This window comes from Sciurus carolinensis, chromosome 1 (genome assembly GCF_902686445.1).
Source record: "Sciurus carolinensis chromosome 1, mSciCar1.2, whole genome shotgun sequence".
Taxonomy (NCBI): Eukaryota; Metazoa; Chordata; class Mammalia; order Rodentia; family Sciuridae; genus Sciurus; species Sciurus carolinensis.
In genome coordinates, this window is record NC_062213.1 from 138,428,600 (window position 1) to 138,637,010 (window position 208,411).

The window sequence follows — 208,411 nt, forward strand, 5'->3', positions numbered from 1 at the left end:
TTCTATTTCTACTAATTTTAAAATAATGCTTTTTAGTTTTATTTTTTTAAGTGAGTCAAAGTATTTCTTAGACAAAATGATCATTAACACCCATTTTCTGCTGAATGAGAGTAGAATGAACAATGTATCAACCACAGTTAACACATATTCTTATATTTTATGTATCAAAAGATATACCTGTTTGCACTATTTGGTGATAAGGGTAGCAAAATTTTCATTATTATAAATTTAAATAAAATAACATCTCATTTTAATTGATAGGTACAGTTTTTTTATTTGCATGAAATGCAAACAACAATGGGATGTTGGGGTACAATTCTCCATGAGTCTTTCATGTTACTGCATATAAGCAAGGTACTGACTTCTTTTGTTGAGGACTATATTTTCAAGGATGTCTGCATAGTGAATAGCCTTGGAAGATATAGTGTTTACCAGCAGAGCAAAAGGCAGGTGTTTTATTTTGTTTTTGTTCCTAAAAAAATGCCTCTATCCCTTATAATAAAGATAGGGTCCAGCAGACTTACTGCCCAGTATATACTTCTTTTATTTTTTTCTATTACATGAAACATATTAAATGAAAGAAATAAAATTATGGAACTTCTCATCTGGGTTTATACTCTTTTTATTTTTTCTATTACATGAAACATATTAAATGAAAGAAATAAAATTATGAAATTTCTCATCTGGATTTGTAATTGGTAAGGTGCTTATATTGCCGATCAATATGCATTAAGGTAAAAACACTGGACTTTGTAAAAACGGGTTAAGAATAGCAACATCCATGAAAAGACTGTCTAACTGAAAATTAACCCTCATCCCAGAAGGCCTACAATAATGAAGTCAAATGCTAAATACATGAAGATTTATATGACATAGTAGCATATTATTACCACAAATTCTATTACTAAGTTAGCCATGGGAAATCAGCTCAGGGCCAGAAGGAAGTCAATCTGCAGACAAATTCAGCTTTTAGTTTGAAGCTCTTCCACCTGCCATAATGAAAGGAATCTTTCAGACTCTGAATGAGTCAGCTCTTACTGGACTTTAGGATTAGGACATTAGCAAATGTTGACTTAGCAAGACCTCCGTGGCAAACTTCTACTTGCATAACTTGTCTAAGATTTGTATAATGGTCTTTGTCATTCAAAGTTATTAACTTTTCCTGGTTGAAAAAAATCATTTATGTACTAAAATAGACCTTGTCTAAGAAGTTTTCAGAGAACAGAAATTCCATAAATATATTTCGGTGCACAATCTGGTGTTTAGTATCTTCCCCCTTTTCAGGGACACCTCTAGCCTGGAAGAGGAAATTCCCCACCCCAGGCATAGCAGAAATACTCAAGTCGGTGCTCTATCTTTCTGAGGTTCAAATGGAACCAACTATAGAAACTGCAGCAATCAAGCAATCACACTGACTCTACTTCTTCAAATTTGTCAGTTTGTTAGTTCCTCCAATTTTGGAATTCTATTCCAGCTAATGAATGTCTTCCTTCTTCCATATTTCCTGTTTTGCATCATATTCATTGATTTGAAATTTGTTTCTAATAGTAGTCTTGGTAACTGACCTCCCCTATTCAACCCAGGATCTCTCCAGTCAGTACCCCTGCTGCCTCAGTAAGGCCCATCCAGTGTTTCAGGGAGCCTTCAACCAGCTCCTGCATTTCTTGTTCTGATTTAAGGATTTCTGACTCTCCCGGTTACCTGCATCTCAGATGAGTGCACATGTGGTAAATATGGTTGTCCACATGACCACAAGTCCAGGTAAAAAACTCCTATGCAGAAAGGTGTTCTCTGCTCAAAAATATGATGAGGCCTCACCTGAGATGAGACCTATGTACCAAATGAATATGAGACACAGTGTAGTCTGGACAATCAATTTTCACCTGGCCAGTCTTCAGTCCTGTAAACTTTGGTGGGGAACTCATATTCCTAGAAATAATATCAGAATTGCCAACTTTCTTCATCTTTTTCCTCCCCTACTGCACTGGTTCTTTTAGTTTTCTTTGGATTCCACAGCTGTGGGTTTCTTGGGTGACATAGTAATCTACTGTTTGAATGGGGCTCTTTAAACCCCTGTGTTAGTCTCTTTTTGGTTACTATAACAAAGTGACTGAGGCTGAATACTGGATAAAAGAGAATTTTTCAGTTTGCAGTTTTGTAGACTCAAAGTCCAAGATCACATGGCCCCATTTCTTCAGCCCCTGGTGAGAACCTCTTGGTCGATGGCATCATAATGGTGAAAGTACATGCAAAAGAGATCACATGGTGAAACAAAGCCCGAAAAGCTTGGAGTGTGGGCTTACTCTTTTTATAACAATTGACTCTCACAGGAATTGAGTCCTATGATAACTACATTTACCCTTCCAAAGCCACACCCCAAATGACCTAACCACCTTTCACTAAACTCCACCTCTTAAAGGTTCACCACCTCCACGTGGCCATTCTGGGACTATGCTTCCAGTACATGAACCTTTGGGGGACACGCTCAAACAGTATCAACACTTTAGCAGCCCCTGTTCAGGTGCCTCATCTGTTGTCATGGACGTGCATTCTGATGGAATGCAAGCCCAGTATCACTCCGTAGTCCTATTTTTTTTCAAGGAAACATGAAAGTTTAATTATTTCTTATTGTGATAAAATATACATATTCTACTACATACTTCATTCCCTAGGATTTGAACTTGTCATTAGGTGATTGGTTTCTAAGACTGTAATTTAATATGTACTGGCCTCTTTTAAAGGGAGATTTAAAAACTTGGGCACAGTTTGCCTACCATACGTGGACTAAATTTTGGGGAAAAAACAGATTACAGAATAAGAATAATAATGTGAATAAAGATTGAGGACCATAAATAAGAATATCATGATTCCCTGATGTATTTCTACTTCCTGTTAAAATTGATTTCTGATGCTTGACTATTTGGCCAATAGTTTCTTAAAATCCCCAGTATAAAGACTTTTTTCCCCTTAAAAATATATATATAACAAAAAATTTACCATTTTAACTTTTTTTTTTTTGTACCTGGGATTGAACCTGGGGTACTTGACCACTTAGTCACATCTCCAACCCTATTTTGTATTTTATTTAGAGAAAGTGTCTCACTGAGTTGCTTAGCACCTTGCCAGTTGCTGAGGCTGGTTTGAACTTGAGATCCTCAGCCTCCTGAACTTCTGGGATTACAGACATGTGCCACCACGACTGGCTGCATTTTAACAATTTTAAGAGTATAATTGAGTGGCATTAAGGACATTGACACTGGCCTAAACACATCAATCAAAAGACATAAACTGCAGATTGGATTAAAAACAAAGACCCAACAATATGCTGCCTTCAAGAGACTCATCTCATAGAAAAAGATATACACAGACTAAAGGTGAAAGGATGGGAAAAAACATACCACGCACATGGACTCAGTAAAAAAGCGGGGGTTTCCATCCTCATATCAGATAAAGCGGACTTCAAGCCAAAGTTAGTTAGAAGGGATAAAGAAGAATATTTCATACTGCTTAAGGGAAGCATAAATCAGCAAGACATAACAATCATAAATATTTATGCTCTAAACAATGGCACATCCATGTACATCAAACTTATCTTTCTCCATTCCAGGAACCAAACAGACCACAACACAATAATACTAGGTGACTTTAACACACCTCTCTCACCATTGGACAGATCTTCCAAACAAAATTTGAACCAAAAAGCCATAGAACTCAATAATATAATCAATAATTTAGACTTAACGGACATATATAGAATATTCCATTCATCAAGGAGCGGATACACTTTCTTCTCAGCAGCACATGGATCCTTCTCTAAAATAGACAATAGGTTATGCCACAAAGCAGTCAATAGTAAATCCAAAAAAATAGAGATACTACCTTGTATTCTATCAGATCATAATGGATCAGTATAAAATTAAAAACAGAAACTACTCCAACACCTGGAGACTAAATAATACGCTATTGAATGATACATGGATAACACAAGACATCAGGGAGGAGATAAAAAGAACTTTTAGAGGTAAACCAGAACAATGATACAACATATCAAAATCTCTCCGATGTTAGGAAAGTAGTACTAAGAGGAAAATTCATTTCATGGAGCAGTTCAAAAAAAAGAGAAAAAGTCAACAAATAAATGACCTAACATTACACTTCAAAGCCCTAGAAAAAGAAGAACAGGTCAACACCAAAAGTAGCAGAAGACAGGAAATAATTAAAATCAGAACTGAAATCAATGAAATTGAAACGAAAGAAACAATTCAAAAAATTGATGAAACAAAAAGTCGGTTCCTTGAAAAAATAAACAAAATTGATAAACCCTAGCCACACTAATGAAGAGAAGGAGGGAGAAAACTCAAATTAGTAAAATTCGTTATGAAAAAGGAAATATCATGACAGACACTATTGAAATACAAAACATAATTAGAAGCTATTTTGAAAATCTATACTCCAACAAAATAGAAAATCTTGAAGACATAAACAGGTACCTCTAGAGAAATATGATCCACCCAAACTGAATCTGGAGGACATACACAATTTTAAACAGATCAGTTTCAAGCAATGAAATAGAAGACATCATCAAAAGCCTACCAACTAATAAACGTCTGGGACCAGATGGATTCTCAGGCAAGTTGTTCTTCAAAGAAGAACTCGTTCCAAGTATTCCATGAAATAGAAAAGGAGAGAACCCTCCCAAACTCATTCTATGAAGCTAGTATCACCCTGATACCAAAACCAGACAAAGACTCATCAAGGACAGAACCCTTCAGACCATATCTCTAATGAACATAGATGCAAAATTTTTTTAAATTTTAGCAAATTGCATACAAATCATATTAAAAAGATTCTAGTGCACCATGATCAAGTGGCTTTCATCCCAGAGATGCAAGGTTGGTTCAACATCTGGAAATCAATAAATGTAATTCACCACATTAACAGACTTAAAGTTAAGAATCACATGATTATTTCAATAGATGCAGAAAAAGCATTTGATAAAAAAAAAAAAAAGCACCCTTTCATGCTCTAAACACTAAAAAAACAATAGGGATAGTAGGAACATACCTCAACATTGTAAAGGCTATCTATGCTAAGCCCACAGCCAGCATCATTCTAAATGGAGAAAAACTGAAAGCATTCCCCCTAAAAACCGGAACAAGGCAGGGATGCCCTCTTTCACCACTTCTATTCAACATTGTCCTTGAAACTCTAGCCAGAGCAATTAGACAGACCAAAGAAATTAAAGGGATAATGCACAGGAAAAGAACTCTAACTATCATTATATACCAATGACATGATTCTATATTTAGAAGATCCAAAAAATTCCACCAGAAAACTTCTAGAACTCATAAATGAATTCAGCATAGTAGCAGGATATTAAATCAACACTCATAAATCTAATGCATTTTTATTCATAAGTGATGAATCCTCTGAAAGAAAAATTAGAAAAACTACCCCATTCACAATAGCCTCAAAAAAAAAAAAAAAAAAAAAAAAAAACTTGGGAATCAATCTAACAAAAGAGGTGAAAGACCTCTACAATGAAAACTACAGAACACTAAAGACAGAAATTAAAGAAAACCTTAGAAGATGGAAATATCTCCCATGTTTTTGGATAGGCAGAATTAATATTGTCAAAATGGCCATACTAACAAAAGCACTCTACAAATTCAATGCAATATCAGTTAAAAATCCCAATGATGTACCTCAAAGAAATAGAGAAAGCAACCATGAAATTCATTTGGAAAAATAAGAGACCCAGAATAGCCAAAGCAATCCTTAGTAAGAAGAGCGAAGCAGGTGGTATCACAATACCAGATCTTCAACTATACTACAGAGTCATAGTAACAAAAACCGCATGGTATCGGCACCAAAATAGACAGGTAGACCAATGGCACAGAATAGAGGACACAGAGACAAACCCACATAAATACATTTATCTCATAATAGACAAAGGTGCCAAAAACATACAATGGAGAAAAGATAGTCTCTTCAACAAATGGTGCTGGGAAAACTGGAAATCCAAATGCAGCAAAATGAAACAATTCCTATCTCTCACCCTGCAGAAAACTCAACTCAGAATGTATCAAAGACCTAAGAATTAGATCAGAGACCCTGCGCCTAAGAGAAGAAAGAGTAGGTCCAAATGTTCATCATGTCAGTTTAGGACCAGACTTCCTTAACATGACTCCCAAAGCATAAGAAATAAAAGCAAGAATCAAGAAATGGGATGGATTCAAACTAAAAAACCCTTTCTCAGCAAAGGAAACAATCAAAAATGTGAAGAGAGAGCCTACAGAGGGGAGAAAATCTTTGCCACACACACCTCTGATAGAGCACTAATTTCCAGAATTTATAAAGAACTCAAAAAACTTTACACCAAGATTACAAATAACCCAGTCAATAAATGGGCTAAGGAAATGAGTAGACACTTCACAGAAGAAGATCTGCAAGCAATCAATAGATATATGAAAAAATGTTCAACATCTCTAGTAAAAAGAAAAATGCAAATCAAAACTACCCTAAGATTTCATCTCATCCCAATTAGAATGTCTATTATCAAGAATACAAGCAACAATAGGTGTTGGCAAGGATGTAGAGAAAAAGGTACACTCATACATTGCTGGTGGGGTTGCAAATTTCTGCAGTCATTCTGAAAAGCAGCATGGTGATTCCTCAGAAAATTGGAATGGAACTACCATTTGACCTAGCTATCCCACTCCTTACTATATATCCAAAGGACTTAAAATCAGCATAGTACAGTGATGTGGCCACATCAATGTTTATAGTTACTCAATTCACAATAGCTGGATTGTGGAACCAACCTAGATGCCCTTCAATAGATGAATGGATAAAGAAACTGTGGTATATGTAGACAATGGAATATTACTCAGTCATAAAGAAGAATAAAATTATGACATTTGCAGGTAAATGGATGGAGTTGGAGAATATGCTAAGTGAAATAAGTCAATCCCCAAAAACCAAAGGCCCAATGATTTCTCTGATAAGTGGATGATGAGACATAATGGGGGGGATGCAAGAATGGAGGAAGGATGGATTTTATAGAGGAAAATGAGGGGTGGGGAGGGGGCAGGGGGGAAAGAAAGATAGAAGGAGACAAACATCATTACCCTCTATAGATATATGATTACACAAACGGTGCAACTCTGCTTTGTGTACAACCAGAGGAATGAAAGTTGTACCCCATTTGTGTACAATGAATCTAAATTAAAACAAAAACAACACAAAAAGTACATTGACACTGTGGTGCAACCATCACTAATATCCACCTCCAGAACTTTTTCATCTTTCCTAACTGATACTCTTTACACATTAAACAGTAACTTCTCATTCTTCCTCCTTGGGCCAATGGTAACCACCAATCTACTTTCTGTTTCCATGAATTTGCCTCTTCTAAGAACCTCACATAAATGAAATCATGGAATATCTATCTCTTAATGACTGGCTTTTTTCACTGAGCATGTGTTCAAGGATCACATTTCAGAATTTTCTTTTTTAAAGCTAAATAATATTCCATTTTATGCATATACCACATTTTGTTTATCTATTGATAGACATGAGTTGCTTACACCTTCTGGCATTTGTGTATAATGCTGCTGTGAACATGGGTGTACTCATATCTGAGTCCCTGCTCTCGATTCTTGTGTGTATATATTGAGAAGTGGAATTTCCAATAATTGCCCATTTCAATTTTTTTTTTTTTTTGGTACTGGGAATCGAACCCAGTGGTGCTTAATCACTGAACCATATCCCCAGCCCTTTTAATTTATTTATTTTTATTTTGAGATCAGGTCTCGCTAATTGCTTAGGGTCTTGCTAAATTTCTTAGGCTGACTTTGATAATTCTATTTTTAACTCCCAGTGACATTTTACATTCCCATCAATAATGCAGTATTCAAAGAGCTTCACATCTTTACAAATGTTGGTTATCTTTTATTTTTTGCTTTTGTTTTTATTTTGTTTTTTCCTCTAATGATTAGTAATGTTGAGCATTTTTTCATGTGCTTATTGGCGATTTATGTATCCATTTTGGATATGTCTCTATAAGTGCTCTGTTCATTTTTTTTTACATTTTAAATATTTTAATTTGTTCTTTTTAGATCATCTCTGCTCATTTTTAAATTGGGGTGTCTTTTGTTGTTGACTTGGTCCAGAAATCTGAATTTTGATAATGGTCTTTCCCAAATGTTAAATATTGGTTTACTAATTAAAAATTTTAAAAATACAGTGGTGGAGAAACACTGGGGAAGTCAAAGAAAGCACAACAGCTGGATTGCTCTGGCCTGAGTGCTGCCAGTTCACCCCGTCTTTCTTAGGTACTGACATGAGTTATCCAGAAAAGCAAGTGTGGTGGGACAGACCAATGATGGGTATTTGCACTGTGATCTTCCCTGTTTAACACCTGTGTCACTTTCTCATGTCCTATTTTCTTCCCCTTTAATATCAAACCCAAATCCAAATACCTAAGCTATGCTTTAGCAATGGAAGCAAATAACATATTTGGCTCTATTTAAGGGAGCGTGTCCCCTTGTAGCAGGGCTTCAGAGAAAACTTGAGAGATGTTGAGCCCTTTGCCCCCACTGTACAACTTTTCACCAAAGAGTATTCCTTTGCAAGACGTCCATCGATTCACTCTACTTACAGGAAGAGAAAATAGCACACTGATGTAGAAGTATATTAACTAGATAATTCAAGGAGACAGCAACTGACCTCCACGCTGATCCCTTCCTGCTCTGTTGGGAAATGGGCTTCGAGTGGACACAGTGGAAGCATCCTGATCGGAAGGGCCTAAGGTTGATTTCCTCCCCTGCTCCTATATTGCTGTGCAAAATTACTGCTCTGAGCTTTGTTTTATGCCCCATAAAATAGGTTTAATAATGCTTCCCTTGTGGGTGTTATGGCAGGAGTAAGATTTTCTTTTTCAATAGTGGAACGGGTTTTAAGTGCAATGTTCTCTGCAGCATTGGTCAGCCCTCATTTTCACAGGTCCCCCTAGTCCTGGGGCAAACATGGGAGGTGACATTTGTAATGGAATTTGGTCTGAGTGTGAGTGTCATACTGAAACTCTGAGCTCCTCTCCCTCTGCCCTGATCTTGCCCTCTGAAGGCTGATGAAGCTTTTTCCCCCCTGCTCTAACCATTGTCCTTGACATCCTTCGCTTGGCAGCTTGTGTACCTCCTCCTGGTGCCTCAACCCACCCCTGGCTTAGGTGCTCCTGTGGTTAGCCAGGGTGGCCCCTGTCCTTTGTGCTCCACACCACAGCAAGCCCAGTTCTTTCTCACAAAGTTCCTCTATGCACCTGTTCATGGTAAATGTGGTTATCTCCCCACACCTGAGTCCTGTTCTCCAGGTCAGAGGCCCAGAAACTCAAGTAGAGGCTCTTTAAAGGAGAACATTATCACAGACCTTAAGGATATGTTTGAGGGTTTTCAGGAATCTTTGCATGCTAGCTTAGGGAATGGTGTTCATTCTAGAGCACTCTTCTGGATGGTCAGTTCTTTGACAGCAAATAGATGGAGAAAAGTTCAAAGGGTAGGGTTATGAAGGCTTTCCCAGGTGCAAGCCAAAGCCTAAGGAGCATCCTGAACATTCATCCTCTCTGAGATGCTCGGGACCATTGAAAATCAGGCCATTTATTTTTCTGATTCTCATGAGCCTGAAGAACTAGCACGGAGGTGTGAGCACCATGTTTGCTACCACATGTGTGTGACTGCCTGAAAATAAAGCTAACAGGAAAGTGAGGCTGAAAGACAGAGGAGGAGAGAGGGAGAGAAAGCAGGGAAGGGAAGGGGTAGGTTCAGGGAGAGAGAGAGAGAATCCTGACAATATTTTGCTCAGTCTCTGGAGGCAGGCAAGCCTGGGTTTTTCAGTTACATTTTCTCTTGAGCTGGCTGGGTTTCTGTTATTTGCAAATAAGAGAACTGAAAACCCGCTGTCTTTTGGGCTGTCAGTGTCACTAGGTGAGGGCTGTACCTGTCTGTGCTTTGCATGGCTGGCACTTAGGACGATGCCTGCCACATCATAGATGCTTGATGAATATTTATTGGATAAACCCGCCCACCACTCATGTTGGTCCCATCTCTTCTCATCTCTTTGTTCCTATGTTTTAAGTCTCTCCCTTTCTCAGGTAACATAATTGCTCGAGTCCCTAAAAATAGAAACAAGTAAATGACAACAAAATGAAAATCTTCTGTCCTTATGGCCATTCTTTCCAGCACCCTGACCTACTTTCCCATACTGTCTGATTTTTCAAAAGCATATTCTTAACCCACTGCCACTGGCTTTTGTCCCAACTCTTCCAACATTGTCACAGTTGTTCCTGACATGACTGGCACGAAAGCACACAGCACCCTCTGACAGCCGCTGCTCTTACTATCTGTACTGCTAACCCTTTTTCTCACAGGAGGCAGGATGCCCTTCAGAATTTTCCAGACTCTTGTCTCCCACCACCATATGGGGAATTGAACCCAGGGGTGCTCTGCCACTGAGCTACCTTTCCTGTCCTTTTTGCGTGTCATAATGAAATGGGGTCTCTAAGCTTTTCAGGCTGATCCTCCTGCCTCAGCTTCCTTAGCAGCTGGAATTACAGGTGGGTACCATTGCACGAGCCCATAACTCTTCCTTTTATCTGAAAGTTTGGCTGAGAATTCTAGCCTTCCATTAACACAGGAATTCTTGGCTTGCATTGGGACTGCAGCAGCACAATACCCTCTCCTTGGCCTTGTAATTTGTTAAGTGGAAAAGTGTTATGATCTGGATGTGAGGTGTCTCCCAAAAGCTCACATGTGAGACAATGCAAGAAGGTTTGGAGGAGAAATGATTGGGTTATAACCTTAACCTAATCAGTGAATCACTCCCCTGATAGGAATTAACTGAGTGGTAACTGAAGTGGGATGGTGTGACTGGAGGAGGTGGGAATTGGGGTGTGGCTTTGGGTATATATTTGTAACTGGCCAAAGTTACAAAGAGAGACTTTGTAAGTCTCTCTCTGCTTCCTCATCATGATGTGAGCTGCGTCCCTCTGCCACACTTTTCCGCCATGATGTTCTGCTTCACCTTGAGCACAGAGGAAAGGAGCCAGCCTTCTATGGACTAAGACCTCAGAATCCGAGAGCCCTCAAAAAACTTTTCCTCCCCTAAAATTGTTCTAGTCAGATCTTTTAGTCACATCAGCAGAAAAGCTGACTAAAACAATCAGGCCTCCATCATCATCTATCATGTCTGTGGTCCTACAAATGTCAAGTTTTGCACATGCTAAGTTGAGGATGGCTGCTGTGGATCGGACTCCCCCAGACTTGTTCACTTAGCTCCTCAGGTATCAGAGAGCAGTCTCTGAGGTTAGCGCAGAACTGGAAAAATTCTTTGCAGCATTCAGGATTAGGAGAGGTGGATTTCATTTTATCTGGGCCAAAGGCAACTTCAGGAATGGAACTGCAAAAGGAGGTGTCTTGTCACACTGATCTAAGAACTGCTCTGGGGATTACTTCTGGCTGACTCTGTTAAGTTGACAAGCAGCAGAGGATTCTAGGCATCTAAGCAGAAATTTAGAACCCCACCCATATAACAAATTGATGTGAATAAGTAACCAGAATTATTTAATTTGCAGAGGCTTTAGAGAGAAATGATCTCTGCTCATTCTGCTAGCTTTGGAAAACAAGAGAGTCCTCAAGTAGCTTTATTAATTTTATTTATATATTCAGCAAATATTTAGCAAGCATCTACAACCTGCAGTTTTTTATCTACATAGGCACAAAAATCATGTAGATAAATAACTTTAATATAATGTGGTCATTAAATTCCAAATGGAATTTCTTCTGTTAAATAGCTGTATGGAGCCTTAAAAGTAAGAGTTAAGTCAACAAGCATGAAGTACACATTAACTAATAAGAAACCAGGTCATTTTTTTCACCCATGGCCAAACCTGGTACATAGCAGAATCTAGAGTAGTAGTTTGGGGCAAACCCTGGAAATTAGACTTTCTGACAGTGTTCTTGAGTGATTCTGACGAGACCCTAGGTTTGATCATTGATATAGCTCATCCTTTGACTTCTCAATGTACTCCACACCTCACCGATGGCAAATGATGACTTCTCCTCCTTAAAAATGGGTCACATCGTGATTCTTTAATGGCATTTCTCCTGGTTCTCTCCTCTCTCTGGTTTTTCTCAGTCTCTTCCCCTGGCTACTCCTTTTCTTCCAGTCAGGTATTATTTTTCTATGGGTGCTCCAACACCCACATCTATCTGAAGTGATACAAGCATATTATCTTATAATTTGTGGGTTGGAGGGTCTCATAGGATAAGGTCAAGGTGTTGTCAGGGTTGCATTCCTTCCTGAAGGCCTCTTTTCCAGCTTCTGGATGCTGCCCACTCTCTGGCTCATTCTCTGGCTCATCCTGTTCCATCCTCACAGACTATAATGGCCAGTTGAGTGTTTCTCACATGGCATGGCTCTGACCATCTTTCTCAGTCACATCTCTCTTTCCCCTTCTGCCTTCCTCCTCCATTTTGAACACTGTGCCATTCCTCTGTGTTAAAAGCCGGCAGCCCTGGGCCCATCCTCTTAGACTACACCATTCCCACCTCCCCAGTCTCCCCCATCTACTTTTATAGACTTTTGTGATAGTATGGGGTCCACCTGGGTAGCCTCCACTTTAAGGTCAGCTGAGGAGCAATCCCAATTCCATCTGCTACCTTCATTTCCGTTTACCATTTATCATCAGCTATTTGCAGGTTCCAGGGATTTGGATATCTTTGTGGGCTATTCTGTTATGGCAGGCCTCTTTATTGATGTTGCTTTCTAATCTTTGCAAATGCAGGCTGTCGGGGACCAAATAGTGTAAGACAGTGAAGCTGGACAGTAAGATGAAAGTCTTGAACTGGATGCTGCCTTTTAAAAGTGCAGTGACTGATCAGTCCTGACCAATTGTTGCTATGCAAAGATATGGGCCCAGCATTGACAGATCACCTGAATATTTTCAAAAAAGCCAGAACTTCAGATTTTCTTTGGAACATGCTCCAACTTTTAAATGTTGGCAATGAAATTGAATATTTCAAAGAATTATGCAAGTCAAACCAAACATCTGCTGCTATGTTTGACCTGGGCAGTTCATTTTTAACCTCTGCTCTGTATATTCCCCCTTGAAAATGACCTCATTATGTCTGAGGAGTCCACTATTACCTGTGCATGATGACTTGAGAATATATCTGTCCTCTTCTCTCATGAGCTGAGAACATCCTCCACTGCACCCTGGACAGCTACACCACCTCATAATCTCCTCACACATATCTGGTTCTCAGGCCTGAAAGCTTCACTTTCTAATCCAGTAGTCATTCAGCCCTGCAATCTGTCCTTTCATATACACTTAATTTCAAGCATTGATCACCTCTTTCCTCAATTAGTATAACACTCATAACTCATCCTGAGGATCCATTCTTCTACCCTATTTCAGCCTGTCTCAATCAATACAGGTGCTATCACAAGATACCTTACTAGGTGGCTTAAAAGTAATTAAAATTTATTTCTCATGGTTGTGGAAGCTGGAAGTCTGAGTGTCGGGGTCTTAAGCCCTCTTGCCCTTCTTGACCAGTGGCAAGGGAAGGGGACACTCCCCAACAAGGTCAGATCAGGATAGGTAAGGCCGACTAACCACCGGCTCCCAACCCTCCAGGCGGAGGACAATCAGACGCGTCAGGGAGACCCGGCACAGCAGGAACTCGTTTATTGAGGAAGTCGCACAGCTTTTATGTAGGGTGGGGGCTAGGCGGGAACCAATCAACTTAAAGGTCAGCAAGGCAGGGGGGTTCACGCAAGCGAGAGTCCCATTGGACTATATGGCAAGCATGAGCTGATTACGTTCGCAGAATTGTTGTTAACCAATCCCTGACTGTGGTCCGGTTTGTCCTCATGAACCTTTGAAACCGCCTTTGAGCCTTGATTTTCCTCACTCGCCAGTGAGTAAGGAGTCAGCCTGAGTTAGTTAACATGTCATTAGTCCCAACATCTGAGATCAGGGTACCTGCATGTTTGGGTTCTGGTAATGGCCCCCTTCCTGGTTGTGGACTTGCTGACATGTGGCAGAAGAGAGAGCCAGCAGGCTCTTAGGACATTTCTTATAAGGGAACTGCCTTTACAATCTACTCTCAAGGACCTGAATTCTAGATATCATCACATTGGAGTTTAAATTTGAACATACCAATTTTTGGGAAACACAAGCAATTCAGTCATAAAGAACCTAATCTCTAAAACGCAAAGTAGATCATTCCATGTCTCTCTTCTACACAACATACTTCAGTGTTTCCAACAAACTACAGGATGAAGTCCAAAGTCTTTAGTATAACATTCCATGACCCTCATGATAAGAATCTGATTGAATTAAGTTCCAACCTCATTTCTTACACTTTCTCACTGCTATCTAGTTTTCCAGTCTTAAGAACATTAATTGTAGTTCCCTATACACAATGGTGTTTAACAATTGTTCCCTCTGACCGGAATGCCCTTCCCCATTGGCATACATGGAAACCTACTGACCCTTAAACCAAAGTCCAGGCTTTACACTGCAAAATGTTCTACAACTCCTTCCCCCTTGCCCCTCACAACCCTCCCAGACATCACTGTGCTTCACTTACGCATTTTCTTTAATTGCAGCTACCTCAATGACTAATTTTGTTCACAAGCATGTCTCCTGTCTTTGTTTCATATCATATTTGTATCACAAGTACTTAGCACAGGGACCTTGCAAAATACACATGTAATGTTTCTGAATGAATAAATGAATGAATGAAGGAGTCAGGCTAGACAGATGGCATCTGTTCTATTTATGATTGAAATTACCCCAGGGAGGTGTAATTCTTTGATGAGTTTCTCGTTCCTCTCCTCAAATAAGTTGCTATCTTCCGCCAGCTGCAGAAGCTCTTTGAATGGTTTAAAATGCAGAATTCAAAACTGGCTGCCAAGAAATGCCACTTCATTTCCTTTCTAGAATAACGTGATTTTCCTCATGACCCAGATGAAACAATAACCCTTAGCTAAAGTTTCATAAAAGGGGCTTTTCTCAGGGGCATAGAAGAGTTAACAGGAATGGAGTTTAGTTTTGCTTATTCCCTGAGTGTTCCCTAGGTATTCCCCAGGTCCTCCTGAGCAGGTGTGACCACCCCTCTCCATAGTGCACAGGGGCAGGCCAGTCCAGGTTAGACTTTTAGTTTCATAGTGACACCACCTCAGGAAGAGCCAGCACCCTGTGAAACTCAACGGGCCTCTGCAATACAGTCCTAGATCTGGGTAGGGACCACAATTTACAAAGCATTGCTCTCTCCGATGGAAAGAAGATTAGTCATCTTTCTAAAAATGGGGTAACAGACACAAAGGGGCTCTTGTCTTCACAGGGAGCCAGGCTGGCAGAGCTTCTAGACCTACTGGAAGAGTTGGGCTGAAGATGGCCTCAAGAGCAATCCCACAGCCACTTACAGTCAGCCCAACTGTAGGGCAGACACCAGGTGCAAAAAGTAATAATTTCTGAACCCAGTTACCAAGCATCACTTTTGTGATGTGGGAGGTTTTCTCTTTGTGTCCCTAGGCACACTGTCTATTTATCTTCCTTGAGGGAAAGAGTGTAGGGGAAAGAATGAACATCCACTGCATATCTAGCTTGAGCGAGGACATGTGTTCCATGATTTAGATGCTTTTTCTTTTTAAACCTGCTCTAATTTTCTATGTATTTTTAAGCTCTATTTTACAAGTGAGAAGCCTGGGAGTCAGCAAGTCTAAGTCACTTGCTTAGTTCTATGCAACCAGTACATAATAGGACTGAAACATTACACTGAGTAGATGTTATTTTGAAATCCATGCTTATTTTATTTATGTTGCTTCTGATAGAGAAAAAAAAATGCTGTAAAATAATAATCTTTGTGTTAGTCCATCCATTTATGGCCAATAGGGCCAATGCATCCAGTGTGTTCTCAGCCCAGCATTTGGGCAATCAATCAATACACACTATGTGAAGGGACTGCCAGGTTGGTACAGAGAGGCTTAAGATCCTGCCCCTGCCTTCCCAGGACTACATTCTGTCTGGTGAGATGAAGCCAGTGAGGAATAATGCAGGAGCTATATAAAAATACCATAGCTGTCTTGAGTAAGCATATCAGCAAGTCTGCACATGTCTACCATGACTCATATGATGGTGATGATCTTGTATGTGACACAGTCCCCTGGGAATTGTGGGGACATAGCTGTCACTCTTTTGCCCTCCCACAAAAGTGTGTTAGAATACAAGTACTTGGGAATCTGTTATAAAAAGAACTCAGATCTGCTCTAATGTTAAAATTAATCAATAGGGAACTTTGATAGTTTAGTTTTTAGAGACTAAATACCAGCTGCTATCTTACAACAGATGATAGTTCATCCATGTGGTCAGAACGGTTGTGCCTGGGAATCACTGCATGGGGCAGCCAAATGTCTAGGGTGGACAAAAGCTGTTGCAATCTGAGAGGAGGTGGAACTTGAGGAGGCTGGAGTAGATGGGCATGTCTTATGGGAAGGAGTGATGGCTAAGACCGGTGCCTTGCAGGGCCTGACATGGGGAGGAGTTTAACAAAAGAACTGAATTGAAAAAAATGTAAGGCATACATGGGCTTCCTGCCAAAAAGCAGCAGATGCTGGTCACTCATACCCAGAGTCCAACACAAGGAAAGACGCTCTTTCCTCAATGTAATAAGCACCCCCTCCTTGCCCTACCTGTAGACATATTATCTCAGGTGGAGAGTCACATGAAAGGGGTACTCTCTGAAATGCTTACTATTATCTAAAGTAATTGCTTGACTTATCAGACTTGATTATGCTTGAAAATAGCATAAAAATAAATTATTTCCTCCCTTGACCAAATAGTCGAAGGTTTTCTGGGGGAGAAAACCAGATCAAAAACAGATAAAGGAGCATTGTTTTTTACTGTGAGTGAAATAAGAGATTATTATTTTTTTCAATAAATTTCACATTTATTGTGCTCTTTGCTGAATTTTAAACTTTAGGCATTGTTTTATAATCTCATCCCTTTCTTGTTCTTTATCTTAATTCATGATGGTTATTAATATTTTTGTTAGTTCTTCTGCTGATACCTCTGTGTTACTTTAAACTATATTTACATAAATGTCTCTTTCTTGTTCAATCTACCTTCAAGTCTCAACAATGTCTCTGAGCTCTCGCTTTGCAAGATAATGACACTCTTCCATCTGCTACTCCTTCCACAATAATGTTTATCTTCTGCTCTGTAATAATATTTAGTCTTATTTTACATTATATGTAGGTTGGTTCTAAAAAGTTGAGAGCCAAAAATAAATTTATGCTATTTAATAGTGTGGAAATATTTTTCATGGCAGAGCCACATGTCAGTAACCTGATTCCTGCTTCCCTTGGTTTACAGTTGCTGCTGTAACAAATCACTACAGACTTACTGCCCTCAAATTGCACAAATCTGCTTTAGTTCTGGGAGTCATTATTCTGCCATGGGGTTCATTGGGCTAAAATCAAAGTGTTAGGGTTTGGATATGAGGTGTCCCCCTAAATTTCACAGGTGAGACAATGCAAGAAGGTTCAGAGGAGAAATGATTGAGTTGTGACAGTCTTAACCCAATCAGTGAATTAATCCCTGACAGTGTGGTAACTGGAGGCAGGTCAGGTGTGGCTGGACGAAGTGGCTCACTGGGGGCGTGGCTATGCGGTATATTTCTTATCTGGAGAGTAGGGCCTTTCTCTCTGCTTCCTGGTCATCATGTGAGCTACTTCTTTCTGCCACACGCTCTGCCATGATGTTCAACCTCAACTTGAGCCCTGATGAATGGAGCCTGCTGTCCATGGACTGAGACCTCTGAAACAGTGAGCCCCCTGAACAAACATTTTTCTCCCTTAAGTTTGTTCTGGTCAGATCTTTTAGTCACAGTAGTGAAAAAGCTGACTAAAACACAAGGTGTTAGCAGATCTAATTCCTTCTGGTATCTCTAGGAGAGAATTTGTTTCCTTGCCTTTTTCAGCTACTAAAACTCACCTACATTTCTTTTCTCATGATCTCCTTATTCCATCTTCAAAATAATAAGCATTGCATCCCTCTGACTCTTCTCCCATCATATCTTTCTGTTGCCATAGACTGGAAAGATTCTGTTATTTAGGACTCATGTGATTCAATTGGGCTACCTGGAAAATCCAGGATAATGTCCATCTCAGATTTTATAACCTTAATCACATCTGCATATTCCCTTTTGTAGTGTAAGTTAATATATTCATTCTCAGGTTCAAGGATTAGGGCAAGGGCATCTTTGAGGAGTCATTATTCTGCCTCCCATAAACAATAAAATGTTCCTGGTACTGAGAAAGAAAAAAGGATTCTCCTTCTTATCAACTCAACTCAACTCAAAGAAGAGTTCACCAAGGAAAATTATAACCAAACTATCAAAAATCAAAGACAAATCCAAAAAAGGAAGGAGGAGGAGGAGGAGGAGGAGGAGGAGGAAAGCTAAAGCAAGCAACAAGAGAAAATTATATCACATACAGGAGAACTCTAATACAACTACCAACAGAATTCTTAGCAAAAACCTTGTAGGCCAGAAGAGAGTGGGATAATATAGTCAAAGTGCTAAAAGAAAAAATCTGTCACCCCAAAATACTTTACCTAGCAAAACTGTCCTCCAGAATAAGATTTTGCCAGACAAACAAAAGCTGAAGGATTTTATTACCATTCAACCTGCCTTAAACCATAAACTTAAAATTTATGAATCAAAACAATCCACCAATAAAAATTTAAGATGAATAAAGTTCTGGAAGAAAATATTATAATATGTATTATAATTAGCATAATAATTAGCATCACAATTAGTGTAATATATTATAATAAGTATGTAATTTTTGTATAAATTAATTTTCACTATACATAAAATAGCTCTAGCAAAAGACAACCTAAATACAAATTAGATAAAATAACTTCTACATTTGAAAGAAAAAATCTAAATGACAAATTTTTAAAAAAAGTTCAATTAGGAATCATACTCAAGGAAATGTATGTGAATACAAAAGGATGAAACACTATGAAGGTACTAATTTTTTGCTTAGTTGCTTTGGTGATTGGGGAAAAAAAAATGTTTGTGTGTGTGTGTACACAGTGAAGGAAAAAATGTTGGGAACAAATCCCAGGTGGAAACAGCAACAGCAGTATTGAAAGTATTTTATCCTATAAGTCTCAAGCTGTTTTCCACATTTTTCATTTCTCTTTGCTGTGTCTCAGGTTTTTCATTCAGTTCTCCTTTCCAATTTCCAGTTTCTTTTTGGCTATGTATAGGTTAATTTGCAATAGTCTTCTGTAACCTTCCAATAGTTACATGTTTTGTTTCTAAAATTTCCATTTTTTCCCCAATCTTCCTATCCTCTTAAAATTTATTTTTTTGAGGACATTTTACTCATTTGCTGTTTTGTTTGATTACCCAAATTCTAGAAGTGCTGATTTCCTGGTTTGTTTTATTTGCTAAAGCTCTCTCAGAGCACTTGATTTACTTATAATTATAACTACTTATTATAATTTACTTATAATTTTTTAACACCACATTTTTTAGATTTTTTTTCAGGGAAAAATACTGAGTTGTAGAAGTTTTGTCATCATATTGTTTTACAGTGACATCTAACATAGGAGTTTAGCCTCAGACAAGATTCTATGTCATTTTCTCTGTTTGAGGTCTCATGGAACACATTCAATCCTATGGTACATGTGAGTTCTAGGCTAGATGTGATTTCTCAAAATGTTTTTTGTTTTCCTGCAAAATGACAAAGTTTCTTTCCTCTCAACTGGCAAGGATGGTGGTTGGAGTTTACCTAGTATCTTTTTCATAGATGTTCAGTGTTCAAGCTCTAAGTTTAATGCAGAAGTACTTGTTACTCTCTGTGCATGTGCCTAAGGTCATATCTCCCGACTTTAGCAGGCAATATAGAAGTGAGAAGTTGTATCCCATTTGTGTATAATGAATCAAACTGCAGTCCATAAATATAAAATTTGTTTAAAAAAATTAAAAAACAAAACAACAACAACAAAGAACTCCAAGGGCCAGTCCTGAGTTCTTGTAAATAAGTCCACTATTCCCCCAGTCACACATCTGTTGATTCCAGCTTTCACCATGGCTTTGAATTCACTTTTCATTTACACTTGAAATCTTTTTATTTTGTCTTGAAATCTGAGCTTTTGAGCTGTTGTTCTACTTTGCTCAGCATTTCTATGTGTTTATTGAGGAGAGAGGCATTTCTACAATGGCTTAGTCCAGAAGTGTCATTGCATAATTTTAATATGTATACTTGGTTAAGATTTTCCCAGAATACTTAGCATAGTTTTTACTGTTTTCACTAATTATTATGGAATAGTTAAGACATAGAAAAATGTATAAAAATATAACGAACACTCATGAATGTGTCCTATGGATTAAGACAGAAAACCATTGATAATACAACAGAAGTTCCCTGAGTCCTTTTCCTGAGTTTCATCTCCATCCCTTTTCTTCTCCCCACCCCAGGGGTAACCATTATTTTGAATTTGCCATTTGTCATTTTCATGAACTTCTTTTAATTTTATTAATAATAATACTAGCCAAATGAGCCCTTACAATGTTTTAGGCACTTTTTTAAGGGCTTTAAAAGTTCTATATCTTTATAAAATCTTCCATGATATATTATTATCCTTATTTTGCTGATGAGGAAACTGAAGTGTAAAAAGGTTACCTGATTCTTCCACACACAAATGGTTGGTGTGTATTTGTGTAATTTGAATCCAGTTGGTCTGATTGCATAATATTTGCTAATAATCACTATGCAAACATATAAATATATACACATATATATTTAGATTTATATTTAGTAATAATAGTATTATTTTACGTAATATTTAACTTTGTGTAAGTTGTATCATATTTAAAATGTTCTAAAATTATCCTTTTTCTACTCAGCATTATACTTCTGGTACTCATCCAGGTTGATATTTGTTGCACTGATTCATTCATCCTCTCTCCTGCATAGGCTTTAATCACATGAATTTACCTCTATTTACTTATTCACTTTCATTTTGTTAGTATCTCAGTCTATTTTGTATTGCTACAACAAAATATTAGAAATTGAATACTTTATAAAGGGGTTTATTTGACTTGAAATTTAAGCTGCTAGAGTGTTCAGATAGCATGGTGCTGATATCCTGACGAGAACCCCTGGCTGCATCACAACATGGCAAAAAAGTGAAAAAGGAATTGGTTGTATGCACCAGGGCTAAGTATGTGGGATAGCCTTGCTTTATAATAACTCATTATCATGAGAATCACTTCTAAGAGATACCATCTAACCGTGAGAGCAGCATTAATCTGTTCATGAGTGTGAATACCCTAGGACCTAATTGCCTTTCACTAGGCCCCACCTATTCTTCCCATCAATTTTGCCATATAGGGAATAAAGTTTCCCATACACCATCCTTTGAAGATAAGCCACATCCAAACCAGAGCAGATGGATATTTAGATTGCTTCCAGATTTTTCTTATAACAAATACTTTTGCAACAATCATTATTTTTATGCAATGTCTCCCAACAAAAAAAAGAATATCTTTAGGGTATACTCCTCTGAGTGAAACGATGGTCACAGGACATATACATTGACAATATACTAGATTTTTCCAGATCTGTCTTTTAAAATGGTTGACCAATACACATGTCCATGGAATATTTTGCTGAGAATGTTCTGTAGTGCCAGCTTTCTTTTTGTAAATTCTTTTAGCTTTTGTTTCTCACGGAAGGATTTTATTTTGTTGTCAAATCTGAAGGTAAGTTTTGCCGGGTATAAGATTCTTGGTTGGCATCCGTTTTCTTTCAGAGCTTGAAAAATGTTGTTCCAGGCCCTTCTAACTTTTAGGGTCTAGGTTGAAAAATCTGCTGATATCCGTATTGGTTTCCCCCTGAATGTAATTTGATTTTTTTCTCTCGCAGCCTTTAAAATTCTGTCTTTATTTTGTATGTTAGGTATTTTCATTATAATGTGCCTTGGTGTGGGTCTGTTGTAATTTTGTATATTTGGAGTCCTCAACCATAAAGAATAATAAAATTATGGCATTTGCAGGCAAATGGATGAAATTGGAGAATATCATGTTAAGTGAGATAAGCCAATCTCAAAAAACCAAAGGACAAATGATCTCGCTGATAAGCAGATGGTGATACATAATGGGGGGTGGGAAGGAGGCAAGAATGGAGGAAGGAGGGACTGTATAGAGGGAAAAGAGGGGTGCAAGGGGTGGGGGGGATGGAAAAAAATAACAGAATGAATCAAACACCATTACCCAATGTAAGTGTATGATTACACAAATGGTACACCTCTACTTCATGTATAACCAGAGAAACAAGTTGTACCCCATTTGTTTACAATAAAAAAAAAGTATGGCTACCTTTGTCCAACCAATTTCACTTCTGGGACTTCATTGTAAGAAAGCAGAAAACTATGTAATAATGTATGTACCAGGATGCTTACCAAAATTCTATTGTAATAGAAAAATGGAAAAAAATAGGGATCGGTTAAATTAAAGTATACCAATACAAGTGGAAAAAAAAATACACATGCCCAATGAAAACTTCAACTGCTCCACATCTTTGCCATAATTAGATCATTAGGTTGTTCAGTTTTTCCTAGTTTATGTGTAGACAAAATAACCTTATTTTGATTTTACTCATTATATTCTTAACAGTTGGGCATTCTTGTTTCATTTGTCTAATGCTGCAGAAGAATTACCCCCAAATTTGTCCTGTTAAAACAATGAGTTTATTCTGAACTTTCATGGATCATGAATCCAAATAGGTAAGAGCAGAAATGTTTTATCTCTGCCCCTAGATGTCTGAGACCTCACCTAGAAACACTAAACATCTGTGAGTAAATGAAGGGAATGGATATCATCCAGGAGACTCTTTTCATATCTGGTGGATGACATTGGTGATTGGCTCAGACCACAGATGAGGATGCTAATGCACGTATCTACCTGCAGCATGGCACCGCAGGTAAGTTGAACTTCTATGGTGGCCCAGGCCTCTAAGTTAGAACATCTCAGTAAAACAAGTTGAATCTGTGTTGTTCTTTTGTGATCTAACGTTGGAGTTACACACTGACTTTTATACAGTACTCTGTCAGTTAGAAACAAATCACTATGGTAAGCACATGTTTAAGGAGAGGAGGAACATAGACCTCATTTCTCAATGGGAGGAATGTCAAAGAATTTGTAGACAGGTTTTGAACTACCATCATGTCCCACTGGCCTATTTGTTCTTTTTCCTTAATGTAGCATTCAGTTACTTTAGTGGTTTGTTTTGAACGATATCTTATATTAATTACATATTTTTGTTAAAGTTCACATTTTATATTTTAAAAAATGTCTCCAAGAAGTTGACTAAATGATAATTGTAGTGATGAAAATGACAAAGTAAATACTTTACCTCATAATTTTTAAATCCTAAATAATGAAGTGGATTCTATTGGGAATATTAATTATAAACTTATCTATTGGGAAAAATTAATATCTGAGTTTGATTATTTTCCTAGAGCAGAATAGTTACAGTGAGAGAGCCTTGCACAGTGGCACATACCCAGCGGCTTGGAGGCTGAGGCAGGAGGATCATGAGTTCAAAGTCAGCCTCGGCAACTTAGCAAAGCACTTAGCAACTCGGCGAGACCATGTCTCTAAATAAAATATAAAGGGCTGAGGGTGTGGCTCAGTGGTTAAGTACCCCTGAGTTCAATCCTCAGGATCAAAAAAAAAAAAAAAAAAAAAAAATGCGAGAGAGAGGGAAAACCTCAAATCTTCCAATAAAGGATTTTGGAAGATTGGTCAATCATTTGTCCTTCTTGCCCATGATGTTGTTTATTAGGCTAATTTCTTAATAAGCAGTGGAGTTTCAGTGAAGTTTTACATCCATCACACAAGTAAACCCATACATCTTTTCTGGAACAATAGAAAATAATTTTTTATTGTATTTTTCTACACAAACTTATAGGATTTTGTTTTTGACGACAGAGTAGAGATTTTTAGTGAACATTATCAGCTATCTTCCTGTCTGGCTGGCACATCTTTTTCTGGAGAATACTCCCCTCTCAACCCACACAGTTCTCTTTAGGACATCAAACATGTTTCCGTGATCAGGTATAGGAGTCCCGGACCCCGGCTGGGCAGACAGAGCTCCTTTTGGAGTGACAAAATGTAGACACCTCCTTCTCCTTTGTCTGGAGCCTCAACTCTTTTGAAAGTGTGGTCCTGGAGTGGCTGATGGCTTCATTTTCTGCCCAGGGAAAGTGTCCATTAAAGATGGCGTCAGTTGCACCTTCTTTCTTCTGCTCCTCTTTCTCCCCTCTCAAGTCAAGAAACTAGAACCCTGCTACCCCCCGAAACCAACCAAAAACCTAGAAATTATGAGCCCTCCTTTCTGTGTACAAGCTGGCCATAAAGAAATTCTCTGCCCTATCTTGTCTGATAGTAAGTCATAAGACCTCATTCCGGGGGCTTTCCTCTACGCCCAGGAGGAAGACATGCTGCAGAGTCCTAGAAGCTCTGAATAGATAGGCCTTTCTGTTTTCCCTTTTAGTCCTATAAAATCATACTCTTTTTGTCCAGTCACATTTTTTACACAGCTGTCCATTCTTTGCTGACTCTAAGCATAAAAGTGGCAGTGTTTCTTGGTCTTTGGGTCTTCACTTCTGAAAACTCCCTCTTGTGACATGTACAGTTTTGATTAAGTAAATATCACATTTTCTTCTGTTAAAAAAAAAAAAACAAAAAAACCAGAGTCAGTTGCAATGGAGTCCCCTGCCCGGAAGAGATAGAGAACTCCTGAAATAAGTTGATCTTTTACATCTTGTTTTTTTATAGAAGCCCTTCCTCAGACTTCCTGGTGATGTGAGTTGACTGCTTTCCTTTCCTTTTCTTGCTGAGGCCAGGTGTATGGTGGTCACTGGCTAGTGAGACTATCTTAACTTCCATCAATTCCGGGAAGTACAAAAGCCAGATTCCCTCTGTAGGGTGACAATTATAAAGAACACAAAGGATTCAGCAAAGTATGGAGGCGAAATAGCTTCAAATCCCATACCTTCAGTCACATTATTGCAATCTTCTCTGTGTACAGATAGAGGCAGGAGGGTAGGTACAGATATGTTTTAGCACGAAGTATTTAATTTAATTATACTATAAATTTCAATTACCCAGAAGAAACCAAAATGAAAATAAGTGTAATTGAATTTAACGCAAGAAAAAAAAGTTGAAGTGAAAATGAAAATTGCTGGTGAGGTTTCCTTCCCCACAGAAGATTTACAGAATCATAAAAAAAGAGGTTAGAGTCACTATCTTAACCACATGCACTAATTTTAGACTTTATTAGTTGACTTCCTGCCATAATGAGTAAGGAAATTAGAAGGCTTCTATCTTCTCTTACTTCCTTCTTTCCGTACCTTCTAATTTTGTTAGTTACATTATTCTTAGTTGCCAAGGTTTGAAACACTCACATTTGCTTCTATAATTGTAATTACCACAGTTGTTTATAATTAGTGCTTCATTTAGATAGACTCAGTGTTTACCATCGGCTTTATGTCACTATTTCTCCATTACTAAGTTCTTTATTTTGACTCAGGTCCAGCTGATGTGAAGAGCTATTAAATTTTCTATTCTGCTCTTTAGTTATTAAAAGAAATCTATCTGTCTTGTGCCTTTAAATTAAATGCAACTTATCTGGGTATTATACTTTTGGCCCACCCTTTCCTTTCCTTAGATCTTTCTATAGTCATTGTCTAATTATCTTCTGGCATTGAATATTGTTGCGAAGGGTCTCAACCTGATTTCCTCCTCTCTCCTCCTTACTTGGGGGAGGCTTGGCTTTTTGCATACAATTTTAGTTGTTGGGATTTCAAAACCTTTAGGATATAGCTTGGTGTTGAAAGTTCTATGTCAATTTCTCCTGAAAAACAGTGTTCTTTCAACATGTAAATTTAGTTCTTCCTTCAATTTAGGGAAAAGTTTCTGTATGACACATTTGAATACTTCTTCTATTTCATTCATTAGTTTCTTAATTCAGGAATGTCTACAGTAGATCATCCTTGTTCTCAATATCCATTAACATCTCTGAAATTTTATTTAACCTCCATATTTTTTCTTCTGTATTATAGTGTTCTCACTGCAAGAAAAATCTTCTCTGTATGTCAGTAAGTCTGGCTTCAGCCTTCATCTATCACTATGTATGTCTACTCTGTATCTGGTCTGGGGAGATGTTTATCTTGTTTTCAGTACAATGTATGTCCTTAAAGATATCTAAAAACACACGTCATCATTGCTATTGTTTAGGGAGAGAGAGTGGAAAAAGAGAAGGTGGGCTCGTGTGTCTTTGATGCATCAATCTCTTCTAACTTTTAAAAGTGCCTGGGAACTAGAGATCCTGCACTTGGCAATGGAACAATAGTTATCTAGGCAAATGATGCTAAATAAAAAACAAAAATGAAAACAAAACAAAAACAAAAACAAAACACAACATTCAGAACTTTGAATACATTAGTTTTTTTTTTTTTAGACTTCTAGTGTTTCCTGTAAATAAGAAATGATTCTTTTGAAGATAATGCTTCACCCTCCCCTAGAAGATAATTAGGACTTTGTTGCAGAAATTTTAAGAGGATACTTGTAGATGTGTTTATGTGAGAATGTATGTTTTTTTTAATCCTGCTTGGCAATTTATGGCAATTCTATGTAATTAGGAGACTTGAGTCTTTCTTCATCTCAGAGATACTCCCTCTGGAAATTCTGTACTTCCTTTTCATTTTCTCTAATTCCTCCTCTTAGAACTATTGGACTGTTATCTTGTCTCTCAAAGTAAAACTCCCATTTTTAAAATTTTTTCTCTCGTATTTTTCTACCTTTAAGATATTCATTCTGAGAGATTTTCTAGTCCATACCCTCTAGTTTACTAATCTTCTATTATAAATGTATCGAGTCTAAAATTTATTTCCTTTTCAAAATTGCTTCTTTTAATCATTCTTACTGAGGTATGGTATGACGTACTAATTTTAAGTGCACAATGAGTCCTGACAAATACATACAACTAAGCATGCTTTTCAGATTATTCATGTTGTCACTTGTTTCCAAGCTTTGTCCTTTTCTCTTGGTGAAAAGTATTCCATTATGCAGATATGCTACCATTTGTTGATCTGTTCACTGGTTGTTAGTCACTTGGATTGTTTTCAGAGTGGGGTTGTTTTAAAGCTCCTATGAACATTCATATGTTTGTATAGACATACTTTTTCATGACCTTGGGTAAATACCTAAAAGTAGAATGGTTGGACATATGGTAAGTGAATGTTTAACTTTAAGACAAACCACCAAACTATTCCAAAGTGGTTGTCCCACTTTACATTCCCTTTAGCAATGCATGGCATTCTAGTTGATCTATGTCCTCACCAACACATGGTATTGCAGTCTAGTTTTAGCCTTTTGATTGAGTTCACAGTGGCATTTAATTGTGGTGTTAATTTGCATTTTAGTGACTGTGGAGCGGGTTTGCTAATTACCAATCCCAAGGGAGGATTCCTGCTGCACTGAGGATCATCACTATGCTAGTCACCAGGAACTGGAGTCTAAACACTGCCCGCTGCATCTTGGACTGCAGTTTTACCAGTTGCCTGAACACAGCGAGTCTGTACATGCGCAAACACACAAGTTACATGAAGCGGGTTTTTTATCTACAAATAAGCAGTAAAGTGCAGAAGTCTTGGATCCATTGTAAGTCAGTTGCTCAAGACTAAAGAAAGCTGCTTGGGACAGATGAAGTCTCCACTGAGCATGCCACACTTGTGCTGCAGCTGAGAGATCATGGCAAGTAGCCCACACTGGGTTGTATTCCTTGGGGGGCAACATGACGCACTGGCAAAGCTTTGAAGGACATCCTGCTTCCAGGGTTGGAGGACCAAGGTCTGGACCTCCTGAACCTGAGATATTACATTTTCTAGAAGGAACAGGAGTAAGGTCTGGTTTGTTTCAGGTGGTTCAAATTTATATCAAGATTTTGCATTCTCAGAATATTCTCTATTTATTCCAAGATCTTTATGCAGGAAAGGGCCGTGGGGAATGGGTCAGTCCAAGGCCACCTGGAAACATTTCCTGCACTGATGAATAGTGATGTTTAGCATTTTTATGGTACCAGGAACTGACATTGTTACTTATTAAGTTTTATAACAATGTACTTGAATATTCACAGTATGCTAAGCATTATGCTTCAGAAAAATCTCAATTTAAGCCTTTTTTTCTCTTTGAATTGTGAAAGATTGTCTATATTTCCATCTTTCAAATAATTGCATTTCTATCTAAACTAACAATAGTAAGTGTGGTAGGCAGAATAATGCCTCCTTCCTTCCCCTAAGATGTCCATGTCCTAATCTAGAACCTGTGAATATGTTAGGTTATATTGCAAAGGAGAATTAAAGTAGCAGATGGAATTAAAATTGCTTATCAGCAGATTTTAAAATAGGGACATTTGCCTGGATTATTTAGGTGTACCTAATATAATCACAAGGGTCTTGAAAAGTGAGATAGAGAAACAGAAGAGGAGGTAAGATTGATGCAGCATGAGGACCTGGCCCAGCGTTGCTGGCTTTGAGGATGGAGCAGTGGTGTCTCGAGTCAAGGAAAGTAGACCCTGGAAGCTGGCAAAGGCAAGGAACCAGAATCTGCTGAGCTTCCAGAAAGGTATGCAGCCGTGACATCCCAATCTTAATCCAGTGAGATTTATTGTGGATGTTACACTTCCAGAACTGTAATAATAAATTTGTTGGCTTAAGACACTTGGTTTGTGGAGATTTGTTAGAGCAGCCACAGAAAAGGTAATCATTTACTGTGAGCATTACTAACCACCAAAAACTCAGGAGATGATGATCCAACTAGGGTTTCCTGGTCAACCTTTTATTCCCATTCCCACTTTCCTTTTGGTTATTTTGGTATCACCATTAATAGATAGTAGACTCCAAACTCAATGAACCTGGTGCTCAGTTTTATGTTGCATCACTACTTTGAGAGGACAACTTGGTGACAAGGGTCAGTCTGTCCAGGGGTTAGTTGCAGTTTGAGTTCCCCATGCTTTCTCCTATTCTCGGTATCTCAGTAGCGGCTATGTACTGCTTCCTGCTTGTATTCCAGGACAGAATAGAAACAAGATAGCAGGTGCATTTGTAACCACACTGACAACATTTTCTTTGTGTGTTTTTTTTTTCCTACTATAAATTAGTTCACTTTGGGGCAAGCATAAAGCACTTGAAGGAAGATTAATATAAGCTTCTCACCAGTTCTTTAAGACTCTCATAACAAAGCACGACAGACTGGGTGGCTTCAACAACTGAAATAAATTTTCTTGCAGTTCTGGAGGCTGGCAGTTAAGATGTGAGCAGAGTGGCCTGTGTCCTTGGCTTACAGAAGGCCATCTTCTCCCTAGTCATCATCTGGTCTTCCATTTGCCTGTGTACTCCTGTGTCCTAATCTCTTTTGTTTTTAAGGGCACTCATCATTTTAGATGAGGGTCCACCTGTATGACCTCATTTTACCTTAATTACCTCTTTGAAGGCCTTACCTCCAACTATAATCAGTTTGAGGCACTGGGAATTAGGACTTCAACATCTGAATTTTGTTCAAGACAAAAGTCACATTTCAGTCCCTAACAGTGGGCACAAAAGCTACTGAATAAATGTAAAGAAATTCTTCAGAAAAACTAACATGAAAATAATTAACTTCACATCCAATATTTGTGCATAAAGAGAAAACTAAATGGATTTTAAATGATGATAGTTCTGGAATAAAGACATCCTTAGAGTTTTATAATTAGCTTTATAAGGAAATGAGAAAACTGGAATTTATATTAAGTCCTGATGATGATAAAATGAAGCAAGTGCTAGTATAAAAGGAGTACCATATTATGAAATGCATCAATATTTATAAATGTTTGCAATAACAATCTAACAAAATAAGCCATTAAAATAATTATCTGAAAATAATTATTTCTTGAAGTAAAGGACAACTGGAGAAATGCATACTAATAAAATGGGAAGAGGTAGTGCGAAGCTCTAAAGCACTCCTAAAAAAATGTATAAGTTTTAGTTTGAATCCCTCCCATTTATTGATTCTTGATTTTACTTCTTGTGCTTTAGGACTCTTGTTAAGGAAGTTAGTCCTTAAGCCGACATGGTGAAGATTTGGGCCTACTTTTTATTTCTATTAGGTACAGGGGTCTCTGTTCTAGTGCCTAAGTCTTTGATCTACTTTGAGTTCCTTGCAGGGTGAGAGATAGGGGTTTAAATCATTTTGTTACATGTGGATTTCCAATTCTCCCAGCACCATTTATTAATTAGGCTATCTTTTCTCCAGTGAATATTTTCGGTGCCTTTGTCTAGTATGAGAAAACTGTATTTATGTGGGTTTGTCTCTTGTGTCTTCTATTTTGTACCATTGGTCTCCATGTCTGCTTTGGTGCCAGTACCATGCCACTTTTGTTATTATAGCTCTGCAGTATAGTTTAAAGTCTGGTATTGTGATGCCTCCTGCTTCACTCTTCTTGCTAAGGATTGCTTTAGCTATTCTGGGTTTTATATTTTTCCAAATGAATTTCATGATTGCTTTTTCTAGTTCTATGAAGAATGTTGCTGGAATTTTAAAGGGAAACAATCAATAAGGTGAATAGAGAGCCTACAGAATGGAAGAAAATCTTTACCTGCACCTCAGATACAGCATTAATCCCCAGGATTTATAGAGAACTGAAAAACTTTACACCAATAAATAAATAAAAAACCCAATCAATACATGGGCTAAGAAACTAAACAGACACTTCACAGAAGAAATACAATCAATCAACAAATATATGAAAAGATGTCCAACATCTTTAGCAATTAGAGAAATGCAAATCAAAACTAAGATTTTATCTCACCCCAGTCAGAATGGCAATTATCAAGAATACAAACAACAATAAATGTTGATGAGGATGTGGGGAAAAGGGTACACTCATACATTCCTGGTGGGAATGCAAATTGGTATAACCATCATGGAAAGTGGTATGGAGATTCCTCAGAAAACTTGGAGTGGAACCACCAGTTGACCCAGCTATCCCACTTCTTGGCTTACACTCAAAGGACTTAAAATCAGCATACTAGAGTGATGTGGCCACATCAATGTTTATAGAAGCCCAATTCACAATAGCCAAACTATGGAACCAACCTAGATGCCCTTCAATAGATGAATGGATATAAAAAGTTATATATATATGTATACAACATATATATATGATGGAATATTACTCAGTCTTGAAGAAGAATGAAACGATGGCATGTGCTGGTAAATGGATGGAGCTGGAGAATATCATGCTAAATGAAATAAGCCAATCCCGCTAAACCAACAGCCAAATATTTTCTCTGAAATGCAGATGCTAATTCACAATGGGGGTGGTGGCTAGGGAAGAACAGAGTCACTTTATATTAGGTAGAGGTGAGTGAAGGAAGGGAGGGGGCACGGAGATGGAAAGGACAGTAGAATGAAGCAGACATTATTATCCAATGTACACATATAACTATACGACTGGTGGGATTCTACATCATGTATAGCCAGAAAAAGAAGAAATTATACTCCATTATATATGATGTATCAAAGTGCATTCTACTGTCATGTATAACTAGTTGAAACAAGTAAAATATATAAAAAATAAACAAAAAAAGAACAAAACTGAAAAAAAAGTATACATTTATGGTTCATTGTTTCAATACAAGGATGAGAGCTCATACAGTAGCTTATAAATCTTATAAATATGAACATTTCCAACACTGTGTTAGGAGTAATTTGTATCAGTATGAGAATATGAGGAAGAAACAGAAACACTTTTTAGAAACTGTGGAATGAGTCTAGCAATTTCTTAGCAAAGATCTAGTTTGAACAGATTGGTGGATATTCCTCCTCCTATTGATCTGCTTCCACTACAAAAGTATCAACCCAAATATGAAATGATTTAGGAATCTTTAAGCATCTGTAATAGCAGCAGGACGTAAATCAGAAGATAAGGACATCAAAATAGAACACAAGACTCAACAGTTTTATCCTTTGAAGATACTTTAATTTTGCAGTTACTGATTAATTAAAAAACACGGTTTTCAGCATTTCCTAGCTATGGTAGTGATAGGAAATTCCATTCTAAACGAAGAAGTAATTAATGAAATAACAATACACCTTTACATTTTACATCGATAGCTTACAGTTTACAAGGTGCTTTCACATACATTATTTCATTTGATTCTTACAACAAGCAGGAAAAAACAGTTAGTGGGAAAGAAAAATGATTTTTTTTCTAGGCCTAAAATGAATATTTCCAGGCCAGTGAGCAGTCAGTACAAGAATATACCAAGAACAAGACAGCAATACCCATAAGCCACAGTATTTTTTTTTTGGTAGTTGACAGTTTGATAGCAACTGTGTATTTAGCATTGGTGAATGATTAAGGAGTCATAAGGACATACACAAGGTTCTCATGATATTCAAATAATTGTAAGAATACTGTCAAAGATAAGAAGAAAGATGCCCAAAAGTACATCACCTTACTGAGACTTACTTGAAAGCATAATATCCCTTCAAAATATCAGGGAGAGGGAGAGAGAGGGAATATATATATCTTGTCATAACATGGCAAAATTAGAAGGGACCTCAGAAAGCACCTAATCCAGTCCTCCTATTCTACAGGTAGGAGAACGGAGACCAGGGTCATTCTGATAATTTTCTGGCCTCAAATACAGATGTCTTGACTTTAAGTTTAGGGCTCCTTCCTTTACAACGTCATCTCAATTATTCACTGGGTAAAAACACAATTTTTTTCTGTTCCACATAATTTAATTTTAGGCTAATTACTGTTCTTTTGACACTTATTTTTTTTTATTCAAGTGTGTATCTTGTTCTTGGTTACATTGTGGCTGAAATTGAGAACTTCATATACTTTAAAAATATTTTAATTCAGTGTACTTGGTTGGTTAGAAATAGATTCCCATGACGTATTTGACAGCTTGCTCATATTTTTCAAATAGTAAAATGGAATGGCTGAATAGCCCTCAGAAACCAATGTATACCTAGGGGTCTCCTACTTGGGTAGATTCTATAGTTGGACACTAATAATTTCATAGAAAAAAATATTTTTAGAATTTATAGAAATCTTTTCAATTACTGAAAACTAAATTGTAATAATCAAAGCATCATCCCCATGATTTATTGAAATAATTTTACAATAATATACAACCAAGCTACCATAGAATTTGTAGCGTATATATAGAATGCAATGATCAGCATGTTCTTGGTTCTAAATGAAATACAAAAAAATTAAAATATTTTATACAAATGATGTTTTAAATCTATTAACATGATGACATATCTTTGTTACATAAAACTTGCTATGGCAAAGTGTTTCAAATTTCACTTGCACATTTAAATATAGGTAAACCAACTGAAATCAGTATCAGCCTTATGTGACACTACCATGCAGAAACACTTGACACTGAAAAGACATACAGATTGGCAGAAAGAACATCTCAGACAGGATTGTTCTCTGTCTTCAAAGGTTTTATGAGGGGCAGTGTAGAGGAGAAGCGATGTCAGTGACCTACCTGCACCAATAAGGAAGCAAACAGAACAGTGACATACGATAAGATCAGCTGCACTAAAACCAGTTCATCTTTGATGCACATAAATTGATCATTAAAAAATGAACACAGTTTATTTTAAACTATTTTGGTGTGTTGTTTTAAGATAGGTCACTGAGAAACAGATAAAACCAGATAGGGAAAATTAAAAGCAAAGGAGAAATACAGTTAAAAAAAAAAAAAAAATCAGTTAAGCCATGGATTCTCAACCAAAACTGAACTAAATGTGCAAAAGTGCTTGGAATTTCCATGACGGCAACATTGTTAAGTCGGTTGGCAAAAAAGTATAAAAATAACTAAACTCAAATACTTAAACTGTATCTGCATGATCATATAGTCTCTTTACCGGGAGGAAAGAGGTTAGAAATGATGACTTATCTAAAAATATCACACCCCCAAATTAAAATACAATGTGGCAATTTTATGAACTTTGTCCCCTTTCCTCATTTTTGAGGCACGGGATGAAAGCAGAAGTTGCAACAGTGCCCCTAGCTTAGGTTTAAAAGTACAGTACACCAGAACAATAGGCAAATAACAATTTCTTTTGTTCTTAACTAATATAAAGCAAGACAAAGAAAAACCTAATTTAAATAGGAGTGTATACTGTTTGCAAGAATTAAGTCATTTGTTTGATTTAGCAAAGTATTTATCCAAACCAATATTCTTTCAGTTTGCTTCCTTTCCTTTAAAAAGTTTACAGTGAGGACTGAGAAATTTACATTTGCCACCTGTAATAATCACATTCTCTTAGAATACTGGCTTTAACCCTCATGGAAGAGTTAAGGTCAAGAAACCTTAGAACTCTTCTCTAAAACCTACAGAAATGTTGGTACCAAGTGAGAAAGTCTGGGCCATGATTCATATCTGTATTTTTTTCTTGCGGAATGAGACTCATCTGTCAAGCTGTACAGACTGTCAAATTCAATTATTCAAGGGAAGGAAGTAGAAGGGGAAAAAGAACCTCGAATCTATAGGAAGTTCTATAGGAATTCAGGAATCCAAATTGCTGTGTCTAGCTACGTTAATTTCATTGCCAGAATAATGAATTCCAAGAATGTTTTTGTCTTAATTTGTGTAAATTTCCTTTGGTGATAAGGCATTCGATCTTCTGAAAAGTTAGGAGTTTTGGCAAAACTGAGTCTGAGCTACTAAAAATAAAAAAAAAATAATCATTAACAAGTTTGTCTTGAAGCCATTGGTCAACAAAATATTGGCAAAAACCACTAAAAGCAACGCTTATCCTTTCTTTCAAATATCACATGACCATAACACTGCCCATCTAAGATACCAACAAAATAAAATGGAGCACTGTTTAGAGAAAAATAAGGAAAAGGAAGAAATGGATGTAGGAGCGGGGAGAAATACAACCCCAAAAGTAGGGAAGTGGTCTCTACTGTGTCATGGCACAGACAATGCTTGCTTAGCGGTGCCTTGTTACAGACGTGGATGCAGAGAGCACACATGGGTGACGGCAATAAAGACCTCACTCAATTGCTGGAATGAAGGAATAGGTAACTGCTTCAATAAGGATGGTCTCGGCTCCACCTTATATCTCAACAGAGCACAAAGACTGAGTGTGAGCCCTGGCGGTTTCTTGTTCCTCTCTAAAATTCACAAAATTCCTTTGCACATTTTTCTGTTATAGAGACACGGATATCTTCTTCTTCATAGTCGTCAAAGTTGCTGGTATCTCCAGAGCCTCTAAACTTTGGTATGAATGGAGCTTCAACCTACAAATGAAGGAGGGAGAGAGAGAGAGAGAGAGAGAGGAGGAAAAACAAATTCCTGAGAAATTTCAAACACTAAAGAAAATAAATTCCCCTTATTACTACCCAGTGGCATCCTTAAATACCATCAAGTCCCTCAAATAAAATACCATTAGAAGAAAAAACCGAAAAGTAGGTGAGCCAATAATCTCAACATTTTCACTCGAGGAACAATGCAAGTCAACACAATACTTATGAAATTTCTAGGATAATTAGCTGCTGGCATTCATATGCTGGCTTATAAAATTAAAGGACTCTACTTTTTCTTTTATCAGTTTCTTATTTCCAAAGTCTTTATTTTTCCTATCCTCTCTTTCTAAAAATTTCTTCTCCTGAGGTTAAATAAATCTTGAACCTACTTTAAATCTCCTTCCCTTTTTAATTCCCAAATTTATTTTGTGTAAAATATCTAATTTCTGGGAAGTTGGAAAAAAACATATATATATATATTTTTTTTTAGAATTATAGAATTGTCTAATTTTTATACATTTTTTCCTCTTTGGCCCAATTTGAAATAGGATGTTTTGTGAAGATTACATAGGGTATTGAATATATGTGAGGAAAAGATCTTAAGAGCTGAAAAACTACTGCAATTCACATAGTACTTATAGAATTTACAATTACACACAATTGTTTCATTTTTTTCCCTCAACATAAAACGTGGACCAAATTCACATGACAATAAATGGCTAAAACAGGTCTCAAAGTCATGATTCTCCATTTCTTATCCAGAGTTCTTTCTATTATTACCAATGATCTCAAAAGCTTTGTAATTTATATACCTTTCAGTAAAATATTTTTAGTATACATCACAAGCATATGTATATTTATTTATAAATGATTTACAAGCATAACTATACTAATATAAGATATATACACAAATAAGACATTTAAAAAGAATGAGGTAAAAAATAACTTGGAATGGAAATTCTAATATTATCTTTTCACTTCCCACATAGTTGTCTTGCATGCCCTGCTTTGGGGACTGCTGTTACCCATTGTAGAGAAGAATGAGCTAAGCAGTCACCTCATTTTCAGCCAGACAGCAATTTAGAATCAAATCTACGGGGCTACCAACTCTACAGAATTAATGTACAGTTTGAGTTGTCCAGGTCACTTCCCTCTTCTTTTTTTCTTTCACACACACACACACACACACACACACACACACACACACATATTATATAATATAATTTATTTATATATGTACATATATATCTCAAGAAAGAATTAGACTTCTGATACATACCAGAAAAATTATATATATATAAAATCATTAAAAAATTCAGTACATGATATAAATAGACTTTTGTTTGCTGAATAATACCAGACGTTTTTACTTAATATAAATACAAAAATGATCAAAAATACATCACGAATCTTTAAAATACTAATAAAATGGACAAACATCAAACATTTAAAAATATACCTAATATAGCATTAATAATCAATTTAACAATAAAGATAACAAACAGTAAAAAGTGTAAATGAATATAGTTGATTTTAGAAGAAAATATAAATTTCTAAAACTGATGAAAGAAGACTCGATATGTTTTTTGTCAAAATTGCAAGGAAAAGATAATTCTGCGTTACTGAATTAAAAAACATGGAAAATTACCAAACTCATTTTATGACTCCTGCATAATCTCAACTTCATAAAAACAAAAAATACAGATCAATAACACCTACGACTATGGAAGTAAAAATTCTAAATCAAAATTTTACTAACTGGGGCTGGGGAGATAGCTCAGTCAGTAGAGTGCTTGCCTTGCAAGCACAAGGCCCTGAGTTCGATCCCCACCACCCAAAAAAAAAAAAAAAAAAAATTTTACTAACTGTTTTCAGACAAATATTAAAATAAAAATACCCCCTGACTAAAGGGTATTCAAGGATGGGAAGGTAGCATGATAATATAATGCATCACACTAACATGTCAAAGAAGATATTTGAGGAATCAAGGTTATCTCCTTAATCTGATATAGAATAGCAGTCTTAGCAAAATAGTCACTTTCATATTTGTTAGTGAAAGATGAAAGGCATTTCCATTCAAAGTAGGAATAACACAAGAAAACACGATAGTCTACTGCTTTAACATATCAGTCTAGATATTTTAGCATATTTAATAAAACAAAATGGAAATAAGAGATATAAATATTGACAAAGAAAAGGTAAAATGATACCCCTGCTCCTCGTGAATGTTAATAAAAATCCAAAGGAATTATGGAAAAACCTATGTGAATCCATAACAGATATAGTAAGGTGATTAATGATAATATAAACACAGAAATCATATGCCTCCCCCATAAGCTACTATAATGAGAAATGAAATATTCACAATACCAACAAAAATACGAATTTTGGGAATAATTTTAAGACATAAATAAATTTGAACTGTTTGGGGGAGGGGAATGACAGAAAAATAAGAATAAATGCAGAAGTACAGTATCTTCATTATGGTAAATTCTCAAGGTTCAGGTTTTTTCTTACTAATATGCAACTTTAATACTAATTAAAATCCCCAAGTAAAACATAAATCTTTAGAAAGACCAATAAAATAGACAATTCACTGGCAAATCTAATTTTTTTTTATAAAAAGGGAAATATATGAGTAGGTAAGATGATTTTCTAGAAAATATAATAGTATATTTCTTTATATTTATAAATATTTACTAATATTCACATTAAGAGAACAGAAAATTTGGGACGGGAATAGAAAAACTAGATACTAGATCCTTTAATATCAAAGCACATTATAAAGTGACATAAAATGGTATAGAAAACAAGAATCAACAGGGGACTCGAATATTCAGGGGACAGTGGATAATCATTACACAATAATAAAAAAGAAGTTAGATTTCAAAAAGTATTAGGAGAAAATACAGGTTAAATAGCACATTAAAGGTGGAGCAAACTATTTAAAAATGATTGTGTAATGTGGCAGCAAATCACTTGAATGGAACTGTGCAGTAAATAGTAGGTGTGATAGAAAGGACTCAAGTAGAGGAAAAAATTCAGGGTTGGAAGGAAAGCTCAGGGAGGAGGTAGATCTTAGGTGGTCACTGAAGTCATGGAATGAACTACTGTGATGGAGAACAGAAAAAAAGAGTGCAAAGACATATGTCAAATGCCAAGAGGTCCTATCTGGATGGTGGAATTTTGATGCTTTCAAATTCATTTACTTAACAAATTCCCTGATTACAACTATTCCCTATTGTAACTGAAGCGTATCTTAATCAGAAAGAAACATAGAGCCTGGACCAATCTACCTCATCTTTCTTTCTATGCTACTCTTCCTTTTGTATTCTCTCTCTTTTTTAAAAATTGTTTTAATTAATTATACGTGACAATAGAATGAATTTTGACATATACATAAATGGAGTATAACTTCTCATTCTGCTATTCTCTGCTTAATCCAAATTTTAAGGATGGTAAAAACTGTTGCTTTATAGAGGTTGAATAATTTGTTCAAAATCATACTAAAGTGGTTGGTTGATCTGGCAATCAGATGCCTATCTAACCCCAGAATTCAAGTCTTTCTTTGCTGCCTTTTGAGACAAAGTTTGCACAGAAGTTACACAGATGATATATAAAATCTGTGAAGATCTTATAAAACAATTCACTGTTCAATGCTTTGGGGCTTCACATTAATAATCATGCTAAAAGAACTTTAAAAGGAGTTAATGTTAACTTTAAAAGGATCCTGGAATTGAGAATCTGAAAAACCTGGAATCAAATAAAGGCATTATTTGGCAGCTGTAAGACTATGTTTAAGTTAGCCTGTCTGAGCTAATTTCCTTACCAGTAAAATGGGGAAATACCACTGCCTGTTTCATAGGATTATTTCAAAGACTAAAATAAGAAGTTACAGAGAGTTGCTTAAAAATATGAAATGCTTTTTTTGAGATCTAAAATGTTGTTAATCACTATAGAGTTTATGGTGATTAGTCACATAACACACCTATTTGAGATGATGATGCTAACAGCTCTGTTTCATGAACTAGATGGTTTTGGGACCTCTCTTGTGAGATATGGAGGCTGTGCTGCCCTCACACTATTTTTACTTTGCTATATTTCCTATTTGCTGCATTTATATTCTTTTGTTCCTTTGTTTTTACAATCTTTTAAAAATTTGTGAATTAGAAAAACTGTGCTTTTAATATGTAGTTAGAACATTAGGTATTTCCCCCCTAAGGAAACCCACTCCTGTGGTTGCACAGTACTATAAAACACGGCAAGTCTCTCAAACACTACATGTTTTGGTTTTATGAAAAATATGAAGGAAAAAAATCAGGTATGTTCAGGATGAAAATGCTTTATAAAAACTATTTTTAACTTGGCATTTAAGAAGCAAAGGGGGAGATAAGGTAATTCATCACTGCAAAATCTTAAATTTCTCAGTTTATTACAAAGATGAAGTGATAACTTACCACAGCTATTTCACCGGTAACCTGGGTTATAAAATCCTAGTTTCTTTTAAATATGCTACTTGTCAGCTAGGGGTTGTCTTCTGCTTTGTTGTGGTGCGATATTAATGCTAGAGATTTATTTGGTTTATATTTATATTCAAATCTTCAAGTTGCCTGAATTTCTAACACTTCAGAATCCCTTTAGCAAGCAAGAAGCAAAACAAACAAACAAAACCAAACAAAAAACCACCACCAACAACAAAAAACAAGCAAACCCCCAAACAAACAAACAAACAAAAGCCTTCAAAAATCTCGAGTACAAAGTTATTCTTTCTGCATTCCCTTTATTAATGTGACCATCTGATCAAACTCTCCATCCACTGAAACTATCAGCTTCAATGGGCAGGAATAAAGGTTGCTTTTGCTCATCATTGTATTCTCAGTAACTCACAGAATACCTAGCATAAACACAGGCATACAACAATTTGGAGAAACAGTATGTGAAAATGTCTGCTGAAAGACAAAATGTAATAGTTTCAGATCTGTTTTGACCTTTCGAAGAATACTCATTAAAACTCCTATTTCCATGATGCATGTTCAAATTGGTTTTCAAAATGATAAAGTTGTATCTTAAGAAAGACTGATGCTCAAAGAGTAATTCAGCAAATATTTAGTGAGCTCATACCAAGGGCTCTTGGCCAGATGACAGGAATATAAAAATGAGTGACATAAGGTTCCTGTTCTCAATGAAATATTTTAAAACAATAGTAACTACATAAAATACTAAGGAAGAATTTCCTACAAAGAAAATATCACATTAGAGATAACATTTTAGTTAACTCAAAGTATTAATAAAGTATGTCAAATACACAAATGGGAAAAAGCATTCAGAGTAAAGGGGAGAACTTTTACAAGGGCACGGTGTGTGAAATGCACGGTCTTTTTGGGAAACATTACATGAAGCATAGGGAACCCTGATAAACACCCACAGAGAAGTCAGAGTGAAGACTGAAGAATGTCTCCAGAAAATAAAACAATTAAATGTAATCTCAGCCTGCATGCCGATTCTGAATAGGAGACCTTATTTGTTTATGTTGTCTTTTCAATGGGGCTTCACATTAGTTTTGAAATACAAACCCTTAGGATATTGTTTAATATATAATTTCCACACTGTTGTGAAGAGTGTGGGACATGCGCAGGAAAAATTTAATGAAAACACTGTAGACTAATGGTCAAAACAGAATACAGTCTTTCTCTTTTATATAAGGGAACATTAATTTTTAAAGTTGTGAGCTGTAAGGTACTTCAGATCCTGTTTAGGATTGCTTTAAAAAGTAAGAACATTACAATCACATGTTAAGTTGAAAATATCTCTACTACATATAATTTAAACCCCAACTTTTAAAAAGCTTTTAAATTGAAAAAAAAAAAAAAAGGAGAACCTCACCTTCCTCTGGTAAATGGCAATCCAATCTGTTGTGGCAAACCACTTGTGAGTTTTTATATCACTCACACCGTTCTTTAAATTTCCGAATCGCTTTGTCAGATCCACCTGCAGCAGGTTCCTTAGAAGGTCCTTGAGATCGGAACTGAAGTGGGATGGGAATCGGACCTGTGCAAACACAGTGGGTGGGAAAATACACATTCCAAGACTCATGTTTTGATTTCATAAATGTTTTTTGTTAAGGTGACAGGTCATTATGTAAACAAAAATATTTAGTGATGCTGTTCAAAGACCTTTTAACTACACGCTACAGTCCCCAGAGCAGTCTTAAAGACTGAGAATGATTTAGGTGAACAAACTAAAACTGTTCTCTTTTGGACTTATTTTAGTTATGAACTCCTTTTAAGAATGTAGACCAGTCTCCAGAAACTAAATGTGCACATATACCAAACTTTTCCAACAATATTAGAAAGCTCACCCATCTTCAAGAGATTCTCTGGTATCTCACATTATAAACCTCTGTCTCAGAGATGTATAAATTAAACTTTCAATATAAACAGAACAAGCAGTATATGAAAAAAAATCAGTATGCACATTTTCAGAGATCTATCAAAATGTAAGTCTAAAAATGTCTGTAAAAACCCACGCTGCGTTTCCTGGCACAGGAAACGGCTTTTCATTTATTAGTAGCTGGCTTTTAAGCATAGTTCTGCTATTATTCAGCAGTATAAAAATGAGTAGAATAAACTTGGAGACAAAAATGATAAAAAATGCAGATTCCTGGGGTTGAGGTATGATTATTATGCCCACATTATAGTGTGAGTGAAGCTACTGAGAATTACAATGATTAAGTAATTTGCCCAAGATTATAGAGTTAGTAAGTGGTAGAGCCATAGTTCCAAGTATATGACTCCAGAGTATATACTTCTAATTATTCTGTACTGCTGCTTCCATGATTCAATAATCTGAAAATAGTCACTATCTGAAACCTTCTAAAAGACTGAATTTTTCATCTTCTTATACTTTTCTGCATTTCTCCTCATTTCTCCTCATTGGAGTAATAAGTGGGGAATAAGAGGGTTTTCTGTTTGTTTGCTTTTTGGGGAGTAATAGGGATTGTACTCAAGCACACTTGACCACTGAGCCACATCCCCAGCCCAATTTTGTATTTTATTTAAAGTCAGGGTCTCACTGACTTGCTTAGCACTTCATTTTTGCTGAGGCTGGCTTTGGACTGGCAATCCTCCTGCCTCAGTCTCCCAAGCCAGTGGGATTACAGGCGTGTGGATAGTCAAAAGGCACACTGTCTTCTGTAAAAATAACATATTTTTTTCAGTGGTTATATTAGTTCAGAGCTTTTCTTGTGGTACATCTAAACTTTGTTGTAATTCCAAAGAAATAACTTCTTTGAAGTAGATCTGTCTTAGCTTAGAAAAGAATTTGTGTGAGCTGTTCAATAGTAATGTGCTAGTTATCCCCTTCGTGATGTTCAGAATTGTAGACAGTAATCAACTATACATAAATTATGTTCTAAATTCAGGTCATGTGCAGTGCAATGTTTTAAGATATAAGCACCTAAATGAAGTTGTTCTTTATTTTGTAATACAGATAAAATCATGGTCTGGAATTTGTGTGCGTGCGTGCGTGCGTGCGTGCGTGCGTGCGTGTGTGTGCTTGCTTCATCTTTGGAAAAATGATTCTCAAATGGGGAGTGGGGCTGGCTTGTGCTGGCTGATATCAGCTTCACTTGGAAACCTTTTCCAATTATTTTCCTATTCTTCTTCCTGCCATATCATACTTCCTCCTCCTCTAGAGATTTTTGATAGGTAGGCCTCACTCTCCTAATAGTCCATGTTAGTGGTGGAAATTTCTCATATTTTAAAAATATATTGGGTGAGAAATAATGAAAGTCATTGTGAAAGTTTTTTCCTATGTTCCAAGATGTTATTGTAAATGTAATTTTTTGATCAAATTTTCTAACATGTTGAGTCACTGAACTGAAATTAGCAAAGTACAGAAAATAACCTAAACAAAACTGTGTTTAAGATCTTTATTTGCAGTACATTAACTTGGAGACACCACCAACTTCTGTGATAGAAAGAGTTTTTGATTTTTCCTTCAAAACTGTGTAAAGAAGGATATTATTTTTATTATTATCAATTATGACTAAGCAGTGAAATCAGAATCATAGAATATTGGAACTAGAGGGAGCTTAGTTTAATTTGGTCTACACTTTTACTTTAAAAATAAGGAACCTGAGCTCTAGCAGGCTACCAACTTCAGCAGTAGGAATTGTTGGGAAAATAACTTAGTTCTCCTGACTTTTGTATTTGTAAGCATTCTGTCTATGAAGAGTCAGATAGAGAAATAAGAAACACAGTCTAAGCCCATTAAACCATAATTTCCAAGAGATAAGGTTACTGGAAACTGGTATCATTTAACATGAAATGTGGAACTGGTCTGACATATTCTGTGAGTTTAGTGTATTTAATGAATGCATGAATTCAATAAACATTGATTCAACAAACCTGCTGTGTGTGGCACTGATGTGACTGGGATATACTTGTAAACAAAATAAGAAAAAGATTCTGGTCTTCATGAAGTTTCACTCTAGTGAGGATAATGAACAGTAACAGCAACCAGAGTAATCCTTTAAAAATATCATCCTTTCACTCATAAAATGTAACACTTTAAGATCTTTTCATTTTTACTCTGAAGAAAATGGGGAATCATTGCAAGTCTTCTTTGTTCTCCCCTGCACACACACACAATGCAAGGTTTTAAAAGGAGAAACAGGATGACCTAAAACTTTTAAAGAACTACTCTAGTGACTCAGATGACTGGTGGCAGTGGAAATGGGAAAAAGTGGAAAGGTTTCCCTGGGCATTAGACGTGGGATGAGGACTTCAGGGTGTTTCAGCCTCACCAACTGAAAGAACAGAGTTCCCATCAACTGAGACAGAAAACTCTGTGCAAGGTATAGATTTGCTAGAGGGAATAAGCTCCTGTCAGTTGCATTTAACTTATCTATTAGATATCCAAGTGGAGAGCCCATGTGGAGTAGGAAATTGGATGCAGGAGTCAAGTATAAATTGGAAAAATAAATTTGGAAATTGTCAGCTGGCATTTGAGGACATAAGGCTGGGTGAGAACACTAATAGAGAAAAAGAAGAGGACCGAGCCAATGAGATTGAGAAGGAAAGCTAATGAATGTAGAATAACACCAAGAATGTGAAGAGTCACTGAAGCCTAGTGAAGGAATAATGGATAAACCACTAAACGGGATTCTAATTTTTTGCTTTGCCATAAACAACTTTTTGTTTTTCGACAATTCTGAGGCTTGTTTTACCTATACATTTGATGAGGGAGTTAAACTAAATAAAATTGAGTATCTTCATAATGTAAAAAATTCTACCAAGTTCTTTCTTTTTTAGACTCCCTCCCCCACCCCCCGGGAGACAGAGTCTTACTTCATTGGCATCAGACTCTTGGGCCATTCTACCTCAGCTCTCTAGCAGCTGGGATTACAGATGTGCACCACTCCACTCGGCCAAGCTATATTTTTATTAGAAAGAACTCATGGGTGCCAATCTCAACTCTAGTTACATACATGCTTTGTGACTTAGGGCAGACCCTTTTACCTTTTGAGTTTAAATTTCCTTATCTATAAAATGATGAGATTATATTTTCATCTGGTTGGTATGAGAAGAAATTATGTAACATTATGAAACTGCTTTGCATTATCATCACTAATATAGGCAATAATTCAGTACATTTCTTAGGTTTTCAATCTTCCCATCAGAATACTGATTAAATGATCTGAAGTTGAATTTTTGAACATGGAAACAGCAAATCTAAACACAATGTTTATGTTTTCAGGCTACACAAGGACGGTTGTGTTAGGAAAGTCATCTGGAATCTGTTGGAAGTTTCTCCCGTCTTTCTGGCTCATCTTCCACCTGTTTATTTATTGAGTGAACACTTTCACCTTTTCTTAAAGTCTTAAATTTGATAGGGCAAGAGAAAAAAAGATGACCAAAATCTTGTTTTATAAGATTGTGAACACAGCTGATATCCTAAACTACTTTATCAAATGACATTATGCAATATGTTAAACTATGAAGCTCATTCTGAATTGAGCAAACTCAATATCTGTTCTGCTTTCAGCACCAATTATAAAGTCATGTACATTTCAGTTTTAGAAATGGCCATTATTTTCTACCAATATAAGAGGAAGTTACATCCAAAAAACAAATCAGTTCATGTTGTTATGATTTAAATTCACTAACTGGTTTTACTAACTTTTTTCCTTTAGAATAAGACCAAATCAAATCTGCTACATTTAATTACATAAATTATAAAATTGATCTTTGGTTGATAGAAGTGAAAGATCTTACTGCTATTCTACAATTATTGGCAGAGGAAAGAGTTTGCACACAGCCAACAAGCAATAATATATTAGCTTCTGTTCACAAGCATGTTGGAAATAAATTTTAAGAAATTATTTTCCTAAATTAGGTACAGTACATTCTAAGTCATTAGCAATCCCACTAAAGGATTTATCTAACAAACATGATCATATATATGAGCTAATTTTTCTAAGGGCATAACAGCTTTTTAAGGTTTTCTATAGACATGTTGCCAAGCTTTGCACTGCCTCATAGACTCCAGGGCAAATCTAATCAGCCTGGATTCTATAAATAAGAAGAGTCAATACACTGAAAATACTGAAAATATTTATAATATTTGTACCATGTCTGTGTGTTCTCTAATCTGCTCCCTTACCTATGTATGAACAGCAATAGATGTAAAAAATATAGAAGGCTGCAGAGAGCTACTACCCACCCCATCCGCATTCCCAGTGGGTCAGTGTTGCAATCATTTGCCCTTTGGACCCCTAGAATAAAGGGCTATGTCAAAGTGTTAAGGAGAATTTTTAATGACCACAGCAAAGTGTTCAAAAAAATAGTCTTTTATGCAAATTGTAGAACTGCTTTTGTATTTTATGAAGATGACTTCTGAGTACTTTTATGTCTCTAACTATAGTCATAGCCAAACAGAAAATGGCATCTAAATTTCCAAAAAAAAAGTATTAATGACAGCATCTTAGAAAAAGTGTAGTTGTATACGTGCATATGTGTATGCTATGTAGGAAACAGAATGTACACAGACAAGTTAATGCAGCAGGACTGATTTGCCATCCTTAGCAAGGATTGCTTGCAAGTTTGACAGTTGGCAGGTATTTGGGAACTTGAATGGTACTCGTTCCTTACACTGTATGAAAATCTCTCTTAATGACAAGAGTACCTAGTCTATTTGTATAAAGAATAAGGTCTATATTAAATATCTCTTTTCATTCTGGGAGTCTGAGAGTTTGGCATGTTAGGTAGAGAGTGCTATATAACCAGCTCCCAAAAAAGACATTAGGCACTGAGTCTTTCGTGAGCTTTGCTGATACCTAACATTTCATGTGTTTCACAATTTCTTATTGGAAGAATTAAGTGCATCCCTTGTGGCTCACTGGGGAAGGACTTTTGAAAGCTTGTGCCTACTTTCCTCTGGACTTTGGACTGTCTTTAAAATGCTTTGCTGGTTTTGCTTTGTATCCTCCCACTGTAATACATCTTAACTGTGACTACCAATATAGGCTGAGTACTGTGGATCTTCACAGTTAATCACCAAACCTAGACTTTGGGAACCATGACACAGAAGGGAATTACCATATGGCTACTAATCAATTACCTTTCACATGAATTTTTCCTTCAGGAAAAATTAACCAACTCTTTGACCATTTAGAATATGCTAATGTTCACATTTTGTGTAGTGTCTCCTTGTGCATTCATGGTGCTCATTACAAGGAACAATATTTACATTAATATTTACATAATATATAATGAAACCAAGAAATTTTTTAATTATATAAGTCACAGACTCTAAAATTATGGTTTCCACAACACTGTTACTTGATTACTTTATTTGCAAGTATCACTTTTGAACAAGATATTAACTTTTATATTTCCATGGGTAAGGCAGCCAGATAGAGTTGCTGTGAAAACCAAAACTTATTCTTGTCATAGGGTGTATGGCACTGAGGCATGAAATTTAAAGATTATACAGAAACTCAGCACATATCACTAGGACAAGGCATAGTTAGAGAAGGATTATAAATTTTCTATTAACTATGCATTTCTAAGCCTGAAACTTAATATTGCATGACTAATTTGACATTTAAATACCACCTCCTCTGTTTTTTTAAAACACAAAATATGTATAGGACAGACCCTAACAAGCTTATTGATCATCTTTCTGTGCATTTAAAAATACCAGTTTGAGTTAAAATATTGTAACAGAGTAAGAACTTAATAATCTAACATTCAAATATAAGTATTTTAGTGATTCAATTAATACATTTTATTTTACCTTTGATAAGTCATGTATACTTATAATTTTTATAGCATGGTTTCAGAGCAGAAAATACAATGAATAACATGTTGCACAAATTAATATTCTTTCAAAAATCAGAAAAAGCAGTTCTGAATGAAAAAACTTAATATTGCACATCATTAAAACCATTAAAAATTTAAATGATAAGAGAACTCCTGAGTTCAATCACAATAGAGAATACACAAATATGAGATAAAGATTGGATTTTTAAATATTTGAACAATTAGAAAATTTAAAAACTAGTTTCCCTTTGGCTTTTAGTTACTATACAGAGAGAACAATAGCTTTGCAAGGTAGGTACGGTTTAGTTTGGGTGTTAGAATGGTTTTATTGGCAAAAGATGAACATGGTCTGTATTTCACATAATACAGATATTAGAGATCACATAATGACACTATTTAATCTCCATGAATAAAGAGAGCAAGGGATGGAATCAAACAAATGCAATACAGGGAAAGGTAATCTGAAATTTTTAGTTAAAAATGAAAGTACACCAAACACCCTGTCATATTTCTAAATAAACGAAGGGGAAATTTTTGTATCATGATATGGTAAATTTTTATGCGGTTATTCTTCTAAAAGTCTAGAATTCAAACTGTTATTATTTATTTATTTAGTTAGTTTTAATTTTTATTTTTCTGTGGTCCTGGTGATTGAACTCAGGAGTTCTCTTATCACTGAATGACACTTTACATTTTATTTTAAGATAGGGTTTGGCTAAGTTGCTGAGGCTGACCTTGAATTTCCAATCCTTCTGACTCAGCCTTAGAAGTTGCCACTGCACCCACTTTATTAATATTTTAGACCATATGCAGAAGATTGGATACAAAATATTAAAGTTTGATATGAAATGAACACTTATTCATAAACAGCTGAAAAAGTTTTACGTCAAAGTAGAACAACTGTCTAAGGCCATTTCACATTTATAAAGATACATTTATTTTAATGAAAGCAATTTTTTAAAGTAAATGTCAATATAGTTAAAATAGCATCCTTTTTAAAGAATCTGATTTCTTTATTAAGTCAAAAAGGAATATAGTAGATTCATTTAAATGACTGATTCAATTATTTAAAAATATTAGTATAATTTCTAGATTCTTAGACTTTGTATTAATAAAATTGTCTTCTCTCATTTGTGATTTTAATATATTTTGGTTCTCTCATAATCCTTCATCTGACCTTTGGCCCTATTCTTCCTTGAAATTTAAAAATTCACTTCTCAAATTCTTAAATACATCACTGCCTTCCCTGTTACTTTTTCTCAGTGTTTTATTTTGTTCATATCAAAATTTCTTTTATTATGACTTATATCCTACAAGGGAAAAACAATTATACAAAGATAAGAGATCTGAAGCCTAGAAGTCTACAAATGTGACAAGGACAGCAGTGATAATTATTTAAAATAATTTCTGCATTCTGTCTTTCTGTACTGCCTTTATCATTGTAAATCTTTCAGTACCTAACTTAGTTTATTCATCTATAAGAGGCACTTACTTTTTGCACTTTATACACAGTATATGTATAAGTTCTTCAGTTAGTCCCCTTATTTGTGAATACTGACATAACATAAAACCTAGTAAAATACATCCCAATTTAGGATGAAAACATAATGTGGTTCTATTTTAAACCTAAAATATATATGTAGAAACAATGAATAAGAAATTAATAAAATGTTTTACTTACTTTTCCAGAAACAATCTTTTCATAAATCTGAATTGGTTGGTCTGCGAAGAACGGCGGGTAGCCAGCTGCCATTTCATAGATTAGCACTCCTAATGCCCACCAGTCCACTGCTTTATTGTAGCCCTGAATATAAACCAACACCAGTGTCAATGATCACTTAAGTTACTCAGAGGAAAATTGAAATCACAGGTAAATTCAAAATGTTCTGGAAGCATATGAAACATTTTTTAAGCAGTTGCTAAACAGCTATTCTGGATAGAATTTTTTAAAATAAACAAAATATATCAGGTCAAATTTAAATTAAACAAAGGGGAGAATTTCCAGATATTGGAATTAGATTTAGGAAGGATTATTAACTATTCTTATAATCATTAAGAATATTATTGACAATGAAATGTCCTGTTTCACTGGGATAATTTAGTTGCTCAATAGTAAAAAGGAATTTAGACCAAATTACCTCGAAAGTCCATTTTAGGTCCATAATCTTACAAATTGGGTTTTGACCTCAAAGGCCCAAATTTCTGAAACAAAATAGTAGTACTGGAATGGTAAATAGTGGAGTTGATTTAAAAATACTCTACATTCTTGGAGTTAGGAGGATTACTATTCTATGGACAATCATATCCATTTCATAGTATCTTGTGAAGGCTAATAAGTTTAATGTGGAATTCAATTAATACTAATATTTAAGTACTTTTGTTATCTGTTGTTTTGCTTCTCATCTCTAAAAGGTATAAAGTGAAGAAACTAAACTAGTTCACAAGATTTTGTGAGTAATATATCAAATGAAAGGAAATAATTTGTGTAAGAAGTGCTTTACAAACCAACTGCATGATTCAAAGACTGTTTAATTGGGTTTGGCTTTTTTATATTAAACTTACTAAAATTCAGATCTAGAAGTATTTATAAGAAAATAAATATTAATAACATGTTTATACTAACATGTTTATATCAAGTTTTTTTTTATAAACTTTGATCTGTGTCAACTGGCACAAGAGTATGAGAATAAAAAACCACCACCACTTGATCATGGACAGAAATAAGCTGAGTTCTTCTCAGACCTTTTATTCTGCCTTTAAATATACCCTCTAACTGCCATCATTACTCCCACATTCCACCCGTTTGTCAAAATATTAGCTTTATAAATGATTTTGTTTTCAAATTATTAGCTAAAATATAATGTCAATATAGAGATTTTTTTCTTTTTCCTGATTCTACATGTGTATTAAAAGGAGGGAGTGTTATAATATAAACAGCACTTGATTTTACTAATAGAAATGGGCATCAGCTTTGCTCAACTCTGATTTCTATGCTTTCATTCTATTCTGTTTACAAGTAAATAGGCCAGGTACAAAAATAGTCTCCACATAAAGAATTAAAACAAGTTGATAAAAGAACTACTAAACTGCAATAGATAATAGGCAAAGGACACGAATTAATAATTTATACACACACCCAAACAAATACCAAATGGTCATTAAGCATTTGAAAGAAATCTGACAACCAAAGATGAGAATTACAACAATGAGACATAAGTTATTGCCTATTAAATTAGTAAATTAAAAAAAAATGAGAATACCAGTGTTGGAAAGGGTGTGGTAGAGCAGGTACTCTCAAAAGACTACTGGTAGGATTATAAACTGGTACAACCTTTTGGGAAAGCAATTTGATAATATGTATCAAGAGCCTTAAAAATGTTCATACCCTTTGACCCAGTAATTCCACTTCTGGGAATCTATCCTAAGGAAATAATGTGAAATACAGAAAAAGCTTTATGCACAAAGATGTTTATCACAATTGTATATAATAGCAAAAACCAAACAACAAAAAACACAAATGAACAACAACAACAAAAACCCATGAAAATGACAACAACAACAACAAACAAACAAAAAACAAAACAAAAAAAAACCTTAGTATTCATTAATAGAAGAATGGCTAAATACTTTATGGTACATTTGCATACAAGCATTAACACCACAAAGACAAAAAAGAATGATGTCTGCATGCTTGTTAACATGCAAGTAAAAAAAGCCAGACACAAAACTACACATTCACTATGATCTCAACTAGGATATCATGCATATAAAAAGTCAAAAGGCTGCCTCTGAGTAGTGAGATTATAGGCTTTTGGATTTTTTTCTTTAAATTTTTCTGTATTTTCCAAATTTTGTGCAATGAGCATTCATTACTTTTATAACACATACACACTTGTACAGTTTTGGTGCTTATTTTGGGGTTACATTATTTGCTGAGTTCATTTTAAAATGTATTAACAGCATGATATTTAGACTATAAAAGACTAAAAAGTTACATGTGATTTAAATTACGAAAGACAATAGAAGGAAAGCTATAAGAAAAATTTTAATTTATTCTAACATTTCCACAGGTTAACCAAATTTCAGTTAGTCAGTTTGTGACTGAACAAGGCCTGTGTCTGATTTCTTTCCCTGTCCTTGCTCCTATTTGTGATCAGTTTTTGTTAATTTCTCTGTTCTAGCTTTCTCCATCAATAGTGAGGAAAGGAAAAGAGAAGTTAAACCATTCTTTTAAATGTATTTGCAGTTTCTCCTCCCACATTTCACTATTTGGAAAAGTAGAACTTCTTTCAATAGACAAACTATTCAATTGCTATAATATTACTATTAAACTAAAATTTAAAATAATTTTCATACATTCCTTTCATTCAATTGATAAATTTGAAACAAAGGAAGAATTGACAACTAGTATACATCACATCTAGATTTGCCTCTTGGAGAAGTCTGGAGCAAGGTTTCTTCCTTCTCCTGTTACTGGGAATAATAATGAAAAGACTGTATTTGGCTTCAAAACATGGATCTAGAGGTTAGATTTTTTTCACTCTTTTTCTCTAAAATTTAGAATTTAGGGGATTAGTGTTAACTCTAAATAGTTATTCTTCAGTAACCATGCACAAATAGATTTAAGTTCATAACTTAGATCAAATAAAAATGTAAAATTAGATCCATAATTGTTTACACAAAATTCCACAGTGATGCATGCCTCATATTGTTACTTCTTACAAACTGACATTATAAATATACCTTGCTGAGGATTATTTCTGGAGCCAAATACTCTGGAGTACCACATAATGTCCAAGTTCTGCCTTTAACTCTTTTGGCAAACCCAAAGTCTGTGACCTATAAGAGAGAGAGAAAAGAAAAAAAAAAAAAAAAACTTGTGAAAATTTATCACTTCATAATAAATGTAATTATTGTACCTAAATTGAAAGTTAAGAATTCAGGGTAAAATGTGGCAGTGCACCATGTAATCTCAGTGACTCAGGAGGCTGAGGAAGGAGGATCGAAAGTACAAGACCAGCCTTAGAAACTCAGGGAGATCCTATCTTAAATAAAATACGAAAGGGCTGGGTAGGTAGCTCAGTAACAGAGACCTTCTGGATTCAATCCCCAGTACTGGCGGCGGGGGTGGGAATCCAGGATTACAATGAAAATCGTGCAAAAAAAAAAAAGGGAAAAAATTAGGTCAATGTAACAGACTAATTCCTGAAGGCGATTATTTAGTGAATGAAGGTTAAAACGACTCAAATTGGAAACGCTTCTTCCTCTCAAAAAAAAAAAAAATATGAAAAACAACAATAAAATTCATGTATGTTTCATATGCACCTTATTGTCACAGCCTAAAGGTAACTAACGGTACACAATATTTCTAGTGTACCTAGAATTTGAGTATCTTTCACATGAAACAGGTGCAATTTCTACTTGTGACTTCATTTTGGTACTCAAAAAGTTTCAGATTACAGCACTTTGGATTTTGGATTTCAGATTAGGGATACTCCTCCTGTACATGTAAACCCTTGGGATATGCCTGGCATATCATATGAGTAATGAGTACTCACAACGTTAGCTATTAATCATTTGCTTATGCAGGAGCCTATATTCAGTTCACAATTTTTACAGGAGATTTAAAAGGTTCCATTCTTGATGTGATTTTTTTTTTTTGCTCCTGTGTAATAACAAAACTATGAACTCAATTTAAATTGTTAGAAAACAGTGATTTTCTCCCTCAAGAAAAAGTCCAACATCAATAGTTGATATAGACTTCTTGCTTAGTATTTTCTCAAATATGTTATATATAATGTGTTCAAATCATACCTGGATATAACCTTGATGGTCAATTAGGAGATTTTCAGGTTTTAGATCTCTGTAGATGAGGTCTAATGAATGGAGGTACTCAAATGTTAGCACTATCTGAGCTGCATAGAACCGCGCATGGGGTTCACTGCAAAAAAATTAAAAAACATTGATTTTCTGTAAAATGGATAACAAGCATGAATTAATAGATTATACATAAAAATTGCTGTAACAGAATAGAGGAATTTGGTGAGGAAAAAGCATTTTTCTCTTAAATGTATGTAAAGAATTTTGTGTTTCCAAATATTTAGTAAATTTCTAAATTGTCTTCAAATAATGTTTTGATACATTTAGGGGACATATTTTCTCTATGTATCTGTAAATTTAAGACATATTCATCATCTTATATTTTTTATGTTGAAGAAAAGCATAACCTTAAAACAATCATATTATTTTAAATTATTATTTCACCCATATTATAAAGACAATAAAGTCTTGAAAATTAAGTCTGAACTTAAGAAATTGGGTGAAAAGTAAATGTGCTAATTGGACTGTCTACCAGAGCCACTGCTGTAGCTAATTAGGTTCTATCTACTTTTTTCACAAATTTAAATTGCTTAAAGAATTTCACTGTACAAGCTCTTTGACTTCCTTAATGTGACGATTAATGCCACTTTAGCCATTTTGTAATAGTTTTTATTACAAAAATGACATATCCTCATTATAGAAATCACAAAATATAGCTGAAGAATAAACAGTCATAATCTTATCCAGAAACAAAATATGCAATCTTGGCAAATGAAATTTCCAAATCTTTTACTATGGATGTATACTATAACATAGACATATATAATCTGTATGCCTGTCTAAACGTGCACAGTTCTTGCATACATAGATTACATCTATATATCATTGTAATTTTGGCAAATCAGTATAATTTTCATGCCACAATCTGAGCATTATTCCCAAAGGATGTACCAATTTTTAACTTGAATTTATAATTAATTTTCTAGTATATTCACTGAATTCTGCTAGTCTGCCTGATAAATTCCAATGACGTTCAGATTTATGTCTTTAATGAACAATTTTAACTATTAGCAGGATTTCCCACAAGATGGATGGCATGAATTTGATCTGCTTGTCATTGAATTTCCCAAGTTCTAGCCCAATTTACATCAGATATAAATCTTTGTTAAATGAAAGACTATGAAAAGAAAAATACTTTCTGGGCAACATTTCATAATACTCTTTCAGTTTCAGTCCTATGCCAACAGTGTAACAATCCATATCCTATGTCAAATGACAAAGGATGAAGGGGAAATTCTAAGCAGAAATTGGGAGACTTATCCCCAGTTATTGCAACATGTATCCTTAAACTTGAAAACATGTGACCTGAGAGGTCCCCCTTCTATTTTCTGTGTATCTGTAAATAAATTCAACATCTTATATTTATTTACTTCTACACATTGATGCTTGGTTGAAGGAATACAGACAACAACTGAATTGTTGAAAGGTGATAGCAAAAGACTCTAAATGCAATTTGTTATTGGGTATTTCTACTAAATAAGGAAACGCAGGAAGATAGCAGGAAGGTTTAAAGCTGTGGCGGCTTTAAGTCTTGACATTCTCTATTTAAGCAGAGAATCAGCTGACTTCATTGGTTCTGATCAAAGACACACTAAACTATACCTCAGATTCTTATTACCTCAAAGTTTCTAAGGTGGAAATAAGCAATATTTAGAATATGTGTGTCTTATGTGTGAAAGCTCAGAAAAGATAATGTCTCAGAGTGAATTATTTTGGTCAACTTGCTTTTGTTGTCAAGTATTTTCCAAGTCAAATATTAAAAATTGAGGTATGTAAGGAGTTGCAAAGCAACGAAGTGAGCAGTTATAGAAAATGAGCAGAATACTCTCAGAAGACAGGTTTAGGTGTGGAACTTCAGTGTAAACACCGAATAATTATAGGGCAACATGACAATTCTAGGACTGCTTGGACAAGGGGTGGTAGAAGAGAGAGGCGAAAAGGAAGTGACAGTCCCTAACACATTAGGTGCCCTATATATTACTGGTCAATAAATGAAATATGGCTTAGTTCCCAGATAATGCATATAACTAATGTTTGCCTATTATCTGATATCATTTCGTGATAGTCCAAGTCTATCATCATCCTTTTATGAATCAAATTACCATCACAGCCCTGCTTGAGCTCATACTGATGTTTAACTTAATCCTTACATCCTGAGAGAAGTTGAACCTGCTCTTGGTTTTTGCCTCAGTCTGTTATGGATTGTTAATTATCACTAGTAGCTTATGAGCTATTACACAAAGATAAAACTATTAGTATTTATAACCAATTTTCATAACTGAGATCATATTAGTAATAACCTAATAATAAACTACATACTTCTCTTAAACCATGTATGCATTTCAAAAAACTCAACATAGCAAAAACTTTAAGAATTAAATTTGTGTACAGCGCACTTTTATAATCTTATCATAACACTAATGTCATTTCTATAGTCTTTTCTCATCATCATCCTTATGCAAACCTGTTTCAAATATGATTATCATTAAATATTATTACAGTATGTTATCTACTGTGTCATTATATAATCTCAAATATTGTGTGTTTAATAAATATTGGTATTTTAAAATTTAATTAACTTTATTTTCTGGAAATTCTTCGAGTAATCTTACAATATCTTCCAATGGTAGAATATTAAACTGGTTTCATATTGCTTTTATTTGAATTTTAGAAATCATGTTTGTATGGTCTCTTGTTAAAGTTTTCACCTAATACTTCATATAGCCAAACCACTGGTTAGTTAAATTGAATGAATTCTTGGCATTGGCATTAATTTAAAATTGTGATTTAAAATAAACACAAGCATATAAAGACATGAGGAAGGAAAAACACTAGTTACCTGAACCTTCCAATTCTTCTTAGATGTGAAAACATTTCACCCCCAGGGACATATTCCATAACCATGTATAAATTTGAATTATCCTATCAACAAAAAAAAGGAAATAAATTAAAATAGAAAATCTCGGTAGAAGTATTTTAAGATTATACCATGTCCAATTACAAAAAGATAAAATCAAAATCCATCTGACAGGTTAATAAAACTGAAAAAAGGGGAATAAATGGAAAATCCTGTATCTTTCTTATACTGGGGCACTCATCTTGTTTTTCTTTTTTTCCTCCTGGCATTCTTGCCACAAATTAGTCTGGAACTTTTTGTTCTTCCTGTTCTTGCAGGGAACATTTACCTCTTGAACAATTAAACACTGAGCAATAATAATAATACTATAGCATATGCAAAGGAATAACAAAGTTAAAAAACAATTTTAAAAGCAAATATTTATATTTTATGTCTGAGAGATTAATGATTTTAATATCTTGACTACATAGGTTTTCATTTAATTTAAAGAACAAAGGAGTAAAAAAGTTAAAATGATTTATGGATTCAATAGGGTAGAGAGATGCCAAGTTATCATTCCAAAGAGCTGAAAAGCTGCCAATTTAAAGAATAAACCTTTTGTACTTCATCAGACACTTGAACAGGGGAGGAAAACTTTTCTGGCTTATGCAAATGAAGAGAGTAGAATACAAATTACTAAATAAGAAAAAAATGGTGAGATGATGGTCAAAAATGTTTAAAAGAAGTAGAAAGTATGTTCTGTGTATTCATTTGCAGGTGATATCATTATTTCTAGATCACTAAATATTTAATTTTGCAATACCTTCCAATGAAAAGTTACATCGTCACTTCGAAAAGTTGCCCTGGGTAGAGCTAAAACTTTTTCATTACCTAAGTTTCTAACACAATAAGATTGTGTTACATAAAATCTAAAGATATTTCTTTTTTGTTTACTCATATTTTCTAGTTGTTTTATCTGGTTTAGAATTCTATTATACCTTCACATTTTTAAAAATACATCGGGTTGAAAATATCTTATTTAGATGTTACTAAAATTTACCTTGAAAGAATACTCCAGTCGAACAAGAAAAGGAAAATTCACTGCCTGCAATATTCTTTTCTCATTCAAAGTATGCTCTATTTGCTTCAGTTTAACAACCTGTAATTAAGATAAATATATTTTAGTATATTTAAACAAAATTTAAAGGATACTATCATTTCAAAAGAGAAAAGTGTTTTCCATACAATAATAAACTTGAATAAGCAAAAATTGCTGGATTTGAATAAGGAGGGTAATAATTATCAAATGGGTTGATGAATCTCAAATGAAAAAACCTAATAAAGATTCTTAGCAGAAAGAGTGAAGCAGGGGGTATCGCAATACCAGATCTTCAACTCTACTACAAAGCAATAGTAACAAAAACGGCATGGTATTGGTACCAAAATAGAAAGGTGGATCAATGGTACAGAATAGAGGACACGGACACAAACCCAAATAAATACAATTTTCTCATACTAGACAAAGGGGCCAAAAATATGCAATGGAGAAAAGATAGCCTCTTCAACAAATGGTGCTGGGAGAATTGGAAATCCATATGCAACAGAATGAAACTAAACCCATATCTCTCACCATGCACGAAACTAAACTCAAAATGGATTAAGGATCTCGGAATCAGACCAGAGACCTTGCATCTTATACAAGAAAAAGTAGGTCCAGAGCTTCAACATGTCGGCTTAGGACCAGACTTCCTCAACAGGACTCCCATAGCACAAGAAATAAAAGCAAGAATTAATAACTGGGATAGATTCAAACTAAAAAGCTTTCTCTCAGCAAAGGAAACTATCAGCAATGCAAAGAAAGAGCCTACAGAGTGGGAGAAAATCTTTGCCAATCATACTTAAGATAGAGTGCTAATCTCCAGAATCTATAAAGAACTCAAAAAACTCTACACCAAGAATGTAAATAATCCAACTGACAAATGGGCTAAGGAAATGAATAGACACTTCACAGAAGAAGATATACAAGCAATCAACAAACATATGGAAAAATGTTCAACATCTCTAGTAATAAGAGAAATGCAAATCAAAACCACCCTAAGATTCCATCTCACCCCAATTAGAATGGCAATTATCAAGAATACAAGCAACAACAGGTGTTGGCGAGGATGTGGGGAGAAAGGTACACTCTTACATTGCTGGTGGGGCTGCAAATTAGTGCAGCCACTCTGGAAAGCAGTGTGGAGATTCCTTAGAAAACTTGGAATGGAAACACCATTTGACCCAGCTATCCCACTCCTTGGCCTATACCCAAAGGACTTAAAATCAGCATATTACAGAGATACAGCCACATCAATGTTCATAGCTGCTCAGTTCACAATAGCCAGATTGTGGAACCAACCTAGATGTCCTTCAATTGATGAATGGATAAAGAAAATGTGGTATATATATATACAATGGAATATTACTCAGCCATAAAGAACGATAAAATTATGGCATTTGCAGGCAAATGGATGAAACTGGAGAATATCATGCTAAGTGAGATAAGCCAATCTCAAAAAACCAAAGGAAGAATGATATCGCTAATAAGTGGATGATGACACATAATGGGGGGTGGGAAGGGTTAGTGTTGGGGTTGGAGTTGGGTTTAGGGAGGGGGGCAGGAATGGAGGAAGGAAGGACTGTATAGATAGAGGGGAAGGGTGGGAGGGGAGGGGGGGAAGGGAAAAAATGGCAGAATGAATCAAACAACATTACCCTATGTAAATTTATGATTACACAAATGGTATGCCTTTACGCCATGTACAAACAGAGAAACAACATGTATCCCATTTGTTTACAATAAAAAAAAAAAAATGATAACTAGGGGCTGGGGTCATGGCTCAGTGAGTAATAGAGTGCTCACCTGGCATGCATGAGGCCCTGGGTTTGATCCTCAGCACCACATATAAATAAATTAATTAAATAAAGGTCCATTGTCATGTAAAAAAAAAAAAAAAAAAAAAAAAAAAGGAGATTTCAACCTTGGTCTTAAGAAGGTAAACTATGAAGTAAGTGAAAAAGTAAGAGCTAAGTGGAAACAAAAAAGAGACCCATAAAAAATACTAAAAATTAATTTGTAAAAATTCTTGGTTCCTACTGACTTATAGTCAAATCACCTTATCACTTCAATAAGTAGATAATGATTTTTAAATACTTGAGAAGGAAAGATGGTGGAATGTGACGAACATCATTACCCTATGTACATGTAAGATTACATGAATGGTGTAATTCTACATCATGTACAACAAGAGAAATGAAAAGTTGTACTCCATTTGTGTACAATTAATCAAAATGCATTCTGCTATCATTTATAACTAAATAGAACAAACAATAAAAAAGGAAGATCAGTAAGGAAATTAAGGACTAAGGAAAAATTAAAAATTGAAAAATATTGGGTAAAAATTAATAATCTATTTGCTTTCTAATAACTGAAAAATACAGGCACAAATTCTAAAAATTCAATTTACAAAGTCACAAATGACATCACAGACAAAATTAGCAAGAAAATACTATGTCTTCATGAAAAAGAAGCCATGTAGGATTAATCAAACTTTCTCTGGATTGTCTATTCAAAAGAAGGGGAAAGCAATTTATCCTGACCTCTTGGAGATTGTATTCTATTCCATTCGGAATTCTATTTTGAATTTAAGAAAAGGTGATCTTAGAATCAACCTGTATCCCATTTGTTTACGATAAAAATAAAATAAAAAAATTAATTAGAAAAAAAAAGAAAAGGTGACCTTATGAGGGCATAAATATGTGTCTTATATTTGTGTAAATCATTAGAAAGTGGCATTCTTCTTGTTAGAGGCTTATTATCAATATGTGGATAGTCACAGAAATCACCCAACTAAACATAAATATGAAGGGTACTTAAAGATCATCACCCAGTTATTGGTATACTATATAAAATTATGAGTACACAAATAATACTGAGCAAAGAATAATTGAATAGGAGTCAGAAGATCTGTGTTTTAACCGAGGTCTTTTATTCAGTCCACTTTGTAAATTGGAGATGTTATTTCAAGTCTTTGAGCCTCAGTTTTTAAATCTGTGACATGAAGTGGTTGGGTCACTACTGTCTACATGCCAATGAGTTATAACTCATGAGTTATAACCAATTAGTCCATAAATATCACAATAAATTATATAACATCAGCTGGAGAATAATTTGTTTTGTGTTTATTTTTGTATATTACAATACAGCAGGTTTTAAATTGGGCATGAACAATGTGTTGGCTTGTGAAATAAATAATGAAAATTATAACACAGGCTTTCTGTATTAGAGCCCTAAGCCAACTATGTATATGTGAGACACAATACAAGTAAAATAGGAATGAATTCAAGACAAATAAACTGCCAAAGCGTATATGCTTCTCTAATTTTAAAATTAGTTCAAAAATTCACCATTTATAATTAATTGAATTTACTTTTAAATGTGTGTATCTACAACATATAAGGCATAATAGGTGTTACAGAGATAGGCACAGGAGAATCTCTGCATTCATGCTGCATAAAACCCACCTGAAACTAAGATGTATGAATATGTGAATACTAACATATGAATGATTGCCAAATGAGGGTTCTAATAAGTTGTCAAAGGAGAAAACATTTATTTGAGGACAAGTACATAAGCTTTTCTGAGTCCCAGATTCTTCACTTGTAAAATGCTGATAATACTACCTACTTTAAAAGTGGCGATGTGGCATAATGCATCTCAAGTTATTAATACAGTACTGGCACACAGTATAAGCTCAATAAATGCCACTTTTTATTATAATCTATTTTTAAAAGGCAGAGGTTGAGCTGAGCCTTTTAAGATGGATGGATAATAAAGGTAAGAGAATGAAAGAAGAAAGTTCAGTCATGGTTAGTGTCCAGAACCAATACCTGAGGAGGAAAACATGCAATGGTAAACCTTGAATGGTAGTTCCATTTGGGTATAGCTTGGAGGAGTGTTCCTCAAAATTTGGTAGCAAAATGTTCTTAAATGGCAGAGGAAAATTAACAAGTATCCTTAGGGATGCAGTTCATATTTTATGTTCAAAATTAATATAAATTTATATTTACTTCTTAATAGTTCTGTTAGTATAAATGCATAAATTTAAAAAATGACTTGTTACCAGCTGATTTTTTAAGCCAAATGCTTAAGGAGTCATTAACAAGGAAGATAGGCTATCCTTCCCTACCCCACCCAGAACAGCATTACTTGATCCTGATGGTCAAGTTTTAATTCAGGGAAGTGGAGCAGAGTTCGCATAGGGAATAGTACAAGAGACTACAATGAAGTTTGGAAGACAAAGACAAAGGTTTGTTGTTTTTTTTTTTTTTTTTTTGGTACCAGGAACTAAACTCAGGGGTTCTCAGCTACTGAGCCACATCTCCAGCCTTACTCTGTATTTTATTTAGAGACAGGGTCTCACTGAGTTGCTTAACACCTCGTTTTTGCTGAGACTGGCTTTGAACGGGCAATTCTCCTGCCTCGGCCCCGTGCTGCTGGGACTTCAGGCGTGTGCCTCCACGCATGGCCTATGAAGGGTTTGAAATAAGCCCATACTAGGCAGCCTGAGTTTGGACTTCTTTTAATGAACATCATGAAACTTTTTGATGGATAAGGGAAATGATATGATATCATTTAAGAAAACTTTGTTGATAGTGAGGAAGATGAATTAGAGGTGAAAAGTCTGGAGTTGTGGAAATTATATTATTGTAAAAGACCAGTCGAAGTTAATTAGGGACCAGACTAGGTGGTGGTAGAAAGGATCTTAAAATAACAAATACATTTTAAAGGAAAAAGCAACAAGGAAAAACGGCATAGAAATCAGAAAAATGTAGAACAGATTCCTGCTTCAATTTACTAGCTATTTGAAAAGATTATTAAATAGCGAGGTTACTGGCATAAAAGGGAGATTAATGTCACATAAAGCTATGACTTGTCACTGATACAACACTTTTAAAAGGTGCTTAGCAATGCTTGATACACAGCATGAATTGAAGAAATGTGATTTCCTTAATTCCTGCACTGATTTTTTTTTCCCTTTCGCCCCATATACTCTAAGATGAGAGAAGCCAGACTGATTTAATTGGAAGATCTGTGTGATTTCATTTACCGAAAAAGGGGTTAATGGAGTGCTATTTTATTACTCAGCTTTAGTAATTAAATAAACTTGAAAAATTTCAGAATAGAAAGTCTTTTGTCCTAATTATTCATGGACTCATAACATTGAAGTAATAGAAATGATATAAAATGGCAATTATTCTTCTGGGAAATACTTGTTGGTCATAATTTATCCATGAGGTAACTGGCTCAATAATTTATTCAATAAGTTGCTGCCTTAGCAAAAGAAGGAATTAAAAACTTCTCCCCTAAATACTTAAAAGCATAGATGGCACAGTTTGTTGTCCTTTTAATATTTTGTTAGTAAAGCACATTCTATAAATTCCTTACATATTATAACAATATACAAGAGGCTATCCAGACAATAACATTTTACTGACATATTAATAAAAAAAAGATAATTCTAAAGCATTTTATTGTTGTGCTACCAACATAAGTATACAAGTAAGTTGCTCACCCTCTCTGAGACCCCATAAGCTCAGTTAGAAAAAGAGAGCAGGAGCTAAAATATCTCTGGGAGATTCAGATTTAGATTATACTAAACGAGATCAGAGAATTTAAGAGTTGAGCCTCTGGCTGGATGCAGTGGCACACACCTGTAATCCCAGCAGCACGGGAGGCTGAGGCAGGAGGATTGCCAGTTCAAAACCAGCCTCAGCAAAAGTGAGGCACTAACTAACTCAGTGAGACCCTGTCTCTAAATAAAATACAAAATAGGACTGGGGATGTGGCTCAGTGACCAAGTGCCCTGAATTCAATCCCTGGTACTCTCTGCGCCACCACCCCCCATGCCAAAAAAAAGAGCTGAGCCTATTGGAGAATAGATAGGGAGAGAGTAGAGGATAAGCAGAAAGGAAGAGGAAATAGTTCAGAGCTTAGAAATTTATTTGCTATCTTTAAAGAACAGAACAGAGAAAAAAAATTTGTTTTTGTTTTTTTTTTTTTTTCTTGGGTACTGGGGATTGAACCCAGTGGTATTTTACCAATGACCTACTCCCCAGCCTTTCCATTTTTTATTCTGATACAGGATCTTGTTAAGTTGCTGAGACCGGCCTTGAACTTGTGATCCTCCTGACACAGCCTCCTGAGTTGCTGGGATTTCAGGCATGAGCAACTGCACCAAGTTCAGACAGAGGAAACAATGAAACGAAACAGAAACAGGAAAAGGGACAAAAAAGGAAGAACCAAGAGAGGAGAAGATATGATCAGGAGAGCATGAGATTTTAGAAGTTGGGAGGAGGTAGTTTCAAGGGAGTGGTCAGCACAGTCATAAGCTCTAAAAATGTCAAATAAGATGAGCAAAAAGAGTCTACTGGGCTTGGTGATTCAGTCACTAGATTGGTGACACTTGGCAGGGCCATTTTAGTAGAATAGTAAGAGTCAGGATATGAACAAGGAAGCAAGTAAACTGTTGTGTGTGGATTGAAGACTATTAAGAAGTGAGTTAGTGGACACAGTGATTAAACTATTTTGTTAAGAAGCATGGTTAGAAAAGATATGTAAATGAAGGCAGTAGACATAAATGTACAATTAAATGTGTACATGGGTATATTTAATTTTAGAGAGACTTGAGCCATTACCTCTTCCCATGTTAGAAATCAGTTTAGTTTTCATTAAAGTAGAGATTTGACTGAAACTTCAGCCCAGTCTAATGCTATGCTGTCCAAACAGTAGGCACGAGCCACACGTGGTTATTTAACACTCAAAATGTGACTAATCTGATTTGAGAAGTACTCTAAGTGTAAGAGTTTGAAGACTTAGTATGAAAGAATGTAAAATATCTCAATTTTTTAATTATGTCTTTGATACTGGACTAGTAAATAAAATATATTATTAAAATTAATTTCAACTTTTGCTTTTTAAATGTGGTTATTGGAAAATTTTATATTATATGCTTGGCTCACATTGCATGTCTATTGGATAGCATACGTTGAGCTGCTGTGAATTTCTACTCCATTACTGTTCCTTCCACTTTCCTACTGATATCCTAATAAGCTAAAAAGTCATTCTTGGAAATATAATAACTCTAAGGTAATATATCCCAATTTAATATTATTCTTTTTTCCTTCCCTTAATTGTTGATTATTAGGAAAGTGGAAGTTTAATATTTAAAGCATGAAGACTTCTGATATCCTGATTCATTAGATACATCAATTGATGATAATTAAAAATTGCTTTTTATAGTATGCAGGTCTTAATATTTTCCCCTGGTATGACGGACATTTTAATTTATCAAACACAATCACATTAAATAAGAGAGCTTCTACCATAAATTAACATGTCAAATAATTAAATTTTAAAATTTCTATTATGTCAATTTAAGGATTAAGTAATTGTTTCCTACATTTTTCCACAAGGTAATATGTAGTAGAGATGCTGGTTTTTTACATGTTGACATTACATATTTTGTTGTTAAATATAAACATGCATTATGTATAAATAACTACTGAAATGATAATGTACCTTCATATACTAAAATTTTTAACTATGCATCATATAGTCACAATTTAAGAATAAAACTGAATGAAACAATAAAAGTATCTGAAGATGTCAACAAATGTTAATGCTAATGCTAATACAACTGAAGGTTAACCTGTAGGTAAATAATTAGCACCAACCTTCTGCTTGTCTAAGATCTTCATGGCGTAATACTGTTCAGTGGCTTTATGTTTCACCAGCATGACTCTTCCAAATGAACCTGTTCCAAGGGTTTTTTTCCTTTCAAAATCCTCGAGTCCAGCATTATTCTGTAAATGCATGAAAAATAAAACAAACTTTAAAACTTGAAATTCTCATAAGACTATGATAATTATAATCACTTGAGTAACGTATAACCAGAATGATGATCTGGTTTATGACTACTCATTTACAAATAATACAAAAATACTATTCAGGTCCCAGGTTATTGGTTCTACTTTCTCTTTTGAATAAGAAAGGATCTAATAACAGGAGAGAATTATATTGCAAAATAGAGTGTAATAATAACAGGAGGAAATAAGTCTCAGCTGAATCAGTAAAGGTCATTTTCTTATATAATTCCTAGTACTAGATTTCTCATAAAGATTTCTAATAAATCATTTCTGTCTGTTAATAATTACAAACTGACCAGAAGTATACCAAAGAAGAGTCATGTAAGCCATACAATCTTAGTGCACTAGATGTACCTCTGAAGAAGCACTGTCACACTTCATTTGCATCTTTATTCAAGTTTACAGCGCTAAAGAACAGCAAGAGAAAAAGCCACTAGGCTTTCTCTCTCTGGTGCTATAATAACCCAGTATTACCTAAAACAGTAACAATAAGGAAAGAAGAGTTCCTCATTGCACAAAGAACCAAAAGCTAGAGTCTCAGAACAATAATCAGACTCTTTTTTTCCCTTGAATAGATGTTTTGTTATAAGCAAACATCTTTGTTTGGCTTTGACTGCAGCACAGAAGCAAAGAATTGGAGGCATCAATCTATTGAATTTGTTGCTGCCACAACAAAATGAAAATTACTAGGAACAAATTATGTGCTAAACAGCAACAAGTAGTAATTGCAGACCCAATTGTTTAATAATTTTAATCACAAAGATATCCGTGAAAATCATTGAAAATATTTCCAAGGCTCAGTCTGTAGAGACTTTAGCTTGAGGAAAAATATGGTGCAACATGATTCTTATATATGTGATAAATCTGGATAGAAACTGAAGTTCAATGTTGATGAATTTAGTCTCCATTGTAAACAAAACTCAGCTTGTTAAGCAACATCAGGTTGTATTATTACAGAGCAGGAAATCAACCTTGTTTTACTTATGAATTTTGTTTTTATCATATTTTAATTTTACATTCAGTGAGATTCTTTATCAATGCACAAAAAAGTCCTTAAAATTCCAACCGAATTAATTTTATGGGTTAATAGTTAATTTTTAATTTTATTGATATAAATGGATTGAAAGGTTTAATATAATCCCAACTAAATAATGGAAACAAACTCTATTAATACACAACAGAACATCTGTTTACACTAGTCATAGCTTTTCTTTATATAATAAAATATATGCCATCTCCCTCACCTCCCTTCAGGTTTCATATTATGTAGTGTTTACCATTTTATAATCCAAAATTCACCTTTGGTATATGCTTGTAACAAGGACAACATTCAAAATTAAAATGAGATTAGAAAACACGAAGATGAACTAGTATCAAAATCTATATTCAGGTATTATACGAGAAATGATTTCCTTCTTCAGTTTAGACATACATAAAATTATTAATTAATAAATTAAAACATAACATTGTGGCATAATTCCCATTTTAAATTCATGCTTACTAATGACACTTGAAACCTAAAATATCTGGAGGAGTAATTACTTAGGCAAGAATCATGATTTTTACTTAACACAGAAATTTTAATCGTAGAAAAGTATAAATATTCCTTACCGGGGGCGGATTCTCCCATTTTTTCAGAAAGTCTTCTTTGGCTTTGGCTAGAAATTCCTTCACTGAAAATATATATGAAAAAAGATTTTTGTCTTGTAGGAATACTTACATTACATATTTATATTATATGTATTTACATTACATATAAATATTCTTACTTAAAAAACAGGAAATGTGCATTCACTGTGTACACCAGAGAACTAGTTAGTATCTCTAAACAAGAAGCAAACACTTCCTCAGATTTCTAAGAACCTCCAATATTTTTCTATATGGAGGTTGTTTTGATAATTTCAAATCTAATAACAATAATGTTTCTAAAAACATACCTGAAAGTAATGTAAAATTAGAAATCAATCTAGGAAAAAATAGTGGCACAAATAAATATGCCATAGAGACTTTAGACACATGAACTGAAAATATCTGAGAACATGAATCTTTTGATCTGTGGAGTCAACAATAATTGGTTTTGGAAAAAAGGACTGTTCTCAGGTATGAGAATTTATGTTATTAGATTTGCATTCTCACTACTGATAAGTAGAGAGAAAAGGAGAAACCACAGACTAACAAACACGTAAAAGATATTCACAGGGGCTTGAAAACAAAAGAGAACAAAACATGAACAAATCTAAACCACTTTAAAATCTCATTCTAAATTTGGAGTAAAAACTAAATATCTGAATGACTACTTTAAAACTTACACTAAAGCAATTCAAAACCAGATGCTTATATACTGATCAATAATAACCACATGTTTTATAGAGTTGCGGTTTAGTTTTAAATTTGTTAATTAAATGACCAATTATTTATAAGTATTCCCTGCTTATCTGTCTTCCCACAGATAAAATGTCATTGACAAGATGTGCTCATGTTCTTGTGGTTAGGAATGAGAATAAAACCTGAATACACAAGAAATAATTATTTTGATGTTTATTGTTCAGAAATTTCCCAATATTTATCTATCTCAATCTATAAATAAAGAAAATGACAAAAATAGGATCCAAATAATGTTGAAATAGTAAAAAGTTGGAGAAGACAAAGTGAAATTGGATTGGCATGTTGGCATTTATTTCAGAAATACTGAGTGATGATCATGATGATGAAGACAAAATTAAAAGGGGAAGTAAGGACTCAAATTCTTTAAGATCCCTAATTATGCAATTGTTTTAAAGTGAGGCATTTTGAGATGCACATTATTATTACCCTCTTTATCTTCAATGTAATATCTTTGGAAAAGATCTTACTGTATCACTGTGAGTAACCAAGAAGACTGCTGGCATTCTAAAATGTTTTGCAATTTCAAATGTTGATGACAAGTATCAGAAGCAAATCTTAGTTTTTAAGTAATACTAGAGTATGTATTTCTGAACACATTATTTTATTACTTTCTATAAACTAGCATTAATATAAAATGCTTTCAAAAACTATTTTAGAAAATTAATTTTAAAAATCAGAATCTTCTCATTGTATAAAAAGTCTCATGCACCAAAACAATTGATCAAATAGTTACATATAATTATCCAAATATGATCTAATTCCTCTCAGAGAAGGAAAATTCTTACATATAGGGCAATTCAAGTTCTTTTCTAAAAGCTAATGTACTATTCACAATTGAAGAAGAGTGGTTTTACAAGTGAGTTGGGTTTATGGTTGTTTGTTTGTTGGGTTTTTGTGTTTTTTGTTTTGTTTTTGCCTGGAGCAGACATATCTGCACATGGCCTTCATTTGGAAATGACAGCTAGCTATAAAATAAATTGAAAATTAATTGCAAAATGTAACAGTGGCTCTTAAGAAATCACAACTTGTGAAACTCAAAATATACCTCTAATTTCTTTTGAAAAATATTTTTAGTTTTCTCTTATATATAGAACTTGCACATCAAGTTGAAGTATAAATTCTCCAGATGACTGCATGAGAATTTGGAGACAAGGAAGAGAATCAAAGAAAAATGTCTAATATCCTATTTCAGCTTCTCCTGTCATTTTATGCTAAGAGGATCTGGAGTTAAGAAAATATAACTGATCAAAGAAAGGAATGGCAGTCTTTATACCAAAGATGTTAAGTAGGAAAAAAAAATTCCTTTTCCAGGCCTGGTGATAAGCTATCAGGGGTTTCTTAATTTTATTTGCTAAGAGGATATTTGGGAAATTCTTTGAAATATTCTCTGTACTCATCAATATTCTGACTTTACTGCCAAGTAGCACTGTAGAAAGTAAACAACATCTCACTCATATAGGTCTTATGTAGAAAATTATTTAAAATGTATATTAATCAAAGATATTAAATTTTGTGAATTTTTTCAACATATAAGGAGATTCCCTTTTAGAGTAAGGATGGCCATTAATTATGTCATTAAATAATTCCATGAAGAAAACTGTTCCTGAAATGTTTTAGTCATATAAATATATATACAAACATGAAATATCTAATATATATCTCTATTTAGAAGCAAAGATAAACATAATCAACTTTTTGTAAAAATAAGTTGATTCAAACATACATCTTATAAATATAATAAAATAAAAACACCAAAAGTAAAATATTTCACAATACACTGGATTATGAATAATACTAAAACAATAGACAATTAAGAACCACATGATTTGCTGTAAATGTTATTATTTTTAGACATTGGTGGATTTAATTTCTAAGTGCTTTTATTTGGTTATTTTTTAAAATTTCTATTCAAGGATACAAGATGTTAGCAGTTAATTAATAAAACAAGAGATGGGAGAGACAGCCAGACTCAAACACTACATCACAATCAATCCAGAGTTCCTTAAAAAGCATATACTTTGAGGTTCTCAACTTTTTAATTTTTTTATGTTCTAATATATAAATCTTATCTATATTTAATCAATTAAACCACTGTGATAGTCTGAAACAGCCACAGTTTTTTGAGATGTAGTTAGAATATTGGTTCTAATATTCATCTGTGTGATCATGGGTACCTACCAAAAAGCATCTTACAGTAATTAATAATTCTCCTTAGGAAAAAATACCTCAAAGAAAGATTTTTCTGCAAATATATTTTGTTCTGTATTGGTTAATAATGGGGCAATCTAGGTATTACAAAATAAGGACACACCAAAAATTAACTCAATTTATTATTTTTGCATTTATAATTGTAATTATTTTCCAAATAAATTAATTTCTTCAGTTTGCATCATTGCATTCTGAAAGTGATGAGCTTGCCAAAGAAGTTATATGTTCCAGGAACATTCACCCATATGCATGAGGTGAAGGAAGAAGAAACAGAACTATTTATATACATTTCCACAAAGTCCAAACACCACAACTTAATTCTTACTTCTCTTTGCCTCTCCCAGTGTTTCTGTATGTTTATACAGGTCATAGTTTAAAAATGAAATTACAAAGTTCATTCTTTTTGTGTTTATTTATTTATTTATTTGGACTGGGGATTGAACCCAGGGGTGCTTTACAGCTAAGCTACATCCCCAGCACTTTTTATTTCTATTTTGAGCCAGGGTCTCACTAAGTTGATGAGATTGTGAATTGACTGAACCTGCAATCCTCCTGCCTCAGGCTCCTGAGGCCTTGGGATTATAGTTGTCATTGAGCCTAGTTTACAAAGTTCATCTTTTTTTTTTTTTTTTTTGCTGTGCTGAGGATTGAACCCAGGGTCTTGTGCTTGTGAGGCAAGCACTCTATCAACTGAGCTATCTCCCCAGCCCCGAAGTTCATTTTAAACATTAAGAAAATTGACAAAAATTCAAGTATGGTAAAACTTTATCCCTTGAAATTCAGATAATTCTACAATGAATAATAATGTTTCACTAATAACATTCAGCAAACTTAGTCATTTTGCAATGCTGCACTAGGTAAGTTAGATAACTTCTTATCAAAACAAGAATATGTAGTGAGTTATAGGGTGCCATTATTCAACTCTTAAAAGAGGTTATCTTTTATATATGAAGAATTTATAAGTGTATTACTATACAGATGACAACTACTCTAGATGTTGAGGGCTCCAGTCTCTTAGTAATGTGATAAATTTTACTTCCCTCTTTATGGCCTTTTTATAGTAAAAGCACAACACTATTCAACTTTTATTCAACATATGTCAGGAAACAAACAGAAAATCGGGAAAAAAAAGAATAAAAACTTCCTAAGGCAAATCCCAATTAAAATGTTAGTTATTTCACTCAAAAATTTATAATAGTATATGGACATTTTTTAAAAAACCACTCATTAGCCTGGGTAATCTCACTGACTAAGTGGTGTCTATAAATCTACTTCTGCTACTTAGTATAACTTCCTCTGCTTCAAGGTACTATACTTATCATTTATAAAACATCGTCACACAAAAAACTGTAATACCTGTATGATTATATAAAACCCAACATTAGACAAATCATTTCCTTTAACAATGAAAGTATTTTATTAACAATATGCTAAATAAAAATACAACTTTAAGAAGAGAATAAAAACTTGCAAACAACCAAACAAAAAGTTTTAAAGGTAACATTCGTTTTATTAAAAAGTAGTTGCCTACCAGATATTTCTGAAGAGGAGGAAGCTGTGTCCAGAAAATAAATTAAACAATGATTAAATTACACTTGTAAAAATGACATATTAGCATGAAGTCACTGATACACATTTTCCCAGAATAATATTTGCAGAAATAAAATGTTAAGGTGGAAACTTAATTATTTGCATGATTTCAAGTAGGACATTTTAAAATTAAATGAAAAATAAAACTAACAACTACTGTTTTATGTCAAAATCAACAACATTCTTCTGATTTTCCTTGAAACGAAAATTTTAATTCCTCACTGCAATAGAGCTAATAATATCAAGAAGCAAATATCAAAATACATATCCTATAACTATTGTAAAACCACCTCTGGACTTCTGTTATTCATTCAAACTCTTCTGCAGGAAAGACAATTGTTATACTCTTTTGAAAGACATGTCTTTGAAGGCATTCCACATCTTTTGTGCTGGTTTATTGAGCACCTGTTAGTTCTCTGATACTGATGGAGACTTTGAACACTCCAAAGAATAAATATAGTTCTGTCATTAAGGAAATGAGAAACTAAGCGGGGGCGGGGGATTATAAAGCAACGTGACCAGGACTAAAGGCAATTACAAGGTGCTATGAGAGTTAACAAGAAGAAATTCTTCCATGGTAATATAAGCATAATAGAGGACACAGCATTTGTATGGCAACGTGAAAAATAAAGGGTTCCTCTGGCAGATAAAGATACAAAATAAGACATTCTAGATGAGGTGATCTGTATAAAACACATGGGGGAAGAGCATGGCTTAACCGGGAAATGGCAGCTGACTTCTGGCAGATGAGGCATAGGTTATGAGTGCACACAGCAGTGGGAGGAGTAGTGCCAACAGGTGCCCAATCATGGACATACTTGCCTGTCATGGTGATGGTTTTCAGTGTGTGAGAAGGAAGGGGAGCAATCTGTTAGTTCACAGTTACTAGACTTCCATTTCTTCTGGGATATAGAAGGTAAGAACACTTGCTAAGAAAGGGGTGCCAGATGGAGTAACACAGGAATGATGAGGGTAACAGCTCTGCCTAAATATTTTATTTTATTTAATTGTAGTGCTGGGCATTGAACCCAGGGCCTCACACATGCTGGGCAAGCCCTCTACCACTGAGCTACAGCCTGGGGCCTAAATATTTTTAACTTTGATTGCTAATGCAGGAATTAAGGGAAAGGACCACTCCTCTAAAATTTCCTATTACGGAAAAAGCAAGTACTACAAACTATTACTGTGTGTTTTTAATGGTATTTTTTTACAGTAAGAGTTTAAAAATTTATCACTAAACTCTTATAATCGTTGTGCCCCTTGCTTCTGTAATTAAATTATCATCTCCCTCATTCATATTATTAAAAGCACTATTCTATTTAAGAGTTATTTAGTGTATGCCAGAAAGCACAAAACAGAATGGAAACTGAAGGAAGTTACCTATGAAAACACCAAATTCTATTAACAAACAACAGAAGAGGGCAATCTCTTCCAAATTCTCTGGAAAGTATAATCTAATGGAATATATTAGTCTGTCTTCTGCCACCCATCCTTCAAATATCGAACTCTTTAGAGTTCTTTATTTGGTATATTTCTGAGAATACCTATCCCTTCCCCACATGTATACAGTGTACTAAAAATCTTTTCAGCAAATAGAACTCATGAAAAAACTAAATATAAAATATTCTGATTGCCACAAAATACTTCATAAAAATGCAACTTATATCAATCAAAGTAATAGGATTATTCTGTAAAAAAGTGATTTCCTACCAGATGCATCTGATGATTTGCGTGCTTGATCAAAAAGAATAAATAAATTTAAGATTAAATAACATATAAAATAACATACCCACAATACGTTACCCATCCATATGTTTGCTAGTATATTACACAAAGAAATAAAATATAAAAATACTTGTGCACAGATATCAAAAAAAATGTTTTATATAAGGATTACAAGAAATTCTTTGGAGAGATACATATTAACCAACAAAAACCCTACTCTGGAAATGTGTTAACAAATCACAACATTCCGTTCATGAAATCTGAAGGATAATTGTATTCACTTTGCTAAGGGGTGCTTTGTTTGCCTCACCATATTCAACCATGTTCATTAAAAGCAAATTCACAAAAAAAAGAACCAAATTCACTATAACCTTAAAAACAATAGTGGGTAAAAGGTAACTTTAATGCTGCAGTTATATTTGTGAGGTTTAATGGATGGCACCATGTTTACTTTTGATTTCTAAGATATCAGTCTTTCTATAAAGATTAAAGTCAAGCATGACTGAGCATTTGGAAATTTAGTAAAAAATAAAAGCTGTATTTCCTATGCTAATGTCTATTTCATTCTTCTGCTTTCCTATTAGTTGATTCTTTATCAAGTCTTGGTTACAAGTGAACAGTATAATTGACTGACTCACTAAACCATGAAGAAAGTCTTTTATTTAGTTTGTACATAGAAAAATCCAAAACCTTTATGAGACATGTATTTAAATACATACTAAATATATTTGATATAAATAAATTCTAGAAAACTGCATTAACTTATTTGGTTAGCATTTAAAAGAACAGATGAATATACTAATCTGCATAGTATATTTATTCACAACTTAGCATACATATGAGCTTTCTCTCTCAACCTGCTCTCTACCAGGGGATGCCATCAATCTAGGCCATCCAAGACATTGAAATGAAGGATCTTACTATAGGATTTTGTAATGAAAGTTTATACTTTACTCAATCATAAAACTAATGACCCAGGAAATATTTGAAATGCAGTTTTTATCCTTGCTTACTGAGATTTTTCTCACAGAAATATATCTACCACAATTACATGCCAAAGATTTTCCTGACAGTGATCTGAATTCAAATATTCTTGTTGCCCAACAGTGTAAAAGTAGGACTATACATCTAGGGGATGGGGGATGCACATTATCAACTTAGTAACCAATGGCTCAATAAATTGTTGTGTTAATTTATATTCCCACATCTTTGATGTTTCATCTCTTCAACAAAACATGTTAACATCAGACTTTCCAATTTTTACTAATCTAATGGGCATGATGGCAAATTTTGTAACACTAAATAAATATCTCAGAAAAATTAGCCAATTTTTCCCTTAAGGAACTTGTTACTTTTTTAATAGATTTATTCCTAGGTTCTTTAGAGTTTGGGTTGCTATTATAAAAGGGACATTTTTTGTTTTAATTGTCTTTTCTGTTTGTTGCTGATGATTGGAACACAAATGGTGTTTACACATTGATCTTTTATCTGGCAGTCTTGCCACACTCGTTTCAGTGCTAAAAATCACACTGGAAGATTCCCCTGAATTTTCTGTGTAGACAATCACACATCATCTATGATAATGACAATTTTGTTCTCTCCATCTTTTTCTTGTCTTACTGTTCAGGATCTGACCAACAGTTCAATGATGTAGAAACAATGAGAGTATTTCTCACTTCAGAGAAAATGTTTTTAAACTAAGTTGCTTTTCCTGTACTTTACTTATAATACTATATCAGACTCAATAAATGAATTTTAAGAATATTTCTTCTTTTTCAATTCTCTGGAAGACTGCACAAAACTGAAATTTTTGTTCCTTACTATTTCCTAGAACTTTGTCATAGCACTGTCTGGTTCTAACTTTGTTATGTTTTGAATAAAACTTCAACTATGATTCAATTTTTTTAAACAGGTATGGTTCTAATCAGTTCTTTTAAAAGCATTCTCCATGAATTAACCTTTGGCTCTTTATTTTCTATTCCACGATCTTTGCTCAGTCTTATGTCTTTTCATCAGTTTTTCTTATTTTGATTAACCATCCTGTGCTTTTCCTAACTTTACCTGAATTCTTACATCATGAATGTCTTTTCCAAAGTTAAACATTTAAAAATTTATCTCTACACTCCATAGTTTTGATAGTTTAAATTTAAATTTCTTTTTTTTTATTGTAAACAAATGGGATACATGTTGTTTCTCTGTTTGTACATGGTGTAAAGGCATACCATTTGTGTAATCATAAATTTACATAGGGTAATGTTGTTTGATTCATTCTGTTATTTTTTCCCTTCCCCCCACCCCTCCCACCATTCTTTTCCCTCTATACAGTCCTTCCTTCCTCCATTCTTGCCCCCCTCCCTAACCCTAACTCTAACCCTAACTCTAACCCTAACACTATTAAATTTCTATCGAGTTAGTACTTGACCCATGAGTTATCTGAATTTTTAAGTTTTCACATATATGCATTTATGTGTCTGTTAGTCTTTTATTATTGAGTGTAGTTAAATGCTTTGTGCTCAAAAAAGACTGTGACCTGTATATCAATTCTTTGCAATTTGTTGAATATGTTTAGTTATATAATCAACTTTGTAAGTGCTCCCCAATTGCTTGTGCAGAAATTCTTTAAATATCTATATCTATATATCTATATATATCTATATATATATCTTACATTTTCTAATTTCTTCTTCTAAGTGGGTCCATTTTATTTTATATATTTTGAGGCTCTATTACAGATATATAAAACTTTTCTTTTTATGTCATTAATTTTAAATGGTAATCTGCCTATGACAATTCTACTGACAATCTTCTGAGGGTCTAATACTATTGTGTCTGAATATCATATGTAGTCAATATATATGTTTGTCTGTTTTATTTCTGAACTGTGAACTTAAAGTTCAGTGGAGCTTTATCTATGGAAAAACCTGAAGGGCTTGAATGAGGATTTGTTCCAGTACAGGATTTTGTACTAGCTTCTGTCTGACATACAGCATATATTACCAACCTGAATCTGTTCTGATGATATACTTTTATTGGTGCTTCCTAGACCACACAATTAATACAGATTAAAACCTGAAACCCACTTGAGGGGAAGCAGATGATTATGAATTCTCAGGAGAGACATTCCACATCCACATATACACATCCCTCCCCTGCCCCAGGAACACAAGCTAAGAAATACAAGCTTCCCTTTTGCCCTGTGTTTGCAGAGGTTGTATTTTCTACTATGTGATTTCACTGAGGTCATGATCCTTTCAGGACACTGACTTTATAGAGCAATCTAAGAAATCCCAAATTGCATCATCCAAAGAACTTGCATTTTGTCTTTGTGAGATCATTTAAAATCAAAGTCCTTTGGCTAACAAGGGATGAAAATCTGAGGGCAAAGTATGCTCCCCTTATAGCTGTGGTTTTTCATCAACCACTTCCTTTTTTGCACATGGGATTTATTTTAATTCTTGTTAATTCAGGGATTCATTTAAAGGGATGCTCGCTATAGCTTATTCAACATGTTAAAGTGCTGTTGCATTTCATTAATTTTTTTTCCCTAGAAAGATTTTTAAATTATCTTGTCTCCAATCTTGGATTTTTTTTTTAATAAGACAAGTTTCATATTAAGCTGTAAGATGCAAAGACCTACATGTTTGTGAAATTCATGTATTATCCTTGAAATTCCAAAATTTCTCCAAGATATGCTTAAGTGTTGGAGTCTTTGTTAATTTGTCAAAACATAATGAGAATTTTTAATCTACAGATAGAGGATTTTCCTCTTTTAGGAGGTTTTCCTGTGCTTAGTGTATATCTTAGTGATAGAGCACATGCTTAGTATGCTCAAGGCCCTGGGTTCAATTCTCAGTACCAAAACAAACAAAAACAGTTTTCTGAAGTTATATTTTTGTTTTGTTTTATTTTGTTTTTTGTACTGGGAATTGAACCCAGGGGTGTTTTACCACTGAACTACATCCCCAGCATTTTATTTTATTTTTTAATATTTTGAGACAGGATTTCACTGAGTTATTTAGGGCCTCACTAAATTGCTGAGGGTGATCTCAAATGTGTGATACCCCCTGCTTCAGCTTCCTGAGCTTCCAGGTAAAATCTTTTTGTTGTTGTTGTTGTTATTTGGTTTGGTTTGGTTTGGTACCAGGGGTTGAACCCAGGGACACTCAACCACTGAGCCACATCCCCATCTCTTTTTAAAATATTTTGTTTAGAGACAGGGTCTCACTGGGTTGCTTAGGGCCTCACTAAGTTGCTGAGGCTGACTTTGACCTCATGATCCTCCTGCCTCAGCCTTCCAAGTCCCTGGAATTACAGGTATGAGCCACCATGCCCAGCTAAAGTCATGTTTTTTATTTCTGTTTTTGTTGTTTTATCCACATCTGTTTTATGAGGATGTTATTCAATTTGTAGAATGACCTACATTTATCTAACACACTTTTCACTTCATAATTTTTATTTTGTCCATTTTCCCTATTTCTGGAAGGCTTCAGGATAGTTCTTTTCTATCATTAATTTACTTTCCTACAGAGACTAAAGTGCTCTTTACTGTCTTTAATGCAGCTTTATATTCTGCACATACCAGGTTTACTGGCATCACAGTAAGCCTTTCACATCATTATGCTTCTTTTCCATTCCTGCCTGATTCTCAGCTCTTTTCATCCTGGTCTTGTTTTATCCTTTCTATCATGTGTTATTTTACAGATTCCATGTTTGCTTGAAATCCAGATACTATCTGTAATATTATATGTTTAGACCCTTCCACAGAAATATTTTTAAAACATTGCTTATTCCCCTCCTTTTGCAGGTCCCAATTTTTATCCTTTAATGGGGTATAACCTCTTTTATAGGCTACATGGAGTTGCTTTTCTCATTTTTACTTTCATGAAGAATGAGAAGTTTTGCAAACCTTGAGTAGTAATAAGGTAGGTGAGGGTAGCTCAGTAGTAGTACCTAGCATGCACAAGGCCCTGGATTCTATCCCCAGTACTGGAAAAAATCCTCACAAATAAAGTAGGTGAATTTTCTTTGGATACTTTCACTTCCTATTTAGGTACTGTTAGAATCAATTCATCCAGTCTTTCAGTTTATACATATTTACATTATCAGCTGAATAATCCAGTGACCTTCGGCACTGAGAAGGTAGCAGGACTATAGGGTTCCTTGCTGGTGGTGAAATGCATCAAATCAAGGTGGAGCCCTGTCATAGCTGGAAAAGGTCAAGTCATGTTTCTGACTTGAAATAACTAATAAATTCTTAATTGTCCCAATATAACTGTTTAAGAGTGAAAGTAATTAGCAGTGTTGGGTCTTTTACTCACTTTTCCCACAGTCTTTTTTTTTTTTTTTTTTTTTTTTTTCCTCATCTCTCTGAATTAGTGAGGGTGAAACAATTATTTCTCTTTTCCATAAGGGCAAACTACTCAAAGTAAAACTGTTAGTTAGGCTTTGGTAGTTGAACATCTATCTGATCCTGTACTTTTCTGGGCAAATTCGCCCCCCACCCCACACACTTTAATTCCAGGATGTGGTTTTCTCAGTTTTGTGATTTATATTTTCAGTCAAGATCTGCACAGTGGACTTAATTGCTAGTGCTCAAGTCTGGAACATTCCTGAGATTCACAGTAGATTAATATCTTCTTCAGAGAGCTGCCCTCAATTATAGCTGGACCAGAGTTCTCACCTAGGATTTTTTTTTAATTGACTCGTAAAAGCTGTCCACATTGATGGGACACCATATGTTTTGATATACGGATACACTGTAGAATGTTCAAATCAGGCTAAGCAAATCTATCTCCTCAAATTTTTATTATTTTTTTGCAGTAAGAACATTAAAAATCCTTTCCTCTTGCTTTTTAAAAAAGTGTTCAATACATTACCATTTTCTATAATCACCCAAATTCTCCTAACTATAATGTAGTACCAGTTGACTACCCTTTCTCCATCTCTCCCTCCCTGCTATTCTTCACCTAGGATTTTGATATACTGATGCTAGATATGTTGATAAGCCAGGAGCACACATGAACTCTGAATCTGTCAGATGACTAAGCTCCATCTTGTACGAGCAGCAGAGAAACCTATTCTACACTGTGAAAATAATAAGACGGATACAAGGAGAAAATAAAGTAGTCATGTGATCTCTGAGAGAAAAACCGAGAAAGGTGCTGCTATGATTCCAGGCACCTTTCCAAATTCCATTTCTAGTATTGGTAAAACTCAACTCTACTTTATGCCTTTGAGCTGTGTGAGCCTTTGAGCTGCGTAAGATAACAGTGTAGTCTGATAATACCTGCATTTTTGTCTGTTTTAGCCTATTTGAGTAACTGATAATTCCTCTAATCAAAATGATCTTAAGACAATTCAACAGATTTTTAGAGGTGTTTTGTATATTTCTTGACAAACTTGCTTTCTTAACAAGAGCAAAAGCTTCACAAAAAGGGGTATTAGCAAGAAAGAAAATTTAGACAGGAAAGGTGAAAGCTCTTTTTAGACTTTCAACTAATATTTTAAATACAAGGAAGATATAAGTTCTGATTGGTACAATTTAGTTTCTTAATCATTTTTATCTTCATGCTACAAAGATGATGCTGGAATAAGGAAACATTACGATTATTGTATTTCCTGAAACAAAACACAGTATTTATGGGATCCTTATAATGTAGGAAATAACAAAGTAGCCACTGAAAACACACAGATAAACAAGGCACTGGCCTTGACTTAACGAGTTCAAAATTTAGAGATCAGACACCAAATTGTAAATATATAATTTCAATATAATATAATAATAATACAATAAATTATAGTTTATAAGCTGCTTTGAGAGTATAGGGAAATCACCTAATTCCACAGGATCAATAATGGAGGCACTGCAAAGCATAGTGGTTCTCAGAATTCTTATGATAAAAAATATAAGCATGGAAAGGTAGCAAGGATCTATATATGATAAGGTAGGGCCAGGTTAAAATTTATGAGACAGATGCAAATAAAGTAATTGGAAAGTTTTCATTTTGGATTAAGAAATGGGCACATCAGCAATCTAAAAACTGTAGTGTGAAAAATGACCTGGAGGGATATAAAACTAGAAGCTGGGAGAACAGTGAGACAGTTATTGCAACAGGGTTGAGAAGAGGTATAGAATGTCTGATCTAGAAACATTTTCATTGTTAGAGTGGAGAAAAATGGAGTGATTTTTGAGACATTTCTGATATATGATCAATAGAACTTAATGACTAATTGTGTGTCTGGGAGTAAGAAACAAGGTTCTGTTTTTACTTCCTTCATGGACAATGAGATCACTAACAGAAATTAAAATCGATGATAAAGCAACAAATTTGGGAATGGGAAGACAAAATTCACTTTTGAACTGAATGTTCAGGTAGTAACTGAAGATATAGGCATGGATGAGATCATTCAGAGAGAACGTAGCATTAAAAGAAGGCCAAAGATAGATTCCCGGAGAAAGCTAACCTTCAATTATCAGAAAAAAGGAATAGCTTTATAACTAGAAAAAAGCACTACATACATATAAATACCAGAGGCACATTTGTAGACTTAGAAAAAAAGGTCTAGCATTTGCTTATTTCTACAAATAAAACCACACCTCACTTGTAATTTTCCATATTTTGAAATGGCTAGGGCATTTAACCACTTGCAACGTAAGTGAAATTAGTTGAAATTGAACAATCTTGAAAAACTGAATATCTATTTTTTATCACCACCATTCTTGTGGTAGAAAAAGGCTGTAAGGAAAGGCCACGATATAAAATACTATCTCTAATCCATAGCTTTAAAATGAAGCAATACAGAAGCAGCAACAATTTTCTTCACCTAAAACCAATACATCATACTATAAAACCTCCAGAACATCATACTGGTTACCTAAAAATTCTAGGTTATATGCCCAACTTTCAAAGAGAAAACACACATTGAACTGATTTGAACAACCAGCATGATCAGGTAGCCTCGGTTTTCGTATTATAGAAATTAGGCTCACATGTTGATTTAATAATATTAGTTTAGATTTAAAACACTATATCAGAAGGTCTACTTTGAAAACAGGAAAATAATAATCTAGGCAATTCTTAGTATTGTACATGTAAAAAACATCCCTTTAGCATACGATATCACTTGTAAACAAATACATAACAACAGTGAAGTGGTTCATGTTGTACTGCAGCAGGATAAAGAATGTGCATTGGTAATAATGAAGTGATTTCCAGTTATGGAAGAAAAGGTTCCTTGACTTTGAATTTTATCATTAAACAGCAAAAATCCAAATCTTCTAGGTCAAAATTCCAATTCTAAATCTTTTCAATATAAATTATAGAACCATTATGTTATCAGAGAAATCATATATCACTTCTAAAAATGACATCTGAATCAGAGATTAACTTCTAAACAGCTTCTTTTTTAGTTAAGCGAAAAGATGCTAATGAATTATGCTCTGAGCAAACATTTCTCACTCTAACAACAGGATATCTATTTTTAGCAGCAGGTTTGGCTTGAAAGGAACAGCTTTTGCCCTAAGATAAGCTGCAGTATATACTGTAGTATATTTTCTCAAAAAAAAAAAAAAAAAAAAAAGACTTTTGGACAGGTTTAAAAAAATAAATCATATTATAATAACAAAGGAGACTAGTTATCACAATGTACTTATTCTAATAAATTATTTCCCCAATAAAGTATTTCTTAAAAATTGTAACAAAGCCTCCAAAAACAAAATCCCTATTTCTCCATGAACTGTAGTTAAAAGCAACAACAACAAAAAATCAACAAAATTTTAGCAGCATTTTATTTTCAAGTTTAGTATTTTTTAAAATATAGTCAAAGAAGAAGCTAACAAAAATTAGTATTAGGATGACAAAGCTAATCAAAGGAAAGTTAAACTATCTTGAGGATCCGATATTAAAATCAAATTCTCATTATGGATCTTCTATTATTCAATATGTAACAATTAATAATACTGCCAAATGAATATAGTAAATCAAACCATAAAGAAAACTGAAACTGATTATTAATATACTACTAATAGTGGTATTGTTCACAGTTCTTAGTGGCTTTTAAAAGCAGTTTACTATAATGCCTACTTGCAAAAGCATCAACACAAAATGTAATAATTCATTGCAGTCCTGACTTTTTAATTGTCTCTTTAAAAAATATTTTTCTTCTTAGATTAATTTAAAAAATACATATATAGATAGCTGAAGAGTCTCAGAGAGCATACTTACCACTCATGATGAAAATCAACCCTTCCAAAACATATTGCTCAAAACAACAATCCAACAGCAAAGGGAGTTATGCTAATCTCTAGAGGTAGAAGAACCGATGGTGTAAACACATACACTGGAACATGCAGCACACAGAAAATGAGAAGAGCTTTCTTTTGTTTTAAAGAGAAAAGCCCCTAGAAGCAAAGCATAACTACCCAGCATGAGATAACACCAGTAAACATCAGATTAATGCCAACGGTGTGTATAACTAGATTTAATTTCTTTCAAGCTAGTTCTCCTAGCTTCCTTCATATACCTCCAGAACAACTCAAAATGGCAGGGAGAAAATGTTCGAGCCAGGATGTATAAGATGTTCTCAATTATATCAGCATGAGTTGTTACCACGGCAACATTAGACCAGAATTATCGGTTCACTTGTAACCAAGGAGTAGCTTTTCTAAAGCTTTAATCAACCCAAACAAATAAAATACCTTTTTCTTTTAGAGCCACATGATTTTAAAATTACCACGTTCTTTAAATTTAAGCACTGATCTACCCTTTTTACATCTTCCAAAGATACAAAAAAATCGCTGTTCTCTTCAAATACTCACACAATCCCATGTTGAATCTGGCAAGGAACAAACAGCAGAATGATTGCACCTAAACGTCTTTCAATTACACCAGCTCTTACTGCTAGCTGTGGACCTCACTGATATTAAAATGCTGTGTGCTGTTGCTAGTGACTATTGGCGATGAATCTTATTGCCCAGATCGCTGATAGCTTTCATTTTTCATGAGCCAGAAAGCTATACTGCAGCACAAATGTTAACCATTTAAACATTCTGTATTATGGCACAGACAAAATGTAATACTATACATATATACACACACACACACACACACACACACACACACACACATACAAACACACATATATAAACATTTATAAAAGAGGAACCATTTATTTATAAACTTCCATTAAATTCAGCATTACAAACAGGTTCAGATGCCATCCATAAATTACTTCAAAAAAGACAATACTCAAAAAAAAGTTACCGGTAGTTATTATTAAGTATGAAATTCCTCACATCAAACAAGAATAAGATGACAGTTTCTATAGCAAGGTGGACAAACTGGATGGCATGATGGACAGGTTGTTCCAATCCCAGAGACCCCAAATTTGTACCAAAATGGTACAAAGGACCTAGAGAATGGTGCTTTGTTAGGTGGAACCTCAGAAACCAAATTTACCAACTTTAAAAGTTGCCAGGTCAAATGAACCAAGACATTTTTCAAAAGAAAAACTTCATTTGGCCAACAAATATGTGAAACAATGTTCAACATCTTTAGTAATCAAGAACATGCAAATCCAAACTACACTGATATCATCTCACTCCAGTTACAATGGCAGCATCAAGAATACAAGTAATAATAAAATCTGATAAATGTAGGGAAAAAGGAATTTTTATGCTTATTTGCTGTTGTTAGGATTGTAAGTTAGTATAACCACTTTGGAAATCTGCATGAAGTTTCCTCAAAAGACTTAAGAATGGAGATACCATATGACCCAGTTGTCCTACTCCTTGGTATTTTTCAAAAGAATTAGTCAGTATGCTATAGCAATACATGAAAATCTATGTTTATAGCAGTGAATTTACAATAGCCAATTAAAGGAACAGCCCAGGTTCTGTCAACAGATGAATGGATAAAGAAAATATGGTATATATACACAATGGTGTTTTATTCAGTCATAAAGAACAAAATTATGACATTTACAGGAAAATGGATAGAACTGGAGAACAACAGGTTCAACAAAATAATTCAGACTTAGAAAGTCAAGGGTCTTATGTTTTCTCTCATATGTGTAAGTTAGAGAGAAGAATAAATATATATAAAGAAGGGGGTGGTCCCATGAAAATAGAAAGGAGATGGGGGAGGGAAAAAGGGAGGGGAAAGAAAGGTTGTGGGAAATTATGTGCATGTAGGAATATGTAACAATGAAACTCACTATTAATATAATCAAAATGCACTAATTAAAAGAAAGGGGGGCTGCCAGGTGAGGCAAGACTTCTGAAATTCCAGAGACAGTACTTCAGAAAATCTTCCTCTAGAAACACACTGAAGCTAAACAAAATTGTCAAAAACAATGGTTTCATTGTTCTGGTAATCAAGCAAATTGAAAGCATTTCATGAAATATTACTGAACTTTGCATGAGAACACCGGGAGTCTGTGATGTTCTTGTCTGTAGCTATTCATATTTCTTCACAGTTCAGTTAGTATAATGCTTCTATAAGAGTAGAGCTGGTCATGAAAACTATAGTTTCACTGCCAAAGGAAGTTGACATGATTTGGACTGAAGACCCCAAACTCTACATTAGTAATACTACTGTCAATTAAAAAAAAAAAAAAAAAAGGTAAAGAATTAATGGGGAAGTGCCCAGATTCACTATTCTAAGGTTATGGGCTTTCGAGAAGTATGCAGCAGACTGGTGAACTAACAAGAAATTTACCAGAGAAAATGAAATGAGAGAGAGGTTAAGATTATCCACATGTCACTGGCTGACTAGGAAGCTGTGACATGCACAGGGGAGACCCAGGAGGGTCCAGTGGAAAGCTAAATCTGGTACAGATCTAAAAATTGCCTGAACGATAAATGTGCTCCCCAATCCACACACAGTTCCATGAGTACAGACTGGCTCAAAGTTTGAGCACAACCTCTGATTGATGATTATACAACTAAGCTCTGGAGACACAGGGAAACCCCTATGAAGCCAGGTTAAAAAATAAAACTCAGAATAAGGCAGGGGAAAAAAAGACCAAAAACAGAACAGAGAAATCAGCAGTCACGCATCTGGGGCACACAGATTCCATAGATTAAGACCAAGATGTTATTAAAACAAAATAAAAGATACATAAAAGTAACCTGCAGAGAAGAAAAAAATAATCAGAATTCAAAGCTGCTACAAATACATGATTTTATTTAAGTATTTTACAAAAACTGTGTGATCCCTAATGAGGAGAAAAAGCAAATCAGTAGAAAATGCTCCTGGATGGACTCGGATGTAGAATTTAGCAAAGATTTCAAAATATCTATTATATATTAGGTCAAAATAATTAAAAGGATACTGTGTTTAAAGAATTACAGGAAAAATACAATGGCAATTATATAACAAATGGAGAATTTCAATCCATAAAGAGAAACTATTAAAAAATAAACATAAGACTTGAAAAGTCAATAATGAAAAATTTAAAACTTATTATAGGCCCAATAGCAGATTTGAGGAAGCAAAAAGATCAAAGCAATGAACTTGAGAATAGATCAACAGAAATAATCTAGCATGAACAACACAAAGAAAAAAGAAGAAAAAGGAAGAGAACCTTAGAAATCTGTGGAATATCAAGGATGCCAACATACATATAATAGGAATTAGGAGAGGAGGGTACAAACGGTGAAGAAAAAAACACTTGAAGAATATAATGATTGAACATGTCCCAATTTGAGAGAAAAAATAATAATCTACAAAACCAATCAGTTTAGTGCCTACTAGTACAAATACAAAGAGATCCATACCTAGACACATCATAGGTAAGTTGCTGAAAGATAAAGACAAGGAGAAAGTCTAAAAAGCAGAAAAAGCAAAATCATGTACAGGGGAAAAGCAACATCCTTAATGATGACTTTTGCTAGAAATAAGAGAATGGAAGGCAAGAAAATGACATGCTCGAAGTGCTAAAGAACAAAGAAACAAAAATGTCCACTAGCCATTCTCTATCCAGGAAAACTATCCTCCCAAAACAAAGCTGAAATAGAACATTCACAGAGAAATAACAACTAAGATACATGTTGAAAGCTGAAATGCATAATGAAGTCCTTGGGGTTGAAAAGAAATGGCACTAAATGATAACTCAAGTTGATAGGGAAAGATCAAGAGTACTAGAAATGGTAAACTATAAGAAACATACTTTATATACACACATACACACACGTACATATCTGGTGGGGGGATAAAACACAGGACCTTGTACTTTATGGGTTTATAAAATATATAAAAATAATATATGTGAAAATCATAACAAATATGAAGAAGAAATTGAATTATATTGGATCATAGTAGATCTACTATACTAGAATTGTCAGTTCTACCATGAAGTGGATTGTGATAAAATAAAATGCACATTATAATCAACAAAGCAACTATTAAAAATATTTTAAAATTTAGTTAAAAAACCAACAGAGGAATTCAAATGGAACAATTTATATTTGCTTAATACAATAGCATTAAAAAGAGAACCAACAATAAAAACAACAAAAACTATGAGATGTATAGAAAACAATAGTAAAATGGATGATGTAAATCCAATTATATCAATAATTACATTAAATGCAATGGAAGAAACAAATCAAAAGCAGAAATTATCAGGCTGGATTTTAAAAAGAAGGTCCAACTACATGCTGCCTATAAGCAATACACTTTAAGTTCAGAGCTATAAATAGGCTGAAAGTAAAAGGAAGCAGAAAGATAAACCATGCAAACAGTAACTATAATACACCTAGACTAATATCTCAATATCTGAAAAAACAGATTTATGGTTGAGAAAAACTATAAGAAATAAACTGGACATTTCATGATGATTAAAAGGTCAATACATCTGGGAAATTTAACAGAAATGTACATGCTTTGAACACAAGAGCCCCCACTATACTAAAATAAAACCTGACAGAAGTCAATAATTCAAAAATTACAGTCATGCACTGCTTTACAACATTTCTCATACTATTATGAGAAATATGTCATTAGGCAATTTCATTGTTGTGCAAACACAGAATGTAGTTACACAAACTTAGATGATGTAGCCTACTATACACTAGGTTATATGGCATAGCCTACTGCTCTGCCAGATTGCTCTTGTCAGATTTGGTCTGGCAAGTAATTTTCCTCTACAATGAGCTTATATAGAGTTTCTAAAAATTCTTCAACTGCCTTCCCATCAGCACTAGACTCACCATTCATTTTCACATGTAATGAACAATGATTCATGAATCCTTTAAACTATCCAGAGCTAGCAGTAAATTCAACATCATACTAAAGTCCAGTCTTTTCTTGCAAGCTTGCATATAATCATTTTCTTTGGCCATGATCATCATGGTGCTAAGAGGGATACCTTCTGTGCTACTGAAGTCATTAGAAGTGTCTCCATAAGTAATATAGTTTTTTTTTACATTTTTGTTAGTCTCATTGACTTTAATGAAGTAGATCCTTTAACAATTTGTCACTTTGTTCTTGTTCTTCAAGCTCACTGCTTGACAGGAATGGGACAGGTCTGACTAGTGAGCAATAACCATCACTGATTTTCAACTTAAGTAGTAGTCCCTTATCACTTTATATTTCCAGGTCAGACATGTGACTTGGCCTCTTAGCAGCAAAATTAGCAAGGGATTTCATGCTTAGGGGCCATGATGAATAAAATAACATGAAATTAAATCAAGTACGAGAGAAAATTATGCAATCAACAGAATCAATAAGGGTGATGCAGTGATACACATGAGTAATCCCAGCTACTGGGAGGCTGAACTGGGAGGATCACAAGTGTGAGGTCAGCCTGGGCAAATTAAGGAGACCCTGACTCAAAAAAAAAGTGTTTGTAGTGGGGTGAGGAGGGTGAGTAAGGAAGTAGCTTAGTGGTATAGTACCCCAAGTTTCAACCCCCAGCACTGAGGGGAAAAAAGAAAAGAAAAGAAAGAGATGCTGTAAACAGAAGAACATGATATGTATGAGACTGCTGCTGGCTTATAACCTGGCATGTTTTACAGCAAATTTTTAAAATATATAAGCAGAAGAAATACATTCTAAAATAATGAAAAAGTACAATATAAGAAACATATAAACCAGTTAATTGTTGTTTATTATCAAGTATAGTGTACTATAAGTAATTGTGTTTATTATATTTTTATATGAATGGTAGATTTGTTTACACTAGCATTATCACAAAGATGTGAATAATGCATTGCACTATGAAAATATGATGATTACAACATCAGTAGGTGATAGGAATTTTTCAGTTCCATTATAATTTTATGGGTTCACCATTATATATGCATTCCATCACTCATTGGACCTTTGTAATGTAGAACCCGACAATAGTTGGAGATTTTATGCTGCCTTCTCTATAACTGATACTGAAACCAGACAGAAAATTAACAAGGATACATAAAATTTGAATAACACCATTAAAACTTGACATAATAAAATATAGAATCTGACATCAACAGAATGCACACTCTTTTAAAGTACACATAAAAATTATATTCTTGACAATATAATAAGATGCAATTAATTTTAAAGGATTGTTAAATCTTTTAAAATATACTCTGTGATCAAGCATAATTAAATAAGAATCAGCAACAGAGAAATTTTGGAAGTCTCCAAATACATAGATATTAAATCACAAAGATATCCCAAAAGAAAACAGAAAATACTTTGAACTTAATGGAAAAAACCCTACAATGTATCAACATTTATGGGATGCAGATAAAAGAAAGACTGAGGGAAATTCATAGCTTTAATCATTTAGTTAAGAAAAGAAGGAAGGTCCCAAATCAATAATTTAAGTTTCCACCTTAAAAAAATAAAACATAGAAGAGCAAATCAAATCAAAAAGAAAAAGAAAAAATCAGGAGTCAATGAAATTGAAAATAGGAAAATGTAGAGAAAAATTCACAAGACCAAAAGTCTTATTGATAAAACTTTAGCAAAAAGGAACCAAAATTAAAACAAAGTAAGACAAAAGATACTAATCACCAAAATCAAGAATGAAAAGATGCCAGGATATGTTGACACATGCTTGTAATTTCTGTGGTTCAGGAGGCTGAGGCAGAGAGACTGCAAGTTTGAGGCCATCCTCAGCAACTTAGTGAGACCCTCATCAATTTTTCAAGATTCTGTCTCAAAAGAAAAAAATAATAATAAAAACTGGGAATACAGGTCAGTGGTAAAGAGCCCCAGTGTTCAATCCCCATTACCAGAACAAACAAATAAACAACAACAACGTTATCACCAATGATGCTACAGAACTTATTATAAAGGGAATACTATAAACAACTTTATGTCAATCACATAAGACAACTTAAATGAAATGGTAAGTTCCTACAAAGACACAAAGTACAAAGACTAACAAGAAGAAAAAGTCTGAATGTTAAATTAATAGTTACACTTTTTCCCATAAAGAAAAGCTTGGGTTCAAATAGCTTCCCTGGAGGATTCTATGAAGTTTTAAAACATAATACTTAACCCTAATCAAAACCAGAATTCAAAACAAGAAACACTTCCTGACTCATTCTTTGAGACCTGATACCAAAGTTATAGAGATCTAAAGAAAACTACAGACCAATATTCATCATAAACACTGTTGCAAAAATCTCTATCAAAATACTAGCAAACATAAGTCATAAGTATATAAAATGGATTATATACCACAGTCATGTAGGATTTATTTCAAGAGGGCATGATGGTTCAACTTTGAAAAACAATTAACCAGAACATACTCTATTAATAGAATAAAGGACAAAAATCACATAATCACCTCAACATATGCAGAAGCAGCATTCCATAAATTAAGCCATGATAAAATAAGACCAGAAAAAACTCCCTTAGACAGATAAAAGACATGAGGAGAGTGAAAAACCACAGTAGCTCACATATTTAATGGTAAAATATGGAATATGTTCCCCTTAAGACTGAGCATAAGACACTCCCATTTGTATGCTACTTTGCACTGGAGGTTTTAGCCAGTTCACCACAACAAGGAAAAAAAAAAAGATACTAAAAACATACAGATTGATAGGAAATAAAACTTTTTATGTAAAGTTAACATTATTTCATCTTTTAAAAAAATCTAAGAAATCTACAAAGAAACCTACTAGAATTAAAAAATTATTGAGCAATAATGAACAGCCCAAAAATGAAATTAAGGAACAATTTCATTCACAATAGTATCAACAGAAATAAAATGCTTAGAAAATAATTTAAGATTTATACACTACAGAAATGAAAGAGCATCTAAATAAACGGAGAGACATTTCACAATCATGGATTGGAAGACTCAATATTGTTAAGATGGCAATTTCCTACAAATCAATTTGTAGATTTTACATACTATCTATGAAAATTCCAGCAGGCTTTTCTTTAGAAACTAATGAGCTAATCCTAAAATTTATTTAGAAATACAAAATTCAGAATAGCCAAACAAACAAACAAACAAAAAAAACCAAAAAACTTGATAAAAGAAGAACAAAGTTGGAGGACTTAGACGTCTTGACTTCACAACCTATTTTATAGTTACAGTAATCAAGACACTTTGGAACAAGCATAAAGATAGACATAGTTCACTGGGACAGAATTGAGAATTCCGAAATGAACCCGTACACATATGGCAAATTGTTTTTTGACAAAGATATTTGTCAAATGGAGAAAAGAAAGTCTTGCCAACAAATGAAGCAGTAAAAATTAAATACACATATAAAAAATAATTTTGATTCATATCTAACACCATATAAAAATTTAACTTAAAAAAATGGACTACAGGAGAAAGCACAGATTAAAAATATTCATTCCTTTGGGTTAGAGAAAGATTTCTTAAGTTCATTAAGAATCCATAAAGGGAAAAAAGATAAACTGGACTTCACTGAAATTACAAACTTTTCAAAAATATTATTTTACAAAACAATAAGACAAGCTATAGACTGGGAGGGAATATCTGCAAAATAAATATATTCTTATCCTGAACTTATATTCAGAATAAATAAATAATTTTTGAGACTTGATAAAAAGAAGACAAACAACTCAATTTTGAAAGTAGACAAAAGATTTGGAAAATACATTCCTCCAAAATTGATACATAAATAGCTTCTAAAAGCATGAATTATGCTCAACATCTTCTGTTGTTAAGGTAATACAAACTGAAACCACAATTGTGAAATACCATTTCATACCCAAAGAATGACAATAACAAAAAAGATTGATTATATCAAGAACTGATGAATAAATAAAGAAACTGAAATCCACTTACATTATTGTAGGAATGTAAGATGGTACAGCCACTTTGGAAAGCAGTTTGGCAGTTTCTTGAGAATGTAAATATAAATTTTTATGACCCAATAGTTCCCCTTTTAGATAACCACCCAAGAGAAATAAAAACACATGTTCACAGAGACTTGTTTTTAAATGTGTATAGTAACATCCCAATAGCACAAAATGGAGAACAATTCTCTTGTTTATCAGTTAAAGAATGAATAGCGAAAATGTGCTATAGCCATACAACATGGTCTACTTCAACAAGGAACTAATTATTTATTTGTTCTACAAAAAAGATGAACCACAGAAGTATTCAAAGTGAAAGAAGTCAGAAACAATAGATTACATAGTATATGATTCCAATTACATAAAATGTCTGGAAAAGGAAATTTAGAGGCAGAAAAATAGACCAGTATTTATCTGAGGTTGGGGTGAGGTGGAGATTGGTTGCACCTGGGTACCAACAAATGTTTTGGAGTGACAGAAATTTTCTAAAGCAATTGTGTCAATGGTTGTACAACCCTATATATTTACTAATTAACATTGAACTTTACACTTATAATGAGGGTGTTTTATGCCATGTAAATTATATCTCAAGTTTTTTTTTTTTTTTTAAAGTGTTTCTCTACTTAGGTATGAAGTCAGTCTTCATTACTGTGGGAAGAATCATTTTAGTGGACAACTTAATTATGGCTTAATTAAGGATAATATGCAGGGTTAAACAAAACTTATCTGCAAGCGGTATTTGGGTCACAGACCATTAGTTTGCTATCCCTAATCAAGAAAGGAGGGTAGATTCTGGTACAGTGTAGAAACAGTCTAAAAGCACCTTCTCACATACCTAACCTAGCAAGGAAGTCAGATGACTAAGGAGGTGAACATAAATTAAGGAAACAAAGTCCTGTGATACAGGCCTTGAATGAGCACAATACTAGAAAGAGTTTATCATTCTCTTATTCAGAATCACTAAGGTCAGTGGCATCACATCAGCAAGAGTAAGAACACATCAAATTTGTTGGGACCAGTTTTGAATTCTGAAACCATGCAACAGTGACAAAATCAGTAGTAGCTCAGATGAGATCCAATTACCCATCCCTTTCTTCACCTAACATTTGGAAAGCTTAGTCTCTTCAGAATGAACAGACACCCAGAATTTTACTTAAAGTGGACTAAAAGAAGGCCCCAAGCAAAGAATTACTTGAATATCCCGCTAGTTTGAGTAAATGGGTATGTCAGTGATTAATTTGAATATTTAAAAGATGAGACCTTATTTGTATCCCAAATGGGCCATACTTTTTAAGTAACATTACTGGACCCCAGAGCTAAAAGCAGACACCATTTTAGGACTTGCAAGTAATATTCAAACTCTATAGAACATATCATTCTTCCAGGTTCAATTTATTACCTCCTCCTAGAAAATGTCTTATTTTCAAAGTCTGCATGCATATCTAGTGAAAGGATGTTGAAATTTGCCAAGTGCTTTTTAACCATCTATTGAAATGATTGTAAAGCTTTTATTATTAATTTTATGTTGTATCACATTTATTGATTCACATAACTTGAACTAAACTTCCATTTCAGGGATAAAACACACTTGATCATGGTGTATAATCCTGTAAATGTGCTGCTGAATTTAGTTGCTAGTTTTTCATTAAGACTTTTGGGGGCTGGGGATATAGCTCAGTTGGTAGAGTGCTTGCCTCGCACACACAAGGCCCTGGGTTCAATCCTCAGCCCCCCGCCCGCCCCCCAAAAAAAGACTTTTGGACCTATGCTCATTAGAAATATTGTCCTGTGATTTCCTTTTCTCATAGTGTCCTTGCCTGGCTTTGATATTAGGGTACTGCTGGCCTTGTAAAATTAGTTTGGAAGCCTTCCATCCTCTTTTTCTTGGAAGAGTTTGAAAACTAGCATTAATTCTTTTATAATGAAAGCAGGAAGTGCTGGGATTTTTTTTTAATTAGAAGTTTTTTTTTTTTTTTAATACTAATTCAATCTCCTTATTTCTTGTTGATCTGCTCAGATTTTCTATTTCTGCATGATTCAGTCTTGGTAAATTGTAAGTTTCTAGGAATTTACATATTTCTTCTAGGTTATCCTAGAACAAAATTGGAACCATCACACTACTTCATTTCAAAGTATACTACAAACTTAGAGTAATCAATCAAAGCAGCATGGTACTTACAAAAAAACAAGCATGAAGACTAAAGGCATACAGTAGAGAGTCCAGAAATAAATTCATACATTTACTGTCAATTATCTTTGATAAAGGTGCCAAGCACAATTGAAAAGGACCATCTGTTCAATGAAGTGCTTGGAAAACTGGATATTCACACACAAAAGATTAAGTCAGAGCCTTATTGCAAGTTATAAAAAAAAAAAAAAACCTCAAAATGGATTAAAGCCTTAAATGTAAGACCAGAAATTATAGAACTACTAGAAGAAAATATGAGAAAAAAGCTTCTTGATATTGGTTTGTGCAATGAATTTTTAGATATGACCCCAAAAGTATAAGCAATGAAAATAAAAATAGACAAATGGGACTGCATCAAAGCAAGAAGCTTCTACACAGCAAAGGAAACAACAAACAGTGAAGAAACAACCTATGGTATGGGAGAAAATATTAGCAAACTACCCCATCTGATAAGGGGTTAGTATCCAAAACATATAAGGAATTCAAATAACTCTAAGATCAAGAAAATAATCTGATGAAAAAATGGGCAAAGGACCCAGAAGAAATTTCACAAAAGAAAATATATAAAAAAGATGTTCAACATCACTAATTATCAAGGAAATGCAAATTAAAACCCCAAGGAGATGTTACTTCACACCTGTTAAAATGGCTATTATCAAAAAGACAAAAGGTAACATATATTGGAGAAGATATGGAAAAAGGGGAATACTTGTATCCTGTTGGTGAGAATGTAAATTAATATAGCCATTATGGAAAATGATATGGAGATTCCTCAAAAACTTAAATACAGAACTATCATATGATCTAGCAATCCTACTTCAGGGTATACAGTCAAAGGAAAGGAAGTTAGATGCTGAATAGATATCCACACTCCCAGGTGCATTAAAGCATTATTCATAATAGCCAATAAATGTAATCAACCTAAGTATCCATTGAGAGATTAATGGATTCTTTAAATTTGTCCCATAAAACATAAAGATAATCTGGAATATACATAAAGATTTAGTTATAAGGATGTTTATCACAACATCTTTAAGATAATAGCAAAAAGTTAAAAACACAAAAATACTAATGGTGGTTATCTTTTGGCAGATTGTGTGTGATTTTTGGTTGTCTTTGTTTTTCTATATCGTTTCCTAATTTTCTCCTGAAGATATATTATTTACAAATAAGATTCAAATGTTATTAGGGCATAAGTGCTTTTCAAACTTTAATATGTATATGAATCACCTGGGGCATCTTATTGAATGTAGATTATGATTTAGTAGTCCAGATAATTAGAGATACACAGGTAACAAGCATTTTAACAAATTCTCAGGCAATAATAATGGTGCTGGGTCAAGGCCACACTTGGAGGCACTATCTAGAGCATATAGGTAATCTGCCTTTTCTAACATTGTTCTATGGCTATTTTTGCAAAGTACGATGAAGTAAGACCATCTCATTACGTTAGTTACTTGACGTACTACTTGGTATTGCTACAAAGTCTGTGGAAATATTTTCAAATTTCAAATCATTTAATATTCCAATCAATTCAGCTTTACAATAAAGTCTGTTGAATGCTACAATTATTAATTATAAAGTCATGGTAAAAAATACACAAGTAACAGAAGTTTCAGTATCTTGAATGTGGTACTTACCAGGATTAGGTCAGCATTTTGCTGCTTTTGATTAATGCCTACAGGCCTTTAAAATAAATTGCAGGCCAGTTGCAGTGTCTAACTTCTGTAATCCCAGTGACTCAGGAGGCAGAGGTAAGAGGATCCCAAATTAGAGGCCAGTCTTAGTAACTTGTAAGGCTCTAGGCACTTGGACCCTGTGTCAAATTTTTAAAAAAGGGGTTGGGGATATGGCTCAGTGGTTAAGGGCCCCTAGGTTCAATTCTCAGCACCAAATAAATAATAAATAGCAAAGATCATAATAGAAAAAAATCAGAGGCAATTGATCAGCATAAGTATATTAAATGCTAATCAACCAACAACTCAACATTTATTGAGAACTGTGCTGGCAATACCAAAATAAAATGACAAGTTCTAGACTTTCACAGAGTTTAAAATCAGAGGGGAGAGAGACAACATAAAGACTAAAAGTAAAAATAATTTTACCACTATAAAATAAGTCATATTAAAAGTAAGTAGAAGATAATAGGATAACATAAAGAAGAAGATCATGAATTCTAATCAGGATGAAGGACAGAGGAATAGGATTCCTTGGTGATATTTGAGAGGAGCATTAACTATGAGCAAAACTTACCACTGGTAGAAGTAGGAAAAGGAAATTCCAGACAAAAGTATCTTGCACAAGCACTATTACAAAGGGAATCCATTATCTGACTATTTATTGCCATGGTCACTGTAGTGTCAAAAGTGCTAGTTGTAAGGGTCCAGCATAAACAGAAAACAAATGATACCTATGTGTATTTCCCTAAAGTAGAATAAGCAAGTTAACTTATCCTGTATTATGCTAATTAAAATTCTTCAGACTTTTCAAATTAAGGTTGCATTATATTATTTTCCACTTTCAAAAACTGCATTGGCTCCTCACTAATAATAGCATGTAGCCTGAAATATTAATATCAAAATGCCTTGAATATTATGTTGTTTATATGTTTGCTCTTCCTACTCTTATTTTGGGGAGTAAGAATTGAATCTTATTTTCTCCCAAACCTTGTTCACAGACTATGATAGGTTTACCAAATGCATAGAAATTGATTACTATTGATAAACTTAAAAACTTGCAAATGGAAAAAGTAGATGAAAAGATGAAGTGTAAAGTCTTCTAATTTAGAAGTTACAATGATACAGATTCATTGGGCTAATTAGAAAGTAAATTGTGTAAAAGAATGCAAAAACTTCAGAAAGTTCATATTGACAAGATAGTCTATTATAATCACTTTAGCTATCTAACTGTACCTGAAAAATTCATATTTGAAATTGCTTATTTGTTCAATGTAGTATTTACACCAAAGATTCACTAATATGGATTTGTATCTACAAGAGAAATAGCCTGTCAATTCGTGGTAGGGAAGGACAAGTAAAGTGCTTGATAGTATTGACCTATTTACTTCTTAAAATGTTGCAGTTAGACATTCATTAAATATATAAAATCAGACTTAAAACACACAAAACTTCTATTAATTTCAGCATCATATAACTCACCAGACTACTTATGGTCAAAGGAAGATTCACAAGCTAACCATAATAAGTTTTCTAGAAAGAACTCAATAATGTCAATTCTTCCATTCATTCTGAGTCAAAATGAAAAGAATTCCTCTATGCTTTTCCTTTGAACTTCATGCACTTCTATGTGCATCAGAATTTCATTATATATTTATATTATCAAACATGAATTTCTGTTATTTAATTTAGTAATAAAAGATAAAACACCTAGAAACCAATGTGTGGCCTTTGTTCTATATTTCTTCCCATATATGTCACTGGAGAAGAACCTTGGATTAAAGTTAGTTACATTTCGTATATACCTAAATTGGCAATTGATCTTTACTCAATAGTTCATGAAACTAATTTTTTAAAAATGACATGCTGCTTTTGCACTTAGTTATTTCCTTTTTTAAAACTTAATTGTTTCTTAAAATAGCACTTTGAAACAAGTATATCTAGAGTATCATCAGGAGATATTACATGCCTTTTTCTTGTCAAACAAGTCATACAAGTAAACTGCTTTAAGTAGCTTTGAACAATGTGTTTTGTATGAAAACTTCATATAGTCAAAACTTCTTCCCTAATTCACAGAACAAATGAATAAAAATTTGTTTTCACTACAAAAATAAACTCAGAATTTTGAAATGAAAGGATTTCTGTTTCTGTTGCTACCAGTGTTTTCTCCTCCATAGCAATACAATCCATAAGAACAAACTAGAGCTTCATGCTTACCATACTCTTCCTTACAAATAAAATGATTTTGTCCATTATATTTTTGGGATATGAAAAAGAGAGGAGAAAGGAGGACTAGTTAGTTAATGAACATTCAGTTGCTCTTTAAATATTTCTTATATTATGTCTATCATTCTTACTGAATTACAAGAATTGTTCCTAACTGTATTTGTACACAATGATTCCATTTGTCTTATTTTTTGACTTCACAATAGAGAACCATGTTAACAACATTTTATCAGTCTGTTTTTCTAAAAGAAATCATGGTTCATGATATTAATTTCCATTTCTAGACTTTAAAAGATGTTTCAGAAAACATATAGGGTCCATATAGTTTAAAAACAGTGAGAATATAGTTCAAACATTATTAAAATCCCATGACATTCATCAAAGATACACTTACTAAACACCTACTAAGGTGGAATAGGTGAAACAAAAATTAATTCAATTCTATCCTCATTCCTCATCTAACTTTAAAAATCTTTAAAATGCATTAAAATTATTTTCAAAAGGACTTATGAGACTGTAATTTAACAGAACAGGACAAGTAGAAGGAATTAAAAGCTTTTGTCACACAGAAAATTTAAATAATGTACTAATATTTTAATACTTGATAGTTCATGAGATTTCTCACCTGTCAATTTGTTATGTAGTAAAGACCAACTATAATCAAAACCTTTTCAGTGAAAAAATTTTGCACAAATAATATTCTTCCTTTCTTTTTTCAAAAACCAGTTCAAAAAAGTTCAGAAAATTCTAATGTAGTAAAAGAACAAATCAAATAAGTTCCACAGAAGTATCCAGGTGCTATAAAAACCACAGAGTAAATTTTATAAACTTTTTTTTTAACAGAGTTTTCTTCCTTAACTTGCCTCTATAATCTAAAGGGGGTAAACCCTAGTACTATTTGATGATCAAACACACACACCAAAAAGGGCAATAATGCCAAGGGTAATTCTGTTAAAGTGACAAATTACCTTGGGAAGGGTCCAAGGTGATATATGGAATGGTGGCACTGATATTGTTGATATGTTAAACTTACTTTTTAAAGTGCATGTTACCAGAAATGGTTTAGCATACCAGTAAGTCCAAACATTTTAACATGCCTGGAAAGAATGTATTGCAAACATAAACAAATTTTCCCCCTCTGACCCTATTTATAAATAACATAAAATACAATTATAAAAGCTTTTGGTATACATAATGTTATAAGTTTAAGAACTTACATAAAATAATTATAATCTACTTTTAGAAAGTCTTGCTTGTAAAAACTGAAATAACTTTTACACATACATTTAAAATAAAAGATGACAAACATAATAGAAATTTAATTAAAAATCCAAGTCTTATTGCCTTTCAAATTTTAAAGCTTATAAATACGACATTTAAAAAAGAAAACAGATCATTTTAAAATTTTTCATATTTATGTAAGATCAAAAAAAGAGCAGAGTAACATAATAGAAATAATATACGAACATAGTAGAAATTTTTCTCATTGATATTCAACTTAAGTAATTATATATAAAACAAAACAATGAACTACATGCTTCAATTCAACTTATAATCAAGTTTTTGTGGAATTCTTTCAACTTCATCTTACAAAATGTCCTTGTACAAATCATAAAAAGACAAACAAAACATGGTTCTTTATGTTTGATTCTAAAACTCTAGTTAGTACTTTAGCTACTAGTTGTAATGTATCATTTAAAAAATTTTAAAAACAACTTACTTGATCTGTCCCATAAGGCAGTATGTTCAGAGAAATGAAAGCTGTCATTTTCCAGAGCTGTTTTCTGATCATGTGCAGTACCTTTAGAGTGTCTATGAAATAATCGGCTAGCAAAACCTTCCAATTTCTGAAGAGCAGTAGATGTACCTGTACACTGGTTACAGGGTAGATCTCTATAAGCTGCCATTCATGTGCATTTACACTTCACTTAAAATAACTGAAAATATTTCCAGAAGGAGCTCAACAACTTCTTACACAGAAGCTAAGAGCTATGCATGTGTCAAACTTCCTGTTTGCAGGGTATTCAAACCACTACTGCTGTTCTGTTTCCTGTTAATATAAAACAGCACATTACTGAGCTTTTCTTAGCAAAACTTTTCATCTCAGCTACAGAAGGGGATTTTAACAGCTTGCAATATCTGCCTAAAAGGGTCTATGTATGTTTTGATATTAACATACAGGTTAATAAAAGCATTAAATATAAAGTTATATAAATATACATAGTAGGCTGAAAAAAATTTTTTAAAAAGGGAAACTAGTTAAACATGTATTACAACTCTATGCAAACAACTGAAGGCCAAATCACCCTCCAAATATAACATGTTAAAAAGATAGGCTATATTTTCCCAGGAAACGGGCTAATATACATATTTTATGAATCCTTACAAGCAATTAACTTTTCATCAAAAATTAGTATGGAATAGATATGACAAGACTCTTACAAAATAAGATAGTATGCAAGTTATAACTCAGAAAAAAATCTGAGTTAGCAATTTAAAAAAAGATTTCAATGTTGCTAACTCATTGACTTAAGTCTAATATATACAGGAACCACAGAACATAGCTTATCAACTGACATGTGTCTGCCTACAGGTAGTATATTTTAAAACATTCTAAAATTTGATATGTTAATTTCAAACCCTTAACACAGAAGACTGCTGCTTACCTGACCCACTGCTTTAGTGATCCTACTTAGTATGCCCTTCAATTAAATGCCAATAAAATTTGCTATCACCACTTTTGCCTATAAAGGATGAAAAATTTCAGTGTTTCTCTTTGGAAGCTCTAAATAATAGGAGAGAAGAAAAAGAAAAAGAAGGAAAGGAAAAGAAAAGGATCTTAAAAACTCTTCCTAAAAAAATATTTTAGTCCAGATTTCCTGCCAACCATTTGGCAAATATAATAAATAGGAACAATACTAATATCAAATTGTAGCAATATACACACAGACACAAAAGTTCACTAAGAAACACTGACAAGTGAATTTTGCCATGTAGCAGCTCATTTGTGTACTTTGTTTTGTGTAATAAAATTAGTAGTATCAATCTAAACAAATGGGCAACAGTATCTATAAGACTAAACTTTTTAAATTGGTTATCTTTAATATAAATATCATGTGTAATAGAAATTTTTAATATAAATATCATGTATATTACCATCTGACAGTGCCTTACAAAAAACAGACACTGAATAAGTTTCTGTAATGTTTAATAGAAAAAGTCTCTGTAGTATTCAATAAGTATTCACAGAGCATGGACTGACTCTGTATGGGAAGAAGTACATAAAATTCTTTTGACTTGCTCTCCTAACAGAAATTCTGTTCATCTTCAAGGCTCACTACAAATGCTACCTCTTCAGTCTCCCACATACTTAGGAAAATAAACTTGCTCTCTCCTATTTCCATTGCACTTATGATTTTATGTTAAAATTGTTTATGAATTTGTATTCCTAAATTGAGTTACTTGAATTCGTAAGTGCAATGTATGCTATTACATATTCAGTAAATATATGGTAAATAAAGTATTTATTCATTTTACCAATTTAAAGGTCTGAGTAGAATCATCAAATACTGGAAAGCATTTTGATTTTATTTATGATAGGACCATCATTTTAAACAATTCAACAAATACCAAGTTGCTTATTTTTAGAGACAAAAGTAATAGAAATAACATTATTAAACTTCTTTTTCACCATATTTAGTTACTAAGTTTTATTCATTCTTGAGTTCCACTTTCACTCAGCCAAATGTACATTTCTAAAAGAACCCCTGTTCCAGTCACCACCAGGAATCATTCAGCTCTCTGACATATTAGCCTCCCCAAAATATTACACTCATGGTATTCCCTTGCCAAAGATAAAAATTAATTCCCACATATAAGCCTGATTGTATTAATTTTTAACATATCTATAGCTAGATTTATCTGCATTCAACATTGCTTAAATATGGAAATTCCAGATTCCCAAGTACAACACTGAGATTAATTTATTTAAAACAATGCCTAAGCTCTAAAACAAAATCACCATGGAAAAAAAGTAAATTCCACAGAGTATCTTGAAAAGAACTACAGTTAAAATCTGTCTTTATTCAATAAAACTGTTTGCATTTGTCAGAGTACTTATAGAAAGCAGACTATTTAGTTATAAGAGCAATGTTTCTATATATGGTAATGTGACCAGGGAGCTGTTGCTATGGAACTGCTTGGGTAATTTTATTTTTATTTAAAAAAAAAAAAAAAGAAAAAGAAAAAAGAACTCTACTGGCATCTACTGCTAGAAAGAAACAACTACAGTATTAACTACAATGATGAATTCCTTCATAAATCAAGTTAATCCTAGAAAGTAATTATTTGTTATTCTTCCTGATATTATTTTCAGAATTTTAATTCATACTATAACATCTAGTCATATGCCCCAAATTTGCCATAACATCGTAACTTGTAATGAAATAATGTAAGATTTTAAAACTCAATAATCAATTATATCAGGTTACAAAGTCCTTACTTGTTTTCTACATTATTTTTAGGAATAAGTAGCAATTTTTAGAGTAGAACTTGCTTTAACTGTCATAAGATACCACAAAATACTAGTGTATTTCTTATATTTAGTAAAAATTTGCCAAGCAATTTTCAACATATAAAATAATTTGCATTGTAAGATTATTGTGAAATTATTGCAAAGCTCATGAAATCCTTACCAATGAAGTAGGCAGCCCAGATACTATTATCCCTATTTTAAGATGAGAAAACAAACATAAACATTAAGTGACTTGCCCAAAGTCACCTATGTCTTCTAACTCCCAGATCAGGGCTCCTTATACTGCATGACCCTGATTTCTCCCAAAGAAGCAAACTTTTTTTCAAGAGCAGTATTTTTCAAACAAGGGTGAAGAAGTCAGGGTGAAAAGAGAGTGGCAAGTGGGACTGGTTCTTGGACATACTGTCCAGGATCTGTGAAAATGTTTTCATTCAGACAGTCACATTACAGCCTTTCAATTTCATTGTCCACATTTATGTTTACAATCCTGTTGGGGCCAAGTAGAACCATGTACTGCAGAAGTCTGAAGGTTAAAGGAAAAAAAAAAAGGAAGCATATTTAATATGTAAGTGATGTATTTACTCTATGTGTGAGGCAAGTGACATGACACTGACCTTGTTACTTAAATAAAGGTTTTAGAATAATAGCTTTTTCTTTTCTAGAATGTTATATAAATTGATTCCTACTGTATATAAGCTTTTAAGACTGGTTCCTTTCATTTAGCATAGCATTGCAATTAAGATTTATCCATGTCCTGAGTCTAACATTTCTGTTATTTTTATAGTTTAATAAGTACTCCATTGTATAGATTTACCACAATTACACATCCACTCACAAGTAAATTTATTTTAGATTTGTCAAAAATCAATTGACCATATTTGTGTGTGTCTATTTCTGGACTCTATTTTGTTCCACTAACTTATGTGTCAAATTTTTTACCAATACCATACTGTCTTGGTTACTGCACCTGATATTGTAAACCTTCCAAATTTCCCCCTCCATTTTCTAAGTTGTTTTGGCTACTAGAGTTTCATTCATTCATTCATTCACTGGTGCTGGGAATGGAACCCAGGGCCAAACTGGCTTGGCCCTGTTTACAAAAATGATCTTTCTGGGATTTTGTAAGAATTATGGTCATTGGGATAAGTAACTTCTTTACTATATTCAGTCTGTCAATTCATGATCCTAGTGTACTTTCTTCATTTACTTGAGTCTTTGATTTCTTTCATCAGTGTCTTTCATTGTTTTCAACATGCAGATCTTACACATATTTTGTTAGATTTATACCCAAGTTTTTTTTTAATTTAAATTTATTTTTAACTGACACATAAAAGCACAAAATTATACATATTTATAAGGGTACTAAGGTATTGCATAGTACCCAGATTTTAAACTGAGTCACTGTAAATGGTACTAAAAAAATGTTTTACGGTTGTTCATTGTTGGTATATAGACATATGACTTGTTTTATATATTGATATTGTATATTGTAATCTTGATAAACGCACTTATTAGTTTTCATGATCTTTTTCTTTTTGTAGGTTTCTTGGGATTTTTAACATAGGGATTCATGTCATCTTTGAATAGACTGTTTTGCTGTTTGTTATTTTAGTAATTTTGATGCCTCTTATTTATTTTTCTTGTCATACTGTGTTAGATAAAACTTTCAATACAATGTTGATGGTAAGAGTGGATAACCCTGCCATATTCTGTCTTAGGAAGAAAGTATTCAGTTGCTTGTTTTTTGTGTTTGTTTTGTTTTTTCATTAACTATAATGTTTGTGTTAAGTATTTTTTGCAGATCTTCCTTATTAAGATAATGAGGTTTTTGTCTATTGTTTATTAGCTGTGAATTTTACCTTGGAGGGATATTTAATTTAATGCTTTTTAAGCATCTTTTGATGTGATCATATCATTTCACTTCTTTAGTTTGCTAATATGATGGATTATATTGATTAATTTCCAAATACTGAATCTGCCTTGAATTCCCAGAAGAAACATCTCTTGGTCTTGGTGTACTATTATTTTTATATATTTCTGGATTCAATTTGTAAGCATTTTGTGGAGGATTTTTTGTGTTTACAAGAGATATTGTCTCGTAGTTTTATTTCATATACTGTGTCTCATAGTTTTATTGCATATACTATTTTTGCATTTTTTTGGTGGCAGGTTAAGATTTACATCATAAAATAAGTTGGGAAGTACTTTATCACCTATTTTCTAGAAGAGGTTGTGAGAAATGGTAATCATTTTTTCTTTAAATGTTTGGTATAATTTGCCAGAAAAACTATCTGGGACAAGTTTTCTTTTTCAAAAGATTACAAATATTTTTAGAAGTTCTTAGTACAATTGAGGTACCTTTGTAATCCTGAATGAGTAGTTACGGTAGTTTGTGTCTTTCAAGAACTATTCTATTTCCACTAAGTCGAATGTATGGGAATAGAGTCATATCTAACACCTATCACTTATCTACTGCTTTAATGTATGTGACATCTGTAGTAATTATCCCCTCTTTCATTCTTGATAATTGGTAATTCACATCCTCTTTTTTCTTGGTCAGTCTGGCTAAGGATTTCAGTTTAGTTGATATTTTCAAAGATCTATCTTTTGTTTTCATTGATTTTCTCCAACAGTTTTCTGCTTTTGAGTATTTTTTATTACTGTTCTTAACTTTATTTCTTTCCTCTATTATCTTCAATGTTATTTTTCTCCCTCACGCCCCAGTTTCATGACATGGAAGCTTACATCCCTATATTAAGAATTTTCTAATATACAAATCCTATACATTTTCCTCTGAACAATGCTTTGGGTGCATCTGACAAATTTTGGTGTATTTTTTATTTTCACTCAGTTCAAAATATTTTCAAATTTCCCTTAAGACCATGGATTATTTAGAAGTGTGTTATTTAAATTTCTTTCTTTTTTCTTGTTTTTGGTACCTGGGATTGAACTCAGGGATACTTGACCACTGAGCCACATCCAAGTCCTATTTTGTATTTTATTTAGAGATAAGGTCTCACTGAGTTGCTTAGCACCTTGCTGTTGCTGAGGTTGGCATTGAACTCTGGATCCTCCTGCCTCAGCCTCAGGAGCTGCTGGGATTACAGGTGACTGCGCCCAGCTAAATTTCTAAGTATTTAAGGATTTACCTAATATCTTTCTGTTCTTGAAATTTAAATTAATTCCATCATGGTCAGAAAACATTTTGTATGATTTTTAATTCTTTAAATTTTTTTTTTTTTAAATGACCCAGCATATGGTCTTTCATGGTGAATGTTCCATATGCACATGTAAAGTGTTTTCCACTACTGTTAAGTATAAATTACCTGTAGATGTAAGATTAATTTGGTTAATGTTGTTTTTCTTAGGTCTTCCATATTCTGCATTTTCTATTTAATTATTCAACAGATTACTGAGAGATGGTTCCAGAAGACTTCAATTTTGAAGTTAGATTTTTCTGTTTCTTCCTCTGTCAAATTTTGCTTCCTGTATTTTGAAGCTCTATAATTAGGTGCATACACATTTAGAATTGTTCTGTCTTCTTAATGCCTTGACACTTTTATCATTATGTCTGTCTGTCTTAATCCTTGCTGTTTCTTTTTCTGAAGTTCTTTGTATGATATTAATCAGTCACTGACATAGCTTTTATTTGATAGTGTTGTATAGTGTATCTTTCTCCCAATTCTTTTGCTTTTAAACAATTTACATGAAAATATTGAACGTATAAGAGCATAGCACATAGCTGGGTCTTGTTTAGATCACGTATGTTTAATGTAATTATTGGTATAACTGGACTTAAGTCTACAATCTCTCTTCTGTCTGCCCCCCCCATTTTTAAAGCTTTAATGAACATAGCTGAAATGCTATAAACTGTACATATTTGAAGTTAATACAATATAGTTTAATAAGTCTTGATTTAAAATACAACTCTGAGATCATAACCAAAATCAAGATAATGAACACATCCATTATCCCTATAACTTTTCTCATGCTTCTTTGTAATTTATCCCTCCTGTCATTCCATATTTCCACACATCTGATGCTTTTTGACAATAGATAATTTGCATTTTCTAGACTTATTATATAAATAGAACTTTTTGTTAAAATAAACATTTTATTTTACAACTAATTATTTAAAACAAAAAAAGAAAGGAAACCAGTGAAACAGGAGAGTAGTCAGGGAAAGGGAGGAAGGGAGGGAAAGGGGAGTTACTGGAGAATGAGATTGATCAAATTATATTATGTGCATGTACAAATATCACAATGAATCCCACTATTATGTACAATTACAATGTCCCAACAGAGACCATAAAACGTTTTATATTTGTAAAAAAAATTGCAAAGATTTTAAGTACAGAGATTTGCCATATAATTCATACCCAGTTTCCACAAGTATTAATACTTTACTTTTTTATGGTAGATTTTTTAGAATTCATCCATCTGATTGATACACTGTGATTAGTTTATTCAGATTTTCTTAGTTTTTATCTGGTATTCTTTTTCTGTTCCAGGATGCCATCCATGGTACCATATTACATTTAGTACTCGTGTCTTTCCTTCAGTTTTCAGCTATGACAGTCTTTCAGATGTTCCTTGTTTTTGATCATCTTGAGAAATTTAGGGAGCATTGGTCAGCTATGTCATAGAAGGTCCTTCAATTGAATATGAATGCTTTTCTTCATGTTTAGCCTAGGGTGATGGCTTAGTAAGAGGAAGACCACAGAGATAAAGTGACACTTACATATCAAGGGTTTATGCTATCAACATGACTTTTACTGTAGATGGTGACTTTGATTGTCAGAAGGAGGTGGCTTTTGTCAGATGTTTCCACTGTAGGCACTCTTTTCCCCTCTTTCTATACTGTATTATTTTGGGAGGAAGTCTCTATACACAGCACACATTTAAGGAGTTATACTCCACTTCCTGAGGGCATTGTAGAATTCTGCATGGGCAATGGGTCTCTTCCCCAGTTTATTTATTTAATCATTTATCTACGTAAGTATGCCCTTTTGTATATTTATTTCGTACTTTGGGCTAAAATCTAGTACTGTTATTTATTCAAACTTTGACCATTGGAAGCTCTTTCAGTTGTCTCCTGAAACCCATCTTTTGTGTGTGTTTTATGTTTATGCACGTGTATATGAGTGTTTGAGCAGATACTTACTTTCTAGCACCACAAGATATTCCATGCTCATGTTGCATATTTCCTATTCTAATCCTAGAATCAGCAATTTCTCCAAGGAGCCTTTTTCCCTTTTATTGGAGAATGGTATTAGAAATCAAAATCTGAGAACCAGGTTTGTTCATTGTTACTGGAAGGTGCCACTGGAGGTAAGAGAACAAGGAAATATATGTGTGTACTAACACATGTATATTCCCCTATCTCCAAGTATTTCTATACATAACTCTGTTTATGAGCTAAACGTAAGTTCATCCTGGTATCCCCAATGGTAATTCCTTATTGCATGATTTCATCCAGCTTCCTCCCCTTTCTTATCTGTAAATTCCCACTCTAATAGTAAAAAACCTGGCTTCCACAATTCATCATCCATTTACTTACATATTTGATTTTGACATAAACAGATGGCAATCTGAGAATGTTAACTTGGTAAGTTATCAACTTTATCCATAAGGAAAACAACTTTATCGACTAGAGTATTATATTATATACACTTTCATTTTGCTTGTAGTCTTACAGACGTCCCTTATTTCTAGTTACTTAGGTCAGCACCTTTTACACCTAATCCCTTCCCATACATTTGTAACAGATTATTTTGTCACAAACTGCATCCCATGTTAGGATTCACCAACCTTTTAAAAGATTATTCTAAATGTTGCATACATTTAGGCTTACTCTTTGTGAAGTAAGTGTTATGGGTTTGGACAAAGGCATAGTTATGTATCCACAATTATAGCACCATACAGAATAATTTACCATTCTAATAAATTCCCTGTGCTTCCCTGATCCTTGACACTTAATGATCTATTTTTACATTTTGTTAACTATTGCTGGAGTTTTGCCTTTTCCAGAATGTAATATAATTGAAATTACACAGTATTATAATTTCTGCTCTAATTTTTTATCATTTTTTTCTTCCTCCCTCCCTACCTCCCTCCTTTCCTTCCTTCCTTCCTTCCTTCCTTCCTTCCTTCCTTCCTTCCTTTTCCCCCTCCCTCTTTCCTTCCTTATTTTCACTGGGCTTCAATTGCTTTTCTCTAATTTCCTCAGGGAACTTTATTTTCATCTTGAAGTCATTCTTCCTTTTTAGTGTATGCATTTATGGCTATCAATTGCCCTCTAAGTACTGCTTTTGCTAAACCCCAAACATTCTGATAAACTGTATTTTAATTATTACTTATTTTAAAATTCCTGATACTTCTTTTTTGACCCATGTGTTATTTAGAAATGAGTTCCTTAATTAATTTCCAAATATTTAGGGACTGTCCAGTTCTCTTTCTTTCATAGATTTCTAGTTTAATTCCACCATATACTTTCTATGACTTCTTTTTTAAAAAATTTGTTAAGGTATAGTTTGCAGCCTAAAATATGGTTTAATCTGGTGAGTGAATATTCCATATAAGCTGGAGAAAAATGTGTATTCTGCTACTGTTTAATGTAATATTAAGCAAATGTCATGTAGATCTTACTAGCACTGTTCAGGTTAACTACATACTTGCTGATTTTCCGCCTGCTTGATCAATCAATTATTAAGAGAAGTGGTGTAGCCTCCAACTATAAGAGTGGATTTATATATCTTTCCTTTCAGTTCTATGAGCTTTTGCTTCATGTATTTTGACCCTGTTGTTAAGTGTATGTGTGCAGGATTATTAGGTCTTTTGAAAATTGACCACCAAATAAATATAAAATATACCTTTTTAACCCTGATAATTCTCATTGTTCTGAGGTCTGCTCTTTCTGAAATTACTGGAGCTACTCCGGTTTCCTTTCTGTTAATGATATTATATATTATAGTATGTTTTTATATACAGTATATATTATAGTATATTTTTCTCCATCCTTTTTTATTTATCTGATTCTTTATGTTCAATGTGGACTTCTTACAGACAATGCATAGCTAGATCTTAGTTTTTGTTTTTTTAATATCTTGCTTTTATATACTCTGAAAATCTCATTTAATTAGTATATTTACATCATCCTTAAAAGTGACTATTTACATAGACTAATATCCACTGTGTTAGTCAGCTTTTCGCTGCTGTGACCAGAATACCTGATAGAAACAATTTAGAGGAGGAAAGTTTGTTTTGGGCTCACAGTTAGAGGTTCAATTCATGGTCAGCCAGACAACATTGTTCTGGGCATGAGGTGAGGCAGAACATCATGGTTAAAAGGCATGTGGAGGAAAGCTGCTCAGATCTTGGTAGCCAGGAAGCAAAGAGAGAGCACAAGATGCCAGGGACAAGATATATAATCCCCTAAAACTGGATTACCATCCAGTAATCCATTCAAATTATTAATCCATCTAATGGATTAAACTACTGATGAGGTTATGGCTCTTAAAATTTAATCATTTCATCTTTGATTATTCCTGCATTGTCTCACACATGAAATTTCAGGGGATACCTGAAAAACAAACCATAACATCCACCATGTTTGTAACTATTTCTACTTACATTTATTTTTTTCTTTTTCCCCTACTTTTATACCTCCTCTTGTTTTGACTCAACATTTTATGACTCCAGTTAGTTTCCTCTCTTAACATATCAATGATTCCTCTTTTTAAGAAATATTTTTTACTGTAAAACATTGACAAAGTCCACCTTCCAATAGCATTATACTACTTCCTTGTAGTGCAGGTACTTTTTAACACATTATTCCCAAATTGTTTTTCCTATTCCCTTATGCAATTAATATCACTAATTTAACTTGTCTATTATCACATAATGTGTTGCCATTATCACACTGTCAATACAAAGTTACTATTAATACATTAAATAGTTAAATTTTAAATCAATGAAAAACAAGAATAAAAGATTTTGTTTTTACCATCTTTTGTTTCCTGATTATATTTCTTTATGTAGATCTGAGTTTCTAGCCTATTTCATTTTCCTTCTCTCTGGAAAAATTTCTTTTATCATATTTGTCAGAACAGATCTGCTGGCAATAAATAACCTTAGTTTTTGTTTGTCTGAAAAAGTCTTTATTTGTTCTTCAATTCTGAAGGATAATTTTACTGGATATAAAATTCTAGGTGAGTGGGGATTTTTTTTTCCTTTCAATTCTTTAAATATTTTACTTCATTCTCTTCTTGCTTGCATAGTGATATGGAGTCTATTACAATATGGAGTCTATTACTATCCTGTTCCTCTATAGGGAAGGAATTTTTTTCTTCCCCCTTCTTTAAGAATATGCTGTACACAGTTATGTTATTTTGGTATACATTTTGCTTGGTGATTTCTTAAGTTCCTAGGCCTGTTTTTTCAAGTCTGTCATTAATTCCATTACATTCTCAGCACTTATTCCTTTAAACATTTCTCTTGATTCTTTTCTCATCTGTCTCCTCTTGGTAATCCAATTATTCATGTTACGCTTTTTTAAAACTGTCGCACATTTCATGGATTTCATATATTTGTTCATTGTTCATTGATTTTTCTTTGATGCATTTCAGTTTAGTAAGTTTCTACTGACCTACATTCAACTTCGTTGATTCTTCCCTCATCCATGTCCGTTATAAATGATGACCCTATAAAAAGCAAACTTCATTTCTATTATAGTTTTTTCATATCTAGGATTTCCTTGTCTTTAAGTTTCTGTTTACATTACTCATTCTTGCATGTTACCCATCCTTTTCATTAGAGTTCTTAAAATATTAATCATGATAATCGTGATAGATTAGTAATGATATGATTACAACATCAGTAATATGAGTCTGATATTTACTTGCTTCTTCTATTTACATTATTCACTCTTTCCTTTGGGAATGCCTTCTAGATTTCTGTTGAAAATTCACCATGTTGCACTGGGTAATAAGAACAGAAGTAAATGAGAATTTACTGTATAGATTTATTAAGCTGGCCAGAAGGCAGGCTGTATTTGATGTTTGCTATAGGTGTTAGAAGCTTCAAGTTCCTTTAGTATCCTTGGTCTTTGTCTCCCCTATTGACTTTGGATTTCCCCCAATATACCTTGTCAGAAACAGGTCCATGCCTTGTAGCTCTTTCCATTGTAAAACATTATTATACTGCAGCCATGTTAGCATGGTGGTAAGGTATGGGAGATGGAAAACACAATATTTGGATTCAATATCAATATTTAACTTTACCTCCTTTCCTGGGCTATGATCTTCACAAGTATTTCTGTGGTGTATCTCTCTCCCCCATTCAATTGTGGAAGACTAGAGGAACCTGGAATGGGGAGAATGCTCTCCCCAAATTGGGATATGAATGTGGTAAGGTTTTTTTCCCTCTACAGAGTAGACTGCTGGAGAATGCTATGGGCATATTTCATTATTATTATACTCCCTCTTTCTCCAAGATCCATAAGGGGACCTTTTCCAGGATCTTCACCTTGAAAGCCTGATGGGAATTCCTAGAGCTAAAATCCATGAAAATATAGGGGTTCCCTAAGACTGCTGCACTAGGAGTTTCATACTCTCATGCTAGTTCACACTTAGCCTTCAATAATTTGTTAGATTATCACTTAAATGTTCCCACCAATTTATGGCTCTAGTGGCTTTTAGGTAAGCAGATCTCATGGTGGTCCTTTAGATTTGCTTATAGCTCTGCAATTCAGGTTGGTAGTAGCCCTACAATCTTATTTCTCTGATGAGTCTAGAAAAATCACAAATTCTCAGTGCATTTAGCCTTTTCTTCTCATAAGAAAGGGTGAGATAAATTGTAGGATCTTTCCTAAAACTTTGTAGGATCATTTCAATGCTGAATCCTGAGTTTCTTCTATTTTTAATTCCTCTATTTTAAATTCCTTCTTTCTTTTGGATTACTTGAATATCTGTATATTGCATGGTTGATTTTATTTTTTTGGTTTTCTAGAGATCTGGTTTTGTTTCTTTTTTGATGTCGTTCTAGATATTTTAATATGTATACTTTGCCTTTATAATCTATTTAGAATCAAAATATACCACTTCAAGGGAAATTTATAAACTGCACAAAAAACTGGAAACCTACCAATGTTGTTATTTTTATTTCCACTATTATACATATCTTAATGAACCAAAGAGAAGAAAAAGTCTGTAATATTTACCCAGATACTTATCATTTCTGTTGATCTTCTTTCATTCATGAAGTTCCAAATATCTCTCTGGTATCATTTCTTTTCTGACTGAGAGCTTCCTTCGTTTAGCATTTCTTTTAAACAAGAGTACTAATGATTCATGCCCAGTGCAGTGGTGTATACCTATATTACCACCAGCTCCGGAGGCTGAGAAAGGAGGATCAAGAGTTCAAAGCCAGCCTCAGCAAAAGCGAGGCACTAAGCAACTCAGTGAGCCCTGTCTCTAAATTTAAAAACTGCCAAATAGGGCTGGTGATGTGGCTCAGTGGCTGAGTGCCCCGGAGTTCAATCCCCAGTGCCAAAAAATAAATAAATTTAAAGAAAAAAGAGTACTGGTGATGAATTATCTTTGTTTTCCAAAAATATGAACATGATGGGTCTTGACATTCACTAAGCTTCTTGAATCTGTAAATTCATACCTTTTGCCAAATTTGGGAAACTTTCAGCTATTAAAGTCTTTAAGATGTTGATATTTCCTCTCCTATTTTGGCTGATAGCCTGTTAAGACATTTCTATGTTGAATCACAGGTTCTTAACACTCTTCCTTTTTTCAATTGTTTTTCCATTGTTTACAACAGAAAATTTCTTGTATTCTAATTTTCTGTTAATCTTGTATTCTAATTCCTTTTTGTGTCATCTCCCTTCTCTTTTATAGTTCTAGACACCTGTGCAGTCACTGGCCTATCACCGCTATTCCAAGAGTGCAGTGTAGTAGTGTGTCTTGCTTTGAGCAAGGATCAGGGGAAAAATCAAATAAATGGGATTTCCTTTACTTTTCCTTCCTGTAGGGACTTCCCTTCCAGGTTCTCTCATCAAAATGAGACAGTTTCTTCTGGAGAATTTTCTCTCCAAATCCATTGCACAGTTTCAGGATTCAGACAGCCTTGAGTCTAAACTGGGAGATGTGGGAGGAATTTTATTAAGCCATGAAGTTCACTACCATAAATATCTCTTTTCAAATTTTGAATTCACTTCCCAATCTGCCTGCTATTATTTACTTTTTAAAGTTTTACCTAGCTACTTTATGTATTCTTCTTAAGGATTGTAGGTGTAATCAATGGAAGAGATAGGGTAACATGTACTTACTTCTGTTTAATTGAATCTAGAAGACAGTCCCATCATGTCTGATTTTAATAATTTAATAATAGATTTAGAACTAAAAATTTTAAAAGATGCAACTTTCAATAATCTCCACCTTGATCATGTGAAATTAACATATGCTCCTTTAAATAAATCATCAAGTTATAGTCCTTTTGTCACAAAATTTTAAAAAAGTTAGATTTTATATAAAACTTTTACTACAATGACAAAGATGATACCATTATTAATACAGAATTGACTGTTTCACAATTGCAAAACTGATGTATTTTCAATTACCTAAACAATTTTTCACAATCACACTATATTTTTCATCTGTGGACTCTCCGTAATGCCTAAAATAACACATAGTAATAAATCTCAAAAATTCAGCAATCTTAAAAAATTTATAATCTTGCTAAGCCTTACATCATTCCAAAGCAAAACAAACTCAAATGACTTCTCATGGCCTATAAAATCCAAACCTTTAGCACAATAATCAAGCACCTTTACACCAGCCTTAGTGCCATTTTACTCATTTACATCTTGCAATAGTACTAACTTAACTACCATTTCTTGAGGACATGTCCCTTCTTAACTCCATAGTGGTTTTTTTCCAGTACTGAGGATTGAACTCAGGTGCATGTTACTACTGAGCAGGATCCCCAGCCTTTCTTATTCTTTATTTTGAGACAAGATCTTACTAAGTTGCTGAGCTGGCCTCAAACTTGGTATTGTCTTGACTCAGCCGCCTGAGTCACTGGGATTACAGGTGTACATCACTGTGCCCAGATTAACTTCAAACTTTTGCACATATAGTCTTCTACTTCGATTCAAAACCATACTTGAAAATTAAACACATTTCTGCTAAGCTGAATGCTACCCTCTTCCCATTAATTCTATGCATTCCTGGAACCTGTGAATATGTTTTGATTCATGACCAAATGGACTTTGTGGATGTATTTAAGGCTACTAATTAATGCCCTTAAAATAGACTCTACTGGATTACTCAGGGTGGACTCAAACTAATCATATCACTCTTTAAAGTGGCACACTTTCTCCACCAGGAAGCCAAAGGGAGACATGGCAAGAAGTTATCAGATTCCAAGCATGAGAAGAATTCAGAGTACCTTGCTGCCTCTGAGCTAGTCAGGCCCATGACCAAGCATCAATGAAAGGCCTGTAGGAGCTAAAAACAGTTTTCAAATGACAACCAGCAAAGAAACAGACACCTCAGTCCTACAACTAAAAGGAACGAGATTTGGTCAAAAATGTAGAATTGGAAGTAGATTATTTCCCAGAAATTCCAGGTAAGTGCCTGAAATTTTAACCTTTGGAATTGTGAGATAATAAAGGAGTTTATTATTATTTTAAACCACTAAGTTTATGGTAATTTCTTCTGGTAACAACAGAAAACAAATACAAGACTTAAATGTAATAACATGAGAGGGGTTGGGAAACTGAGATTCTATCTCCAGAATACTACATGAAATATGGAAATAAGGAAGACTAAATCATGTTTGATGCAGGAACTGTCTTTCTCTAACATCCAAAGCCCTTCCCATTGATGAGAACTTTTGCATTAATCTACTGACTCACTAGCTGTGATGGTAGCCAGACAGCCCACTTTAAATCACCATGGAGGAACTCTCTAAATACCTGAAACTGAAGTGAAGAAGAAGAAACTTCTTTCCATCCCTACTAACTGTACACAAAGGAAGCAGGGAACTACACAGTCACTCCCGTCACTCACAGGAGAGTCTTCAACAGTGTGCAGAAGAGTAAGTTTCAGACCTCAGGTATTTGACTGTCAGTGTAGCTAGTCTAAACTTATAGAATAAGGACAGTGAAGGTAGGGATCTATAGGCTCAGATATCATGTACAAATGTCCACCCAGAAAAACACATTTAACTTTCATCTTAACTAGCATGATTTAAGTTTGGTCTTCTCCACTAAATTTAGTTTGCTTGAAAACTTCATCCTTCAGGAGATATATGGAAAGTATTCTGGATGTGAAAGCCTATGTAGTAGTGCCAGTATGAAATGTGAAAAAACACAGATAAATCAGTAGTCAAAAACCAAGCATAAAAGTTCTATTCATATGAATTTCTCTTTCAAATTCCCATTTGGCACTCAGTCTAGTTCAATGTTATTTTCTGTGTTCTAGCTCCTAAAATATATTAATACCAACATTATTGTACTGACCACACTTTATAATAATTACATGTTTTAACTTTTCTTTTGTGAGCTTTTCACATAATTTTCTACCTCTGGAATATAATGATATTAATTATATGTTCTTCACATTTCAATTGACCATTTACAATGGATCTGTTTATCTCTGCATTCCTGGTACCTGCTGTGTAGAACACAATGTAACACATTGTGTAGAACACAATGATAATCACATAGCCTTCAATAAATGTTTTTTAATTGATTGATTTCATAGAGACACCGTAACTCTTCTATGTGAGTTTTAGGAATCTCAAGTCAAAAATAAGTCACAGACAAAAAGAAAGGACCTTTATTAGGCCCCAGCATTTGACATACATTTTCTATACTACAGGAGCTATATATTTCCACTATTCTCTATTTCAGTTTAGTTTTAGATATACAACAGCAATAAAATATAAAATTCATTGTATAAAATATTCTGGAATCTACACAAATATATTAGACTATTTAATACATTCTCAATGTTGTAAGATTGTTGATAATGCTAACTTATTATATGTCAAACATTATTCTAAGTGATTTACACAAAGTAAATAACAAATTTATTCCTCATAACAACCCACCTTTAGCTTAGGTATTGTTATTTCATTTTCCAGAGGCAGAAAGGTTAAGTATGTTGCAAAAAGTCACAAAACTAGCAGGGTGCATGCCTGTAGTCCCAGTGGCTCTGCTCAGTTAGGCTCAGGGGATGAGGAAGGAGGATCAGAGTTCAAAGTCAGCCTCAGCAATTTAGTGAGACCCTAAGCAACTCAGTGAGACCTTATTTCCAAATAAAACATAAAGAAGGGGCTGGGGATATGGTTTGGTTAAGCCAGGGTTAAGCACCTGCCCCTGGGTTCATTCTCAGTATCAAAAAAAAATTGACAAAACTGAAATATTCCAAAGTATTCTATTTTAATATCTTCTTCCTACCCCCCTCATGAGGTATATCAAACTTATTTCTAAAAATCACATTTTGAAAGTTATAAGCCTTTTCCAAAATCATTTTATAGATAACTGGGAAATACAGAAATAAATTGAAGCATCACAAAATATAAAGTACTAAGGTTTTGTTTAATATGATATGGATTGTCCTTTTATTTTAGAATTCAGTAAGTGGTTACTGAACCCAGCATTAGTTTTGTTACTGAAAGTTTGGTCCACGGCCCCATGTCAATTCAAAAACAAGGACCTAGTTTTGAAAAAGGAAAATTTTATTGCTTTGCTGGCAAAGGAGGAACAGGGAACTCCTGTCCTAGATGCAGCAATTCTGCCCACCAGAAGCGACAAAGGATTTTTAAAGGGGTGATTCAAACATTACATTCCAAGTGTGCCCTGGGGGTGGGGGGGTGTCTTAATTCACTTGCTAATTTGGGAGCTGGAGAATAGAAAAACTTATTTATTTTTAAAAAAGCCTCAGTGACAGAGCAGCAAGGGCTATATTCAAACCATGAAATGGACCACTGTTAGTTTCTCTATGAGAATTTGACAGTGATTTCAGTAGCTTTCATTTCTATATCATTCTCCAAATAATTTTCTTGTTGTGATTGTGATAAATAGCTAACAAACTTGATTTGTTATTGTTGCTGGGTTTTCTTTTTGTTTGTTTTGTTTCATTTTGTTTTGGCACTGGGGATTGAACCCAGGGGCACTTTACCACTAAGTCACATCTGCAGTCCATTTTATTTACTTTGAGACAGGGTTTCACTAAATTGCTTAGGGCCTCAAACTTGTGATCCTCCTGTGTCAGCTTCCCAAATTGCTGGGATTACAGGCATAAGCCACTGCACCCTCCTTGATACATTTTAATATCAAGTAATACTTGAAAACTCTTTTGTATTGTGGAAAAGGCAAAAGTAGTTATAACTACATACTCTAGGGGAAACTTCCCACATATCACCATGTGATGTCCTAGTCTGAAACTAACACATTTTAGACCTGAGAAATAAATATGACATAGCACTACAACTATGATATCGCTTAAACTGATCCCACTGGAAATCTCTAAGAGTCCCCAAATAAATGATCTGGTGCCAAGGATGGCAGGAAGTTAGGTGACACTTGGCTCCCAGCAGTATAAAATATGAACTGAGCCAGAAGGTGGCAGAATAGTGCCATTCAAGCTTTACATACAGATCCAGAAAAATCTTTTATTGTCCTTACCTTAGTTTGGGGTATATAAAACACAATTTTAGATCCTTATACTAATAATGTGATATATTAGAAATATGCAAAAACATTATTTCATGCGTACAAATCAAACTATAAAATTCTCACACAGATTACCACATCTGAAGACTAATCCCCATTCTCCCTCTCATAAATCCATTCACAAAGATCTATGAAAAAATAAAGGCCTCCAAATCATTTCTATATTGCATTTGATTTCAATAACAATTTAATGAAGAATTACTAGTAAATGCTGCATTTAATTTAATGTTGCATTTAATGTATTTAATTTGGTAAAGTTCATAGTAGTTACTATATAATGTCAAGGTGAAAATTTTTTAATAAAATTTCATAAAACTATTAAGAAAACAGTTGCTTTATATTATTTGTTTAAGATAATTTAGTCACTATGGTTTAATTTGGCAGATTCATTATATTATTCTTCCCATTTCATTTGATCCATTTACAATGGATCTGTTATCTCTGCAGTCCTGGTACCTCCTATTGGGACCTAAAATGCATAAACCCTAAAATAATTCTTTTAAATGAATATAAGATTTCAAGGAGAAAACTGAAGACTGAAAGCAATTAAGCAAATACCTAAGATTATAAGCTGTATTAAAATAGTTCTCTTTATTTTTCCCTCAAGTGACCGGCCCTCCCTAGTGAAAAACAATAGGTTTTTCTTAATTTTTTTTATTTTTACAGACTGCATTTTGATTCACTGTACACAAATGGGGTACAACTTTTTGTTTCTATGGTTTTACATAATGTAGATTCACACCATTCGTGTAATCATACATGTACATATGGTAAAGATGTCTGTCCCATTCCACCATCTTTCATATCTACCCCCCTCCCCCCATTTCCCTCTATGTAATCCAAAGTTCCTCCATTCTTTCTTATCCCCCACCCCCATTATGTATCATCATCCACTTATGGGAAAACATTTGGCCTTTGTTTTTTGGTAATGGCTTATTTCACTTAGCATGATATTCTCCAATTCCTTGCAAATAATTGGTACAGTCATTCTGGAAAGCAGTGTAGAGATTCTTCAGAAAACTTGGAATGAACCCATCTTTTGACCCAGTTATTCCACTCTTTGGTTAATACCCAAAGGACTTTAAATCAGCATACTACAGTGATGCAGCCACATCAATGTTTATAGCAGCTCAATTCACAATAGCTAGATTGTGGAACCAACCTAGATGCCCTTCAACAGATGAATGGATAAATGGATATATATGTATATATATCATATACACACACACACAAAATGGAATATTATTCAGCCATAAATAAGAATAAAATTATGACATTTGCAGGTAACAATAGGTTTTAATTGCCCTCAGATAGAGACTGATAAGGACTAGGTCATCTAGAGAGACAAACTAAGAGATTATAAAACCAGATTTGCTAGCATTAGTCAATTTACATCAGGAGGAGAGGTTGAAGAGTTCCTGGAGAGAAACTATTGTGGAGCAAGTTGTGAGGTATACAAAACTGGGGGAGATGTTTCACCCTTCTCTCAGAGTAAGTGTGGGGCTTCAAGAGACCTGACACATACCCTATTCTCTAGAGTTCAGAGGAGAAAGGGGCTGTGTGGAGGGACTTAAATGCACCAGATGTCAAGGCACTAAATGGAGGATAAAGTCAAACACTCCCCCCCCCCCACCCCCTCTGTCCAGCGGCAAAGGGAATAGAGTTGTAATGGCAGGAAAAGCTCCACTTCTAACAGCAGGGAAAATGCATCTATGTCTCAAGAAGTGTAGAAAAGGAATGTGATCATGCAGAGGAAAGGGGCTCCCGCACAAAGGGAACTGAATATGAGGTCCACAGAAGAGTTTCTGTGAAACTAAACAAGTTTCAGGACCCCTCAAGTGGTAATGGAACCTTCTAACACCCTGGGAAGAGATTCTAGCATTGTGTTCACAAGGACCTGTGCCTTTCACTCTTCACCCCAAGTTCCCCCACTAGATTTTCCATTCTATCAGGTGCTAATAGAGTGGCTGCAGGCATTTTTGGAGATTTTGCTAAGTGGAAATTGAGATGAGATTAGATCATTTTAGCTATATTTGGGAAGAAGCTTTGGAATTTTTCAATAAAAAAGTATAAAATTACTGATTCTTCACTTCAATGTGTATGAGGAATACTCAATTTACATATTAAGAAATCAAAATAAAAATTTAGATAAATCCATAATGGAATATGATTATAAAAATGAGTCATAAAATCAATAAAAATAATCTTATACAGAAAACTGAATCATAACAAAACATTAATAGGTCATACATACAAAGCAATAAATTATAAAAACAAAAAATTCCAAAAATATAGTAGACAGTTTGTTTCATAATCTAATTCAATGAAGAGAATATGAACATGTTAGAAAAAGATTTTTAAATCTTTTGCTTATTGACACAAAATAGTAACAATGTCAAAGATACAGAAAGCTCATAATGGCCACTAGAAAGAACAACAAAGACAAATGATTAATAAATGTTGTTAATTCAAACACTATTCAAGATTAGTCACTGCAAAGAAAACCTGAAAGGCCCTGAAATGTTATAGCTCATATATGAAAGAAATTTGGCCAGGGACCACGATATAATGTTGTTTCTTCAAATATAAATGTATATCTGGGAACCAGAGGGTGGAGATAATAAGTGGTAGATCTCAGTACTCTATTTCCCTGAATCCAACAATATTAATTTAAGAATTATAATTAGATCATCACCACCAAGAAAGAATAATGTCCAGAAATTAAACTATATGTTTTATTGATTATAATTTTTATTTTTCTTTAAGAGAACCATTTTAGATTTAGACATAACTTTTTATATCACCCTTGTACACACAAAAATGAAAAAAATGGTAAGAAACTTCTATAACTCCTTCTCATTCAGAGTCTAATTCTTCCAAATTATTTTTTAATTCAAGTCATTATTGGGTTTTCATAAAATCATCTATTATGATATCAGAAATATAACAGATATCCAATACCCAAGTCATTTTTTAAGTGCTTTGCTACTACTTCTACATTTTCTTGCAAGCTACCAATATCTATTTCCAAGTTTATGCATGCAATAATAAGAATGGCCTGATTTGCCACAACTAAATGATACCACTAAATTTAGGAGGTATCCTTGTCACTTGGAACCATCAGTAGAAGGGTGTAAATAGGTAATGAGTGACTGAAAGAGTGAACCATGCTGGATGCTACAAATTGGTTCACTCAAAACTCTTCTTCCCATTCTCTTTCTACAATAGTAGGAGAGGCTGGAAAGCTATATTTCCTGGACTTCCTGTTTTTCTAAAGTTTTGGATGCAAATAAAATTCTCCTGTGATATTTGCAATGTATATTTGTTATGGTAAATGTGGCCATGGAAATAAGGTTCCCCAGAAGTGATACTCCAGTGCCTTCAAGCTCCAGCTTCTCAACAATGAAACAAGTTATACCACTACTATATGACATAAAAAGAGATGACAGAGGCAGAGAAAGAAAGAAAAAGAGGAAGAGACATAAATAATGACATCAATTGAGGTCCTGGATATTGCCATGTTTAAAGTTCATTTCACTACTTGAATTTTCAAATTAATTTAGAAAATTATTTACCTTCCTAAATTAATTAGTTCGGATTAGATTTCTGCCTATTGAAACTCAATAAACATACATGCCAAAAACAATTTTCAAATTGTCTTTACTTTTTAACATATATCAACCACTTTCTATATATAAACTTATTTTTAAGAGCTGCTAAGTAATGAAAAAAGTGATTTCCATTTTCCTTAACTGAAAAAGTGAATTAGAGATGATTTGAAAAACAGTCAAATTTTATAAGTCGATTACTATTATCAAATAAGTAGAGGATGGAAAGTGTGGCATATGTGGCTACAAAATATTTGAAATTATTATACTCTAGTCTTTCAAATAACGTTATAGCCCTCACAAATGAAATACAATGATTCCTAAGACTTTTTTCTCTCTAAATCAATCCTAGGTTTTCCTACTCTAGTGACAGATGCTATTTTAAAAAGTCAGTGACCATGATGGACAGCTATTGTTCCATTCTTGCTGTTTTCCTCAGCCCTGGTTTGAGCATACAGAGTTATCAATGTCATTTTTGGGTTTTTTGCTCACTCTTCATTTTCCCCTAGCCAGAAATACCATTATTGATTTTGGGAAATATTTGCTTTAGTTCATATCTGTTTATACATTTAAAAATTATATAATTTTGAATAAAGTATCTATTTGGAAATTGGAATATTACAAATAACACCAAAGGCCTTCCTTATGCTCACTGTGATTCCTCTTTTGGGCTCCCTAGAAGCAAGCACTATTCTAAATTAGTTTGTTGTAGTCTTCAATTTTTTTTTTAATACTTGTACACACATGTTTACACAGAAAACATACATACCACTCTTTCTGAAAAAATATACTCCTGGATGGTGTCATGCTCTATATATCCTTTTTCAAATTACTTTTTGCAAAGGTAGCATATTTTATCTGTTTCTCTATTGATGGAGTTTTAACTATTTCCAGTTTCCATTATTACAAATAATCTGATATAATTTAATAATGCATATTCCCCCTCTCATTTCCATTTTCATTATTTCTCCTAATATCATGGTATACCTCTAGCCATGATTTCTTCCAGCTGTCTTTCATGCAAGTGTTGCCCTAGCATCTCAGACTACAGAAATATTTTTAAAGTACCTAGTCAGTTATCATTTCAAAGAGTTTCATTAAGCTATAATTTATGTACCATAAAATGCACCTGTTTTAAAGTACATAATTTAGTGGTTTTTAGTAAATAAAACTGTGCAATCATTACCACTACTTTAGAACACTTTTCCCATCACCCCAAAGAGAAACCTCAGGCCCATTTGTAGCACACCCCATTCCCAACTCCTTCAGCAACCACTAATCCACTTTTTGTCTGTACAAATTTGCCTTTCCTTTTTATGTAAGTAAAGTCACATAATATATGGTCTTTTGTATCTAAATTCCTTTATTTAAGCATGTTTTTGAGGCTTACCCATGTTGTAATATGTTTAAATACTTTGCTCCTTTTTATTGTTGAATAGTATTCTCTTATGTTGGGTATATTACATGCTGTTGCCTATTTACCAGTTGAATTGTTTCAACTTTATAACTATTATGAATGATACTTCTATGAACATTAATTCACAAAATTTTGTGAGGACATTGTTTTTATTTTCTTGAATATATTCCTAAAAGTAAAAATGCTGGATATGATCATTTGATGCTTTACATTCCGAGAAACTTCTATTTCCAAAGTAGCTGTGCCATTTCATATTTCCACCAGCAACATACAAAGTTTCCAATTTCTTAATATTCTCACCAGCATTTATCTTTTTATTTTAATACATATTTCTTTTTGTACATGTATAAGCCTTTCTATTCAGAAGATGCCTAAAATACATCTTGGGTCATATTTTATACCCATTTTCAATTTTAATTGATATAACCACTTTGTCTCAGGAGTGGCTAAACCAATTCTCATTCAACATACTTGTCATACATAATTTTGTGTAACTTTTTCATCTGGTGAACAAAAATGGCACTTCTTTTTAAATCACAATTCGCTAATTACAATTGCAGCACATTATCTTCCCATATATCAATAAATCAACTGAATTTTGTGATTTATCTATTCATATCTTTTGCTATGCTTTTCTTTCCTTTTTCTTCTTTGTCTCCGTTGACTTATAAAACATTCTTTATTCTGGATATTAATCCTCTGTTCATTTTATACAATGAAACTATTTCCTGCCAATATCCTTTCTTAAGGAATTCTTAACAATGTCTTTCAGAATACTTCCATGCAAAAACATTTCTCTGCACTATCAATCAAAGTCATAGGTTTCTTGATTCCTCTGCCTTAAAGATTACCCATCCAAGAGTACTTTTCATTGGTTTCCCGGGAATGCTACCAGATATGCATGCAAATAAGATTCTAGCTGCCTTCTCTGGGAGGACATGTGAATAAAGATCTTCTTTAAGCTCTAAATTAGTCAGGGTTGTTAGCTGCAAAACAATAAAACAAAAACTGACACTAGTTAGTTCAAGCAGCAAAAAAAAAATTATTAGATGAATATATATGAAATGGGTACAAAGACTGGAAAACCAGATTAGGGTGGGAACCAAAGGAGGCAAGACAGTTGAGAAGCAATCCACTTAGAACATCATCTACTGTGAGATGAAAACATGCTTCCAATGCTGATGCCAATCCCAACAATGGATATCCATTATTACATCACTATATTCTCAATTTTGCAAAAAAAAAAAAAAAAAAAACTATTTAATCTTGTGTTTCTGAGTCACAAAACTCAGTTGCAATATTAGTTTCTCATCAAGATATTCTTTTTAATGTATCAAGTAAATTCTGAACTGAAGTTGAAGGATAATTATTTCCGGGGACAGAGTAAGTCTTCTGTACCACCAAACAGAAGTACCTTACCAATCTTATATTAGAAATAAATAAAAAATAAAAATTGTAAGTACTAGTTAGCACACTTTTCTTTAGTGCCAATAGAGGATTTTTTCAAAGTCATTTTCAAATATATCTAAGTTGCCATGACCATACATAAAACTAACATCTCTCTTAAAAATATCTCAAATCTATCCTATTTTGCCTTCCAAAAAACTGTATTCATTTATTCATCATTTCCTGAGTTTCTATTATTTGCCAAGCGGTGTACTGTAAGTTAGATTTCGGTGTTGAGCAAAAACAGACCACGCAGTGTGTTGGACAAGACTGTAGAAAATGTTGCGTGATTCTATGAAAACACACAATAGGAAACATTAATGTAATATGGGAAGATCAGAAAAGGCCTTTCTAAAAGTATAATTGAAATTAAATGTGAAGAATGTGAGAAAGGGTTAATTTGGAAAGGAGGTAGTCTTCCAGAAAAGAAAAGGTAGGGGAATGGGCTACATTACAGAAATTACAGCTTTAAAAAAATAGTAAGTAAAATATGATCAAAAAATTAGAAATTTTGGTTACTATGTATACCCTTGATCAAATTCTTTGAGATATTTCTATAAAATCAAATAAGGGGAGCCAGGGATGTTGTTCAGTGATAAAACACTTCTCTAACATGCATGAGGCTCTGGGTATCCTCATACCCAGCACCACAAAAATAAATAAATAGATAGATAGATAGATAGATAGACAGATAGATAAAATTAAGGAGAAATCATGTTGGGCAAACTGTCAATAATCCATAAAACAAGAACAGGAAGTGTTAGTATCTGAGGTAACTAGTGAATACAGGGTAGGGAAACTATTATAGAGTTAAGGATTAAAAACTCATAACAAAGACTCCAGTGTTATTGATGATGCTTGCCAAAACAGGTAGGAATAGAAATCAAACTATGAGGATCTGAAGTGTAAACAACACTATCATTTAACTAGTTATGTGATCAAATTTTTCTTCTCTCTGCCTTGGTGCTCTTACTAGAATAAATGATGACAATAGTAAATACTTAATGGGATTATTGTAGAAATAATATAGAATAAACTAAGCCTAAAGTTAGCAGAAGAAAAGAAATAACAAAGATCAGAGCAGAAATAAATGAAAAAGAGACTAGAAAAATAGGAAAGTTTAAAGAAGCTAAGAGTTGGTCTTCTGAGAAGCTAAATAAATCTGACAAGCCCTTAGCTAGACTAAGAATAAAAGAGAGAACACTCAAATAAAATCAGAAATGAAAAAGGAGACATTTTGATCAGTAGCATAAATATGAAGGATCCTAAAGGAGTTCTATAATCAAAAGGCAACGAAATGGATAAGGTCAAAATAATGGGTAAAATCCTAGAAATAAAAAATCTACCAAGACTTAACCATAAAGAAATTAGAAATCTGAACAGATCAGTAATGAGTAAGGAAATTAAATCAGTTATTAAAAGTTTCTCATGAAAGTAAAGATCAGGACCACATGGTTTCCTGCCTGAAATCTACCAAACATGTACACATTTAATACCAATCCTTCTCAAATTCTTCCAAGGCCAAATATCATAATCACCTTGTGCATACTTTCATCACTTGCCCCTCTTTCTTTTATCCATCTTGCTTAGCAAAACCATAACCTTGGTGAAAATCTTTCTACCTACACTGTGCCTACACTAGTAAGGTGGATATTAGTGTTAGAAAATTCAAAATTTTAGCATTGAAATCCATAGCCAGAAACCTCAAATGTATCTTCATTGATGTCTGGCAATCATACTATATACCCCTAATCCATGCAATCTCCCTCTTTCTGGATGACTTTCATACCTTCTCTTCTATTCCAAGCCTCCAATATTTCTTCTATAATTCTTACTCTCAGCTGATATTGTTGTTTCCTACTGCTCTGAGAAATGTAAGCAGATCTAAATGCAGAAGATAAAACAATAGAGCTTTAGAAGAAAGTAAGAAAATATCTTCATAAACTTGGAGTAGGCAAAGATTTTATAAAGGAAAATAAAATTAGAACTTTGGAGCATACTGAGATTAAGAACTTGGGTTTGTCAAAAGATTACATTGAGAAAATAAAAATGCAACACACAAGCAGAGAACACACACACACACACACACACACACACACATAGCTGTATGTATAACATTTCTGCACAATAACTCCTACTTTCTTTTCTTAATAGAAAAATAGGCAAAAGACTCAAAGAGATACCACAACTAAAAAGGATATCCAAGTAACCAATAAGCATATAAAGAGCTCAGTATTAGTCATTAGGGAAACGAAAATTAAAAGCATAATTAGTTACTAAAGTACATCCACTGTGGTAGTTAATTTTATGTGTCAACTTCAGTGGGTTAAAGGATGCCCAGATAACTGATAAAACATTATTCCTGGGTTTTCCTGTGAGGATTTTTCTGGAAGGGATTAATATTTGAATAAGTAGGCTCAGTTAAAGAAGATCCAATCTCACCAATATGGGGCATCCTCCAATTGTTGACGGCCCAAACAGGACAAAAAAAGTAGAGGAAAGGCAAATTTGCTTTCTTTGTTTAAGCTGGGATATCCATTTTCTCCTTTCTTTCTCCTCAGTGCTACTAGTTCTAGGTCCTTCAGACTCAAACAGGGACTTACACCTTCCTTTTCCTCGGCCATCCCAGCTGCTTCCATCCAGGTGCTCAGACCTTCTGACCTAGCCTGAATTCTTCCTGGCTCCCTACTTTGCAAATAGCCGATCACAGGACTGTTAGTTTCCATGATTTTGTGTGTGTGCGTGTGTGCGTGTGTGTGCACATGCACTTTATTATGAGAATAATATATTCTCATTTTACACACACACACACACACACACACACACACACACACGCACAACCTCCTACTCGTTCTGTTTTGCTACAGAACCCTGACTGATACACAACCCAAATTGGCTGAAACAAAACAAAACAATACTTATCAATACCAAGGATGGTGAAGATGTGGAGCAATGGGAGTCTCCTACACTGCTGCCATGAATGTAAACTGGTACAACCTTTCTGGAAGACTGTTGTAGGTATCTATTAAACTGAACACACACTTGTGACTGAAAAATTCCATTTATAGGTGTACACCTAACAGAAATGAGTATAGATATATAAGAAAGATGCAAAAATGCTCAGTCAAGTTCATTGAAGTCTTATTCATAATAGTCCCAAACTGGAAAACAACCCAAATGTCCATTAACTGTAAAATGGAAAAATTAATTGTGGTATATTCATACAATGGAATAGTAAACGTGAAAAAATAAAGTGCTGCTATGTGCAATAATATGGTTAGATTTCACATGCTTAAAGTTGAAATAAAAATTCCAGACAAAAAAGTAAAACAGATTTACTGAGGTAAAGATTAAAAACAGGTGAAATTAATCTGCCATGTACAACTGATTAAAACAAATAAAATAATTTTTAAAAAATAAGCTAAAACAATACCCTGATCTATAGCAACAGAAATCAGAATAGTGGTTACCTTTGAGGAAAGGATGTTAATTGACTTTGGAAGGGTACAAGGAATTTCTTGAAACTTATCACCTTGTATATTGATCCAGTTTTGGTTATGTGGATAAATTCATTTGTAAACCATCTTCAGTATGTAAGCTTAAAATTCACATCTTATGTTATAATTCATTAGTTTCACCAAAAGAAAAAAAAAAAAAACACTAAAATGGGACTTCTGCTTTAATAATTTGGCTTATACTAGAAAAACAAAACAAAACAAAACAAAAAAAAAAAAAAACTCTTCCTGAAAATAACTATGAATGTTCAGGGGAAGGGGACAACAGTTATTTGAAAGTATTGAAGCAAACAAGGCAGTAGGTCTTGAGAAGCCAAGATCTTGGGGGAAAAAAATAAATAAGGTGGGATGTACATTCTTTACTGCCCTCCAGGTATTTCCTCAATAGGAAGACCAAGCAAAACGTTAAGGCTCAGACATTCACCATCACACTTGGCTAGAAAGACAAATTGAAATTCAGGTCTCTCAAGGCAACCAGGGCTTTAGAGGCCAAGATCCCAGAAATGAAAATCCAGTATTATGCATTAGTTTTTCTTCTTGAAGAAATTCATAGATGTCTAAGATACCTGGAGTAGGAAACTAAAAAGCATGCAGTGAGAACAGTTTTGTAAGAGGCTTTTCTAGCAATCTCATAGTGGTAGGAAAACAAAAACTTAAGATTCAGGGCTAGCAAAGGAGGAAAGGTATTGATAGCCTAGGTGTTATGGTTTGGTTATGAGGTGTCCTCCAAAAGCTCCTGTTAATGCAGGAATATTCAGAGGTAAATGATTAGATTTTCAGAGCTGTAACCTAGTCAGTCTATCCTACTTTGAATGGACTGAGTGGTATCTGTAGGGAGGTGGGCATGGCTAGAGGAACTGGTCACTAGGGCATGCCCTGGAAGGGTGCATCTTCCCTGTGGCCCCTGTCCCCCTCCTTCTCTCTGTGCTTCCAGATCCCTCCATGAGCTGAGCAGCTTTTCTGGACTGGGCCCTTCCCCCATCAAATGCTGCTTCAACTTGGGCCCAGAGCAATGGAGTCAATTGTCTATGGACAGAGACATCTGAAACCGTAAGCCCCAATAAACTTTCCCTCCTCTAAGTTTTTTTTTTTTTTAATATTTTTTTGTTGTAGATGAATACAATACCTTTATATTATTATTATTATTTTTTATGTGGTGCTATGCTAAAGTTCAAACCCAGGGCCTCACATGTGCCAGGCAAGTGCTCCACCACTGAGCCAGAACCCCAGCCCTCTAAGTTGTTCTTATCAGGTATTTTGGTCACAGTGAAGCAAAAGCTAACTAAAACACTAGACTTCTTAATTTGACATACATGTGTATGCACACACACACACACACACACACACACACACGCACGCCCTGTTTACAAACCAGGAACAGAGGGAACCTTCCTTTATCAGATAATTGGTATCTTAAAAACTTTTTTACCTAAATGCCACAAAATTGAAAACTTTTTCAAGGAATATGTCGAAAATATGACAAGGATGCCTATGATCATTATTTCTGAGTACTATTATACAGAAGTACTAACCAGTGCAATAAAGGGAAAAAAGTATGTCGGAAAGAGGAGAAGTACACTCATAATTAGGCAACAGCATAATTTAGTTTGTGTGCATATGTATGTTATGGTTTGGATCTTAAAAGTCCCCCAAAGACCTATATGCCAATAGGCCAAACATTTGGCTGCTGGCCTATATGGCACTACAGGGAGGGGCCTTGTGGAAGGAAGTTAGGTCACTGGGGGCATGTCCTTGAAGAGGCTATTGAGACCCTAGGACCTTTTTCTGCTTCCCAGCTACCATAAAGTGAGCAGTTTTGCTCCATCACATACTCTCACCATGATGTTCTGTCTCACCACAGAGCAAAAGCAGAACCAGTAAACCACAGACTGAAATTTCTGAAACTGTCTACCTAACAATGTGGTTGAAAAGTCTTTGAAATTGGTTTGTGGGAAGAATTTGGAAAATTTCAGAGGAGTAGGATAGAGAAAGCCTAGATGCTCTAAGTAGAGCTTGATGTGCAATTCTAGATAGGGTTCAGAAGACCAAAATGCTCATAGAAAGGAGGAGAGTAAAGGTCAGGTTTACAAAGTTTCAGAAGGCAATGAAGATTCTATTGGGAAATGAACCAGAGGTCACACGTGTTACAATCTGGCAAAGAACTTGTCTACATTTTGTCCATGCCCTGTAATGATGGACAAATTAATCTGATGGGAGAAAATTACAAAGCAGCATAACACGGCCATTCAGGCAATAGCATGGATATTGCTAGTTTGCCTTGAGCTTGATTTACAATAAGAGTCGTGAGCAAAAACCAAACCAGAAGAATTTGAAAAACTTAGTTTGGCCAGAAAATGAGTTATGTTTAAAGTAGCAGTCAATGAGGATGTGGTTGCTAAAAAGATTAGCACTATTTAAAAGAAGATAAGTGCTGTACAACAGGACAATAGGAAAGATGCCTTGAGGGCATCGTAGGAATCAGCATGACGCCACCCATCACAGGCTCAGATTTTTTGTTTCAGAGGAGAGTCCCAAAGTACTCTGCTTACATCAGGCTGTATAGAGAACTGTTTCCTGTTGTTCAGTCTTCCAGGCAACTGAGAGGCTTCGGTAGCCATAATTCAAGTGAGCCTTGGGCCAGCAGTATTCCTTGGCGTTGTCTATGTGATATTAGTTTCCTCTGAATGCAGAATGCAAGAGTTATGGGCTCAATGGAAACTTCTACCAAGATTTCAAAGAGGATCTGGGAAGCCAGGCAGTATGTGGCAGGGTCAGAGTCCCTGCAAGCAGCCCCTGACAGGATGATGCATACTGAAGTTACGAGACTAAAACTGAAGCTACACTGGATACCTCAGGAAGTTAGAGATGCCATTGAGTGTGGGAAATCTATGAAGCAAAGCTACAGGTAGCAAGAGAGAGGCCATGTGGCTACAGACAGCAAAGCTATAGGGACAGAGTCACCTAATCCCTTTGAAGCTTTGATCATGCCACCATGACATAAATACATGTTGCACTGAGAGATGAGCCTTTGGGGGTTAGTGGCAACATGTTATAGTTTGGATCTTAAATGTTCCCAAAGGCCCAAATGCTAAAGGGTTTGTTACCAGCCTGTCGCAAGACTGGGACGTGGTAGAACCTTTAGGAAAGAAGGGAGGTAGAAACTTCTAGTGGAAAGAAGTAATTGGGGACATGACCTTGAAGGAGATATTAGGACTGTGACCCCTTCTCCTCTCTTCTTCTTTGTTTCATGGCTTTCATGAAGTAAGTAGCTTTGCTCTACCACATGCTCCCTGCTATGATGTTCTGCTTTACTACATGCTCAAAGCAACACAGCTAGCCAACCATGGACTGAAATGGAGAGCCAAAATAAATCTTTCCACCTTACAAGTTGGTTTATTCAGTATTTTGTCATAGCAACAGAAATCTGACTAGTAATTATTAAATAGTTTCAACAAAAGAAACTGTTAGAGTGAAAGCAATAAAACAAGAGAAGACATCTGCAATATATAATTCTGGGAAAAGAATTCAAAAAATTCAAAAAATTTTCAAAAGAACTTCAAAAAATCAGTTTTAAAAAGAGATAATACCCCAAAAAGAGGGAAAAAGATAACTGAAAGAGCATTTTCTTAAAATGACCAATGCAGATATGAAAAGTAATCAACACTATTAATCATCAATTATATGCAAATCAAAATCATAAGAATAATCACAATACATAACAATTAGGAATATGAAAAACACCATGTTTGGGTAAGATACAGAATAACTAAAACCCTCAATACTGCTGGTTGGAAAATAGGTTCAACAACTCTGAAAATTTATTAGGTAGCATTTACCTGTCATATACTCAGAAATCCAGCAATCAACTAAATTTCAACCTGTACATCTGCCTATCTTTCTATGTATACGCACACACATACACACAGACATACATGCTTATACATATTATGTATTACATATGTATGTGTGTATATACATATATAAAAAACATCAAATACATATTCACCAAAAATCATGCATAAGAGTATTCACAGCATTATTCATAAGAGACACAAACTGGAAAAAACCCAAATAATTTCCATCAACAATAGAACAACAACAACAAAAAACAATTTGCTATACTAACATAATGGTATATATCTGTGAAAACTAATGAACTACTGCTAACACAAATACATGCATAAATGTCACAAATATGTTGAGTCAAAGCAGCAGACACAAAGGAATACATGATGTGATATTACATCTTTTTAGTCTAATGATTTGGAAAGGTGGAATAGAAGTTTTGGGGGTATCAGTAATATTCCATTTCTTGTTATATTACATGGGTATTTATCAAATCCATTGATCTAATAAATTAGGATCTTTAAATACTTATCAATGTATATTATGTTTATAAAAATATTTTACTTAAAATATGACTAAGATAGTCTCACAATTGTACTTTACAAAATATTATAAAGTAGATCCCAACAAAAACCCATAAAACCTCTTGCCCATTCTTGCCAACAGGCCCCAGGGTTGTTTTCATAGAAATCACTGGGGAAAATGTTTGGAGAATTTTGGGGTCGCGGATGCCTTTGAGTGTGTTAAGATTAAAGATAAAAAGTCATTCAAATGTTTGTTTCCCATGCTAAAAATGTATGAGTAATAGAATAAGAAGTTAAATCCAACCAAGAATTTGTTAGGTCAGAGAAGCTAAAGGTGTTTTTGTTTTTGTTTTTGTTTTTTAAGGGGAAAAGAAGGTTTATTACTTTGTTATCAAAGGAGAGCACACCGGGGAACTCCAGTCCCAGAGGTTGTGGTTTTGTCCATCAGGTGAAATGAAGGTCTTTTTTTTTTTTTTTTTTAAATTCATTTTTATTGTAAACAAATGGGATTCATCTTGTTTCTCTGTTTGTAAATGAAGTAGAGGCATACCATTTTTGTAATCATACATTTACCTAGGGTAATAGTTTTTGACTCATTCTGTTATTTTTTTTTCTTCCCCCCACCCCTCCCACCCCTCTTATCCCTCTACACAGTACCTCCTTCCTCCATTCTTGTCCCCCTCCGCTAAAGGTGTTTTAAGGATAGGTCCCTTTTTATTAAGCTAGATAATGCCTGTAACAGTTTGGCATTATTTAGGCTGTTACATCCTTAATACAATTTCACATGCAGTACTTCAATATTAACAGGGAACAATTTTCAAACAAGTTGCATTCTAAAAGGTGAGCTGTGTACCCCATTTGAGTACAATGAATCAAAACACAGTCTGTAAATAAAAAACAAATAAATAAATTAAAAAAAAAAAGGTGAGCTGTGTTAAATTTAGGTTAAATCCTCTGCATGTTGATTAAAAATAGACACAGTATAGCCAGAAAAGAAAAAAAGAACACTCCCCTCTTTTTTCCCCTTGTTTCATGTTTTACCTAAAACACAGTAAAATTACCTGTGCGGTCACCAAAGTCAACTGACTGGACCACAGCACAGGCCAGTTCACATTAGATAAAAGATGAAAAATGGAAAGAGAAAGTAGGGTAAAACAAAATAACTGATAGTTAAAGGAAAATGGGTTCGTATTTTCAAAATGAATGAGAAGTCAGGTTACATTTAAAGAGAAGAATACCCATTAACATATGAAGCAGGGGGTGGGGGAAAATTCCAAAGCAACCATGGAGGAATTTAGCTTTACAGAGAAAAATATACAATGTGGTAGTTAAAAAAAAAAACTAGTCCAAAAATTCTTTTGTCTCCTTCTATCACTGGGTTTAATCTACTTTACTTTCTTTTGAATATGGATTCATCTAAGTGAGTCACTTATGATGAATAGGACACAGCAGAAGTGACATTGCTTGACCCTGGATGCTTGGTCATAATAGGTAATAGTACTTCCACCTGGCTTGCTCCTTTTTCCTTGAACTCAACCAATCAAGTAACAAGGAGGCCCAAGCCATGTGCAGAGGTCATCATGTAGATCCTCTCAGTTAAGATTCAAACTATCTACAGCTAAAATCAAAAGATTTGTGCCAGGCACAGTGGCACATGCCTGTAACCCCAGCAGCTCAGTACACTGAGGCAGGAGGATCACAAGTTCAAAGCTAGCCTCAACAACAGCGAGGAGCTAAGCAACTCAGTGAGATCCTATCTCTAAATAAAATACAAAAAAGGGCTAGGGATGTGGCTCAGTGGTTAAATGACCCTGAATTCAATTCCCAGTACCCTGCTTCCCCCCTCTCCAAAAAAAGGAGACATGTAAATAAGCAAATTTTTAGGTGATTCTAGTCCTGAGTCCTGAGCTGAGCTACCTGATGTCAAATAAAGTAGAAACTAGCTGTCTTTAATGAACTCTGTCCAAATTGCACTTTCATAAACAAATAAATGTAGTCATTGCTTTAAGCTACTAAATGCAGGAACAGAATGTGATGATTCCTCTAATATAGCAAAATAAAAGGTAAAGGTAAAATACAACAAATGTGAATGTTCGAAAGAAACTGAAGTTGTTCCCACTGATAGCTTTTATTTTCCTTTGGATAGACGAGGCAAAATCATCATTAGAATGGGAGAGATAACAGGGAAGACAGAGGAGAAGAATGAAATGAAATTCATGAAAAATGGGAAACACAGTTGAACAGAGAATTGTGGTAGAATTGTCAAGTCACGTTGACAGTCCAGTTGAGAATGATGACAGTAAATCCACGGTACCCTTCCGTGTGGCTTTCCCAGCAGTGCTTAGTTCTTCACTGGAACACTAAGAAGGCAGATAGTTTATCAGAGTTGGATTTTTATCACAAAGATATGATAAAAACACAGAAATGCAGAGGGGTTTGGGAATCATATAATCTTAACTGGTTAAAAAGACAAACCAAGTTACAGGGCTAATAGATAATGAATAAATAAGAAGTTCTGATGAAGAATAATCATAGAGGAAATATTTTTAAAGCAAAGAAAAAGAAGACATTGTGACCAGAGGATGACCTAGTCTTGACAAGGTTCTTGATACAACTAGTTACCTGAAATGAAGTACAGAGAGGGGACTGGGAGGTCAGGAGTACAACAATTTTTTCCTAATCCAATGTCTTCCTACATGCCTGAAGCAACTCTCTATGCAAAGAAAAGTGTCATAATTTTGATTTATAAACATCAAATAAACTATTATGTGCTAAATAGAGGAAAAGCGGATGCATTCTCTTATCAAGTACATTGACTATTATTCCCTGAGATGCATTCTCTTATCAAGTACATTGACTATACATTCCAGAGAAAGCTCCTCCAACTGGGGGTGGGAAGGTAGTGGTAATGAACACTTTTAAAATAAGGTTGAACTTTTCATCCATTTAACTATCTATGATTTTAGCTTCCACCATGACATGAGCCAAGAACTTTCCTACATTCTAGGAATTAAAGCACTAAACAAGATACTGCTTCTGCCTCCACAAATCATATTGTATCGTGGAAGAAACAGCTTAAAAACCAATGTGGCATAAGATCTACTCTACAGATGTAAACGCCCCTAAAATAATAAATTCAAAGTAAGTTTCTATTTCTGTTTCAACCTACCTCAGAAATTCTGTACTTATTCCTATATAAACTTTTATGTTACATTTTCATTCTATTATCAATCTCAGGCAACTATATCTCACTGCATACTTTATCATAAATATCTATAAATATCTATCTCCCAGTTTAAGGAAAGAATTAAGTCTTATTTTTATCTGTATCTGTGGACTAGCGGAGTTCCTGGTACAAGGTAGCACTTAATAAGTATAGACTGAGAATGACTGAAAGACTGAATGAATTAATGAATGACTGACAAGTAAATGAATGTCTTCTGTAACATTCTGAGTTAAGTAAGGCTTTCTTAGTGACCTTGAAACTTTAGGCAAAAGTGGAACTTTTATTCTTCCCTGTATTAACCTTTCATGATTCTACTCGACCAGGAAGCTGAGCTAGGATTGGAGGATCTAAATTAACAGCATGGTCGGAATCTATAAAAGAAGTTAAGAAGGGCTGCGGATATAGCTCAGTTGGTAGAGTGCTTGCCTTGCATGCACAAGGCCCTGGTTCAATCCCCAGCACTGAAAAAAAAAAAAAAAAAAAAGGCTAAGAAAAATCAGTACTAATGTTCTTTTTCAAGTTTATGGCAAACATACAGCAGTAACTTCCTAATGTTATGTGATGGTCTGCTTAAAAAAAATACAATATATTTGCTGACTGATTGTATTTCTTCTTCTGTGAAGTGCCTGTTCAGTTCCTTTGACCATTTATTGATTGAGTTAATATTTTGGTGTTAAGTTTTTGGAGTTCTCTTTATATAGCCTGGAGATTAATGCTATGAAGTGCAAGTAGCAAAGATTTTCTCCCATTCTGCAGGTTCTCTTCACATTCTTCATTATTTCCTTTCTGTGAAGAAGTTTTTTCACTTAATACCATCACATCTGTTGATTCTTTGATTTTACTTTTTGCACTTTAGGAGTCTTGTTAAGGAAGTTTGGTTCCTAAGTTGACATAATGTAGATGTGGGCCTACTTTTTCCTCTATTAGGTGTAGGTAGGGTCTCTGGTCTAATGCCTCAGTCCTTGGTTCACTCTGAGTTGAGTTTTGTGCAGGGGGAGATAAGAGTTTAATTTCATGTTGCTACATATGTATTTCCAGTTTTCCCAGCACCATTTGTTTAAGAGGCTATCTCTTCTCCAGTGTATGTTTATGGTACCTTTGTCTAGTATGAAATAACTATATTTATATGGGTTTGTGTCTATCTCTTCTATTCTGTTCCATTGGTCGTCATGTCTGTTTTGGTGCTAATACCATGCTATTTTGATTACCACAGCTCTGTAGTATAATTTAAGCTCTTGTATTGTGATGGCTCCTGCTTCCCTTTCCTTCTAAGGATTGCTTTGGCTATTCTGAGTCTCTTATTTTTCCAAATAAATTTCATGATTGCTTTTTCTAGTTCTAGGAAGAATGTCACTGTAATTTTAACAGGAATTTCATTAAATCTGTATAGCATTTTTGGTAGGATGGCCATTTTGACAATATTAATTCTGCCTATCCATGAGCATGGAAGATCTGTCCATCTTCTGAGGTCTTCTTCAATTTCTTTCTTTAGTGTTCTGTAGTTTTCATTGTGGAAGCAAATATATGAAAAAATGTTCCACATCTCTAGCAATTAGAGAAATGCGAATTAAAACTACACTGAGATTTCATTTCACTCCAGTAAGAATGGCAATTATCAAGAATTCAAGTAACAATAAATGTTGGTGAGGATGTGGGGGAAAGGTACACGCATATAGTGCTGGTGGGACTGCAAATTGGTGCATCAACTATGGAAAGCAGTATGGAGATTCCTCAGAAAACTTGGAATGGAACCACCATTTGACCCAGTTATCCCATTCCTGTGTATATATCCAAAGGACTTAAAAATCAACATAGTCAAGTGACACAGCCACATCAATATTTATAGCAGCTCAGTTCACAATAGCTAAACTATGGAACAAGCCTAGGTGCCCTTCAACAGATGCATGGATAAAGAAAATGTGGTATACACAATGGAATATTACTTAGCCATAAAGAGAAATTAAATTATGGAATTTGCCAGTAAATGAATGGAACTGAAGAATATCATGCTAAGTGAAATAAGTCCAATCCAAAAAAACAAAAACAAAAACACCAAAGGTCAAATGTTCTCTCTGATATGTGGATGCTAACTCACAATAAGGGGTTGCAGGTAGGGAAAAATAGAAATACTTTGGATTAGACATGGAAATGAAGGGAAAGGAGTGGGAATGGGAATAAGAAAGATAGTAGAATGAATCAGACATTAATTTCCTATGTTCATATATGAATATACAACCAATCTAATTCCACATCATGTACAACCACAAGAACAAGAAGTTGTACTCTGTGTATGTATGTCAAAATATATTCTACTGTCATGTATAAATAAAAAGAATGCAGTATAAAAACTGAGAACTTAATGATACTAATTAAATCTCAAGACAGTCTTTTTAATTTTTTGAGAACAAAATCCAGATAAAAAAAATAGGTTTGTCACAGACTTAAAGGCATGGATTCAACAGCTGTCTTACAAGAAAGCAAGTTTCAGAAGTCAACAAAAATTTATCCTGCAAATTGCAGGCAACAGTGAATATATTAATATGGCCATAAAGCCTAGGATTTACACATTGGTATAGCAAGCCAGATAAAAGATATGGCATCTACATTTGGTATTCTACAGCAGACCTAACTTCAATCATGCTTGTGCATCAACTCAATTAGTGCATTTCTGTCTTTAAAAGAATCCTAAATTTCATTCATAAAATCATTTGCTTAGATACAGAGCATTACTGAATCTAGTTTATAACCTTAAAGTGAAAACAAATTACCACAGAAAATATCCTATACTCCACTTCCTTAAAGATTGTCATATTTGTTTTTACTTATCCAAATCTCTAAACTATAAGCTACATGAAGGCAACTCTTTATCCTTATCCTATATATTAACACTACACTAAAAGTAATTTAAGTTATACCTCCATATCAAGGAAAACACTATTATTTATATAATAGTATTTCTAACATTAGCAAGAAAAAAGACCTATCTTAGGAATATTGGTGATTATTTTGGCATTCGCAGGGAGTCCAGAGGAGTCAAAAAATTTATAAAAAGAATAAAAGCAAAAAGCATTAAATTTCTCTAGCTTTTCAAATGGTTAAAAATACTCTCTGAAAAAAGAAAAATATTGCCTGAATTTAAAAGCACAGATGTTTTCACCTTTAAACATAAGTGATGACTAATCAGTTAAATATATTTAATCTCTAAGCCTAGTTTATATCAAGGTTTTACTGTTACTTCCTTTTTTTGCTCTATAACTAACTTTCATAAATCTTAAAAAAACATTCATGGTTGTAGTGTTCCAGTTTAGGTGAACAATCCTAGATTTTCTCTGCCTATTATACTTGATTTTATATATTCAGTCATGTAGTCATGATTTCTCCCCATAGAAGAGTTCTGTTTTTTAAAGTCTATCCTCATATAACAGATCTTCCATTTTCCTACTTATTTGATCCACCTGTGATCTAAACTATCTCTTATTTTACTACATGAAAATACCATTGCATATACTATGCTAAGGGTTTTAAGAGTAGACTATTAAAGGTTTTATTTCCAATATTCTTCCCTGATGGTCCTTTACCTGTAGTAGAATATGAGAATAGCCTCAAAGATCAGTACAGTAATTCATAAATTTCTTAGGTCAAAATTCAGAGACTATCATTCTTTAAGTATGAATTAAGAATTTCCCCTCAATATTTCCTTCTGTTTATTTGCTCAGACTGAGGTTCATTTGCCACTTCTCTACCCACACAAATTTTAAGAGCTTTCTGTAACTTATTTCCAAATCTTGCTGCCTTTCTTTTTCTTTGTGGTACAAGGAATTGAACCTACATGTTCTCTACCACAGAACTGCCCACCCCCAAGTCCTTTTTATTTTATTTTTTAAATTTTAAGATGATCTCACTACGTTGCTTAGGGTTTCACTAAGTTGCTGAGACTGGCCTGGAATTTGTGATGCTCCTGTGTTAGCCTCTCCAGATACTGGAATTATAGGTGTGTGCCACCATGTACGGCTCCATATCTTGCTGCATTTAAGTGTACGTTTTTTCCTCTAATAAATCAATGGGAACTATGAGATTATGAAGTTGGAAGAGGCCAAAATGTCATCATCTAATCCACACATTTCAAATTTATACAATAGTTTGGAGGCATTAAAATATATCCAAGGACTGAAAATACAATTCAGTGGTAGAGTACTTGATGAGCACGCACAAGGCCTGGGTTCCACCCCCTTACCATAAAATCAATCAAACAACGAAAAACACTTATCCAAAGTGATGTACTAGAATGTATTAGAAAACAGAATTGAAATTCTTCTTACTTTTGATTCATATTTTTAGGACTAAAATACATCTGAACTTTTTAACATCTATTTTAAAAGACTCAGGAAGGAAATCTGGTATTTACTTAGTAAATAATATGTCAGTATAAACTTTACATGCTTTCCATTATTACAACTCAGTAGCTTCAGGTTACATACTTATATAAACAAAAAGGCTAAACTTTTAGCAGTTATAGTTCTTAATTTATAGAAGTTATGCCAGTTGTAACCATTTCTCTAGCTTCTAAACATCTGGTATTGAAAAGAAGAATAAAAAAAGGATGAAATGTAAAAAAGGTCCTTTGATCATCCATGGTCATTTTCCTTCCATGTCTGGGAGAACAAAAAACAGCCCACATATACAACAATCAATCAAATATTATTTCTCAGAGATGCCACAGCACCCTGAACTCAGTTTGTCCTTCCTCATGGCCAAATATATCTGCCCCGAATTCATTTTCTCACTCTTGCTGAAACCAAAACCCATCCAACGAGATACTGATGGTAAAAACTTAAGAATTCTTCTTTTTCTTCAACTCCTCATATGGGTAAAATGTAGTCTGTTCCATTCTTCCTTTTCTTCATTCCACATAGGGGTAAAATATAATATGCTAATTTTTACTTTTCAAATTTCTCCCAATTCAGATCTTGAATGGAAATTCCTGCCTTTACCATGTGAGTTTGGGCTCTCAAAGTCCCTCATCCAAATTATTAGAGAAGTATTCTTGCCTCCACTTCATTTACTCCATAGTGATTCATCTCCACATTGCCAGCAAAGTAATCTCTTTAAAACCCAAGTTTTATTATGTCTCTCCCTGATTTCAAAGTCTATGATAGTTCCATAGTATCTACGGGATAAAATCCAAACTCCCCCTTATGTGCCTTTCTGTTTCTTCAGTCTCATTTTTCAATTTATAATCTCCCTTCTTCCTACCATCAACCCCATACTATGCAATTTAGTCACAATGGAAAACTTCCTTTGTGAAGTTATGCCACAAAGGAAGTTATGCCAGATGTAAACATTTCTCTAGTTTCTAAACATCTGACATTGGAAAAGAGGAATAAAATGAGAATGAAATGTAGAGAAGGTCCCTTGACCATCCATTTTCAACCTCTGAATCTTTGCTTACTTTGTGATCCCTCTACTCAAAATACCTTTCCTCCAGTAATTCTTCTGGTCAACATTTTTCATGTTCAAGTTCAACTCAGGGCTCATCTCTTTGAAGTTCATTTTGAAGGTCATCCTCCTTATTCCAGTGGAAATGGCCCTTCTTTCCCTTGGTTCCCACATTGAATTTGTGTGCAATCATCTGTTTATTGTCTCTCCTTCCTTCTCTCCTTTCTAGAAGGGAAAGACTTGCTGGAATAGGTACTGTGTCCTAGTCAATCTTTATTCCTACAGTCTTGCATAGAAGAATTATATAGGATACTCTTGAAGAAATATTTTATAAAGATTAAATATTAAAAATAATATTACTATATATGAATTTTTATCTCCCATAAATTCTACATTCTTCTACTTATTATTTTTTCATTAAAAATTTAAGATTTATATATCTGAGATTTGATCACATACATACTAACATTTATTAACATCCGTATACAAAATTTCAAATATTATACTAATTGTTTTATTAATTCATGGAATATCAAAATTACAGTTAATTCTTAATTATCAGGATCTTAAAACTATCCTGACTTACCTAGAATCTTCAAGTGCTACTTCTGCCACTCAATCATGGTTTGCTTTTATAAACTGGCTTTCATGTCTCTTCATTATCCTACTACCAGCAATAAAAAACAATGTCTATATCCTATGTACAGGACCCTGAGTAGAAAAATAGGAAAAATGGCTCCTGAATACAAGATAATTTTATACAGCAGAAAATCTATACAAAGAGAATCACAGAATCATAAATCTAGATGAGATCACATGTATTTATCATCAAGGTCACATAACTTTTGACTTTCTCTTTTTGCTTTTTTAACCCAAGGAAGACTCTGTCAGTATACTGAACTGGAACAATGTCTGCTACTAATTATCTTTACAAAGCAAACAGAAGGTTCAAAGACATAAGATATAAGAGTTCCCTAAATTTATTCCTAATCAAAATTTAATTCTACAAAAAAGTTTTCAATACAAATATGTTCACTGAGATTCACTGTTAAAAACTATAAAATTTTAATTCTAGCACAGCCCTCAAAAGCATTTAACTTTGTAGTTAATATTATAAATTATGTACAGATTACTAAACTGTAATGATTTGTCCACTAAGCCTATAAATACTTAGAAAAAATGTTGAGGAAATAAGTTACAAGAAAATTAAGATCTAGAATTTTATCTACACATACCTGTGAGGTCCACAAATTATCAAGATTACAGAAAGACAACTAAACCTGTATTGTCTAACATACCAAACAATAAATCATGTTAAATTAAAATTTCAATCCTTTAGTGGCACTAGTCACAGTTCAAGTGCTCAAGAGACACATGTGGCTACAGCCATTGCTACATTGGACAGCAAAGGTGGGGAACATTTCCATCATCACAGAAATTTGGATTGGATAGCACTATGGTAAAAAGCAATATTTTAACTCCTTTAAATGGTGATACAAAGAGCCAAGTGGTGTCGTGCACACTTAAAATCCCAGCAACTTAGGAGACTAAGGCAGGAAGATGGCAAATTTGAGGCCAGTCTCCATAATTTAGCGAGACCCTGTCTCAAAATGAAAAAATTAAAAGTGGATATAGCAAAGTAGTAAAATACCTTTGGGTTCAATCCCCTGTAGTGCAAAAAATGGTAATATAAGTTCAAATAAAAATCTGGGGACTGGCTGTTTAACAGGAAGGGAAGGCATACATTTTCCAATAAGAAAAAAAAATGAACATCAATTATAATGAAAACTATATAAATTAATTTTACATAATTAATTTGAAGTTTTATCATATTTAATCAAAAGACTTTCAAGGTAATTTAATCCTTCATTCTTGTTTTTATAGTTGATAAAAATCAATCCAGAGAACAGCACAGGAATAAATAATCTTTCTCATTTAATATATTCAAATAAAGTCATTATTGAAAGAAACCAAAATGTGCTATAACTGATAATAAATTGAAAGAAAGCCTAAAGTATTCTGTGTATCTTAGAATTTGCTTTGCCATTGGATATACCACCTGTTAGGCAAAGGAGTTAGGATTTCAGGTTCTGGAGTTAAGGTGCCTAAGTTTGAATCATGCTCCTTGATTTACTAGGTGTGTATCTTAAATAAGTCATTTAAGCTCTTTGAGCCTCCATTTCCTTTCTGTAAAAGGAGAAATTGCTTCACAAGGTTGGAAAGATCAAGCAGAATCATGCAAAGCACTTTGAGAACCTGATACATATGGGTCCTCAAAAAATGTTAATTATTAAGAAACTGGCATTTTTTGTTGAACCTAATCTACTGATGACTTTAATTTCCATTCACCTTCAATTTCTTAAGACTTAAAAGATTGGAAAACATTCAAGATCATATGTAACCATTAAACTAAAGGGTGGCTTCACAACTTGGCAGTAATGGGAGAATCCACATTCAAATATTTAACAAACACTTTTCTCCCTTTGGCGTCAAGGCCTTTACCATTAGTGTGTAATGCAAAGATCCATAAGCAGCCTGTAAATGTACTATTTTTTTAAATAAAATAAACAAAAACCAGTCCAAGGTTAAAAAAAGTGGCATTTGTTTTTTATGTTGGTGACTGTGGGTGAGTAAAAGGTAGGAGACTAATGGTGTAAAACAATCCAAAATGATAAGAGTTAATAAAACATCTAAAAGAATTGTATCCCCAATTATATTTCTAAACGTTTATGCTTCTGAATACTGGCTGCTCTTAAGTAACTGTGTTCAGTTTGAAAGCACTTATTTTCAAGAGTGTTTTAAAAAAACAGAACAACAGGTAGGTTGAGCTCTTCTTTCATTAAATTTTGAGACATATCAATACAATTTCCTATTTCACCACAGCAAAACAACAGGTACCCAAATTAATGCTATCTCAGAAACTAGACATGAGAATGAAATCTCCCTGACTTTCAGGTCTTCCCCTAGAAAATGTCTATTTTATGAATTAGAGGGATAGGCTTTGATAAAGTCCAACAAGCCAAAATTCTTCTCAAACATCTTTATGCCCAACTTTATTCTTCAGGAGTGTTTTTAAAACCAAGTTCTAGAATCACCTGCGTGTGTGAAGCTCGGCCTTAACCAAACTTCAACTTTTAAGCAACTTGATAATTTTCAATCAGCTCTTCACATCAAATACTTTCCTACTGGCAGTTTTCAGTGTTCTAACTTTACTTCATAATGTTAGTTAGCATTTACATTTTGCCTTTCAGTTAACTGTTATGTACATCTTCTCTCTCACACTGAACAGTAAAATGTTTTAAGCTTTTATTTTCAGGGTCCCCAACTGAACTAAAATATGAGGTAAATATTTTGTAAGTACATGTATTCATTGATTATTTAGTGATGAAGAAGAGAGTCAAGGCATCAGAACTATTCCTTACTCTGTTAATATTAATAGTCTGATCTCAACTCCAGGTTCTTTAGAGGTCAGGTTCTTTGGCTTTGAAATGAAATGATTGCACAGGCTGATCTCTAAGATCACTTATATTTCTAAAAGTTTATTCTATGTATCAAAGGAATTTAATAACTACATTCAGCTTTTGAAAAAAAAAATTCAAGAGTAATTCTTTTTAAAAATACACAGAACAGTTAGGTATGTAATGAGAGCAGTTATTCTTTCATTAAGTTTTAAAACAATACAATTTCTTTGTTCACTACAGTAGAATAGTAGCACACGCCTGATAACATTGCTCTACATGAAACATTTACATTGATCAATACATGAAATTTTCAAATAATTCTCTCTTGGAGACATCACCAGCTATCTTCTTTTGTCACTTCACATTTTTTTCAAATTATTATAATGACCTTCAGTTTCCATAAATAAACTTATATGAAAAGCTGGCTAACATACTTAATGGCTGCCACTAACACTTAAAACTTTGAAAATAATTATTCATAGAAATAATTAAAATATGTTTAGGTAAATATTTAAAGTTTCCATTCTGCTTTCTACAAATAGTCCAAAATTATGTCACATCTATGAGTTTCAAATTAACATTCTCAGGGGGGAAACTGGCTTCTAATGTAATAACAGAAATGTATAGAACACAAAGGAGTGTATTATTATTATTAAAAATATAAACACTACAGGATAACTCTTGCTAATGAAAATCAGTGATATGATTCAATTACCAAGCACACTTTTGACACAAAATTAGCATAGTTTTATCTTTAACGGAACTTCAAAGTAACAGAGAATTGACAATTTGGTACAATTCTTCATACTTTCCACATTCTTTACACTTTTATATAGTTGGTTACACATTTGTGTAGTTAAAGAAAATAAGGAGTTCTACTTCTACATTGGCTACTTAAGCTTTTTATACTGCATAGTAAAGTAAGTTTGTATGGTTGTCATGAAACTTTTCTAGAGCTCCTGAAAATTAACACCAAAACCTTTTTAATGAAACAAACCATGTAATATGATCTGATTATTCACATTAAATATAATGAATGACTAAATCCTTCTACTTTATTTGTACAGAAAAAAAGCTATTTTCTTCCAGTCAAATTATAAAATTAGCCTAATTCTTCTCTTACAAACATAGAAATATTAAAAGATATTTACAAGAACTTGATTGACTAAATTACCAGGTTCATTTCAAGTGCTGATATATCATTAACTCCTAGTGATACAGCAACAGCAAAAAACTGTTATTCAGTTATTCTGAATTATAAAATCTAATATGAATCTTATATTCTTTTTTCACAAACATTCTGCTAGGTATGTTTATATATAAAACCAGAGAGCCATACAGAAATTCCATATTCATGGCTTTTTCCCCCGTTTGGAGTGTAGAGTTGAACGCCCGCGCTTTCAGCTCTCAGAAGACATCAACCGTGTTCTGGAAGCACTTCAACTCCGAAAGACCTTTAAGTTTTACAGGCACTGTAGCAGATTCTCGGACGTCTAAAGAAAAGGCAAACCTGTCTCGCTTTTTTCTCTAATGGATAAAGTTGCTGTTTGGTTTTATGTTTTCCATTCCTAATCTGAAGACACAAAGATCTCTGACAGGATATCCTCACCTGCGGAGCCGCACGCGCAGCCCTCACCTTGTGTTAAGATGGGGCTGGACCCAGTGATGGAGGGAAGAGAGCCAACTCTACCCCCAGCACTACCTGTAGCTCTCTCTGCCTGGGTCGGGATGTCGTCGGGGACCGAGGGGCGCGAGGACACAAGGGACTTCTTTCCCCGGACCATATTTGGGGAAGTGCTCAGTTTGTGTGCGGTCCTCCTGGCACGAGGAAGACAGGGAACCGCGGTGCCCCCGGGTCCCTCCATCCGGCCCCTGGCGCTCTGCCCTCTCCCCGGAGCTGGGGGAGGGGGCGGAGGAGGAAGGCGGCCAGTCCCCGGGGCCCCCTGGGACGGTTCCCAGCGGCCGCTGCTAGGCCCGGGCCGTGCGCGCGGCCTTGGGGACTGCGACCCGGGGGCGCTCGGTGCCCAGCGCCGGCCCGCCCCGCAGGAACCCAGACCCAGACCCAGCCATCGACTCACCGCTCTCCACCTCGCTGCCTTTCTTGGCGGTCGCTGCGTTCCCCATGACTAGGGCGATGGCAAGAAGGGGTCAGGGAGGGGAAGAGGGGCTGGGGCCGCCCCGCCGCTACACAGACCAAGGCAACTCCCGCTTGTGCACCCGTAAAAGCGACGAATGCCCGGGTCGGTGGGGCCCGGAGTCCGGGCAGGCAGACCCGGCCGGGTCTGAGGAAAGGGCTTCAGCGAACTCCCCGGCAGCAGCGGCAGCAGCCGTAGTAGTGGCGGTGGCGGTGGTGGCGGCGGCGGCGGAGCGGCGAGCAGACACTCCCCCTTCCCCGGCCCGCCCTCCCTGCGCGCCCCCGGCAACCGCGCTCCCGGGGCTCGGCCTTGGCCCGGGTAGGTCTCCGCGGGCGCGCGCGCCGGAAGTGACGCGGTCCGGGACCCCGGGGGCGGGCGGTGGACCCCAGCGATGGTGGGCCGAGGCGGCGCGGGGTGATCTCTACGCTCTGGTTGCTCCGGCTGGCACTCGGGCGCTCATCCAGGAAAGGCGGGAGGAGGCTTGGAAACCGTTAGCTTAGAAAACGCAGATTCCCCTCCCCTGCGCTGGAGGGAAGCCGCGGGGACCGTGCCGGGATGCGGTTTGCTTTCGTTGTGCCCCGCGTCCCGGAGGCTCCCCACTCAAGGGCTGCCTTCTACACAGCCCTGGGCCACCGAGAAACCTCTCTGTCGGACTGGAGAACACACGCGGGGGGAAACCTCGGGTCTTGCCCCGAGACCCTTGCGGATCCTTCTGACCCTACTGTCAGCATCAGTCTGGGAAATGCTTGGTCTCTAATCATGCTGTGGTTGGAGCTTCCCTTTCCCTTCCACCTGTAGGTACTCGCCGAACCCACCACGTTGTTCTCCCTGGTTCTTAGATTTCAATCACAGTCTCTCAGATGCGTTGAGTGTGATGTTCACTCGCCGTGGCCTTACCTGATTGCTCTCAAAGTTTTTGTCACGTTTCCCAGAAAAGACAAAGGAAAATATTACTATTTTTGCACAATTTCTGTTGATGTGCATCATCATATTTAGCAACCTTTGGTTAGATTGCAAAATAAATACATTCTCATAGTTGTGTTTTTATTAATATACATCTTAGAGCATCTTAGAGAATTTGCTATGAGCTCTATCCGGTCATTTACGTAGCCTTCTAGTAAATTTTTCTATATTCCTTTAAACTTTGCTCTGTGAGCATTCATTCAAACTTAGAGTAGAAAATTTAAGTTCTGGAGGATCAGAGATCATATACATTTATTTTCTCTTCAGAACACCAAAAATAGTAGGTTTTTTTTTTTTTTTTTTTTTTTTTTTTTACCTGTTGAAGTAAGTGGAGGAAATTTCTCAGAATTAAAAAAAGTATATCATTACTAATTTAAAAAAAACCAGAATGGTAACTGTGGAAACTTCTCAGTAATTTCTTCCTGCTATCTCTTATTGTCAATTCTGTTAAACTAATAAATATTTACACCATGTATACTATGTTCCAAGTGCTATGCAATTAGTAACTCATTTGATCCTAAGAACCCTATGAGATTTATAGTATCACTATCGTTTAACGTATGAGCAAATTGAGGCACAGAGAAATAACTTGCTGCAGGTTGCACAGCTATTATTCCATAGAGGCAGGATTTGAACTGAAGCACTTAAAGACATGCCATCTCAAAATATGCCAAATTGGTATTTTATTTCAAACTAAAATCACTTGAGCAACTGTAACTTTAGAAAGGATCACCTGGCTTTTTACTCCATTATAGCAAGCCATATTCTTTTTGGAAGTGTGTTTTTCACATACCAAGACTGGAAAATAGCCTCGGTTACCAGATACTGATAATTGAACCTGCAATGAACCTGAATAAACAATCTCTGGCCAAACCCTTATTTCTACTAGCTTCTTATTTTAGTAGGTTTTTTCACTGCTTGTGACCAAAAGACCTGACGAGAACAATGTAGAGGGAGAAGTTTATTTGGGATTCATGGTTTCAGAGATCTCAATCCCATCTCTATCCATAGACAGCCAACTCCATTGCTTTGTGCCAGAGGTGAAGTAGAACATCAAGGCAGAATGGTGTGATAGAGGAAAGCAGCCCAGGACATGACAATCAGGAAACAGAGTGCTCCTCTCACCAGGACAAAATATATATCCCAAAGGCACACCTCCAGTGACCAAACTCCAGCCATACCCTACCTGCCTACAGTTATCACTCAGTTACTAATCTCTATCAGCAGATTAATGCACTGATTAGGTTAAGGCTGTCATAACCCAATAATTTCACCTCTAAACATTATTGCATTGTTCACATTTGAACTTCTGAGAGACACCTCATATCTAAATGTAACACTTTCACATTTCTTACTTTTATCTCTTGGTAGTGTCCCTAGAATTTATTGCCTGAGTTCATATATCCATTTGTCTTGTCCTTCCTTCACAAAGTTTTTGCAGTTTGTTTACAAAATACAAAAACATCATGATTTAGTCATTTCTTCAGACTTCACTTTTTTGGTGAAGATCCCATGTGCATGTAAAATGAATAAAACTTTGATGCTTTTCTGTTGTTAATTAGCTCTTGCATTTATTAATTGAGTTCCCAGATCTAGTCAGAAAACTCAATAAGAACTAAGATGGAATGGAGGGGATTTCTGGTAAATTACATTCCCTCCATCTGAAATCCTATTGAATTGAAAAGATAGATGAACAAGTTTACTACCTGAGGATATTCTATATTGATCGAGTATCACTGTTTACTGATTGCTTAATGGATTTACATCCATTGAATCTGAACAAGATAAAAATAATAGGAAATCATTATTTGAACTAGACAAAGTGAGATTTTGTCTCAGCATGCAATAGTGCCATGTCCTTCTAATCACATTTAGCTTTGCATATGTGATATTCTGCCCTACATATGTAAAAAGTTCAATAAATAGCAACAAACCACTTATATATCAAATTTTTATATATTCTGTACTAGAAAGAATCTTTCTAGAACCTAGAATACCCATACTGTTCTCATTGGGTGAATTTCACATGTAAACCCTGAGGTTTAATAATAAAAGAGTGTTGTATGCATAATTTGACACTTTCCTTAACATTATTTTGAGCTCCAGTTCCCTAATAAGAGGCCAGCCATCTGTTTAGTAAATCATTAATTTGCAAAGGAGATGTTTGACAGCTCTTAGATACAGCTTACATATCTTAGATACAGCATACATATCCTAGGACATTGATATATAAAGTAAAAAATTCAGTTTTGTAAAATTATCTCCTTTTTTAATTTAACTTTATCATATGTTATGTGATAAGATATAAATTAAGATAAGAAAGTAAATTATTTGTTAATATTAGAAAAAATGATCAGCAATTTAAATTGCTTGCAATTTTTCTTTATACCATTATTTCTGTTTCTTAGTTTACATTGATGTTTTGGTTGAAGGAGATCATACTTAAAAAGTATAGTTTGGTAAGTAGTTTTTGATCAGTTAATGTTAGTAATCACTAACTTGTAATTACATACAAACGCATTGCCAGGTGCACGCCTGTAATTCAGTGGCTTGCGAGGCTGAGGTAGGATGATCACAAGTTCAAAGCCAGCCTCAGCAATTCAGCAAGGCCCTAAGCAACTCAGCAAGACCCTGTCTCTAAATAAAATACAAAAAAGGGATGGGGATGTGGCTCAGTAGTTAAGTGCCCCTGAGATCAATCCCGAGTACCAAAAAAAAAAAAAAAAAAAAGAAAGAAAAGAAAAGCATTATTGGAATCAATTGCTTATATAGTATCTAAAAAACTTTTTCAATTGTTCCTTCTTTTCCTCCTCTAAATTCTACAAGAGGCAGAAATTTCATTAATTGTCTAGCAATTCTTGAGTGATTAGAGCTAGCATGGGACAATTGTTCCTTGACCACTGATGTCTTTGCTATACTATAGGAAAGCATTGAGTGAGAAAGGCTGCTGGTTCCCCAGGGAAGCAGCCACAGTAAGAAGAAAGTTGTATAGAGAAAAGACTTTAAATCTACTTCCATATAATGTTTTTGCTAATCTAAGAACATGCAGCTAATCTGAGAACATGAAGTAGAAAAAATCGTACCAGTGGCAGCTGCTTTAGAAATCATTATTTATTTTCTAATACTTCATAAAATATATTTTCACATGCCATTAATAGCTCTGATCCCCACAACAAAACCTACAAAAGCAAAATATCTCATATATATTAGTCCTATTATACAAATGAATAAAACAGAAATGCAAAGGAATTAAGTAACTTGACCAAGGTCATTAAAATGATAAATGGCAGAGCATTAGATAATATGCCATCACTAGGCAAGACAAACATACGCTTAATCCTCTTTAAGATTAAATTATATTATCTCTATTTTACAGATGAGAAAACTAAGGCTCAGGAACAAAGAGCCTTGCCATCTTCTTCCTAGAGTTACATCTTCACTCAGGAGTGAGAAAAAGAGGGAAAAAATGTATACATTATTATTTATACTTATTTTCTAGTTTTTACTTACATTGACAATTTCTTATATTGCCTACTTGATTTCCAAGTACTTTAAAATAAAGTACCCTTACTGGGCATGATGGCACATGCCTGTAATCATGAAGACTCTGGAGGCTGATGCAGAAGGAACCCAAGTTCAAAGTCAGCCTCTGCAACTTAGCAAAGCCCCAAGCAACTGAGTGAGACCTGTGTCAAAATAAAAAATAAAAAGGGCTGGGGATGTGGCTCAGTAGTTAAGCATCCCTGGGTTCAAACCCCTGACATAAAAAATAAAAATAAAACACCCTCAAATACAATGTATATAGAAATACTTGTTTTTACTTTATCAAGGCAGATAAACTGAAATTGATAATTCTTGGAAAGTATGATCAAGTAATTTTGCTTTTATATTGTATTTTATACTAAATAAGTGTAAGTGTAGAATTTGTTAACCATTAAAAGATTGAGTATTTTGATTGCTTAGTAGTAATCATATAATCTAGTATTTCATTAATGAATAGTATGTCCTAAACCAAATGATACCGAATTAAATATCAGGCCAAGAACAAAATGTTTCCAAAATGAAGAAATATCATAACTAATAAATTACAAATATGATAATTGTTCAAATTATTTAAATTTAGTAGAAATTTTTCTTATTAGACATAGTTTCAATCTCTTTGCTCAATAACAAATATTTAATCCAAGGTTTGGAATTTATCTTTTCCAATATTTCTTCACAGGTAAGGAAACAAAAAGAATCAACTGTGATCAGGTAAGATGCTCAAAGACTACAAAAGTGAGGGACTGCCAGAGTGGAAGTACAGCTTATCTCCTTTACAGAGGGACTGGAATAAAAACCTGAAAGTGTCAAAAGAAAAAAGAAGAGGAAACATGGAGGGGAAGCAAAATCAACAGCCTCTTTTCCCTTTCTTAATACATAATATGCTTTAAAAAATTTTACATTCATTTGGGAGTTTCTAGTTTTACTAGTATGTTTATCAAAACTGTAGTGAGATATCTGGTGTTTCAGTTTTGTGCTGTGCATCTTCTGACTGTATCCGTGGAACAATGCTAACACCTGGATCTGCAATCCTTTGATCCTTTATGAAATCACCAAACTTGATACTCATGAAATTTCAACTCTTATATTTTGCAGCCTGTCTTTGACCAAGGTGAAAGGGGAGAATCTGGGTCACTAAATTAGTTTAATTTATATTCATATTATTGATAGTGACAAGCTAGAATATGTGTAGTGAGGTAAAAAGGGAGTGTTATAGACAAAAAATCTCTGGGAGTATGCTCTGGCTTTGCCACTATATTTGATCTCCACTTAAATTACTTAATTCTTTTGACCTTAGTTTCCCAAAGTGTAAAGTCATATGGATTAAATTAAATAATCTATGAAAAGCCCGTAGGATACATTTTTTATACTATAGGCACTCAATAACTATAACTCTGCCTCTGTTCTTTAATTATATTCTTTAATTTATATTTTAATATATAAATTTATTTTTTCAATAAATTTGGTTACTAAATGCTGAGTATTGTGGGAGATCCAAAGAAAAACAGAATCTGTTCCCTATCCTCAAGAAGTGCCTGTGTAAGGCACCATGTACATATAAGTAATGATAGAAAATAAGACAAATTAAATATGTACTATAGTGTAAATGTAATATAATACAGTCGTAATAAAAGATTGAAAGTTCTTAATCGATTTTGTGTCCTGTTGACAGGGCAAGAGAGATTAGAAATGAAGGCAATAATGTATTTTTAAATTAACATGTGCGATGTGAGTTATACCAAGTGTGAGTTGTCTATAGCTTCTGATCTTACCCAGAACAAGGCAAGTAATTAGCAGTGTCATGAGACTCATCCATGGGGGATCAGAGATTTCCCACTATCTAAAGAAGATAGAATAGAAATTGAAAAAATCAGAAAGAAAAACAGAGTGTATTACAGAGGATTTATTTAAAAAACAGTAAAGACAAATATTTCTTAGTGGAATTGTTTTATAGTACTTCTTACCCCCTCCAAAATATGTATGTGGTGGGCTTTATCATAAAGTCATAGACTTTTTATTTTATTTTACTTTTATTTTATATTTATTTTTGTTAAAGATACTGAAGATATTCTCCTACTTGATGTGGTAGTCTGAACGATGCCTTCCCAAAAGTGTCCAGGTCAAAATTACTAGAACCCCTGAGTATCTTACCTTCTATGACGAAGGGAATTAGCATTTCTGGTTAGCTGACTTTAAAACAGGAGATTATCCTGGACTATCTCTGTTGATTCAGTGTAATCACAGGGGTCTTAAAAAGTGGAACAGAGGCAAAACAGGAGGTCAAAATGGTGTGATAAGAGAAGAAGTCCATGCCACTGCTGTCTTTGAAGATCAAGGAAGGGAACTAAGCCAGAGAATGTGGGTGACCACTAGAGGCAAGGTAGGGTAAGGAAAATAATTCTACCTTCATGTGTTCAGAAGGAAATATGGCCCTTCTGGGGTCATATTCTCTTCTAGTGAGACACAGGTCACTGACCTGGCTAGATAAAAGAAAATTTTGCATTGCTTTGAGCCACTTTGTTTTTGGTAATTTGCTATGGCAACCACCAAAAAGTAATACATCTCATCCCATTATAAAAATAGAATAAATAGAAAGGTTAAGTGGTTTGCTAAATTAACCAATGCTTCCAGTTTCCAAACCAGTGGTCACTGACCTTCATACGGTTGTGTCAGAAATCTTACCACTTAAAACTCATGATTATTTGGAAACACAGAATAATCTCCTGTTTTAACTAAGCTAACTACAATCTTAATTTTCTTGTGATAGAAGGCAAGATATTGTTTCTAGAATAAGTAAAGAAAAACTAAAAAAAGTATGTTTAATTTTCTCCTATCTTATTCTGTTAAATAAGTAATTCTTGAAAGTCCAAGTAAAGAAAATGAGATTAAATATAATTTCTTAGTTTTTCTGACTTGAAAGTCAAAGGGGTTAAATTCAATTAAATCTAAGAATATGGCAGAAGTATTATAGAAAATTTAAGGTGATTTTCATTTCTTTTACTTTAAATATGACAACTACTTTTCAAAATTTAATTCCAAACATTTTATTTTATATTTTATATGCTACTTATAACCACAATTACTTTCTTAGAAACTCATAAATAAGTTGTTTTGTTTTGTTTTTCGATGAATAACTGTAAAAGTGTAGGAGTAGCTAGAGAGAGCTGAATTCCTCTTTCTAATTAAGAGAAAGTTCAAAATTCCAGAAAGGTAGTGAGGAAGAAGGAGAGAATTAGCAAGAATTCAGGAGAGTGACATATTGTATGGGGTGGTGCAGCCAATGCAGATAGCATATCTAACATGTGACTGATTCCAAATTGTGTATAGTGTAGCACTTAAGATAGCCCCTCAATCTTCAATTGAGTTCTGTTGCGTGCAACAGTCTTGTCATTGTGGTTGCTCTGAAGAGAAAAAAATAAAGAGTAATTTTTGCCTAAGAGGAAGGAAATCAGAGTCAGAGGGATGTATGAAAAATATAACCCCATGAAAGGCACATATAAAAATATAATCCATCAAAGGTATATATAAAATTATGAGGAAATTTTGGTCCTGAAACCCATATAATCAGGATTTGAATTAATTTTTTGTGGAAAGTTAAATATCTGAATTATACCAACTCACTCCTGGTGAGCAAAATTACAATTCATTGAAGAATTCTATGAAATAATAACTATGGTGTTTCCATTTCTTAAGATGAAAATTAAGCATAAAAAAATAAAATTACTTACCCAAGGTTTTATGCACTTTGGAAAGGAAGACCAAAACATACTTCATTTGAACCCAGATTTGTCTCATTTCACAGCTGTAATGAGTAAAACCAGTGTTTCCAAAAATCTAGTCTAAATTATTTGTGTTAATATGACTGAACATATGACTGAACAGTGCTTATTTTATGAATGCAGATACCTGAACCCTATGTAAACCTATAATTCAAAATTAAGCCCTGTCCAAGCCTATTAAATCTTCTGTGTGAAATTAGGTTGCCTCTTAACAAAACATTATGGGTGTATGTGTGTGTGTGTGTGTGTGTGTGTGTGTTTTGTTCTTTATTTATTTAAAAGTGACCTTTAAGTACACTTAAGTTTAAGAACTGCTACCATATTCTATTACATCCAAAATCTTAACTGCCCTAGATCAACAGTCCTAACACAGGATTGTACAAGAATCCTTAAGCATACTTCAGTTTGTACTGGACTTCTGGAATTGGCATTGAAATCTTATTTAGTATATTTTTGCAATTTACTTATATACATGTGAGAAAAGGATTGAAGGAGGAAAACTAATACTGAATTTCACTTTGGGCATTTATCATGCAAGGCACTTACATTAACTCATTTAATCTCTAAATTATTATCAAACTGCCCCCCCCCCTTTTCACTGAAACAGAACTCCAGGTCTTTAGATTTCCTTGTGTAGATAACTGCATTAGCTCTATCTTGTAACTACTGTCTCCACCTCGAGTCTCCTTTCTCCCACCCCTTCTATTACATATTCTCAAATTGTGAAGTTGAGCATACCAAACAAAAACTGTATAAATGTAAATGTACAAATTCAGTAATAATTACAGTAAATCAAAACTTATGTACCCACATTCAGGCCAGAAACAGAATATCTTCATATTTCAAATATATCCTATGTGCCCCCCCTTTAATTGTCCCCATCCAGATACAACATACCCTCAATTAATCATTCTCTTGTTTTCTTTTATAATTGTAGGTTTATTTGTCGGGTTTTGTGGTGGTTGTTTTGCTACCCATACAGTTCTAGAAAAATAAATGGTTTAGTTTTGCCTATTTTTAAAATTTATAAGAATTCATTTGTAACTTGCTTTTTTCATACAATGTAAAATACAATCATGTTGATATATGTACTGTAATTTATTCATCTTATGGATCTATAATATTTTATGAATACATTATTGTATGAATATGCCATAAATTATGCATCTATTATACTATGAATGGATATTTACAGTGCTTCTAGAATTTTTATTTTAACAGTGTTCCCATGTGGACTTTTGATTCTTACAATCCAGGAACATGGGATGGCTTCCAATTTTTGTGTTCCCTTCCATTTCTATCATCAATGTTTATAGTTTCCACTATATAGATTTTTCATCTCTTTGGTTAAATTTCTTTCCTCCTCCTCCTCCTCCTTCTTTGATATTGTAAATGGTATTTACTGTCATAATTTCTAGTTCATATAACTTGTTATTGATGTATTTTAAAAGCTACTGATTTTTTAAATTTAAATTTTGTGCTCTACAACTTTGCTGAATTTATTTGTTCTAATAGTATTTTGATGATTTTTAGTGTTTTCTATATGTAAAAGCATATCATCTTCAAGCATAGACAATTTGACTTCCTCCTTTCCAATATGGATGCCCTTTATCTATCTCTCTCTCTCTCTCTCTCTCTCTGTCTCTCTCTCTCTCTCTCTCTCTCTCTCTCTCTCTCTCTCTCTCTCTCATCTGAGTGTTCTAGCAAAGACTTCCAGTACAATGTTAAATAAAGTAATGAAAGTGGGCATCTTTGTCTTGTTAATGTTAGCTGTTGGCTTATTATATATGGCCTTTATTATGTAGAGTTATCTTCCATCTATAATTTGTTTTATGATTTTATCACAAAGGGATGTTGAATTTTATCAGCTGCCTTTTCAGCATTTATTGAGAAGACCATATATGGTGTTTGTTCTTCACTTTGTTGACATGCCGTGTGCCCATAATTACTTTTTAAATTTTTTTATTATTAGTTAGAAAGTTCTCTATACATTCTGAGTATGTCTTTTATCAGATAGGTTATTTGTAAATATATTCTTTTAATCAGTGATTTTTCATTAACAGTATCTGTCAAAGAATAGATGTTCTTAATTTGAGGAAGTTCTATTTAATAGTTTTTCTTTTTGTGGATCCTACTTTTGCTGTTCAATTAACAAACTTTTATCTATTCCTATGTCACAAACTCCAAGCACAGATAGCTTCACTGGTTAATTCTACCAAACATTTATGAAAGAAGTAATACCAAGTCTACACAGAATCAGAAAGTTGAAAATACAGAAAAATGGAAAGGAGGATATATATCTCAACTTACTGTGTCAGCATTCCTGTATTACTAAAACCAGACAAAGACATTACAAGATAAGAAAACCACAGATCATTATCAATCACGAGCATCCAAGCAAACATGCTAAATGAAATTCTAACATAGCAAATCCAATAGCATATAAACGGGAGAATACATCGTTGGCATGTGGAGTTTATCCCAGAAATAAAAGTATTTCTTAACACTGGAAAAACAATCAATGTAATGTACCATATTAACAAAGGTAAAATATTATAAACAGATATTCATCTCAATAGATGTAGAAAATAATTCAACAAAATCTAACTTCCATCCCTGATGGAGGAGGAAGAGGAGCAGGAGAAAGAAGAATAAGGGGGTACAGGGGAGAAGGAGGGGGAGGAAGAAAAACAACACTTTCCAGTAAACTAGAAATAGAAAGGAACTTCCTTAACCACGAGATATATGCCATCTTCAAAATCCTGCAGTTGACAACAGATTTAGCTGTGGAAGATCAAATACTTGCTCCCTAAAACCAGAACATTGTGAGAATGGTTGCCACCACCACTTCTGCTCAACATTCTACTAGAGATTCTAGTCAGTGCAATAAATAGTCAAGGAGAAGAAATAAAACCTGTATGATTGGAAAAGAAGAAATTATATTTTACTTGCAGAATGTTGTAGATGTGGAAAATCAAATGGAATTTATTTAGGAGCTACTAGACCTACTAAGGGAGTTCAGCAAGGTTGTGGAACATCAAATCGTTATTTAAAATTCAATTGTATATTTATATTTAAGCAACGAGCAAGTGAAAATTTAAAAATTTTAAATATAACTTACTATAGCATCAGATGTATTAAAAGCTAAAGTTTGAATCTAACAGAGTTCAAAACCTGAAAACTTTAAACTAAAAACACAGCTATAAGTTGTTAAAAAACTAAATAAGTGAAGTGAAATAGCATGTTCAGCTGGGTGTGGTGGTGCATACCTGTAATCCCAGCAGCTCTGGGGGCTGGGGTAGGAGGATCTCAAGATCAAAGCCAGCCTCAGCAAGTTAGTGAGGCCCTAAGCAACTCAGTGAGACTCTGTCTCTAAATATAATATAATATGATAAAAGGGCTGGGGATGTGGCTCATTGGTTAAGTACCCTTGGGTTCAATAGCTCATATCAAAACAAAAAATGAAAAATAAAAAATAAAAAAGGAAATAGCATGTTAATAGATCAGAAAACTCAGTTTTGTTAAAATATCGTCTCCAGAATTTGTCTCCAGATTTCAATGCATTCTCAAGGAAAATTACAAAAGGCCTTGTTTTTTTTCTTTTTCCTTTTTTTTTGGGGGGGGGGGGCAGATAAAATTACATTGATTTTAAAATTTATATAGAAATGCAAAGTATTTAGTATAGTTAATACAACTTTGGGAAAGAAGCAAGTTAGAAGACTTACTATCTAATTTAAAGATGATAAATCTTCACTATCAAGAGTGTGGTATTGGTATAAAAATAGACAAGTAGATCAATGAGTACAAAAGGTTCAAAACTATGACTTCTGTGAAGAAAGGATGATCTTTTAAAGAAACTATGCTAAATGACAATTGGATATCCATATTTTTAAAAAGAACTTTGATTTATATTTCATATACAAAAATTTAAACTATGTAATCCTACATGTAAAAGAAAGCCTATAAGAGCTTTTCCGGTAATAGTTTATTAATTTCTAGTATTGTTGCTAGAGCACATTCTCTGTATTATTTCATTCATTGACTTTGTTTAAATGTGATTCTTGAGCAATTAAACAGTACTTTTTTTTTTTTTTTTTTTTTTTTTTTGGTACTGGAAATTGAACTCAGGGGCACTCAATCACTGAACCACATCCCCAAACCTTTTTCATATTTTATTTAGAGACAGGGTCTCTCTGAGTTGCTTAGGGCCTTGTTAACCTGTTGAGGACGGCTTTGAGCTTGCAATCCTCCTGTTTTAGCTTCCCAAGCCGCTGGGATTACAGGCGTGGGCCACCGCGCCTGGCTAAATAGTACATTTTTACGTGTCACAAAGCTACATGAAAAGAATAACTGTTCTGCAGTTATTTTGTTGTGTTTGTTCATATATGTTTATTAAATTTGTTAATCATGTTATTGAAGCATTTTACATGCAAACTGACTTTTGGATATTTAATCTAATACTGAAAGAAATACACCAAAATCTCCCTCTAGGATGATGGATATGTTGATTTTTAAAATAATATTTGCAATTTTGTTTCCTATATTTTGGGACATGTTATTAGAAGCATCAGGTGATAGAGAGAACCTCATTCACTCATTCAACAAACACTTCCTGAGCTTGTACTGTCTGCCAGTCCTTATGGCACACTTTAAAGATAGTAAGGCCATGGAATTTATTGTAGGGGAGAACACAAATAAGCAAACTCCTTCTACTGCAGTGTGCTTTTCCAATGCAGGGTGATGCAAGGTGTAGTGGCACTGACCTGCAATCCCACAATTCAAGAGGGTGAGGTAGGAGGATTAAGAGTTTGAGGTCAGCTTGGACAGCTTAGTGAGACCCTCCCTCAAAACAAAAAATAAGGTCTGGGGATGTAGTACAGTGGTAGAACGCCCCCTGGGTTCCATCCCCAGTACAAAAAAAGAAAAAGAAAGAAAAAGAACAAAAACAGGGTCTTATAGGTACTTACTGGCTTTCATGGGATTATTGAGAGGGAAGATAGCTATCTGTGACTTCGTGAAAAGCATGCAGGAAAAAAAAGAAGTGTTGTTAAACTTGAATGTTGAAGTGGAAGTGAAAGTTGGCCAGAGGATTTAAGAGATGGTGCTGTGGTTTTAAGGTGTCCCCTCAAAGTTCATGTGTTGGAAACTTAATCCTTAAATTCACGTGTAGATAATGTTTGGAAGTGGGGCTTTGGGATGGAGGTAGGTTTGGATGAAGTCATGAGGCTGGGGTCCCCATGATGGAATGAGTGGGTTTGTAAATGGAGGAAGAGAGACTTGCTCTGGCCATCTGATGCCCTCTGTCATGGGATCACTCACCATGTTGGAACCTTGATTTTGGACATCTCAGGTTCCAGAACTGTAAGAAATAAATTTATTTTCTTTACAAATTATACAGTCTGTGGTATTCTGTTGTAGCAGTGTAAAATTGACTAAGACAGATGCGATCAAATTCATGAAGCAGTAGAGACATTTCAGCTTGTATGTCAAGGGTAGTGAAATGTGAAAAAGTGTGGTCAGGTCAGGGAAATGTAAAAATTCCTATAAGGAATTGTCTTTATGAGAAAGTGGAAGAAGATGAAGATGGCGAAGTAGAAAATGACTACATTAAAAGGGACTTGTAACCTATTCTAATATGTTTTTATGTCCTGATAAGAAAGGGAACAGTTGAAGGATTTTACTGATTGGGTTAAGGCTCTCATAATCTGATCATTTGTCCTCTAAATCTTCTTGCATTTTCTCACACATGAACTTTTGGGGGACATCTCACATCCAAATCATAACACCCAGTCTGTAGTATTTTGTTACAGTAGCAGGAATGGACTAAGACAGGTCAAGATAACAAGTGAGTAATGCTATCTTTACCATGTAAATGCCATTTTTATTCCTCATTACTCTAATGGGAGAACAATTTCCATGATAAGATCAGTATCTATGGAGATTGTGTTGATCAGCATTCAGCAGCTGCACTTAGGGCTACCACCTGGCTAACTTTATAGCAGTGCACAATATCCACTGCATTCTATTTTACTTTAGCATACGTGAAATAGATATATTGAATGAAGGTACAACTCCACTCCAGGAACTACCACCCCTGTATTCTGCATCCTTTAAGTTTTCGATAATGATACTATAATTTGAAATTCCTTCTGGAATATAGTTGATTCAATTTAATATTTTGGCTGGGATGGGAATGAGGTAGTAGTTTTAAGGGCTTCTGGAAGGTCTTTCCTATAAGAGTGGCTTGTATTCCATAGACCAAGGAAAACTTTGAGGCTCTTGCCTGAAACTGAGTATATCTATCCTAAATATATGCTTGAGGATTGGGAAACTAACTATTAGGAAATTTATAGATCCAAAGAGCCTACTTCAAAACAGGCTTAAATCAGAACTCCATTCATTACCACGTTTTCACAAGTCTATCAAGGGTTGTAATGTCACTTCAGGATCCCCGGTATCAATATCAATTCATATTCCATATCTGAGAATTAAAAAATATATGAGCAGCCCCTCCTCTTTAGTGTATAATTACCTTGATAAGTGACCACAGACTCTTTAAGGAAAGATCAAGGGAATGTTTATCATATATACTTGGGTTGCAAGGTATTTCCTCAGGAGGGTTTGGCTTCCCTTCAATCAATACGCTCTGTGTTTGTGAACTGATATAGATATAAAATGACTGAGAGACTACTATTTTCCATTGTAGTAGCTAATTACTACCAATTTTTGTTGTTTATACAAGTTAAGTAACGACCCTCATTAACTGTCCATTTTCTTCACTTGCTGCAACACAGTGATATATTTACCATTACCACAGTTCTGTGAATTAAAGCACCCTGATTGTTATTTTGACCTTGTTGTCCATTTTAGTCCTTTTTTCCACATTGCCTCTAATGTACAGGACCACCAACTAACTTCTGCCATTCAGGAGTACTTCCACAAACAATTAAGAAAATTAGTTCCATGGTGCTATCTTCTACTATCAATCCTGAAATATTGAGCTTTGTCATCCACAGATTCCTCATTGCTTTGCTTTTTTAAAAAAGTGTCCTTTGGACTCCCTTAGGAAACAGGAAGAGAATGATTTTCCAGTCTCCTATATTCAGAGCATTATACCAAATTATTCCAAAGCATTTCTAGTACCCTCACTTCATTTCTATAGGCATCATTACATCCAAGCTTTAATTTCAACTCAAAACCATAATAAAATTGACCCCAGTAATCATTATCAAAATGTTGAATCACAATGCCTGGGAGGATATTCCTGTGTTAATGTAATTTCTCCTACTGGTTTTATATCCCCCCCATGCCCATTACTGCTAATCTAATCCCAAAAGTGTTCCCTAGTTCCTGCAAATACTTTGTAGCCAGGTCCTGAAATTTCTTTTGTATAAAAGGTGCTTCAATTCTTATTACTTGCTGTAGTTACATTTTGTAAAGTCGCTGTATTAGAAAATACCAAACCATTAATTCACAGGGCAAGTATAGGAATAGATTTCTAAGAGCTTCTGGTTATAACATTTTCCTCATCAGATAAATAAATAACCATTTTTATATGTGTTTTGTTTAAAGACACCTTGTTTAATATTTTTTATCAATTCAGTAACATTTCTTTTAATTTTTAAATGACATAAAAATTGTACCTATTATGGGGTAGTATACAAATGTTTTGATACATATGTACATAAATTAAAAGAGTTTATGTTCAAAAAGAGTAAGCATATCTATCTCCTTAATATTTCTTTGTGAAAATACTCAAAATTGCATCTGGCTCTTTGGAAATATACAGTGCCTTGTGATTTTCTGTACTCACCCTACTGTGCAATAGAACACCAGAACTTATTTCTCCTATCTAACTGTACCTTAGTACTGACTGATCAATATTCCCCTCCCTCCCTTCATTCTTTACTCATCAATGTGGAACTTGCAGTCAATAGCCACTACATAGCATGAGTGAAGCTTATCTAACACCTACATTTTCTCTATAAAGCACATTTTGATCCAAGAAACACTGAGATAACATTCCATCACTACACTTAGGGTCCATTTTGAACATTGAAATTACCAAAAAAAGCACAAAAATTGGAAAAATATGACTCCAAATAGAGTGGCAAAGGGGCCCTTGTTTACAGTATCAGAGCTGAAACAAGAAGGCACAGTGTGGCCTTGTTCAACCTAACCTGAGAATGTATGCCATTAACAATGCAAACTTTTTGTAGCTCTGGGTATGACCTCAAATGACAAAAAAGTGTCATGAGTATTGATCTTGTGGTTACAAATAAATCCTAGTAAGTAGGTGAACTTGCAAACCAAGTCTATGAATGAGGATCAGCTGTATTTCCACATGGAACAGAGGCTACATCTCCCTAGCCAAGGCAATGAGTGAATGATGGAGAAGATGACAAACATTATGTTTAAAATCTGTCTCATCTCAGGTTCTTATAAGATTTTTAGCTAAGGGGAGTCTACTCTATTCCAATAGGTATAAAGGGACTGTTATTCAGGGTACTCTAGTGGTATTAGTCTCAGGCTTGTTTGTGGGTCTTAGGATTCTATCCTAAGACCATCATAACTCTGTCTTTGACATTGGAGACCTGGAAAGGCTGGACATTCTGTCTTTATTGTAACATTGACCCTCTTGCAAACAGATCCTGAGTCTAATTGTCAGTTAGCCTGTGGGAGCCAAAGTTCAAACACTACTATTGACCACAAACATAAAGTTAACAGAGTTTAATGACTTGAGCTTGAACTTTTCTTTTTCAAAAGAAAAAATATTTTTAACTAAAAGTTAATAAATGCCTACAATCACTCCAGTCTTCATAATTACCCTCTTTCCTGTACCTGTCAAGTACCATAACTACTATACAGCCCAAAGTTTTCCTTTTACTTCTACCCCATCCTAATCCTAGTTAACCACAGATAAGAATCAGGAAAATTATAAAACTGTATGCTAATGGGAAAGCCCAAGCTTTATCAAATATTTAAAATATTTTACTATGAAGGTAATAGAGTGAAATAATTGGCATTAAAAGACAAATCAATGGAACTAAATAGAAAAAAGTTCAATGTAAATGGGAAAATAGTGTATATTTAAATGTTATTTTTCAGTGTAGTTAAATTTGGGATGTTTGGTGGTAGTGTTACTAAGCTAGGGTCTTCCAGAAAACTGAGGCAGCATGAAGACCCCCCATCCCTTCAAACCCTTATTCTTGCAATGAAGTCAAAAAGATTTCAGACATGTCACTCAGAGTAACAGGAATGATTTATTGAAGGGATAGGCAAAGGGAAAGGGGACACTCTCAAGAGAGAGAGTAGGTCCTCTCAGAGAGGAGAGGGACAGTGTGCCCCTTTTGCACTTCAGTTTTACTGGGGGATCCCAAAGAAGTTTCCAGAGAGTCCCACCCAGGTCCACTTCTTGACTTTCAACTGACAGCAGGATATCTAGACTTTAAAGTCCCCACTGACATGACTACTCTAGATCACCTTGACCCACACTAACCAGTTCTACTTGGATTTTTTTTTTTTTTTTTTGGTACTGAGCATTGAACCCAAGGGTGCTCAACCACATACCCGTCCCCTCCTCCTCCCTCCCCTTTTTTTTCACTTTTGAGACAGGGTCTCCCTAAGTTTCTGAGAGTTTCACTAGTTGCTGAGGCTGGATTTGAACTTGTACTCCTCCTGCCTCAGCCTCTTGAGCCCCTTGAATTACCGTCGTGTGCCACTGCACCGGGCTTCTAATTGGATTCTTAATGATAAAATCTTCTAGATTTTGTGGTTAGGAGGAATTATCCTTATCTCCCTGAGTGTCAGGATCATCTGTGAAAAGAGTCACAAATGTCTTACCCTTCAGGGTAACTTGGATTCCTCTTCAGGCCTACATTTCTCCTGCAGATAACAGGTAGTTTGCTGAGGAACGTGACACAGCCTGTCTACTTAAGCTAGGCAGATTTGCAGGTAAATTACTTCTTAGAAAAGAAAGCATGTGGATGTAAGTACAGTGGGCCCATTTTATAGAACTCTTCTCTGAACCTCATGTTTCCACCATTCCCATCGGTCTGTCTCCTAACATTCTTCACTCAAGGACCTTGGACCCCTAAATTCTTTTAGGATATTGGGTATTGACTCATTCTGGCTGCTTTCTGCTGAGAGGGCAAAGTTGGAGGAAAGTGGGCTGAATTATTTGTTCTCTATCAGATGAGGCATGGACTGTTAAGGGTATTACCTCACCTTCCCACCACTTGCCACTGTCCCCTAACAGTAGAGGCAAGAGAATCTTCCTGATGTGTGTGAAATGTGAAAGTCAAGGATGATTCCTAAGGAACAAATGAATGAATGATACCAGGATGGAGGAGTAGGTGTGGGAGGTTCTGAATGAGATCAGAAAGGTATCTGTGGGGAGAGAGTGCAGATCAACATAGGGTCTTGAGGGACATAGTAAGAATTTGAATTATATTTCAAATGAAGTTGTCAGTGGGCAGCAGTAATACCAACTTGGAGGGAAGAGTCTAGGCCATAAAACTCTACTCCAGAAATATTTTTAGTCAAATTGGTTGTAAAGTAAGTTTGCTCAAACCAGCTTTGAAGGAAGAGGATAGACACTTAAATTGTTTCAAAAGTTCCATCTCTGATAACTCTGAAAATTGGCATAACTTAAAACAAATTTTTTTTTTTTTTTTTTTTTTTTTTTTTTAATACAGGGATTGAACTCAGGGGCACTGAGCCACATCCCCAGCCCTTTTTATTTTTTGAGACAGGTTCTCACTAAGTTGCTTAGAACCTTGCAAAGTTGCTAAATCTGGCCTTAAACCTGTGATCCCCCTGCCTCAGTCTCCTGAGTTGCTGTGATTATAACCAAGGGCCCTAACCCAGCTCAGCAGAGTTTTTGAAGAAGAGGCAGGGGAGTGACAAAAGACAGGAAGCGTGCATATGTAGATTCAGTGAACTTGCAGTTAAGACAGGCCTGAGCCGGCAACCTCTACTCTCATCTTCTTTGATGCCAGTCAGGTGGGGGAATCAGAGCCTTTGAGCTTCCTTGCTCGGCAGGAGGAATGTGTTCCCAATTTGGTGGTGGGGGGCGGGGTCCAAATTCAGTCTATTTTAAATCCTCTTCCCATTTAGTTCATACCCTTAATCTTGAGGGAATCGAGTTTCCATGTCATCTGACTGGCAGTCCATTTCTGGATCAGTGTGCGGAGCTTGAACATAGGAAGTTAGATGCTTATTCCTCAAAGAGGCAAATTCTGAAATCTTTAATAGCTCTGCCCAGGGGAAGTAGTCTAGTGCTAATCTGTGTAAGAATTCTCTTTTTGTGACCTCCTGGCTGTTTATTTTTGGGTGGGTTTTGGCAAGTGAGTCTACATGATTTCCACCCCCAACCCATCTCAGAATGATTTTCTCTGAACCAATCCATTGTTCACTTGCCAAGCATCTTGGCTTTCCCTTTGTGGGAGCTCTTTCAGTTCTTTTATCTGAGTGGTCCCATGTTAACGAAAAGTGACGGTTTGAGTCAGCAGTAGAAGATCCCTTTTCAGGCAATTTTAAGCACAGAGGCTTTTTAAAAGATTAACTCTTAGTCAGATGTGGTGGTGCACACCTGTAATCCCAGCAAGCTGGGAGGCTGAGATAGGAGAATTGAAAGTTTGAGGCCAGTCTCAACAACTTAGTAACATCCTGTCTCAAAATAAAAAAAAAAAAAAAATTAAAAAGGACTGGGGATTTATCTCAATGGTAAAGCACCTCTGGGTTCAGTCCCCAGTATCAAAAAGAAAAAAAAAAAAAAAAAAAAAGATTAACTCTTAGGCCAGAAAAATACAAACCACTAATAAGAACAAAGCAATCCAGTCTATATAACAGATTTGAACTAATGAAACACAATCTCTTTAGTTTTATCATCAGCAACCTGTCTGAAGAAGGAATCCAGTCGGATCTGCACTAGAAGAGTGCCTGTTTAACTAGAATCCTTTTTTATGTAAATCAAGACTAAGCACCATTTGTGTAGAAAACATCTTTAGCATTTAGGTACATTTTATAGAATTAATTATAAAAACTTTGAAAACAGGTTGTAAGGATTAATGGCACCCCATCCCATCTATTTCCATACATATAAACTGGAAACTTGTAAATAAGTTGCAACACAATATAAACAAGTTTCATCAAGAAAACCCCTTTTTAAAATAGCCAGTCTTACACATATATTAAAATCTTTAACTTTTAAATTGTCTTGAGATGGAGAATGAACAAAAAAGAACTGCCCCCTACGACAGAGACATGGTTCACGTTATGTAAAAATAACTATAAGCAATATAGACAGTATTATTATTACTCAGAGAACTTAGCAACTTAGCAAAACAATTTAGTTACCTCTATAATATGTTAAGACACTACTCATCATTAACAGCATTATATTCAGACTGTCAGATTTTTAAAGCTTTAGAGCATTTGTATCAATAAAACATATGACATCACTGTAAAAAAAAAGTGGTTCATTTAACTAGAAGTACAAACTAAAAAGAGACACTAAATAAATGAAGATTTGAACAAATCTTAACTCTTGTAGGACTTTATTTTCTTTTAAGCAATTAAAAGCATAGCAAAATCAGCAGAAAACTAAGAGATTATCCTGATAAAACATAATTTTTTTTTTTTTTTTTTTTTTGGTACTGGGGTTTGAACTCAGGGTCACTCAACCACTGAGCCACATCCCTGGCCCTATTTTGTATTTTATTTAGAGACAGAGTCTCACTGAGTTGCTTAGTGCCTCGCTGTTGCTGAGTCTGGCTTTGAACTCACGGTCCTCCTGCCTCAGCCTCTTGAGCCTCTGGGATTCCAGGTGTGTGCCACAAGCCCAGCAAACATAAAGTCTTTGTTAAGCCAGTTCTTTGTAAATTTTACTGAGTGACTCAGTTATTGCCAAATTATTGGATCCTTACTTACAAATGCATTTTAAAAGTTCTGTTTAAGTTCCTCTAGAATTAAAATCATTACTAGATTTTTGACAAACACAGCACAAAATTCATTTAACATTTCAATAAGGCAGTGAAGCACCTTGTTGATTAGAGTAACAAAACCCAAGCAGTTTGAGCAGTAAATACAAAACCATGAACGGAAATTACTTGAGTTGTTCCATATGTATCACCATATCCTGCATATTTTCTAACAAGACAGGCATGACAATCAACTTAAAAGAGGCAAACTAGTTTTATGGCATTTAGGTTGTTGGATGAATGTACAGATTTATAACTGATTTCTGAAACTACTAGGATTTATGATCAATTAATAACAACAAAAACACCACAATTTTAGATCTTTATAAAATGTTTTTCTAGAAATCAGAAATAGAAACTATACATAGGTTACCAGCCTTTTAAATAATCTGTTATTTCCTTTGGCTTATCTCAGGCCTGAAACAAGGAAAGTGTTAGTGAAAGCTCCATCCTTGTCCCCAAAGTCAATTCAACAAGGAGAACATGGTTTTGACAAAAAGGAAAAAGGAATTTATTATTTTGCTAGAAAAGGAGAAACCACTAAGCTGCAATCCTAGCCCTTTTTTATATTTTATTTAGAAACAGAGTCTTGCTAAGATACTTAGGGCTTCACTAAATTGCTGAGGCTGGCTTTGAACTTGCAATCCTTCTGCTTCAGTCTCCCCAGCTGCTGGGATTACAGGAGTACACCACCAGGCCTGGCAGAACTGTGGGTTTTTAAAGAAGCTATTCAAAGGCTACATTCCAGATATTCCTTATAGAGGGATTATGATTCACTTATTAATTTAGGAGAAAGAGAAGAGGAAATATCATGTCCGTTTTAAGATAAGCTTCAGTGACAGAGCAGCAAGGGTTAGACTCAAAGCATGAAGTGGAGAAGGATAAGAGGATAGTGAATTTCCACATCTATTGAACAATTAACACTTTAGATAAACCATGACTGTCATACATAGATATAAGCATTATACACTTATTACTAGAAAACAGAACACTTCTGATCTTAGAACACTATGCTTTTTAGCTCTAAATTATGATTTTCTTATAAAATTAAAATAATTTAAAAACCTGCATTTTTAATAATTCAAAATGCCTATCCAATTTACTCATTTTAATAGCTGTCTTTAGATTGCTCAAGGAACTCAAGCATAGTTATTGTTTGAAGTTCACTTTTTTTTTTTCCTGAAAGTTTTCTAAGAGGTTGTCATATATAGGAAACATTAAACCCTACATCTCAAGTGTCTAGAACAAATATCCTAACTGCTAAGCAGGCCAGAAAAATGTTACTAGATTTTAAAGACATTCTTATTATGAAAAAGTTTAAATTACTTGTTATAGATTTACTAAAATCATATAAATCAAAAGGCATTCAGACTAATTTTCTATAAGTCAATTTGGTACATGCAGACAAATCATAAGCATATAAACATGTGGGTGTATACAAGAAAAAAATCTAAAACTTAGATTTAACATTTGCTAGTTTTGAAAGTCAGACTTTTGACCTGATATCGAAAGCAGTCAGTTAACTTTTAAATGTGTTTTCAAAGTTGAGGCCAGGTAGAAAATTCATGTCTTAAAGACAAAGGCAAGGTCTGGATAGTGAGTTTCTTTTCTAGAGACAGACAAAACAAAACAACAACGAAAAGTACTTTAGATAGAGAAAAATAAAAGCCTTAATTACACAAAGCAAAAACATACAATTTAAGCATGCAGAATAAAATTCTTAGTAAATTCACTAGTTATGATGGGTTGGGGGAACTTATGAGGTCTAATAAAGTGATCATGTATCAATTTAGTCCATTTCCTTTTGATAGAGGCTCATCTGATGACTGAAGCAAGGACTATATTTGGAAGATAAAGCTCTTATTGCAGCCATCAGAGTTTGCCTAATAAGCCAGTTGTCAAGTTAACAAACCTGAAAGAGTTGTAATAAATCAGTGTGCTATTTTAGGAATACTGGCCTTGATACAATCTTCCAAAATAAAACCAAACAAATGAGTGCCCAACCAAATCAATATAATCCAGTACCTAAAAGCAAAGGTATAGAACAGTTTACTCAAGTTCCTGGCAGCTCAAGTCCCAGATGGGTCACTTGAGCCCAACCAAGAGGAGCCCAATGGCAGTACTGCAAAATGACCCAAAGGTCCAAAATCTCAATCTATGGAGATAAAATATTCAGCGTGCACCCTGATGGTGTCACAGGAAAGCAGGGAGCTAAAACTCCAAACCTTGGTTTTTTGTTCTGACAACAGAAAATTTAAAGTCAAACACCAAAAGTCATGCAAGAGAACTGTATTATAAGTGAAAGTGAGGAGAATGTAAAGTAAAAGCAAAGTGAGGCTCAACTGGAGAGCACTCTCAAGAGAGATAGCAGGACATCTCTAAGCAGAGAAAAAGGAGAGAAGGCTGTCACCAAACTTATAATTGTCTGATGTTTACCAGGAAAGCTGGGGACCATCTTCTGTACTCGTTGCCAATAAGATTTTTAACGCCTTCTACAGGTTGGGCAGTGGAGTTTTTGACCTCAGTTGGTCCTTTCCAGAACTGTCATGGTGGCCATCCTATTTAGGGGGCTTCATCTACAAGTCAATTCCATGTTAATGTGGGCACTGGGGTCAATAGCTGGTCAGAAGTTACCTTAGTGAGCCTGTGGTGCTAAAGGAACCTTCCTTTTCAGACTATTGGAGATACTTTGAGCCATAATTCCTAGCGTTACATTAATGGAACCTGTCAAGGGTTAGTCCCATTTATCCTTTTCTTTTGAGGTGATTTCCCTTGCTTCTGTTTATTTTCTACCATTCTTCGCTTTCTTGTTTACTTTAAAAGTAGTTTAAAGAAGACCCTAAAATATTTTATTTATTTATTTTTTTGTGGTGCTGGGGATTTGGACCCAAGGCCTTGTGCTTGCGAGGCAAGTACTCTACCAACTGGAGCTATATCTGCAGCCCGGACCCTAAAGTAATTTAAAGAACACTTGTGACCTTGCCTGCATTTCACTGCTCTTTGCTAGCTACTACCTAACAATGGGACTACCAAAAATGGTAGTCCAGGTATATTACTGGTTGTACAGATCCTGCCCAGGGAGGAAAGAGGTTAGTACATTATACTTAGTGCTCCAGAAATAGTGGGAGTCAAATTGGTAGGAAAATAGGTTTTATTCAAAGTCAGCTTTGAAGGAAGATGGAAGAAACTTCATTGTTTCAAAAGTTGCGTCTAGCAAGCATGGTGGCTCATGCCTATAATCTCAGCCACTCTGGAGGTTAAGGCAGGAGGATCCCAATTTCAAAGCCAGCCTCAGCAAAAGCAAGGTGCTAAGCAACTCAGTGAGACCCTGTCTCTAAATAAAATACAAGTTAGGACTGGGGATGTGGCTCAGTGACCTAGTGCCCCTGAATTCAATCCCTGGCATCCCATCCCCGACCCGACCGGCAAAAAAAAAAAAAAAAAAAAAAAAATTGCATCTATAAGGAGCCAGGCATGGTGGCACACATCTGTAATCTTAGTGACTTGAGAGACTGAGGCAGGAGGATGGCAAGTTCATGACCAGCCTCACAACTTAGTAAGACTGTCTTAAATGGAACTGGGGATGTAGGTGTAGTTCAGTGGTAAAGTGCTTCTGGGTTCAATTCCCAGTATGAGTGGGCATAAGCACACATACACACAAAGCAAGCTCTGGGAGGAGGAAAACTAAAAAGAATGAAAGGGGTGCTTTAGGATAAAAGACAAAAGTTACACAAGTTCTTCCTCCTTCAGAGTCATTTGCCTTAAAGGAGTTTCCCAAGTTCCAAGTCCTCTCCCCAGACTACTCATTATATAAGTTAGGCCCTCCTGGGACCAGTATCTGTGTCTCCCTTTTAGATAAATATGTTATCTTTTTAACTGAGGAGAAAAGGTATTAGAGTGTTTTCTTTAGAACTTAGACTAGGAAAGTACAGGATGTTAGAGATGGAGAAAGAGATTGGAGAAACAGGGAGAGAGTAAGACTCCCCAGTTTCCCTTCTCAGCAAGAGGAAGGCAGTCTCATTTTCAGATAGTGAAGGGTGGCAAGTTCAGTCTGTTTCACTGGAAGACAGAATTGTAGATCACACTAGGGAAATAAGCACGGAGGTTAACAAGGGGTTGGGCTTGGGACACCTTATGAAATAGAGTTTATAGGAGATGCTGATTAATTAGTTATATAATATGAGAGGAAGTGAGGAGTGAAAGCAGACACTTTTTTGATTAGCTAGAGAAATTCAGAGAATGAAATTTGATATTTACTAAAGGAAGTATTGGGGAGCAAGTTTGGAGAGAATTGTAGAGAATGGAAATCAAGAGTTCAGTTTTGAACATATTCAGTTAGTAGGTGATTATTAAATGTCCAAGTCAAGCAGATGTCAAGCAGACAACTGGCTATGAGTCTGGAGCTCAGGTGAGAGATTGGACATATAATTGCCTATAGTGTATAGGTCTCTTTCAGAACTCATTCAGTACCCATGAGAACCTGCACACAGTTCCCTAAAATACTTCCCTTGGGGGCCAACCTCACCATTTGGGAAGGTTGGGAAGGAAGCTGGGGAGACTGCAACCGCTGACCCTGACATGCACCAAGGAAGATGGGAGTGGAGATGGCCCCTCAGACCTGGGTGACTGCAGGCTAACTAAATCTGCGTATGCACTTTCCTGCATTTTATCCCTTAAAGTTCTCCTAATTTTCAGAGATTTCAGAGATGGAATTTCTGAAGCAATTAAATTTCTTCCATCTTCTTTCAAAATTGGCTTTAACCTTGGGAGCACAGTGGCCCATGCCTGTAATCCCAGTGGCTCTGGAGGCTGAGACAGGAAGATTGCAAATTTGAGAGCAGCCTCAGTGAGACCCTGTCTCAAACTAAAAAATAAGAAGGAATGGGGATGTGGTTCAGGGGTTAAGTGCCTCTGGGTTCAATCCCAGGTACAAAAAAAAAAAAAAAAAGTTGACTTTAAATAAAGCCCATTTTCCTGCTAATTTGACTCCAGATATTTTTGAAATAGTTAAATTTATCGACTACTTTATGGACTAGTCTCTTTCCTCCTTGGGCAGGATCTTGTGCCACTTATTAACAATATGATGAGGAATCTCACTGTGCTTCAACCCAAATTAATGCCTTACTTCAAAATGTGTCTCCAGGTCTCTTTCTCCTTCTTTTCTTCTTTCCTTTCCTGCCTTTCTTCACCATCTAGTGGACTCCTTACACAGTATTGACCTTGTCTCCTGATTGCTCAAGAGGAACAAACACTTGCTAAAACAACTAGTCATGTCTTTCTCATTGACCTACACTTCCTCAAGGGTATTAGGTCGCTGGACCAGGACCAGCATGACACACATTAAATAGAACAGGAACAAGAAAAGGCACACAGTAACTTCTTGTTTGTTTTTGGTACTGGGGATGGAACCCAGGGATGCTTTACCATTGAACTGCATCCCCAGTCCAGCCCTTTTTTTTTTTTTTTGAGATGGAGTCTAAGTTGCTGAGGCTGACCAAGAACTTGTGTTCCTCCTGCCTCAGCCTCCCAAGCGCCCCAGGATTACGAGTGTGCCCCACCATTCCTGATGCAGGCAATCATTTCTTCAGAAGAATATAAACCTACCAAGGCTTATACCTAACCTCTGATACATATTATTCATCCAGCGTAACTATGAGCCAGTATTAAATTCTCATGCTTATGGAGTCCTGTTGTCTCCTCTTTCATACTTCTATTGTAATCCAGTTAAAACTTCACTTTGTTTTGATAAATACAGTTAAAATGTTAGCATATTATATCTAGAAATGACCTGTCAAAGAAGAAAACTGAAATATGATTAAATGCAAAATGTGCCTTATATTTCCAAATAAAATTGCTTAAGAACTCTTTATTTATGATCTGAATCACTAGCTAGACCAAATTCCTTTGTTATTTACTTTACGTCAGAATTTAAATCATTTTTCTCAAGATGTTTTCTTTGACTTACATCAAGGACTTTAAAGACAAGAAAATTATGAGCATGTTATATCACTTGTTTACTTAACTACCTCTAGTTGTTCCTCACTGGTTATAATATAAATATCATAGAATACCAAAATCTGAGTATTTAGCTTCACATATTTGTCATTTCTTTATGACATAGACATTTTAAATCCTCTTTTAACTACTTTGAATATACAATATATCATTATTAAATATTACAGTATTGATGCATTCTATAAAAATGCCTCTACTTTGTATCATACTTTGTTTTGAGTTAGAAAGAAATGACAAAATAAAGTACTTTATGTTCCCACATAAATTATTAAAAGTTACTAGTAAATTTATAAATTACAGATTCAGAGGGGGAATTTTCTGATTCATTTGAAATACTAGTAATAATTTCTGAACTCTAAGTTTATTTTTGTTTCTAGTTTTAGAGAAATAAGTTAGCAGAGCAAGTAAGTGGTGTTGGCATAGAGTTTATCTTATTCTTCCAAAAATATAAAATGATTTGTTTTCTGCCCTTAGAAAAGTTTGGTTCAAATAATTAGGAAAAATAGAAAAATAAATTCTGGACTTCAAGTAAGAGGATCTGATTAAACCCAAAAGTCATCATTTTTCTCTAGAAATAGTAAGGCAAAAAAGTGTGAATATACCAACATATATGTAATGTTATAATTCTGATAAAGGGAAGCATTGTGTCTTTATAATGACACATTTAGAAAGGGCAGTGTTACTGTTCGAATACGAAGTGTCCTCCAAAATCTCCTGTTGATGCAGGAATATTCAGAGATAAAGTGATCAGATTATGAAGGCCATAACCTAATCAGTCCATCCTAGTTGAACTGACTGGGGTGCATCTTTCCTGTACCCTCCCAACCCCCACCACTTTCTTTCCTGTCCATAGACTAAGAAACGTTCCTTTTCTGTGCTCTTTCCCCATGATATGCTGCTTCCTCTTGGGCCCACAGTAATGGTGTCAGCTGTTTATGGACTGAGGACTCTGAAAACATGAGCCTCAAATAAACTCTTCTACTCTAAGTTGTTCTTCTCAGGAATGTTGGTCACAGGGACACAAAAGATGACTAAAACAGAAATTCATACCAAAAAGTGGGGTTGTTGCTGTGCCTAAACTGACCATATTGTTCAGAAACCTTACAAAGCTGGTATGCAGGAGGAGTTTTGAAGTTTAGGGACCCAAGCTGGAACAGTATAGAATGTAGTAAGCAGAGCTTAATGAATAATTCTGATGGGAGCTCAGAAGATCAGCATGCCAAAAGGAAAGTAGACTGTGTTCATGAGGTTTCAGAGGAAAATGAGGTTTTTACCGAGAACAGGACTAGAGGCCACCTGTGCTTTTTCCTGGCAAAGAACTTGTTTACAATTCACTCATGTCCTGAAACTTTGTATAAAGGTAAATTTATAAGTGAAGAACTAAATAATCTGGTGGAGGAAATTTCAAGGCAGTATAGCATTCAATGGCATGGATATTGCTGGAAGATTTTATCCATCTAGATTCACTATGATGTTTGGGAGCAGAAAGCAGAGTTAAAGTATTTTTAAAAAATTTCAGTTTGACCAGAAAAGTGCTTATAAAACTGGGGTCAAAAATTATGCTTATTGAAGGGATTGCTGTTCCTAAAGAGATGCTAAGTACTTTGCACAGAAACAATGGGAAAGATGTCTCAAGGGCATCTCAGGAATTTACAAGACCATTCCCATTGCAGGTTCAAGGATGTAGAAAGGAAAATTCCTTTCAGAAGAGATCATAGTATACACTATGGAATACTACTCAACCATAAAGAAGAATAAAATTTTGCCAGTAAATGAATGTAACTGGAGACTATCATGTTAAGTGAAATAAGCCAATCTCCCAAAACCAAAGGACAAACATTCTCTGTGATATTTGGATGCTAACTCACAATAAGTGGGGAGGGGTGAGGGAAAAATGGAAGTTCATTGATTAGACAAGTGGGAATGAAAGAAAGGGAGAGGGGATGGAATAGGAATAAAAGTATAATTAATTGGACTTAACTTTCCCATGTTTTATATGAATACATGACCAGTGTAACTCCACATCATGTACAATCACAAAAATGGGAAGTTATACTCCATGTATATATGATATGTCAAAACACATTCTACTGTCCCATATAACTAAAAATAACAAAAAAATTCTAAAAATTTTAAAAATTAGAATAGTGGCATTAATTTACATTTTTAAAAATCCTAGGGACTGGGGCTGTAGCTCAGTGGCAGAGCACTTGCCTAGCATATGTGAGTCTGGGTTTGATCCTTAGCACCACAAAAAAATAAATAAGTAAAAAAAAAGATGACTCATCCCATTGCATTTTAGTTAAGTTGATCTTAACTAAAAAAAAAAAAAAAAAATTCTTTAAGATCTGGCTTGACAGAACAAAACTGGATTTTCATATCTGCCTCTGTATTTTATCTGTTGTAGATTGTTTGAGGAAACTCCAGACTTATACAACTATGTAGCTGGAAAAGGAAAGAATATTACAATGACTTTATCAGATAATGTAGATATTCTTCTTTGATACCACACTCAAATTCAACAATTGCTAGTTTCTTAATTGTGGGATTTGAAATCTTATCTATAAACTTTATGCATACAGTTACATTTTTTTTTTAAAAAGAAGAAATGATGGTGGTGCTCTGCTTGCACAGCAGGGCCTAAGAAGCCATGTCTCTATTCTGAGCCATGCAGGTACTCAGAGGTCACTGAGTCTTGATTGCAGGGGACCCAGGAACTGAGTGAGCTGGCAGCAGACCATGGTGGTTCTGCAGGAATGCAGGTTGTTCAAGTTAAGGTGTCATGGAATCTTCCACTGAGATTTCAAAGGAAGGCCTGATAGGCTGGGCAAAATGTAGCAGGGTCAGAGTTCCTGTGGAATATTCCTGAGAGGGTGATGCATAAAGCTGTGAAGGTGAAGTGAAACTGGAATGGAGACTCCAGGAATTAAAAGATTCCAGTAATATGGACTGTCTGCTGAAAAAAGCTGCTGGTTGTGGAGAAAATCAACATAAAAGAGAGCCCAAGTGTACCAAAAGCAGCGAGGTGAAGTGGTGGGGCCGCCCAAACTCTTTGGAAATAATAGCTCACAGCCATGTGATGCTATATGTGGAGTTATGAGACAGGTTTGCCCAGCTGGATTTAGGTCTTGTTTTGGCCCCATCCTTTCTTTTTGTGCCCCCATTCTTCCCTTTTGAAATGGGAATGTTTACTCTGTGCCACTGTATATTGAATATATGTAACTTTGGATTTTTACAGGCGCTCACAGATAAGAATTTGTCTTGAATCTTAAAGGAGACTTTGGATGTAGACTTTTGGACAATATTGAAACTGTTAGGACTATGGGAACCTTGGAGATGAACTAAATAAGTTTTGCATTGTGAAATGGAGATAAGCTTTTGGGGGCCAAGGGTAGAATGTTATGGTTTGGATATAAGGTGCCCCCATAAGTTCCTATTAATATAGGAATAGTCAGGTAAAAGGATTGAATTATGGAAGCTATAACATAATCAGTACATCCTTGTTTGATGGACTGATGGAATGTTAACTGTAGGTAGCTGGGTCATGAGTGGAGGAGATAGGTCACTGGGGGAAGAGCCCTGGAAGCGTGCATCTTCCCTGTGACCCTTTGCAGTCCCTCTCCCTGACCCTGCTATGAGTTCAGCAGCTTTCCTCTGCTGGACCCTTTCTCCATGATGTGCTGCCTCATCTTGAGTCCAGAGCAATGAAGTTGACCATCTATGGACTGAAATCTCTGAAACTGTGAGTCATAAAATTTTCCTCCTCTAAGTTGTTCTTGTCAGGTATTTTGGTCACAGAGATTTCAAAGATGACTAAAACAGGTATTAGTTGTAATTTTCTCTTTACAGAATCAGTGACAGTGTAAGAACATTTTACAAAATATAGAATTGTGTGCTGTTCGTTCAGTTTTGGTTCATACATGATCTTCAAAAGGTTTTTGTTAATAACACATTTTTAGGATAGCAGATAAATGAGTCTGGGATATTGCCTGGGCTACAATTTAAAGAAACATAATCATAATAATATTTGGAAGGCTAAGTCAAATATTCCATGAAAGTGAGACATTGACAGCACAGAATCAGAGTATGTCTAGTTGTGTAAGTTTCATAAGTAGTTGAAATCTACTAATAGGAAAAAGTGAAGATAAATGTGCAGATGTATAGAACTAAAGTGCTGGGGGCTAAGATGCAGGTACAGCTTTCAGATCCAGTTCTTGTGGGGTATCCTCTGCATTTCTATTTCATCAGCCCTCTGACTCTCATTTCCTAAATATGTAAAATGGGAAAAAGTAGTGTCTACCTTATGCTATTGCTACCAAGATTAAAATGAAGTAAATCATGCAAAGCACTTAGCACAGTGTATGATGCAAAATAAATAATAAAAATGTTGGCTACTTCTTGCTAGCATTGTTCCTATAGCTTTCATTCAGAGAAGAAAAACACTATGTGGTGCACAGAATAAGGGGTTTTATACAGGGATTAGGCCTTGCACAATCATGGTAGCTTGTCAGACTGCCCAGTCTTGTACCTGGGGTTTGAGTCTAAAATCACAATAGTTCAACTGAGCTGTCAGTTGGAGAGTGCTGGGAAACAAGAGGGGAAGAATAAGGGTAAATAGAATGGCAGTGATGATTGAAGCCATGAGGACAGTGAGAGCCTTAGTGGTGTGAGGAACCTGCTGAAGAAAGTGATGCTTATGCTATGGAGCTTCATATCTACTTAGCCCAGGACAATAAGAAGGAATCTGAGGTGAGCTGGAGAAGCTGTTAAGTCCTGGTGATGCCCCACACCTAACTAGAAAACCAGTGTGACCTGCCACAGTGTCTGCTACTGTATCCAAACTTTAGAATACAAAAATGGTAGTTTAAAAAAAAAATTCCACCGTCCAAATTATGGTGGTTAAATTTTGGGTGTCAACTTGATAGGAGTGAGGAATATCTGGAAAATTAGTACAGCATACTTCTGTCTGTGAGGGATTTCCAGATAAAATTGGCTTGCAGGTAATTACGGGGAGGCCTGCCCTGAATGTGGGTGGCGCCATCCCCAGACTATAGGCTCAGATGGGACAGAAACAGCAGAAGAAGGGGAAACAATCTTTACAGCTGTCTCTGTCTGTCATCTCTTGTCCTCTCTCCTTCTTCATTTCCCTCCCTCTCCTCTCTCTCTGTATGTCTGTCTGTCTCTCACCTTCCTGGTTTGAGATTTAACCATTTGCTTCTACACACATTTCTGCCATGATGTCCTGCTCTCACCAGATGCCAAACCAATAGGGACACCCAATCTTGGGCTTGAACTTCCAAAACTGTGAGCTAAATAAAATTTCTCATCATAAAGTTAGTTGTCTCAGTTATTTCATACAAAGATGACTAAATGAGAAGACTGATAATGAAGGGTGGGCCATTACTATAACTACACATGAAGATGTATAGAGAAGCCTTTGGAATTGGCTAATAGAGAGAGGTTGGAAAAGTGTGGAGGACCAGGCTAGAGAAAGGCTAGAATATTATAAGTGAAGCATTTAAGGGCTATTATGGGGAGCTTGGACCAGAATATTGACAGAAATGTGGATACAAAAGGACTGACTGACTAAGTCTTGGAAATGATGATTTTAATGGAAACTGAAAGAAAGGCTCTCCTTGTTACACTGTGGCAATAAATTTGAATGTATGGTGCCCATGCCCTGAGACTTGGTGGAAGGCGATGAACTAGATCATTTGACAGGGAAGATTTCAAAACAACAAATCGTTGCAGACAAATCATTGGCTATTTTAAGCTAGTTTTGCAGTATGAATTAGAAGCAAAAAAGAACAGAGCAGAGAGAGATGAAAAATTTGCAGCATGGCAGGAAAAGAGTGAAAAAGCATGTAAGGGTGTGATGAGGAGGGTACAGTTAGTTGCTAAGGAAAATAGAACCCATAAAAGAAAGCCAAGTGCTTTACATATGGACAATAGGAAAGATGCCACAAGAGTGTCTCAGAAATCTTGGAGGCTGTAGCCTCTCTCACAGGTTTGGAAGTTTAGAAGTACAAATTTATTTTAGAACTTCCAGGGCAGAATTCTTCCAGGAAAGAGAACGAGGTGCCCTGTATATACAGGACCAAGTTCATGAAATCTTTTCCCCCAAGTTCAACCAGCAAAGCAACTCACAGTCAGTGACATGGTGCAAGTTGCCCAGGTGCAGTTTTTGCTGGTTTCAGACCTTGCCTCATTGATGTGATGCTGATTTTGTGGACATGCGAAATGCAAGAGTTATAGAGTCATAGTGGCTTCCACTGTCATTTCAAAGGGAAACCTGGTGGCAAGGCAGTGTGAGTCCCTGTAGAGAGGCCCTGATGGCGTGAGACCTACTGGAGCTATATAAGTGAAGCCAAAGCCAAAGGGGAGAGGATAGAGAAAGAGGTGCCAATGACATACAACACCCACCAGAGAAATCTGCAGGCACTAGCTAGCTTCAGAGAGCTGCCTTGTGGGCTGCACCAGCAAATCTGTAGGCGCAAGGCTGTCTAAGTCTTGGGAACCCACCTCCTATTATGGTGCACCTAGCAAGCTAGACATGGAACTTCAGTTTTATTTGGGTCCCTATTCCTCCTTTCTATTTCCCTATCCCTCCCTTTTGGAATAGAAATGTTTTCCCTGTGCCTGTCCAATCAGTATATCTTAAAAGATAATGGTTTAATTTTCATTTTTAAAGGGGCTCAAAGTTGAGAGTTTACCTTGAATCTCAGAATACTTTGGGCTTACATTTTGAGCATTAAGACTGGGATTCTTAGGGGCAGAATTTTGCATTGTGAGATGGATATAAACATTTGAATACCAGGGGGAGGATGATATGGTTTGGCTATATGAATGTCCTTCCAAGGCCTACTATGTTAAAGATTTGGTCACCATGGTGGCAGTATTGAAAGGTGCTATTGACTTTTAAAAGGTGAGGTTTATGGGAGGTCCTTGAAGAAGACCGAAGAAGTGTCTCCAAAAAAGGATCTGAGGAGTTCCCGAAAGGAAAGGAGAACTTGATTTGGGACTAGAGGGGTCCTTGATGTGATGGGATATAGCATGTGCCAGTCAGAGTTATAGTGATCTATTTAGGACAGTAGATACACATTCAAAGGCAAATACAGGTTGTTTCAAGTCATGGATGCCTTTTAGAATTCCCAGATCTTCTTCTAAAGGAAACTTGGTGCAGAATGGGTAAGGTATGTAAGGTATGTAAGAATGACATCAGTCTGGTGATTTCAAGATGATTTATGGTGATCTGTCAATCTCAGCATCCTTATGCTGATGTGGTCTCCATTATCGTATCAATAAATAACACTGGAAAGTCCCTGCATTATCATAGTAAATAGTAAAACTTGCAAATACCTTAGAGCACTCCTGTATTTCAGAAATATTCTTCCTTACTTCCATTGTGGAGTAGCAGTGCAATTTCCCTATAATAGGATCGGTCACCCCCGCCATTACAGTAAATACCTTCTTTGATTCAGAGGAATGAGGAGTCTAAAGTAGCCACATGAGAGTCTTACATTCCAGTTCAATGGAATCATTGTCCTGGTGGAAGCATTCTTGCATTTGGAACTAAGACCCTTAGGCCAGAAGAGTATAAGGTTACAGGAATGGGAAGCTAAAATTGTCCTAGTGGGTCACCAGGAATATTAGTGAGTGAAACTACATCCACTTTTACTCCTTAATTCTTGGACTTTAATCCTGGCTATAGGAGAAAGAGGACCATATATTGGATTCTGATTCAGAGCACACATAGTATTACACAGACAGCCCTCCATAACTGTAGGTTCCACATTCATGGATTCAACCAACTGAAGATTTAAAATATCCCCCAAAATTGCATTTATCTTGAATACATACTAACTTTCTTCTTGTCATTATTTCCTGAGTAATACAATATAACAACAATTAACATAGCACTTACATTGTATTAGTCACTATAAGTGATGATAATTTAAAGTATACAGGAGAATAGACATAGGTTGTATGCAAGTACTATGCCATTTTATATGAGGGACTTGAATATCTGCAGATTTTGGCATCTTCAAAGAGTCCCAGAACCAATTCCTCACAATGAGAGACAACTACAACCTTCTGGAGAACCTTGTCTCAACTCCGTAAGGTATTGCCATCTATCTGGTACTATAATTCTGTCTTCAAAAGGCTATAATTCTATTCTGTCAAACGAGCTACTCAGGATAGTTTGGGGAATATGATAAAGTCAATAAATTCCATGAGGTTGGGCCCATTGCTAAAGTTCTTTGGCTGTGAAGTGAGTTCCTTGATTACAAGAAATGCTGTATGGAGTACCAAGATGGTGGATAAGTCATTCTTTAAGTTCACAGATAGTGGTTTTTCTAGAAACATTTGCATGCAGGGAAATCTGTATCCAGAATTAAGTATCTATTCCAATAAGAACAAAATACTGTCATTTCCTTGATGGAAGTGATCCAATGTAATCAACCTGCCATCAGGTAGCTTTCTGATCACTCTAGTGAATGGTGCCATAACAGGATTCAACATTGGTCTCTGCTGCTGGTATACTGGTCACTTGGCAGTGATCATAACCAGGTCCACTTTGTTGAGTGAATCCATCCATGACATCCCTTCCTGGTACCATGGCCACTTTGTTCACAAGCCCATTGAACAATGAAAGGGGTGTCCAGAGGAAGAGGTTGACTATTTTAACCACTTGGTATTAAAATCCTTCTCTGATGATGTTATCCTTGAGTGATCATTCAAAGTGATCATTTCATATCTTCCTGTTTTTTTCCTATTCAGTCATCTATTCATATACCTCTTCCCCAAATTTCCTTGCCATCTATTTTCCTATCAAGTCTCTTCTAAATCCCTGATAATCCATCTAAATCATTGGTAATAGTCTATGAATCTACATATAATCACATGTCTGGTTATTTCTCCTTCTAAGCAAAGTGAACAACCAGGTCCAGGGCTTGAAGTTGAATCCACTGGGAAGATTCCCCTTCACCACTGCCCTTCAAGGATGTTCCTGATGGTGCCTGTAGTGCAACAGCATATCATGCAGAACCTTGTCTAAACCAGGCTGAATCCTTTTCTTCCTCTGTCAATTAATCATGGGAAGCTTCCTATAGGGTCAAAGGCGCAGTCTGGGAGATAGAAGGCAGTGTAACAGGACTGCCACTTCTTCATGAAATTACTTGGACTTTCAGCACCTGCTCAGGCCCATCACACATATGTCACTTCTATTTGATAATGAAGTATTATTGTACACAACAAATTTTATAGGTTTATGGGTTAGATAACACCCAGAGCATGATGGGCAGCTCAGGTTGCAAGTTAGCTTGGTGGTCTAAAGTTAAACATCAGTCTTTACTAAAGCCAGGCTACAGGCCAAGAGCTGTTTCTCCAATGGAGAATAGTTTCCTGTGGAGGATGACAAGACTTTGTTCCAAAATCCTGAGGGCTTATACTGTGATTCACCTATAGGGACCTACTAACAGCTCCAAACAGTATCTCTGACACTTTCAATACCATTAGATATGCAGGCTCATATGGTCCAAGAAGTAGAGAAAACTTGCACAGCAATCTGGAGTTATTGCAGATTCCTCTTCTATTCTGGGTCCCACTCAAAACTAGCAGGTTTTCAGTTCGTACAGTAAATGACTGAAAGTAGCACACTCAAATGAGGAATATGTTATCTCTAAAGTCCATCGTGTTCCTGTTTTGGGTTATAAGAAGGGCCAGATGCAATACTTATTCTCAACCTTAGAAAGGATATCTTAATATGCCTCTCACTACTGGACCTCTAGAAATTTTAATAAGATAGAAGATCCCTGAATATTTGTTGAATTATTCCCCAGCTCCTAGCATGCAAATATCTTACTGTTAGGTCTAGAATAGTTGCTTCTTCTTGCTCACTAAGTCCAATTGACATAAATTCTATCAATGTAATAAACAATGTGGAATCTTCTGGAAGGGAATGACAATCAATATTCTTGCAAATTAAATTATTCATAGGGCTAGAGAGTTCATATATCCCTGATGTAGAGTTCAGCGAAGGTGTATTGATGGCCTTGCCATCTGAAAGCAAACTGCTTCTGGTGAGTATTGATGATAGCAATGGAGAAAAAGGCATTAGCTAGATCAATAACTGCATATCAGATGCCTCATAGTGATGTGTTAATTTGCTTGAGCTATGAAACCACATCTGGTATAGCAATTGGAATCCCCATCTGTTTTAGCTTATGATAATTCTCTGTCATTCTCCAAACTCTGTCTTCTGCATAATATAAATAGACTAGTTGATTGGGGATGTGGTGGGAATCACAGTCCCTGAATCCTTCAAGTGTTTGATGGTGGCAACAATCTCTGCAGTACTTCCAGAGATGTACTAATGCTTTTGCTTTAGTATTTTCCTAGGCAGAAATTCTATTGGCTTACATCTGTCCTTTTCTGTTGTAATAGTTTTCCCTTTGTGGGTCAGGGAACCAATGTGTTCACACAGGAAGTGGTAAGATTGTTTTCCTCTACTGAGCATAAATGGAGGGATCATGAGCAATTTAAGTTCAGTTACAAAGAAATACAGATGGCTTTACTGCTGCTTGTCAATATTATGACTATATATTTTGGACTACTATACATTAAGCCTGTGGCACGTAGGAAGCATTCTATAAATATTTACAATTATTATTATTAACCTCCCACTCTCTGCATGTCAGTTACTTTGGTTCTGTATCCAGGAGTCTTATTTTAAAATTATAGGCTCTGCTTTCTTCCAGTGGTCTCTCCCTGCCCTGGAGTTTTTAGTGATACTGTGTCTTTTTTTTTAACCGATTGCCTGGTTTACGATACACATTCTAGGCCCTTGCAGCTGTCACTTGCTATTCCCGAGGTCCTTGCTTTAGTCTTTTCAGCTGATAAAACAAAATACACCATACATGCAATGTCGTAAACAACAGAGCTTTATTTTCTCTTATGTCTGCAGACTAGAAGTCCAAGATCAAGGTTCTAGTCAATTCAGTTTCTGGTAAGTATTCTCTTTCTGGCTTGTAGGAAGGGGTCATCTCACCTTCACACTATATCCTCTCAAGATTTTTTCTTAGTGTGTGCACATGGTGGATTGGAGAGCATGGGGAAATAGAGGGAGGAATAGCTTTCTGATGTCTCTTATAAAAACACCAAATCTGTTGGATCAGGCCCTTTCCTTGTGATCTCATTTTACTTCACTTCCTTAGAGGGTCACAGCAACACTGGGGATCAGGCTTCAACATATGAGTTTTGAGGGGGCCATAAGCATTCAGGTTGCAACAGCTCTACTCCCTATCTGTTACTCCATCCTCTCCTAGGTTACTTCCTTTGCCCTACATTTGTTCCTACATTTGCTTGGCTGTGGTTATTTCTTTTCTATGCTAACCATTCAAGTGAGTCAAATATTCTTAACCATTGTCTCCCATTTATCCAATGTATTTAAGGCTATTAACACAATAAACAATAAATGCTATTAAATTCTCTACTTAATTCCATTTTTTGGTTTTATTAACACTAGCAGAGCATGGCACATTCCATGGAAAGGCATAAAGTAACAGTGTTAGTATACTTTTTTAAAACATATTTTTTTCCCAAAGTTATTACAACAGATTATTGGGGAGAATAGTCTTGTCCAGCCTTCACATTTGCCTCAAAACTGAGTAGTAAGAAAGTCGTTAGTAGTTCTATTTGTTTGAACTTGCTTGATCTTATTTATCCTTTCTGATCAAACCTATCACTTCCTACTCTCTCCCTGCACTTTTCACACATTCATGCACAATCCCCCATCCCCACACACACATAAAGGAGAAGGAGGAGAAGGAGGTGGGGGCAGGAGCGGGGAGAAATAATAACTCTCAACAATCCACTGTGGTAAATATTTATAGATGTGAGAACTGAGTATAAAATATTTAGAGGGTAATTTATGTAAATTATAATAGCTTGGGGAACAGAGGTGACTGTAGTGTTAGTGGCACCAGCAATATCAACTGCTGACTCTAGTCCCTGAAAGGTGGAGCAGAGGTTGACAGCAGTAGTGAACCATGGGTCATGAACTACCAGGGTCTTGACAAGGAATGGATAAGATTTCAGCACAGAATTTTGGCTTGTTCAGTAGCAATAACCACTAAAGAATGTTGTCCGTGAACATTCATTTTATGATATTTCATTTGAAACAAAAGCGAGAAAAGTACTTTTGTTAAATCATGACTTAAAACTTTTAAGAAATTGATATTTTGACCCGAGCCATAAATCTTTACTGAGTATTTACTATACATTCACTGAGGCAGAAAGATCTGGGTCTGAACTCCTTCCCTTGTTAGTTGTACCACTTTGGTAAGTCATTCAATCCCTTAGTCCACATTTGCTTATATGTAAAATGAAGATAATAATATTACCTAGTTCATGGTATTGTGATCAGTAAGCTATATAATGTATGTGCAGTGATTAATATTGTCCGACATGCAGTAAGTACTCAATAAATGTTAACTATACATATATATTTTGAGACAGGGTTTCACTGTGTTTCATAGACTGGTTTCAAACTCCTGGGCTGAAGAGATGCTCCTGCTTCAGGCTCCCAAGTAGCTGGGATTTCATGTACATATCAATATAGTCATGAATTTTAAAAAAATATTTTTTAGATGCTGATAGGCCTTAATTTTATTCATTTATTTATATGTGGTGCTGAGAAGGGAATCCAGTGCCTTACACGTGCTAGGTAAGCACTCTACCACTGGGCCACAACCCCAGTCCCAGTCATGCATTTTTTGAAGTTCAGGGAATGAAAATTTAAGTTTGACAATATCCTTAATGGTGATGCTCATAGACATACAAATTAATAACTATGATGCAATATGACCAATAGTTTAACAGAAGTATCTAGAGGAAAACAAAACAAAACAAAAAGTAATTGTGTAGGGATAATGGGGAATACTGTGGAAGGTACATGGTTGTTTAGTTAGAGCAGAGAGAGGAGTATACCTCCTCAAGAAGAACACATTGATGAAGGTTATTAAGAGAGAAATCATAGGTAAGAAATACTGAGAATGGATGCGGGCCTGAAATGATCATTTAATGTTAGTTAAAACCATTGAAGTAGTTTTGTGTGTAATGCAAAAATTCTCATCTATATCCACCATTACAATCTTATTCACATTTGCAATTCTTTTTTCTATTCCCTTTGTTTAAAAAATTTGCTTTCCATAAAATGATAAAACAGTAAAAAAGAATTAGTTTTAAATTGAATGAATAGAAATATAGAGTCTAGAAAAAGGAAAACGATAGACTTTCTCTATTTTTCATGAAGAATTGAAATATTCTTTGCTTGCAGTGGGTCAGTTCTGAGCACAATGACCAAGAGAGACAAGACAAACTGTGATGCTTTTCAGACAGTGATGAGGAATTTAAAACATAACCTATGAAAAATATTCGAATGACCCAGAAATATAATTAGAGAAGAGTAGACAAAGGGAAAGGAAGAGAACAGCCACAGAAAGTAGAATAATTGGCAATACAAAGTTAAGGGGAAAACAAATTCTGTTAAATGCAAGGAAGAATTTCCTAACAAATCAAGCTGTCTCAAATAATATGGGCTGCTTTAGGAAGGAGCAAGTTTCTCACTACTAGAGTTGCTTAAGCAGAAGTTTGTTGGAAATATCAGATATGATATTGTAGTGTCATATAGGGAACCAGGCCAAATGACATTAAGGTCCCTTCCAAACCTGAGACAGGGTATCCCTTTGAAACTCCAAGATAGGTGCCAAGACCTCACTACAGTGTGTACAGAAGTCGGTGAAAGATGTTTAAATGATCATAGATGAGCATGTATAAATAATGTTAATGGTAGACTACAAAGTAGGAGAATATCAAAACCCCACTGCAACAGTACACTTTTGTTAGTTAAGCTGGAGTTCCATCATTCGGAAATGTTGGTAGCCTACCAAGAAAGTTTCTTTCTTATTCTCATTATATATCAACAGCAGATTGACTAAATTCTGGATCATGTCTTCTCGTGGTGTCTGGCTGACAGAGAAACCTATACACTAGTGGAATTGTGGAATTGTAAAACTGGATGAAGACTCTTAAAACTTCTGCTTATGGTTGGCATTGCCATGTCCACTCCACTTCATCAGCCACAGGGACATGTGTGGCTAAGCCTGCAGTCATAGGGACGGATGGATGGCACTGTAAGGGAGAAGCAGCAATTATTTTGACTACTTCAAATCTTATGGTTCTGGTTTGACATTTGACAATTCCACACAGTGAAATAAATGACTTCTAAGGAGCAAGAAAAACCTTTTTATATAACACTTATTTTGGAAGTGCTTCTTCCTGCCAAAAATCAGAGTAATCGCAAAAAGAAACCAAATGGCTTTCTTCACTGCAGAAAGAGAAAATAGACCTCCCACTCGTTCAAAGACAGTGTATTTGTAGAGTTGCAGGAAAAGGGGCATGCCCTTATATTTCATAATGGCCTGTGAAGAGACATAGCAACACAAATATCCATGGCTACTTAAAACGGATGATAAAGACTATGTTTCAAAAATAAGGTTTTTGGGTAATGACTATAGCATTAGAGGATTCTCTGTAAGTTAGTGACCAGAACTGCTTGGATGATGGGAGATATGACCTTTTTCTGTGTGAGGGCTGTGCAGCTGGGTGAGGAGTTGGTGGCAATTGGACTGAACAAAAGAGATAAGCAGAGGGTGAATTTCCAAGAGTCTGTCATATCAAATTAAGCATCTGGACTTAAGTTAATAAAGCTCTCCACTAAGACTAAGCATGGAAGAGGCTGGATCAAATGTCTGTTATTAAAACAAAATCACTTGCATAATTATATCGAGGATGGATTAGAGGTGGGACAAAATTTGAGGCAAGATGAGGTAACTGTAAATTTGAGAAGTAAAAAGTCCTTGAAGTAGTTCAAGAGCAATGGTAATATAGAAGTGGGAATCAATGAAAAGTTATTACAGAAAGCAAACAGGTGAGACTTGGTGGCTAACTGAGTAAGAAAGATGAATGAGAAGGGCTCAGTTGATTGCCACCTTTTCGGACTAGTATAGACAGGGAAGCATAGTGAAATGTCTTAGAAATGCATACCTAAGTTGAAGTCCTACTTCCTATGTTAGTAGCCTTGGATAAGCATTTCGCTTTGTTGAGTCTCTGTTTCTTCATCTGTAAAACTGGGTTGGTAATAATACCCCCCATTATATCACTGTTGGGAAAGGTTACATACTGACCCCAGTGCCAGGTTTTAAAGATCATCTAGGGCACTTTAGAGAGTTGGGGAAAACATGAATCAGTGTGCCATTTTACTGTATTGTGTTTCTGGAAGGCGTAGGCCCCATGGGGAAGAGACTGTGGATGTCTCTGTTTTTTCAAAATGGATTTTCTGAAAAGTGCTTACCCAAGAAGCCAAAGCCTTTCCGCTCTTGTGCACAATTCAATTCTGGTTTGCCTCACACATGTTTCTGCTGGGCGACTCTTCTCTCCTTATTTCTTTACTAGATATCTTTGAGTTTGGAGGCTTTACATAGTTCCAGATTCTCTATACCAAGCACTGAGAAATAGTTTAGCTCTTACACATCTGATGGGGAGGAATGTAGCACATTTGGGGATTAAAGATCAAATGTTTTGTTTAACAGAAAAGGAAGCTTCACAGAAAAGTGGACACATTTTAAAATTTTGCATCAACTATGACTATAAGCTCCTGGTACTTTAGTGGAGAAATCACAGAATGCTCAAAATATTCTACTAATATCAACTGAATACGAATTTCCCACCCTACTGTCAGCAGTGAAAATATAGTACCTATTAGTTTTATTAGTTAGTATTATTCTGGAGAGATGGCCAATTGAAGTGTGGCCAAAAACTATTAAGAGTTCTTGAGGTACATAAAATATCAAAAGGGAAAAGTCAAACTGGAAAAATGTGTTTGTATCCATTCACTCTGGATACATAAGATGAGAGAGAAATGTGTGATTGCTATTTGTCTCTCGACAAATGAATTCTTCCCTTCTTTCTTTTAGTAATGGACTTCCTGAGTTTAAACTCAAGTGAAGACTGCATCTCCCAGTCTACTTTGCAGCTGGTTCTGAACATGGAACCATTCTGCCCAATGAGATGTGAGCATGGGAGTTAAGTGTTACCTCTAGGACCCATTCTTAAGAAGCAGCTACTTGCCCTTCACTTCTGTGTTTCTTTCCTCATGGGAACTATGCATCTATCAGGTGAACAAAGACAACAAAGGTAGGAGAACCACAAGTACCTGAATGATCTTGTGGAACAGACCCACTTACAGCCCACCTACCTCCAGACAGTAACATGGCAGAATACTGATTTCTAAGTTTTTAGTACTATATTTTTATTTTGGAGTCTTTTCTTCATAGCAAGTTAGCCTAACAGTTGAAATAAAATTCTTGGTATAATGCAAATCAACTGCAAAACAAAAGAGCAAAAATCTTAAAGACATACAAATGATTAAAATGTTATTAAAGATGGTGTCTAAAAATGTGATTATAATTAAGTTATAATTTTCTGAGTGCATAAACCATTACACCTCTATAACCTGTCTGTATATTGCTTAAATTTCATACAAACACATTTCACTTTTTGAGGAATACAATAAGTAGGGGATTCTCAAGTGTTTTTAAAGACACATTCTTTGGATATAAACCAAGAAATGGGATAACTGGGTCAAAAGGTGGGTCCATTCCAAGTTTTCTGAGGAAGCTCTATACTGCTTTCCAGAGTGGCTGCATCAATTTGCAACTCCATCAGGAATGTATGAGTGTGCCTTTTTCCCCACATCCATGTCAACATCTATTATTGCTTGTGTTCTTGATAATAGTCATTCTAATTGGAGTAAGATGAAAACTTTGAGTTTTTTAAATTTGCATTTCTGTCATTACTAGAGATGTTGAACATTTTTTCATCTATTTATTAATCACCTGTATATCTTCGACCCATTTATTGATTGGGTTCTTTGTGCTTTTGGTGTAAAGTTTTGTAAGTTCTTTATAAATTTTGGAGATTAGTGTTAAAATTAGCATATTACAGTAATGCAGCCACATCAATGTTTATAGCAGCTCAATTCACAATAGCTAGATTGTAGAATCAACCTAAATGCCCTTCAACAGATGAATGGATAAAGAAACTGTAGTATATATTCATAATGGAATATTATTCAGCCATAAAGAATAATATTATTATGGCATTTGCAGATAAATGTATGGAACTGGAGAATATTATGCTAAGTGAAATAAGCCAATCTCAAAAAAACCAAAGGTCAAATGTTTTCCCTGATAAGTGGATGATGATACATAATGGGAGTTGAGGGGTGGGGGGTAAGAGACGAATGGAGGAACTTTAGATTACATAGAGGGAAATGAGGTGGGAGAGGGGGCGGGGGTATGAAAGATGGTGGAATGAGACAAACTTTATTACTTTATATACATGTACAATTATATGAATGGTATGAATCTGCATCATGCACAAACATAGAAACGAAAAATTGTACCCCATTTGTGTATAATGAATCAAAATGCAGTCTGTATAAATAAAAAATAAATAAATAAAAATTTTTAAAAGAATATGTTCTTTGGGAATGTTGTGGCTTTCTCTGGCTTCAGAACACAGATAGTCTTGTTATGAACTCAAGTGGGGCTATTTAGCTGTCGGGCAAGCCAGGGAGTCTGCTCCCATACTATGTATCCTGGATGTGTAGGATGCGTAGGAAAGGCTTCAAATTTTACCGAGGTAGTGACGATCACAGTGCTGAAGAAATAGGGAAAATATGCAAAACGAGAGAGAGAAAAACTTTCTATTTACAAAGAAAGTAGTGATTCTTTTTGTTGACTTATTACTAACAATCCCAACAAGCATCTGCTCCTTTCTGTACCATCTGATGCTTAGATACACCTCAAAACTCAATGTTTTTCTGCTATTTTTTAATTTAATAATTTCTGTATGTGTACATATTATATTAGATTCCCTGAGTTTCTACTGCCCAGATATTTTTTCTGCATGATTTTAAAACCACTGAATTTATATTTCTACAAATGAAAAGGTGTCAGGTAAGATAAATAATAGATGGACTTCATAGAAGTCAGGGCTCTGATGCCAACTCTACCATTCCTAACTATGTGACTTTGGCCTACTTATGTAATTGATTTGTGTTCTAACTATAAAATGAGAGAATTGAACCAGATAATTTCCTAATGACTATATTCTATAACTCGACAAATGTATGTATTACAAGATATTTGATCCATAGGGAGTCAAATTCTTTGTTTTAGCATATTCAATGCATGAGGAATACATATTTAAAAATATTTTTAGCCATAGATGGACACAATACCTTTATTTTATTTATTTTTATGTGGTGCTGAGGATTGAACCCAGTGCCTTTATAAGTGCTAGACAAGTGCTCCACCATTAAATTACTACCCCAGCCTAGGAAGGAACATTTTTAAAGGTAGACTTTTTTCCATAAAGTGTATGCATTGCATATTTTCATGTGAAAATTCCAAACTTAGAAGATTTCAAAAATACTCAAAAAACTTACATTGGGTGACCACTAAGTTCTAGACCAGATAGTGGGGAGCAAGGCAGACAAGATCTTGTCCTCTATGCAGCTCAGGGAAGGTAAATATCAAAAAAGTAGTTTACCTGTGTATTCTGAGGAAGATGTACAGGAGGCTTTGGCAGTATTAGAGAACTGAGCACAGCATGAATAGGATGAGGTAAATTTTGAGTTTAACTTTTAGAAAATAAATGACTATTTCTTTTGTACAGAAGTAGAGTTAGAGGTCAGTCTTAGCTATGGCATAGACTGTGTCATTTTGGAAAACTTCTCTAAACCAGATTTATTTTCTGTGAAATGGGGGAAGATAATAGCACTTACCTCATAAGATTTTCAGGAGGGTTGGGTGGGATAGATAATTATTTCTTGCAAGATAATTATTTCTATAAATGAATAGTGTCATGTGTCTTTGGATCTAGTCAAGCGTTGCTTAACCTCCCAGCTACAATTGATGAATTTGCTCTGATTTGCAGCAGGGATTTTTAAATTTGCAACTAAACGAGCAATCTGTGGTTTAACCAAGGCAGAACTTCATAGAACTTTCCTAGCTTCTTTCTCTTGTGTCATAAACAACCTCCCCACTGCCAACCAGATGGGAGGTGTAAAGGGGAAGTAGGAAAAGAGCAAAGAATGAGCAAGAACTATTCTTTTAGGGAATTGCAACCTAAGTGCCAGACTATACTATGACAGACTTGAATCTGTCACCACTCAAATGCCATTCTAGCAGAATGTGGATTTGATCAACATGCATTGTATATAACATATAAACCTTATAAGTCATGATATGTTTAATTCCAGAAAAATATTAACTGGTTAAGCATGACACACTTAAAAAGGAATGAGAAAAACAATTCCATGAGGGGCAAGAGAAACTTGTTTGGCCAACCTACAACCAACAACTAGATATAAAGAGGAATGTTGTATTAGTCTGTTTGTAATTACTATAGCAAAATACTTGAGTCTGAATACTTATAAAGAAAAGAGGTTTATTTAGCTCACAGTTCTAGATATTCGAGCGCAGGTTACCTGCATTGACTGAGCTCTGGTGAGGACCACAATGACAAGAGCATATGTGGGAGGGGGTGATGATGAGGACAGAAAGGAAACCAGAGAATACCTCAGAGATCAGAATTACTCCTGCCCTTATGATAACTAACTCAGGGTCTTACAAGAACTATCTTAATCCCTTCTGAGGAGAGCATCTCCAATGACCTAATGACTTGGCACTAGGTCTCATCTCTTAGAAGAGATCCTAACATCACCCAAAACTGCCACACTGAGGGCCAAGCTTTCAGCACGTGAACCTCTGGAGGACAATCTCAGTTCCTCCTACGTCATCACACTCTCCCAGATACTCCCATGCCTATGCAGGCTCTCATGTTCCAATTTGTAAGACCCTGAGCTGTATGCGGCCATGTTTCTATCCTCCTTCATGGTGTTCTTGCTACCTGGACAACCTCATCTTGCTTACTCTTAATCAGGCTCCATTGCCTGAAACTTTGTCTTTAAGCCTTGGCTCATTCAAGAAAAAATAAAATACGATAATAGGTAGAATATGATATGATATGATAATATACTTACATAGCAGAATATGAGCAAGCTTGGGAAGAGATATGATTTATCAAAAATAGTCTTAATGTCCAAAATGACAAACTAGTTGAGGCTACCATAGTACTGTCCAGAATCTGAACTGATTAGAGGTTGATGAAAATTATCATTCTATACACCAACCTCTTTATCAGAAAAGGAAATAGGTAATTGGAATTTAAGTTCAATCTTTCAGATTCCTTACGTAGCATCCTCCTCACAGAAAACATGTGACAGAGAACTTTTAAACATAAAATCATAAAAAGTTTAGTTTATTATTAAAAGTGATAATAAAATAAAAACTAATGTAGTGTTGAATGTAATCCTGCTTTTCTACTAGAAACCAGAAAGAATAATAGCATGCATTCCTTGGTTAGTCTTTTCTTGAACATGTAAATAATATTGACATTGATTTTTATTATTAATATCGATATTTATGATCTATCACTTTATAGCTTTTAACTAAAACCTTTCTGGAAACCAGCACAATTTAATGATTCTGTTTCCTCACAGAATGGTCTCCTAAGAACCCTCAGGGTATACCACATGCTTCTCATGGAAGACACAGGCAGAACCCTGGAAGGATGTACCAGATTGGTCCTCAGACATGGCAGTAAAATCATCTGAGGTACTCATGTATCTTCTCTCATTATCTTGGGGCAAAGTGATGATGCCAGAATGTAAATAAATGAAAGAATTGCCTGCAGACCCTGTCATCTAAAAAAAATCCATTCATAAAAAACAAACCTCCAGGCTGCCTCTAATTTCATGTTACAATAGATGAGCAAAGGGCAAAAGCTTTTTGTATGCCTTTACCTGAAGAAAAATACCATTAATCTCCAAATTAAAGACTTCAATAAAATCATGTCGAGGGAGCAATTCAATAAACCTCAACTTGCATTAATTTGGGATATACATAGGAGAGGTAAAAATAAAGTGGCTGTTCAGAATTGTCAGACAACTGAAAAGTGCAGCAGAACTGGAGCAAGATCTGAATCATTTCGAAGATGAATAAAAAATTGGTCAGAGACAAAGGGAAGAACAATAAAAAACTTCTTCCAAAATCTTGTATCTTGGGGTTTTTAGTTATGCTACATGGTAAAGATGTAAAGTTTTATTCTCCCAGTTAACTCTTCCTGTAGCAACGAACCAGAGGTGACAATGTATCACTTATTGCCCAAAATAAGAAACTAGTTAGATGTTAAGAAAAACTATAATTAGAAATTTTCGCCTTTTCTGAAATGGGTTTTTTTTTAAAAAGGGTTATTGTAATTGTACCAGGAGATGAAATGCATATTTTAATCAAGCACCTAGTATTTGTTTTAATCAGGTATGGTAAGACATGTTGACACAGAAACAGTTGTCATGAAAGAAGTTGGTACTCACAGACCCCCTAGAAACAGAAGAAATGACTCAGGAAATAGGGACTCTCTAGTTGCTTGATTCTTGGACCTGAGGAGATTAGGATAGGTGAATTGTGGCCTAGGATGCAAGAGTTTGATAAAGGAGGTAGACGGGAATATGAGCTCTGCGTTGGTTGGTTTAGATCTGGAAGACATTAGCAGGTAAAATACCTGCTGTGTAGAAAATTAACTAACCCCAGGAAAGGGTTCCTTCAGGGGTTGGCAAGGTTCAAAATAGCAAAGCATGAAAAACAAACAGACAAACAAAAAACCTAGAAAACATGGTTATAACATAGAGATATAATAACTGAATTCATGGGAAAATGTAGCCAAAACTCACAATGAAAACATACAAAACTTTAGCCAGGTACACACCTGTAATCCCAGTGGTCAGGAGGCTGAGGCATGAGGATTGTGCGTTCAAAGCCAGCCTCAGCAATTTAGCAAGGCCCTAAGTAACTTGGCAAGTCTCTGTCTCTAAATAAAAAATATTTAAAAAGGCTGGGGATGTGGCTCAGTGGTTACATGCCTTTAAGTTCAATCGCTGGTAACAAAACAAAACAACAAAACAAAACAAAACAAAACAAAACAAAACAAAATAAAACAAAAAAACAAAACTTTGGAAAACACTGAAGTATTCATCAGTATCCAGTATGCAGTATGACATCTGGTTAAAGTCAAATTATTTCAAAGTCCATCACTATGTACCTTTTAAAAAAATACTCCATGAACAGAAAATGACACTTTCTCACACTAAATTATTTCTTACCCCCCAAAAAAAATTATCTCAAAAAACCTGGTACAAGTGGAAGATTATTATAGATGTTCATTTTTTTTTCAATCTTTAAGGTGATCATTCAAATATGGTCTATTTACTGCTTTGAATCCATCTGTATGTTTTTTACTCTCAATTTTATTTCTCCAACCCAGGCACCTCTCTGAAATTCCTCATTCATACATCAAACTTTCTACTTGATAACTCCATTTGGATGTCTAATAAACATCTTAACATATCTAAAACAGAACTTATTTCTACCCCACTCCTCACAATCTTCTTCAACAGGCTTTAATAGCCTGTGCAATTCCATACTTCCAATTAGTCAGGATGAATTGGAAACTTTTTTAACTCCTCTCTTTCTTTCATATTCCACACCCAATCCATCAGCATACCCTTCTAGATGTGTCCTGTGGAGTATTACCCAATCCATTTATGCTATTGCAAATTTGGGCTCCCAGTGTTTTGTTTTAAATTTCAGGGTCTGGGGAGATAGCTCAGCTGGTAGAGTGCTTGCCTAGCAAGCGCAAGGCCCTGGGTTCAATCCCTAGCACCACCAAAAAAACAAACAAACAAAAAAAATTAAATTTCAAATGATTAAATGTTGTTTTACTCAGGCTTGATAGTTTGTTTAGCAATATGATTTCCTCAAAAAATGTAGAAGATTCCATCTATTCCTTTGCTAAAATTTATCATTGATTATTACCTACCATCAATATTATTTAAATCTGATCTTTTTGCATTTTAATCATAATGATTTTAAAGATCCCATCTGATGGTTTCACTATCTGGGTTTCCTCTGAATTGGTTCTGTAATTGCTTTATAGCTTCACAGTAGGCTGTTTTTGTTGTTGTTGTTGTTGTTGTTTTTAAATTTCTGTATTTAATATTGGTCATGAAGTTATAACAGTAGAGATGAAAGTAAAGAGTATTTATGCTGGGATGTGGGCATACCTCTCCTGTCAGGACTTTAGCCAGGAATTGAATTAGGTTTGGGTGTTATTTTTGCTTCTTTTGCCTTTAGCAAACAACAGACTTCAAGATTCTTAGCAGTTGGGCTATTACTACTTTGTACTTCTTGGGATAGAAGTCAGAGTGCTGAAGTTTTCTCTCTTGATTCCTTCTCCTTCCTCCACTTTCAGTCATCTTGGTACAGCTCTGTAGCAGAGGGAGTCTGTCCCACACTCTGGTCTCACCTTCCTCGATGGTAGAAAGGTAGAATGCTGTTTCAGAGAGATTCTCTGAGGTCCTCTTCTGGCCTCATTATTAGTCAGACCCTGTACAGCTGGGCTTTAAGCGTAATGCTTTCTCAGTATTTCTGCACATTCTCTCAATGGCAATAAAACTATCTTGTATCTGGGGTTGGTTTTGAGCAAAGCATCCTGCTTTTCCTCAGTGCACACTTCTTGATTAGTAGAAATGTAAGATACAAAACCCAAGAGTGTTTCTTACCTCTCCCTAAGAGGAAGATCGGTTTTGCTTCTACTGTTTCCTCATACAGAGAGTCTTTGGCTGTACCTTGTAGGCAAGATTGCTGCACTTTTCAAGTGATTTTAGGCGTTTGCTTCATAGAAGAAAAGGAAACAGAAGCATTTAAGGTCTTGTGTTGCCAATCATTTCAATCACACTTAATGTTATTGAGGTGACTCTTGAAGATTTATCAGTTAATTTGTGAGCATAAAATGCTTGAGAGTGAATGAAATCTCTTTTTTCCTGGGATGCCCAATTATCCCATACCCCAAATTTTTATGCCACATGGGACTTAAAATGTTTTAAATATTTTTTTAGCTTTTGTTGTTGTTGTTATTGACTTTCATGAGGGCCACTAGTTTTACCACATTCTGCTAAAGGCCAAAAGGTTTATGTGCTCTGTCTCTCCTTGAAAGAACTTGTCCCTCTCTGGAATTCAGATTATTTAGTTGACTTATGATTGCAGATTTCTGAAATACTTAAGGCTGGCTATGCTTTTGTAGATTATCTAGCTTTTTTCTTGTTTTTAAGTTTAACATGATAATATTTATAACTTGGTATATCTTAAGAGGAAACTGAAATCTTGTCTTCTTCAGTTTTAAGTAACAGAAATAAATTCTGGCTAACTTACACAAACAAAAAAGACATCTTATATTGCTTTTGGGGATCTAACTGAATCCACAAGTAAGTTAGAGAGACATGTTCGATATTATGCAAGAACAAAGGAAATTTCAATTGTTGAGGCAACAAGAATTACTTGAGTTGTAGTACTTCTATGGAAGGACAAACTCCAACTCTTCTGGGTTCTCAAGAGTGAAAATCTTGGGAAATTTCTGATTGGTCTGTTTATGTCTGTCTCTTGGTTTTAGGAAATACCACAGCAAGACACAATAGGTAATACACCAAAATAACTGTTATACCACGAGAGTAGGGTGGGGGGATTCTGTGTAGGTAAGAAAAAAGTAAATTTCTACTATGTCTATAGTTGTTACTGATTTATTGATTTTAATCTGTTGTAATCTAGATTTCATTCAACAAATATTTATTTGGTACCTCTTATATGCAAGGCAATGTTATTGTTGGAATTATGACCAAATAAAACACAAAGAACATTTATGAATTAAATCATTAATTATATGCTTAATTTCGTTTTATTCTTGAACATTTAGGTAATAATGAACTGTAAAATGCTAATATACTTTGTTCTGGCAATGAGCAATAATGGAAGAGCATAAAATAGTACAAGGGAAACTATTTTTACTCAATGAAAATGCAAAATCATAATGTGGTCTATTATATGATACTTTGAGAAAAAGAGATAGCATAACCTTCGGAAGAGAAGTACTCTGTGTAGTATAAAACTACTTATCTCCCTGTTTTTATATTTGGATGAGTTTCAGTGATTGCTCTCTGTGTTCTGAGAATTCATAGGATCTCTTAATCTTGGTAGTGACTTAAAGACAAAGGGTAAAGTAAGCGGCAGTACAGAATCACGTTTGATAGGATTATTTATCGTGAGTCAGTTTTCATATCTTATACTTCTAAGGAAATTGTTGTTTTGAGAATCTGAGAGTGGGCCAGAAAGCTAGCAATTTTAATTTTATATTATTTTCTTGGCAAATGGAATAGTTTTCCTAAGGAATTGACCTGGGTGATGAAATATTCTGTCTGGGATACTTGAGTCCCCAGATGTGGTGGACTACACAGACCTCTCTTTCTTAATGAGGCAGGAGAGTGAAGAACTAAGGATGGGTATGTGCTAAGAAATCAGGAAGACCTGGATTTCGACAAACTTAGTTTTGAATCCTGTTTTACCAATTTCTACCTTTGTGACCTGAAGAAGTTATTTAATGTTGAAAATTTCAAATTCCTGATCTATACAATGGAAGTTATATGGTCTTCTCATGAGGACTAAATGATGTATTTTGTACTGTGTATTGTGCTTACTGCAAGTTCATTTAAAAAGTTATTATTAGCTCTTTTATCCTAATAATTTACCAAGCTTATAGGCTAAGTAATTTAGTTTAGATCAAATTGCTTTATTTTATTATTTATTTATTTATTTTTGAGACAGCGTCTCATTAAGTTGCTTAGGACCTTGCTAAATGGCTGAGGCTGGCCTAGAACTTGTGATCCTTCTGACTCAGCCTTCCAAATGGCTAGGATTACAGGTGTACACCACCATGCCCAACTTGCTTTATTTTTTTTTTATAGAGGTAAATTTGATACAATGAAATCTTGTTATTAACACATTGACTTACTATAATTATCAACCAGAAATTTTAGTCTCACTCTTAAAATAATCAGACTTGCAAATTATAAGAAGGTGTCTGTCACTGGGAGCAGCAAACAGAAAACGTTAAGCCACATTCTTGACAGAGTGGAGAAGTGGGAGCAGAGCTGCATTGAGTAATAAGAGTCACATTTCTTTTTTAGATCATATCGACCTAGTGTGAGAGCCATGCACATATCAGAGATCACTCTTTGTTTGAGGGACTGATGGATGTTGTAGTCCTTAAACTCCATCATAAAAATATAGAGTCATAATCAGTAGAACAAATAGTTGAGAGGGTCTTTTTAAAAATTTAAAAATCTGCTTTGTTGGTGAATTCCTTTAAATGTTCCTTCCCTAAATGAAAAAGAGATGTCACCATGCATTATGAGGTAGATGAGCCATTTGAGTCCTTAGATCAGTCATGGATTTCTTATGGGACTCTGGAGAATGACCATGTGATCCAGTTTCCTTCTAGGTCAAGTTTTGACTATAAAATTGTATGTCTTCAAACTTCAGAGTCTGGGAGTAAAAAGGGAGACACAGTAACTACAAGAAACCAGACACGGTTCCTTCTTTACCTGTTTCTGAGATTCCCTGAGAGGAGTGGGACTGGTGGAGAGAGTTCTCAGCTCAGGACACTTGGTAACCACATGGCATCCTTCCCCTTTGCTTGAGATTTCAGGAAATCAGTCTGCTACCAGCTGTGCCACTTCTCCCTCAATTTGCTGGTTGATGATAAAGTGCTGTCCCTAAAATGGGTCTGGTTGAGACCGGCAAAATAAACAAACAAAAATCCCAAGCAGCCAAAATACCAAATTAAGCAACATGACTCACTCATCTTTGTCGTGGAGGCCCAAAATATCATTTTTTGGGAGGTCTTAGTTTATAGTAAAATAGGCTTTTCAGTTTTGTTTGAGCCCTTACCTTCTCAGGAATTGTATCTGGGAGCTGGGCTAGAGAACAATGTGAACAAAAGATTAAAACTCTCTCTCCTGGCACAAAGGCATGGTCCTGAAGCTTGTGCACCTCACTTCTTCTCCCTTACAATGAGTACTTTTTTACCAGGAAACTCCTCAGTCTCTCATTCAGATATGTGCTTGGCAGATATTAGTCTTTAGTAAGTCCTAACTAATCTTTAACGCATGTACTACCTGGACTCAATCAGGAGCCCTAGCTTCATTGTCCTTATGTATACTTTTTAGAACATGAAAATAGGTGTTAGAACATGCAATAATAACTGACTCAGAGAGCCTGGTTCTATGAGGGTAACAAAATGGTCAGATGACTCAGAGTAGATGCTCACTTCTCCTACCCCAGCATCTCAACATCATATAAACTCCAGAACCATGACCCAGACCCAAGGAAAATGTCAAAGATCTTGACTAGGGACTAAATCATTCAAATAAAAGTTAATTTGAGTTGTAGAAGAAGATGGTTAGCCCTAAGGGAGATTCTGGTCATATGTTGACACAACACTGCTTCAGTTTCCTTTATCCTCAGCTTTCATGTATCTACCTCTCAGGAGCCTTATGGCTTCTGGCTTCCATGGGCAGCTATGTGGAAGTGAGGTCTAGGCTTTGTTGGGATTTTTAGCAGAGAGAAATTGGCACAGCTCTTTCTCCCACAGGGGATGGGCAAAGAATATCAACAGGTAGCTAATTAGAGCTGAGAGAATCTGACACTGGAAAATGCTGGGTGATTAGAAGTCTGTGGGTCTTAGGACAGATGACAATGTTTGCTCAGATCTCCTGACCTTCCCAAGGCCAAGAAAGAATTGTGCAGGAAGTTAGATCTTCCTGTTTCTCAGGCTGTGAGAGTACTGGGAGACCTGAGATCAGGGGTGGGGTGATTTCCTTTGGGACCAGCCTCTCTGCTTTAAATGGTAGGCCCCTGTCGCTAGAAAGGACTTCATCTTTCACTGTCTGTGGGATTCTTGTCATTTAGCATGAGCACCAATGAGCTGATGTTGAAGAATAATCCATCTAATAGCTCTGAGGAGAGCAGTTAGAGTGTTGGTGGAGGAGACAGTGACAACAGGAATTAAGAACCAAGAACAGCATAAACATCCTTTTGGAAATGAAAACATGGCTCCCCATATAAAACAAGTAAAAGAACTGAAGGAGATTATAGTCTCTATTGAAATCCAAATTACTGGTCTTAAAGAATCAGGCCTAAGAAATATCTCAAAGCATTAGGTAAAAAAAGTGAAACTTAAGAGGAAATGAAAGTCAAGTTCAATGAATCCAGCCTTTCTCCCAATTTCAAAGGGAGAGAAAATAACAAATAGGAAAAAGTCAATAATGTAAAATAATCAGAGGAAAAGACATAAATTTTGTAAAATTCTTGAATGCTAATGATATAGAAAAAAATCTCACAAGTCTCCAAGAGAAAGAACAAACAATCTATAGAAGGCAAATATATTAGACTAGTATCAGATTTCTTATCTGCAGTAATGAAAACTAGAAATAATAAACCAGTATCCATAGATTTCTTTAAGAATAGAACTACAACCAAATAATTCATTCCCTGGACAAGATATCATTCACCTCTCAGCATGAAAGAAAGGTATTTGTAGATATGTAAGAGTTAATTACTTATGTATTTAATCACAAGGAAATCTACAAGAAGAAAAAAATTTGAATCAAATAGTAGACTTGAACAGAAATCTCAAAATAGAAAAAAGTTGAAGAGAGAAATGTAGAAATTATAGGAGAGAAAGAATGTTAAAAGAGGAAGAAAGGAAAAGTATTTTAAAACACTCAGTGGAGGAAGAAAAGAGGGAAATAAAAGACCTGGTAGTAAAAATATTAACACCTTGCTTTCATATGATAGTCCAGTAGATAGTCTCCTCTAATTAGGAGAGCAAGGGAAAGGAAGATAACCACCTATGAAAAGGAAAAAAAAAAAAAACAAAAAAGTTAAAACTTCCAAATAAGTGAGGGAAAAAAAAGGGTATGAATGATATCTGACCAAAGTGGACAACATGATCAGATGAATTAAGTACAAAATAGGATGAAAAGAAACTCAAGAATATCAGGTATTTTACAAAATGTGATTGGACTGAAATCCTCTTATTGAAAAGACTTAGATTTGATGAATAAAAGAACAGATTTAAATGTGTTTTGCAAAATGCATTCTCAAAACAGTAATAAAGAGATTGAAAAAAAAAGAAAAAAAAGAATAAACATGTTATATCATGTCTAAAAAAAAAAATCTGTTTGCTAGTATGATTATCTAGCCCTAAATAACAGAAATATAGAGATCTCTACTAAACACAGATTATACCAATAAAATAATATTTTACAAAAATAAAAAAAAGAGATTGAAAATAAAAGAAGAATCAAACCAAATCAACTAATAGAAATGTATAGAAAGACATCGAGAGGCAACACTAGTACAAAATGTGGAATGTAAGATTAAAAACACTAAAAAAGAAAAGGAGAGACATTATGAATTGCTGTTTTTAGCAGACAACATAAGAAACAAAATATATACAATTTTTAGGGGTATGAGAGAACATTTTAATTCAATTAACAAAAAAAGCGGGCTGGAGTTGTGGCTCAGTGGTAGAGCACTTGCCTGGCATATGAAGCACTTGGTTCGATTCTCAGCACCACATATGAATAAATAAATAAAATATAGGTCCATCAACAACTAAAATTTAAAATAAAAGTGAGAGTTGGACATATAGCTCAGTAGTAAAGCATTTACTCAATTCCAAATATCCCACCACCTCCCTCCACCAGAAAACAAAAACAAAACAAAAAAATGACAAAAAAGAATGTGATTTTTCAGTACATCTTTCCCAGAATTGAAAGAATTTAACAGATGAATACAAAAGCCAAAAAACTTACACAGATGACATAGTATAAATGAATAATGTAACTATTAAACTCGATTCAACATATTACATATTGCTATTAGTCATTCTGACTGCTATAACAAAATACCATAGACTGGCTAATTTATAAACAATAGAAATTTATTTCTTGGTGTCCTGGAGACCAGGAAGTCCAAGATCTAACTTCTAGTGAGGGCTCTTGTTCCAGTTCACAGATGGTATCTTCTTGCTGTGTCTCACATGGTAGAAGGGGCAAGTCAACCCTCTTTTAAGGGCAACAATCCCATTCATTAGGGCTTGTCCTTATAATCTAATTACCTCCCAAAGACACCATCTCTTAACATCACCACTTTGGTGATTAGATTTCAATATACAATACTGTATAAACATTCATATCATAGAACAATTTAATGTAGTATATTTTATGTCTTGAATAGGGTATGTACATGTAAGCAAAATATAATTAGTAGTTCCATAAAACTTTTACAAAAATGAATCATGTACTTAGCCAGAAAGAAACCTTTAACAAATCCAAAGAATCAGAAAGTTTATGGGTTATATTGTTATCACAGTCCAAAAACGTTAACAGGAAATTAAGAAACACAGTGATTTATGTCTTGTATGAAAGAGGAAATTAAAGAAGAAATATAGAAATGTCAAGAAATGTGGGAATACTGAACACTTTTAAAACAATGGGACACAAGGAAAACAATGAGGTTGAGCAAAATCTGAACTCAGAAGAAAATATATGGCCTTTAATTACAGAAACAAAAAGGTGAAAATAAAGAATTTAAGTACTTATTTTAAATTCAAGGAAGAATGACAATAACAAAGGAAATTTCGAAGAAGTATTAATGATAAAAGCTGAAATTATTAAAGTAGATAAGATAGTAGAAAAAGATAATAAATTCAAAGATTGGTTCTTTAAAAAGATAAAATTGATAAACATCATGTGAGCCTACTAAAGAAAAAAAGAATAAAATAAAAGTAGGCAAGATTAAATATGTGAAAAGATTAAAGGGATTAAAATAATTTTAAGTAAATACTGGTAATGACTTGGTATCAATACACTAAAAAAAAAAAAAAAACAGAAAAATGAACACTTTCCTAGGAACACACTCATCAGAACTGACACAGAAGCAGGGAAAACCTGCATAGACCAATTATTATAGAAGAGATTGGAGAAGTGATTAATGATATACGATTGAAAAAGACTGCAGACAGATGAATTCATAGCTGAATTTTTAATCTAACTATTAAAAATGGATAATTTCAATATTATTTAAACTATTGTAGGTGTAAGAAAGATTGAAAGTTCTTCAGTTAATTTTATGAAGTCAGAATAACCCAAATAACAAAGCCTACAAAAGAATCCAACAATTAAAAAGGCAGACCAGTGTCACCTCAACATAGATGACACATTACAGAATACAATGAAGGAGCGAATCAAAAGAGTAATACACCACAACAAAACAGACTTTATTAGAGGAATGAAAGTGCAGTTCCATATCAGGAAGTCTAGCAACATATTGATTACATTACAATTAAAGGATAATTAAAGGATAAAGCTTTATCAATAGACTATGAGAGGGAATCAGATAAAGATCTAGTGACCAATTAAGGGTAACTCTTAGCAAAATAGGAACAGAAGTAAATTACTTAAATAATAAAGGTAAGCAACTAGCCAATACCATCTTAAATGGCAAAAATTAAACCTTTTACTTAAAATCAGGTTTTAGACAAGTACTGTAACATTTACATTTAGTACTTTAAGCAATTAAAAATAAAACAACTTGTATAAATGACGAAAAAGAAGATAAGCTCTTACTACTGATCATATACCTGTTTTCTTTGAAAACCCAAGAAACTCCCATAAAAAGACAAATAAGAGAATTTGATGCATTGAAAGAATGCAAAATAAATTGTAGAAATCACCAGCCCCTCTCTAGTCAGGCAAAATTACTTAGAAAAGGATATAGGAATAACATTTGATTCAGAAGACAAACACTAAAATAATTTAATATAAATTTGGTAAGAAAGATGCAGGACACATTATATGAGTAAAACTGTGAAAATATTATTAGGAGATGCAAAAAATATGAACAAATGGAAAAATTATCATCATCTTGGATAAGATGACTTAATATTATAATGCTAATTCTCAAAAATTAATATATAAATCTATGCAGTTCTAAATACTCTTATTTATTTGACATAAAATGCCATATGATAACTGAAAAGGGCTTACATTGTCTACATAAAACAGTATATACTGTCTCTATGTAACAGTAATTATTAATAATTTTAGTTTTTAATCGATTTCCATGCATACACGAGTTTGTTGGAATGAAACAACTATGTGTAACCATAATGCTCTAAAAAAAGAAAAAGTCTTTAACTTGGAGCTTCTTAAAGACTTGTCAGTAATTATCAAAACAACACTGGAAGAAAGTTCTAAAGACTTTAATAAAAACATTTCTCTACAACAAATGTCAAATTATATATAGTAGGTTTTAAATACCCATCTCTCATTTCCTGCTCCATAAATGAAGCAGGATGAAGTCTAGGAGGCTAAATTTTTGTTTTGTTTTATTTAATTTTTGAGTCCACATTGCTCTTGTCCTGTAGGGTGTAGTCAAATTTGATTTATAGATTGTGTGTTAAAATCACCTATGGAGCTTCATAAGAATGTAGACTCCAGCTATTCATCTGAGTTCTTTCATTCAGAATCTGCAGCAAGAGTTATAGGAATCACTGGTAAAGTTTATACTGCAATGATCACTTCTACTTTCAGGATCACTTTTCTGAGCACAGAAACCTAAAAAGGGGCACTCAGTTTCCATTGGGAAGACTGTCATTTAAATCTTTGTGAGAAATGACTCATTTTCTTTTAGAAATGTGTTGAAAATGGATTTAAAAAATAAATACAAATCAATTTTTTAATGTAGAGAAACCTTCAATGTGTATCCGTATTTCTTAATAGCAGGAGGCAGTAAAAGTATGTTGACAGTAACAATTTGTGTTTGAAACCAGATTTACCTCTTTTTAGTTCACCCCGTGTAACTTTTGATTTCTTCATCCATAAAATGGGCATGAGAACAGTACTTACTGTGTGTGATAATCACACCTCAAACACACTGATACTTTAGTAAGTGCTAGCTAAAACAGACAGACACACTATTAATCTCCTAAGCAATAGCTATTTGAAATAATGTTAATCACACTACATGCATCAACATGGGGTTAACATATAGTAGATACTTAATAACTATTCTTGATTCAAGGTTCAACATTGTATGATTCAGTGAAGTTTTATCAAAGTCATTAAGTATTCTTTTTCTACTCTGTCATTGGTATCATTTCAATGAAATATATTTCAATGTCCCCACATCGTGCTACTTTATGAATACAAATGAATTCACCTTAATATTCAGTGTTTAAATCAAGATTAACAATCTGCTTAAGTAATAATTATTCCCTCCAACCCAGGCGCCCTCATTCATCACAGGAAATCCTCAGCTATGTCTCCAAGGTGCTCAGAAACAATTCTACTCCTTCTCTTTACTGCTCTCGGATTCGAGTCATTTCCTTGACCTTGTATTGGTCACAGTATCCTTCCTGAGAATATGCCCTTGCTGGACAGAGTAGTTCCTTATTGGTGTCAAGGCTGCTTAGAGGTCTATGGCAGACTAGTGGACATAATGGCTCTGGGCTGTTATACTTTGTCACCAGACTATGAGTAAACAGTTAATAGATTGGAAAACTCACGAAGTTATTTATGAAAATGATTCCTCAGCTTCTGGCCCTACTGTCTTTCCCGAGGACTCAAAACAATTTGAAGGGAGAGCAAAGACTGCAGGTACCAAGCAATCAATTCCTTCCATTCTTTTTTGACAGTTCCAAGACCACCATCTCAAAAATTCTATTCTTCCTTTATTCAGAAACATAAGTGCTAAGCATGTCACCTATAAAATAGATGGCTCGAGATGACATCAGTCCATCAGGTTCATAAATGATAAGTTGTAAATTCCACCTTCATCTTAGGTGGATCATTCAAGGCCTTATCTTCCCTTCCTATATCCCTATCATTCAGCATCTGACATAGGCCCTAGTTGAAAAGGCATCTTGTTGACCCTTGTTCTGTTCCTATTGTTGCCTTTGAAAGCAAAACAAGTGCTCATGGAGAGAAGGATCACCTTTCTGAGGTTGAGGTCACTCTGGCCCACAGTCGCTGCTGCCTGGCTTCTCTGGGGACCCAGTGCTCTGTCTCTGCAGCAACATGGAGCTCTGGGGATTTCTGTTGTTCTGGTATTGACGTGACTTGAGAATACTGATAATAACAGTTTAGATAATAACAATGGCATACCATACAGAACCAATTTTCTTCTTGATTTCTGAAAAAGTTTTCTTAAGGAGATATGAAAGTTTTTAGTGCCCTGTTATCCTGTTATTTTTTCTTTTGAAATTCTGGTAAGGTACATGAAGAACCATGATAGTAGGTTTATTGTAAAACTCTTGCTCCTTCCTAG

General features: G+C 34.8%; 1 protein-coding gene across 8 annotated transcripts; it reads right to left on the bottom strand.

Annotated features, from left to right (window-relative positions):
• Positions 1 to 32,147: 32,147 nt before the first annotated feature.
• Positions 32,148 to 146,895, bottom strand: Prkacb (protein kinase cAMP-activated catalytic subunit beta). Of its 8 annotated transcripts, none has more exons than XM_047554447.1 (12): positions 83,201 to 83,272; positions 73,369 to 73,392; positions 71,600 to 71,623; positions 67,087 to 67,148; positions 65,284 to 65,412; positions 57,569 to 57,667; positions 56,512 to 56,594; positions 53,607 to 53,733; positions 52,536 to 52,631; positions 49,474 to 49,596; positions 41,350 to 41,514; positions 32,148 to 35,460 (listed from the first exon to the last, which is right to left on the bottom strand). In XM_047554447.1, the coding sequence occupies exons 1-12, from the start codon at positions 83,208 to 83,210 to the stop codon at positions 35,335 to 35,337; spliced, it is 1,068 nt and encodes a 355-aa protein (XP_047410403.1). In that variant the 5' UTR covers positions 83,211 to 83,272; the 3' UTR covers positions 32,148 to 35,334. The 8 variants fall into 8 exon arrangements, with proteins under 8 accessions (XP_047410403.1, XP_047410412.1, XP_047410421.1 ...); XM_047554456.1 differs by lacking the exon at positions 83,201 to 83,272 and adding an exon at positions 82,608 to 82,849; XM_047554465.1 differs by lacking the exon at positions 73,369 to 73,392 and having other exon boundaries at positions 83,201 to 83,225.
• Between the last annotated feature and the right edge of the window lie 61,516 nt (positions 146,896 to 208,411).

Coding starts and splice junctions, on each gene's coding strand:
- Prkacb (XM_047554442.1), bottom strand. CDS start 99,664: ATGGCAGCTTATAGAGATCTACCCTGTAACCAGTGTACAGGTACATCT. Junction 57,668..65,283: donor AGATCTTAGACAAGCAGAAG/GTTGGTGCTAAT, acceptor TCTTAATTACAG/GTTGTTAAACTGAAGCAAAT. Junction 35,461..41,349: donor TTGCCATTTACCAGAGGAAG/GTGAGGTTCTCC, acceptor CTTCATTTGTAG/GTTGAAGCTCCATTCATACC.